Source organism: Schistocerca gregaria, chromosome 4 (assembly GCF_023897955.1).
Source record: "Schistocerca gregaria isolate iqSchGreg1 chromosome 4, iqSchGreg1.2, whole genome shotgun sequence".
Taxonomy (NCBI): Eukaryota; Metazoa; Arthropoda; class Insecta; order Orthoptera; family Acrididae; genus Schistocerca; species Schistocerca gregaria.
Window position 1 is genome coordinate 18,930,457 of NC_064923.1, and position 288,358 is coordinate 19,218,814.

Consider the following 288,358-nt stretch of genomic DNA (forward strand, 5'->3'; position numbering starts at 1 on the left):
GTTGTTGTTTGGAGAGCACATCGGTTACGTGTCAGATGTGTAGCCAAGCAGTAATTTGTCGAAATAGCTGCAAATATTAGCCGGTAATATGAAGTGTTGTCAGCTAAAGTCTGATGATGCAGACGACCGTAAGGACGAAGTACCCAAGAGTACCGCTAGGCCGCGCCTCTTTAGCTCAGTGGTGGAGCACTGGTCTAATAAACCAGGAGTCGTAAGTTCCATCCTAACACGAGAAAGATGAATTTTGGAAATCAGTTGCGCGTCGTGGCCGTATAGCATACAGTACCTGTGATGACGAACAATTAGCGACAGGCGTTTTTTTAAGAATTACTCTCAGATGCGATTAAGGCGAATGGCGCAGATAAAGCATTTGCCAAAGCGGTACAGCATAAGGTGGGACGAGGCAGTCTGAATTACATTTTATAGATGTATTTCTCACATATCTCAGAGCCTCTCGCGATATTCGTCGTCGTCGTCGTCGTCGTCGTCGTCGTCGCCGCCGCCGCCGCTTCTGCAGAAGTAGCAAATGGCAATCGTAGCAAATGCGGCGAGGGACGCCCTGCCTTCGATTCCGAATGCACAAAGTGTGTGGTCTTGTTTCTCAGTCTATCTTTGGTCGGTCTCGTCAGAGGTTGAATGTAACGAATGGGTGGGAAAGAGCAAGGGGCAGCGGCTGTGTAGAACGAAAACACAAATCCTCAGGGGTGTGAGCGCTTCGAGATGAGTCGTATACATGTAAATGTTGGTCGTCAGTGACCATGTGGCCTAATGGATAAGGCGTCGGACTTCGGATCTGAAGATTACAGGTTCGAATGCTGTCACGCTTGTATTTTTCCAGTTCTGAAAAAGAAACATAACGTTTTAATGTAGCAATTGAGCAGTACGAAACCGTCTGAATGTTGCTGTTGACCATTTTTTGCTTGGAGATGCTCTTGAGCTTGAAACACACACAACAAGACCGGTGTTAACTAGCGAAATGGTCGGCAGAGTGCCGACACAGCGAGTTCTGACTATCACTTGCACATCTAAAACAACGTCGGAAAGTAACTCGTTCGGCTTTTCAGTCACATAAAGTATGTGTGTTAATTTTGACGCCACTAGCTCTGCATGTTGTCATGCAATTTCTTTACCTCTCAGAAATGATTATGACATAAAAGTGAAGTACGTGACGAGTGTGACGTTAGGAAAACATTAGGCATCATGGAGAGATTCTATATGGGACCACCCAACCCAAACGAGTACTGTATGACGTGCTACCCGGCATGTATTCATCGAGGTAGCCGGCTAGCTCAGTCGGTAGAGCGTCAAACTCTTAATCCCAGGGTCGTGGGTTCGAGCCAGACGCTGGGCGGAACGGAATTTTGTTCCGCTGCAGGTGTAAATTACCGTTTTTCTGATGAACGAGATTTAATGGAAATAGCAACTTTAAACTTTGCCTACGTCTCTGTCAGTCGCAAGGAAACTGTATTTGAAGGTGAAGGTGATTTTGTAGATATGTGTGAAAGACATGTTCTGAAATGCAAGTGTTGTTGTTTGGAGAGCACATCGGTTACGTGTCAGATGTGTAGCCAAGCAGTAATTTGTCGAAATAGCTGCAAATATTAGCCGGTAATATGAAGTGTTGTCAGCTAAAGTCTGATGATGCAGACGACCGTAAGGACGAAGTACCCAAGAGTACCGCTAGGCCGCGCCTCTTTAGCTCAGTGGTGGAGCACTGGTCTAATAAACCAGGAGTCGTAAGTTCCATCCTAACACGAGAAAGATGAATTTTGGAAATCAGTTGCGCGTCGTGGCCGTATAGCATACAGTACCTGTGATGACGAACAATTAGCGACAGGCGTTTTTTTAAGAATTACTCTCAGATGCGATTAAGGCGAATGGCGCAGATAAAGCATTTGCCAAAGCGGTACAGCATAAGGTGGGACGAGGCAGTCTGAATTACATTTTATAGATGTATTTCTCACATATCTCAGAGCCTCTCGCGATATTCGTCGTCGTCGTCGTCGTCGTCGTCGTCGTCGTCGTCGTCGTCGTCGTCGCCGCCGCCGCCGCCGCCGCTTCTGCAGAAGTAGCAAATGGCAATCGTAGCAAATGCGGCGAGGGACGCCCTGCCTTCGATTCCGAATGCACAAAGTGTGTGGTCTTGTTTCTCAGTCTATCTTTGGTCGGTCTCGTCAGAGGTTGAATGTAACGAATGGGTGGGAAAGAGCAAGGGGCAGCGGCTGTGTAGAACGAAAACACAAATCCTCAGGGGTGTGAGCGCTTCGAGATGAGTCGTATACATGTAAATGTTGGTCGTCAGTGACCATGTGGCCTAATGGATAAGGCGTCGGACTTCGGATCTGAAGATTACAGGTTCGAATGCTGTCACGCTTGTATTTTTCCAGTTCTGAAAAAGAAACATAACGTTTTAATGTAGCAATTGAGCAGTACGAAACCGTCTGAATGTTGCTGTTGACCATTTTTTGCTTGGAGATGCTCTTGAGCTTGAAACACACACAACAAGACCGGTGTTAACTAGCGAAATGGTCGGCAGAGTGCCGACACAGCGAGTTCTGACTATCACTTGCACATCTAAAACAACGTCGGAAAGTAACTCGTTCGGCTTTTCAGTCACATAAAGTATGTGTGTTAATTTTGACGCCACTAGCTCTGCATGTTGTCATGCAATTTCTTTACCTCTCAGAAATGATTATGACATAAAAGTGAAGTACGTGACGAGTGTGACGTTAGGAAAACATTAGGCATCATGGAGAGATTCTATATGGGACCACCCAACCCAAACGAGTACTGTATGACGTGCTACCCGGCATGTATTCATCGAGGTAGCCGGCTAGCTCAGTCGGTAGAGCGTCAGACTCTTAATCCCAGGGTCGTGGGTTCGAGCCAGACGCTGGGCGGAACGGAATTTTGTTCCGCTGCAGGTGTAAATTACCGTTTCTCTGATGAACGAGATTTAATGGAAATAGCAACTTTAAACTTTGCCTACGTCTCTGTCAGTCGCAAGGAAACTGTATTTGAAGGTGAAGGTGATTTTGTAGATATGTGTGAAAGACATGTTCTGAAATGCAAGTGTTGTTGTTTGGAGAGCACATCGGTTACGTGTCAGATGTGTAGCCAAGCAGTAATTTGTCGAAATAGCTGCAAATATTAGCCGGTAATATGAAGTGTTGTCAGCTAAAGTCTGATGATGCAGACGACCGTAAGGACGAAGTACCCAAGAGTACCGCTAGGCCGCGCCTCTTTAGCTCAGTGGTGGAGCACTGGTCTAATAAACCAGGAGTCGTAAGTTCCATCCTAACACGAGAAATATGAATTTTGGAAATCAGTTGCGCGTCGTGGCCGTATAGCATACAGTACCTGTGATGACGAACAATTAGTGACAGGCGTTTTTTTAAGAATTACTCTCAGATGCGATTAAGGCGAATGGCGCAGATAAAGCATTTGCCAAAGCGGTACAGCATAAGGTGGGACGAGGCAGTCTGAATTACATTTTATAGATGTATTTCTCACATATCTCAGAGCCTCTCGCGATATTCGTCGTCGTCGTCGTCGTCGCCGCCGCCGCCGCTTCTGCAGAAGTAGCAAATGGCAATCGTAGCAAATGCGGCGAGGGACGCCCTGCCTTCGATTCCGAATGCACAAAGTGTGTGGTCTTGTTTCTCAGTCTATCTTTGGTCGGTCTCGTCAGAGGTTGAATGTAACGAATGGGTGGGAAAGAGCAAGGGGCAGCGGCTGTGTAGAACGAAAACACAAATCCTCAGGGGTGTGAGCGCTTCGAGATGAGTCGTATACATGTAAATGTTGGTCGTCAGTGACCATGTGGCCTAATGGATAAGGCGTCGGACTTCGGATCTGAAGATTACAGGTTCGAATGCTGTCACGCTTGTATTTTTCCAGTTCTGAAAAAGAAACATAACGTTTTAATGTAGCAATTGAGCAGTACGAAACCGTCTGAATGTTGCTGTTGACCATTTTTTGCTTGGAGATGCTCTTGAGCTTGAAACACACACAACAAGACCGGTGTTAACTAGCGAAATGGTCGGCAGAGTGCCGACACAGCGAGTTCTGACTATCACTTGCACATCTAAAACAACGTCGGAAAGTAACTCGTTCGGCTTTTCAGTCACATAAAGTATGTGTGTTAATTTTGACGCCACTAGCTCTGCATGTTGTCATGCAATTTCTTTACCTCTCAGAAATGATTATGACATAAAAGTGAAGTACGTGACGAGTGTGACGTTAGGAAAACATTAGGCATCATGGAGAGATTCTATATGGGACCACCCAACCCAAACGATTACTGTATGACGTGCTACCCGGCATGTATTCACCGAGGTAGCCGGCTAGCTCAGTCGGTAGAGCGTCAGACTCTTAATCCCAGGGTCGTGGGTTCGAGCCAGACGCTGGGCGGAACGGAATTTTGTTCCGCTGCAGGTGTAAATTACCGTTTTTCTGATGAACGAGATTTAATGGAAATAGCAACTTTAAACTTTGCCTACGTCTCTGTCAGTCGCAAGGAAACTGTATTTGAAGGTGAAGGTGATTTTGTAGATATGTGTGAAAGACATGTTCTGAAATGCAAGTGTTGTTGTTTGGAGAGCACATCGGTTACGTGTCAGATGTGTAGCCAAGCAGTAATTTGTCGAAATAGCTGCAAATATTAGCCGGTAATATGAAGTGTTGTCAGCTAAAGTCTGATGATGCAGACGACCGTAAGGACGAAGTACCCAAGAGTACCGCTAGGCCGCGCCTCTTTAGCTCAGTGGTGGAGCACTGGTCTAATAAACCAGGAGTCGTAAGTTCCATCCTAACACGAGAAATATGAATTTTGGAAATCAGTTGCGCGTCGTGGCCGTATAGCATACAGTACCTGTGATGACGAACAATTAGTGACAGGCGTTTTTTTAAGAATTACTCTCAGATGCGATTAAGGCGAATGGCGCAGATAAAGCATTTGCCAAAGCGGTACAGCATAAGGTGGGACGAGGCAGTCTGAATTACATTTTATAGATGTATTTCTCACATATCTCAGAGCCTCTCGCGATATTCGTCGTCGTCGTCGTCGTCGTCGTCGTCGCCGCCGCCGCCGCCGCTTCTGCAGAAGTAGCAAATGGCAATCGTAGCAAATGCGGCGAGGGACGCCCTGCCTTCGATTCCGAATGCACAAAGTGTGTGGTCTTGTTTCTCAGTCTATCTTTGGTCGGTCTCGTCAGAGGTTGAATGTAACGAATGGGTGGGAAAGAGCAAGGGGCAGCGGCTGTGTAGAACGAAAACACAAATCCTCAGGGGTGTGAGCGCTTCGAGATGAGTCGTATACATGTAAATGTTGGTCGTCAGTGACCGTGTGGCCTAATGGATAAGGCGTCGGACTTCGGATCTGAAGATTACAGTTTCGAATGCTGTCACGCTTGTATTTTTCCAGTTCTGAAAAAGAAACATAACGTTTTAATGTAGCAATTGAGCAGTACGAAACCGTCTGAATGTTGCTGTTGACCATTTTTTGCTTGGAGATGCTCTTGAGCTTGAAACACACACAACAAGACCGGTGTTAACTAGCGAAATGGTCGGCAGAGTGCCGACACAGCGAGTTCTGACTATCACTTGCACATCTAAAACAACGTCGGAAAGTAACTCGTTCGGCTTTTCAGTCACATAAAGTATGTGTGTTAATTTTGACGCCACTAGCTCTGCATGTTGTCATGCAATTTCTTTACCTCTCAGAAATGATTATGACATAAAAGTGAAGTACGTGACGAGTGTGACGTTAGGAAAACATTAGGCATCATGGAGAGATTCTATATGGGACCACCCAACCCAAACGAGTACTGTATGACGTGCTACCCGGCATGTATTCACCGAGGTAGCCGGCTAGCTCAGTCGGTAGAGCGTCAGACTCTTAATCCCAGGGTCGTGGGTTCGAGCCAGACGCTGGGCGGAACGGAATTTTGTTCCGCTGCAGGTGTAAATTACCGTTTTTCTGATGAACGAGATTTAATGGAAATAGCAACTTTAAACTTTGCCTACGTCTCTGTCAGTCGCAAGGAAACTGTATTTGAAGGTGAAGGTGATTTTGTAGATATGTGTGAAAGACATGTTCTGAAATGCAAGTGTTGTTGTTTGGAGAGCACATCGGTTACGTGTCAGATGTGTAGCCAAGCAGTAATTTGTCGAAATAGCTGCAAATATTAGCCGGTAATATGAAGTGTTGTCAGCTAAAGTCTGATGATGCAGACGACCGTAAGGACGAAGTACCCAAGAGTACCGCTAGGCCGCGCCTCTTTAGCTCAGTGGTGGAGCACTGGTCTAATAAACCAGGAGTCGTAAGTTCCATCCTAACACGAGAAAGATGAATTTTGGAAATCAGTTGCGCGTCGTGGCCGTATAGCAAACAGTACCTGTGATGACGAACAATTAGCGACAGGCGTTTTTTTAAGAATTACTCTCAGATGCGATTAAGGCGAATGGCGCAGATAAAGCATTTGCCAAAGCGGTACAGCATAAGGTGGGACGAGGCAGTCTGAATTACATTTTATAGATGTATTTCTCACATATCTCAGAGCCTCTCGCGATATTCGTCGTCGTCGTCGTCGTCGCCGACGCCGCCGCTTCTGCAGAAGTAGCAAATGGCAATCGTAGCAAATGCGGCGAGGGACGCCCTGCCTTCGATTCCGAATGCACAAAGTGTGTGGTCTTGTTTCTCAGTCTATCTTTGGTCGGTCTCGTCAGAGGTTGAATGTAACGAATGGGTGGGAAAGAGCAAGGGGCAGCGGCTGTGTAGAACGAAAACACAAATCCTCAGGGGTGTGAGCGCTTCGAGATGAGTCGTATACATGTAAATGTTGGTCGTCAGTGACCGTGTGGCCTAATGGATAAGGCGTCGGACTTCGGATCTGAAGATTACAGGTTCGAATGCTGTCACGCTTGTATTTTTCCAGTTCTGAAAAAGAAACATAACGTTTTAATGTAGCAATTGAGCAGTACGAAACCGTCTGAATGTTGCTGTTGACCATTTTTTGCTTGGAGATGCTCTTGAGCTTGAAACACACACAACAAGACCGGTGTTAACTAGCGAAATGGTCGGCAGAGTGCCGACACAGCGAGTTCTGACTATCACTTGCACATCTAAAACAACGTCGGAAAGTAACTCGTTCGGCTTTTCAGTCACATAAAGTATGTGTGTTAATTTTGACGCCACTAGCTCTGCATGTTGTCATGCAATTTCTTTACCTCTCAGAAATGATTATGACATAAAAGTGAAGTACGTGACGAGTGTGACGTTAGGAAAACATTAGGCATCATGGAGAGATTCTATATGGGACCACCCAACCCAAACGAGTACTGTATGACGTGCTACCCGGCATGTATTCACCGAGGTAGCCGGCTAGCTCAGTCGGTAGAGCGTCAGACTCTTAATCCCAGGGTCGTGGGTTCGAGCCAGACGCTGGGCGGAACGCAATTTTGTTCCGCTGCAGGTGTAAATTACCGTTTTTCTGATGAACGAGATTTAATGGAAATAGCAACTTTAAACTTTGCCTACGTCTCTGTCAGTCGCAAGGAAACTGTATTTGAAGGTGAAGGTGATTTTGTAGATATGTGTGAAAGACATGTTCTGAAATGCAAGTGTTGTTGTTTGGAGAGCACATCGGTTACGTGTCAGATGTGTAGCCAAGCAGTAATTTGTCGAAATAGCTGCAAATATTAGCCGGTAATATGAAGTGTTGTCAGCTAAAGTCTGATGATGCAGACGACCGTAAGGACGAAGTACCCAAGAGTACCGCTAGGCCGCGCCCCTTTAGCTCAGTGGTGGAGCACTGGTCTAATAAACCAGGAGTCGTAAGTTCCATCCTAACACGAGAAAGATGAATTTTGGAAATCAGTTGCGCGTCGTGGCCGTATAGCATACAGTACCTGTGATGACGAACAATTAGCGACAGGCGTTTTTTTAAGAATTACTCTCAGATGCGATTAAGGCGAATGGCGCAGATAAAGCATTTGCCAAAGCGGTACAGCATAAGGTGGGACGAGGCAGTCTGAATTACATTTTATAGATGTATTTCTCACATATCTCAGAGCCTCTCGCGATATTCGTCGTCGTCGTCGTCGTCGCCGTCGCCGCCGCCGCCGCTTCTGCAGAAGTAGCAAATGGCAATCGTAGCAAATGCGGCGAGGGACGCCCTGCCTTCGATTCCGAATGCACAAAGTGTGTGGTCTTGTTTCTCAGTCTATCTTTGGTCGGTCTCGTCAGAGGTTGAATGTAACGAATGGGTGGGAAAGAGCAAGGGGCAGCGGCTGTGTAGAACGAAAACACAAATCCTCAGGGGTGTGAGCGCTTCGAGATGAGTCGTATACATGTAAATGTTGGTCGTCAGTGACCGTGTGGCCTAATGGATAAGGCGTCGGACTTCGGATCTGAAGATTACAGGTTCGAATGCTGTCACGCTTGTATTTTTCCAGTTCTGAAAAAGAAACATAACGTTTTAATGTAGCAATTGAGCAGTACGAAACCGTCTGAATGTTGCTGTTGACCATTTTTTGCTTGGAGATGCTCTTGAGCTTGAAACACACACAACAAGACCGGTGTTAACTAGCGAAATGGTCGGCAGAGTGCCGACACAGCGAGTTCTGACTATCACTTGCACATCTAAAACAACGTCGGAAAGTAACTCGTTCGGCTTTTCAGTCACATAAAGTATGTGTGTTAATTTTGACGCCACTAGCTCTGCATGTTGTCATGCAATTTCTTTACCTCTCAGAAATGATTATGACATAAAAGTGAAGTACGTGACGAGTGTGACGTTAGGAAAACATTAGGCATCATGGAGAGATTCTATATGGGACCACCCAACCCAAACGAGTACTGTATGACGTGCTACCCGGCATGTATTCACCGAGGTAGCCGGCTAGCTCAGTCGGTAGAGCGTCAGACTCTTAATCCCAGGGTCGTGGGTTCGAGCCAGACCCTGGGCGGAACGGAATTTTGTTCCGCTGCAGGTGTAAATTACCGTTTTTCTGATGAACGAGATTTAATGGAAATAGCAACTTTAAACTTTGCCTACGTCTCTGTCAGTCGCAAGGAAACTGTATTTGAAGGTGAAGGGGATTTTGTAGATATGTGTGAAAGACATGTTCTGAAATGCAAGTGTTGTTGTTTGGAGAGCACATCGGTTACGTGTCAGATGTGTAGCCAAGCAGTAATTTGTCGAAATAGCTGCAAATATTAGCCGGTAATATGAAGTGTTGTCAGCTAAAGTCTGATGATGCAGACGACCGTAAGGACGAAGTACCCAAGAGTACCGCTAGGCCGCGCCTCTTTAGCTCAGTGGTGGAGCACTGGTCTAATAAACCAGGAGTCGTAAGTTCCATCCTAACACGAGAAAGATGAATTTTGGAAATCAGTTGCGCGTCGTGGCCGTATAGCATACAGTACCTGTGATGACGAACAATTAGCGACAGGCGTTTTTTTAAGAATTACTCTCAGATGCGATTAAGGCGAATGGCGCAGATAAAGCATTTGCCAAAGCGGTACAGCATAAGGTGGGACGAGGCAGTCTGAATTACATTTTATAGAAGTATTTCTCACATATCACAGAGCGTCTCGCGGTCGTCGTCGTCGTCGTCGCCGCCGCTTCTGCAGAAGTAGCAAATAGCAATCGTAGCAAATGCGGCGAGGGACGCCCTGCCTTCGATTCCGAATGCACAAAGTGTGTGGTCTTGTTTCTCAGTCTATCTTTGGTCGGTCTCGTCAGAGGTTGAATGTAACGAATGGGTGGGAAAGAGCAAGGGGCAGCGGCTGTGTAGAACGAAAACACAAATCCTCAGGGGTGTGAGCGCTTCGAGATGAGTCGTATACATGTAAATGTTGGTCGTCAGTGACCGTGTGGCCTAATGGATAAGGCGTCGGACTTCGGATCTGAAGATTACAGGTTCGAATGCTGTCACGCTTGTATTTTTCCAGTTCTGAAAAAGAAACATAACGTTTTAATGTAGCAATTGAGCAGTACGAAACCGTCTGAATGTTGCTGTTGACCATTTTTTGCTTGGAGATGCTCTTGAGCTTGAAACACACACAACAAGACCGGTGTTAACTAGCGAAATGGTCGGCAGAGTGCCGACACAGCGAGTTCTGACTATCACTTGCACATCTAAAACAACGTCGGAAAGTAACTCGTTCGGCTTTTCAGTCACATAAAGTATGTGTGTTAATTTTGACGCCACTAGCTCTGCATGTTGTCATGCAATTTCTTTACCTCTCAGAAATGATTATGACATAAAAGTGAAGTACGTGACGAGTGTGACGTTAGGAAAACATTAGGCATCATGGAGAGATTCTATATGGGACCACCCAACCCAAACGAGTACTGTATGACGTGCTACCCGGCATGTATTCACCGAGGTAGCCGGCTAGCTCAGTCGGTAGAGCGTCAGACTCTTAATCCCAGGGTCGTGGGTTCGAGCCAGACCCTGGGCGGAACGGAATTTTGTTCCGCTGCAGGTGTTAATGGAAATAGCAACTTTAAACTTTGCCTACGTCTCTGTCAGTCGCAAGGAAACTGTATTTGAAGGTGAAGGGGATTTTGTAGATATGTGTGAAAGACATGTTCTGAAATGCAAGTGTTGTTGTTTGGAGAGCACATCGGTTACGTGTCAGATGTGTAGCCAAGCAGTAATTTGTCGAAATAGCTGCAAATATTAGCCGGTAATATGAAGTGTTGTCAGCTAAAGTCTGATGATGCAGACGACCGTAAGGACGAAGTACCCAAGAGTACCGCTAGGCCGCGCCTCTTTAGCTCAGTGGTGGAGCACTGGTCTAATAAACCAAGAGTCGTAAGTTCCATCCTAACACGAGAAAGATGAATTTTGGAAATCAGTTGCGCGTCGTGGCCGTATAGCATACAGTACCTGTGATGACGAACAATTAGCGACAGGCGTTTTTTTAAGAATTACTCTCAGATGCGATTAAGGCGAATGGCGCAGATAAAGCATTTGCCAAAGCGGTACAGCATAAGGTGGGACGAGGCAGTCTGAATTACATTTTATAGATGTATTTCTCACATATCTCAGAGCCTCTCGCGATATTCGTCGTCGTCGTCGTCGTCGCCGTCGCCGCCGCCGCCGCTTCTGCAGAAGTAGCAAATGGCAATCGTAGCAAATGCGGCGAGGGACGCCCTGCCTTCGATTCCGAATGCACAAAGTGTGTGGTCTTGTTTCTCAGTCTATCTTTGGTCGGTCTCGTCAGAGGTTGAATGTAACGAATGGGTGGGAAAGAGCAAGGGGCAGCGGCTGTGTAGAACGAAAACACAAATCCTCAGGGGTGTGAGCGCTTCGAGATGAGTCGTATACATGTAAATGTTGGTCGTCAGTGACCGTGTGGCCTAATGGATAAGGCGTCGGACTTCGGATCTGAAGATTACAGGTTCGAATGCTGTCACGCTTGTATTTTTCCAGTTCTGAAAAAGAAACATAACGTTTTAATGTAGCAATTGAGCAGTACGAAACCGTCTGAATGTTGCTGTTGACCATTTTTTGCTTGGAGATGCTCTTGAGCTTGAAACACACACAACAAGACCGGTGTTAACTAGCGAAATGGTCGGCAGAGTGCCGACACAGCGAGTTCTGACTATCACTTGCACATCTAAAACAACGTCGGAAAGTAACTCGTTCGGCTTTTCAGTCACATAAAGTATGTGTGTTAATTTTGACGCCACTAGCTCTGCATGTTGTCATGCAATTTCTTTACCTCTCAGAAATGATTATGACATAAAAGTGAAGTACGTGACGAGTGTGACGTTAGGAAAACATTAGGCATCATGGAGAGATTCTATATGGGACCACCCAACCCAAACGAGTACTGTATGACGTGCTACCCGGCATGTATTCACCGAGGTAGCCGGCTAGCTCAGTCGGTAGAGCGTCAGACTCTTAATCCCAGGGTCGTGGGTTCGAGCCAGACGCTGGGCGGAACGGAATTTTGTTCCGCTGCAGGTGTTAATGGAAATAGCAACTTTAAACTTTGCCTACGTCTCTGTCAGTCGCAAGGAAACTGTATTTGAAGGTGAAGGGGATTTTGTAGATATGTGTGAAAGACATGTTCTGAAATGCAAGTGTTGTTGTTTGGAGAGCACATCGGTTACGTGTCAGATGTGTAGCCAAGCAGTAATTTGTCGAAATAGCTGCAAATATTAGCCGGTAATATGAAGTGTTGTCAGCTAAAGTCTGATGATGCAGACGACCGTAAGGACGAAGTACCCAAGAGTACCGCTAGGCCGCGCCTCTTTAGCTCAGTGGTGGAGCACTGGTCTAATAAACCAGGAGTCGTAAGTTCCATCCTAACACGAGAAAGATGAATTTTGGAAATCAGTTGCGCGTCGTGGCCGTATAGCAAACAGTACCTGTGATGACGAACAATTAGCGACAGGCGTTTTTTTAAGAATTACTCTCAGATGTGATTAAGGCGAATGGCGCACATAAAGCATTTGCCAAAGCGGTACAGCATAAGGTGGGACGAGGCAGTCTGAATTACATTTTATAGATGTATTTCTCACATATCACAGAGACTCTCGCGGTCGTCGTCGTCGTCGTCGTCGTCGCCGCCGCCGCCGCTTCTGCAGAAGTAGCAAATGGCAATCGTAGCAAATGCGGCGAGGGACGCCCTGCCTTCGATTCCGAATGCACAAAGTGTGTGGTCTTGTTTCTCAGTCTATCTTTGGTCGGTCTCGTCAGAGGTTGAATGTAACGAATGGGTGGGAAAGAGCAAGGGGCAGCGGCTGTGTAGAACGAAAACACAAATCCTCAGGGGTGTGAGCGCTTCGAGATGAGTCGTATGCATGTAAATGTTGGTCGTCAGTGACCGTGTGGCCTAATGGATAAGGCGTCGGACTTCGGATCTGAAGATTACAGGTTCGAATGCTGTCACGCTTGTATTTTTCCAGTTCTGAAAAAGAAACATAACGTTTTAATGTAGCAATTGAGCAGTACGAAACCGTCTGAATGTTGCTGTTGACCATTTTTTGCTTGGAGATGCTCTTGAGCTTGAAACACACACAACAAGACCGGTGTTAACTAGCGAAATGGTCGGCAGAGTGCCGACACAGCGAGTTCTGACTATCACTTGCACATCTAAAACAACGTCGGAAAGTAACTCGTTCGGCTTTTCAGTCACATAAAGTGTGTGTGTTAATTTTGACGCCACTAGCTCTGCATGTTGTCATGCAATTTCTTTACCTCTCAGAAATGATTATGACATAAAAGTGAAGTACGTGACGAGTGTGACGTTAGGAAAACATTAGGCATCATGGAGAGATTCTGTATGGGACCACCCAACCCAAACGAGTACTGTGTGACGTGCTACCCGGCAGGTATTCACCGAGGTAGCCGGCTAGCTCAGTTGGTAGAGCGTCAGACTCTTAATCCCAGGGTCGTGGGTTCGAGCCAGACGCTGGGCGGAACGGAATTTTGTTCCGCTGCAGGTGTAAATTACCGTTTTTCTGATTAACGAGATTTAATGGAAATAGCAACTTTAAACTTTGCCTACGTCTCTGTCAGTCGCAAGGAAACTGTGTTTGAAGGTGAAGGCGATTTTGTAGACATGTGTGAAAGACATGTTCTGAAATGCAAGTGTTGTTGTCTGGAGAGCACATCGGTTACGTGTCAGATGTGTAGCCAAGCAGTAATTTGTCGCCATAGCTGCAAATATTAGCCGGTAATATGAAGTGTTGTCAGCTAAAGTCTGATGATGCAGACGACCGTAAGGACGAAGTACCCAAGAGTACCGCTAGGCCGCGCCTTTTTAGCTCAGTGGTGGAGCACTGGTCTAATAAACGAGAAAGATGAATTTTGGAAATCAGTTGCGCGTCGTGGCCGTATAGCAAACAGTATCTGCGATGACGAACAATTAGCGACAGGCGTTTTTTTTAAGAATTACTCTCAAATGTGATTAAGGCGAATGGCGCAGATAAAGCATTTGCCAAAGCGGTACAGCATAAGGTGGGACGAGGCAGTCTGAATTACATTTTATAGATGTATTTCTCACATATCACAGAGCCTCTCGCGGTCGTCGTCGTCGTCGCCGCCGCCGCCGCCGCCGCTTCTGCAGAAGTAGCAAATGGCAATCGTAGCAAATGCGGCGAGGGACGCTCTGCCTTCGATTCCGAATGCACAAAGTGTGTGGTCTTGTTTCTCAGTCTATATTTGGTCGGTCTCGTCAGAGGTTGAATGTAACGAATGGGTGGGAAAGAGCAAGGGGCAGCGGCTGTGTAGAACGAAAACACAAATCCTCAGTTGTGTGAGCGTTTCGAGATGAGTCGTATACATGTAAATGTTGGTCGTCAGTGACCGTGTGGCGTAATGAATAAGGCGTCGGACTTCGGATCTGAAGATTACAGGTTCGAATGCTGTCACGCTTGTATTTTTCCAGTTCTGAAAAAGAAACATAACGTTTTAATGTAGCAATTGAGCAGTACGAAACCGTCTGAATGTTGCTGTTGACCATTTTTTGCTTGGAGATGCTCTTGAGCTTGAAACACACACAACAAGACCGGTGTTAACTAGCGAAATGGTCGGCAGAGTGCCGACACAGCGAGTTCTGACTATCACTTGCACATCTAAAACAACGTCGGAAAGTAACTCGTTCGGCTTTTCAGTCACATAAAGTGTGTGTGTTAATTTTGACGCCACTAGCTCTGCATGTTGTCATGCAATTTCTTTACCTCTCAGAAATGATTATGACATAAAAGTGAAGTACGTGACGAGTGTGACGTTAGGAAAACATTAGGCATCATGGAGAGATTCTGTATGGGACCACCCAACCCAAACGAGTACTGTGTGACGTGCTACCCGGCAGGTATTCACCGAGGTAGCCGGCTAGCTCAGTTGGTAGAGCGTCAGACTCTTAATCCCAGGGTCGTGGGTTCGAGCCAGACGCTGGGCGGAACGTAATTTTGTTCCGCTGCAGGTGTAAATTACCGTTTTTCTGATTAACGAGATTTAATGGAAATAGCAACTTTAAACTTTGCCTACGTCTCTGTCAGTCGCAAGGAAACTGTATTTGAAGGTGAAGGTGATTTTGTAGACATGTGTGAAAGACATGTTCTGAAATGCAAGTGTTGTTGTTTGGAGAGCACATCGGTTACGTGTCAGATGTGTAGCCAAGCAGTAATTTGTCGCCATAGCTGCAAATATTAGCCGGTAATATGAAGTGTTGTTAGCTAAAGTCTGATGATGCAGACGACCGTAAGGACGAAGTACCCAAGGGTACCGCTAGGCCGCGCCTCTTTAGCTCAGTGGTAGAGCACTTGTCTAATAAACCAGGGGTCGTAAGTTCCATTCTCACAGGAGAAAGATTAATTTTCATTCCGCCGCCAGCGGCCGTGCTGTGCGGACGTGCGGTGCGGCTGTTGCGGTGTTTACATCGTCGCTGCGAGCGGCTGGCGCTTTGTGGTGAGTGCGCGCCTTCTGCGTTAGTCATAGTTCACGATAACATTTTTAGATTGACATAATGGATCAGACAACGCGACGCGATACTTTGAAGTTGATTTTCGATCCGAACTACACCCGACCGAAATCTTACGAAGTTGAGGCATTTATCGAAGAAACATTTCAGATCAAAGTGGATGAATTGATTGGAATACACCTGTCGATTGTCAGTCCGACTGTGTTCCTTAAGTTATCTAGTTCTGACAAGTGCGACCAAATTGTAGAAGCATGTGGTGGGGTGGCAAAATTCAAACATTCAGACGGACACATAGGGCAGGTCACGGTTTCGCGTGCCGGAATGGGAATACGAACGGTTCGAATCTTTGAGCTCCCCTTTGAAATAACGCCCGAGGAGATTAACAACAAACTGAGAGACTATGGCACCATTATCAGCAATGTCGCCGAAAAATGGTCTAGCTTGCACAAGTATCCAGTATTAAATGGAGTCAGGCAAGTTAAGATTGACATGCTGAAACATATCCCGTCGTATCTCTGGATTGGTGGATATAGAGCGATCATCATTTACGATGGCCAGCCGAGAACCTGCTCGGGCTGTGGTTCTACGCAACACGTCCGCGCGCAGTGTGTTCAACGGCGTGTGACGCAACTGCCGACTGGGGAGCGAGACCCGCCTAGTCAAATGGCCACGCTACCCGTGACGTACGCCGCCGCACTACGCAGTGAGGTCGCCCCAGACATGTGTATCGACACGGCGGTAGTTGCTTATGCCGACGTTCCCGATGGTAGCGTAGCCATGGATACTAGCAGCACAGAAGCTACAGGTCCAGCACACTCACAATACGAGGAAACTGACAGGCGTGGAGAACAAGACCAGGCTAAGACGGCAGAAGAAGGCATGTGCAAATCACTCGAAGAAGTCGGGCAACACAAAGAAGATACGGTTGCCACGTCGGAGGATAATGACCAGCAGCCTATAACTGTTTCACCAAAGAAACGGAAGAAACGTCGAATAGCCCGTCAGGGAGCAGCAGAAGCCGCGCCAATTCTGCGCGAAAAGGCGAAACAAATAGGCCAAGAACTGGCGGAGACGACACAGGCAACTCCTCTGGAAGATCGAACAATAAAAAAGAAGACTCGAAATGAGGACACTGACCCCGACCGTGGAATCCACATTCAAGACGGTACAGCCAGTCTGAAGGACCTTCCACTTGTACCCAACACGTACACGCGGGAAGTTACGTGCACGCGAGACTGGGCGGATGACATGGAGGAGCAAAGCCATGATGCAGAGATGGCTGACATAGCACAACGTTCAGGACGGACGGCACCCGACCGTCGACAGGATGTGTCCACCCGGCAACAAACCACCATCAAAGATACTCGTGCAGCAGATGATGATGCCGACTTCTTCTAAGTGGAGCAAGCATCCACTTCCCTTGGCAAACAGTACCCCACCTGACACGGTATAGTCGACATGACGGCTTTACAGGCGTACAGAATCGCAACCTTGAATATAAATAAAATTAGCAGCACCCTCAATCTGAGAAATCTCCAAGATTTTCTGTACGCCGCTGACATTGACATCTTAATGCTGCAAGAAGTAACGGCTATCCGTTTGGACGACATCACTGGCTACAACGCCGTCATCAATCCTGGCAATGACAATAGCCTCGGCACAGCGATTATGACTAAAGAGGGGATCCTACTTACAGACGTGGCGCAACTGCCTAACAGTAGAGGTCTCGCTGTCACGATAAACAACACCAGGTTTATCAACATATATGCCCCGTCAGGAACCGGAAACAAGCGCCGCAGGGCCGAATTTTTCAAAGAGGACATCGCCCCCCTTTTCGCGGTGCGATTTGACCAAATAATTTTTGCGGGTGACTTTAATTGCGTGCTGAGTCCCAAGGATCAGACGCCAAATTTTAACAAATCTCTGGAGCTGGAGGACATCGTCAGAGACTTCCAACTGTTTGATACTTGGGAACTAAAACACGGTGATAGGCTAGGTTTCACCTATATCACCAGCCATTCTGCCAGTCGTATCGACAGAATTTACGCAACATCCAATTTAAGGAGACACGTTTTACAGTCTGAGCTATGGCCCACGATTTTCTCTGATCATATCGCGTACATATGTACGATAAATTTAGAGAAACAAGGCACTTACAGGGCGAGAGGTCAGTGGAAGCTAAACGTTACTCATCTTTCGGATCCTGGATGTCACGCCGCCTTCCACACCACTTGGGCAGAATGTGAAAGGAAGTTCCACTTGCACGGCACGGCGCTGAATTGGTGGCTAAACTGCGCGAAGCCCGCAATAATAAAGACAATGAAAACTTACTCCCGTGAAAAAGTCGCCTGGCGGAAGCGGACAGTAGAGTTTTACTTCAGCTGTCTGAGAGACTTGTGCGTTCGTGATGCTACAGTCATAACAAATTATGGGCAAATCAACAGAATAAAAGCAAAATTGCTCAACCTGCAGAGACACCATCTCGAAGGCTGTAAAATACGAACGCGTTTGCAGAACGGTACACGAGAAGAAACAACATCGATGTACCACATTCTCCAAGAGAACAAAAGACAAAAACTTAAAATTCTGACGGAACTCAAAACTTCAGACGGGAGACTCTTGACAGATCAAGCTGCAATACGAGACGAGATCCATCGACACTTTAGTGAATTGCTGGCCAATACACAGACAGATGAAACGGCGCAGCAAGCTCTCACTGCTAGGACGACAGAGCGACTCACTCCAGAAGAAGCTGATGTGCTCGCAGCGAGAATAACGGACGAAGACGTCGAAGATGCCATCTCGAAGAGCCCAAAGAACAAATCACCTGGACCAGATGGGCTACCCGCTGAATTTTATCAAACTTTTCGCGAACAAGTAATTGCTAAATTGACACTCGTGTGCAATGAAATACTAAATGCGGACACTGACCTTCCGAAGGAATTCTGTGAAGGTACAGTGGTCTTAGTCCCCAAAACACCAGGAGGCAAAACCGTGGAGAATCTTCGACCCATAACACTTCTCAATAGTGATTATAAAATCTTCGCCCGTATCATGATGGAAAGGTTCAATTCTGTTATTCGTACAGTGACAGGAGCCTACCAGACAAGTGTGGGAAAGGACAGAACGATATTTCAGACCTTATGCGACTACAGAGACATTATAGCGATATCGGAAGCCTGTAACATTCGCTGTGCTCTGATGTCGCTTGACTTTGAAAAAGCTTTTGATAAAGTTAATCATTCGTACCTGCTCCGGTGTATGACATCCATGCACTTCCCCCAGAAAATTATAGCCTCCGTGAAAAACATACTGACGAATAGCACGTCAAGAATCAGTGTTAACGGACAACTCAGTCACCCGATCAATATTCAGAGTTCGGTAAGACAAGGTTGCCCAATGTCCATGACGCTTTTCGCGATTGCGCTTGAACCTCTCTTAGTATCTCTGACTCGGCAACTCCGTGGATTACATATACACGGACAAAAGATCATATGTCAAGCCTACGCGGACGATGTAGGGGTACTTGTGACTGACGAAAGAGAGGTGGAAACAGTACTTGAAGTTGTGGCGACCTACGAAATGGCGTCAGGAGCTAAACTCAACCGCAATAAATCTGGTATTATGAATCTTGGTCGGGGTATAGAGATCAGAGCCGCTGGAAGTATCAACACTGTGGAAAAAATCAAATGCCTTGGAATAGAATATACGAGTAATATCCGCCGCACGGCCGCTCTCAATTATCGAAAATTACTTGCCACCTTACGGGCAAGCATAAAACAACACAGCTTGCGTAATTTAAACGTAATACAAAAAGTGCAACTGGCCAATACATACATCACTTCCAAAGTCAACTATGTTGCTCAAGTGCTGCCTCTGCCACGAACCATTGCACACCAAATGCTAGCAGCGCTTGGTTATTTTGTCAGCAGAGGTCAGATATTTAAGGTTTCATATGATACCTTGACGCTACCGACACGCAATGGAGGGCTACAACTGACGGACATCTACCTTAAAGCGCAAGCGCTATACGTTAGCAAAACTTATAAACAGTGGCAACGATCACAGCGGACCTTAGTGGCTCATCTCTTACGTGAAATCACCCCAGTCAGCAGAGATCCACCAATCGATGTGCATCACATCTCCCACGAGCTGTACCACTATAAACACTTTCTGGTGGAATACAGCTATGTACGCCATAGAATACCGGAGAAGGACATATATCGGGTTAAGGAGGTTTACAACACCTTGCTGGAAGGAAAATTGCGCAATCGAATAGAAAACAAGTTTCGACATTATAATTGGAAAAACATATGGGACAACATATCTGACCCCCATCTACCATCCAATGTGCGATCGACGTGGTACCTCGCAGTCAATAGAAAAATCCCAACCAACTCCAAACTGCACGCGATACGTCTGGCACACACACCAAACTGTTCCAGCTGCAATGTCGTCGACACTGCAGAACATCGCTTCGTCTGTGAAGATGTGAAAGACGTGTGGAATCTCTTCAGGCAAAAACTAGCACATGTGCTACGTACGTCACCTAACACTATTTCACCGACACACGTCCTTCTGCCTGATGACGTGCCATATCCTAACACTAAAAGAAGGTCAGCCAACTGGCTCAAAGGACTGACAGTCCATTACATCTCAACGGCTATGACGAAAAGTGAAGCATATTATTGGATGTACCTGATGACAGAACATCAAAAGCTCGAACAACAAATGAAATACAAAGACAACTACGCAAATTTTTTGAACCGAACATTGTCTCACCGACAGAGCTGAAGAACGATCAAACGACATGTTGTTCAACCTCAGGATTCCTTTTTTTTCCTTTATGAAATTATCTATTAAGCTTCTCATTCATTTTACGCCAACAAGGTGGCTATTTCGTTTATCCTTCGCCCTCGTGTCACAGCACTAATAGGTTGCTGACACACACATGAGAAGCCATCAGGCTGAAGTAAGCCTGGCTCTCCTATAAAAATCGCTCCCACACATCGATGGAAGAATGTAACAGAACTATTTGATTTCCATAACCCCAAAAGAAGGGATTTTATTTACTTGTATACATTTACTTCGTCACTAACCTATCTCATATGGACCAAACATAAACAAAGAAAGAAAAAAAAAACAAAAAAGAAAAAAAAACAAAAACAAAAAAAAAATAACAAAAAAAAGAAAAAAAATAAAAAAAAAAATAAAAAAAAACCAAAAAAAACAAAAAAAAAATGGTAGAGCACTGGTCTAATAAACCAGGAGTCGTAAGTTCCATCCTAACACGAGAAAGATGAATTTTGGAAATCATTTGCGCGTCGTGGCCGTATAGCAAACAGTACCTGTGATGACGAACAATTAGCGACAGGCGTTTTTTTAAGAATTACTCTCAGATGCGATTAAGGCGAATGGCGCAGATAAAGCATTTGCCAAAGCGGTACAGCATAAGGTGGGACGAGGCAGTCTGAATTACATTTTATAGATGTATTTCTCACATATCACAGAGCCTCTCGCGGTCGTCGTCGTCGTCGTCGCCGCCGCCGCCGCCGCCGCCGCCGCTTCTGCAGAAGTAGCAAATGGCAATCGTAGCAAATGCGGCGAGGGACGCCCTGCCTTCGATTCCGAATGCACAAAGTGTGTGGTCTTGTTTCTCAGTCTATATTTGGTCGGTCTCGTCAGAGGTTGAATGTAACGAATGGGTGGGAACGAGCAAGGGGCAGCGGCTGTGTAGAACGATAACACAAATCCTCAGGGGTGTGAGCGTTTCGAGATGAGTCGTATACATGTAAATGTTAGTCGTCAGTGACCGTGTGGCCTAATGGATAAGGCGTCGGACTTCGGATCTGAAGATTACAGGTTCGAATGCTGTCACGCTTGAGTTTTTCCAGTTCTGAAAAAGAAACATAACGTTTTAATGTAGCAATTGAGCAGTACGAAACCGTCTGAATGTTGCTGTTGACCATTTTTTGCTTGGAGATGCTCTTGAGCTTGAAACACACACAACAAGACCGGTGTTAACTAGCGAAATGGTCGGCAGAGTGCCGACACAGCGAGTTCTGACTATCACTTGCACATCTAAAACAACGTCGGAAAGTAACTCGTTCGGCTTTTCAGTCACATAAAGTATGTGTGTTAATTTTGACGCCACTAGCTCTGCATGTTGTCATGCAATTTCTTTACCTCTCAGAAATGATTATGACATAAAAGTGAAGTACGTGACGAGTGTGACGTTAGGAAAACATTAGGCATCATGGAGAGATTCTGTATGGGACCACCCAACCCAAACGAGTACTGTGTGACGTGCTACCCGGCAGGTATTCACCGAGGTAGCCGGCTAGCTCAGTTGGTAGAGCGTCAGACTCTTAATCCCAGGGTCGTGGGTTCGAGCCAGACGCTGGGCGGAACTTAATTTTGTTCCGCTGCAGGTGTAAATTACCGTTTTTCTGATTAACGAGATTTAATGGAAATAGCAACTTTAAACTTTGCCTACGTCTCTGTCAGTCGCAAGGAAACTGTATTTGAAGGTGAAGGTGATTTTGTAGACATGTGTGAAAGACATGTTCTGAAATGCAAGTGTTGTTGTTTGGAGAGCACATCGGTTACGTTTCAGATGTGTAGCCAAGCAGTAATTTGTCGCCATAGCTGCAAATATTAGCCGGTAATATGAAGTGTTGTCAGCTAAAGTCTGATGATGCAGACGACCGTAAGGACGAAGTACCCAAGAGTACCGCTAGGCCTCGCCTCTTTAGCTCAGTGGTAGAGCACTGGTCTAATAAACCAGGAGTCGTAAGTTCCATCCTAACACGAGAAAGATGAATTTTGGAAATCAGTTGCGCGTCGTTGAAGTATAGCAAACAGTATCTGTGATGACGAACAATTAGCGACAGGCGTTTTTTTTAAGAATTACTGTCAAATGTGATTAAGGCGAATGGCGCACATAAAGCATTTGCCAAAGCGGTACAGCATAAGGTGGGACGAGGCAGTCTGAATTACATTTTATAGATGTATTTCTCACATATCACAGAGCCTCTCGCGGTCGTCGTCGTCGTCGTCGTCGCCGCCGCCGCCGCCGCCGCTTCTGCAGAAGTAGCAAATGGCAATCGTAGCAAATGCGGCGAGGGACGCCCTGCCTTCGATTCCGAATGCACAAAGTGTGTGGTCTTGTTTCTCAGTCTATATTTGGTCGGTCTCGTCAGAGGTTGAATGTAACGAATGGGTGGGAAAGAGCAGCGGCTGTGTAGAACGAAAACACAAATCCTCAGGGGTGTGAGCGTTTCGAGATGAGTCGTATACATGTAAATGTTGGTCGTCAGTGACCGTGTGGCCTAATGGATAAGGCGTCGGACTTCGGATCTGAAGATTACAGGTTCGAATGCTGTCACGCTTGTATTTTTCCAGTTCTGAAAAAGAAACATAACGTTTTAATGTAGCAATTGAGCAGTACGAAACCGTCTGAATGTTGCTGTTGACCATTTTTTGCTTGGAGATGCTCTTGAGCTTGAAACACACACAACAAGACCGGTGTTAACTAGCGAAATGGTCGGCAGAGTGCCGACACAGCGAGTTCTGACTATCACTTGCACATCTAAAACAACGTCGGAAAGTAACTCGTTCGGCTTTTCAGTCACATAAAGTGTGTGTGTTAATTTTGACGCCACTAGCTCTGCATGTTGTCATGCAATTTCTTTACCTCTCAGAAATGATTATGACATAAAAGTGAAGTACGTGACGAGTGTGACGTTAGGAAAACATTAGGCATCATGGAGAGATTCTGTATGGGACCACCCAACCCAAACGAGTACTGTGTGACGTGCTACCCGGCAGGTATTAACCGGGGTAGCCGGCTAGCTCAGTCGGTAGAGCGTCAGACTCTTAATCCCAGGGTCGTGGGTTCGAGCCAGACGCTGGGCGGAACGGAATTTTGTTCCGCTGCAGGTGTAAATTACCGTTTTTCTGATTAACGAGATTTAATGGAAATAGCAACTTTAAACTTTGCCTACGTCTCTGTCAGTCGCAAGGAAACTGTATTTGAAGGTGAAGGTGATTTTGTAGACATGTGTGAAAGACATGTTCTGAAATGCAAGTGTTGTTGTTTGGAGAGCACATCGGTTACGTGTCAGATGTGTAGCCAAGCAGTAATTTGTCGCCATAGCTGCAAATATTAGCCGGTAATATGAAGTGTTGTCAGCTAAAGTCTGATGATGCAGACGACCGAAAGGACGAAGTACCCAAGAGTACCGCTAGGCCGCGCCTCTTTAGCTCAGTGGTAGAGCACTGGTCTAATAAACCAGGAGTCGTAAGTTCCATCCTAACACGAGAAAGATGAATTTTGGAAATCAGTTGCGCGTCGTGGCCGTATAGCATACAGTACCTGTGATGACGAACAATTAGCGACAGGCGTTTTTTTAAGAATTACTCTCAGATGCGATTAAGGCGAATGGCGCAGATAAAGCATTTGCCAAAGCGGTACAGCATAAGGTGGGACGAGGCAGTCTGAATTACATTTTATAGATGTATTTCTCACATATCTCAGAGCCTCTCGCGATATTCGTCGTCGTCGTCGCCGTCGCCGCCGCCGCCGCCGCCGCTGCTTCTGCAGAAGTAGCAAATGGCAATCGTAGCAAATGCGGCGAGGGACGCCCTGCCTTCGATTCCGAATGCACAAAGTGTGTGGTCTTGTTTCTCAGTCTATATTTGGTCGGTCTCGTCAGAGGTTGAATGTAACGAATGGGTGGGAAAGAGCAAGGGGCAGCGGCTGTGTAGAACGAAAACACAAATCCTCAGGGGTGTGAGCGTTTCGAGATGAGTCGTATACATGTAAATGTTGGTCGTCAGTGACCGTGTGGCCTAATGGATAAGGCGTCGGACTTCGGATCTGAATATTACAGGTTCGAATGCTGTCACGCTTGTATTTTTCCAGTTCTGAAAAAGAAACATAACGTTTTAATGTAGCAATTGAGCAGTACGAAACCGTCTGAATGTTGCTGTTGACCATTTTTTGCTTGGAGATGCTCTTGAGCTTGAAACACACACAACAAGACCGGTGTTAACTAGCGAAATGGTCGGCAGAGTGCCGACACAGCGAGTTCTGACTATCACTTGCACATCTAAAACAACGTCGGAAAGTAACTCGTTCGGCTTTTCAGTCACATAAAGTGTGTGTGTTAATTTTGACGCCACTAGCTCTGCATGTTGTCATGCAATTTCTTTACCTCTCAGAAATGATTATGACATAAAAGTGAAGTACGTGACGAGTGTGACGTTAGGAAAACATTAGGCATCATGGAGAGATTCTGTATGGGACCACCCAACCCAAACGAGTACTGTGTGACGTGCTACCCGGCAGGTATTCACCGAGGTAGCCGGCTAGCTCAGTCGGTAGAGCGTCAGACTCTTAATCCCAGGGTCGTGGGTTCGAGCCAGACGCTGGGCGGAACGGAATTTTGTTCCGCTGCAGGTGTAAATTACCGTTTTTCTGATTAACGAGATTTAATGGAAATAGCAACTTTAAACTTTGCCTACGTCTCTGTCAGTCGCAAGGAAACTGTATTTGAAGGTGAAGGTGGTTTTGTAGACATGTGTGAAAGACATGTTCTGAAATGCAAGTGTTGTTGTTTGGAGAGCACATCGGTTACGTGTCAGATGTGTAGCCAAGCAGTAATTTGTCGCCATAGCTGCAAATATTAGCCGGTAATATGAAGTGTTGTCAGCTAAAGTCTGATGATGCAGACGACCGTAAGGACGAAGTACCCAAGAGTACCGCTAGGCCTCGCCTCTTTAGCTCAGTGGTGGAGCACTGGACTAATAAACCAGGAGTCGTAAGTTCCATCCTAACACGAGAAAGATGAATTTTGGAAATCAGTTGCGCGTCGTGGCCGTATAGCATACAGTATCTGTGATGACGAACAATTAGCTACAGGCGTTTTTTTTAAGAATTACTCTCAAATGTGATTAAGGCGAATGGCGCAGATAAAGAATTTGCCAAAGCGGTACAGCATAAGGTGGGACGAGGCAGTCTGAATTACATTTTATAGATGTATTTCTCACATATCACAGAGCCTCTCGCGGTCGTCGTCGTCGTCGTCGCCGCCGCTGCCGCCGCTTCTGCAGAAGTAGCAAATGGCAATCGTAGCAAATGCGGCGAGGGACGCCCTGCCTTCGATTCCGAATGCACAAAGTGTGTGGTCTTGTTTCTCAGTCTATATTTGGTCGGTCTCGTCAGAGGTTGAATGTAACGAATGGGTGGGAAAGAGCAAGGGGCAGCGGCTGTGTAGAACGAAAACACAAATCCTCAGGGGTGTGAGCGTTTCGAGATGAGTCGCGTACATGTAAATGTTAGTCGTCAGTGACCGTGATGCCTAATGGATAAGAAGTCGGACTTCGGATCTGAAGATTACAGGTTCGAATGCTGTCACGCTTGAGTTTTTCCAGTTCTGAGAAAGAAACATAACGTTTTAATGTAGCAATTGAGCAGTACGAAACCGTCTGAATGTTGCTGTTGACCATTTTTTGCTTGGAGATGCTCTTGAGCTTGAAACACACACAACAAGACCGGTGTTAACTAGCGAAATGGTCGGCAGAGTGCCGACACAGCGAGTTCTGACTATCACTTGCACATCTAAAACAACGTCGGAAAGTAACTCGTTCGGCTTTTCAGTCACATAAAGTGTGTGTGTTAATTTTGACGCCACTAGCTCTGCATGTTGTCATGCAATTTCTTTACCTCTCAGAAATGATTATGACATAAAAGTGAAGTACGTGACGAGTGTGACGTTAGGAAAACATTAGGCATCATGGAGAGATTCTGTATGGGACCACCCAACCCAAACGAGTACTGTGTGACGTGCTACCCGGCAGGTATTCACCGAGGTAGCCGGCTAGCTCAGTTGGTAGAGCGTCAGACTCTTAATCCCAGGGTCGTGGGTTCGAGCCAGACGCTGGGCGGAACTTAATTTTGTTCCGCTGCAGGTGTAAATTACCGTTTTTCTGATTAACGAGATTTAATGGAAATAGCAACTTTAAACTTTGCCTACGTCTCTGTCAGTCGCAAGGAAACTGTATTTGAAGGTGAAGGTGATTTTGTAGACATGTGTGAAAGACATGTTCTGAAATGCAAGTGTTGTTGTTTGGAGAGCACATCGGTTACGTGTCAGATGTGTAGCCAAGCAGTAATTTGTCGCCATAGCTGCAAATATTAGCCGGTAATATGAAGTGTTGTCAGCTAAAGTCTGATGATGCAGACGACCGTAAGGACGAAGTACCCAAGAGTACCGCTAGGCCTCGCCTCTTTAGCTCAGTGGTGGAGCACTGGTCTAATAAACCAGGAGTCGTAAGTTCCATCCTAACACGAGAAAGATGAATTTTGGAAATCAGTTGCGCGTCGTGGCCGTATAGCATACAGTATCTGTGATGACGAACAATTAGCGACAGGCGTTTTTTTTAAGAATTACTCTCAGATGCGATTAAGGCGAATGGCGCAGATAAAGCATTTGCCAAAGCGGTACAGCATAAGGTGGGACGAGGCAGTCTGAATTACATTTTATAGATGTATTTCTCACATATCACAGAGCCTCTCGCGGTCCTCGTCGTCGTCGTCGCCGCCGCCGCCGCCGCCGCTTCTGCAGAAGTAGCAAATGGCAATCGTAGCAAATGCGGCGAGGGACGCCCTGCCTTCGATTCCGAATGCACAAAGTGTGTGGTCTTGTTTCTCAGTCTATATTTGGTCGGTCTCGTCAGAGGTTGAATGTAACGAATGGGTGGGAAAGAGCAAGGGGCAGCGGCTGTGTAGAACGAAAACACAAATCCTCAGGGGTGTGAGCGTTTCGAGATGAGTCGTATACATGTAAATGTTAGTCGTCAGTGACCGTGTGGCCTAATGGATAAGGCGTCGGACTTCGGATCCGAAGATTACAGGTTCGAATGCTGTCACGCTTGAGTTTTTCCAGTTCTGAGAAAGAAACATAACGTTTTAATGTAGCAATTGAGCAGTACGAAACCGTCTGAATGTTGCTGTTGACCATTTTTTGCTTGGAGATGCTCTTGAGCTTGAAACACACACAACAAGACCGGTGTTAACTAGCGAAATGGTCGGCAGAGTGCCGACACAGCGAGTTCTGACTATCACTTGCACATCTAAAACAACGTCGGAAAGTAACTCGTTCGGCTTTTCAGTCACATAAAGTGTGTGTGTTAATTTTGACGCCACTAGCTCTGCATGTTGTCATGCAATTTCTTTACCTCTCAGAAATGATTATGACATAAAAGTGAAGTACGTGACGAGTGTGACGTTAGGAAAACATTAGGCATCATGGAGAGATTCTGTATGGGACCACCCAACCCAAACGAGTACTGTGTGACGTGCTACCCGGCAGGTATTCACCGAGGTAGCCGGCTAGCTCAGTTGGTAGAGCGTCAGACTCTTAATCCCAGGGTCGTGGGTTCGAGCCAGACGCTGGGCGGAACTTAATTTTGTTCCGCTGCAGGTGTAAATTACCGTTTTTCTGATTAACGAGATTTAATGGAAATAGCAACTTTAAACTTTGCCTACGTCTCTGTCAGTCGCAAGGAAACTGTATTTGAAGGTGAAGGTGATTTTGTAGACATGTGTGAAAGACATGTTCTGAAATGCAAGTGTTGTTGTTTGGAGAGCACATCGGTTACGTTTCAGATGTGTAGCCAAGCAGTAATTTGTCGCCATAGCTGCAAATATTAGCCGGTAATATGAAGTGTTGTCAGCTAAAGTCTGATGATGCAGACGACCGTAAGGACGAAGTACCCAAGAGTACCGCTAGGCCTCGCCTCTTTAGCTCAGTGGTAGAGCACTGGTCTAATAAACCAGGAGTCGTAAGTTCCATCCTAACACGAGAAAGATGAATTTTGGAAATCAGTTGCGCGTCGTTGCCGTATAGCAAACAGTATCTGTGATGACGAACAATTAGCGACAGGCGTTTTTTTTAAGAATTACTCTCAAATGTGATTAAGGCGAATGGCGCACATAAAGCATTTGCCAAAGCGGTACAGCATAAGGTGGGACGAGGCAGTCTGAATTACATTTTATAGATGTATTTCTCACATATCACAGAGCCTCTCGCGATATTCGTCGTCGTCGTCGTCGCCGCCGCCGCCGCCGCTTCTGCAGAAGTAGCAAATGGCAATCGTAGCAAATGCGGCGAGGGACGCCCTGCCTTCGATTCCGAATGCACAAAGTGTGTGGTCTTGTTTCTCAGTCTATATTTGGTCGGTCTCGTCAGAGGTTGAATGTAACGAATGGGTGGGAAAGAGCAAGGGGCAGCGGCTGTGTAGAACGAAAACACAAATCCGCAGGATTGTGAGTGTTTCGAGATGAGTCGTATACATGTAAATGTTAGTCGTCAGTGACCGAGTGGCCTAATCGATAAGGCGTCGGACTTCGGATCTGAAGATTACAGGTTCGAATGCTGTCACGCTTGAGTTTTTCCAGTTCTGAAAAAGAAACATAACGTTTTAATGTAGCAATTGAGCAGTACGAAACCGTCTGAATGTTGCTGTTGACCATTTTTTGCTTGGAGATGCTCTTGAGCTTGAAACACACACAACAAGACCGGTGTTAACTAGCGAAATGGTCGGCAGAGTGCCGACACAGCGAGTTCTGACTATCACTTGCACATCTAAAACAACGTCGGAAAGTAACTCGTTCGGCTTTTCAGTCACATAAAGTGTGTGTGTTAATTTTGACGCCACTAGCTCTGCATGTTGTCATGCAATTTCTTTACCTCTCAGAAATGATTATGACATAAAAGTGAAGTACGTGACGAGTGTGACGTTAGGAAAACATTAGGCATCATGGAGAGATTCTGTATGGGACCACCCAACCCAAACGAGTACTGTGTGACGTGCTACCCGGCAGGTATTAACCGAGGTAGCCGGCTAGCTCAGTCGGTAGAGCGTCAGACTCTTAATCCCAAGGTCGTGGGTTCGAGCCAGACGCTGGGCGGAACCGAATTTTGTTCCGCTGCAGGTGTAAATTACCGTTTTTCTGATTAACGAGATTTAATGGAAATAGCAACTTTAAACTTTGCCTACGTCTCTGTCAGTCGCAAGGAAACTGTATTTGAAGGTGAAGGTGATTTTGTAGACATGTGTGAAAGACATGTTCTGAAATGCAAGTGTTGTTGTTTGGAGAGCACATCGGTTACGTGTCAGATGTGTAGCCAAGCAGTAATTTGTCGCCATAGCTGCAAATATTAGCCGGTAATATGAAGTGTTGTCAGCTAAAGTCTGATGATGCAGATGACCGAAAGGACGAAGTACCCAAGAGTACCGCTAGGCCGCGCCTCTTTAGCTCAGTGGTAGAGCACTGGTCTAATAAACCAGGAGTCGTAAGTTCCATCCTAACACGAGAAAGATGATTTTTGGAAATCAGTTGCGCGTCGTGGCCGTATAGCATACAGTAACTGTGATGACGAACAATTAGCGACAGGCGTTTTTTTAAGAATTACTCTCAGATGCGATTAAGGCGAATGGCGCAGATAAAGCATTTGCCAAAGCGGTACAGCATAAGGTGGGACGAGGCAGTCTGAATTACATTTTATAGATGTATTTCTCACATATCTCAGAGCCTCTCGCGATATTCGTCGTCGTCGTCGCCGTCGCCGCCGCTGCCGCCGCCGCTGCTTCTGCAGAAGTAGCAAATGGCAATCGTAGCAAATGCGGCGAGGGACGCCCTGCCTTCGATTCCGAATGCACAAAGTGTGTGGTCTTGTTTCTCAGTCTATATTTGGTCGGTCTCGTCAGAGGTTGAATGTAACGAATGGGTGGGAAAGAGCAAGGGGCAGCGGCTGTGTAGAACGAAAACACAAATCCTCAGGGGTGTGAGCGTTTCGAGATGAGTCGTATACATGTAAATGTTGGTCGTCAGTGACCGTGTGGCCTAATGGATAAGGCGTCGGACTTCGGATCTGAATATTACAGGTTCGAATGCTGTCATGCTTGTGTTTTTCCAGTTCTGAAAAAGAAACATAACGTTTTAATGTAGCAATTGAGCAGTACGAAACCGTCTGAATGTTGCTGTTGACCATTTTTTGCTTGGAGATGCTCTTGAGCTTGAAACACACACAACAAGACCGGTGTTAACTAGCGAAATGGTCGGCAGAGTGCCGACACAGCGAGTTCTGACTATCACTTGCACATCTAAAACAACGTCGGAAAGTAACTCGTTCGGCTTTTCAGTCACATAAAGTGTGTGTGTTAATTTTGACGCCACTAGCTCTGCATGTTGTCATGCAATTTCTTTACCTCTCAGAAATGATTATGACATAAAAGTGAAGTACGTGACGAGTGTGACGTTAGGAAAACATTAGGCATCATGGAGAGATTCTGTATGGGACCACCCAACCCAAACGAGTACTGTGTGACGTGCTACCCGGCAGGTATTCACCGAGGTAGCCGGCTAGCTCAGTTGGTAGAGCGTCAGACTCTTATTCCCAGGGTCGTGGGTTCGAGCCAGACGCTGGGCGGAACGGAATTTTGTTCCGCTGCAGGTGTAAATTACCGTTTTTCTGATTAACGAGATTTAATGGAAATAGCAACTTTAAACTTTGCCTACGTCTCTGTCAGTCGCAAGGAAACTGTATTTGAAGGTGAAGGTGGTTTTGTAGACATGTGTGAAAGACATGTTCTGAAATGCAAGTGTTGTTGTTTGGAGAGAACATCGGTTACGTGTCAGATGTGTAGCCAAGCAGTAATTTGTCGCCATAGCTGCAAATATTAGCCGGTAATATGAAGTGTTGTCAGCTAAAGTCTGATGATGCAGACGACCGTAAGGACGAAGTACCCAAGAGTACCGCTAGGCCGCGCCTCTTTAGCTCAGTGGTGGAGCACTGGTCTAATAAACCAGGAGTCGTAAGTTCCATCCTAACACGAGAAAGATGAATTTTGGAAATCAGTTGCGCGTCGTGGCCGTATAGCATACAGTACCTGTGATGACGAACAATTAGCGACAGGCATTTTTTTAAGAATTACTCTCAGATGCGATTAAGGCGAATGGCGCAGATAAAGCATTTGCCAAAGCGGTACAGCATAAGGTGGGACGAGGCAGTCTGAATTACATTTTATAGATGTATTTCTCACATATCTCAGAGCCTCTCGCGATATTCGTCGTCGTCGTCGTCGTCGCCGCTTCTGCAGAAGTAGCAAATGCGGCGAGGGACGCCCTGCCTTCGATTCCGAATGCACAAAGTGTGTGGTCTTGTTTCTCAGTCTATATTTGGCCGGTCTCGTCAGAGGTAGAATGTAACGAATGGGTGGGAAAGAGCAAGGGGCAGCGGCTGTGTAGAACGAAAACACAAATCCTCAGGGGTGTGAGCGTTTCGAGATGAGTCGTATACATGTAAATGTTGGTCGTCAGTGACCGTGTGGCCTAATGGATAAGGCGTCGGACTTCGGATCTGAATATTACAGGTTCGAATGCTGTCACGCTTGTATTTTTCCAGTTCTGAAAAAGAAACATAACGTTTTAATGTAGCAATTGAGCAGTACGAAACCGTCTGAATGTTGCTGTTGACCATTTTTTGCTTGGAGATGCTCTTGAGCTTGAAACACACACAACAAGACCGGTGTTAACTAGCGAAATGGTCGGCAGAGTGCCGACACAGCGAGTTCTGACTATCACTTGCACATCTAAAACAACGTCGGAAAGTAACTCGTTCGGCTTTTCAGTCACATAAAGTGTGTGTGTTAATTTTGACGCCACTAGCTCTGCATGTTGTCATGCAATTTCTTTACCTCTCAGAAATGATTATGACATAAAAGTGAAGTAGGTGACGAGTGTGACGTTAGGAAAACATTAGGCATCATGGAGAGATTCTGTATGGGACCACCCAACCCAAACGAGTACTGTGTGACGTGCTACCCGGCAGGTATTCACCGAGGTAGCCGGCTAGCTCAGTTGGTAGAGCGTCAGACTCTTAATCCCAGGGTCGTGGGTTCGAGCCAGACGCTGGGCGGAACGGAATTTTGTTCCGCTGCAGGTGTAAATTACCGTTTTTCTGATTAACGAGATTTAATGGAAATAGCAACTTTAAACTTTGCCTACGTCTCTGTCAGTCGCAAGGAAACTGTATTTGAAGGTGAAGGTGGTTTTGTAGACATGTGTGAAAGACATGTTCTGAAATGCAAGTGTTGTTGTTTGGAGAGAACATCGGTTACGTGTCAGATGTGTAGCCAAGCAGTAATTTGTCGCCATAGCTGCAAATATTAGCCGGTAATATGAAGTGTTGTCAGCTAAAGTCTGATGATGCAGACGACCGTAAGGACGAAGTACCCAAGAGTACCGCTAGGCCGCGCCTCTTTAGCTCAGTGGTGGAGCACTGGTCTAATAAACCAGGAGTCGTAAGTTCCATCCTAACACGAGAAAGATGAATTTTGGAAATCAGTTGCGCGTCGTGGCCGTATAGCATACAGTACCTGTGATGACGAACAATTAGCGACAGGCATTTTTTTAAGAATTACTCTCAGATGCGATTAAGGCGAATGGCGCAGATAAAGCATTTGCCAAAGCGGTACAGCATAAGGTGGGACGAGGCAGTCTGAATTACATTTTATAGATGTATTTCTCACATATCTCAGAGCCTCTCGCGATATTCGTCGTCGTCGTCGTCGTCGTCGTCGCCGCTTCTGCAGAAGTAGCAAATGGCAATCGTAGCAAATGCGGCGAGGGACGCCCTGCCTTCGATTCCGAATGCACAAAGTGTGTGGTCTTGTTTCTCAGTCTATATTTGGTCGGTCTCGTCAGAGGTTGAATGTAACGAATGGGTGGGAAAGAGCAAGGGGCAGCGGCTGTGTAGAACGAAAACACAAATCCTCAGGGGTGTGAGCGTTTCGAGATGAGTCGCATACATGTAAATGTTGGTCGTCAGTGACCGTGTGGCCTAATGGATAAGGCGTCGGACTTCGGATCTGAAGATTACAGGTTCGAATGCTGTCACGCTTGTATTTTTCCAGTTCTGAAAAAGAAACATAACGTTTTAATGTAGCAATTGAGCAGTACGAAACCGTCTGAATGTTGCTGTTGACCATTTTTTGCTTGGAGATGCTCTTGAGCTTGAAACACACACAACAAGACCGGTGTTAACTAGCGAAATGGTCGGCAGAGTGCCGACACAGCGAGTTCTGACTATCACTTGCACATCTAAAACAACGTCGGAAAGTAACTCGTTCGGCTTTTCAGTCACATAAAGTGTGTGTGTTAATTTTGACGCCACTAGCTCTGCATGTTGTCATGCAATTTCTTTACCTCTCAGAAATGATTATGACATAAAAGTGAAGTACGTGACGAGTGTGACGTTAGGAAAACATTAGGCATCATGGAGAGATTCTGTATGGGACCACCCAACCCAAACGAGTACTGTGTGACGTGCTACCCGGCAGGTATTCACCGAGGTAGCCGGCTAGCTCAGTCGGTAGAGCGTCAGACTCTTAATCCCAGGGTCGTGGGTTCGAGCCAGACGCTGGGCGGAACGGAATTTTGTTCCGCTGCAGGTGTAAATTACCGTTTTTCTGATTAACGAGATTTAATGGAAATAGCAACTTTAAACTTTGCCTACGTCTCTGTCAGTCGCAAGGAAACTGTATTTGAAGGTGAAGGTGATTTTGTAGACATGTGTGAAAGACATGTTCTGAAATGCAAGTGTTGTTGTTTGGAGAGCACATCGGTTACGTGTCAGATGTGTAGCCAAGCAGTAATTTGTCGCCATAGCTGCAAATATTAGCCGGTAATATGAAGTGTTGTCAGCTAAAGTCTGATGATGCAGACGACCGAAAGGACGAAGTACCCAAGAGTACCGCTAGGCCGCGCCTCTTTAGCTCAGTGGTAGAGCACTGGTCTAATAAACCAGGAGTCGTAAGTTCCATCCTAACACGAGAAAGATGATTTTTGGAAATCAGTTGCGCGTCGTGGCCGTATAGCATACAGTAACTGTGATGACGAACAATTAGCGACAGGCGTTTTTTTAAGAATTACTCTCAGATGCGATTAAGGCGAATGGCGCAGATAAAGCATTTGCCAAAGCGGTACAGCATAAGGTGGGACGAGGCAGTCTGAATTACATTTTATAGATGTATTTCTCACATATCTCAGAGCCTCTCGCGATATTCGTCGTCGTCGCCGCCGTCGCCGCCGCTGCCGCCGCCGCTGCTTCTGCAGAAGTAGCAAATGGCAATCGTAGCAAATGCGGCGAGGGACGCCCTGCCTTCGATTCCGAATGCACAAAGTGTGTGGTCTTGTTTCTCAGTCTATATTTGGTCGGTCTCGTCAGAGGTTGAATGTAACGAATGGGTGGGAAAGAGCAAGGGGCAGCGGCTGTGTAGAACGAAAACACAAATCCTCAGGGGTGTGAGCGTTTCGAGATGAGTCGTATACATGTAAATGTTGGTCGTCAGTGACCGTGTGGCCTAATGGATAAGGCGTCGGACTTCGGATCTGAATATTACAGGTTCGAATGCTGTCACGCTTGTATTTTTCCAGTTCTGAAAAAGAAACATAACGTTTTAATGTAGCAATTGAGCAGTACGAAACCGTCTGAATGTTGCTGTTGACCATTTTTTGCTTGGAGATGCTCTTGAGCTTGAAACACACACAACAAGACCGGTGTTAACTAGCGAAATGGTCGGCAGAGTGCCGACACAGCGAGTTCTGACTATCACTTGCACATCTAAAACAACGTCGGAAAGTAACTCGTTCGGCTTTTCAGTCACATAAAGTGTGTGTGTTAATTTTGACGCCACTAGCTCTGCATGTTGTCATGCAATTTCTTTACCTCTCAGAAATGATTATGACATAAAAGTGAAGTACGTGACGAGTGTGACGTTAGGAAAACATTAGGCATCATGGAGAGATTCTGTATGGGACCACCCAACCCAAACGAGTACTGTGTGACGTGCTACCCGGCAGGTATTCACCGAGGTAGCCGGCTAGCTCAGTTGGTAGAGCGTCAGACTCTTAATCCCAGGGTCGTGGGTTCGAGCCAGACGCTGGGCGGAACGGAATTTTGTTCCGCTGCAGGTGTAAATTACCGTTTTTCTGATTAACGAGATTTAATGGAAATAGCAACTTTAAACTTTGCCTACGTCTCTGTCAGTCGCAAGGAAACTGTATTTGAAGGTGAAGGTGGTTTTGTAGACATGTGTGAAAGACATGTTCTGAAATGCAAGTGTTGTTGTTTGGAGAGAACATCGGTTACGTGTCAGATGTGTAGCCAAGCAGTAATTTGTCGCCATAGCTGCAAATATTAGCCGGTAATATGAAGTGTTGTCAGCTAAAGTCTGATGATGCAGACGACCGTAAGGACGAAGTACCCAAGAGTACCGCTAGGCCGCGCCTCTTTAGCTCAGTGGTGGAGCACTGGTCTAATAAACCAGGAGTCGTAAGTTCCATCCTAACACGAGAAAGATGAATTTTGGAAATCAGTTGCGCGTCGTGGCCGTATAGCATACAGTACCTGTGATGACGAACAATTAGCGACAGGCATTTTTTTAAGAATTACTCTCAGATGCGATTAAGGCGAATGGCGCAGATAAAGCATTTGCCAAAGCGGTACAGCATAAGGTGGGACGAGGCAGTCTGAATTACATTTTATAGATGTATTTCTCACATATCTCAGAGCCTCTCGCGATATTCGTCGTCGTCGTCGTCGTCGTCGTCGTCGCCGCTTCTGCAGAAGTAGCAAATGCGGCGAGGGACGCCCTGCCTTCGATTCCGAATGCACAAAGTGTGTGGTCTTGTTTCTCAGTCTATATTTGGTCGGTCTCGTCAGAGGTTGAATGTAACGAACGGGTGGGAAAGAGCAAGGGGCAGCGGCTGTGTAGAACGAAAACACAAATCCTCAGGGGTGTGAGCGTTTCGAGATGAGTCGTATACATGTAAATGTTGGTCGTCAGTGACCGTGTGGCCTAATGGATAAGGCGTCGGACTTCGGATCTGAATATTACAGGTTCGAATGCTGTCACGCTTGTATTTTTCCAGTTCTGAAAAAGAAACATAACGTTTTAATGTAGCAATTGAGCAGTACGAAACCGTCTGAATGTTGCTGTTGACCATTTTTTGCTTGGAGATGCTCTTGAGCTTGAAACACACACAACAAGACCGGTGTTAACTAGCGAAATGGTCGGCAGAGTGCCGACACAGCGAGTTCTGACTATCACTTGCACATCTAAAACAACGTCGGAAAGTAACTCGTTCGGCTTTTCAGTCACATAAAGTGTGTGTGTTAATTTTGACGCCACTAGCTCTGCATGTTGTCATGCAATTTCTTTACCTCTCAGAAATGATTATGACATAAAAGTGAAGTACGTGACGAGTGTGACGTTAGGAAAACATTAGGCATCATGGAGAGATTCTGTATGGGACCACCCAACCCAAACGAGTACTGTGTGACGTGCTACCCGGCAGGTATTCACCGAGGTAGCCGGCTAGCTCAGTTGGTAGAGCGTCAGACTCTTAATCCCAGGGTCGTGGGTTCGAGCCAGACGCTGGGCGGAACGGAATTTTGTTCCGCTGCAGGTGTAAATTACCGTTTTTCTGATTAACGAGATTTAATGGAAATAGCAACTTTAAACTTTGCCTACGTCTCTGTCAGTCGCAAGGAAACTGTATTTGAAGGTGAAGGTGGTTTTGTAGACATGTGTGAAAGACATGTTCTGAAATGCAAGTGTTGTTGTTTGGAGAGAACATCGGTTACGTGTCAGATGTGTAGCCAAGCAGTAATTTGTCGCCATAGCTGCAAATATTAGCCGGTAATATGAAGTGTTGTCAGCTAAAGTCTGATGATGCAGACGACCGTAAGGACGAAGTACCCAAGGGTACCGCTAGGCCGCGCCTCTTTAGCTCAGTGGTGGAGCACTGGTCTAATAAACCAGGAGTCGTAAGTTCCATCCTAACACGAGAAAGATGAATTTTGGAAATCAGTTGCGCGTCGTGGCCGTATAGCATACAGTACCTGTGATGACGAACAATTAGCGACAGGCATTTTTTTAAGAATTACTCTCAGATGCGATTAAGGCGAATGGCGCAGATAAAGCATTTGCCAAAGCGGTACAGCATAAGGTGGGACGAGGCAGTCTGAATTACATTTTATAGATGTATTTCTCACATATCTCAGAGCCTCTCGCGATATTCGTCGTCGTCGTCGTCGTCGTCGTCGCCGCTTCTGCAGAAGTAGCAAATGGCAATCGTAGCAAATGCGGCGAGGGACGCCCTGCCTTCGATTCCGAATGCACAAAGTGTGTGGTCTTGTTTCTCAGTCTATATTTGGTCGGTCTCGTCAGAGGTTGAATGTAACGAATGGGTGGGAAAGAGCAAGGGGCAGCGGCTGTGTAGAACGAAAACACAAATCCTCAGGGGTGTGAGCGTTTCGAGATGAGTCGCATACATGTAAATGTTGGTCGTCAGTGACCGTGTGGCCTAATGGATAAGGCGTCGGACTTCGGATCTGAAGATTACAGGTTCGAATGCTGTCACGCTTGTATTTTTCCAGTTCTGAAAAAGAAACATAACGTTTTAATGTAGCAATTGAGCAGTACGAAACCGTCTGAATGTTGCTGTTGACCATTTTTTGCTTGGAGATGCTCTTGAGCTTGAAACACACACAACAAGACCGGTGTTAACTAGCGAAATGGTCGGCAGAGTGCCGACACAGCGAGTTCTGACTATCACTTGCACATCTAAAACAACGTCGGAAAGTAACTCGTTCGGCTTTTCAGTCACATAAAGTGTGTGTGTTAATTTTGACGCCACTAGCTCTGCATGTTGTCATGCAATTTCTTTACCTCTCAGAAATGATTATGACATAAAAGTGAAGTACGTGACGAGTGTGACGTTAGGAAAACATTAGGCATCATGGAGAGATTCTGTATGGGACCACCCAACCCAAACGAGTACTGTGTGACGTGCTACCCGGCAGGTATTCACCGAGGTAGCCGGCTAGCTCAGTCGGTAGAGCGTCAGACTCTTAATCCCAGGGTCGTGGGTTCGAGCCAGACGCTGGGCGGAACGGAATTTTGTTCCGCTGCAGGTGTAAATTACCGTTTTTCTGATTAACGAGATTTAATGGAAATAGCAACTTTAAACTTTGCCTACGTCTCTGTCAGTCGCAAGGAAACTGTATTTGAAGGTGAAGGTGATTTTGTAGATATGTGTGAAAGACATGTTCTGAAATGCAAGTGTTGTTGTTTGGAGAGCACATCGGTTACGTGTCAGATGTGTAGCCAAACAGTAATTTGTCGAAATAGCTGCAAATATTAGCCGGTAATATGAAGTGTTGTCAGCTAAAGTCTGATGATGCAGACGACCGTAAGGACGAAGTACCCAAGAGTACCGCTAGGCCGCGCCTCTTTAGCTCAGTGGTGGAGCACTGGTCTAATAAACCAGGAGTCGTAAGTTCCATCCTAACACGAGAAAGATGGATTTTGGAAATCAGTTGCGCGTCGTGGCCGTATAGCAAACAGTACCCTTGATGGCGAACAATTAGCGACAGGCATTTTTTTAAGAATTACTCTCAGATGCGATTAAGGGGAATGGCGCAGATAAAGCATTTGCCAAAGCGGTACAGCATAAGGTGGGACGAGGCAGTCTGAATTACATTTTATAGATGTATTTCTCACATATCTCAGAGCCTCTCGCGATATTCGTCGTCGTCGTCGTCGTCGTCGTCGTCGCCGCCGTCGTCGTCGTCGCCGCCGCCGCCGCTGCTTCTGCAAAAGTAGCAAATGGCAATCGTAGCAAATGCGGCGAGGGACGCCCTGCCTTCGATTCCGAATGCACAAAGTGTGTGGTCTTGTTTCTCAGTCTATATTTGGTCGGTCTCGTCAGAGGTTGAATGTAACGAATGGGTGGGAAAGAGCAAGGGGCAGCGGCTGTGTAGAACGAAAACACAAATCCTCAGGGGTGTGAGCGTTTCGAGATGAGTCGTATACATGTAAATGTTGGTCGTCAGTGACCGTGTGGCCTAATGGATAAGGCGTCGGACTTCGGATCTGAATATTACAGGTTCGAATGCTGTCATGCTTGTGTTTTTCCAGTTCTGAAAAAGAAACATAACGTTTTAATGTAGCAATTGAGCAGTACGAAACCGTCTGAATGTTGCTGTTGACCATTTTTTGCTTGGAGATGCTCTTGAGCTTGAAACACACACAACAAGACCGGTGTTAACTAGCGAAATGGTCGGCAGAGTGCCGACACAGCGAGTTCTGACTATCACTTGCACATCTAAAACAACGTCGGAAAGTAACTCGTTCGGCTTTTCAGTCACATAAAGTGTGTGTGTTAATTTTGACGCCACTAGCTCTGCATGTTGTCATGCAATTTCTTTACCTCTCAGAAATGATTATGACATAAAAGTGAAGTACGTGACGAGTGTGACGTTAGGAAAACATTAGGCATCATGGAGAGATTCTGTATGGGACCACCCAACCCAAACGAGTACTGTGTGACATGCAACCCGGCAGGTATTCACCGAGGTAGCCGGCTAGCTCAGTCGGTAGAGCGTCAGACTCTTAATCCCAGGGTCGTGGGTTCGAGCCAGACGCTGGGCGGAACGGAATTTTGTTCCGCTGCAGGTGTAAATTACCGTTTTTCTGATTAACGAGATTTAATGGATATAGCAACTTTAAACTTTGCCTACGTCTCTGTCAGTCGCAAGGAAACTGTATTTGAAGGTGAAGGTGATTTTGTAGACATGTGTGAAAGACATGTTCTGAAATGCAAGTGTTGTTGTTTGGAGAGCACATCGGTTACGTGTCAGATGTGTAGCCAAGCAGTAATTTGTCGCCATAGCTGCAAATATTAGCCGGTAATATGAAGTGTTGTCAGCTAAAGTCTGATGATGCAGACGACCGTAAGGACGAAGTACCCAAGAGTACCGCTAGGCCGCGCCTCTTTAGCTCAGTGGTGGAGCACTGGTCTAATAAACCAGGAGACGTAAGTTCCATCCTAACACGAGAAAGATGAATTTTGGAAATCAGTTGCGCGTCGTGGCCGTATAGCAAACAGTACCTGTGATGACGAACAATTAGCGACAGGCGTTTTTTTAAGAATTACTCTCAGATGCGATTAAGGCGAATGGCGCAGATAAAGCATTTGCCAAAGCGGTACAGCATAAGGTGGGACGAGGCAGTCTGAATTACATTTTATAGATGTATTTCTCACATATCTCAGAGCCTCTCGCGATATTCGTCGTCGTCGTCGTCGTCGTCGTCGTCGTCGTCGTCGTCGTCGCCGCCGCCGCTGCTTCTGCAGAAGTAGCAAATGGCAATCGTAGCAAATGCGGCGAGGGACGCCCTGCCTTCGATTCCGAATGCACAAAGTGTGTGGTCTTGTTTCTCAGTCATTATTTGGTCGGTCTCGTCAGAGGTTGAATGTAACGAATGGGTGGGAAAGAGCAAGGGGCAGCGGCTGTGTAGAACGAAAACACAAATCCTCAGGGGTGTGAGCGTTTCGACATGAATCGTATACATGTAAATGTTGGTCGTCAGTGACCGTGTGGTGTAATGGATAAGGCGTCGGACTTCGGATCTGAAGATTACAGGTTCGAATGCTGTCACGCTTGTATTTTTCCAGTTCTGAAAAAGAAACATAACGTTTTAATGTAGCAATTGAGCAGTACGAAACCGTCTGAATGTTGCTGTTGACCATTTTTTGCTTGGAGATGCTCTTGAGCTTGAAACACACACAACAAGACCGGTGTTAACTAGCGAAATGGTCGGCAGAGTGCCGACACAGCGAGTTCTGACTATCACTTGCACATCTAAAACAACGTCGGAAAGTAACTCGTTCGGCTTTTCAGTCACATAAGGTGTGTGTGTTAATTTTGACGCCACTAGCTCTGCATGTTGTCATGCAATTTCTTTACCTCTCAGAAATGATTATGACATAAAAGTGAAGTACGTGACGAGTGTGACGTTAGGAAAACATTAGGCATCATGGAGAGATTCTGTATGGGACCACCCAACCCAAACGAGTACTGTGTGACGTGCTACCCGGCAGGTATTCACCGAGGTAGCCGGCTAGCTCAGTCGGTAGAGCGTCAGACTCTTAATCCCAGGGTCGTGGGTTCGAGCCAGACGCTGGGCGGAACGGAATTTTGTTCCGCTGCAGGTGTAAATTACCGTTTTTCTGATTAACGAGATTTAATGGAAATAGCAACTTTAAACTTTGCCTACGTCTCTGTCAGTCGCAAGGAAACTGTATTTGAAGGTGAAGGTGATTTTGTAGATATGTGTGAAAGACATGTTCTGAAATGCAAGTGTTGTTGTTTGGATAGCACATCGGTTACGTGTCAGATGTGTAGCCAAACAGTAATTTGTCGAAATAGCTGCAAATATTAGCCGGTAATATGAAGTGTTGTCAGCTAAAGTCTGATGATGCAGACGACCGTAAGGACGAAGTACCCAAGAGTACCGCTAGGCCGCGCCTCTTTAGCTCAGTGGTGGAGCACTGGTCTAATAAACCAGGAGTCGTAAGTTCCATCCTAACACGAGAAAGATGAATTTTGGAAATCAGTTGCGCGTCGTGGCCGTATAGCAAACAGTACCTGTGATGACGAACAATTAGCGACAGGCATTTTTTTAAGAATTACTCTCAGATGCGATTAAGGGGAATGGCGCAGATAAAGCATTTGCCAAAGCGGTACAGCATAAGGTGGGACGAGGCAGTCTGAATTACATTTTATAGATGTATTTCTCACATATCTCAGAGCCTCTCGCGATATTCGTCGTCGTCGTCGTCGTCGTCGTCGTCGTCGCCGCTTCTGCAGAAGTAGCAAATGGCAATCGTAGCAAATGCGGCGAGGGACGCCCTGCCTTCGATTCCGAATGCACAAAGTGTGTGGTCTTGTTTCTCAGTCTATATTTGGTCGGTCTCGTCAGAGGTTGAATGTAACGAATGGGTGGGAAAGAGCAAGGGGCAGCGGCTGTGTAGAACGAAAACACAAATCCTCAGGGGTGTGAGCGTTTCGAGATGAGACGCATACATGTAAATGTTGGTCGTCAGTGACCGTGTGGCCTAATGGATAAGGCGTCGGACTTCGGATCTGAAGATTACAGGTTCTAATGCTGTCACGCTTGTATTTTTCCAGTTCTGAAAAAGAAACATAACGTTTTAATGTAGCAATTGAGCAGTACAAAACCGTCTGAATGTTGCTGTTGACCATTTTTTGCTTGGAGATGCTCTTGAGCTTGAAACACACACAACAAGACCGGTGTTAACTAGCGAAATGGTCGGCAGAGTGCCGACACAGCGAGTTCTGACTATCACTTGCACATCTAAAACAACGTCGGAAAGTAACTCGTTCGGCTTTTCAGTCACATAAAGTATGTGTGTTAATTTTGACGCCACTAGCTCTGCATGTTGTCATGCAATTTCTTTACCTCTCAGAAATGATTATGACATAAAAGTGAAGTACGTGACGAGTGTGACGTTAGGAAAACATTAGGCATCATGGAGAGATTCTGTATGGGACCACCCAACCCAAACGAGTACTGTGTGACGTGCTACCCGGCAGGTATTCACCGAGGTGGCCGGCTAGCTCAGTCGGTAGAGCGTCAGACACTTAATCCCAGGGTCGTGGGTTCGAGCCAGACGCTGGGCGGAACGGAATTTTGTTCCGCTGCAGGTTTAAATTACCGTTTTTCTGATTAACGAGATTTAATGGAAATAGCAACTTTAAACTTTGCCTACGTCTCTGTCAGTCGCAAGGAAACTGTATTTGAATGTGAAGGTGATTTTGTAGATATGTGTGAAAGACATGTTCTGAAATGCAAGTGTTGTTGTTTGGAGAGCACATCGGTTACGTGTCAGATGTGTAGCCAAGCAGTAATTTGTCGAAATAGCTGCAAATATTAGCCGGTAATATGAAGTGTTGTCAGCTAAAGTCTGATGATGCAGACGACCGTAAGGACGAATTACCCATGAGTACCGCTAGGCCGCGCCTCTTTAGGTCAGTGGTGGAGCACTGGTCTAATAAACCAGGAGTCGTAAGTTCCATCCTAACACGAGAAAGATGAATTTTGGAAATCAGTTGCGCGTCGTGGCCGTATAGCAAACAGTACCTGTGATGACGAACAATTAGCGACAGGCGTTTTTTTAAGAATTACTCTCAGATGCGATTAAGGCGAATGGCGCAGATAAAGCATTTGCCAAAGCGGTACAGCATAAGGTGGGACGAGGCAGTCTGAATTACATTTTATAGATGTATTTCTCACATATCTCAGAGCCTCTCGCGATATTCGTCGTCGTCGTCGTCGTCGTCGTCGTCGTCGTCGTCGTCGTCGTCGTCGCCGCCGCCGCCGCCGCCGCCGCTGCTTCTGCAGAAGTAGCAAATGGCAATCGTAGCAAATGCGGCGAGGGACGCCCTGCCTTCGATTCCGAATGCACAAAGTGTGTGGTCTTGTTTCTCAGTCTATATTTGGTCGGTCTCGTCAGAGGTTGAATGTAACGAATGGGTGGGAAAGAGCAAGGGGCAGCGGCTGTGTAGAACGAAAACACAAATCCTCAGGGGTGTGAGCGTTTCGAGATGAGTCGTATACATGTAAATGTTGGTCGTCAGTGACCGTGTGGCCTAATGGATAAGGCGTCGGACTTCGGATCTGAAGATTACAGGTCCGAATGCTGTCACGCTTGTATTTTTCCAGTTCTGAAAAAGAAACATAACGTGTTAATGTAGCAATTGAGCAGTACGAAACCGTCTGAATGTTGCTGTTGACCATTTTTTGCTTGGAGATGCTCTTGAGCTTGAAACACACACAACAAGACCGGTGTTAACTAGCGAAATGGTCGGCAGAGTGCCGACACAGCGAGTTCTGACTATCACTTGCACATCTAAAACAACGTCGGAAAGTAACTCGTTCGGCTTTTCAGTCACATAAAGTATGTGTGTTAATTTTGACGCCACTAGCTCTGCATGTTGTCATGCAATTTCTTTACCTCTCAGAAATGATTATGACATAAAAGTGAAGTACGTGACGAGTGTGACGTTAGGAAAACATTAGGCATCATGGAGAGATTCTATATGGGACCACCCAACCCAAACGAGTACTGTATGACGTGCTACCCTGCAGGTATTCACCGAGGTAGCCGGCTAGCTCAGTCGGTAGAGCGTCAGACTCTTAATCCCAGGGTCGTGGGTTCGAGCCAGACGCTGGGCGGAACGGAATTTTGTTCCGCTGCAGGTGTAAATAACCGTTTTTCTGATTAACGAGATTTAATGGAAATAGCAACTTTAAACTTTGCCTACGTCTCTGTCAGTCGCAAGGAAACTGTATTTGAAGGAGAAGGTGATTTTGTAGATATGTGTGAAAGACATGTTCTGAAATGCAAGTGTTGTTGTTTAGAGAGCACATCGGTTACGTGTCAGATGTGTAGCCAAGCAGTAATTTGTCGAAATAGCTGCAAATATTAGCCGGTAATATGAAGTGTTGTCAGCTAAAGTCTGATGATGCAGACGACCGTAAGGACGAAGTACCCAAGAGTACCGCTAGGCCGCGCCTGTTTAGCTCAGTGGTGGAGCACTGGTCTAATAAACCAGGAGTCGTAAGTTCCATCCTAACACGAGAAAGATGAATTTTGGAAATCAGTTGCGCGTCGTGGCCGTATAGCATACAGTACCTGTGATGACGAACAATTAGCGACAGGCGTTTTTTTAAGAATTACTCTCAGATGCGATTAAGGCGAATGGCGCAGATAAAGCATTTGCCAAAGCGGTACAGCATAAGGTGGGACGAGGCAGTCTGAATTACATTTTATAGATGTATTTCTCACATATCTCAGAGCCTCTCGCGATATTCGTCGTCGTCGTCGCCGTCGCCGCCGCCGCCGCCGCCGCTGCTTCTGCAGAAGTAGCAAATGGCAATCGTAGCAAATGCGGCGAGGGACGCCCTGCCTTCGATTCCGAATGCACAAAGTGTGTGGTCTTGTTTCTCAGTCTATATGTGGTCGGTCTCGTCAGAGGTTGAATGTAACGAATGGGTGGGAAAGAGCAAGGGGCAGCGGCTGTGTAGAACGAAAACACAAATCCTCAGGGGTGTGAGCGTTTCGAGATGAGTCGTATACATGTAAATGTTGGTCGTCAGTGACCGTGTGGCCTAATGGATAAGGCGTCGGACTTCGGATCTGAAGATTACAGGTTCGAATGCTGTCACACTTGTATTTTTCCAGTTCTGAAAAAGAAACATAACGTTTTAATGTAGCAATTGAGCAGTACGAAACCGTCTGAATGTTGCTGTTGACCATTTTTTGCTTGGAGATGCTCTTGAGCTTGAAACACACACAACAAGACCGGTGTTAACTAGCGAAATGGTCGGCAGAGTGCCGACACAGCGAGTTCTGACTATCACTTGCACATCTAAAACAACGTCGGAAAGTAACTCGTTCGGCTTTTCAGTCACATAAAGTATGTGTGTTAATTTTGACGCCACTAGCTCTGCATGTTGTCATGCAATTTCTTTACCTCTCAGAAATGATTATGACATAAAAGTGAAGTACGTGACGAGTGTGACGTTAGGAAAACATTAGGCATCATGGAGAGATTCTATATGGGACCACCCAACCCAAACGAGTACTGTATGACGTGCTACCCGGCAGGTATTCACCGAGGTAGCCGGCTAGCTCAGTCGGTAGAGCGTCAGACTCTTAATCCCAAGGTCGTGGGTTCGAGCCAGACGCTGGGCGGAACGGAATTTTGTTCCGCTGCAGGTGTAAATTACCGTTTTTCTGATTAACGAGATTTAATGGAAATAGCAACTTTAAACTTTGCCTACGTCTCTGTCAGTCGCAAGGAAACTGAATTTGAAGGTGAAGGTGATTTTGTAGATATGTGTGAAAGACATGTTCTGAAATGCAAGTGTTGTTGTTTGGAGAGCACATCGGTTACGTGTCAGATGTGTAGCCAAGCAGCAATTTGTCGAAATAGCTGCAAATATTAGCCGGTAATATGAAGTGTTGTCAGCTAAAGTCTGATGATGCAGACGACCGTAAGGACGAAGTACCCAAGAGTACCGCTAGGCCGCGCCTCTTTAGCTCAGTGGTGGAGCACTGGTCTAATAAACCAGGAGTCGTAAGTTCCATCCTAACACGAGAAAGATGAATTTTGGAAATGAGTTGCGCGTCGTGGCCGTATAGCATAAAGTACCTGTGATGACGAACAATTAGCGACAGGCGTTTTTTTTAAGAATTACTCTCAGATGCGATTAAGGCGAATGGCGCAGATAAAGCATTTGCCAAAGCGGTACAGCATAAGGTGGGACGAGGCAGTCTGAATTACATTTTATAGATGTATTTCTCACATATCTCAGAGCCTCTCGCGATATTCGTCGTCGTCGTCGTCGTCGTCGTCGCCGCCGCCGCCGCCGCCGCCGCCGCCGCCGCTGCTTCTGCAGAAGTAGCAAATGGCAATCGTAGCAAAGGCGGCGAGGGACGCCCTGCCTTCGATTCCGAATGCACAAAGTGTGTGGTCTTGTTTCTCAGTCTATATTTGGTCGGTCTCGTCAGAGGTTGAATGTAACGAATGGGTGGGAAAGAGCAAGGGGCAGCGGCTGTGTAGAACGAAAACACAAATCCTCAGGGGTGTGAGCGTTTCGAGATGAGTCGTATACATGTAAATGTTGGTCGTCAGTGACCGTGTGGCCTAATGGATAAGGCGTCGGACTTCGGATCTGAAGATTACAGGTTCGAATGCTGTCACGCTTGTATTTTTCCAGTTCTGAAAAAGAAACATAACGTTTTAATGTAGCAATTGAGCAGTACGAAACTGTCTGAATGTTGCTGTTGACCATTTTTTGCTTGGAGATGCTCTTGAGCTTGAAACACACACAACAAGACCGGTGTTAACTAGCGAAATGGTCGGCAGAGTGCCGACACAGCGAGTTCTGACTATCACTTGCACATCTAAAACAACGTCGGAAAGTAACTCGTTCGGCTTTTCAGTCACATAAAGTATGTGTGTTAATTTTGACGCCACTAGCTCTGCATGTTGTCATGCAATTTCTTTACCTCTCAGAAATGATTATGACATAAAAGTGAAGTACGTGACGAGTGTGACGTTAGGAAAACATTAGGCATCATGGAGAGATTCTGTATGGGACCACCCAACCCAAACGAGTACTGTGTGACGTGCTACCCGGCAGGTATTCACCGAGGTAGCCGGCTAGCTCTTTCGGTAGAGCGTCAGACTCTTAATCCCAGGGTCGTGGGTTCGAGCCAGACGCTGGGCGGAACGGAATTTTGTTCCGCTGCAGGTGTAAATTACCGTTTTTCTGATTAACGAGATTTAATGGAAATAGCAACTTTAAACTTTGCCTACGTCTCTGTCAGTCGCAAGGAAACTGTATTTGAAGGTGAAGGTGATTTTGTAGATATGTGTGAAAGACATGTTCTGAAATGCAAGTGTTGTTGTTTGGAGAGCACATCGGTTACGTGTCAGATGTGTAGCCAAGCAGTAATTTGTCGAAATAGCTGCAAATATTAGCCGGTAATATGAAGTGTTGTCAGCTAAAGTCTGATGATGCAGACGACCGTAAGGACGAAGTACCCAAAAGTACCGCTAGGCCGCGCCTCTTTAGCTCAGTGGTGGAGCACTGGTCTAATAAACCAGGAGTCGTAAGTTCCATCCTAACACGAGAAAGATGAATTTTGGAAATCAGTTGCGCGTCGTGGCCGTATAGCAAACAGTACCTGTGATGACGAACAATAAGCGACAGGCGTTTTTTTAAGAATTACTCTCAGATGCGATTAAGGAGAATGGCGCAGATAAAGCATTTGCCAAAGCGGTACAGCATAAGGTGGGACGAGGCAGTCTGAATTACATTTTATAGATGTATTTCTCACATATCTCAGAGCCTCTCGCGATATTCGTCGTCGTTGTCGTCGTCGTCGCCGCCGCCGCCGCCGCCGCTTATGCGGAAGTAGCAAATGGCAATCGTAGCAAATGCGGCGAGGGACGCCCTGCCTTCGATTCCGAATGCACAAAGTGTGTGGTCTTGTTTCTCAGTCTATATTTGGTCGGTCTCGTCAGAGGTTGAATGTAACGAATGGGTGGGAAAGAGCAAGGGGCAGCGGCTGTGTAGAACGAAAACACAAATCCTCAGGGGTGTGAGCGTTTCGAGATGAGTCGTATACATGTAAATGTTGGTCGACAGTGACCGTGTGGCCTAATGGATAAGGCGTCGGACTTCGGATCTGAAGATTACAGGTTCGAATGCTGTCACGCTTGTATTTTTCCAGTTCTGAAAAAGAAACATAACGTTTTAATGTAGCAATTGAGCAGTACGAAACCGTCTGAATGTTGCTGTTGACCATTTTTTGCTTGGAGATGCTCTTGAGCTTGAAACACACACAACAAGACCGGTGTTAACTAGCGAAATGGTCGGCAGAGTGCCGACACAGCGAGTTCTGACTATCACTTGCACATCTAAAACAACGTCGGAAAGTAACTCGTTCGGCTTTTCAGTCACATAAAGTGTGTGTGTTAATTTTGACGCCACTAGCTCTGCATGTTGTCATGCAATTTCTTTACCTCTCAGAAATGATTATGACATAATAGTGAAGTACGTGACGAGTGTGACGTTAGGAAAACATTAGGCATCATGGAGAGATTCTGTATGGGACCACCCAACCCAAACGAGTACTGTGTGACGTGCTACCCGGCAGGTATTCACCGAGGTAGCCGGCTAGCTCAGTCGGTAGAGCGTCAGACTCTTAATCCCAGGGTCGTGGGTTCGAGCCAGACGCTGGGCGGAACGGAATTTTTTTCCGCTGCAGGTGTAAATTACCGTTTTTCTGATTAACGAGATTTAATGGAAGTAGCAACTTTAAACTTTGCCTACGTCTCTGTCAGTCGCAAGGAAACTGAATTTGAAGGTGAAGGTGATTTTGTAGATATGTGTGAAAGACATGTTCTGAAATGCAAGTGTTGTTGTTTGGAGAGCACATCGGTTACGTGTCAGATGTGTAGCCAAGCAGTAATTTGTCGAAATAGCTGCAAATATTAGCCGGTAATATGAAGTGTTGTCAGCTAAAGTCTGATGATGCAGACGACCGTAAGGACGAAGTACCCAAGAGTACCGCTAGGCTGCGCCTCTTTAGCTCAGTGGTGGAGCACTGGTCTAATAAACCAGGAGTCGTAAGTTCCATCCTAACACGAGAAAGATGAATTTTGGAAATCAGTTGCGCGTCGTGGCCGTATAGCATACAGTACCTGTGATGACGAACAATTAGCGACAGGCGTTTTTTAAAGAATTACTCTCAGATGCGATTAAGGCGAATGGCGCAGATAAAGCATTTGCCAAAGCGGTGGGACGAGGCAGTCTGAATTACATTTTATAGATGTATTCTCACATATCTCAGAGCCTCTCGCGATATTCGTCGTCGTCGTCGTCGTCGCCGCCGCCGCCGCCGCCGCCGCCGCCGCTTCTGCAGAAGTAGCAAATGGCAATCGTAGCAAATGCGGCGAGGGACGCCCTGCCTTCGATTCCGAATGCACAAAGTGTGTCGTCTTGTTTCTCAGTCTATATTTGGTCGGTCTCGTCAGAGGTTGAATGTAACGAATGGGTGGGAAAGAGCAAGGGGCAGCGGCTGTGTAGAACGAAAACACAAATCCTCAGGGGTGTGAGCGTTTCGAGATGAGTCGTATACATGTAAATGTTGGTCGTCAGTGACCGTGTGGCCTATTGGATAAGGCGTCGGACTTCGGATCTGAAGATTACAGGTTCGAATGCTGTCACGCTTGTATTTTTCCAGTTCTGAAAAAGAAACATAACGTTTTAATGTAGCAATTGAGCAGTACGAAACCGTCTGAATGTTGCTGTTGACCATTTTTTGCTTGGAGATGCTCTTGAGCTTGAAACACACACAACAAGACCGGTGTTAACTAGCGAAATGGTCGGCAGAGTGCCGACACAGCGAGTTCTGACTATCACTTGCACATCTAAAACAACGTCGGAAAGTAACTCGTTCGGCTTTTCAGTCACATAAAGTGTGTGTGTTAATTTTGACGCCACTAGCTCTGCATGTTGTCATGCAATTTCTTTACCTCTCAGAAATGATTATGACATAAAAGTGAAGTACGTGACGAGTGTGACGTTAGGAAAACATTAGGCATCATGGAGAGATTCTGTATGGGACCACCCAACCCAAACGAGTACTGTGTGACGTGCTACCCGGCAGGTATTCACCGAGATAGCCGGCTAGCTCAGTCGGTAGAGCGTCAGACTCTTAATCCCAGGGTCGTGGGTTCGAGCCAGACGCTGGGCGGAACGGAATTTTGTTCCGCTGCAGGTGTAAATTACCGTTTTTCTGATTAACGAGATTTAATGGAAATAGCAACTTTAAACTTTGCCTACGTCTCTGTCAGTCGCAAGGAAACTGTATTTGAAGGTGAAGGTGATTTTGTAGATATGTGTGAAAGACATGTTCTGAAATGCAAGTGTTGTTGTTTGGAGAGCACATCGGTTACGTGTCAGATGTGTAGCCAAGCAGTAATTTGTCGAAATAGCTGCAAATATTAGCCGGTAATATGAAGTGTTGTCAGCTAAAGTCTGATGATGCAGACGACCGTAAGGACGAAGTACCCAAGAGTACCGCTAGGCTGCGCCTCTTTAGCTCAGTGGTGGAGCACTGGTCTAATAAACCAGGAGTCGTAAGTTCCATCCTAACACGAGAAAGATGAATTTTGGAAATCAGTTGCGCGTCGTGGCCGTATAGCATACAGTACCTGTGATGACGAACAATTAGCGACAGGCGTTTTTTAAAGAATTACTCTCAGATGCGATTAAGGCGAATGGCGCAGATAAAGCATTTGCCAAAGCGGTACAGCATAAGGTGGGACGAGGCAGTCTGAATTACATTTTATAGATGTATTTCTCACAAATCTCAGAGCCTCTCGCGATATTCGTCGTCGTTGTCGTCGTCGTCGCCGCCGCCGCCGCCGCCGCTTCTGCGGAAGTAGCAAATGGCAATCGTAGCAAATGCGGCGAGGGACGCCCTGCCTTCGATTCCGAATGCACAAAGTGTGTGGTCTTGTTTCTCAGTCTATATTTGGTCGGTCTCGTCAGAGGTTGAATGTAACGAATGGGTGGGAAAGAGCAAGGGGCAGCGGCTGTGTAGAACGAAAACACAAATCCTCAGGGGTGTGAGCGTTTCGAGATGAGTCGTATACATGTAAATGTTGGTCGTCAGTGACCGTGTGGCCTAATGGATAAGGCGTCGGACTTCGGATCTGAAGATTACAGGTTCGAATGCTGTCACGCTTGTACTTTTCCAGTTCTGAAAAAGAAACATAACGTTTTAATGTAGCAATTGAGCAGTACGAAACCGTCTGAATGTTGCTGTTGACCATTTTTTGCTTGGAGATGCTCTTGAGCTTGAAACACACACAACAAGACCGGTGTTAACTAGCGAAATGGTCGGCAGAGTGCCGACACAGCGAGTTCTGACTATCACTTGCACATCTAAAACAACGTCGGAAAGTAACTCGTTCGGCTTTTCAGTCACATAAAGTGTGTGTGTTAATTTTGACGCCACTAGCTCTGCATGTTGTCATGCAATTTCTTTACCTCTCAGAAATGATTATGACATAAAAGTGAAGTACGTGACGAGTGTGACGTTAGGAAAACATTAGGCATCATGGAGAGATTCTGTATGGGACCACCCAACCCAAACGAGTACTGTGTGACGTGCTACCCGGCAGGTATTCACCGAGGTAGCCGGCTAGCTCAGTCGGTAGAGCGTCAGACTCTTAATCCCAGGGTCGTGGGTTCGAGCCAGACGCTGGGCGGAACGGAATTTTGTTCCGCTGCAGGTGTAAATTACCGTTTTTCTGATTAACGAGATTTAATGGAAATAGCAACTTTAAACTTTGCCTACGTCTCTGTCAGTCGCAAGGAAACTGAATTTGAAGGTGAAGGTGATTTTGTAGATATGTGTGAAAGACATGTTCTGAAATGCAAGTGTTGTTGTTTGGAGAGCACATCGGTTACGTGTCAGATGTGTAGCCAAGCAGTAATTTGTCGAAATAGCTGCAAATATTAGCCGGTAATATGAAGTGTTGTCAGCTAAAGTCTGATGATGCAGACGACCGTAAGGACGAAGTACCCAAGAGTACCGCTAGGCCGCGCCTCTTTAGCTCAGTGGTGGAGCACTGGTCTAATAAACCAGGAGTCGTAAGTTCCATCCTAACACGAGAAAGATGAATTTTGGAAATCAGTTGCGCGTCGTGGCCGTATAGCATACAGTACCTGTGATGACGAACAATTAGCGACAGGCGTTTTTTAAAGAATTACTCTCAGATGCGATTAAGGCGAATGGCGCAGATTAAGCATTTGCCAAAGCGGTACAGCATAAGGTGGGACGAGGCAGTCTGAATTACATTTTATAGATGTATTTCTCACGTATCTTAGAGCCTCTCGCGATATTCGTCGTCGTCGTCGTCGCCGCCGCCGCCGCCGCTTCTGCAGAAGTAGCAAATGGCAATCGTAGCAAATGCGGCGAGGGACGCCCTGCCTTCGATTCCGAATGCACAAAGTGTGTGGTCTTGTTTCTCAGTCTATATTTGGTCGGTCTCGTCAGAGGTTGAATGTAACGAATGGGTGGGAAAGAGCAAGGGGCAGCGGCTGTGTAGAACGAAAACACAAATCCTCAGGGGTGTGAGCGTTTCGAGATGAGTCGTATACATGTAAATGTTGGTCGTCAGTGACCGTGTGGCCTAATGGATAAGGCGTCGGACTTCGGATCTGAAGATTACAGGTTCGAATGCTGTCACGCTTGTACTTTTCCAGTTCTGAAAAAGAAACATAACGTTTTAATGTAGCAATTGAGCAGTACGAAACCGTCTGAATGTTGCTGTTGACCATTTTTTGCTTGGAGATGCTCTTGAGCTTGAAACACACACAACAAGACCGGTGTTAACTAGCGAAATGGTCGGCAGAGTGCCGACACAGCGAGTTCTGACTATCACTTGCACATCTAAAACAACGTCGGAAAGTAACTCGTTCGGCTTTTCAGTCACATAAGGTGTGTGTGTTAATTTTGACGCCACTAGCTCTGCATGTTGTCATGCAATTTCTTTACCTCTCAGAAATGATTATGACATAAAAGTGAAGTACGTGACGAGTGTGACGTTAGGAAAACATTAGGCATCATGGAGAGATTCTGTATGGGACCACCCAACCCAAACGAGTACTGTGTGACGTGCTACCCGGCAGGTATTCACCGAGGTAGCCGGCTAGCTCAGTCGGTAGAGCGTCAGACTCTTAATCCCAGGGTCGTGGGTTCGAGCCAGACGCTGGGCGGAACGGAATTTTGTTCCGCTGCAGGTGTAAATTACCGTTTTTCTGATTAACGAGATTTAATGGAAATAGCAACTTTAAACTTTGCCTACGTCTCTGTCAGTCGCAAGGAAACTGTATTTGAAGGTGAAGGTGATTTTGTAGATATGTGTGAAAGACATGTTCTGAAATGCAAGTGTTGTTGTTTGGATAGCACATCGGTTACGTGTCAGATGTGTAGCCAAACAGTAATTTGTCGAAATAGCTGCAAATATTAGCCGGTAATATGAAGTGTTGTCAGCTAAAGTCTGATGATGCAGACGACCGTAAGGACGAAGTACCCAAGAGTACCGCTAGGCCGCGCCTCTTTAGCTCAGTGGTGGAGCACTGGTCTAATAAACCAGGAGTCGTAAGTTCCATCCTAACACGAGAAAGATGAATTTTGGAAATCAGTTGCGCGTCGTGGCCGTATAGCAAACAGTACCTGTGATGACGAACAATTAGCGACAGGCATTTTTTTAAGAATTACTCTCAGATGCGATTAAGGGGAATGGCGCAGATAAAGCATTTGCCAAAGCGGTACAGCATAAGGTGGGACGAGGCAGTCTGAATTACATTTTATAGATGTATTTCTCACATATCTCAGAGCCTCTCGCGAAATTCGTCGTCGTCGTCGTCGTCGTCGTCGTCGTCGCCGCTTCTGCAGAAGTAGCAAATGGCAATCGTAGCAAATGCGGCGAGGGACGCCCTGCCTTCGATTCCGAATGCACAAAGTGTGTGGTCTTGTTTCTCAGTCTATATTTGGTCGGTCTCGTCAGAGGTTGAATGTAACGAATGGGTGGGAAAGAGCAAGGGGCAGCGGCTGTGTAGAACGAAAACACAAATCCTCAGGGGTGTGAGCGTTTCGAGATGAGACGCATACATGTAAATGTTGGTCGTCAGTGACCGTGTGGCCTAATGGATAAGGCGTCGGACTTCGGATCTGAAGATTACAGGTTCTAATGCTGTCACGCTTGTATTTTTCCAGTTCTGAAAAAGAAACATAACGTTTTAATGTAGCAATTGAGCAGTACAAAACCGTCTGAATGTTGCTGTTGACCATTTTTTGCTTGGAGATGCTCTTGAGCTTGAAACACACACAACAAGACCGGTGTTAACTAGCGAAATGGTCGGCAGAGTGCCGACACAGCGAGTTCTGACTATCACTTGCACATCTAAAACAACGTCGGAAAGTAACTCGTTCGGCTTTTCAGTCACATAAAGTATGTGTGTTAATTTTGACGCCACTAGCTCTGCATGTTGTCATGCAATTTCTTTACCTCTCAGAAATGATTATGACATAAAAGTGAAGTACGTGACGAGTGTGACGTTAGGAAAACATTAGGCATCATGGAGAGATTCTGTATGGGACCACCCAACCCAAACGAGTACTGTGTGACGTGCTACCCGGCAGGTATTCACCGAGGTGGCCGGCTAGCTCAGTCGGTAGAGCGTCAGACACTTAATCCCAGGGTCGTGGGTTCGAGCCAGACGCTGGGCGGAACGGAATTTTGTTCCGCTGCAGGTTTAAATTACCGTTTTTCTGATTAACGAGATTTAATGGAAATAGCAACTTTAAACTTTGCCTACGTCTCTGTCAGTCGCAAGGAAACTGTATTTGAATGTGAAGGTGATTTTGTAGATATGTGTGAAAGACATGTTCTGAAATGCAAGTGTTGTTGTTTGGAGAGCACATCGGTTACGTGTCAGATGTGTAGCCAAGCAGTAATTTGTCGAAATAGCTGCAAATATTAGCCGGTAATATGAAGTGTTGTCAGCTAAAGTCTGATGATGCAGACGACCGTAAGGACGAATTACCCATGAGTACCGCTAGGCCGCGCCTCTTTAGGTCAGTGGTGGAGCACTGGTCTAATAAACCAGGAGTCGTAAGTTCCATCCTAACACGAGAAAGATGAATTTTGGAAATCAGTTGCGCGTCGTGGCCGTATAGCAAACAGTACCTGTGATGACGAACAATTAGCGACAGGCGTTTTTTTAAGAATTACTCTCAGATGCGATTAAGGCGAATGGCGCAGATAAAGCATTTGCCAAAGCGGTACAGCATAAGGTGGGACGAGGCAGTCTGAATTACATTTTATAGATGTATTTCTCACATATCTCAGAGCCTCTCGCGATATTCGTCGTCGTCGTCGTCGTCGTCGTCGTCGTCGTCGCCGCCGCCGCCGCCGCCGCCGCTGCTTCTGCAGAAGTAGCAAATGGCAATCGTAGCAAATGCGGCGAGGGACGCCCTGCCTTCGATTCCGAATGCACAAAGTGTGTGGTCTTGTTTCTCAGTCTATATTTGGTCGGTCTCGTCAGAGGTTGAATGTAACGAATGGGTGGGAAAGAGCAAGGGGCAGCGGCTGTGTAGAACGAAAACACAAATCCTCAGGGGTGTGAGCGTTTCGAGATGAGTCGTATACATGTAAATGTTGGTCGTCAGTGACCGTGTGGCCTAATGGATAAGGCGTCGGACTTCGGATCTGAAGATTACAGGTCCGAATGCTGTCACGCTTGTATTTTTCCAGTTCTGAAAAAGAAACATAACGTGTTAATGTAGCAATTGAGCAGTACGAAACCGTCTGAATGTTGCTGTTGACCATTTTTTGCTTGGAGATGCTCTTGAGCTTGAAACACACACAACAAGACCGGTGTTAACTAGCGAAATGGTCGGCAGAGTGCCGACACAGCGAGTTCTGACTATCACTTGCACATCTAAAACAACGTCGGAAAGTAACTCGTTCGGCTTTTCAGTCACATAAAGTATGTGTGTTAATTTTGACGCCACTAGCTCTGCATGTTGTCATGCAATTTCTTTACCTCTCAGAAATGATTATGACATAAAAGTGAAGTACGTGACGAGTGTGACGTTAGGAAAACATTAGGCATCATGGAGAGATTCTATATGGGACCACCCAACCCAAACGAGTACTGTATGACGTGCTACCCTGCAGGTATTCACCGAGGTAGCCGGCTAGCTCAGTCGGTAGAGCGTCAGACTCTTAATCCCAGGGTCGTGGGTTCGAGCCAGACGCTGGGCGGAACGGAATTTTGTTCCGCTGCAGGTGTAAATAACCGTTTTTCTGATTAACGAGATTTAATGGAAATAGCAACTTTAAACTTTGCCTACGTCTCTGTCAGTCGCAAGGAAACTGTATTTGAAGGAGAAGGTGATTTTGTAGATATGTGTGAAAGACATGTTCTGAAATGCAAGTGTTGTTGTTTAGAGAGCACATCGGTTACGTGTCAGATGTGTAGCCAAGCAGTAATTTGTCGAAATAGCTGCAAATATTAGCCGGTAATATGAAGTGTTGTCAGCTAAAGTCTGATGATGCAGACGACCGTAAGGACGAAGTACCCAAGAGTACCGCTAGGCCGCGCCTGTTTAGCTCAGTGGTGGAGCACTGGTCTAATAAACCAGGAGTCGTAAGTTCCATCCTAACACGAGAAAGATGAATTTTGGAAATCAGTTGCGCGTCGTGGCCGTATAGCATACAGTACCTGTGATGACGAACAATTAGCGACAGGCGTTTTTTTAAGAATTACTCTCAGATGCGATTAAGGCGAATGGCGCAGATAAAGCATTTGCCAAAGCGGTACAGCATAAGGTGGGACGAGGCAGTCTGAATTACATTTTATAGATGTATTTCTCACATATCTCAGAGCCTCTCGCGATATTCGTCGTCGTCGTCGCCGTCGCCGCCGCCGCCGCCGCCGCTGCTTCTGCAGAAGTAGCAAATGGCAATCGTAGCAAATGCGGCGAGGGACGCCCTGCCTTCGATTCCGAATGCACAAAGTGTGTGGTCTTGTTTCTCAGTCTATATGTGGTCGGTCTCGTCAGAGGTTGAATGTAACGAATGGGTGGGAAAGAGCAAGGGGCAGCGGCTGTGTAGAACGAAAACACAAATCCTCAGGGGTGTGAGCGTTTCGAGATGAGTCGTATACATGTAAATGTTGGTCGTCAGTGACCGTGTGGCCTAATGGATAAGGCGTCGGACTTCGGATCTGAAGATTACAGGTTCGAATGCTGTCACACTTGTATTTTTCCAGTTCTGAAAAAGAAACATAACGTTTTAATGTAGCAATTGAGCAGTACGAAACCGTCTGAATGTTGCTGTTGACCATTTTTTGCTTGGAGATGCTCTTGAGCTTGAAACACACACAACAAGACCGGTGTTAACTAGCGAAATGGTCGGCAGAGTGCCGACACAGCGAGTTCTGACTATCACTTGCACATCTAAAACAACGTCGGAAAGTAACTCGTTCGGCTTTTCAGTCACATAAAGTATGTGTGTTAATTTTGACGCCACTAGCTCTGCATGTTGTCATGCAATTTCTTTACCTCTCAGAAATGATTATGACATAAAAGTGAAGTACGTGACGAGTGTGACGTTAGGAAAACATTAGGCATCATGGAGAGATTCTATATGGGACCACCCAACCCAAACGAGTACTGTATGACGTGCTACCCGGCAGGTATTCACCGAGGTAGCCGGCTAGCTCAGTCGGTAGAGCGTCAGACTCTTAATCCCAAGGTCGTGGGTTCGAGCCAGACGCTGGGCGGAACGGAATTTTGTTCCGCTGCAGGTGTAAATTACCGTTTTTCTGATTAACGAGATTTAATGGAAATAGCAACTTTAAACTTTGCCTACGTCTCTGTCAGTCGCAAGGAAACTGTATTTGAAGGTGAAGGTGATTTTGTAGATATGTGTGAAAGACATGTTCTGAAATGCAAGTGTTGTTGTTTGGAGAGCACATCGGTTACGTGTCAGATGTGTAGCCAAGCAGCAATTTGTCGAAATAGCTGCAAATATTAGCCGGTAATATGAAGTGTTGTCAGCTAAAGTCTGATGATGCAGACGACCGTAAGGACGAAGTACCCAAGAGTACCGCTAGGCCGCGCCTCTTTAGCTCAGTGGTGGAGCACTGGTCTAATAAACCAGGAGTCGTAAGTTCCATCCTAACACGAGAAAGATGAATTTTGGAAATGAGTTGCGCGTCGTGGCCGTATAGCATAAAGTACCTGTGATGACGAACAATTAGCGACAGGCGTTTTTTTTAAGAATTACTCTCAGATGCGATTAAGGCGAATGGCGCAGATAAAGCATTTGCCAAAGCGGTACAGCATAAGGTGGGACGAGGCAGTCTGAATTACATTTTATAGATGTATTTCTCACATATCTCAGAGCCTCTCGCGATATTCGTCGTCGTCGTCGTCGTCGTCGTCGCCGCCGCCGCCGCCGCCGCCGCCGCCGCCGCCGCTGCTTCTGCAGAAGTAGCAAATGGCAATCGTAGCAAAGGCGGCGAGGGACGCCCTGCCTTCGATTCCGAATGCACAAAGTGTGTGGTCTTGTTTCTCAGTCTATATTTGGTCGGTCTCGTCAGAGGTTGAATGTAACGAATGGGTGGGAAAGAGCAAGGGGCAGCGGCTGTGTAGAACGAAAACACAAATCCTCAGGGGTGTGAGCGTTTCGAGATGAGTCGTATACATGTAAATGTTGGTCGTCAGTGACCGTGTGGCCTAATGGATAAGGCGTCGGACTTCGGATCTGAAGATTACAGGTTCGAATGCTGTCACGCTTGTATTTTTCCAGTTCTGAAAAAGAAACATAACGTTTTAATGTAGCAATTGAGCAGTACGAAACTGTCTGAATGTTGCTGTTGACCATTTTTTGCTTGGAGATGCTCTTGAGCTTGAAACACACACAACAAGACCGGTGTTAACTAGCGAAATGGTCGGCAGAGTGCCGACACAGCGAGTTCTGACTATCACTTGCACATCTAAAACAACGTCGGAAAGTAACTCGTTCGGCTTTTCAGTCACATAAAGTATGTGTGTTAATTTTGACGCCACTAGCTCTGCATGTTGTCATGCAATTTCTTTACCTCTCAGAAATGATTATGACATAAAAGTGAAGTACGTGACGAGTGTGACGTTAGGAAAACATTAGGCATCATGGAGAGATTCTGTATGGGACCACCCAACCCAAACGAGTACTGTGTGACGTGCTACCCGGCAGGTATTCACCGAGGTAGCCGGCTAGCTCTTTCGGTAGAGCGTCAGACTCTTAATCCCAGGGTCGTGGGTTCGAGCCAGACGCTGGGCGGAACGGAATTTTGTTCCGCTGCAGGTGTAAATTACCGTTTTTCTGATTAACGAGATTTAATGGAAATAGCAACTTTAAACTTTGCCTACGTCTCTGTCAGTCGCAAGGAAACTGTATTTGAAGGTGAAGGTGATTTTGTAGATATGTGTGAAAGACATGTTCTGAAATGCAAGTGTTGTTGTTTGGAGAGCACATCGGTTACGTGTCAGATGTGTAGCCAAGCAGTAATTTGTCGAAATAGCTGCAAATATTAGCCGGTAATATGAAGTGTTGTCAGCTAAAGTCTGATGATGCAGACGACCGTAAGGACGAAGTACCCAAAAGTACCGCTAGGCCGCGCCTCTTTAGCTCAGTGGTGGAGCACTGGTCTAATAAACCAGGAGTCGTAAGTTCCATCCTAACACGAGAAAGATGAATTTTGGAAATCAGTTGCGCGTCGTGGCCGTATAGCAAACAGTACCTGTGATGACGAACAATAAGCGACAGGCGTTTTTTTAAGAATTACTCTCAGATGCGATTAAGGAGAATGGCGCAGATAAAGCATTTGCCAAAGCGGTACAGCATAAGGTGGGACGAGGCAGTCTGAATTACATTTTATAGATGTATTTCTCACATATCTCAGAGCCTCTCGCGATATTCGTCGTCGTTGTCGTCGTCGTCGCCGCCGCCGCCGCCGCCGCTTATGCGGAAGTAGCAAATGGCAATCGTAGCAAATGCGGCGAGGGACGCCCTGCCTTCGATTCCGAATGCACAAAGTGTGTGGTCTTGTTTCTCAGTCTATATTTGGTCGGTCTCGTCAGAGGTTGAATGTAACGAATGGGTGGGAAAGAGCAAGGGGCAGCGGCTGTGTAGAACGAAAACACAAATCCTCAGGGGTGTGAGCGTTTCGAGATGAGTCGTATACATGTAAATGTTGGTCGACAGTGACCGTGTGGCCTAATGGATAAGGCGTCGGACTTCGGATCTGAAGATTACAGGTTCGAATGCTGTCACGCTTGTATTTTTCCAGTTCTGAAAAAGAAACATAACGTTTTAATGTAGCAATTGAGCAGTACGAAACCGTCTGAATGTTGCTGTTGACCATTTTTTGCTTGGAGATGCTCTTGAGCTTGAAACACACACAACAAGACCGGTGTTAACTAGCGAAATGGTCGGCAGAGTGCCGACACAGCGAGTTCTGACTATCACTTGCACATCTAAAACAACGTCGGAAAGTAACTCGTTCGGCTTTTCAGTCACATAAAGTGTGTGTGTTAATTTTGACGCCACTAGCTCTGCATGTTGTCATGCAATTTCTTTACCTCTCAGAAATGATTATGACATAATAGTGAAGTACGTGACGAGTGTGACGTTAGGAAAACATTAGGCATCATGGAGAGATTCTGTATGGGACCACCCAACCCAAACGAGTACTGTGTGACGTGCTACCCGGCAGGTATTCACCGAGGTAGCCGGCTAGCTCAGTCGGTAGAGCGTCAGACTCTTAATCCCAGGGTCGTGGGTTCGAGCCAGACGCTGGGCGGAACGGAATTTTTTTCCGCTGCAGGTGTAAATTACCGTTTTTCTGATTAACGAGATTTAATGGAAGTAGCAACTTTAAACTTTGCCTACGTCTCTGTCAGTCGCAAGGAAACTGAATTTGAAGGTGAAGGTGATTTTGTAGATATGTGTGAAAGACATGTTCTGAAATGCAAGTGTTGTTGTTTGGAGAGCACATCGGTTACGTGTCAGATGTGTAGCCAAGCAGTAATTTGTCGAAATAGCTGCAAATATTAGCCGGTAATATGAAGTGTTGTCAGCTAAAGTCTGATGATGCAGACGACCGTAAGGACGAAGTACCCAAGAGTACCGCTAGGCTGCGCCTCTTTAGCTCAGTGGTGGAGCACTGGTCTAATAAACCAGGAGTCGTAAGTTCCATCCTAACACGAGAAAGATGAATTTTGGAAATCAGTTGCGCGTCGTGGCCGTATAGCATACAGTACCTGTGATGACGAACAATTAGCGACAGGCGTTTTTTAAAGAATTACTCTCAGATGCGATTAAGGCGAATGGCGCAGATAAAGCATTTGCCAAAGCGGTGGGACGAGGCAGTCTGAATTACATTTTATAGATGTATTCTCACATATCTCAGAGCCTCTCGCGATATTCGTCGTCGTCGTCGTCGTCGCCGCCGCCGCCGCCGCCGCCGCCGCCGCCGCTTCTGCAGAAGTAGCAAATGGCAATCGTAGCAAATGCGGCGAGGGACGCCCTGCCTTCGATTCCGAATGCACAAAGTGTGTCGTCTTGTTTCTCAGTCTATATTTGGTCGGTCTCGTCAGAGGTTGAATGTAACGAATGGGTGGGAAAGAGCAAGGGGCAGCGGCTGTGTAGAACGAAAACACAAATCCTCAGGGGTGTGAGCGTTTCGAGATGAGTCGTATACATGTAAATGTTGGTCGTCAGTGACCGTGTGGCCTATTGGATAAGGCGTCGGACTTCGGATCTGAAGATTACAGGTTCGAATGCTGTCACGCTTGTATTTTTCCAGTTCTGAAAAAGAAACATAACGTTTTAATGTAGCAATTGAGCAGTACGAAACCGTCTGAATGTTGCTGTTGACCATTTTTTGCTTGGAGATGCTCTTGAGCTTGAAACACACACAACAAGACCGGTGTTAACTAGCGAAATGGTCGGCAGAGTGCCGACACAGCGAGTTCTGACTATCACTTGCACATCTAAAACAACGTCGGAAAGTAACTCGTTCGGCTTTTCAGTCACATAAAGTGTGTGTGTTAATTTTGACGCCACTAGCTCTGCATGTTGTCATGCAATTTCTTTACCTCTCAGAAATGATTATGACATAAAAGTGAAGTACGTGACGAGTGTGACGTTAGGAAAACATTAGGCATCATGGAGAGATTCTGTATGGGACCACCCAACCCAAACGAGTACTGTGTGACGTGCTACCCGGCAGGTATTCACCGAGATAGCCGGCTAGCTCAGTCGGTAGAGCGTCAGACTCTTAATCCCAGGGTCGTGGGTTCGAGCCAGACGCTGGGCGGAACGGAATTTTGTTCCGCTGCAGGTGTAAATTACCGTTTTTCTGATTAACGAGATTTAATGGAAATAGCAACTTTAAACTTTGCCTACGTCTCTGTCAGTCGCAAGGAAACTGTATTTGAAGGTGAAGGTGATTTTGTAGATATGTGTGAAAGACATGTTCTGAAATGCAAGTGTTGTTGTTTGGAGAGCACATCGGTTACGTGTCAGATGTGTAGCCAAGCAGTAATTTGTCGAAATAGCTGCAAATATTAGCCGGTAATATGAAGTGTTGTCAGCTAAAGTCTGATGATGCAGACGACCGTAAGGACGAAGTACCCAAGAGTACCGCTAGGCTGCGCCTCTTTAGCTCAGTGGTGGAGCACTGGTCTAATAAACCAGGAGTCGTAAGTTCCATCCTAACACGAGAAAGATGAATTTTGGAAATCAGTTGCGCGTCGTGGCCGTATAGCATACAGTACCTGTGATGACGAACAATTAGCGACAGGCGTTTTTTAAAGAATTACTCTCAGATGCGATTAAGGCGAATGGCGCAGATAAAGCATTTGCCAAAGCGGTACAGCATAAGGTGGGACGAGGCAGTCTGAATTACATTTTATAGATGTATTTCTCACAAATCTCAGAGCCTCTCGCGATATTCGTCGTCGTTGTCGTCGTCGTCGCCGCCGCCGCCGCCGCCGCTTCTGCGGAAGTAGCAAATGGCAATCGTAGCAAATGCGGCGAGGGACGCCCTGCCTTCGATTCCGAATGCACAAAGTGTGTGGTCTTGTTTCTCAGTCTATATTTGGTCGGTCTCGTCAGAGGTTGAATGTAACGAATGGGTGGGAAAGAGCAAGGGGCAGCGGCTGTGTAGAACGAAAACACAAATCCTCAGGGGTGTGAGCGTTTCGAGATGAGTCGTATACATGTAAATGTTGGTCGTCAGTGACCGTGTGGCCTAATGGATAAGGCGTCGGACTTCGGATCTGAAGATTACAGGTTCGAATGCTGTCACGCTTGTACTTTTCCAGTTCTGAAAAAGAAACATAACGTTTTAATGTAGCAATTGAGCAGTACGAAACCGTCTGAATGTTGCTGTTGACCATTTTTTGCTTGGAGATGCTCTTGAGCTTGAAACACACACAACAAGACCGGTGTTAACTAGCGAAATGGTCGGCAGAGTGCCGACACAGCGAGTTCTGACTATCACTTGCACATCTAAAACAACGTCGGAAAGTAACTCGTTCGGCTTTTCAGTCACATAAAGTGTGTGTGTTAATTTTGACGCCACTAGCTCTGCATGTTGTCATGCAATTTCTTTACCTCTCAGAAATGATTATGACATAAAAGTGAAGTACGTGACGAGTGTGACGTTAGGAAAACATTAGGCATCATGGAGAGATTCTGTATGGGACCACCCAACCCAAACGAGTACTGTGTGACGTGCTACCCGGCAGGTATTCACCGAGGTAGCCGGCTAGCTCAGTCGGTAGAGCGTCAGACTCTTAATCCCAGGGTCGTGGGTTCGAGCCAGACGCTGGGCGGAACGGAATTTTGTTCCGCTGCAGGTGTAAATTACCGTTTTTCTGATTAACGAGATTTAATGGAAATAGCAACTTTAAACTTTGCCTACGTCTCTGTCAGTCGCAAGGAAACTGAATTTGAAGGTGAAGGTGATTTTGTAGATATGTGTGAAAGACATGTTCTGAAATGCAAGTGTTGTTGTTTGGAGAGCACATCGGTTACGTGTCAGATGTGTAGCCAAGCAGTAATTTGTCGAAATAGCTGCAAATATTAGCCGGTAATATGAAGTGTTGTCAGCTAAAGTCTGATGATGCAGACGACCGTAAGGACGAAGTACCCAAGAGTACCGCTAGGCCGCGCCTCTTTAGCTCAGTGGTGGAGCACTGGTCTAATAAACCAGGAGTCGTAAGTTCCATCCTAACACGAGAAAGATGAATTTTGGAAATCAGTTGCGCGTCGTGGCCGTATAGCATACAGTACCTGTGATGACGAACAATTAGCGACAGGCGTTTTTTAAAGAATTACTCTCAGATGCGATTAAGGCGAATGGCGCAGATTAAGCATTTGCCAAAGCGGTACAGCATAAGGTGGGACGAGGCAGTCTGAATTACATTTTATAGATGTATTTCTCACGTATCTTAGAGCCTCTCGCGATATTCGTCGTCGTCGTCGTCGTCGCCGCCGCCGCCGCCGCTTCTGCAGAAGTAGCAAATGGCAATCGTAGCAAATGCGGCGAGGGACGCCCTGCCTTCGATTCCGAATGCACAAAGTGTGTGGTCTTGTTTCTCAGTCTATATTTGGTCGGTCTCGTCAGAGGTTGAATGTAACGAATGGGTGGGAAAGAGCAAGGGGCAGCGGCTGTGTAGAACGAAAACACAAATCCTCAGGGGTGTGAGCGTTTCGAGATGAGTCGTATACATGTAAATGTTGGTCGTCAGTGACCGTGTGGCCTAATGGATAAGGCGTCGGACTTCGGATCTGAAGATTACAGGTTCGAATGCTGTCACGCTTGTACTTTTCCAGTTCTGAAAAAGAAACATAACGTTTTAATGTAGCAATTGAGCAGTACGAAACCGTCTGAATGTTGCTGTTGACCATTTTTTGCTTGGAGATGCTCTTGAGCTTGAAACACACACAACAAGACCGGTGTTAACTAGCGAAATGGTCGGCAGAGTGCCGACACAGCGAGTTCTGACTATCACTTGCACATCTAAAACAACGTCGGAAAGTAACTCGTTCGGCTTTTCAGTCACATAAAGTGTGTGTGTTAATTTTGACGCCACTAGCTCTGCATGTTGTCATGCAATTTCTTTACCTCTCAGAAATGATTATGACATAAAAGTGAAGTACGTGACGAGTGTGACGTTAGGAAAACATTAGGCATCATGGAGAGATTCTGTATGGGACCACCCAACCCAAACGAGTACTGTGTGACGTGCTACCCGGCAGGTATTCACCGAGGTAGCCGGCTAGCTCAGTCGGTAGAGCGTCAGACTCTTAATCCCAGGGTCGTGGGTTCGAGCCAGACGCTGGGCGGAACGGAATTTTGTTCCGCTGCAGGTGTAAATTACCGTTTTTCTGATTAACGAGATTTAATGGAAATAGCAACTTTAAACTTTGCCTACGTCTCTGTCAGTCGCAAGGAAACTGTATTTGAAGGTGAAGGTGATTTTGTAGATATGTGTGAAAGACATGTTCTGAAATGCAAGTGTTGTTGTTTGGAGAGCACATCGGTTACGTGTCAGATGTGTAGCCAAGCAGTAATTTGTCGAAATAGCTGCAAATATTAGCCGGTAATATGAAGTGTTGTCAGCTAAAGTCTGATGATGCAGACGACCGTAAGGACGAAGTACCCAAAAGTACCGCTAGGCCGCGCCTCTTTAGCTCAGTGATGGAGCACTGGTCTAATAAACCAGGAGTCGTAAGTTCCATCCTAACACGAGAAAGATGAATTTTGGTAATCAGTTGCGCGTCGTGGCCGTATAGCAAACAGTACCTGTGATGACGAACAATTAGCGACAGGCGTTTTTTTAAGAATTACTCTCAGATGCGATTAAGGCGAATGGCGCAGATAAAGCATTTGCCAAAGCGGTACAGCATAAGGTGGGACGAGGCAGTCTGAATTACATTTTATAGATGTATTTCTCACATATCTCAGAGCCTCTCGCGATATTCAACGTCGTCGTTGTCGTCGTCGTCGCCGCCGCCGCCGCCGCCGCCGCTACTGCGGAAGTAGCAAATGGCAATCGTAGCAAATGCGGCGAGGGACGCCCTGCCTTCGATTCCGAATGCACAAAGTGTGTGGTCTTGTTTCTCAGTCTATATTTGGTCGGTCTCGTCAGAGGTTGAATGTAACGAATGGGTGGGAAAGAGCAAGGGGCAGCGGCTGTGTAGAACGAAAACACAAATCCTCAGAGGTGTGAGCGTTTCGAGATGAGTCGTATACATGTAAATGTTGGTCGTCAGTGACCGTGTGGCCTAATGGATAAGGCGTCGGACTTCGGATCTGAAGATTACAGGTTCGAATGCTGTCACGCTTGTATTTTTCCAGTTCTGAAAAAGAAACATAACGTTTTAATGTAGCAATTGAGCAGAACGAAACCGTCTGAATGTTGCTGTTGACCATTTTTTGCTTGGAGATGCTCTTGAGCTTGAAACACACACAACAAGACCGGTGTTAACTAGCGAAATGGTCGGCAGAGTGCCGACACAGCGAGTTCTGACTATCACTTGCACATCTAAAACAACGTCGGAAAGTAACTCGTTCGGCTTTTCAGTCACATAAAGTATGTGTGTTAATTTTGACGCCACTAGCTCTGCATGTTGTCATGCAATTTCTTTACCTCTCAGAAATGATTATGACATAAAAGTGAAGTACGTGACGAGTGTGACGTTAGGAAAACATTAGGCATCATGGAGAGATTCTATATGGGACCACCCAACCCAAACGAGTACTGTATGATGTGCTACCCGGCAGGTATTCACCGAGGTAGCCGGCTAGCTCAGTCGGTAGAGCGTCAGACTCTTAATTCCAGGGTCGTGGGTTCGAGCCAGACGCTGGGCGGAACGGAATTTTGTTCCGCTGCAGGTGTAAATTACCGTTTTTCTGATTAACGAGATTTAATGGAAATAGCAACTTTAAACTTTGCCTACGTCTCTGTCAGTCGCAAGGAAACTGTATTTGAAGGTGAAGATGATTTTGTAGATATGTGTGAAAGACATGTTCTGAAATGCAAGTGTTGTTGTTTGGAGAGCACATCGGTTACGTGTCAGATGTGTAGCCAAGCAGTAATTTGTCGAAATAGCTACAAATATTAGCCGGTAATATGAAGTGTTGTCAGCTAAAGTCTGATGATGCAGACGACCGTAAGGACGAAGTACCCAAAAGTACCGCTAGGCCGCGCCTCTTTAGCTCAGTGGTAATATTCTGGCTTTAGCCGTCGCCGCGGTCGGACGTGCTTGTTGTTTACTCCGCGTACGTTAGCGCTATCGCCGGTGTTTTGGTGTTTACGTGAAGTTCGCTGTACATTTTCGCTGTTATTTTTTGAGTGGTGTCTCTGATAAGTGTTTTTATAGTGCTTTCGTCCGTTCCACGTCTCGTGCTTCGCCGCAATTTCGGTTGTTGCCGGAATTTCGTCGGAACCGACGACCATGTCTGACACCGTCAGGAAGAATACTTTAGTCTTCTCGTTCGAGAAAGAAACACGGCCGGTCCAACCCACTGCGCTGGAAATCCACGATTGGCTGACTGAGGTAATCGGTATAAATTCTGACTCTGTTCATACCACGCAATTAGATGCTGAAAAATACTGTGTTTTTGTTAAATTTCTGAACTCAGTGACAGTCGATAAGTTGCTTGCAAAATGGGGTAATTCCGTCGAATTTGTTCATCGAGACGGTTCAAAAAGTAATGTCTCTGTACGAAAAGCTGATATCATGTACACCAATGTCAGGATTTTGAATGTTCCAATTGAAATTGATAATCAGTTGATCAAGGACGCTCTATCTAAATATGGCGAAGTTAAATCTATCTATAACGAAAGATGGTCGAAGCTATACAAGATACAGTGTTTTAATGGCATTAGATCCGTTGAAATGGAGGTGAAAGCCAACATTCCGTCCCATATATCCGTTGCAGGCCATAAAGCACATGTTGTGTATTCTGGTCAGGAGCGCACGTGCAATATTTGCAATGAGACAGGTCATTTCCGACAAGATTGTCCGCGCCGTGTTTTTGTTCTTCGGAACAATCTAACACAGCGTCAAAAACTGACCCTCAGCGATGTCTTACCAAATAGCACTTCCCTTCTTTCGGTTAACGACAGTGGTGCATGTACTTCTGCAGTGCCCGCCATAACTACTACGGAGTTCCCTCCCCTGAGCGTCATTACATCACACCCTTCTGTTCCCGATTGCGATCTCCAGAATAAGAAGCGACCGTTGGAAATGACCGATGACGGCTCGGACGGCGAGTCCGCCCGTAATTCGCCTTCCACCCGCAAGCAGAAGCAGTGTAATGCGGATGTGCTCGAGGAAACAAACAGTACATGTATTGACGTGACGACAGCCGCTAAGGCAACCCGGCCGCTGTCGGCGGCTGAACGGGTACAAACGGTCCACGGAGGGGACGCAGTAACGATTGTCGCGGAGACGGAAGAGGCGCACTCCGAAGCACAAGAGGTGACGGAGCGGAACCCAACTCAAGAATTTACAGACCCACAAACCGCCGACTCAGTCAGTGCTCTGGAGCTAGTGACGGAAGAACAAGGAAATGGCACTCGTAAAAAGGACGCTGTTGAGACAGCTTCGGTCACAACGGTGGTAAAGATAGACAATCCGAATGACGGCGCGTTGAACCAAGATGTCCGAAGACGCCGACTCAAACTGCAACCTAATCTCAAAGCTTCCCGTAACCAAAGCAAACAACAACCAGCACAAGAGGAAGCGACGGCCAAGAACGTCTTGTATGAAATCATCACGGAAAGACCTAAGGAGGTACCTTCAAGTGACATTAGTGATGCAAAGCCCCTCGGTAAAACTAAAACCCGAGATGTTCGGAATCCTGCACCAAAATGAGGCTGTAAGATGAAAAAACAAAAGGATTTTGTTGAACCAGTTTCATTTCTAATTGTACTACTGTCTTAGTCATATTTCAGAGGAACCAGATGAAGTGTTTACCGAGCTTCAAATACTGACTATTCTTTTAGATGTTTGTTTAAGCAGAGTCGTTTCTCCCTTCTAGGAGCTGCACATCTCTTTTTTTTTATTAACATTTTGTTATCTTTTTAATCACTTATTTACTTTTTATGCAAACTAAATGTCCCAGGCATATACAATTACGACTATCAATATTAACAGGATTACATCCGTGACTAAAGTTACAGCGCTCAAGGATTATTTATATGAGTCAGGGACGGACATTGCTTTCCTACAGGAAGTAGTGCTGACTAATCTTACAGTGCCTGGATATTTGGCGATTTTAAATGTCTCACTTGACACCAACGTCGGTACAGCAATTTTAGTCAGGGAGGGGATTCCTGTCTCGGATATCGAGAGGTTGGACTCTGGCAGAGCGATAGGTATAAAAGTCTTTGGTTCTACCCTTATCAATCTGTATGCCCCTTCTGGCACATCTAATAGAATGGAAAGAGCACAGTTCTATAAAGAAGAAATCATTTATTTATTACGGAAAAACCCAAAAGATCTTATAATAGGCGGTGATTTTAATTGTGTGATAAATAAGAAAGACCAGGTTCCGAATTTTAATACCTGCAGTGAACTGAAGCGTTTCGTCACTGTTTTACAGCTTAAAGATGCTTGGGAAATAATGTATCCCACATTTGTGGCATTTACATTCCTAGGTCCTCACTCACGTAGCAGGATCGACAGACTCTACATATCGCAAAGTCTAGTTAGCTCCTTCATTAAAGCAGAGACGATTCCAGTTTACTTTTCTGATCATAGCTCCGTGCTAGCTTCCATCAACCTTACTGCGCAACCCACTCGCCGTTTTAGAAGTTCATGGCACCTTAATACGTCACTGATGCAGGACGACGGATTAGAAGAAAGTTTGACAGAAGCGTGGGCATTGTGCCTCCGCTCTGCAGATAGACACGTCTCAGTACTAGACTGGTGGTGCAACAGGGCAAAGCCTAAACTGAGAAAAGTTCTCATCCAGTATAGTGTACAACGATCGAAAGACTTGAAAAATTCCATCGAATTTTATTATACCATGCTGCGAAATTTATAAGAGCAGGCAAACACTTCCAACGTCCGTCTGGCAGATATCAAGCAAACTAAGGCCAAATTGCTCAGTCTTAAAAGACAGCAGATGGAGGGTCTGAAATTAAAATCCAAGGCTAAGACAGTCGTGGAGGATGAACATGCTTCCTTGTACCATCTACTGAAGCACGAAAGAAACAGGAGACGCACCTTCATTGATGGACTTCAGTCTGAAACTGGCGAGACACTCACGACTCAGAGAGACATCGTCAATGCAGTGCACAAATATTACGAAGACCCATACACTGCCAACCCGGTATGTGAAGAGTCCTTCGATGAGTTCCTTAGTTACATAGCTCCACAGGTCTCGGACGAGGAAAACGAAGACCTTCTCGTTGAGTGTACTAACGAAGATATCCACAGAATCATCTGCAAATCTCCTCTGAGGAAATCGCCGGGACCGGATGGTTTGCCTGTTGAATTTTATAAACGATACTGGCCACTGATTGGTGACATGTTTACCCGAATGACGAACGAGGTGCTTCAGGGAAAGCATTTACCTGCTGTTTTTAAAGAGAGCACAATAGTACTAATCCCAAAAAATGCTGCAAAAAGAAACCTCAACAACTTTCGTCCTATCTCCCTGTTAAACTCCGATTATAAAATCATCGGCAGAATTTTAAACAACAGACTCTCACAGTTGGCCAAAAAGATAGTAAGTCCATACCAGTCCTGTGTGCCTACCAAGAGCATTTTCAAAAGCATAGCTGAATATAGAGATATAATTGCAATCACTGCTGTGACCACCATAAAATGTGCTATCATGTTTATTGACTTCCAGAAAGCATTTGATCGTGTGGATCATAGATTCCTTAGTGCCACACTGAACAAAATAGGTTTTAATGAGCGAGTCGTAAGTGTGATCAGAAATGTTGCAACAGGCATCAGCGCTTGTATATCAGTTAACTGCCAGAGGACAAAGCAGATTCAGATCAGGCGCGGCGTTCCTCAAGGAAGCCCCCTTTCCATGTTCCTATTCGTGCTTTCATTAGAACCTTTCCTCCGCAGTGTTCATGCCACTCTAACTGGCATCACATTATCTGGTCACCGAACAGTCATAAACGCCTATGCCGATGATGTCGGAGTCGTCCTGCGAAATCCCGACGACATTTTGAAATTGGAAACGCTAATTAAAAAGTACTGTAGAGTCTCCGGAGCAGGTGTCAACGCAAACAAAAGCAAACTCCTAAACCTGCGGGGTTTTCAACATACTACCTTAGCCTGGGCCACAATGGTCACCCAATGCAAAGCACTAGGAATAACACTGACACCTTGTCCGTTAAAAATGGCAGCTATCAATTGGAGAAATACGTCGGGACAACTTCTTGGAACAACAAGGGAAAACCTCCACCGTAACATGAACCAAGTTCAGAGGGTGATTTTCATTAACCACTGCATTCTCTCCAGGAGTTACTTTATAGCACAGATCTTCCCACTACCGAAAATGATTGGAAAAAAGATAATGTCTACCATTGCCAGCTATCTTTGGAGAGGGGATATATTCAGAGTCGACGCAAAAACTGCGACCTTAGATCCCAGGAATGGAGGTTTGGGGTTAGTTGACATCAGAAATAAGGCGTCTGCCCTTTTTATAAAAAGGACCGCCACTATCCTTAGCGACCACGCTGATAGCATTACAACTAAATTATTTGAAGTTGTCAGGCCTGCCAGTTTACAGGCGCCGGTGAATGTGCAAAAAATAAATAACCGGCTCCAGTACGTTCGTGTATATTTTGTGGAATTCAGCTATCTCGGCGGTGTCATCATCAACTCACGACGGATCACGGCCCGCGATATTCTGTGCCATCGAAAGAAAATGGAGGGGAGAAACAAATTGGAAAGTAAATACCCACACACTGATTGGGACGCCATATGGAAAAATATTAATATGCGTGGTCTACCATCGGACGTCAAGTCAGCGTGGTATAAAACAGTGAATGAGACCGTAAGCACCAATGAAAGGTTACATGCAATCGGCGTTAGCGACACGAACCTATGTCTCAAATGTAAATTGATCGACACGTTAGTGCACAGATTCACGTGCGGTGGCAATCTACAACTCTGTAATTGGATTAGGGAACAACTGGCTTTTCTTACGAGATCTTCGGTGGAAAATTTTCCCCCTGTTACTTTCCTCAGGCCTCAGACTTGCTATTTTCCAGCAGCAAAAAACAACTCGGTCCATTGGTTAATGGGACACTATGTGAATTACGTAATTAATCACCTGGGAAATGACAATTCCACTGATTTTTACATGTACTTGAAGTGTGCTTTTTATAACGCCCTGAAATATAAAGACCACAAGAAAAACTACGGCAATATGCTTAAAATTGTATTCGAGCGACTGGGCATTGGTTGACAAGCCAACGAGATAAACAAAAATCGTTTATTTAAGCGAAACGACGCTTAAACAAAAACAATTGGGGAGAAGTACAATTTTACAGTTTCATATTACAATCACTTATCCTCTGCTGGCAAAGAAGGCTATTTTGTTTATTGCACAGAAGAAGCCGAAGCCGAAAGCCAGTATCGCAGGGTTAAAGATAAATTGTTTTCTTATACATTCATTTTATGACTGAGAAGGAAGTCTCATTTGTTTCCATGGAAGGGAACATACTTTTTTATTATTATTATTAATCTCAAGAAGGAAAGGAGGCTATGGAATTAGTGCCTTAACATAAAATTCCTTCTTCACATTCCATGAAGATTTTTCTTTTACAATAAAAAAAATAACAAACAAACAAAAATAATAATAATAACAATAAAAAAACTAAACAGAAATTAAAAAAATAATATACAGGTTCAGGGTCCACTACTTCCTACAACTTTATTATATATTACAAAGAAGTATGCTAGGTTGCCGAGAAGCAGTGGACGAGAAACAAAAAAAAAAAAAAAAAAAAAGCACTAAAGCTATAACCTTCAATCTCTATTGCCTCGGCATGACATAAATTTTTTGTTTCAAATGAAGCATCTTTTGGTTCAGGATTTCGAAGGCAAAACAGCATATATCTACGTATACACAAGATGTAAAATTTCTTATTGAAAACTATGATAAAGACACGCCTCAGCAACAGGACTGGGTGGAGACATCGCGGCCAGGCCTCGAGATTTTGACCCCTGCCCGCTTTGCCTCCGCCTGCCTCATGCTTCTTATATAAAAAAAAAAAAAAAAAAAAAAAAAAAAAAAAAAAAAGTGGTTAAGGCGTCTGACTCGAAATCAGATTCCCTCTGGGAGCGTAGGTTCGAATCCTACCGGCTGCGTGCGATTTTGCGTACAAACGAGCAGAAAGTTTCGCGCACATGAAAAAAAAAAAAAAAATGGATAACGCGTCGGACTTCGGATCTGAAGATTAAAGGTTCGAATGCTGTCACGCTTGTATTTTTCCAGTTCTGAAAAAGAAACATAACGTTTTAATGTAGCAATTGAGCAGTACGAAACCGTCTGAATGTTGCTGTTGACCATTTTTTGCTTGGAGATGCTCTTGAGCTTGAAACACACACAACAAGACCGGTGTTAACTAGCGAAATGGTCGGCAGAGTGCCGACACAGCGAGTTCTGACTATCACTTGCACATCTAAAACAACGTCGGAAAGTAACTCGTTCGGCTTTTCAGTCACATAAAGTATGTGTGTTAATTTTGACGCCACTAGCTCTGCATGTTGTCATGCAATTTCTTTACCTCTCAGAAATGATTATGACATAAAAGTGAAGTACGTGACGAGTGTGACGTTAGGAAAACATTAGGCATCATGGAGAGATTCTATATGGGACCACCCAACCCAAACGAGTACTGTATGACGTGCTACCCGGCAGGTATTCACCGAGGTAGCCGGCTAGCTCAGTCGGTAGAGCGTCAGACTCTTAATTCCAGGGTCGTGGGTTCGAGCCAGACGCTGGGCGGAACGGAATTTTGTTCCGCTGCAGGTGTAAATTACCGTTTTTCTGATTAACGAGATTTAATGGAAATAGCAACTTTAAACTTTGCCTACGTCTCTGTCAGTCGCAAGGAAACTGTATTTGAAGGTGAAGATGATTTTGTAGATATGTGTGAAAGACATGTTCTGAAATGCAAGTGTTGTTGTTTGGAGAGCACATCGGTTACGTGGCAGATGTGTAGCCAAGCAGTAATTTGTCGAAATAGCTGCAAATATTAGCCGGTAATATGAAGTGTTGTCAGCTAAAGTCTGATGATGCAGACGACTGTAAGGACGAAGTACCCAAGAGTACCGCTAGGCCGCGCCTCTTTAGCTCAGTGGTGGAGCACTGGTCTAATAAACCAGGAGTCGTAAGTTCCATCCTAACACGAGAAAGATGAATTTTGGAAATCAGTTGCGCGTCGTGGCCGTATAGCATACAGTACCTGTGATGACGAACAATTAGCGACAGGCGTTTTTTAAAGAATTACTCTCAGATGCGATTAAGGCGAATGGCGCAGATAAAGCATTTGCCAAAGCGGTACAGCATAAGGTGGGACGAGGCAGTCTGAATTACATTTTATAGATGTATTTCTCACATATCTCAGAGCCTCTCGCGATATTCGTCGTCGTCGTCGTCGCCGCCGCCGGCGCCGCCGCCGGCGCCGCCGCCGCTTCTGCGGAAGTAGCAAATGGCAATCGTAGCAAATGCGGCGAGGGACGCTCTGCCTTCGATTCCGAATGCACAAAGTGTGTGGTCTTGTTTCTCAGTCTATATTTGGTCGGTCTCGTCAGAGGTTGAATGTAACGAATGGGTGGGAAAGAGCAAGGGGCAGCGGCTGTGTAGAACGAAAACACAAATCCTCAGGGGTGTGAGCGTTTCGAGATGAGTCGTATACATGTAAATGTTGGTCGTCAGTGACCGTGTGGCCTAATGGATAAGGCGTCGGACTTCGGATCTGAAGATTACAGGTTCGAATGCTGTCACGCCTGTATTTTTCCAGTTCTGAAAAAGAAACATAACGTTTTAATGTAGCAATTGAGCAGTACGAAACCGTCTGAATGTTGCTGTTGACCATTTTTTGCTTGGAGATGCTCTTGAGCTTGAAACACACACAACAAGACCGGTGTTAACTAGCGAAATGGTCGGCAGAGTGCCGACACAGCGAGTTCTGACTATCACTTGCACATCTAAAACAACGTCGGAAAGTAACTCGTTCGGCTTTTCAGTCACATAAAGTATGTGTGTTAATTTTGACGCCACTAGCTCTGCATGTTGTCATGCAATTTCTTTACCTCTCAGAAATGATTATGACATAAAAGTGAAGTACGTGACGAGTGTGACGTTAGGAAAACATTAGGCATCATGGAGAGATTCTGTATGGGACCACCCAACCCAAACGAGTACTGTGTGACGTGCTACCCGGCAGGTATTCACCGAGGTAGCCGGCTAGCTCAGTCGGTAGAGCGTCAGACTCTTAATCCCAGGGTCGTGGGTTCGAGCCAGACGCTGGGCGGAACGGAATTTTGTTCCGCTGCAGGTGTAAATTACCGTTTTTCTGATTAACGAGATTTAATGGAAATAGCAACTTTAAACTTTGCCTACGTCTCTGTCAGTCGCAAGGAAACTGTATTTGAAGGTGAAGGTGATTTTGTAGATATGTGTGAAAGACATGTTCTGAAATGCAAGTGTTGTTGTTTGGAGAGCACATCGGTTACGTGTCAGATGTGTAGCCAAGCAGTAATTTGTCGAAATAGCTGCAAATATTAGCCGGTAATATGAAGTGTTGTCAGCTAAAGTCTGATGATGCAGACGACCGTAAGGACGAAGTACCCAAGAGTACCGCTAGGCCGCGCCTCTTTAGCTCAGTGGTGGAGCACTGGTCTAATAAACCAGGAGTCGTAAGTTCCATCCTAACACGAGAAAGATGAATTTTGGAAATCAGTTGCGCGTCGTGGCCGTATAGCAAACAGTACCTGTGATGACGAACAATTAGCGACAGGCGTTTTCTTAAGAATTACTCTCAGATGCGATTAAGGCGAATGGCGCAGATTAAGCATTTGCCAAAGCGGTACAGCATAAGGTGGGACGAGGCAGTCTGAATTACATTTTATAGATGTATTTCTCACGTATCTTAGAGCCTCTCGCGATATTCGTCGTCGTCGTCGTCGCCGCCGCCGCCGCCGCTTCTGCAGAAGTAGCAAATGGCAATCGTAGCAAATGCGGCGAGGGACGCCCTGCCTTCGATTCCGAATGCACAAAGTGTGTGGTCTTGTTTCTCAGTCTATATTTGGTCGGTCTCGTCAGAGGTTGAATGTAACGAATGGGTGGGAAAGAGCAAGGGGCAGCGGCTGTGTAGAACGAAAACACAAATCCTCAGGGGTGTGAGCGTTTCGAGATGAGTCGTATACATGTAAATGTTGGTCGTCAGTGACCGTGTGGCCTAATGGATAAGGCGTCGGACTTCGGATCTGAAGATTACAGGTTCGAATGCTGTCACGCTTGTATTTTTCCAGTTCTGAAAAAGAAACATAACGTTTTAATGTAGCAATTGAGCAGTACGAAACCGTCTGAAGGTTGCTGTTGACCATTTTTTGCTTGGAGATGCTCTTGAGCTTGAAACACACACAACAAGACCGGTGTTAACTAGCGAAATGGTCGGCAGAGTGCCGACACAGCGAGTTCTGACTATCACTTGCACATCTAAAACAACGTCGGAAAGTAACTCTTTCGGCTTTTCAGTCACATAAAGTGTGTGTGTTAATTTTGACGCCACTAGCTCTGCATGTTGTCATGCAATTTCTTTACCTCTCAGAAATGATTATGACATAAAAGTGAAGTACGTGACGAGTGTGACGTTAGGAAAACATTAGGCATCATGGAGAGATTCTGTATGGGACCACCCAACCCAAACGAGTACTGTGTGACGTGCTACCCGGCAGGTATTCACCGAGGTAGCCGGCTAGCTCAGTCGGTAGAGCGTCAGACTCTTAATCCCAGGGTCGTGGGTTCGAGCCAGACGCTGGGCGGAACGGAATTTTGTTCCGCTGCAGGTGTAAATTACCGTTTTTCTTATTAACGAGATTTAATGGAAATAGCAACTTTAAACTTTGCCTACGTCTCTGTCAGTCGCAAGGAAACTGTATTTGAAGGTGAAGGTGATTTTGTAGACATGTGTGAAAGACATGTTCTGAAATGCAAGTGTTGTTGTTTGGAGAGCACATTGGTTACGTGTCAGATGTGTAGCCAAGCAGTAATTTGTCGCCATAGCTGCAAATATTAGCCAGTAATATGAAGTGTTGTCAGCTAAAGTCTGATGATGCAGACGACCGTAAGGACGAAGTACCCAAGAGTACCGCTAGGCCGCGCCTCTTTAGCTCAGTGGTAGAGCACTGGTCTAATAAACCAGGGGTCGTAAGTTCCATCCTAACACGAGAAAGATGAATTTTGGAAATCAGTTGCGCGTCGTGGCCGCATAGCAAACAGTACCTGTGATGACGAACAATTAGCGACAGGCGTTTTTTTAAGAATTACTCTCAGATGCGATTAAGGCGAATGGCGCAGATAAAGCATTTGCCAAAGCGGTACAGCATTAGGTGGGACGAGGCAGTCTGAATTACATTTTATAGATGTATTTCTCACATATCTCAGAGCCTCTCGCGATATTCGTCGTCGTCGTCGTCGTCGTCGCCGCCGCCGCCGCTTCTGCAGAAGTAGCAAATGGCAATCGTAGCAAATGCGGCGAGGGACGCCCTGCCTTCGATTCCGAATGCACAAAGTGTGTGGTCTTGTTTCTCAGTCTATATTTGGTCGGTCTCGTCAGAGGTTGAATGTAACGAATGGGTGGGAAAGAGCAAGGGGCAGCGGCTGTGTAGAACGAAAACACAAATCCTCAGGGGTGTGAGCGTTTCGAGATGAGTCGTATACATGTAAATGTTGGTCGTCAGTGACCGTGTGGCCTAATGGATAAGGCGTCGGACTTCGGATCTGAAGATTACAGGTTCGAATGCTGTCACGCTTGTATTTTTCCAGTTCTGAAAAAGAAACATAACGTTTTAATGTAGCAATTGAGCAGTACGAAACCGTCTGAAGGTTGCTGTTGACCATTTTTTGCTTGGAGATGCTCTTGAGCTTGAAACACACACAACAAGACCGGTGTTAACTAGCGAAATGGTCGGCAGAGTGCCGACACAGCGAGTTCTGACTATCACTTGCACATCTAAAACAACGTCGGAAAGTAACTCTTTCGGCTTTTCAGTCACATAAAGTGTGTGTGTTAATTTTGACGCCACTAGCTCTGCATGTTGTCATGCAATTTCTTTACCTCTCAGAAATGATTATGACATAAAAGTGAAGTACGTGACGAGTGTGACGTTAGGAAAACATTAGGCATCATGGAGAGATTCTGTATGGGACCACCCAACCCAAACGAGTACTGTGTGACGTGCTACCCGGCAGGTAGTCACCGAGGTAGCCGGCTAGCTCAGTCGGTAGAGCGTCAGACTCTTAATCCCAGGGTCGTGGGTTCGAGCCAGACGCTGGGCGGAACGGAATTTTGTTCCGCTGCAGGTGTAAATTACCGTTTTTCTTATTAACGAGATTTAATGGAAATAGCAACTTTAAACTTTGCCTACGTCTCTGTCAGTCGCAAGGGAACTGTATTTGAAGGTGAAGGTGATTTTGTAGACATGTGTGAAAGACATGTTCTGAAATGCAAGTGTTGTTGTTTGGAGAGCACATTGGTTACGTGTCAGATGTGTAGCCAAGCAGTAATTTGTCGCCATAGCTGCAAATATTAGCCGGTAATATGATGTGTTGTCAGCTAAAGTCTGATGATGCAGACGACCGTAAGGACGAAGTACCCAAGAGTACCGCTAGGCCGCGCCTCTTTAGCTCAGTGGTAGAGCACTGGTCTAATAAACCAGGGGTCGTAAGTTCCATCCTAACACGAGAAAGATGAATTTTGGAAATCAGTTGCGCGTCGTGGCCGCATAGCAAACAGTACCTGTGATGACGAACAATTAGCGACAGGCGTTTTTTTAAGAATTACTCTCAGATGCGATTAAGGCGAATGGCGCAGATAAAGCATTTGCCAAAGCGGTACAGCATTAGGTGGGACGAGGCAGTCTGAATTACATTTTATAGATGTATTTCTCACATATCTCAGAGCCTCTCGCGATATTCGTCGTCGTCGTCGTCGTCGCCGCCGCCGCCGCTTCTGCAGAAGTAGCAAATGGCAATCGTAGCAAATGCGGCGAGGGACGCCCTGCCTTCGATTCCGAATGCACAAAGTGTGTGGTCTTGTTTCTCAGTCTATATTTGGTCGGTCTCGTCAGAGGTTGAATGTAACGAATGGGTGGGAAAGAGCAAGGGGCAGCGGCTGTGTAGAACGAAAACACAAATCCTCAGGGGTGTGAGCGTTTCGAGATGAGTCGTATACATGTAAATGTTGGTCGTCAGTGACCGTGTGGCCTAATGGATAAGGCGTCGGACTTCGGATCTGAAGATTACAGGTTCGAATGCTGTCACGCTTGTATTTTTCCAGTTCTGAAAAAGAAACATAACGTTTTAATGTAGCAATTGAGCAGTACGAAACCGTCTGAAGGTTGCTGTTGACCATTTTTTGCTTGGAGATGCTCTTGAGCTTGAAACACACACAACAAGACCGGTGTTAACTAGCGAAATGGTCGGCAGAGTGCCGACACAGCGAGTTCTGACTATCACTTGCACATCTAAAACAACGTCGGAAAGTAACTCTTTCGGCTTTTCAGTCACATAAAGTGTGTGTGTTAATTTTGACGCCACTAGCTCTGCATGTTGTCATGCAATTTCTTTACCTCTCAGAAATGATTATGACATAAAAGTGAAGTACGTGACGAGTGTGACGTTAGGAAAACATTAGGCATCATGGAGAGATTCTGTATGGGACCACCCAACCCAAACGAGTACTGTGTGACGTGCTACCCGGCAGGTATTCACCGAGGTAGCCGGCTAGCTCAGTCGGTAGAGCGTCAGACTCTTAATCCCAGGGTCGTGGGTTCGAGCCAGACGCTGGGCGGAACGTAATTTTGTTCCGCTGCAGGTGTAAATTACCGTTTTTCTTATTAACGAGATTTAATGGAAATAGCAACTTTAAACTTTGCCTACGTCTCTGTCAGTCGCAAGGAAACTGTATTTGAAGGTGAAGGTGATTTTGTAGACATGTGTGAAAGACATGTTCTGAAATGCAAGTGTTGTTGTTTGGAGAGCACATCGGTTACGTGTCAGATGTGTAGCCAAGCAGTAATTTGTCGAAATAGCTGCAAATATTAGCCGGTAATATGAAGTGTTGTCAGCTAAAGTCTGATGATGCAGACGACCGTAAGGACGAAGTACCCAAGAGTACCGCTAGGCCGCGCCTCTTTAGCTCAGTGGTGGAGCACTGGTCTAATAAACCAGGAGTCGTAAGTTCCATCCTAACACGAGAAAGATGAATTTTGGAAATCAGTTGCGCGTCGTGGCCGTATAGCAAACAGTACCTGTGATGACGAACAATTAGCGACAGGCGTTTTTTTAAGAATTACTCTCAGATGCGATTAAGGCGAATGGCGCAGATAAAGCATTTGCCAAAGCGGTACAGCATTAGGTGGGACGAGGCAGTCTGAATTACATTTTATAGATGTATTTCTCACATATCTCAGAGCCTCTCGCGATATTCGTCGTCGTCGTCGTCGTCGCCGCCGCCGCCGCTTCTGCAGAAGTAGCAAATGGCAATCGTAGCAAATGCGGCGAGGGACGCCCTGCCTTCGATTCCGAATGCACAAAGTGTATGGTCTTGTTTCTCAGTCTATATTTGGTCGGTCTCGTCAGAGGTTGAATGTAACGAATGGGTGGGAAAGAGCAAGGGGCAGCGGCTGTGTAGAACGAAAACACAAATCCTCAGGGGTGTGAGCGTTTCGAGATGAGTCGTATACATGTAAATGTTGGTCGTCAGTGACCGTGTGGCCTAATGGATAAGGCGTCGGACTTCGGATCTGAAGATTACAGGTTCGAATGCTGTCACGCTTGTATTTTTCCAGTTCTGAAAAAGAAACATAACGTTTTAATGTAGCAATTGAGCAGTACGAAACCGTCTGAAGGTTGCTGTTGACCATTTTTTGCTTGGAGATGCTCTTGAGCTTGAAACACACACAACAAGACCGGTGTTAACTAGCGAAATGGTCGGCAGAGTGCCGACACAGCGAGTTCTGACTATCACTTGCACATCTAAAACAACGTCGGAAAGTAACTCTTTCGGCTTTTCAGTCACATAAAGTGTGTGTGTTAATTTTGACGCCACTAGCTCTGCATGTTGTCATGCAATTTCTTTACCTCTCAGAAATGATTATGACATAAAAGTGAAGTACGTGACGAGTGTGACGTTAGGAAAACATTAGGCATCATGAAGAGATTCTGTATGGGACCACCCAACCCAAACGAGTACTGTGTGACGTGCTACCCGGCAGGTAGTCACCGAGGTAGCCGGCTAGCTCAGTCGGTAGAGCGTCAGACTCTTAATCCCAGGGTCGTGGGTTCGAGCCAGACGCTGGGCGGAACGGAATTTTGTTCCGCTGCAGGTGTAAATTACCGTTTTTCTTATTAACGAGATTTAATGGAAATAGCAACTTTAAACTTTGCCTACGTCTCTGTCAGTCGCAAGGGAACTGTATTTGAAGGTGAAGGTGATTTTGTAGACATGTGTGAAAGACATGTTCTGAAATGCAAGTGTTGTTGTTTGGAGAGCACATTGGTTACGTGTCAGATGTGTAGCCAAGCAGTAATTTGTCGCCATAGCTGCAAATATTAGCCGGTAATATGATGTGTTGTCAGCTAAAGTCTGATGATGCAGACGACCGTAAAGACGAAGTACCCAAGAGTACCGCTAGGCCGCGCCTCTTTAGCTCAGTGGTAGAGCACTGGTCTAATAAACCAGGGGTCGTAAGTTCCATCCTAACACGAGAAAGATGAATTTTGGAAATCAGTTGCGCGTCGTGGCCGCATAGCAAACAGTACCTGTGATGACGAACAATTAGCGACAGGCGTTTTTTTAAGAATTACTCTCAGATGCGATTAAGGCGAATGGCGCAGATAAAGCATTTGCCAAAGCGGTACAGCATTAGGTGGGACGAGGCAGTCTGAATTACATTTTATAGATGTATTTCTCACATATCTCAGAGCCTCTCGCGATATTCGTCGTCGTCGTCGCCGCTTCTGCAGAAGTAGCAAATGGCAATCGTAGCAAATGCGGCGAGGGACGCCCTGCCTTCGATTCCGAATGCACAAAGTGTGTGGTCTTGTTTCTCAGTCTATATTTGGTCGGTCTCGTCAGAGGTTGAATGTAACGAATGGGTGGGAAAGAGCAAGGGGCAGCGGCTGTGTAGAACGAAAACACAAATCCTCAGGGGTGTGAGCGTTTCGAGATGAGTCGTATACATGTAAATGTTGGTCGTCAGTGACCGTGTGGCCTAATGGATAAGGCGTCGGACTTCGGATCTGAAGATTACAGGTTCGAATGCTGTCACGCTTGTATTTTTCCAGTTCTGAAAAAGAAACATAACGTTTTAATGTAGCAATTGAGCAGTACGAAACCGTCTGAAGGTTGCTGTTGACCATTTTTTGCTTGGAGATGCTCTTGAGCTTGAAACACACACAACAAGACCGGTGTTAACTAGCGAAATGGTCGGCAGAGTGCCGACACAGCGAGTTCTGACTATCACTTGCACATCTAAAACAACGTCGGAAAGTAACTCTTTCGGCTTTTCAGTCACATAAAGTGTGTGTGTTAATTTTGACGCCACTAGCTCTGCATGTTGTCATGCAATTTCTTTACCTCTCAGAAATGATTATGACATAAAAGTGAAGTACGTGACGAGTGTGACGTTAGGAAAACATTAGGCATCATGGAGAGATTCTGTATGGGACCACCCAACCCAAACGAGTACTGTGTGACGTGCTACCCGGCAGGTATTCACCGAGGTAGCCGGCTAGCTCAGTCGGTAGAGCGTCAGACTCTTAATCCCAGGGTCGTGGGTTCGAGCCAGACGCTGGGCGGAACGGAATTTTGTTCCGCTGCAGGTGTAAATTACCGTTTTTCTTATTAACGAGATTTAATGGAAATAGCAACTTTAAACTTTGCCTACGTCTCTGTCAGTCGCAAGGAAACTGTATTTGAAGGTGAAGGTGATTTTGTAGACATGTGTGAAAGACATGTTCTGAAATGCAAGTGTTGTTGTTTGGAGAGCACATCGGTTACGTGTCAGATGTGTAGCCAAGCAGTAATTTGTCGAAATAGCTGCAAATATTAGCCGGTAATATGAAGTGTTGTCAGCTAAAGTCTGATGATGCAGACGACCGTAAGGACGAAGTACCCAAGAGTACCGCTAGGCCGCGCCTCTTTAGCTCAGTGGTAGAGCACTGGTCTAATAAACCAGGAGTCGTAAGTTCCATCCTAACACGAGAAAGATGAATTTTGGAAATCAGTTGCGCGTCGTGGCCGTATAGCAAACAGTACCTGTGATGACGAACAATTAGCGACAGGCGTTTTTTTAAGAATTACTCTCAGATGCGATTAAGGCCAATATCGCAGATAAAGCATTTGCCAAAGCGGTACAGCATAAGGTGGGACGAGGCAGTCTGAATTACATTTTATAGATGTATTTCTCACATATCTCAGAGCCTCTCGCGATATTCATCGTCGTCGTCGTCGTCGTCGCCGCCGCCGCCGCTTCTGCAGAAGTAGCAAATGGCAATCGTAGCAAATGCGGCGAGGGACGCCCTGCCTTCGATTCCGAATGCACAAAGTGTGTGGTCTTGTTTCTCAGTCTATATTTGGTCGGTCTCGTCAGAGGTTGAATGTAACGAACGGGTGGGAAAGAGCAAGGGGCAGCGTCTGTGTAGAACGAAAACACAAATCCTCAGGGGTGTGAGCGTTTCGAGATGAGTCGTATACATGTAAATGTTGGTCGTCAGTGACCGTGTGGCCTAATGGATAAGGCGTCGGACTTCGGATCTGAAGATTACAGGTTCGAATGCTGTCACGCTTGTATTTTTCCAGTTCTGAAAAAGAAACATAACGTTTTAATGTAGCAATTGAGCAGTACGAAACCGTCTGAATGTTGCTGTTGACCATTTTTTGCTTGGAGATGCTCTTGAGCTTGAAACACACACAACAAGACCGGTGTTAACTAGCGAAATGGTCGGCAGAGTGCCGACACAGCGAGTTCTGACTATCACTTGCACATCTAAAACAACGTCGGAAAGTAACTCTTTCGGCTTTTCAGTCACATAAAGTGTGTGTGTTAATTTTGACGCCACTAGCTCTGCATGTTGTCATGCAATTTCTTTACCTCTCAGAAATGATTATGACATAAAAGTGAAGTACGTGACGAGTGTGACGTTAGGAAAACATTAGGCATCATGGAGAGATTCTGTATGGGACCACCCAACCCAAACGAGTACTGTGTGACGTGCTACCCGGCAGGTATTCACCGAGGTAGCCGGCTAGCTCAGTCGGTAGAGCGTCAGACTCTTAATCCCAGGGTCGTGGGTTCGAGCCAGACGCTGGGCGGAACGGAATTTTGTTCCGCTGCAGGTGTAAATTACCGTTTTTCTGATTAACGAGATTTAATGGAAATAGCAACTTTAAACTTTGCCTACGTCTCTGTCAGTCGCAAGGAAACTGTATTTGAAGGTGAAGGTGATTTTGTAGACATGTGTGAAAGACATGTTCTGAAATGCAAGTGTTGTTGTTTGGAGAGCACATCGGTTACGTGTCAGATGTGTAGCCAAGCAGTAATTTGTCGCCATAGCTGCAAATATTAGCCGGTAATATGAAGTGTTGTCAGCTAAAGTCTGATGATGCAGACGACCGAAAGGACGAAGTACTCAAGAGTACCGCTAGGCCGCGCCTCTTTAGCTCAGTGGTGGAGCACTGGTCTAATAAACCAGGAGTCGTAAGTTCCATCCTAACACGAGAAAGATGAATTTTGGAAATCAGTTGCGCGTCGTGGCCGTAGAGCAAACAGTACCTGTGATGACGAACAATTAGCGACAGGCGTTTTTTTAAGAATTACTCTCAGATGCGATTAAGGCCAATGGCGCAGATAAAGCATTTGCCAAAGCGGTACAGCATAAGGTGGGACGAGGCAGTCTGAATTACATTTTATAGATGTATTTCTCACATATCTCAGAGCCTCTCGCGATATTCGTCGTCGTCGTCGCCGCTTCTGCAGAAGTAGCAAATGGCAATCGTAGCAAATGCGGCGAGGGACGCCCTGCCTTCGATTCCGAATGCACAAAGTGTGTGGTCTTGTTTCTCAGTCTATATTTGGTCGGTCTCGTCAGAGGTTGAATGTAACGAATGGGTGGGAAAGAGCAAGGGGCAGCGGCTGTGTAGAACGAAAACACAAATCCTCAGGGGTGTGAGTGTTTCGAGATGAGTCGTATACATGTAAATGTTGGTCGTCAGTGACCGTGTGGCCTAATGGATAAGGCGTCGGACTTCGGATCTGAAGATTACAGGTTCGAATGCTGTCACGCTTGTATTTTTCCAGTTCTGAAAAAGAAACATAACGTTTTAATGTAGCAATTGAGCAGTACGAAACCGTCTGAAGGTTGCTGTTGACCATTTTTTGCTTGGAGATGCTCTTGAGCTTGAAACACACACAACAAGACCGGTGTTAACTAGCGAAATGGTCGGCAGAGTGCCGACACAGCGAGTTCTGACTATCACTTGCACATCTAAAACAACGTCGGAAAGTAACTCTTTCGGCTTTTCAGTCACATAAAGTGTGTGTGTTAATTTTGACGCCACTAGCTCTGCATGTTGTCATGCAATTTCTTTACCTCTCAGAAATGATTATGACATAAAAGTGAAGTACGTGACGAGTGTGACGTTAGGAAAACATTAGGCATCATGGAGAGATTCTGTATGGGACCACCCAACCCAAACGAGTACTGTGTGACGTGCTACCCGGCAGGTATTCACCGAGGTAGCCGGCTAGCTCAGTCGGTAGAGCGTCAGACTCTTAATCCCAGGGTCGTGGGTTCGAGCCAGACGCTGGGCGGAACGGAATTTTGTTCCGCTGCAGGTGTAAATTACCGTTTTTCTTATTAACGAGATTTAATGGAAATAGCAACTTTAAACTTTGCCTACGTCTCTGTCAGTCGCAAGGAAACTGTATTTGAAGGTGAAGGTGATTTTGTAGACATGTGTGAAAGACATGTTCTGAAATGCAAGTGTTGTTGTTTGGAGAGCACATTGGTTACGTGTCAGATGTGTAGCCAAGCAGTAATTTGTCGCCATAGCTGCAAATATTAGCCGGTAATATGAAGTGTTGTCAGCTAAAGTCTGATGATGCAGACGACCGTAAGGACGAAGTACCCAAGAGTACCGCTAGGCCGCGCCTCTTTAGCTCAGTGGTGGAGCACTGGTCTAATAAACCAGGAGTCGTAAGTTCCATCCTAACACGAGAAAGATGAATTTTGGAAATCAGTTGCGCGTCGTGGCCGTATAGCAAACAGTACCTGTGATGACGAACAATTAGCGACAGGCGTTTTTTTAAGAATTACTCTCAGATGCGATTAAGGCCAATATCGCAGATAAAGCATTTGCCAAAGCGGTACAGCATAAGGTGGGACGAGGCAGTCTGAATTACATTTTATAGATGTATTTCTCACATATCTCAGAGCCTCTCGCGATATTCATCGTCGTCGTCGCCGCCGCCGCCGCTTCTGCAGAAGTAGCAAATGGCAATCGTAGCAAATGCGGCGAGGGACGCCCTGCCTTCGATTCCGAATGCACAAAGTGTGTGGTCTTGTTTCTCAGTCTATATTTGGTCGGTCTCGTCAGAGGTTGAATGTAACGAACGGGTGGGAAAGAGCAAGGGGCAGCGTCTGTGTAGAACGAAAACACAAATCCTCAGGGGTGTGAGCGTTTCGAGATGAGTCGTATACATGTAAATGTTGGTCGTCAGTGACCGTGTGGCCTAATGGATAAGGCGTCGGACTTCGGATCTGAAGATTACAGGTTCGAATGCTGTCACGCTTGTATTTTTCCAGTTCTGAAAAAGAAACATAACGTTTTAATGTAGCAATTGAGCAGTACGAAACCGTCTGAATGTTGCTGTTGACCATTTTTTGCTTGGAGATGCTCTTGAGCTTGAAACACACACAACAAGACCGGTGTTAACTAGCGAAATGGTCGGCAGAGTGCCGACACAGCGAGTTCTGACTATCACTTGCACATCTAAAACAACGTCGGAAAGTAACTCTTTCGGCTTTTCAGTCACATAAAGTGTGTGTGTTAATTTTGACGCCACTAGCTCTGCATGTTGTCATGCAATTTCTTTACCTCTCAGAAATGATTATGACATAAAAGTGAAGTACGTGACGAGTGTGACGTTAGGAAAACATTAGGCATCATGGAGAGATTCTGTATGGGACCACCCAACCCAAACGAGTACTGTGTGACGTGCTACCCGGCAGGTATTCACCGAGGTAGCCATCTAGCTCAGTCGGTAGAGCGTCAGACTCTTAATCCCAGGGTCGTGGGTTCGAGCCAGACGCTGGGCGGAACGGAATTTTGTTCCGCTGCAGGTGTAAATTACCGTTTTTCTTATTAACGAGATTTAATGGAAATAGCAACTTTAAACTTTGCCTACGTCTCTGTCAGTCGCAAGGAAACTGTATTTGAAGGTGAAGGTGATTTTGTAGATATGTGTGAAAGACATGTTCTGAAATGCAAGTGTTGTTGTTTGGAGAGCACATCGGTTACGTGTCAGATGTGTAGCCAAGCAGTAATTTGTCGAAATAGCTGCAAATATTAGCCGGTAATATGAAGTGTTGTCAGCTAAAGTCTGATGATGCAGACGACCGAAAGGACGAAGTACCCAAGAGTACCGCTAGGCCGCGCCTCTTTAGCTCAGTGGTGGAGCACTGGTCTAATAAACCAGGAGTCGTAAGTTCCATCCTAACACGAGAAAGATGAATTTTGGAAATCAGTTGCGCGTCGTGGCCGTATAGCAAACAGTACCTGTGATGACGAACAATTAGCGACAGGCGTTTTTTTAAGAATTACTCTCAGATGCGATTAAGGCCAATGGCGCAGATAAAGCATTTGCCAAAGCGGTACAGCATAAGGTGGGACGAGGCAGTCTGAATTACATTTTATAGATGTATTTCTCACATATCTCAGAGCCTCTCGCGATATTCGTCGTCGTCGTCGCCGCTTCTGCAGAAGTAGCAAATGGCAATCGTAGCAAATGCGGCGAGGGACGCCCTGCCTTCGATTCCGAATGCACAAAGTGTGTGGTCTTGTTTCTCAGTCTATATTTGGTCGGTCTCGTCAGAGGTTGAATGTAACGAATGGGTGGGAAAGAGCAAGGGGCAGCGGCTGTGTAGAACGAAAACACAAATCCTCAGGGGTGTGAGCGTTTCGAGATGAGTCGTATACATGTAAATGTTGGTCGTCAGTGACCGTGTGGCCTAATGGATAAGGCGTCGGACTTCGGATCTGAAGATTACAGGTTCGAATGCTGTCACGCTTGTATTTTTCCAGTTCTGAAAAAGAAACATAACGTTTTAATGTAGCAATTGAGCAGTACGAAACCGTCTGAAGGTTGCTGTTGACCATTTTTTGCTTGGAGATGCTCTTGAGCTTGAAACACACACAACAAGACCGGTGTTAACTAGCGAAATGGTCGGCAGAGTGCCGACACAGCGAGTTCTGACTATCACTTGCACATCTAAAACAACGTCGGAAAGTAACTCTTTCGGCTTTTCAGTCACATAAAGTGTGTGTGTTAATTTTGACGCCACTAGCTCTGCATGTTGTCATGCAATTTCTTTACCTCTCAGAAATGATTATGACATAAAAGTGAAGTACGTGACGAGTGTGACGTTAGGAAAACATTAGGCATCATGGAGAGATTCTGTATGGGACCACCCAACCCAAACGAGTACTGTGTGACGTGCTACCCGGCAGGTATTCACCGAGGTAGCCGGCTAGCTCAGTCGGTAGAGCGTCAGACTCTTAATCCCAGGGTCGTGGGTTCGAGCCAGACGCTGGGCGGAACGGAATTTTGTTCCGCTGCAGGTGTAAATTACCGTTTTTCTTATTAACGAGATTTAATGGAAATAGCAACTTTAAACTTTGCCTACGTCTCTGTCAGTCGCAAGGAAACTGTATTTGAAGGTGAAGGTGATTTTGTAGACATGTGTGAAAGACATGTTCTGAAATGCAAGTGTTGTTGTTTGGAGAGCACATTGGTTACGTGTCAGATGTGTAGCCAAGCAGTAATTTGTCGCCATAGCTGCAAATATTAGCCGGTAATATGAAGTGTTGTCAGCTAAAGTCTGATGATGCAGACGACCGTAAGGACGAAGTACCCAAGAGTACCGCTAGGCCGCGCCTCTTTAGCTCAGTGGTAGAGCACTGGTCTAATAAACCAGGGGTCGTAAGTTCCATCCTAACACGAGAAAGATGAATTTTGGAAATCAGTTGCGCGTCGTGGCCGCATAGCAAACAGTACCTGTGATGACGAACAATTAGCGACAGGCGTTTTTTTAAGAATTACTCTCAGATGCGATTAAGGCGAATGGCGCAGATAAAGCATTTGCCAAAGCGGTACAGCATTAGGTGGGACGAGGCAGTCTGAATTACATTTTATAGATGTATTTCTCACATATCTCAGAGCCTCTCGCGATATTCGTCGTCGTCGTCGTCGTCGTCGCCGCCGCCGCCGCCACTTCTGCAGAAGTAGCAAATGGCAATCGTAGCAAATGCGGCGAGGGACGCCCTGCCTTCGATTCCGAATGCACAAAGTGTGTGGTCTTGTTTCTCAGTCTATATTTGGTCGGTCTCGTCAGAGGTTGAATGTAACGAATGGGTGGGAAAGAGCAAGGGGCAGCGGCTGTGTAGAACGAAAACACAAATCCTCAGGGGTGTGAGCGTTTCGAGATGAGTCGTATACATGTAAATGTTGGTCGTCAGTGACCGTGTGGCCTAATGGATAAGGCGTCGGACTTCGGATCTGAAGATTACAGGTTCGAATGCTGTCACGCTTGTATTTTTCCAGTTCTGAAAAAGAAACATAACGTTTTAATGTAGCAATTGAGCAGTACGAAACCGTCTGAATGTTGCTGTTGACCATTTTTTGCTTGGAGATGCTCTTGAGCTTGAAACACACACAACAAGACCGGTGTTAACTAGCGAAATGGTCGGCAGAGTGCCGACACAGCGAGTTCTGACTATCACTTGCACATCTAAAACAACGTCGGAAAGTAACTCGTTCGGCTTTTCAGTCACATAAAGTGTGTGTGTTAATTTTGACGCCACTAGCTCTGCATGTTGTCATGCAATTTCTTTACCTCTCAGAAATGATTATGACATAAAAGTGAAGTACGTGACGAGTGTGACGTTAGGAAAACATTAGGCATCATGGAGAGATTCTGTATGGGACCACCCAACCCAAACGAGTACTGTGTGACGTGCTACCCGGCAGGTATTCACTGAGGTAGCCGGCTAGCTCAGTCGGTAGAGAGTCAGACTCTTAATCCCAGGGTCGTGGGTTCGAGCCAGACGCTGGGCGGAACGGAATTTTGTTCCGCTGCAGGTGTAAATTACCGTTTTTCTTATTAACGAGATTTAATGGAAATAGCAACTTTAAACTTTGCCTACGTCTCTGTCAGTCGCAAGGAAACTGTATTTGAAGGTGAAGGTGATTTTGTAGATATGTGTGAAAGACATGTTCTGAAATGCAAGTGTTGTTGTTTGGAGAGCACATCGGTTACGTGTCAGATGTGTAGCCAAGCAGTAATTTGTCGAAATAGCTGCAAATATTAGCCGGTAATATGAAGTGTTGTCAGCTAAAGTCTGATGATGCAGACGACCGTAAGGACGAAGTACCCAAGAGTACCGCTAGGCCGCACCTCTTTAGCTCAGTGGTGGAGCACTGGTCTAATAAACCAGGAGTCGTAAGTTCCATCCTAACACGAGAAAGATGAATTTTGGAAATCAGTTGCGCGTCGTGGCCGTATAGCAAACAGTACCTGTGATGACGAACAATTAGCGACAGGCGTTTTTTTAAGAATTACTCTCAGATGCGATTAAGGCCAATGGCGCAGATAAAGCATTTGCCAAAGCGGTACAGCATAAGGTGGGACGAGGCAGTCTGAATTACATTTTATAGATGTATTTCTCACATATCTCAGAGCCTCTCGCGATATTCGTCGTCGTCGTCGTCGTCGTCGCCGCCGCCGCCGCTTCTGCAGAAGTAGCAAATGGCAATCGTAGCAAATGCGGCGAGGGACGCCCTGCCTTCTATTCCGAATGCACAAAGTGTGTGGTCTTGTTTCTCAGTCTATATTTGGTCGGTCTCGTCAGAGGTTTAATGTAACGAATGGGTGGGAAAGAGCAAGGGGCAGCGTCTGTGTAGAACGAAAACACAAATCCTCAGGGGTGTGAGCGTTTCGAGATGAGTCGTATACATGTAAATGTTGGTCGTCAGTGACCGTGTGGCCTAATGGATAAGGCGTCGGACTTCGGATCTGAAGATTACAGGTTCGAATGCTGTCACGCTTGTATTTTTCCAGTTCTGAAAAAGAAACATAACGTTTTAATGTAGCAATTGAGCAGTACGAAACCGTCTGAATGTTGCTGTTGACCATTTTTTGCTTGGAGATGCTCTTGAGCTTGAAACACACACAACAAGACCGGTGTTAACTAGCGAAATGGTCGGCAGAGTGCCGACACAGCGAGTTCTGACTATCACTTGCACATCTAAAACAACGTCGGAAAGTAACTCGTTCGGCTTTTCAGTCACATAAAGTGTGTGTGTTAATTTTGACGCCACTAGCTCTGCATGTTGTCATGCAATTTCTTTACCTCTCAGAAATGATTATGACATAAAAGTGAAGTACGTGACGAGTGTGACGTTAGGAAAACATTAGGCATCATGGAGAGATTCTGTATGGGACCACCCAACCCAAACGAGTACTGTGTGACGTGCTACCCGGCAGGTATTCACTGAGGTAGCCGGCTAGCTCAGTCGGTAGAGAGTCAGACTCTTAATCCCAGGGTCGTGGGTTCGAGCCAGACGCTGGGCGGAACGGAATTTTGTTCCGCTGCAGGTGTAAATTACCGTTTTTCTTATTAACGAGATTTAATGGAAATAGCAACTTTAAACTTTGCCTACGTCTCTGTCAGTCGCAAGGAAACTGTATTTGAAGGTGAAGGTGATTTTGTAGATATGTGTGAAAGACATGTTCTGAAATGCAAGTGTTGTTGTTTGGAGAGCACATCGGTTACGTGTCAGATGTGTAGCCAAGCAGTAATTTGTCGAAATAGCTGCAAATATTAGCCGGTAATATGAAGTGTTGTCAGCTAAAGTCTGATGATGCAGACGACCGTAAGGACGAAGTACCCAAGAGTACCGCTAGGCCGCACCTCTTTAGCTCAGTGGTGGAGCACTGGTCTAATAAACCAGGAGTCGTAAGTTCCATCCTAACACGAGAAAGATGAATTTTGGAAATCAGTTGCGCGTCGTGGCCGTATAGCAAACAGTACCTGTGATGACGAACAATTAGCGACAGGCGTTTTTTTAAGAATTACTCTCAGATGCGATTAAGGCCAATGGCGCAGATAAAGCATTTGCCAAAGCGGTACAGCATAAGGTGGGACGAGGCAGTCTGAATTACATTTTATAGATGTATTTCTCACATATCTCAGAGCCTCTCGCGATATTCGTCGTCGTCGTCGTCGTCGTCGCCGCCGCCGCCGCTTCTGCAGAAGTAGCAAATGGCAATCGTAGCAAATGCGGCGAGGGACGCCCTGCCTTCTATTCCGAATGCACAAAGTGTGTGGTCTTGTTTCTCAGTCTATATTTGGTCGGTCTCGTCAGAGGTTTAATGTAACGAATGGGTGGGAAAGAGCAAGGGGCAGCGTCTGTGTAGAACGAAAACACAAATCCTCAGGGGTGTGAGCGTTTCGAGATGAGTCGTATACATGTAAATGTTGGTCGTCAGTGACCGTGTGGCCTAATGGATAAGGCGTCGGACTTCGGATCTGAAGATTACAGGTTCGAATGCTGTCACGCTTGTATTTTTCCAGTTCTGAAAAAGAAACATAACGTTTTAATGTAGCAATTGAGCAGTACGAAACCGTCTGAATGTTGCTGTTGACCATTTTTTGCTTGGAGATGCTCTTGAGCTTGAAACACACACAACAAGACCGGTGTTAACTAGCGAAATGGTCGGCAGAGTGCCGACACAGCGAGTTCTGACTATCACTTGCACATCTAAAACAACGTCGGAAAGTAACTCTTTCGGCTTTTCAGTCACATAAAGTGTGTGTGTTAATTTTGGCGCCACTAGCTCTGCATGTTGTCATGCAATTTCTTTACCTCTCAGAAATGATTATGACATAAAAGTGAAGTACGTGACGAGTGTGACGTTAGGAAAACATTAGGCATCATGGAGAGATTCTGTATGGGACCACCCAACCCAAACGAGTACTGTGTGACGTGCTACCCGGCAGGTATTCACCGAGGTAGCCGGCTAGCTCAGTCGGTAGAGCGTCAGACTCTTAATCCCAGGGTCGTGGGTTCGAGCCAGACGCTGGGCGGAACGGAATTTTGTTCCGCTGCAGGTGTAAATTACCGTTTTTCTTATTAACGAGATTTAATGGAAATAGCAACTTTAAACTTTGCCTACGTCTCTGTCAGTCGCAAGGAAACTGTATTTGAAGGTGAAGGTGATTTTGTAGATATGTGTGAAAGACATGTTCTGAAATGCAAGTGTTGTTGTTTGGAGAGCACATCGGTTACGTGTCAGATGTGTAGCCAAGCAGTAATTTGTCGAAATAGCTGCAAATATTAGCCGGTAATATGAAGTGTTGTCAGCTAAAGTCTGATGATGCAGACGACCGAAAGGACGAAGTACCCAAGAGTACCGCTAGGCCGCGCCTCTTTAGCTCAGTGGTGGAGCACTGGTCTAATAAACCAGGAGTCGTAAGTTCCATCCTAACACGAGAAAGATGAATTTTGGAAATCAGTTGCGCGTCGTGGCCGTATAGCAAACAGTACCTGTGATGACGAACAATTAGCGACAGGCGTTTTTTTAAGAATTACTCTCAGATGCGATTAAGGCCAATGGCGCAGATAAAGCATTTGCCAAAGCGGTACAGCATAAGGTGGGACGAGGCAGTCTGAATTACATTTTATAGATGTATTTCTCACATATCTCAGAGCCTCTCGCGATATTCGTCGTCGTCGTCGCCGCTTCTGCAGAAGTAGCAAATGGCAATCGTAGCAAATGCGGCGAGGGACGCCCTGCCTTCGATTCCGAATGCACAAAGTGTGTGGTCTTGTTTCTCAGTCTATATTTGGTCGGTCTCGTCAGAGGTTGAATGTAACGAATGGGTGGGAAAGAGCAAGGGGCAGCGGCTGTGTAGAACGAAAACACAAATCCTCAGGGGTGTGAGCGTTTCGAGATGAGTCGTATACATGTAAATGTTGGTCGTCAGTGACCGTGTGGCCTAATGGATAAGGCGTCGGACTTCGGATCTGAAGATTACAGGTTCGAATGCTGTCACGCTTGTATTTTTCCAGTTCTGAAAAAGAAACATAACGTTTTAATGTAGCAATTGAGCAGTACGAAACCGTCTGAAGGTTGCTGTTGACCATTTTTTGCTTGGAGATGCTCTTGAGCTTGAAACACACACAACAAGACCGGTGTTAACTAGCGAAATGGTCGGCAGAGTGCCGACACAGCGAGTTCTGACTATCACTTGCACATCTAAAACAACGTCGGAAAGTAACTCTTTCGGCTTTTCAGTCACATAAAGTGTGTGTGTTAATTTTGACGCCACTAGCTCTGCATGTTGTCATGCAATTTCTTTACCTCTCAGAAATGATTATGACATAAAAGTGAAGTACGTGAGGAGTGTGACGTTAGGAAAACATTAGGCATCATGGAGAGATTCTGTATGGGACCACCCAACCCAAACGAGTACTGTGTGACGTGCTACCCGGCAGGTATTCACCGAGGTAGCCGGCTAGCTCAGTCGGTAGAGCGTCAGACTCTTAATCCCAGGGTCGTGGGTTCGAGCCAGACGCTGGGCGGAACGGAATTTTGTTCCGCTGCAGGTGTAAATTACCGTTTTTCTTATTAACGAGATTTAATGGAAATAGCAACTTTAAACTTTGCCTACGTCTCTGTCAGTCGCAAGGAAACTGTATTTGAAGGTGAAGGTGATTTTGTAGACATGTGTGAAAGACATGTTCTGAAATGCAAGTGTTGTTGTTTGGAGAGCACATTGGTTACGTGTCAGATGTGTAGCCAAGCAGTAATTTGTCGCCATAGCTGCAAATATTAGCCGGTAATATGAAGTGTTGTCAGCTAAAGTCTGATGATGCAGACGACCGTAAGGACGAAGTACCCAAGAGTACCGCTAGGCCGCGCCTCTTTAGCTCAGTGGTAGAGCACTGGTCTAATAAACCAGGGGTCGTAAGTTCCATCCTAACACGAGAAAGATGAATTTTGGAAATCAGTTGCGCGTCGTGGCCGCATAGCAAACAGTACCTGTGATGACGAACAATTAGCGACAGGCGTTTTTTTAAGAATTACTCTCAGATGCGATTAAGGCGAATGGCGCAGATAAAGCATTTGCCAAAGCGGTACAGCATTAGGTGGGACGAGGCAGTCTGAATTACATTTTATAGATGTATTTCTCACATATCTCAGAGCCTCTCGCGATATTCGTCGTCGTCGTCGTCGTCGTCGTCGCCGCCGCCGCCGCCGCCACTTCTGCAGAAGTAGCAAATGGCAATCGTAGCAAATGCGGCGAGGGACGCCCTGCCTTCGATTCCGAATGCACAAAGTGTGTGGTCTTGTTTCTCAGTCTATATTTGGTCGGTCTCGTCAGAGGTTGAATGTAACGAATGGGTGGGAAAGAGCAAGGGGCAGCGGCTGTGTAGAACGAAAACACAAATCCTCAGGGGTGTGAGCGTTTCGAGATGAGTCGTATACATGTAAATGTTGGTCGTCAGTGACCGTGTGGCCTAATGGATAAGGCGTCGGACTTCGGATCTGAAGATTACAGGTTTGAATGCTGTCACGCTTGTATTTTTCCAGTTCTGAAAAAGAAACATAACGTTTTAATGTAGCAATTGAGCAGTACGAAACCGTCTGAAGGTTGCTGTTGACCATTTTTTGCTTGGAGATGCTCTTGAGCTTGAAACACACACAACAAGACCGGTGTTAACTAGCGAAATGGTCGGCAGAGTGCCGACACAGCGAGTTCTGACTATCACTTGCACATCTAAAACAACGTCGGAAAGTAACTCTTTCGGCTTTTCAGTCACATAAAGTGTGTGTGTTAATTTTGACGCCACTAGCTCTGCATGTTGTCATGCAATTTCTTTACCTCTCAGAAATGATTATGACATAAAAGTGAAGTACGTGACGAGTGTGACGTTAGGAAAACATTAGGCATCATGGAGAGATTCTGTATGGGACCACCCAACCCAAACGAGTACTGTGTGACGTGCTACCCGGCAGGTATTCACCGAGGTAGCCGGCTAGCTCAGTCGGTAGAGCGTCAGACTCTTAATCCCAGGGTCGTGGGTTCGAGCCAGACGCTGGGCGGAACGGAATTTTGTTCCGCTGCAGGTGTAAATTACCGTTTTTCTTATTAACGAGATTTAATGGAAATAGCAACTTTAAACTTTGCCTACGTCTCTGTCAGTCGCAAGGAAACTGTATTTGAAGGTGAAGGTGATTTTGTAGACATGTGTGAAAGACATGTTCTGAAATGCAAGTGTTGTTGTTTGGAGAGCACATTGGTTACGTGTCAGATGTGTAGCCAAGCAGTAATTTGTCGCCATAGCTGCAAATATTAGCCGGTAATATGAAGTGTTGTCAGCTAAAGTCTGATGATGCAGACGACCGTAAGGACGAAGTACCCAAGAGTACCGCTAGGCCGCGCCTCTTTAGCTCAGTGGTAGAGCACTGGTCTAATAAACCAGGGGTCGTAAGTTCCATCCTAACACGAGAAAGATGAATTTTGGAAATCAGTTGCGCGTCGTGGCCGCATAGCAAACAGTACCTGTGATGACGAACAATTAGCGACAGGCGTTTTTTTAAGAATTACTCTCAGATGCGATTAAGGCGAATGGCGCAGATAAAGCATTTGCCAAAGCGGTACAGCATTAGGTGGGACGAGGCAGTCTGAATTACATTTTATAGATGTATTTCTCACATATCTCAGAGCCTCTCGCGATATTCGTCGTCGTCGTCGTCGTCGCCGCCGCCGCCGCCACTTCTGCAGAAGTAGCAAATGGCAATCGTAGCAAATGCGGCGAGGGACGCCCTGCCTTCGATTCCGAATGCACAAAGTGTGTGGTCTTGTTTCTCAGTCTATATTTGGTCGGTCTCGTCAGAGGTTGAATGTAACGAATGGGTGGGAAAGAGCAAGGGGCAGCGGCTGTGTAGAACGAAAACACAAATCCTCAGGGGTGTGAGCGTTTCGAGATGAGTCGTATACATGTAAATGTTGGTCGTCAGTGACCGTGTGGCCTAATGGATAAGGCGTCGGACTTCGGATCTGAAGATTACAGGTTCGAATGCTGTCACGCTTGTATTTTTCCAGTTCTGAAAAAGAAACATAACATTTTAATGTAGCAATTGAGCAGTACGAAACCGTCTGAATGTTGCTGTTGACCATTTTTTGCTTGGAGATGCTCTTGAGCTTGAAACACACACAACAAGACCGGTGTTAACTAGCGAAATGGTCGGCAGAGTGCCGACACAGCGAGTTCTGACTATCACTTGCACATCTAAAACAACGTCGGAAAGTAACTCGTTCGGCTTTTCAGTCACATAAAGTGTGTGTGTTAATTTTGACGCCACTAGCTCTGCATGTTGTCATGCAATTTCTTTACCTCTCAGAAATGATTATGACATAAAAGTGAAGTACGTGACGAGTGTGACGTTAGGAAAACATTAGGCATCATGGAGAGATTCTGTATGGGACCACCCAACCCAAACGAGTACTGTGTGACGTGCTACCCGGCAGGTATTCACCGAGGTAGCCGGCTAGCTCAGTCGGTAGAGAGTCAGACTCTTAATCCCAGGGTCGTGGGTTCGAGCCAGACGCTGGGCGGAACGGAATTTTGTTCCGCTGCAGGTGTAAATTACCGTTTTTCTTATTAACGAGATTTAATGGAAATAGCAACTTTAAACTTTGCCTACGTCTCTGTCAGTCGCAAGGAAACTGTATTTGAAGGTGAAGGTGATTTTGTAGATATGTGTGAAAGACATGTTCTGAAATGCAAGTGTTGTTGTTTGGAGAGCACATCGGTTACGTGTCAGATGTGTAGCCAAGCAGTAATTTGTCGAAATAGCTGCAAATATTAGCCGGTAATATGAAGTGTTGTCAGCTAAAGTCTGATGATGCAGACGACCGTAAGGACGAAGTACCCAAGAGTACCGCTAGGCCGCACCTCTTTAGCTCAGTGGTGGAGCACTGGTCTAATAAACCAGGAGTCGTAAGTTCCATCCTAACACGAGAAAGATGAATTTTGGAAATCAGTTGCGCGTCGTGGCCGTATAGCAAACAGTACCTGTGATGACGAACAATTAGCGACAGGCGTTTTTTTAAGAATTACTCTCAGATGCGATTAAGGCCAATGGCGCAGATAAAGCATTTGCCAAAGCGGTACAGCATAAGGTGGGACGAGGCAGTCTGAATTACATTTTATAGATGTATTTCTCACATATCTCAGAGCCTCTCGCGATATTCGTCGTCGTCGTCGTCGTCGTCGCCGCCGCCGCCGCTTCTGCAGAAGTAGCAAATGGCAATCGTAGCAAATGCGGCGAGGGACGCCCTGCCTTCTATTCCGAATGCACAAAGTGTGTGGTCTTGTTTCTCAGTCTATATTTGGTCGGTCTCGTCAGAGGTTTAATGTAACGAATGGGTGGGAAAGAGCAAGGGGCAGCGTCTGTGTAGAACGAAAACACAAATCCTCAGGGGTGTGAGCGTTTCGAGATGAGTCGTATACATGTAAATGTTGGTCGTCAGTGACCGTGTGGCCTAATGGATAAGGCGTCGGACTTCGGATCTGAAGATTACAGGTTCGAATGCTGTCACGCTTGTATTTTTCCAGTTCTGAAAAAGAAACATAACGTTTTAATGTAGCAATTGAGCAGTACGAAACCGTCTGAATGTTGCTGTTGACCATTTTTTGCTTGGAGATGCTCTTGAGCTTGAAACACACACAACAAGACCGGTGTTAACTAGCGAAATGGTCGGCAGAGTGCCGACACAGCGAGTTCTGACTATCACTTGCACATCTAAAACAACGTCGGAAAGTAACTCTTTCGGCTTTTCAGTCACATAAAGTGTGTGTGTTAATTTTGGCGCCACTAGCTCTGCATGTTGTCATGCAATTTCTTTACCTCTCAGAAATGATTATGACATAAAAGTGAAGTACGTGACGAGTGTGACGTTAGGAAAACATTAGGCATCATGGAGAGATTCTGTATGGGACCACCCAACCCAAACGAGTACTGTGTGAGGTGCTACCCGGCAGGTATTCACCGAGGTAGCCGGCTAGCTCAGTCGGTAGAGCGTCAGACTCTTAATCCCAGGGTCGTGGGTTCGAGCCAGACGCTGGGCGGAACGGAATTTTGTTCCGCTGCAGGTGTAAATTACCGTTTTTCTTATTAACGAGATTTAATGGAAATAGCAACTTTAAACTTTGCCTACGTCTCTGTCAGTCGCAAGGAAACTGTATTTGAAGGTGAAGGTGATTTTGTAGATATGTGTGAAAGACATGTTCTGAAATGCAAGTGTTGTTGTTTGGAGAGCACTTCGGTTACGTGTCAGATGTGTAGCCAAGCAGTAATTTGTCGAAATAGCTGCAAATATTAGCCGGTAATATGAAGTGTTGTCAGCTAAAGTCTGATGATGCAGACGACCGAAAGGACGAAGTACCCAAGAGTACCGCTAGGCCGCGCCTCTTTAGCTCAGTGGTGGAGCACTGGTCTAATAAACCAGGAGTCGTAAGTTCCATCCTAACACGAGAAAGATGAATTTTGGAAATCAGTTGCGCGTCGTGGCCGTATAGCAAACAGTACCTGTGATGACGAACAATTAGCGACAGGCGTTTTTTTAAGAATTACTCTCAGATGCGATTAAGGCCAATGGCGCAGATAAAGCATTTGCCAAAGCGGTACAGCATAAGGTGGGACGAGGCAGTCTGAATTACATTTTATAGATGTATTTCTCACATATCTCAGAGCCTCTCGCGATATTCGTCGTCGTCGTCGCCGCTTCTGCAGAAGTAGCAAATGGCAATCGTAGCAAATGCGGCGAGGGACGCCCTGCCTTCGATTCCGAATGCACAAAGTGTGTGGTCTTGTTTCTCAGTCTATATTTGGTCGGTCTCGTCAGAGGTTGAATGTAACGAATGGGTGGGAAAGAGCAAGGGGCAGCGGCTGTGTAGAACGAAAACACAAATCCTCAGGGGTGTGAGCGTTTCGAGATGAGTCGTATACATGTAAATGTTGGTCGTCAGTGACCGTGTGGCCTAATGGATAAGGCGTCGGACTTCGGATCTGAAGATTACAGGTTCGAATGCTGTCACGCTTGTATTTTTCCAGTTCTGAAAAAGAAACATAACGTTTTAATGTAGCAATTGAGCAGTACGAAACCGTCTGAAGGTTGCTGTTGACCATTTTTTGCTTGGAGATGCTCTTGAGCTTGAAACACACACAACAAGACCGGTGTTAACTAGCGAAATGGTCGGCAGAGTGCCGACACAGCGAGTTCTGACTATCACTTGCACATCTAAAACAACGTCGGAAAGTAACTCTTTCGGCTTTTCAGTCACATAAAGTGTGTGTGTTAATTTTGACGCCACTAGCTCTGCATGTTGTCATGCAATTTCTTTACCTCTCAGAAATGATTATGACATAAAAGTGAAGTACGTGACGAGTGTGACGTTAGGAAAACATTAGGCATCATGGAGAGATTCTGTATGGGACCACCCAACCCAAACGAGTACTGTGTGACGTGCTACCCGGCAGGTATTCACCGAGGTAGCCGGCTAGCTCAGTCGGTAGAGCGTCAGACTCTTAATCCCAGGGTCGTGGGTTCGAGCCAGACGCTGGGCGGAACGGAATTTTGTTCCGCTGCAGGTGTAAATTACCGTTTTTCTTATTAACGAGATTTAATGGAAATAGCAACTTTAAACTTTGCCTACGTCTCTGTCAGTCGCAAGGAAACTGTATTTGAAGGTGAAGGTGATTTTGTAGACATGTGTGAAAGACATGTTCTGAAATGTAAGTGTTGTTGTTTGGAGAGCACATTGGTTACGTGTCAGATGTGTAGCCAAGCAGTAATTTGTCGCCATAGCTGCAAATATTAGCCGGTAATATGAAGTGTTGTCAGCTAAAGTCTGATGATGCAGACGACCGTAAGGACGAAGTACCCAAGAGTACCGCTAGGCCGCGCCTCTTTAGCTCAGTGGTAGAGCACTGGTCTAATAAACCAGGGGTCGTAAGTTCCATCCTAACACGAGAAAGATGAATTTTGGAAATCAGTTGCGCGTCGTGGCCGCATAGCAAACAGTACCTGTGATGACGAACAATTAGCGACAGGCGTTTTTTTAAGAATTACTCTCAGATGCGATTAAGGCGAATGGCGCAGATAAAGCATTTGCCAAAGCGGTACAGCATTAGGTGGGACGAGGCAGTCTGAATTACATTTTATAGATGTATTTCTCACATATCTCAGAGCCTCTCGCGATATTCGTCGTCGTCGTCGTCGTCGTCGTCGCCGCCGCCGCCGCCACTTCTGCAGAAGTAGCAAATGGCAATCGTAGCAAATGCGGCGAGGGACGCCCTGCCTTCGATTCCGAATGCACAAAGTGTGTGGTCTTGTTTCTCAGTCTATATTTGGTCGGTCTCGTCAGAGGTTGAATGTAACGAATGGGTGGGAAAGAGCAAGGGGCAGCGGCTGTGTAGAACGAAAACACAAATCCTCAGGGGTGTGAGCGTTTCAAGATGAGTCGTATACATGTAAATGTTGGTCGTCAGTGACCGTGTGGCCTAATGGATAAGGCGTCGGACTTCGGATCTGAAGATTACAGGTTCGAATGCTGTCACGCTTGTATTTTTCCAGTTCTGAAAAAGAAACATAACGTTTTAATGTAGCAATTGAGCAGTACGAAACCGTCTGAATGTTGCTGTTGACCATTTTTTGCTTGGAGATGCTCTTGAGCTTGAAACACACACAACAAGACCGGTGTTAACTAGCGAAATGGTCGGCAGAGTGCCGACACAGCGAGTTCTGACTATCACTTGCACATCTAAAACAACGTCGGAAAGTAACTCGTTCGGCTTTTCAGTCACATAAAGTGTGTGTGTTAATTTTGACGCCACTAGCTCTGCATGTTGTCATGCAATTTCTTTACCTCTCAGAAATGATTATGACATAAAAGTGAAGTACGTGACGAGTGTGACGTTAGGAAAACATTAGGCATCATGGAGAGATTCTGTATGGGACCACCCAACCCAAACGAGTACTGTGTGACGTGCTACCCGGCAGGTATTCACCGAGGTAGCCGGCTAGCTCAGTCGGTAGAGCGTCAGACTCTTAATCCCAGGGTCGTGGGTTCGAGCCAGACGCTGGGCGGAACGGAATTTTGTTCCGCTGCAGGTGTAAATTACCGTTTTTCTTATTAACGAGATTTAATGGAAATAGCAACTTTAAACTTTGCCTACGTCTCTGTCAGTCGCAAGGAAACTGTATTTGAAGGTGAAGGTGATTTTGTAGACATGTGTGAAAGACATGTTCTGAAATGCAAGTGTTGTTGTTTGGAGAGCACATTGGTTACGTGTCAGATGTGTAGCCAAGCAGTAATTTGTCGCCATAGCTGCAAATATTAGCCGGTAATATGATGTGTTGTCAGCTAAAGTCTGATGATGCAGACGACCGTAAGGACGAAGTACCCAAGAGTACCGCTAGGCCGCGCCTCTTTAGCTCAGTGGTGGAGCACTGGTCTAATAAACCAGGAGTCGTAAGTTCCATCCTAACACGAGAAAGATGAATTTTGGAAATCAGTTGCGCGTCGTGGCCGTATAGCAAACAGTACCTGTGATGACGAACAATTAGCGACAGGCGTTTTTTTAAGAATTACTCTCAGATGCGATTAAGGCGAATGGCGCAGATAAAGCATTTGCCAAAGCGGTACAGCATAAGGTGGGACGAGGCAGTCTGAATTACATTTTATAGACGTATTTCTCACATATCTCAGAGCCTCTCGCGATATTCGTCGTCGTCGTCGTCGTCGTCGCCGCCGCCGCCGCTTCTGCAGAAGTAGCAAATGGCAATCGTAGCAAATGCGGCGAGGGACGCCCTGCCTTCGATTCCGAATGCACAAAGTGTGTGGTCTTGTTTCTCAGTCTATATTTGGTCGGTCTCGTCAGAGGTTGAATGTAACGAATGGGTGGGAAAGAGCAAGGGGCAGCGGCTGTGTAGAACGAAAACACAAATCCTCAGGGGTGTGAGCGTTTCGAGATGAGTCGTATACATGTAAATGTTGGTCGTCAGTGACCGTGTGGCCTAATGGATAAGGCGTCGGACTTCGGATCTGAAAATTACAGGTTCGAATGCTGTCACGCTTGTATTTTTCCAGTTCTGAAAAAGAAACATAACGTTTTTATGTAGCAATTGAGCAGTACGAAACCGTCTGAATGTTGCTGTTGACCATTTTTTGCTTGGAGATGCTCTTGAGCTTGAAACACACACAACAAGACCGGTGTTAACTAGCGAAATGGTCGGCAGAGTGCCGACACAGCGAGTTCTGACTATCACTTGCACATCTAAAACAACGTCGGAAAGTAACTCTTTCGGCTTTTCAGTCACATAAAGTGTGTGTGTTAATTTTGACGCCACTAGCTCTGCATGTTGTCATGCAATTTCTTTACCTCTCAGAAATGATTATGACATAAAAGTGAAGTACGTGACGAGTGTGACGTTAGGAAAACATTAGGCATCATGGAGAGATTCTGTATGGGACCACCCAACCCAAACGAGTACTGTGTGACGTGCTACCCGGCAGGTATTCACTGAGGTAGCCGGCTAGCTCAGTCGGTAGAGCGTCAGACTCTTAATCCCAGGGTCGTGGGTTCGAGCCAGACGCTGGGCGGAACGGAATTTTGTTCCGCTGCAGGTGTAAATTACCGTTTTTCTTATTAACGAGATTTAATGGAAATAGCAACTTTAAACTTTGCCTACGTCTCTGTCAGTCGCAAGGAAACTGTATTTGAAGGTGAAGGTGATTTTGTAGACATGTGTGAAAGACATGTTCTGAAATGCAAGTGTTGTTGTTTGGAGAGCACATTGGTTACGTGTCAGATGTGTAGCCAAGCAGTAATTTGTCGCCATAGCTGCAAATATTAGCCGGTAATATGAAGTGTTGTCAGCTGAAGTCTGATGATGCAGACGACCGTAAGGACGAAGTACCCAAGAGTACCGCTAGGCCGCGCCTCTTTAGCTCAGTGGTAGAGCACTGGTCTAATAAACCAGGGGTCGTAAGTTCCATCCTAACACGAGAAAGATGAATTTTGGAAATCAGTTGCGCGTCGTGGCCGCATAGCAAACAGTACCTGTGATGACGAACAATTAGCGACAGGCGTTTTTTTAAGAATTACTCTCAGATGCGATTAAGGCGAATGGCGCAGATAAAGCATTTGCCAAAGCGGTACAGCATAAGGTGGGACGAGGCAGTCTGAATTACATTTTATAGATGTATTTCTCACATATCTCAGAGCCTATCTGTCTCGCGTGTGTCGTCGTCGTCGCCGCCGCCGCCGCCGCTTCTGCAGAAGTAGCAAATGGCAATCGTAGCAAATGCGGCGAGGGACGCCCTGCCTTCGATTCCGAATGCACAAAGTGTGTGGTCTTGTTTCTCAGTCTATATTTGGTCGGTCTCGTCAGAGGTTGAATGTAACGAATGGGTGGGAAAGAGCAAGGGGCAGCGGCTGTGTAGAACGAAAACACAAATCCTCAGGGGTGTGAGCGTTACGAGATGAGTCGTATACATGTAAATGTTGGTCGTCAGTGACCGTGTGGCGTAATGGATAAGGCGTCGGACTTCGGATCTGAAGATTACAGGTTCGAATGCTGTCACGCTTGTATTTTTCCAGTTCTGAAAAAGAAACATAACGTTTTAATGTAGCAATTGAGCAGTACGAAACCGTCTGAATGTTGCTGTTGACCATTTTTTGCTTGGAGATGCTCTTGAGCTTGAAACACACACAACAAGACCGGTGTTAACTAGCGAAATGGTCGGCAGAGTGCCGACACAGCGAGTTCTGACTATCACTTGCACATCTAAAACAACGTCGGAAAGTAACTCTTTCGGCTTTTCAGTCACATAAAGTGTGTGTGTTAATTTTGACGCCACTAGCTCTGCATGTTGTCATGCAATTTCTTTACCTCTCAGAAATGATTATGACATAAAAGTGAAGTACGTGACGAGTGTGACGTTAGGAAAACATTAGGCATCATGGAGAGATTCTGTATGGGACCACCCAACCCAAACGAGTACTGTGTGACGTGCTACCCGGCAGGTATTCACCGAGGTAGCCGGCTAGCTCAGTCGGTAGAGCGTCAGACTCTTAATCCCAGGGTCGTGGGTTTGAGCCAGACGCTGGGCGGAACGGAATTTTGTTCCGCTGCAGGTGTAAATTACCGTTTTTCTTATTAACGAGATTTAATGGAAATAGCAACTTTAAACTTTGCCTACGTCTCTGTCAGTCGCAAGGAAACTGTATTTGAAGGTGAAGGTGATTTTGTAGACATGTGTGAAAGACATGTTCTGAAATGCAAGTGTTGTTGTTTGGAGAGCACATTGGTTACGTGTCAGATGTGTAGCCAAGCAGTAATTTGTCGCCATAGCTGCAAATATTAGCCGGTAATATGAAGTGTTGTCAGCTGAAGTCTGATGATGCAGACGACCGTAAGGACGAAGTACCCAAGAGTACCGCTAGGCCGCGCCTCTTTAGCTCAGTGGTAGAGCACTGGTCTAATAAACCAGGGGTCGTAAGTTCCATCCTAACACGAGAAAGATGAATTTTGGAAATCAGTTGCGCGTCGTGGCCGCATAGCAAACAGTACCTGTGATGACGAACAATTAGCGACAGGCGTTTTTTTAAGAATTACTCTCAGATGCGATTAAGGCGAATGGCGCAGATAAAGCATTTGCCAAAGCGGTACAGCATAAGGTGGGACGAGGCAGTCTGAATTACATTTTATAGATGTATTTCTCACATATCTCAGAGCCTCTCGCGATATTCGTCGTCGTCGTCGTCGCCGCCGCCGCCGCCGCTTCTGCAGAAGTAGCAAATGGCAATCGTAGCAAATGCGGCGAGGGACGCCCTGCCTTCGATTCCGAATGCACAAAGTGTGTGGTCTTGTTTCTCAGTCTATATTTGGTCGGTCTCGTCAGAGGTTGAATGTAACGAATGGGTGGGAAAGAGCAAGGGGCAGCGGCTGTGTAGAACGAAAACACAAATCCTCAGGGGTGTGAGCGTTACGAGATGAGTCGTATACATGTAAATGTTGGTCGTCAGTGACCGTGTGGCGTAATGGATAAGGCGTCGGACTTCGGATCTGAAGATTACAGGTTCGAATGCTGTCACGCTTGTATTTTTCCAGTTCTGAAAAAGAAACATAACGTTTTAATGTAGCAATTGAGCAGTACGAAACCGTCTGAATGTTGCTGTTGACCATTTTTTGCTTGGAGATGCTCTTGAGCTTGAAACACACACAACAAGACCGGTGTTAACTAGCGAAATGGTCGGCAGAGTGCCGACACAGCGAGTTCTGACTATCACTTGCACATCTAAAACAACGTCGGAAAGTAACTCTTTCGGCTTTTCAGTCACATAAAGTGTGTGTGTTAATTTTGACGCCACTAGCTCTGCATGTTGTCATGCAATTTCTTTACCTCTCAGAAATGATTATGACATAAAAGTGAAGTACGTGACGAGTGTGACGTTAGGAAAACATTAGGCATCATGGAGAGATTCTGTATGGGACCACCCAACCCAAACGAGTACTGTGTGACGTGCTACCCGGCAGGTATTCACCGAGGTAGCCGGCTAGCTCAGTCGGTAGAGCGTCAGACTCTTAATCCCAGGGTCGTGGGTTCGAGCCAGACGCTGGGAGGAACGGAATTTTGTTCCGCTGCAGGTGTAAATTACCGTTTTTCTTATTAACGAGATTTAATGGAAATAGCAACTTTAAACTTTGCCTACGTCTCTGTCAGTCGCAAGGAAACTGTATTTGAAGGTGAAGGTGATTTTGTAGACATGTGTGAAAGACATGTTCTGAAATGCAAGTGTTGTTGTTTGGAGAGCACATTGGTTACGTGTCAGATGTGTAGCCAAGCAGTAATTTGTCGCCATAGCTGCAAATATTAGCCGGTAATATGAAGTGTTGTCAGCTAAAGTCTGATGATGCAGACGACCGTAAGGACGAAGTACCCAAGAGTACCGCTAGGCCGCGCCTCTTTAGCTCAGTGGTAGAGCACTGGTCTAATAAACCAGGAGTCGTAAGTTCCATCCTAACACGAGAAAGATGAATTTTGGAAATCAGTTGCGCGTCGTGGCCGCATAGCAAACAGTACCTGTGATGACGAACAATTAGCGACAGGCGTTTTTTTAAGAATTACTCTCAGATGCGATTAAGGCGAATGGCGCAGATAAAGCATTTGCCAAAGCGGTACAGCATAAGGTGGGACGAGGCAGTCTGAATTACATTTTATAGATGTATTTCTCACATATCTCAGAGCCTCTCGCGATATTCGTCGTCGTCGTCGTCGTCGCCGCCGCCGCCGCTTCTGCAGAAGTAGCAAATGGCAATCGTAGCAAATGCGGCGAGGGACGCCCTGCCTTCGATTCCGAATGCACAAAGTGTGTGGTCTTGTTTCTCAGTCTATATTTGGTCGGTCTCGTCAGAGGTTGAATGTAACGAATGGGTGGGAAAGAGCAAGGGGCAGCGGCTGTGTAGAACGAAAACACAAATCCTCAGGGGTGTGAGCGTTTCGAGATGAGTCGTATACATGTAAATGTTGGTCGTCAGTGACCGTGTGGCCTAATGGATAAGGCGTCGGACTTCGGATCTGAAAATTACAGGTTCGAATGCTGTCACGCTTGTATTTTTCCAGTTCTGAAAAAGAAACATAACGTTTTAATGTAGCAATTGAGCAGTACGAAACCGTCTGAATGTTGCTGTTGACCATTTTTTGCTTGGAGATGCTCTTGAGCTTGAAACACACACAACAAGACCGGTGTTAACTAGCGAAATGGTCGGCAGAGTGCCGACACAGCGAGTTCTGACTATCACTTGCACATCTAAAACAACGTCGGAAAGTAACTCTTTCGGCTTTTCAGTCACATAAAGTGTGTGTGTTAATTTTGACGCCACTAGCTCTGCATGTTGTCATGCAATTTCTTTACCTCTCAGAAATGATTATGACATAAAAGTGAAGTACGTGACGAGTGTGACGTTAGGAAAACATTAGGCATCATGGAGAGATTCTGTATGGGACCACCCAACCCAAACGAGTACTGTGTGACGTGCTACCCGGCAGGTATTCACTGAGGTAGCCGGCTAGCTCAGTCGGTAGAGCGTCAGACTCTTAATCCCAGGGTCGTGGGTTCGAGCCAGACGCTGGGCGGAACGGAATTTTGTTCCGCTGCAGGTGTAAATTACCGTTTTTCTTATTAACGAGATTTAATGGAAATAGCAACTTTAAACTTTGCCTACGTCTCTGTCAGTCGCAAGGAAACTGTATTTGAAGGTGAAGGTGATTTTGTAGACATGTGTGAAAGACATGTTCTGAAATGCAAGTGTTGTTGTTTGGAGAGCACATTGGTTACGTGTCAGATGTGTAGCCAAGCAGTAATTTGTCGCCATAGCTGCAAATATTAGCCGGTAATATGAAGTGTTGTCAGCTAAAGTCTGATGATGCAGACGACCGTAAGGACGAAGTACCCAAGAGTACCGCTAGGCCGCGCCTCTTTAGCTCAGTGGTAGAGCACTGGTCTAATAAACCAGGGGTCGTAAGTTCCATCCTAACACGAGAAAGATGAATTTTGGAAATCAGTTGCGCGTCGTGGCCGCATAGCAAACAGTACCTGTGATGACGAACAATTAGCGACAGGCGTTTTTTTAAGAATTACTCTCAGATGCGATTAAGGCGAATGGCGCAGATAAAGCATTTGCCAAAGCGGTACAGCATAAGGTGGGACGAGGCAGTCTGAATTACATTTTATAGATGTATTTCTCACATATCTCAGAGCCTCTCGCGATATTCGTCGTCGTCGTCGCCGCCGCCGCCGCCGCCGCTTCTGCAGAAGTAGCAAATGGCAATCGTAGCAAATGCGGCGAGGGACGCCCTGCCTTCGATTCCGAATGCACAAAGTGTGTGGTCTTGTTTCTCAGTCTATATTTGGTCGGTCTCGTCAGAGGTTGAATGTAACGAATGGGTGGGAAAGAGCAAGGGGCAGCGGCTGTGTAGAACGAAAACACAAATCCTCAGGGGTGTGAGCGTTTCGAGATGAGTCGTATACATGTAAATGTTGGTCGTCAGTGACCGTGTGGCGTAATGGATAAGGCGTCGGACTTCGGATCTGAAGATTACAGGTTCGAATGCTGTCACGCTTGTATTTTTCCAGTTCTGAAAAAGAAACATAACGTTTTAATGTAGCAATTGAGCAGTACGAAACCGTCTGAATGTTGCTGTTGACCATTTTTTGCTTGGAGATGCTCTTGAGCTTGAAACACACACAACAAGACCGGTGTTAACTAGCGAAATGGTCGGCAGAGTGCCGACACAGCGAGTTCTGACTATCACTTGCACATCTAAAACAACGTCGGAAAGTAACTCTTTCGGCTTTTCAGTCACATAAAGTGTGTGTGTTAATTTTGACGCCACTAGCTCTGCATGTTGTCATGCAATTTCTTTACCTCTCAGAAATGATTATGACATAAAAGTGAAGTACGTGACGAGTGTGACGTTAGGAAAACATTAGGCATCATGGAGAGATTCTGTATGGGACCACCCAACCCAAACGAGTACTGTGTGACGTGCTACCCGGCAGGTATTCACCGAGGTAGCCGGCTAGCTCAGTCGGTAGAGCGTCAGACTCTTAATCCCAGGGTCGTGGGTTCGAGCCAGACGCTGGGCGGAACGGAATTTTGTTCCGCTGCAGGTGTAAATTACCGTTTTTCTGATTAACGAGATTTAATGGAAATAGCAACTTTAAACTTTGCCTACGTCTCTGTCAGTCGCAAGGAAACTGTATTTGAAGGTGAAGGTGATTTTGTAGACATGTGTGAAAGACATGTTCTGAAATGCAAGTGTTGTTGTTTGGAGAGCACATTGGTTACGTGTCAGATGTGTAGCCAAGCAGTAATTTGTCGCCATAGCTGCAAATATTAGCCGGTAATATGAAGTGTTGTCAGCTAAAGTCTGATGATGCAGACGACCGTAAGGACGAAGTACCCAAGAGTACCGCTAGGCCGCGCCTCTTTAGCTCAGTGGTAGAGCACTGGTCTAATAAACCAGGAGTCGTAAGTTCCATCCTAACACGAGAAAGATGAATTTTGGAAATCAGTTGCGCGTCGTGGCCGCATAGCAAACAGTACCTGTGATGACGAACAATTAGCGACAGGCGTTTTTTTAAGAATTACTCTCAGATGCGATTAAGGCGAATGGCGCAGATAAAGCATTTGCCAAAGCGGTACAGCAAAAGGTGGGACGAGGCAGTCTGAATTACATTTTATAGATGTATTTCTCACATATCTCAGAGCCTCTCGCGATATTCGTCGTCGTCGTCGTCGTCGTCGTCGTCGCCGCCGCCGCCGCCGCCGCTTCTGCAGAAGTAGCAAATGGCAATCGTAGCAAATGCGGCGAGGGACGCCCTGCCTTCGATTCCGAATGCACAAAGTGTGTGGTCTTGTTTCTCAGTCTATATTTGGTCGGTCTCGTCAGAGGTTGAATGTAACGAATGGGTGGGAAAGAGCAAGGGGCAGCGGCTGTGTAGAACGAAAACACAAATCCTCAGGGGTGTGAGCGTTTCGAGATGAGTCGTATACATGTAAATGTTGGTCGTCAGTGACCGTGTGGCCTAATGGATAAGGCGTCGGACTTCGGATCTGAAGATTACAGGTTCGAATGCTGTCACGCTTGTATCTTTCCAGTTCTGAAAAAGAAACATAACGTTTTAATGTAGCAATTGAGCAGTACGAAACCGTCTGAATGTTGCTGTTGACCATTTTTTGCTTGGAGATGCTCTTGAGCTTGAAACACACTCAACAAGACCGGTGTTAACTAGCGAAATGGTCGGCAGAGTGCCGACACAGCGAGTGCTGACTATCACTTGCACATCTAAAACAACGTCGGAAAGTAACTCTTTCGGCTTTTCAGTCACATAAAGTGTGTGTGTTAATTTTGACGCCACTAGCTCTGCATGTTGTCATGCAATTTCTTTACCTCTCAGAAATGATTATGACATAAAAGTGAAGTACGTGACGAGTGTGACGTTAGGAAAACATTAGGCATCATGGAGAGATTCTCTATGGGACCACCCAACCCAAACGAGTACTGTGTGACGTGCTACCCGGCAGGTATTCACCGAGGTAGCCGGCTAGCTCAGTCGGTAGCGCGTCAGACTCTTAATCCCAGGGTTGTGGGTTCGAGCCAGACGCTGGGCGGAACGGAATTTTGTTCCGCTGCAGGTGTAAATTGCCGTTTTTCTGATTAACGAGATTTAATGGAAATAGCAACTTTAAACTTTGCCTACGTCTCTGTCAGTCGCAAGGAAACTGTATTTGAAGGTGAAGGTGATTTTGTAGACATGTGTGAAAGACATGTTCTGAAATGCAAGTGTTGTTGTTTGGAGAGCACATCGGTTACGTGTCAGATGTGTAGCCAAGCAGTAATTTGTCGCCATAGCTGCAAATATTAGCCGGTAATATGAAGTGTTGTCAGCTAAAGTCTGATGATGCAGACGACCGTAAGGACGAAGTACCCAAGAGTACCGCTAGGCCGCGCCTCTTTAGCTCAGTGGTGGAGCACTGGTCTAATAAACCAGGAGTCGTAAGTTCCATCCTAACACGAGAAAGATGAATTTTGGAAATCAGTTGCGCGTCGTGGCCGTATAGCAAACAGTACCTGTGATGACGAACAATTAGCGACAGGCGTTTTTTTAAGAATTACTCTCAGATGCGATTAAGGCCAATGGCGCAGATAAAGCATTTTTTTTTTTTTTAAAAAAAAAATTTTCTTTATTTCCATAAACAATGTTAATTTTACATCTAGCCCACTGCCTTATTTGATTAGTGGGCCAAGTTAGTTATACAAGGATAATTAGCAGCTAATTCTAAGTTCTATGTAGTAACTAGTTAGTATATAAGTGAACAGTAAGCAATGGGCAACATTATTGTTAGTCTACTACAAACATTTAATCTTTAGACTAGTTACTAATCCTACAGCGTTACAGTTGTGTCAGCTAATTTATATAAACCTACTATAGAGCCTTGCTCATTGAGCTAACCCCAATGAGCGTGCCCCTGACACTGGGCAGGCCGAGATGGTAATCGCTGCAGGTTACTAATAATAATATCTAAAAACTAAGTCCTACAACTAACTTATCCTAATGTCAAGTCCGGTGCGTTGTCTGGTTTGGTAAGGCTGCACCCCACCCCCCCCCCAGAATCCTGTGGCGCGGCGGATTCAGACTGAGGAAGTCGGCCTTTCCGCGCCCAGGCGGTTTGGGAGTAGGGTATCAAACTCTATCTGTGTCCTGGTTTATCTCTTTTTGTGCTACTATAGGTCTTTCAGGTAGTCCTTTAGGACTTTCTGAGATACCGCGTTAGCCAGTTTGTTTATGATGTCGAAAGTGTCGCGATGTCTGATTAGTCTAAAAGTGTCGTTGTGTGGTAGTTGGTCCCGCAGTACTGAGGCCACATCATTGAAAAGGGGGCACTCGTAGACTACATGGTCAGGAGTACCCTCCGGAACACCACAGTCACACGCAGGTGTCGCCTTTTTACCAAATCGACATAGATATGTCGAGTACGGTCCATGTCCAGTGAGGAAGTGGATGAGTCCCCGGGATGGATCGAAATGTGACATTTCCATCCTTTCCCTAACATCTGGTAGGAGCTCAAAGGTACGACGCCCTGTTTCTTCGGTTTCCCACGAAAGTTGCCATAGCAGCTCCCCTTTTTTCCTAATTTCTACTTTGTTTTCTGTCCTGCTGCCCAGAATTTCCTCGGTTTTTTCCAAATTCTCCTTTTTAGTCCAGTACCAAGCGGCCTGCTCCCGAATTTTGATATCCAGGGGGGCAAAGCCCCATAATAACTAACAGGGCTCCTCCCGGTGTAGTTCTGTATGCCCCCACTGATCTCAGGATCATATTTCTCTGCACTCTCCTCACTGTCATGGCGGGCACCACCCTCGTGAGCCTGTGTGCCCAGACTCCGGATCCGTAACCCACTATGGATGTTAGTATACTGTTATGATAGAGTTTGATGAGATGTGGTGGAAGATGAAACCGCTTATGCCCAATGGAGATGAGGTTGTTGAGTACCTGTAAAGCTCTTTGAGTTACGGTTTCGATGTGTCTACTAAAAGTCCACCTTTCATCAATGATGATACCTAGATAGCGTGTCTCACGTCGCCGGAGAACTGGTGTTCCATCTATCCTAACAGTTGGGTTACGAGCTAATTGTCCCTTTAGAAGAAGATAGGTAGACTTGGCCGGTGAAATTGTCATTTTTGTCTTGCGGCACCACAGTTGGAGTGTGTTTATTGCTCTCTCGATCTTAGGCTCTATGTCCTCTCGGCTACGGCCGCCGACCAGTAGGAGGAGATCATCTGCGTAAGCTATCACCTCCAGCACTTCGTCACTTTGTTGTAATGTATCTAGTAAGGGTTCCATGTGGATGTCCCAGAACAGCGGACCCAGTACGGAACCCTGGGGACATCCCTTGGTGATAGTTTTCCTTACTCTTGTGCTAGCAGATGATAGCCAGACCTCCCGATCTTCACAATAGCTCCTCAGACAGCCATATAGCGGCCCTGGACACTCCTTCTCCCTTAAGCAGGAGAAGAGCGAAGGCCACCACAGGTTGTCGAAGGCGCCACTTATATCCACCATGATGCCAACAACGTACTTGTACGGGGTAGAGCCGCAGACCTCGGCCGCCAGGGCGATTGCATCAGATGCCGATCGTCCAGACCTGAAGCCAAACTGCCTGTTGCTCATTCCGCACAGCACTCGGTGTGCCGCCAGTCTATCAGCCAGAAGTCTCTCCAGAATCTTCCCAAGCAGATCAAGCAGGCAGATAGGTCTATAAGATTTGGTTTCTGCTGGGTCTTTGTCAGCCCCTTTCTTTATAATTACCACATTTGCCCTCTTCCATATTCGAGGGAACTTTTTCTGCCTGAGGCATTCGTTATATAAATGAGTTAGAGGGGCGACTATCTGGGGGGCCAGGAATTGCACCACTTCCGCCACAATACCGTCTGGCCCAGGAGCTTTTCCTCTTTTCAGGGAATTTATGTGGCCAGCTACCTCTTCTTCTGAGAATGGGTAGACTGCCATATCATTTTCATACGCATTGTTGTTATTCTCCCGCAGCTGCCGTTGTTCATCTGTCTCATCCGCTGTATCATCAGGCAACAGGGAGTGGAGAAGGACCTCAGCAGTTTCCTGCCAAGACCCCGTCATCCGGTCCCCATGCCTGACGGTTGAAAGCTCCATCGGAGAACGGATCTTTTCCCGGACAAGCCTGTAGGGAACTCCCCATGGGTCTAATGCTAGTTGGTTCAGAACAAAGTGTTCCCAACTTTTTGTTCTAACTTCCCGTAGCTGTTTTTGGAAGTTATCTTTGGCTTCCCGGTAAAGCTGCAGCCATCTTTGTCTTTCTTGCCAGACGACACTGCGCTGGTAGTGCCTCCTGAGCCTTCTGACCGACCGGCGCATCTCCTCTAGTTCAGCAGACCATGGTGATGGAGAGGCCGCCATGGCCCTCCTCCTAGTAGGTACGGCTGCTTTGACTGCTCGAGTTATTACTGAGACCAGTTCTTCGGCTCTGTTGTCAACGTCAAAGTGTCTGTGGTCGTCACCTTCTGATATCGGAGGAATGTCGCACTCCCCAGCAAGTCTCTCCCAGTCGGCTCTATTGTAATTGTATTGTATTTCCCACCCCATGGCCCAGCGGCTCTCGCCATCTCCTATGTTGAAAGTAATGAGATTGTGGTCACTTGTAGTGGCATTCTCAACTACTTTCCATTGCTGGATTAGGTATGCTGCGTTTGGCGTAGCCAGGGTCACGTCGATGTTTGTGCCTTGGCCCCCTCCCGCCGCATAGGTCGGAGGGTTGCCTGGCTTGTTAGCCACTACAAGCTGCAAGGCCATGATGGCTTCTTCTGCCTTCTCTCCATTGGGATCCCTGGTGCCGCTGTACCATAAGGGGGATTTGGCATTCATATCGGCAGTCACAAATGTTTTCCGCCCCCGCAACGCCGTGATAGCTGTGGTGAGATGAGCTAGGTGTCTTTCAATATCATCACCATATTGAAAGTATGTGTTGATCATAATAATAGCTCCTGCTGGAGATTGCAGCTCCACGACGTTGCAGTGGCTGGTTGTGAACTGCGTTAGAACTGTAGCCCTTATCAGTTTGTTAGTGATAATAATTGCCGCTTTTGGGTCTTCACCTCTGCAGACGACTTGCCAGGTCGCAGCTGTGAAAGCTAGATAAAGCATTTGCCAAAGCGGTACAGCATAAGGTGGGACGAGGCAGTCTGAATTACATTTTATAGATGTATTTCTCACATATCTCAGAGCCTCTCGCGATATTCGTCGTCGTCGTCGCCGCCGCCGCCGCTTCTGCAGAAGTAGCAAATGGCAATCGTAGCAAATGCGGCGAGGGACGCCCTGCCTTCGATTCCGAATGCACAAAGTGTGTGGTCTTGTTTCTCAGTCTATATTTGGTCGGTCTCGTCAGAGGTTGAATGTAACGAATGGGTGGGAAAGAGCAAGGGGCAGCGGCTGTGTAGAACGAAAACACAAATCCTCAGGGGTGTGAGCGTTTCGAGATGAGTCGTATACATGTAAATGTTGGTCGTCAGTGACCGTGTGGCGTAATGGATAAGGCGTCGGACTTCGGATCTGAAGATTACAGGTTCGAATGCTGTCACGCTTGTATTTTTCCAGTTCTGAAAAAGAAACATAACGTTTTAATGTAGCAATTGAGCAGTACGAAACCGTCTGAATGTTGCTGTTGACCATTTTTTGCTTGGAGATGCTCTTGAGCTTGAAACACACACAACAAGACCGGTGTTAACTAGCGAAATGGTCGGCAGAGTGCCGACACAGCGAGTTCTGACTATCACTTGCACATCTAAAACAACGTCGGAAAGTAACTCTTTCGGCTTTTCAGTCACATAAAGTGTGTGTGTTAATTTTGACGCCACTAGCTCTGCATGTTGTCATGCAATTTCTTTACCTCTCAGAAATGATTATGACATAAAAGTGAAGTACGTGACGAGTGTGACGTTAGGAAAACATTAGGCATCATGGAGAGATTCTGTATGGGACCACCCAACCCAAACGAGTACTGTGTGACGTGCTACCCGGCAGGTATTCACCGAGGTAGCCGGCTAGCTCAGTCGGTAGAGCGTCAGACTCTTAATCCCAGGGTCGTGGGTTCGAGCCAGACGCTGGGCGGAACGGAATTTTGTTCCGCTGCAGGTGTAAATTACCGTTTTTCTTATTAACGAGATTTAATGGAAATAGCAACTTTAAACTTTGCCTACGTCTCTGTCAGTCGCAAGGAAACTGTATTTGAAGGTGAAGGTGATTTTGTAGACATGTGTGAAAGACATGTTCTGAAATGCAAGTGTTGTTGTTTGGAGAGCACATTGGTTACGTGTCAGATGTGTAGCCAAGCAGTAATTTGTCGCCATAGCTGCAAATATTAGCCGGTAATATGAAGTGTTGTCAGCTAAAGTCTGATGATGCAGACGACCGTAAGGACGAAGTACCCAAGAGTACCGCTAGGCCGCGCCTCTTCAGCTCAGTGGTAGAGCACTGGTCTAATAAACCAGGAGTCGTAAGTTCCATCCTAACACGAGAAAGATGAATTTTGGAAATCAGTTGCGCGTCGTGGCCGCATAGCAAACAGTACCTGTGATGACGAACAATTAGCGACAGGCGTTTTTTTAAGAATTACTCTCAGATGCGATTAAGGCGAATGGCGCAGATAAAGCATTTGCCAAAGCGGTACAGCATAAGGTGGGACGAGGCAGTCTGAATTACATTTTATAGATGTATTTCTCACATATCTCAGATCCTCTCGCGATATTCGTCGTCGTCGTCGTCGTCGCCGCCGCCGCCGCTTCTGCAGAAGTAGCAAATGGCAATCGTAGCAAATGCGGCGAGGGACGCCCTGCCTTCGATTCCGAATGCACAAAGTGTGTGGTCTTGTTTCTCAGTCTATATTTGGTCGGTCTCGTCAGAGGTTGAATGTAACGAATGGGTGGGAAAGAGCAAGGGGCAGCGGCTGTGTAGAACGAAAACACAAATCCTCAGGGGTGTGAGCGTTTCGAGATGAGTCGTATACATGTAAATGTTGGTCGTCAGTGACCGTGTGGCCTAATGGATAAGGCGTCGGACTTCGGATCTGAAAATTACAGGTTCGAATGCTGTCACGCTTGTATTTTTCCAGTTCTGAAAAAGAAACATAACGTTTTAATGTAGCAATTGAGCAGTACGAAACCGTCTGAATGTTGCTGTTGACCATTTTTTGCTTGGAGATGCTCTTGAGCTTGAAACACACACAACAAGACCGGTGTTAACTAGCGAAATGGTCGGCAGAGTGCCGACACAGCGAGTTCTGACTATCACTTGCACATCTAAAACAACGTCGGAAAGTAACTCTTTCGGCTTTTCAGTCACATAAAGTGTGTGTGTTAATTTTGACGCCACTAGCTCTGCATGTTGTCATGCAATTTCTTTACCTCTCAGAAATGATTATGACATAAAAGTGAAGTACGTGACGAGTGTGACGTTAGGAAAACATTAGGCATCATGGAGAGATTCTGTATGGGACCACCCAACCCAAACGAGTACTGTGTGACGTGCTACCCGGCAGGTATTCACTGAGGTAGCCGGCTAGCTCAGTCGGTAGAGCGTCAGACTCTTAATCCCAGGGTCGTGGGTTCGAGCCAGACGCTGGGCGGAACGGAATTTTGTTCCGCTGCAGGTGTAAATTACCGTTTTTCTTATTAACGAGATTTAATGGAAATAGCAACTTTAAACTTTGCCTACGTCTCTGTCAGTCGCAAGGAAACTGTATTTGAAGGTGAAGGTGATTTTGTAGACATGTGTGAAAGACATGTTCTGAAATGCAAGTGTTGTTGTTTGGAGAGCACATCGGTTACGTGTCAGATGTGTAGCCAAGCAGTAATTTGTCGCCATAGCTGCAAATATTAGCCGGTAATATGAAGTGTTGTCAGCTAAAGTCTGATGATGCAGACGACCGTAAGGACGAAGTACCCAAGAGTACCGCTAGGCCGCGCCTATTTAGCTCAGTGGTAGAGCACTGGTCTAATAAACCAGGGGTCGTAAGTTCCATCCTAACACGAGAAAGATGAATTTTGGAAATCAGTTGCGCGTCGTGGCCGCATAGCAAACAGTACCTGTGATGACGAACAATTAGCGACAGGCGTTTTTTTAAGAATTACTCTCAGATGCGATTAAGGCGAATGGCGCAGATAAAGCATTTGCCAAAGCGGTACAGCATAAGGTGGGACGAGGCAGTCTGAATTACATTTTATAGATGTATTTCTCACATATCTCAGAGCCTCTCGCGATATTCGTCGTCGTCGTCGTCGTCGTCGCCGCCGCCGCCGCCGCCGCTTCTGCAGAAGTAGCAAATGGCAATCGTAGCAAATGCGGCGAGGGACGCCCTGCCTTCGATTCCGAATGCACAAAGTGTGTGGTCTTGTTTCTCAGTCTATATTTGGTCGGTCTCGTCAGAGGTTGAATGTAACGAATGGGTGGGAAAGAGCAAGGGGCAGCGGCTGTGTAGAACGAAAACACAAATCCTCAGGGGTGTGAGCGTTTCGAGATGAGTCGTATACATGTAAATGTTGGTCGTCAGTGACCGTGTGGCCTAATGGATAAGGCGTCGGACTTCGGATCTGAAGATTACAGGTTCGAATGCTGTCACGCTTGTATCTTTCCAGTTCTGAAAAAGAAACATAACGTTTTAATGTAGCAATTGAGCAGTACGAAACCGTCTGAATGTTGCTGTTGACCATTTTTTGCTTGGAGATGCTCTTGAGCTTGAAACACACACAACAAGACCGGTGTTAACTAGCGAAATGGTCGGCAGAGTGCCGACACAGCGAGTTCTGACTATCACTTGCACATCTAAAACAACGTCGGAAAGTAACTCGTTCGGCTTTTCAGTCACATAAAGTATGTGTGTTAATTTTGACGCCACTAGCTCTGCATGTTGTCATGCAATTTCTTTACCTCTCAGAAATGATTATGACATAAAAGTGAAGTACGTGACGAGTGTGACGTTAGGAAAACATTAGGCATCATGGAGAGATTCTGTATGGGACCACCCAACCCAAACGAGGACTGTGTGACGTGCTACCCGGCAGGTATTCACCGAGGTAGCCGGCTAGCTCAGTCGGTAGAGCGTCAGACTCTTAATCCCAGGGTCGTGGGTTCGAGCCAGACGCTGGGCGGAACGGAATTTTGTTCCGCTGCAGGTGTAAATTACCGTTTTTCTGATTAACGAAATTTAATGGAAATAGCAACTTTAAACTTTGCCTACGTCTCTGTCAGTCGCAAGGAAACTGTATTTGAAGGTGAAGGTGATTTTGTAGACATGTGTGAAAGACATGTTCTGAAATGCAAGTGTTGTTGTTTGGAGAGCACATCGGTTACGTGTCAGATGTGTAGCCAAGCAGTAATTTGTCGCCATAGCTGCAAATATTAGCCGGTAATATGAAGTGTTGTCAGCTAAAGTCTGATGATGCAGACGACCGTAAGGACGAAGTACCCAAGAGTACCGCTAGGCCGCGCCTCTTTAGCTCAGTGGTGGAGCACTGGTCTAATAAACCAGGAGTCGTAAGTTCCATCCTAACACGAGAAAGATGAATTTTGGAAATCAGTTGCGCGTCGTGGCCGTATAGCAAACAGTACCTGTGATGACGAACAATTAGCGACAGGCGTTTTTTTAAGAATTACTCTCAGATGCGATTAAGGCCAATGGCGCAGATAAAGCATTTTTTTTTTTTTTTAAAAAAAAATTTTCTTTATTTCCATAAACAATGTTAATTTTACATCTAGCCCACTGCCTTATTTGATTAGTGGGCCAAGTTAGTTATACAAGGATAATTAGCAGCTAATTCTACGTTCTATGTAGTAACTAGTTAGTATATAAGTGAACAGTAAGCAATTGGACAACATTATTGTTAGTCTACTACAAACATTTAATCTTTAGACTAGTTACTAATCCTACAGCGTTACAGTTGTGTCAGCTAATTTATATAAACCTACTATAGAGCCTTGCTCATTGAGCTAACCCCAATGAGCGTGCCCCTGACACTGGGCAGGCCGAGATGGTAATCGCTGCAGGTTACTAATAATAATATCTAAAAACTAAGTCCTACAACTAACTTATCCTAATGTCAAGTCCGGTGCGTTGTCTGGTTTGGTAAGGCTGCACCCCACCCCCCCAGAATCCTGTGGCGCGGCGGATTCAGACTGAGGAAGTCGGCCTTTCCGCGCCCAGGCGGTTTGGGAGTAGGGTATCAAACTCTATCTGTGTCCTGGTTTATCTCTTTTTGTGCTACTATAGGTCTTTCAGGTAGTCCTTTAGGACTTTCTGAGATACCGCGTTAGCCAGTTTGTTTATGATGTCGAAAGTGTCGCGATGTCTGATTAGTCTAAAAGTGTCGTTGTGTGGTAGTTGGTCCCGCAGTACTGAGGCCACATCATTGAAAAGGGGGCACTCGTAGACTACATGGTCAGGAGTACCCTCCGGAACACCACAGTCACACGCAGGTGTCGCCTTTTTACCAAATCGACATAGATATGTCGAGTACGGTCCATGTCCAGTGAGGAAGTGGATGAGTCCCCGGGATGGATCGAAATGTGACATTTCCATCCTTTCCCTAACATCTGGTAGGAGCTCAAAGGTACGACGCCCTGTTTCTTCGGTTTCCCACGAAAGTTGCCATAGCAGCTCCCCTTTTTTCCTAATTTCTACTTTGTTTTCTGTCCTGCTGCCCAGAATTTCCTCGGTTTTTTCCAAATTCCCCTTTTTAGTCCAGTACCAAGCGGCCTGCTCCCGAATTTTGATATCCAGGGGGGCAAAGCCCCATAATAACTAACAGGGCTCCTCCCGGTGTAGTTCTGTATGCCCCCACTGATCTCAGGATCATATTTCTCTGCACTCTCCTCACTGTCATGGCGGGCACCACCCTCGTGAGCCTGTGTGCCCAGACTCCGGATCCGTAACCCACTATGGATGTTAGTATACTGTTATGATAGAGTTTGATGAGATGTGGTGGAAGATGAAACCGCTTATGCCCAATGGAGATGAGGTTGTTGAGTACCTGTAAAGCTCTTTGAGTTACGGTTTCGATGTGTCTACTAAAAGTCCACCTTTCATCAATGATGATACCTAGATAGCGTGTCTCACGTCGCCGGAGAACTGGTGTTCCATCTATCCTAACAGTTGGGTTACGAGCTAATTGTCCCTTTAGAAGAAGATAGGTAGACTTGGCCGGTGAAATTGTCATTTTTGTCTTGCGGCACCACAGTTGGAGTGTGTTTATTGCTCTCTCGATCTTAGGCTCTATGTCCTCTCGGCTACGGCCGCCGACCAGTAGGAGGAGATCATCTGCGTAAGCTATCACCTCCAGCACTTCGTCACTTTGTTGTAATGTATCTAGTAAGGGTTCCATGTGGATGTCCCAGAACAGCGGACCCAGTACGGAACCCTGGGGACATCCCTTGGTGATAGTTTTCCTTACTCTTGTGCTAGCAGATGATAGCCAGACCTCCCGATCTTCACAATAGCTCCTCAGACAGCCATATAGCGGCCCTGGACACTCCTTCTCCCTTAAGCAGGAGAAGAGCGAAGGCCACCACAGGTTGTCGAAGGCGCCACTTATATCCACCATGATGCCAACAACGTACTTGTACGGGGTAGAGCCGCAGACCTCGGCCGCCAGGGCGATTGCATCAGATGCCGATCGTCCAGACCTGAAGCCAAACTGCCTGTTGCTCATTCCGCACAGCACTCGGTGTGCCGCCAGTCTATCAGCCAGAAGTCTCTCCAGAATCTTCCCAAGCAGATCAAGCAGGCAGATAGGTCTATAAGATTTGGTTTCTGCTGGGTCTTTGTCAGCCCCTTTCTTTATAATTACCACATTTGCCCTCTTCCATATTCGAGGGAACTTTTTCTGCCTGAGGCATTCGTTATATAAATGAGTTAGAGGGGCGACTATCTGGGGGGCCAGGAATTGCACCACTTCCGCCACAATACCGTCTGGCCCAGGAGCTTTTCCTCTTTTCAGGGAATTTATGTGGCCAGCTACCTCTTCTTCTGAGAATGGGTAGACTGCCATATCATTTTCATACGCATTGTTGTTATTCTCCCGCAGCTGCCGTTGTTCATCTGTCTCATCCGCTGTATCATCAGGCAACAGGGAGTGGAGAAGGACCTCAGCAGTTTCCTGCCAAGACCCCGTCATCCGGTCCCCATGCCTGACGGTTGAAAGCTCCATCGGAGAACGGATCTTTTCCCGGACAAGCCTGTAGGGAACTCCCCATGGGTCTAATGCTAGTTGGTTCAGAACAAAGTGTTCCCAACTTTTTGTTCTAACTTCCCGTAGCTGTTTTTGGAAGTTATCTTTGGCTTCCCGGTAAAGCTGCAGCCATCTTTGTCTTTCTTGCCAGACGACACTGCGCTGGTAGTGCCTCCTGAGCCTTCTGACCGACCGGCGCATCTCCTCTAGTTCAGCAGACCATGGTGATGGAGAGGCCGCCATGGCCCTCCTCCTAGTAGGTACGGCTGCTTTGACTGCTCGAGTTATTACTGAGACCAGTTCTTCGGCTCTGTTGTCAACGTCAAAGTGTCTGTGGTCGTCACCTTCTGATATCGGAGGAATGTCGCACTCCCCAGCAAGTCTCTCCCAGTCGGCTCTATTGTAATTGTATTGTATTTCCCACCCCATGGCCCAGCGGCTCTCGCCATCTCCTATGTTGAAAGTAATGAGATTGTGGTCACTTGTAGTGGCATTCTCAACTACTTTCCATTGCTGGATTAGGTATGCTGCGTTTGGCGTAGCCAGGGTCACGTCGATGTTTGTGCCTTGGCCCCCTCCCGCCGCATAGGTCGGAGGGTTGCCTGGCTTGTTAGCCACTACAAGCTGCAAGGCCATGATGGCTTCTTCTGCCTTCTCTCCATTGGGATCCCTGGTGCCGCTGTACCATAAGGGGGATTTGGCATTCATATCGGCAGTCACAAATGTTTTCCGCCCCCGCAACGCCGTGATAGCTGTGGTGAGATGAGCTAGGTGTCTTTCAATATCATCACCATATTGAAAGTATGTGTTGATCATAATAATAGCTCCTGCTGGAGATTGCAGCTCCACGACGTTGCAGTGGCTGGTTGTGAACTGCGTTAGAACTGTAGCCCTTATCAGTTTGTTAGTGATAATAATTGCCGCTTTTGGGTCTTCACCTCTGCAGACGACTTGCCAGGTCGCAGCTGTGAAAGCTAGATAAAGCATTTGCCAAAGCGGTACAGCATAAGGTGGGACGAGGCAGTCTGAATTACATTTTATAGATGTATTTCTCACATATCTCAGAGCCTCTCGCGATATTCGTCGTCGTCGTCGCCGCCGCCGCCGCTTCTGCAGAAGTAGCAAATGGCAATCGTAGCAAATGCGGCGAGGGACGCCCTGCCTTCGATTCCGAATGCACAAAGTGTGTGGTCTTGTTTCTCAGTCTATATTTGGTCGGTCTCGTCAGAGGTTGAATGTAACGAATGGGTGGGAAAGAGCAAGGGGCAGCGGCTGTGTAGAACGAAAACACAAATCCTCAGGGGTGTGAGCGTTTCGAGATGAGTCGTATACATGTAAATGTTGGTCGTCAGTGACCGTGTGGCGTAATGGATAAGGCGTCGGACTTCGGATCTGAAGATTACAGGTTCGAATGCTGTCACGCTTGTATTTTTCCAGTTCTGAAAAAGAAACATAACGTTTTAATGTAGCAATTGAGCAGTACGAAACCGTCTGAATGTTGCTGTTGACCATTTTTTGCTTGGAGATGCTCTTGAGCTTGAAACACACACAACAAGACCGGTGTTAACTAGCGAAATGGTCGGCAGAGTGCCGACACAGCGAGTTCTGACTATCACTTGCACATCTAAAACAACGTCGGAAAGTAACTCTTTCGGCTTTTCAGTCACATAAAGTGTGTGTGTTAATTTTGACGCCACTAGCTCTGCATGTTGTCATGCAATTTCTTTACCTCTCAGAAATGATTATGACATAAAAGTGAAGTACGTGACGAGTGTGACGTTAGGAAAACATTAGGCATCATGGAGAGATTCTGTATGGGACCACCCAACCCAAACGAGTACTGTGTGACGTGCTACCCGGCAGGTATTCACCGAGGTAGCCGGCTAGCTCAGTCGGTAGAGCGTCAGACTCTTAATTCCAGGGTCGTGGGTTCGAGCCAGACGCTGGGCGGAACGGAATTTTGTTCCGCTGCAGGTGTAAATTACCGTTTTTCTTATTAACGAGATTTAATGGAAATAGCAACTTTAAACTTTGCCTACGTCTCTGTCAGTCACAAGGAAACTGTATTTGAAGGTGAAGGTGATTTTGTAGACATGTGTGAAAGACATGTTCTGAAATGCAAGTGTTGTTGTTTGGAGAGCACATTGGTTACGTGTCAGATGTGTAGCCAAGCAGTAATTTGTCGCCATAGCTGCAAATATTAGCCGGTAATATGAAGTGTTGTCAGCTAATGTCTGATGATGCAGACGACCGTAAGGACGAAGTACCCAAGAGTACCGCTAGGCCGCGCCTCTTTAGCTCAGTGGTAGAGCACTGGTCTAATAAACCAGGGGTCGTAAGTTCCATCCTAACACGAGAAAGATGAATTTTGGAAATCAGTTGCGCGTCGTGGCCGCATAGCAAACAGTACCTGTGATGACGAACAATTAGCGACAGGCGTTTTTTTAAGAATTACTCTCAGATGCGATTAAGGCGAATGGCGCAGATAAAGCATTTGCCAAAGCGGTACAGCATAAGGTGGGACGAGGCAGTCTGAATTACATTTTATAGATGTATTTCTCACATATCTCAGAGCCTCTCGCGATATTCGTCGTCGTCGTCGTCGCCGCCGCCGCCGCCGCTTCTGCAGAAGTAGCAAATGGCAATCGTAGCAAATGCGGCGAGGGACGCCCTGCCTTCGATTCCGAATGCACAAAGTGTGTGGTCTTGTTTCTCAGTCTATATTTGGTCGGTCTCGTCAGAGGTTGAATGTAACGAATGGGTGGGAAAGAGCAAGGGGCAGCGGCTGTGTAGAACGAAAACACAAATCCTCAGGGGTGTGAGCGTTTCGAGATGAGTCGTATACATGTAAATGTTGGTCGTCAGTGACCGTGTGGCCTAATGGATAAGGCGTCGGACTTCGGATCTGAAGATTACAGGTTCGAATGCTGTCACGCTTGTATTTTTCCAGTTCTGAAAAAGAAACATAACGTTTTAATGTAGCAATTGAGCAGTACGAAACCGTCTGAATGTTGCTGTTGACCATTTTTTGCTTGGAGATGCTCTTGAGCTTGAAACACACACAACAAGACCGGTGTTAACTAGCGAAATGGTCGGCAGAGTGCCGACACAGCGAGTTCTGACTATCACTTGCACATCTAAAACAACGTCGGAAAGTAACTCGTTCGGCTTTTCAGTCACATAAAGTGTGTGTGTTAATTTTGACGCCACTAGCTCTGCATGTTGTCATGCAATTTCTTTACCTCTCAGAAATGATTATGACATAAAAGTGAAGTACGTGACGAGTGTGACGTTAGGAAAACATTAGGCATCATGGAGAGATTCTGTATGGGACCACCCAACCCAAACGAGTACTGTGTGACGTGCTACCCGGCAGGTATTCACCGAGGTAGCCGGCTAGCTCAGTCGGTAGAGCGTCAGACTCTTAATCCCAGGGTCGTGGGTTCGAGCCAGACGCTGGGCGGAACGGAATTTTGTTCCGCTGCAGGTGTAAATTACCGTTTTTCTGATTAACGAGATTTAATGGAAATAGCAACTTTAAACTTTGCCTACGTCTCTGTCAGTCGCAAGGAAACTGTATTTGAAGGTGAAGGTGATTTTGTAGACATGTGTGAAAGACATGTTCTGAAATGCAAGTGTTGTTGTTTGGAGAGCACATCGGTTACGTGTCAGATGTGTAGCCAAGCAGTAATTTGTCGCCATAGCTGCAAATATTAGCCGGTAATATGAAGTGTTGTCAGCTAAAGTCTGATGATGCAGACGACCGTAAGGACGAAGTACCCAAGAGTACCGCTAGGCCGCGCCTCTTTAGCTCAGTGGTGGAGCACTGGTCTAATAAACCAGGAGTCGTAAGTTCCATCCTAACACGAGAAAGATGAATTTTGGAAATCAGTTGCGCGTCGTGGCCGTATAGCAAACAGTACCTGTGATGACGAACAATTAGCGACAGGCGTTTTTTTAAGAATTACTCTCAGATGCGATTAAGGCCAATGGCGCAGATAAAGCATTTGCCAAAGCGGTACAGCATAAGGTGGGACGAGGCAGTCTGAATTACATTTTATAGATGTATTTCTCACATATCTCAGAGCCTCTCGCGATATTCGTCGTCGTCGTCGTCGTCGCCGCCGCCGCCGCCGCCGCTTCTGCAGAAGTAGCAAATGGCAATCGTAGCAAATGCGGCGAGGGACGCCCTGCCTTCGATTCCGAATGCACAAAGTGTGTGGTCTTGTTTCTCAGTCTATATTTGGTCGGTCTCGTCAGAGGTTGAATGTAACGAATGGGTGGGAAAGAGCAAGGGGCAGCGGCTGTGTAGAACGAAAACACAAATCCTCAGGGGTGTGAGCGTTTCGAGATGAGTCGTATACATGTAAATGTTGGTCGTCAGTGACCGTGTGGCCTAATGGATAAGGCGTCGGACTTCGGATCTGAAGATTACAGGTTCGAATGCTGTCACGCTTGTATTTTTCCAGTTCTGAAAAAGAAACATAACGTTTTAATGTAGCAATTGAGCAGTACGAAACCGTCTGAATGTTGCTGTTGACCATTTTTTGCTTGGAGATGCTCTTGAGCTTGAAACACACACAACAAGACCGGTGTTAACTAGCGAAATGGTCGGCAGAGTGCCGACACAGCGAGTTCTGACTATCACTTGCACATCTAAAACAACGTCGGAAAGTAACTCGTTCGGCTTTTCAGTCACATAAAGTGTGTGTGTTAATTTTGACGCCACTAGCTCTGCATGTTGTCATGCAATTTCTTTACCTCTCAGAAATGATTATGACATAAAAGTGAAGTACGTGACGAGTGTGACGTTAGGAAAACATTAGGCATCATGGAGAGATTCTGTATGGGACCACCCAACCCAAACGAGTACTGTGTGACGTGCTACCCGGCAGGTATTCACCGAGGTAGCCGGCTAGCTCAGTCGGTAGAGCGTCAGACTCTTAATCCCATGGTCGTGGGTTCGAGCCAGACGCTGGGCGGAACGGAATTTTGTTCCGCTGCAGGTGTAAATTACCGTTTTTCTGATTAACGAGATTTAATGGAAATAGCAACTTTAAACTTTGCCTACGTCTCTGTCAGTCGCAAGGAAACTGTATTTGAAGGTGAAGGTGATTTTGTAGACATGTGTGAAAGACATGTTCTGAAATGCAAGTGTTGTTGTTTGGAGAGCACATCGGTTACGTGTCAGATGTGTAGCCAAGCAGTAATTTGTCGCCATAGCTGCAAATATTAGCCGGTAATATGAAGTGTTGTCAGCTAAAGTCTGATGATGCAGACGACCGTAAGGACGAAGTACCCAAGAGTACCGCTAGACCGCGCCTCTTTAGCTCAGTGGTGGAGCACTGGTCTAATAAACCAGGAGTCGTAAGTTCCATCCTAACACGAGAAAGATGAATTTTGGAAATCAGTTGCGCGTCGTGGCCGTATAGCAAACAGTACCTGTGATGACGAACAATTAGCGACAGGCGTTTTTTTTAAGAATTACTCTCAGATGCGATTAAGGCCAATGGCGCAGATAAAGCATTTGCCAAAGCGGTACAGCATAAGGTGGGACGAGGCAGTCTGAATTACATTTTATAGATGTATTTCTCACATATCTCAGAGCCTCTCGCGATATTCGTCGTCGTCGTCGTCGTCGCCGCCGCCGCCGCCGCTTCTGCAGAAGTAGCAAATGGCAATCGTAGCAAATGCGGCGAGGGACGCCCTGCCTTCGATTCCGAATGTACAAAGTGTGTGGTCTTGTTTCTCAGTCTATATTTGGTCGGTCTCGTCAGAGGTTGAATGTAACGAATGGGTGGGAAAGAGCAAGGGGCAGCGGCTGTGTAGAACGAAAACACAAATCCTCAGGGGTGTGAGCGTTTCGAGATGAGTCGTATACATGTAAATGTTGGTCGTCAGTGACCGTGTGGCCTAATGGATAAGGCGTCGGACTTCGGATCTGAAGATTACAGGTTCGAATGCTGTCACGCTTGTATTTTTCCAGTTCTGAAAAAGAAACATAACGTTTTAATGTAGCAATTGAGCAGTACGAAACCGTCTGAATGTTGCTGTTGACCATTTTTTGCTTGGAGATGCTCTTGAGCTTGAAACACACACAACAAGACCGGTGTTAACTAGCGAAATGGTCGGCAGAGTGCCGACACAGCGAGTTCTGACTATCACTTGCACATCTAAAACAACGTCGGAAAGTAACTCGTTCGGCTTTTCAGTCACATAAAGTGTGTGTGTTAATTTTGACGCCACTAGCTCTGCATGTTGTCATGCAATTTCTTTACCTCTCAGAAATGATTATGACATAAAAGTGAAGTACGTGACGAGTGTGACGTTAGGAAAACATTAGGCATCATGGAGAGATTCTGTATGGGACCACCCAACCCAAACGAGTACTGTGTGACGTGCTACCCGGCAGGTATTCACAGAGGTAGCCGGCTAGCTCAGTCGGTAGAGCGTCAGACTCTTAATCCCAGGGTCGTGGGTTCGAGCCAGACGCTGGGCGGAACGGAATTTTGTTCCGCTGCAGGTGTAAATTACCGTTTTTCTGATTAACGAGATTTAATGGAAATAGCAACTTTAAACTTTGCCTACGTCGCTGTCAGTCGCAAGGAAACTGTATTTGAAGGTGAAGGTGACTTTGTAGACATGTGTGAAAGACATGTTCTGAAATGCAAGTGTTGTTGTTTGGAGAGCACATCGGTTACGTGTCAGATGTGTAGCCAAGCAGTAATTTGTCGCCATAGCTGCAAATATTAGCCGGTAATATGAAGTGTTGTCAGCTAAAGTCTGATGATGCAGACGACCGTAAGGACGAAGTACCCAAGAGTACCGCTAGGCCGCGCCTCTTTAGCTCAGTGGTGGAGCACTGGTCTAATAAACCAGGAGTCGTAAGTTCCATCCTAACACGAGAAAGATGAATTTTGGAAATCAGTTGCGCGTCGTGGCCGTATAGCAAACAGTACCTGTGATGACGAACAATTAGCGACAGGCGTTTTTTTAAGAATTACTCTCAGATGCGATTAAGGCGAATGGCGCAGATAAAGCATTTGCCAAAGCGGTACAGCATAAGGTGGGACGAGGCAGTCTGAATTACATTTTATAGATGTATTTCTCACATATCTCAGAGCCTCTCGCGATATTCGTCGTCGTCGTCGTCGTCGTCGTCGTCGCCGCCGCTTCTGCAGAAGTAGCAAATGGCAATCGTAGCAAATGCGGCGAGGGACGCCCTGCCTTCGATTCCGAATGCACAAAGTGTGTGGTCTTGTTTCTCAGTCTATATATGGTCGGTCTCGTCAGAGGTTGAATGTAACGAATGGGTGGGAAAGAGCAAGGGGCTGCGGCTGTGTAGAACGAAAACACAAATCCTCAGGGGTGTGAGCGTTTTGAGATGAGTCGAATACATGTAAATGTTGGTTGTCAGTGACCGTGTGGCCTAATGGATAAGGCGTCGGACTTCGGATCTGAAGATTACAGGTTCGAATGCTGTCACGCTTGTATTTTTCCAGTTCTGAAAAAGAAACATAACGTTTTAATGTAGCAATTGAGCAGTACGAAACCGTCTGAATGTTGCTGTTGACCATTTTTTGCTTGGAGATGCTCTTGAGCTTGAAACACACACAACAAGACCGGTGTTAACTAGCGAAATGGTCGGCAGAGTGCCGACACAGCGAGTTCTGACTATCACTTGCACATCTAAAACAACGTCGGAAAGTAACTCGTTCGGCTTTTCAGTCACATAAAGTATGTGTGTTAATTTTGACGCCACTAGCTCTGCATGTTGTCATGCAATTTCTTTACCTCTCAGAAATGATTATGACATAAAAGTGAAGTACGTGACGAGTGTGACGTTAGGAAAACATTAGGCATCATGGAGAGATTCTGTATGGGACCACCCAACCCAAACGAGTACTGTGTGACGTGCTACCCGGCAGGTATTTACCGAGGTTAGCCGGCTAGCTCAGTCGGTAGAGCGTCAGACTCTTAATCCCAGGGTCGTGGGTTCGAAGCCAGACGCTGGGCGGAACGGAATTTTGTTCCGCTGCAGGTGTAAATTACCGTTTTTCTTATTAACGAGATTTAATGGAAATAGCAACTTTAAACTTTGCCTACGTCTCTGTCAGTCCAAGGAAACTGTATTTGAAGGTGAAGGTGATTTTGTAGACATGTGTGAAAGACATGTTCTGAAATGCAAGTGTTGTTGTTTGGAGAGCACATCGGTTACGTGTCAGATGTGTAGCCAAGCAGTAATTTGTCGCCATAGCTGCAAATATTAGCCGGTAATATGAAGTGTTGTCAGCTAAAGTCTAATGATGCAGACGACCGTAAGGACGAAGTACCCAAGAGTACCGCTAGGCCGCGCCTCTTTAGCTCAGTGGTGGAGCACTGGTCTAATAAACCAGGAGTCGTAAGTTCCATCCTAACACGAGAAAGATGAATTTTGGAAATCAGTTGCGCGTCGTGGCCGTATAGCAAACTGTACCTGTGATGACGAACAATTAGCGACAGGCGTTTTTTTAAGAATTACTCTCAGATGCGATTAAGGCGAATGGCGCAGATAAAGCATTTGCCAAAGCGGTACAGCATAAGGTGGGACGAGGCAGTCTGAATTACATTTTATAGATGTATTTCTCACATATCTCAGAGCCTCTCGCGATATTCGTCGTCGTCGTCGTCGTCGTCGTCGTCGTCGTCGCCGCCGCCGCTGCTTCTGCAGAAGTAGCAAATGGCAATCGTAGCAAATGCGGCGAGGGACGCCCTGCCTTCGATTCCGAATGCACAAAGTGTGTGGTATTGTTTCTCAGTCTATATTTGGTCGGTCTCGTCAGAGGTTGAATGTAACGAATGGGTAGGAAAGAGCAAGGGGCAGCGGCTGTGTAGAACGAAAACACAAATCCTCAGGGGTGTGAGCGTTTCGAGATGAGTCGTATACATGTAAATGTTGGTTGTCAGTGACCGTGTGGCCTAATGGGTAAGGCGTCGGACTTCGGATCTGAAGATTACAGGTTCGAATGCTGTCACGCTTGTATTTTTCCAGTTCTGAAAAAGAAACATAACGTTTTAATGTAGCAATTGAGCAGTACGAAACCGTCTGAATGTTGCTGTTGACCATTTTTTGCTTGGAGATGCTCTTGAGCTTGAAACACACACAACAAGACCGGTGTTAACTAGCGAAATGGTCGGCAGAGTGCCGACACAGCGAATTCTGACTATCACTTGCACATCTAAAACAACGTCGGAAAGTAACTCGTTCGGCTTTTCAGTCACATAAAGTATGTGTGTTAATTTTGACGCCACTAGCTCTGCATGTTGTCATGCAATTTCTTTACCTCTCAGAAATGATTATGACATAAAAGTGAAGTACGTGACGAGTGTGACGTTAGGAAAACATTAGGCATCATGGAGAGATTCTGTATGGGACCACCCAACCCAAACGAGTACTGTGTGACGTGCTACCCGGCAGGTATTCACCGAGGTAGCCGGCTAGCTCAGTCGGTAGAGCGTCAGACTCTTAATCCCAGGGTCGTGGGTTCGAAGCCAGACGCTGGGCGGAACGGAATTTTGTTCCGCTGCAGGTGTAAATTACCGTTTTTCTGATTAACGAGATTTAATGGAAATAGCAACTTTAAACTTTGCCTACGTCTCTGTCAGTCGCAAGGAAACTGTATTTAAAGGTGAAGGTGATTTTGTAGACATGTGTGAAAGACATGTTCTGAAATGCAAGTGTTGTTGTTTGGAGAGCACATCGGTTACGTGTCGGTTGTGTAGCCAAGCAGTAATTTGTCGAAATAGCTGCAAATATTAGCCGGTAATATGAAGTGTTGTCAGCTAAAGTCTGATGATGCAGACGACCGTAAGGACGAAGTACCCAAGAGTACCGCTAGGCCGCGCCTCTTTAGCTCAGTGGTGGAGCACTGGTCTAATAAACCAGGAGTCGTAAGTTCCATCCTAACACGAGAAAGATGAATTTTGGAAATCAGTTGCGCGTCGTGGCCGTATAGCAAACAGTACCTGTGATGACGAACAATTAGCGACAGGCGTTTTTTTAAGAATTACTCTCAGATGCGATTAAGGCGAATGGCGCAGATAAAGCATTTGCCAAAGCGGTACAGCATAAGGAGGGACGAGGCAGTCTGAATTACATTTTGTAGATGTATTTCTCACATATCTCAGAGCCTCTCGCGATATTCGTCGTCGTCGTCGTCGTCGTCGTCGTCGTCGCCGCTTCTGCAGAAGTAGCAAATGGCAATCGTAGCAAATGCGGCGAGGGACGCCCTGCCTTCGATTCCGAATGCACAAAGTGTGTGGTCTTGTTTCTCAGTCTATATATGGTCGGTCTCGTCAGAGGTTGAATGTAACGAATGGGTGGGAAAGAGCAAGGGGCAGCGGCTGTGTAGAACGAAAACACAAATCCTCAGGGGTGTGAGCGTTTCGAGATGAGTCGTATACATGTAAATGTTGGTCGTCAGTGACCGTGTGGCCTAATGGATAAGGCGTCGGACTTCGGATCTGAAGATTACAGGTTCGAATGCTGTCACGCTTGTATCTTTCCAGTTCTGAAAAAGAAACATAACGTTTTAATGTAGCAATTGAGCAGTACGAAACCGTCTGAATGTTGCTGTTGACCATTTTTTGCTTGGAGATGCTCTTGAGCTTGAAACACACTCAACAAGACCGGTGTTAACTAGCGAAATGGTCGGCAGAGTGCCGACACAGCGAGTTCTGACAATCACTTGCACATCTAAAACAACGTCGGAAAGTAACTCTTTCGGCTTTTCAGTCACATAAAGTATGTGTGTTAATTTTGACGCCACTAGCTCTGCATGTTGTCATGCAATTTCTTTACCTCTCAGAAATGATTATGACATAAAAGTGAAGTACGTGACGAGTGTGACGTTAGGAAAACATTAGGCATCATGGAGAGATTCTGTATGGGACCACCCAACCCAAACGAGTACTGTGTGACGTGCTACCCGGCAGGTATTCACCGTGGTAGCCGGCTAGCTCAGTCGGTAGAGCGTCAGACTCTTAACCCAGGGTCGTGGGTTCGAAGCCAGACGCTGGGCGGAACGGAATTTTGTTCCGCTGCAGGTGTAAATTACCGTTTTTCTGATTAACGAGATTTAATGGAAACAGCAACTTTAAACTTTGCCTACGTCTCTGTCAGTCGCAAGGAAACTGTATTTGAAGGTGAAGGTGATTTTGTAGACATGTGTGAAAGACATGTTCTGAAATGCAAGTGTTGTTGTTTGGAGAGCACATCGGTTACGTGTCGGTTGTGTAGCCAAGCAGTAATTTGTCGAAATAGCTGCAAATATTAGCCGGTAATATGAAGTGTTGTCAGCTAAAGTCTGATGATGCAGACGACCGTAAGGACGAAGTACCCAAGAGTACCGCTAGGCCGCGCCTCTTTAGCTCAGTGGTGGAGCACTGGTCTAATAAACCAGGAGTCGTAAGTTCCATCCTAACACGAGAAAGATGAATTTTGGAAATCAGTTGCGCGTCGTGGCCGTATAGCAAACAGTACCTGTGATGACGAACAATTAGCGACAGGCGTTTTTTTAAGAATTACTCTCAGATGCGATTAAGGCGAATGGCGCAGATAAAGCATTTGCCAAAGCGGTACAGCATAAGGTGGGACGAGGCAGTTTGAATTACATTTTATAGATGTATTTCTCACATATCTCAGAGCCTCTCGCGATATTCGTCGTCGTCGTCGCCGCCGCCGCTTCTGCAGAAGTAGCAAATGGCAATCGTAGCAAATGCGGCGAGGGACGCTCTGCCTTCGATTCCGAATGCACAAAGTGTGTGGTCTTGTTTCTCAGTCTATATTTGGTCGGTCTCGTCAGAGGTTGAATGTAACGAATGGGTGGGAAAGAGCAAGGGGCAGCGGCTGTGTAGAACGAAAACACAAATCCTCAGGGGTGTGAGCGTTTCGAGATGAGTCGTATACATGTAAATGTTGGTCGTCAGTGACCGTGTGGCCTAATGGATAAGGCGTCGGACTTCGGATCTGAATATTACAGGTTCGAATGCTGTCACGCTTGTATTTTTCCAGTTCTGAAAAAGAAACATAACGTTTTAATGTAGCAATTGAGCAGTACGAAACCGTCTGAATGTTGCTGTTGACCATTTTTTGCTTGGAGATGCTCTTGAGCTTGAAACACACACAACAAGACCGGTGTTAACTAGCGAAATGGTCGGCAGAGTGCCGACACAGCGAATTCTGACTATCACTTGCACATCTAAAACAACGTCGGAAAGTAACTCGTTCGGCTTTTCAGTCACATAAAGTATGTGTGTTAATTTTGACGCCACTAGCTCTGCATGTTGTCATGCAATTTCTTTACCTCTCAGAAATGATTATGACATAAAAGTGAAGTACGTGACGAGTGTGACGTTAGGAAAACATTAGGCATCATGGAGAGATTCTGTATGGGACCACCCAACCCAAACGAGTACTGTGTGACGTGCTACCCGGCAGGTATTCACCGAGGTAGCCGGCTAGCTCAGTCGGTAGAGCGTCAGACTCTTAATCCCAGGGTCGTGGGTTCGAAGCCAGACGCTGGGCGGAACGGAATTTTGTTCCGCTGCAGGTGTAAATTACCGTTTTTCTGATTAACGAGATTTAATGGAAATAGCAACTTTAAACTTTGCCTACGTCTCTGTCAGTCGCAAGGAAACTGTATTTAAAGGTGAAGGTGATTTTGTAGACATGTGTGAAAGACATGTTCTGAAATGCAAGTGTTGTTGTTTGGAGAGCACATCGGTTACGTGTCGGTTGTGTAGCCAAGCAGTAATTTGTCGAAATAGCTGCAAATATTAGCCGGTAATATGAAGTGTTGTCAGCTAAAGTCTGATGATGCAGACGACCGTAAGGACGAAGTACCCAAGAGTACCGCTAGGCCGCGCCTCTTTAGCTCAGTGGTGGAGCACTGGTCTAATAAACCAGGAGTCGTAAGTTCCATCCTAACACGAGAAAGATGAATTTTGGAAATCAGTTGCGCGTCGTGGCCGTATAGCAAACAGTACCTGTGATGACGAACAATTAGCGACAGGCGTTTTTTTAAGAATTACTCTCAGATGCGATTAAGGCGAATGGCGCAGATAAAGCATTTGCCAAAGCGGTACAGCATAAGGAGGGACGAGGCAGTCTGAATTACATTTTGTAGATGTATTTCTCACATATCTCAGAGCCTCTCGCGATATTCGTCGTCGTCGTCGTCGTCGTCGCCGCTTCTGCAGAAGTAGCAAATGGCAATCGTAGCAAATGCGGCGAGGGACGCCCTGCCTTCGATTCCGAATGCACAAAGTGTGTGGTCTTGTTTCTCAGTCTATATATGGTCGGTCTCGTCAGAGGTTGAATGTAACGAATGGGTGGGAAAGAGCAAGGGGCAGCGGCTGTGTAGAACGAAAACACAAATCCTCAGGGGTGTGAGCGTTTCGAGATGAGTCGTATACATGTAAATGTTGGTCGTCAGTGACCGTGTGGCCTAATGGATAAGGCGTCGGACTTCGGATCTGAAGATTACAGGTTCGAATGCTGTCACGCTTGTATCTTTCCAGTTCTGAAAAAGAAACATAACGTTTTAATGTAGCAATTGAGCAGTACGAAACCGTCTGAATGTTGCTGTTGACCATTTTTTGCTTGGAGATGCTCTTGAGCTTGAAACACACTCAACAAGACCGGTGTTAACTAGCGAAATGGTCGGCAGAGTGCCGACACAGCGAGTTCTGACAATCACTTGCACATCTAAAACAACGTCGGAAAGTAACTCTTTCGGCTTTTCAGTCACATAAAGTATGTGTGTTAATTTTGACGCCACTAGCTCTGCATGTTGTCATGCAATTTCTTTACCTCTCAGAAATGATTATGACATAAAAGTGAAGTACGTGACGAGTGTGACGTTAGGAAAACATTAGGCATCATGGAGAGATTCTGTATGGGACCACCCAACCCAAACGAGTACTGTGTGACGTGCTACCCGGCAGGTATTCACCGTGGTAGCCGGCTAGCTCAGTCGGTAGAGCGTCAGACTCTTAACCCAGGGTCGTGGGTTCGAAGCCAGACGCTGGGCGGAACGGAATTTTGTTCCGCTGCAGGTGTAAATTACCGTTTTTCTGATTAACGAGATTTAATGGAAATAGCAACTTTAAACTTTGCCTACGTCTCTGTCAGTCGCAAGGAAACTGTATTTGAAGGTGAAGGTGATTTTGTAGACATGTGTGAAAGACATGTTCTGAAATGCAAGTGTTGTTGTTTGGAGAGCACATCGGTTACGTGTCGGTTGTGTAGCCAAGCAGTAATTTGTCGAAATAGCTGCAAATATTAGCCGGTAATATGAAGTGTTGTCAGCTAAAGTCTGATGATGCAGACGACCGTAAGGACGAAGTACCCAAGAGTACCGCTAGGCCGCGCCTCTTTAGCTCAGTGGTGGAGCACTGGTCTAATAAACCAGGAGTCGTAAGTTCCATCCTAACACGAGAAAGATGAATTTTGGAAATCAGTTGCGCGTCGTGGCCGTATAGCAAACAGTACCTGTGATGACGAACAATTAGCGACAGGCGTTTTTTTAAGAATTACTCTCAGATGCGATTAAGGCGAATGGCGCAGATAAAGCATTTGCCAAAGCGGTACAGCATAAGGTGGGACGAGGCAGTTTGAATTACATTTTATAGATGTATTTCTCACATATCTCAGAGCCTCTCGCGATATTCGTCGTCGTCGTCGTCGCCGCCGCCGCCGCCGCTTCTGCAGAAGTAGCAAATGGCAATCGTAGCAAATGCGGCGAGGGACGCCCTGCCTTCGATTCCGAATGCACAAAGTGTGTGGTCTTGTTTCTCAGTCTATATTTGGTCGGTCTCGTCAGAGGTTGAATGTAACGAATGGGTGGGAAAGAGCAAGGGGCAGCGGCTGTGTAGAACGAAAACACAAATCCTCAGGGGTGTGAGCGTTTCGAGATGAGTCGTATACATGTAAATGTTGGTCGTCAGTGACCGTGTGGCCTAATGGATAAGGCGTCGGACTTCGGATCTGAAGATTACAGGTTCGAATGCTGTCACGCTTGTATTTTTCCAGTTCTGAAAAAGAAACATAACGTTTTAATGTAGCAATTGAGCAGTACGAAACCGTCTGAATGTTGCTGTTGACCATTTTTTGCTTGGAGATGCTCTTGAGCTTGAAACACACACAACAAGACCGGTGTTAACTAGCGAAATGGTCGGCAGAGTGCCGACACAGCGAGTTCTGACTATCACTTGCACATCTAAAACAACGTCGGAAAGTAACTCGTTCGGCTTTTCAGTCACATAAAGTGTGTGTGTTAATTTTGACGCCACTAGCTCTGCATGTTGTCATGCATTTTCTTTACCTCTCAGAAATGATTATGACATAAAAGTGAAGTACGTGACGAGTGTGACGTTAGGAAAACATTAGGCATCATGGAGAGATTCTGTATGGGACCACCCAACCCAAACGTGTACTGTGTGACGTGCTACCCGGCAGGTATTCACCGAGGTAGCCGGCTAGCTCAGTCGGTAGAGCGTCAGACTCTTAATCCCAGGGTCGTGGGTTCGAGCCAGACGCTGGGCGGAACGGTATTTTGTTCCGCTGCAGGTGTAAATTACCGTTTTTCTGATTAACGAGATTTAATGGAAATAGCAACTTTAAACTTTGCCTACGTCTCTGTCAGTCGCAAGGAAACTGTATTTGAAGGTGAAGGTGATTTTGTAGACATGTGTGAAAGACATGTTCTGAAATGCAAGTGTTGTTGTTTGGAGAGCACATCGGTTACGTGTCAGATGTGTAGCCAAGCAGTAATTTGTCGCCATAGCTGCAAATATTAGCCGGTAATATGAAGTGTTGTCAGCTAAAGTCTAATGATGCAGACGACCGTAAGGACGAAGTACCCAAGAGTACCGCTAGGCCGCGCCTCTTTAGCTCAGTGGTGGAGCACTGGTCTAATAAACCAGGAGTCGTAAGTTCCATCCTACCACGAGAAAGATGAATTTTGGAAATCAGTTGCGCGTCGTGGCCGTATAGCAAACAGTACCTGTGATGACGAACAATTAGCGACAGGCGTTTTTTTAAGAATTACTCTCAGATGCGATTAAGGCGAATGGCGCAGATAAAGCATTTGCCAAAGCGGTACAGCATAAGGTGGGACGAGGCAGTCTAAATTACATTTTATAGATGTATTTCTCACATATCTCAGAGCCTCTCGCGATATTCGTCGTCGTCGTCGTCGTCGTCGTCGTCGCCGCCGCCGCCGCCGCTGCTTCTGCAGAAGTAGCAAATGGCAATCGTAGCAAATGCGGCGAGGGACGCCCTGCCTTCGATTCCGAATGCACAAAGTGTGTGGTCTTGTTTCTCAGTCTATATTTGGTCGGTCTCGTCAGAGGTTGAATGTAACGAATGGGTAGGAAAGAGCAAGGGGCAGCGGCTGTGTAGAACGAAAACACAAATCCTCAGGGGTGTGAGCGTTTCGAGATGAGTCGTATACATGTAAATGTTGGTCGTCAGTGACCGTGTGGCCTAATGGAGAAGGCGTCGGACTTCGGATCTGAAGATTACAGGTTCGAATGCTGTCACGCTTGTATTTTTCCAGTTCTGAAAAAGAAACATAACGTTTTAATGTAGCAATTGAGCAGTACGAAACCGTCTGAATGTTGCTGTTGACCATTTTTTGCTTGGAGATGCTCTTGAGCTTGAAACACACACAACAAGACCGGTGTTAACTAGCGAAATGGTCGGCAGAGTGCCGACACAGCGAGTTCTGACTATCACTTGCACATCTAAAACAACGTCGGAAAGTAACTCGTTCGGCTTTTCTGTCACATAAAGTATGTGTGTTAATTTTGACGCCACTAGCTCTGCATGTTGTCATGCAATTTCTTTACCTCTCAGAAATGATTATGACATAAAAGTGAAGTACGTGACGAGTGTGACGTTAGGAAAACATTAGGCATCATGGAGAGATTCTGTATGGGACCACCCAACCCAAACGAGTACTGTGTGACGTGCTACCCGGCAGGTATTCACCGAGGTAGCCGGCTAGCTCAGTCGGTAGAGCGTCAGACTCTTAATCCCAGGGTCGTGGGTTCGAGCCAGACGCTGGGCGGAACGGAGTTTTGTTCCGCTGCAGGTGTAAATTACCGTTTTTCTGATTAACGAGATTTAATGGAAATAGCAACTTTAAACTTTGCCTACGTCTCTGTCAGTCGCAAGGAAACTGTATTTGAAGGTGAAGGTGATTTTGTAGATATGTGTGAAAGACATGTTCTGAAATGCAAGTGTTGTTGTTTGGAGAGCACATCGGTTACGTGTCGGTTGTGTAGCCAAGCAGTAATTTGTCGAAATAGCTGCAAATATTAGCCGGTAATATGAAGTGTTGTCAGCTAAAGTCTGATGATGCAGACGACCGTAAGGACGAAGTACCCAAGAGTACCGCTAGGCCGCGCCTCTTTAGCTCTGTGGTGGAACACTGGTCTAATAAACCAGGAGTCGTAAGTTCCATCCTAACACGAGAAAGATGAATTTTGGAAATCAGTTGCGCGTCGTGGCCGTATAGCAAACAGTACCTGTGATGACGAACAATTAGCGACAGGCGTTTTTTTAAGAATTACTCTCAGATGCGATTAAGGCCAATGGCGCAGATAAAGCATTTGCCAAAGCGGTACAGCATAAGGTGGGACGAGGCAGTCTGAATTACATTTTATAGATGAATTTCTCACATATCTCAGAGCCTCTCGCGATATTCGTCGTCGTCGTCGTCGTCGCCGCCGCCGCTTCTGCAGAAGTAGCAAATGGCAATCGTAGCAAATGCGGCGAGGGACGCCCTGCCTTCGATTCCGAATGCACAAAGTGTGTGGTCTTGTTTCTCAGTCTATATTTGGTCGGTCTCGTCAGAGGTTGAATGTAACGAATGGGTGGGAAAGAGCAAGGGGCAGCGGCTGTGTAGAACGAAAACACAAATCCTCAGGGGTGTGAGCGTTTCGAGATGAGTCGTATACATGTAAATGTTGGTCGTCAGTGACCGTGTGGCCTAATGGATAAGGCGTCGGACTTCGGATCTGAAGGTTACAGGTTCGAATGCTGTCACGCTTGTATTTTTCCAGTTCTGAAAAAGAAACATAACGTTTTAATGTAGCAATTGAGCAGTACGAAACCGTCTGAATGTTGCTGTTGACCATTTTTTGCTTGGAGATGCTCTTGAGCTTGAAACACACACAACAAGACCGGTGTTAACTAGCGAAATGGTCGGCAGAGTGCCGACACAGCGAGTTCTGACTATCACTTGCACATCTAAAACAACGTCGGAAAGTAACTCTTTCGGCTTTTCAGTCACATAAAGTATGTGTGTTAATTTTGACGCCACTAGCTCTGCATGTTGTCATGCAATTTCTTTACCTCTCAGAAATGATTATGACATAAAAGTGAAGTACGTGACGAGTGTGACGTTAGGAAAACATTAGGCATCATGGAGAGATTCTGTATGGGACCACCCAACCCAAACGAGTACTGTGTGACGTGCTACCCGGCAGGTATTCACCGAGGTAGCCGGCTAGCTCAGTCGGTAGAGCGTCAGACTCTTAATCCCAGGGTCGTGGGTTCGAGCCAGACGCTGGGCGGAACGGAGTTTTGTTCCGCTGCAGGTGTAAATTACCGTTTTTCTGATTAACGAGATTTAATGGAAATAGCAACTTTAAACTTTGCCTACGTCTCTGTCAGTCGCAAGGAAACTGTATTTGAAGGTGAAGGTGATTTTGTAGATATGTGTGAAAGACATGTTCTGAAATGCAAGTGTTGTTGTTTGGAGAGCACATCGGTTACGTGTCGGTTGTGTAGCCAAGCAGTAATTTGTCGAAATAGCTGCAAATATTAGCCGGTAATATGAAGTGTTGTCAGCTAAAGTCTGATGATGCAGACGACCGTAAGGACGAAGTACCCAAGAGTACCGCTAGGCCGCGCCTCTTTAGCTCAGTGGTGGAGCACTGGTCTAATAAACCAGGAGTCGTAAGTTCCATCCTAACACGAGAAAGATGAATTTTGGAAATCAGTTGCGCGTCGTGGCCGTATAGCAAACAGTACCTGTGATGACGAACAATTAGCGACAGGCGTTTTTTTAAGAATTCCTCTCAGATGCGATTAAGGCGAATGGCGCAGATAAAGCATTTGCCAAAGCGGTACAGCATAAGGTGGGACGAGGCAGTCTGAATTACATTTTGTAGATGTATTTCTCACATATCTCAGAGCCTCTCGCGATATTCGTCGTCGTCGTCGTCGTCGTCGTCGCCGCCGCCGCCGCTGCTTCTGCAGAAGTAGCAAATGGCAATCGTAGCAAATGCGGCGAGGGACGCCCTGCCTTCGATTCCGAATGCACAAAGTGTGTGGTCTTGTTTCTCAGTCTATATTTGGTCGGTCTCGTCAGAGGTTGAATGTAACGAATGGGTGGGAAAGAGCAAGGGGCAGCGGCTGTGTAGAACGAAAACACAAATCCTCAGGGGTGTGAGCGTTTCGAGATGAGTCGTATATATGTAAATGTTGGTCGTCAGTGACCGTGTGGCCTAATGGATAAGGCGTCGGACTTCGGATCTGAAGATTACAGGTTCGAATGCTGTCACGCTTGTATTTTTCCAGTTCTGAAAAAGAAACATAACGTTTTAATGTAGCAATTGAGCAGTACGAAACCGTCTGAATGTTGCTGTTGACCATCTTTTGCTTGGAGATGCTCTTGAGCTTGAAACACACACAACAAGACCGGTGTTAACTAGCGAAATGGTCGGCAGAGTGCCGACACAGCGAGTTCTGACTATCACTTGCACATCTAAAACAACGTCGGAAAGTAACTCGTTCGGCTTTTCAGTCACATAAAGTATGTGTGTTAATTTTGACGCCACTAGCTCTGCATGTTGTCATGCAATTTCTTTACCTCTCAGAAATGATTATGACATAAAAGTGAAGTACGTGACGAGTGTGACGTTAGGAAAACATTAGGCATCATGGAGAGATTCAGTATGGGACCACCCAACCCAAACGAGTACTGTGTGACATGCTACCCGGCAGGTATTCACCGAGGTAGCCGGCTAGCTCAGTCGGTAGAGCGTCAGACTCTTAATCCCAGGGTCGTGGGTTCGAGCCAGACGCTGGGCGGAACGGAATTTTGTTCCGCTGCCGGTGTAAATTACCGTTTTTCTGATTAACGAGATTTAATGGAAATAGCAACTTTAAACTTTGCCTACGTCTCTGTCAGTCGCAAGGAAACTGTATTTGAAGGTGAAGGTGATTTTGTAGACATGTGTGAAAGACATGTTCTGAAATGCAAGTGTTGTTGTTTGGAGAGCACATCGGTTACGTGTCAGATGTGTAGCCAAGCAGTAATTTGTCGCCATAGCTGAAAATATTAGCCGGTAATATGAAGTGTTGTCAGCTAAAGTCTGATGATGCAGACGACCGTAAGGACGAAGTACCCAAGAGTACCGCTAGGCCGCGCCTCTTTAGCTCAGTGGTGGAGCACTGGTCTAATAAACCAGGAGTCGTAAGTTCCATCCTAACACGAGAAAGATGAATTTTGGAAATCATTTGCGCGTCGTGGCCGTATAGCAAACAGTACCTGTGATGACGAACAATTAGCGACAGGCGTTTTTTTAAGAATTACTCTCAGATGCGATTAAGGCGAATGGCGCACATAAAGCATTTGCCAAAGCGGTACAGCATAAGGTGGGACGAGGCAGTCTGAATTACATTTTATAGATGTATTTCTCACATATCTCAGAGCCTCTCGCGATATTCGTCGTCGTCGTCGTCGTCGTTGTCGCCGCTTCTGCAGAAGTAGCAAATGGCAATCGTAGCAAATGCGGCGAGGGACGCCCTGCCTTCGATTCCGAATGCACAAAGTGTGTGGTCTTGTTTCTCAGTCTATATTTGGTCGGTCTCGTCAGAGGTTGAATGTAACGAATGGGTGGGAAAGAGCAAGGGGCAGCGGCTGTGTAGAACGAAAACACAAATCCTCAGGGGTGTGAGCGTTTCGAGATGAGTCGTATACATGTAAATGTTGGTCGTCAGTGACCGTGTGGCCTAATGGATAAGGCGTCGGACTTCGGATCTGAAGATTACAGGTTCGAATGCTGTCACGCTTGTATTTTTCCAGTTCTGAAAAAGAAACATAACGTTTTAATTTAGCAATTGAGCAGTACGAAACCGTCTGAATGTTGCTGTTGACCATTTTTTGCTTGGAGATGCTCTTGAGCTTGAAACACACACAACAAGACCGGTGTTAACTAGCGAAATGGTCGGCAGAGTGCCGACACAGCGAGTTCTGACCATCACTTGCACATCTAAAACAACGTCGGAAAGTAACTCGTTCGGCTTTTCAGTCACATAAAGTATGTGTGTTAATTTTGACGCCACTAGCTCTGCATGTTGTCATGCAATTTCTTTACCTCTCAGAAATGATTATGACATAAAAGTGAAGTACGTGACGAGTGTGACGTTAGGAAAACATTAGGCATCATGGAGAGATTCTGTATGGGACCACCCAACCCAAACGAGTACTGTGTGACGTGCTACCCGGCAGGTATTCACCGAGGTAGCCGGCTAGCTCAGTCGGTAGAGCGTCAGACTCTTAATCCCAGGGTCGTGGGTTCGAGCCAGACGCTGGGCGGAACGGTATTTTGTTCCGCTGCAGGTGTAAATTACCGTTTTTCTGATTAACGAGATTTAATGGAAATAGCAACTTTAAACTTTGCCTACGTCTCTGTCAGTCGCAAGGAAACTGTATTTGAAGGTGAAGGTGATTTTGTAGATATGTGTGAAAGACATGTTTTGAAATGCAAGTGTTGTTGTTTGGAGAGCACATCGGTTACGTGTCAGATGTGTAGCCAAGCAGTAATTTGTCGAAATAGCTGCAAATATTAGCCGGTAATATGAAGTGTTGTCAGCTAAAGTCTGATGATGCAGACGACCGTAAGGACGAAGTACCCAAGAGTACCGCTAGGCCGCGCCTCTCTAGCTCAGTGGTGGAGCACTGGTCTAATAAACCAGGAGTCGTAAGTTCCATCCTAACACGAGAAAGATGAATTTTGGAAATCAGTTGCGCGTCGTGGCCGTATAGCAAACAGTACCTGTGATGACGAACAATTAGCGACAGGCGTTTTTTTAAGAATTACTCTCAGATGCGATTGAGGCGAATGGCGCAGATAAAGCATTTGCCAAAGCGGTACAGCATAAGGTGGGACGAGGCAGTCTGAATTACATTTTATAGATGTATTTCTCACATATCTCAGAGCCTCTCGCGATATTCGTCGTCGTCGTCGTCGTCGTCGCCGCCGCCGCTTCTGCAGAAGTAGCAAATGGCAATCGTAGCAAATGCGGCGAGGGACGCCCTGCCTTCGATTCCGAATGCACAAAGTGTGTGGTCTTGTTTCTCAGTCTATATTTGGTCGGTCTCGTCAGAGGTTGAATGTAACGAATGGGTGGGAAAGAGCAAGGGGCAGCGGCTGTGTAGAACGAAAACACAAATCCTCAGGGGTGTGAGCGTTTCGAGATGAGTCGTATACATGTAAATGTTGGTCGTCAGTGACCGTGTGGCCTAATGGGTAAGGCGTCGGACTTCGGATCTGAAGACTACAGGTTCGAATGCTGTCACGCTTGTATTTTTCCAGTTCTGAAAAAGAAACATAACGTTTTAATGTAGCAATTGAGCAGTACGAAACCGTCTGAATGTTGCTGTTGACCATTTTTTGCTTGGAGATGCTCTTGAGCTTGAAACACACACAACAAGACCGGTGTTAACTAGCGAAATGGTCGGCAGAGTGCCGACACAGCGAGTTCTGACTATCACTTGCACATCTAAAACAACGTCGGAAAGTAACTCGTTCGGCTTTTCAGTCACATAAAGTGTGTGTGTTAATTTTGACGCCACTAGCTCTGCATGTTGTCATGCAATTTCTTTACCTCTCAGAAATGATTATGACATAAAAGTGAAGTACGTGACGAGTGTGACGTTAGGAAAACATTAGGCATCATGGAGAGATTCTGTATGGGACCACCCAACCCAAACGAGTACTGTGTGACGTGCTACCCGGCAGGTATTCAGCGAGGTAGCCGGCTAGCTCAGCCGGTAGAGCGTCAGACTCTTAATCCCAGGGTCGTGGGTTCGAGCCAGACGCTGGGCGGAACGGAATTTTGTTCCGCTGCAGGTGTAAATTACCGGTTTTCTGATTAACGAGATTTAATGGAAATAGCAACTTTAAACTTTGCCTACGTCTCTGTCAGTCGCAAGGAAACTGTATTTGAAGGTGAAGGTGATTTTGTAGATATGTGTGAAAGACATGTTCTGAAATGCAAGTGTTGTTGTTTGGAGAGCACATCGGTTACGTGTCGGTTGTGTAGCCAAGCAGTAATTTGTCGAAATAGCTGCAAATATTAGCCGGTAATATGAAGTGTTGTCAGCTAAAGTCTGATGATGCAGACGACCGTAAGGACGAAGTACCCAAGAGTACCGCTAGGCCGCGCCTCTTTAGCTCAGTGGTGGAGCACTGGTCTAATAAACCAGGAGTCGTAAGTTCCATCCTAACACGAGAAAGATGAATTTTGGAAATCAGTTGCGCGTCGTGGCCGTATAGCAAACAGTACCTGTGATGACGAACAATTAGCGACAGGCGTTTTTTTAAGAATTCCTCTCAGATGCGATTAAGGCGAATGGCGCAGATAAAGCATTTGCCAAAGCGGTACAGCATAAGGTGGGACGAGGCAGTCTGAATTACATTTTGTAGATGTATTTCTCACATATCTCAGAGCCTCTCGCGATATTCGTCGTCGTCGTCGTCGTCGTCGTCGCCGCCGCCGCCGCTGCTTCTGCAGAAGTAGCAAATGGCAATCGTAGCAAATGCGGCGAGGGACGCCCTGCCTTCGATTCCGAATGCACAAAGTGTGTGGTCTTGTTTCTCAGTCTATATTTGGTCGGTCTCGTCAGAGGTTGAATGTAACGAATGGGTGGGAAAGAGCAAGGGGCAGCGGCTGTGTAGAACGAAAACACAAATCCTCAGGGGTGTGAGCGTTTCGAGATGAGTCGTATATATGTAAATGTTGGTCGTCAGTGACCGTGTGGCCTAATGGATAAGGCGTCGGACTTCGGATCTGAAGATTACAGGTTCGAATGCTGTCACGCTTGTATTTTTCCAGTTCTGAAAAAGAAACATAACGTTTTAATGTAGCAATTGAGCAGTACGAAACCGTCTGAATGTTGCTGTTGACCATCTTTTGCTTGGAGATGCTCTTGAGCTTGAAACACACACAACAAGACCGGTGTTAACTAGCGAAATGGTCGGCAGAGTGCCGACACAGCGAGTTCTGACTATCACTTGCACATCTAAAACAACGTCGGAAAGTAACTCGTTCGGCTTTTCAGTCACATAAAGTATGTGTGTTAATTTTGACGCCACTAGCTCTGCATGTTGTCATGCAATTTCTTTACCTCTCAGAAATGATTATGACATAAAAGTGAAGTACGTGACGAGTGTGACGTTAGGAAAACATTAGGCATCATGGAGAGATTCAGTATGGGACCACCCAACCCAAACGAGTACTGTGTGACATGCTACCCGGCAGGTATTCACCGAGGTAGCCGGCTAGCTCAGTCGGTAGAGCGTCAGACTCTTAATCCCAGGGTCGTGGGTTCGAGCCAGACGCTGGGCGGAACGGAATTTTGTTCCGCTGCCGGTGTAAATTACCGTTTTTCTGATTAACGAGATTTAATGGAAATAGCAACTTTAAACTTTGCCTACGTCTCTGTCAGTCGCAAGGAAACTGTATTTGAAGGTGAAGGTGATTTTGTAGACATGTGTGAAAGACATGTTCTGAAATGCAAGTGTTGTTGTTTGGAGAGCACATCGGTTACGTGTCAGATGTGTAGCCAAGCAGTAATTTGTCGCCATAGCTGAAAATATTAGCCGGTAATATGAAGTGTTGTCAGCTAAAGTCTGATGATGCAGACGACCGTAAGGACGAAGTACCCAAGAGTACCGCTAGGCCGCGCCTCTTTAGCTCAGTGGTGGAGCACTGGTCTAATAAACCAGGAGTCGTAAGTTCCATCCTAACACGAGAAAGATGAATTTTGGAAATCATTTGCGCGTCGTGGCCGTATAGCAAACAGTACCTGTGATGACGAACAATTAGCGACAGGCGTTTTTTTAAGAATTACTCTCAGATGCGATTAAGGCGAATGGCGCACATAAAGCATTTGCCAAAGCGGTACAGCATAAGGTGGGACGAGGCAGTCTGAATTACATTTTATAGATGTATTTCTCACATATCTCAGAGCCTCTCGCGATATTCGTCGTCGTCGTCGTCGTCGTTGTCGCCGCTTCTGCAGAAGTAGCAAATGGCAATCGTAGCAAATGCGGCGAGGGACGCCCTGCCTTCGATTCCGAATGCACAAAGTGTGTGGTCTTGTTTCTCAGTCTATATTTGGTCGGTCTCGTCAGAGGTTGAATGTAACGAATGGGTGGGAAAGAGCAAGGGGCAGCGGCTGTGTAGAACGAAAACACAAATCCTCAGGGGTGTGAGCGTTTCGAGATGAGTCGTATACATGTAAATGTTGGTCGTCAGTGACCGTGTGGCCTAATGGATAAGGCGTCGGACTTCGGATCTGAAGATTACAGGTTCGAATGCTGTCACGCTTGTATTTTTCCAGTTCTGAAAAAGAAACATAACGTTTTAATTTAGCAATTGAGCAGTACGAAACCGTCTGAATGTTGCTGTTGACCATTTTTTGCTTGGAGATGCTCTTGAGCTTGAAACACACACAACAAGACCGGTGTTAACTAGCGAAATGGTCGGCAGAGTGCCGACACAGCGAGTTCTGACCATCACTTGCACATCTAAAACAACGTCGGAAAGTAACTCGTTCGGCTTTTCAGTCACATAAAGTATGTGTGTTAATTTTGACGCCACTAGCTCTGCATGTTGTCATGCAATTTCTTTACCTCTCAGAAATGATTATGACATAAAAGTGAAGTACGTGACGAGTGTGACGTTAGGAAAACATTAGGCATCATGGAGAGATTCTGTATGGGACCACCCAACCCAAACGAGTACTGTGTGACGTGCTACCCGGCAGGTATTCACCGAGGTAGCCGGCTAGCTCAGTCGGTAGAGCGTCAGACTCTTAATCCCAGGGTCGTGGGTTCGAGCCAGACGCTGGGCGGAACGGTATTTTGTTCCGCTGCAGGTGTAAATTACCGTTTTTCTGATTAACGAGATTTAATGGAAATAGCAACTTTAAACTTTGCCTACGTCTCTGTCAGTCGCAAGGAAACTGTATTTGAAGGTGAAGGTGATTTTGTAGATATGTGTGAAAGACATGTTTTGAAATGCAAGTGTTGTTGTTTGGAGAGCACATCGGTTACGTGTCAGATGTGTAGCCAAGCAGTAATTTGTCGAAATAGCTGCAAATATTAGCCGGTAATATGAAGTGTTGTCAGCTAAAGTCTGATGATGCAGACGACCGTAAGGACGAAGTACCCAAGAGTACCGCTAGGCCGCGCCTCTCTAGCTCAGTGGTGGAGCACTGGTCTAATAAACCAGGAGTCGTAAGTTCCATCCTAACACGAGAAAGATGAATTTTGGAAATCAGTTGCGCGTCGTGGCCGTATAGCAAACAGTACCTGTGATGACGAACAATTAGCGACAGGCGTTTTTTTAAGAATTACTCTCAGATGCGATTGAGGCGAATGGCGCAGATAAAGCATTTGCCAAAGCGGTACAGCATAAGGTGGGACGAGGCAGTCTGAATTACATTTTATAGATGTATTTCTCACATATCTCAGAGCCTCTCGCGATATTCGTCGTCGTCGTCGTCGTCGTCGCCGCCGCCGCTTCTGCAGAAGTAGCAAATGGCAATCGTAGCAAATGCGGCGAGGGACGCCCTGCCTTCGATTCCGAATGCACAAAGTGTGTGGTCTTGTTTCTCAGTCTATATTTGGTCGGTCTCGTCAGAGGTTGAATGTAACGAATGGGTGGGAAAGAGCAAGGGGCAGCGGCTGTGTAGAACGAAAACACAAATCCTCAGGGGTGTGAGCGTTTCGAGATGAGTCGTATACATGTAAATGTTGGTCGTCAGTGACCGTGTGGCCTAATGGGTAAGGCGTCGGACTTCGGATCTGAAGACTACAGGTTCGAATGCTGTCACGCTTGTATTTTTCCAGTTCTGAAAAAGAAACATAACGTTTTAATGTAGCAATTGAGCAGTACGAAACCGTCTGAATGTTGCTGTTGACCATTTTTTGCTTGGAGATGCTCTTGAGCTTGAAACACACACAACAAGACCGGTGTTAACTAGCGAAATGGTCGGCAGAGTGCCGACACAGCGAGTTCTGACTATCACTTGCACATCTAAAACAACGTCGGAAAGTAACTCGTTCGGCTTTTCAGTCACATAAAGTGTGTGTGTTAATTTTGACGCCACTAGCTCTGCATGTTGTCATGCAATTTCTTTACCTCTCAGAAATGATTATGACATAAAAGTGAAGTACGTGACGAGTGTGACGTTAGGAAAACATTAGGCATCATGGAGAGATTCTGTATGGGACCACCCAACCCAAACGAGTACTGTGTGACGTGCTACCCGGCAGGTATTCAGCGAGGTAGCCGGCTAGCTCAGCCGGTAGAGCGTCAGACTCTTAATCCCAGGGTCGTGGGTTCGAGCCAGACGCTGGGCGGAACGGAATTTTGTTCCGCTGCAGGTGTAAATTACCGGTTTTCTGATTAACGAGATTTAATGGAAATAGCAACTTTAAACTTTGCCTACGTCTCTGTCAGTCGCAAGGAAACTGCATTTGAAGGTGAAGGTGATTTTGTAGACATGTGTGAAAGACATGTTCTGAAATGCAAGTGTTGTTGTTTGGAGAGCACATCGGTTACGTGTCAGATGTGTAGCCAAGCAGTAATTTGTCGCCATAGCTGCAAATATTAGCCGGAAATATGAAGTGTTGTCAGCTAAAGTCTGATGATGCAGACGACCGTAAGGACGAAGTACCCAAGAGTACCGCTAGGCCGCGCCTCTTTAGCTCAGTGGTGGAGCACTGGTCTAATAAACCAGGAGTCGTAAGTTCCATCCTAACACGAGAAAGATGAATTTTGGAAATCAGTTGCGCGTCGTGGCCGTATAGCAAACAGTACCTGTGATGACGAACAATTAGCGACAGGCGTTTTTTTAAGAATTACTCTCAGATGCGATTAAGGCGAATGGCGCAGATAAAGCATTTGCCAAAGCGGCACAGCATAAGGTGGGACGAGGCAGTCTGAATTACATTTTATAGATGTATTTCTCACATATCTCAGAGCCTCTCGCGATATTCGTCGTCGTCGTCGTCGTCGTCGTCGTCGTCGTCGCCGCCGCCGCCGCTGCTTCTGCAGAAGTAGCAAATGGCAATCGTAGCAAATGCGGCGAGGGACGCCCTGCCTTCGATTCCGAATGCACAAAGTGTGTGGTCTTGTTTCTCAGTCTATATTTGGTCGGTCTCGTCAGAGGTTGAATGTAACGAATGGGTGGGAAAGAGCAAGGGGCAGCGGCTGTGTAGAACGAAAACACAAATCCTCAGGGGTGTGAGCGTTTCGAGATGAGTCGTATACATGTAAATGTTGGTCGTCAGTGACCGTGTGGCCTAATGGATAAGGCGTCGGACTTCGGATCTGAAGATTACAGGTTCGAATGCTGTCACGCTTGTATTTTTCCAGTTCTGAAAAAGAAACATAACGTTTTAATGTAGCAATTGAGCAGTACGAAACCGTCTGAATGTTGCTGTTGACCATTTTTTGCTTGGAGATGCTCTTGAGCTTGAAACACACACAACAAGACCGGTGTTAACTAGCGAAATGGTCGGCAGAGTGCCGACACAGCGAGTTCTTTCTATCACTTGCACATCTAAAACAACGTCGGAAAGTAACTCTTTCGGCTTTTCAGTCACATAAAGTGTGTGTGTTAATTTTGACGCCACTAGCTCTGCATGTTGTCATGCAATTTCTTTACCTCTCAGAAACGATTATGACATAAAAGTGAAGTACGTGACGAGTGTGACGTTAGGAAAACATTAGGCATCATGGAGAGATTCTGTATGGGACCACCCAACCCAAACGAGTACTGTGTGACGTGCTACCCGGCAGGTATTCACCGAGGTAGCCGGCTAGCTCAGTCGGTAGAGCGTCAGACTCTTAATCCCAGGGTCGTGGGTTCGAGCCAGACGCTGGGCGGAACGGAATTTTGTTCCGCTGCAGGTGTAAATTACCGTTTTTCTGATTAACGAGATTTAATGGAAATAGCAACTTTAAACTTTGCCTACGTCTCTGTCAGTCGCAAGGAAACTGTATTTGAAGGTGAAGGTGATTTTGTAGACATGTGTGAAAGACATGTTCTGAAATGCAAGTGTTGTTGTTTGGAGAGCACATCGGTTACGTGTCAGATGTGTAGCCAAGCACTAATTTGTCGCCATAGCTGCAAATATTAGCCGGTAATATGAAGTGTTGTCAGCTAAAGTCTGATGATGCAGACGACCGTAAGGACGAAGTACCCAAGAGTACCGCTAGGCCACGCCTCTTTAGCTCAGTGGTGGAGCACTGGTCTAATAAACCAGGAGTCGTAAGTTCCATCCTAACACGAGAAAGATGAATTTTGGAAATCAGTTGCGCGTCGTGGCCGTATAGCAAACAGTACCTGTGATGACGAACAATTAGCGACAGGCGTTTTTTTAAGAATTACTCTCAGATGCGATTAAGGCGAATGGCGCAGATAAAGCATTTGCCAAAGCGGTACAGCATAAGGTGGGACGAGGCAGTCTGAATTACATTTTGTAGATGTATTTCTCACATATCTCAGAGCCTCTCGCGATATTCGTCGTCGTCGTCGTCGTCGTCGTCGCCGCTTCTGCAGAAGTAGCAAATGGCAATCGTAGCAAATGCGGCGAGGGACGCCCTGCCTTCGATTCCGAATGCACAAAGTGTGTGGTCTTGTTTCTCAGTCTATATTTGGTCGGTCTCGTCAGAGGTTGAATGTAACGAATGGGTGGGAAAGAGCAAGGGGCAGCGGCTGTGTAGAACGAAAACACAAATCCTCAGGGGTGTGAGCGTTTCGAGATGAGTCGTATACATGTACATGTTGGTCGTCAGTGACCGTGTGGCCTAATGGATAAGGCGTCGGACTTCGGATCTGAAGATTACAGGTTCGAATGCTGTCACGCTTGTATTTTTCCAGTTCTGAAAAAGAAACATAACGTTTTAATGTAGCAATTGAGCAGTACGAAACCGTCTGAATGTTGCTGTTGACCATTTTTTGCTTGGAGATGCTCTTGAGCTTGAAACACACACAACAAGACCGGTGTTAACTAGCGAAATGGTCGGCAGAGTGCCGACACAGCGAGTTCTGACTATCACTTGCACATCTAAAACAACGTCGGAAAGTAACTCTTTCGGCTTTTCAGTCACATAAAGTGTGTGTGTTAATTTTGACGCCACTAGCTCTGCATGTTGTCATGCAATTTCTTTACCTCTCAGAAATGATTATGACATAAAAGTGAAGTACGTGACGAGTGTGACGTTAGGAAAACATTAGGCATCATGGAGAGATTCTGTATGGGACCACCCAACCCAAACGAGTACTGTGTGACGTGCTACCCGGCAGGTATTCACCGAGGTAGCCGGCTAGCTCAGCCGGTAGAGCGTCAGACTCTTAATCCCAAGGTCGTGGGTTCGAGCCAGACGCTGGGCGGAACGGAATTTTGTTCCGCTGCAGGTGTAAATTACCGTTTTTCTGATTAACGAGATTTAATGGAAATAGCAACTTTAAACTTTGCCTACGTCTCTGTCAGTCGCAAGGAAACTGCATTTGAAGGTGAAGGTGATTTTGTAGACATGTGTGAAAGACATGTTCTGAAATGCAAGTGTTGTTGTTTGGAGAGCACATCGGTTACGTGTCAGATGTGTAGCCAAGCAGTAATTTGTCGCCATAGCTGCAAATATTAGCCGGTAATATGAAGTGTTGTCAGCTAAAGTCTGATGATGCAGACGACCGTAAGGACGAAGTACCCAAGAGTACCGCTAGGCCGCGCCTCTTTAGCTCAGTGGTGGAGCACTGGTCTAATAAACCAGGAGTCGTAAGTTCCATCCTAACACGAGAAAGATGAATTTTGGAAATCAGTTGCGCGTCGTGGCCGTATAGCAAACAGTACCTGTGATGACGAACAATTAGCGACAGGCGTTTTTTTAAGAATTACTCTCAGATGCGATTAAGGCGAATGGCGCAGATAAAGCATTTGCCAAAGCGGTACAGCATAAGGTGGGACGAGGCAGTCTGAATTACATTTTATAGATGTATTTCTCACATATCTCAGAGCCTCTCGCGATATTCGTCGTCGTCGTCGTCGTCGTCGTCGTCGCCGCCGCCGCCGCTGCTTCTGCAGAAGTAGCAAATGGCAATCGTAGCAAATGCGGCGAGGGACGCCCTGCCTTCGATTCCGAATGCACAAAGTGTGTGGTCTTGTTTCTCAGTCTATATTTGGTCGGTCTCGTCAGAGGTTGAATGTAACGAATGGGTGGGAAAGAGCAAGGGGCAGCGGCTGTGTAGAACGAAAACACAAATCCTCAGGGGTGTGAGCGTTTCGAGATGAGTCGTATACATGTAAATGTTGGTCGTCAGTGACCGTGTGGCCTAATGGATAAGGCGTCGGACTTCGGATCTGAAGATTACAGGTTCGAATGCTGTCACGCTTGTATTTTTCCAGTTCTGAAAAAGAAACATAACGTTTTAATGTAGCAATTGAGCAGTACGAAACCGTCTGAATGTTGCTGTTGACCATTTTTTGCTTGGAGATGCTCTTGAGCTTGAAACACACACAACAAGACCGGTGTTAACTAGCGAAATGGTCGGCAGAGTGCCGACACAGCGAGTTCTGACTATCACTTGCACATCTAAAACAACGTCGGAAAGTAACTCTTTCGGCTTTTCAGTCACATAAAGTGTGTGTGTTAATTTTGACGCCACTAGCTCTGCATGTTGTCATGCAATTTCTTTACCTCTCAGAAATGATTATGACATAAAAGTGAAGTACGTGACGAGTGTGACGTTAGGAAAACATTAGGCATCATGGAGAGATTCTGTATGGGACCACCCAACCCAAACGAGTACTGTGTGACGTGCTACCCGGCAGGTATTCACCGAGGTAGCCGGCTAGCTCAGTCGGTAGAGCGTCAGACTCTTAATCCCAGGGTTGTGGGTTCGAGCCAGACGCTGGGCGGAACGGAATTTTGTTCCGCTGCAGGTGTAAATTACCGTTTTTCTGATTAACGAGATTTAATGGAAATAGCAACTTTAAACTTTGCCTACGTCTCTGTCAGTCGCAAGGAAACTGTATTTGAAGGTGAAGGTGATTTTGTAGACATGTGTGAAAGACATGTTCTGAAATGCAAGTGTTGTTGTTTGGAGAGCACATCGGTTACGTGTCAGATGTGTAGCCAAGCAGTAATTTGTCGCCATAGCTGAAAATATTAGCCGGTAATATGAAGTGTTGTCAGCTAAAGTCTGATGATGCAGACGACCGTAAGGACGAAGTACCCAAGAGTACCGCTAGGCCGCGCCTCTTTAGCTCAGTGGTGGAGCACTGGTCTAATAAATCAGGAGTCGTAAGTTCCATCCTAACACGAGAAAGATGAATTTTGGAAATCAGTTGCGCGTCGTGGCCGTATAGCAAACAGTACCTGTGATGACGAACAATTAGCGACAGGCGTTTTTTTAAGAATTACTCTCAGATGCGATTAAGGCGAATGGCGCACATAAAGCATTTGCCAAAGCGGTACAGCATAAGGTGGGACGAGGCAGTCTGAATTACATTTTGTAGATGTATTTCTCACATATCTCAGAGCCTCTCGCGATATTCGTCGTCGTCGTCGTCGTCGTCGTCGCCGCTTCTGCAGAAGTAGCAAATGGCAATCGTAGCAAATGCGGCGAGGGACGCCCTGCCTTCGATTCCGAATGCACAAAGTGTGTGGTCTTGTTTCTCAGTCTATATTTGGTCGGTCTCGTCAGAGGTTGAATGTAACGAATGGGTGGGAAAGAGCAAGGGGCAGCGGCTGTGTAGAACGAAAACACAAATCCTCAGGGGTGTGAGCGTTTCGAGATGAGTCGTATATATGAAAATGTTGGTCGTCAGTGACCGTGTGGCCTAATGGATAAGGCGTCGGACTTCGGATCTGAAGATCACAGGTTCGAATGCTGTCACGCTTGTATTTTTCCAGTTCTGAAAAAAGAAACATAACGTTTTAATGTAGCAATTGAGCAGTACGAAACCGTCTGAATGTTGCTGTTGACCATTTTTTGCTTGGAGATGCTCTTGAGCTTGAAACACACACAACAAGACCGGTGTTAACTAGCGAAATGGTCGGCAGAGTGCCGACACAGCGAGTTCTGACTATCACTTGCACATCTAAAACAACGTCGGAAAGTAACTCGTTCGGCTTTTCAGTCACATAAAGTATGTGTGTTAATTTTGACGCCACTAGCTCTGCATGTTGCCATGCAATTTCTTTACCTCTCAGAAATGATTATGACATAAAAGTGAAGTACGTGACGAGTGTGACGTTAGGAAAACATTAGGCATCATGGAGAGATTCTGTATGGGACCACCCAACCCAAACGAGTACTGTGTGACATGCTACCCGGCAGGTATTCACCGAGGTAGCCGGCTAGCTCAGTCGGTAGAGCGTCAGACTCTTAATCCCAGGGTCGTGGGTTCGAAGCCAGACGCTGGGCGGAACGGAATTTTGCTCCGCTGCAGGTGTAAATTACCGTTTTTCTGATTAACGAGATTTAATGGAAATAGCAACTTTAAACTTTGCCTACGTCTCTGTCAGTCGCAAGGAAACTGTATTTGAAGGTGAAGGTGATTTTGTAGATATGTGTGAAAGACATGTTCTGAAATGCAAGTGTTGTTGTTTGGAGAGCACATCGGTTACGTGTCAGATGTGTAGCCAAGCAGTAATTTGTCGAAATAGCTGCAAATATTAGCCGGTAATATGAAGTGTTGTCAGCTAAAGTCTGATGATGCAGACGACCGTAAGGACGAAGTACCCAAGAGTACCGCTAGGCCGCGCCTCTTTAGCTCAGTGGTGGAGCACTGGTCTAATAAACCAGGAGTCGTAAGTTCCATCCTAACACGAGAAAGATGAATTTTGGAAATCAGTTGCGCGTCGTGGCCGTATAGCAAACAGTACCTGTGATGACGAACAATTAGCGACAGGCGTTTTTTTAAGAATTACTCTCAGATGCGATTAAGGCGAATGGCGCAGATAAAGCATTTGCCAAAGCGGTACAGCATAAGGTGGGACGAGGCAGTCTGAATTACATTTTATAGATGTATTTCTCACATATCTCAGAGCCTCTCGCGATATTCGTCGTCGTCGTCGTCGTCGTCGTCGCCGCTTCTGCAGAAGTAGCAAATGGCAATCGTAGCAAATGCGGCGAGGGACGCCCTGCCTTCGATTCCGAATGCACAAAGTGTGTGGTCTTGTTTCTCAGTCTATATTTGGTCGGTCTCGTCAGAGGTTGAATGTAACGAATGGGTGGGAAAGAGCAAGGGGCAGCGGCTGTGTAGAACGAAAACACAAATCCTCAGGGGTGTGAGCGTTTCGAGATGAGTCGTATACATGTACATGTTGGTCGTCAGTGACCGTGTGGCCTAATGGATAAGGCGTCGGACTTCGGATCTGAAGATTACAGGTTCGAATGCTGTCACGCTTGTATTTTTACAGTTCTGAAAAAGAAACATAACGTTTTAATGTAGCAATTGAGCAGTACGAAACCGTCTGAATGTTGCTGTTGACCATTTTTTGCTTGGAGATGCTCTTGAGCTTGAAACACACACAACAAGACCGGTGTTAACTAGCGAAATGGTCGGCAGAGTGCCGACACAGCGAGTTCTGACTATCACTTGCACATCTAAAACAACGTCGGAAAGTAACTCGTTCGGCTTTTCAGTCACATAAAGTGTGTGTGTTAATTTTGACGCCACTAGCTCTGCATGTTGTCATGCAATTTCTTTACCTCTCAGAAATGATTATGACATAAAAGTGAAGTACGTGACGAGTGTGACGTTAGGAAAACATTAGGCATCATGGAGAGATTCTGTATGGGACCACCCAACCCAAACGAGTACTGTGTGACGTGCTACCCGGCAGGTATTCACCGAGGTAGCCGGCTAGCTCAGTTGGTAGAGCGTCAGACTCTTAATCCCAGGGTCGTGGGTTCGAGCCAGACGCTGGGAGGAACGGAATTTTGTTCCGCTGCAGGTGTAAATTACCGTTTTTCTGATTAACGAGATTTAATGGAAATAGCAACTTTAAACTTTGCCTACGTCTCTGTCAGTCGCAAGGAAACTGTATTTGAAGGTGAAGGTGATTTTGTAGACATGTGTGAAAGACATGTTCTGAAATGCAAGTGTTGTTGTTTGGAGAGCACATCGGTTACGTGTCAGATGTGTAGCCAAGCAGTAATTTGTCGCCATAGCTGAAAATATTAGCCGGTAATATGAAGTGTTGTCAGCTAAAGTCTGATGATGCAGACGACCGTAAGGACGAAGTACCCAAGAGTACCGCTAGGCCGCGCCTCTTTAGCTCAGTGGTGGAGCACTGGTCTAATAAATCAGGAGTCGTAAGTTCCATCCTAACACGAGAAAGATGAATTTTGGAAATCAGTTGCGCGTCGTGGCCGTATAGCAAACAGTACCTGTGATGACGAACAATTAGCGACAGGCGTTTTTTTAAGAATTACTCTCAGATGCGATTAAGGCGAATGGCGCACATAAAGCATTTGCCAAAGCGGTACAGCATAAGGTGGGACGAGGCAGTCTGAATTACATTTTGTAGATGTATTTCTCACAGATCTCAGAGCCTCTCGCGATATTCGTCGTCGTCGTCGTCGTCGTCGTCGCCGCTTCTGCAGAAGTAGCAAATGGCAATCGTAGCAAATGCGGCGAGGGACGCCCTGCCTTCGATTCCGAATGCACAAAGTGTGTGGTCTTGTTTCTCAGTCTATATTTGGTCGGTCTCGTCAGAGGTTGAATGTAACGAATGGGTGGGAAAGAGCAAGGGGCAGCGGCTGTGTAGAACGAAAACACAAATCCTCAGGGGTGTGAGCGTTTCGAGATGAGTCGTATATATGAAAATGTTGGTCGTCAGTGACCGTGTGGCCTAATGGATAAGGCGTCGGACTTCGGATCTGAAGATCACAGGTTCGAATGCTGTCACGCTTGTATTTTTCCAGTTCTGAAAAAAGAAACATAACGTTTTAATGTAGCAATTGAGCAGTACGAAACCGTCTGAATGTTGCTGTTGACCATTTTTTGCTTGGAGATGCTCTTGAGCTTGAAACACACACAACAAGACCGGTGTTAACTAGCGAAATGGTCGGCAGAGTGCCGACACAGCGAGTTCTGACTATCACTTGCACATCTAAAACAACGTCGGAAAGTAACTCGTTCGGCTTTTCAGTCACATAAAGTATGTGTGTTAATTTTGACGCCACTAGCTCTGCATGTTGCCATGCAATTTCTTTACCTCTCAGAAATGATTATGACATAAAAGTGAAGTACGTGACGAGTGTGACGTTAGGAAAACATTAGGCATCATGGAGAGATTCTGTATGGGACCACCCAACCCAAACGAGTACTGTGTGACATGCTACCCGGCAGGTATTCACCGAGGTAGCCGGCTAGCTCAGTCGGTAGAGCGTCAGACTCTTAATCCCAGGGTCGTGGGTTCGAAGCCAGACGCTGGGCGGAACGGAATTTTGCTCCGCTGCAGGTGTAAATTACCGTTTTTCTGATTAACGAGATTTAATGGAAATAGCAACTTTAAACTTTGCCTACGTCTCTGTCAGTCGCAAGGAAACTGTATTTGAAGGTGAAGGTGATTTTGTAGATATGTGTGAAAGACATGTTCTGAAATGCAAGTGTTGTTGTTTGGAGAGCACATCGGTTACGTGTCAGATGTGTAGCCAAGCAGTAATTTGTCGAAATAGCTGCAAATATTAGCCGGTAATATGAAGTGTTGTCAGCTAAAGTCTGATGATGCAGACGACCGTAAGGACGAAGTACCCAAGAGTACCGCTAGGCCGCGCCTCTTTAGCTCAGTGGTGGAGCACTGGTCTAATAAACCAGGAGTCGTAAGTTCCATCCTAACACGAGAAAGATGAATTTTGGAAATCAGTTGCGCGTCGTGGCCGTATAGCAAACAGTACCTGTGATGACGAACAATTAGCGACAGGCGTTTTTTTAAGAATTACTCTCAGATGCGATTAAGGCGAATGGCGCAGATAAAGCATTTGCCAAAGCGGTACAGCATAAGGTGGGACGAGGCAGTCTGAATTACATTTTATAGATGTATTTCTCACATATCTCAGAGCCTCTCGCGATATTCGTCGTCGTCGTCGTCGTCGTCGTCGCCGCTTCTGCAGAAGTAGCAAATGGCAATCGTAGCAAATGCGGCGAGGGACGCCCTGCCTTCGATTCCGAATGCACAAAGTGTGTGGTCTTGTTTCTCAGTCTATATTTGGTCGGTCTCGTCAGAGGTTGAATGTAACGAATGGGTGGGAAAGAGCAAGGGGCAGCGGCTGTGTAGAACGAAAACACAAATCCTCAGGGGTGTGAGCGTTTCGAGATGAGTCGTATACATGTACATGTTGGTCGTCAGTGACCGTGTGGCCTAATGGATAAGGCGTCGGACTTCGGATCTGAAGATTACAGGTTCGAATGCTGTCACGCTTGTATTTTTACAGTTCTGAAAAAGAAACATAACGTTTTAATGTAGCAATTGAGCAGTACGAAACCGTCTGAATGTTGCTGTTGACCATTTTTTGCTTGGAGATGCTCTTGAGCTTGAAACACACACAACAAGACCGGTGTTAACTAGCGAAATGGTCGGCAGAGTGCCGACACAGCGAGTTCTGACTATCACTTGCACATCTAAAACAACGTCGGAAAGTAACTCGTTCGGCTTTTCAGTCACATAAAGTGTGTGTGTTAATTTTGACGCCACTAGCTCTGCATGTTGTCATGCAATTTCTTTACCTCTCAGAAATGATTATGACATAAAAGTGAAGTACGTGACGAGTGTGACGTTAGGAAAACATTAGGCATCATGGAGAGATTCTGTATGGGACCACCCAACCCAAACGAGTACTGTGTGACGTGCTACCCGGCAGGTATTCACCGAGGTAGCCGGCTAGCTCAGTTGGTAGAGCGTCAGACTCTTAATCCCAGGGTCGTGGGTTCGAGCCAGACGCTGGGCGGAACGGAATTTTGTTCCGCTGCAGGTGTAAATTACCGTTTTTCTGATTAACGAGATTTAATGGAAATAGCAACTTTAAACTTTGCCTACGTCTCTGTCAGTCGCAAGGAAACTGTATTTGAAGGTGAAGGTGATTTTGTAGACATGTGTGAAAGACATGTTCTGAAATGCAAGTGTTGTTGTTTGGAGAGCACATCGGTTACGTGTCAGATGTGTAGCCAAGCAGTAATTTGTCGCCATAGCTGAAAATATTAGCCGGTAATATGAAGTGTTGTCAGCTAAAGTCTGATGATGCAGACGACCGTAAGGACGAAGTACCCAAGAGTACCGCTAGGCCGCGCCTCTTTAGCTCAGTGGTGGAGCACTGGTCTAATAAACCAGGAGTCGAAAGTTCCATCCTAACACGAGAAAGATGAATTTTGGAAATCAGTTGCGCGTCGTGGCCGTATAGCAAACAGTACCTGTGATGACGAACAATTAGCGACAGGCGTTTTTTTAAGAATTACTCTCAGATGCGATTAAGGCCAATGGCGCAGATAAAGCATTTGCCAAAGCGGTACAGCATAAGGTGGGACGAGGCAGTCTGAATTACATTTTATAGATGTATTTCTCACATATCTCAGAGCCTCTCGCGATATTCGTCGTCGTCGTCGTCGTCGTCGCCGCCGCTTCTGCAGAAGTAGCAAATGGCAATCGTAGCAAATGCGGCGAGGGACGCCCTGCCTTCGATTCCGAATGCACAAAGTGTGTGGTCTTGTTTCTCAGTCTATATTTGGTCGGTCTCGTCAGAGGTTGAATGTAACGAATGGGTGGGAAAGAGCAAGGGGCAGCGGCTGTGTAGAACGAAAACACAAATCCTCAGGGGTGTGAGCGTTTCGAGATGAGTCGTATACATGTAAATGTTGGTCGTCAGTGACCGTGTGGCCTAATGGATAAGGCGTCGGACTTCGGATCTGAAGATTACAGGTTCGAATGCTGTCACGCTTGTATTTTTCCAGTTCTGAAAAAGAAACATAACGTTTTAATGTAGCAATTGAGCAGTACGAAACCGTCTGAATGTTGCTGTTGACCATTTTTTGCTTGGAGATGCTCTTGAGCTTGAAACACACACAACAAGACCGGTGTTAACTAGCGAAATGGTCGGCAGAGTGCCGACACAGCGAGTTCTGACTATCACTTGCACATCTAAAACAACGTCGGAAAGTAACTCGTTCGGCTTTTCAGTCACATAAAGTATGTGTGTTAATTTTGACGCCACTAGCTCTGCATGTTGTCATGCAATTTCTTTACCTCTCAGAAATGATTATGACATAAAAGTGAAGTACGTGACGAGTGTGACGTTAGGAAAACATTAGGCATCATGGAGAGATTCTGTATGGGACCACCCAACCCAAACGAGTACTGTGTGACGTGCTACCCGGCAGGTATTCACCGAGGTAGCCGGCTAGCTCAGTCGGTAGAGCGTCAGACTCTTAATCCCAGGGTCGTGGGTTCGAGCCAGACGCTGGGCGGAACGGAATTTTGTTCCGCTGCAGGTGTAAATTACCGTTTTTCTGATTAACGAGATTTAATGGAAATAGCAACTTTAAACTTTGCCTACGTCTCTGTCAGTCGCAAGGAAACTGTATTTGAAGGTGAAGGTGATATTGTAGATATGTGTGAAAGACATGTTTTGAAATGCAAGTGTTGTTGTTTGGAGAGCACATCGGTTACGTGTCAGATGTGTAGCCAAGCAGTAATTTGTCGAAATAGCTGCAAATATTAGCCGGTAATATGAAGTGTTGTCAGCTAAAGTCTGATGATGCAGACGACCGTAAGGACGAAGTACCCAAGAGTACCGCTAGGCCGCGCCTCTTTAGCTCAGTGGTGGAGCACTGGTCTAATAAACCAGGAGTCGTAAGTTCCATCCTAACACGAGAAAGATGAATTTTGGAAATCAGTTGCGCGTCGTGGCCGTATAGCAAACAGTACCTGTGATGACGAACAATTAGCGACAGGCGTTTTTTTAAGAATTACTCTCAGATGCGATTGAGGCGAATGGCGCAGATAAAGCATTTGCCAAAGCGGTACAGCATAAGGTGGGACGAGGCAGTCTGAATTACATTTTATAGATGTATTTCTCACATATCTCAGAGCCTCTCGCGATATTCGTCGTCGTCGTCGTCGTCGTCGTCGTCGTCGCCGCCGCCGCCGCCGCCGCCGCTTCTGCGGAAGTAGCAAATGGCAATCGTAGCAAATGCGGCGAGGGACGCCCTGCCTTCGATTCCGAATGCACAAAGTGTGTGGTCTTGTTTCTCAGTCTATATTTGGTCGGTCTCGTCAGAGGTTGAATGTAACGAATGGGTGGGAAGGAGCAAGGGGCAGCGGCTGTGTAGAACGAAAACACAAATCCTCAGGGGTGTGAGCGTTTCGAGATGAGTCGTATACATGTAAATGTTGGTCGTCAGTGACCGTGTGGCCTAATGGGTAAGGCGTCGGACTTCGGATCTGAAGATTACAGGTTCGAATGCTGTCACGCTTGTATTTTTCCAGTTCTGAAAAAGAAACATAACGTTTTAATGTAGCAATTGAGCAGTACGAAACCGTCTGAATGTTGCTGTTGACCATTTTTTGCTTGGAGATGCTCTTGAGCTTGAAACACACACAACAAGACCGGTGTTAACTAGCGAAATGGTCGGCAGAGTGCCGACACAGCGAGTTCTGACTATCACTTGCACATCTAAAACAACGTCGGAAAGTAACTCGTTCGGCTTTTCAGTCACATAAAGTGTCTGTGTTAATTTTGACGCCACTAGCTCTGCATGTTGTCATGCAATTTCTTTACCTCTCAGAAATGATTATGACATAAAAGTGAAGTACGTGACGAGTGTGACGTTAGGAAAACATTAGGCATCATGGAGAGATTCTGTATGGGACCACCCAACCCAAACGAGTACTGTGTGACGTGCTACCCGGCAGGTATTCAGCGAGGTAGCCGGCTAGCTCAGCCGGTAGAGCGTCAGACTCTTAATCCCAGGGTCGTGGGTTCGAGCCAGACGCTGGGCGGAACGGAATTTTGTTCCGCTGCAGGTGTAAATTACCGTTTTTCTGATTAACGAAATTTAATGGAAATAGCAACTTTAAACTTTGCCTACGTCTCTGTCAGTCGCAAGGAAACTGCATTTGAAGGTGAAGGTGATTTTGTAGACATGTGTGAAAGACATGTTCTGAAATGCAAGTGTTGTTGTTTGGAGAGCACATCGGTTACGTGTCAGATGTGTAGCCAAGCAGTAATTTGTCGCCATAGCTGCAAATATTAGCCGGTAATATGAAATGTTGTCAGCTAAAGTCTGATGATGCAGACGACCGTAAGGACGAAGTACCCAAGAGTACCGCTAGGCCGCGCCTCTTTAGCTCAGTGGTGGAGCACTGGTCTAATAAACCAGGAGTCGTAAGTTCCATCCTAACACGAGAAAGATGAATTTTGGAAATCAGTTGCGCGTCGTGGCCGTATAGCAAACAGTACCTGTGATGACGAACAATTAGCGACAGGCGTTTTTTTAAGAATTACTCTCAGATGCGATTAAGGCGAATGGCGCACATAAAGCATTTGCCAAAGCGGTACAGCATAAGGTGGGACGAGGCAGTCTGAATTACATTTTATAGATGTATTTCTCACATATCTCAGAGCCTCTCGCGATATTCGTCGTCGTCGTCGTCGTCGTCGTCGTCGTCGCTGCCGCCTCTGCTTCTGCAGAAGTAGCAAATGGCAATCGTAGCAAATGCGGCGAGGGACGCCCTGCCTTCGATTCCGAATGCACAAAGTGTGTGGTCTTGTTTCTCAGTCTATATTTGGTCGGTCTCGTCAGAGGTTGAATGTAAGGAATGGGTGGGAAAGAGCAAGGGGCAGCGGCTGTGTAGAACGAAAACAGAAATCCTCAGGGGTGTGAGCGTTTCGAGATGAGTCGTATACATGTAAATGTTGGTCGTCAGTGACCGTGTGGCCTAATGGATAAGGCGTCGGACTTCGGATCTGAAGATTACAGGTTCGAATGCTGTCACGCTTGTATTTTTCCAGTTCTGAAAAAGAAACATAACGTTTTAATGTAGCAATTGAGCAGTACGACACCGTCTGAATGTTGCTGTTGACCATTTTTTGCTTGGAGATGCTCTTGAGCTTGAAACACACACAACAAGACCGGTGTTAACTAGCGAAATGGTCGGCAGAGTGCCGACACAGCGAGTTCTGACTATCACTTGCACATCTAAAACAACGTCGGAAAGTAACTCGTTCGGCTTTTCAGTCACATAAAGTATGTGTGTTAATTTTGACGCCACTAGCTCTGCATGTTGTCATGCAATTTCTTTACCTCTCAGAAATGATTATGACATAAAAGTGAAGTACGTGACGAGTGTGACGTTAGGAAAACATTAGGCATCATGGAGAGATTCTGTATGGGACCACCCAACCCAAACGAGTACTGTGTGACGTGCTACCCGGCAGGTATTCACCGAGGTAGCCGGCTAGCTCAGTCGGTAGGGCCTCAGACTCTTAATCCCAGGGTCGTTTGTTCGAAGCCAGACGCTGGGCGGAGCGGAATTTTGTTCCGCTGCAGGTGTAAATTACCGTCTTTCTGATTAACGAGATTTAATGGAAATAGCAACTTTAAACTTTGCCTACGTCTCTGTCAGTCGCAAGGAAACTGTATTTGAAGGTGAAGGTGATTTTGTAGACATGTGTGAAAGACATGTTCTGAAATGCAAGTGTTGTTGTTTGGAGAGCACATCGGTTACGTGTCGGTTGTGTAGCCAAGCAGTAATTTGTCGAAATAGCTGCAAATATTAGCCGGTAATATGAAGTGTTGTCAGCTAAAGTCTGATGATGCAGACGACCGTAAGGACGAAGTACCCAAGAGTACCGCTAGGCCGCGCCTCTTTAGCTCAGTGGTGGAGCACTGGTCTAATAAACCAGGAGTCGTAAGTTCCATCCTAACACGAGAAAGATGAATTTTGGAAATCAGTTGCGCGTCGTGGCCGTATAGCAAACAGTACCTGTGATGACGAACAATTAGCGACAGGCGTTTTTTTAAGAATTACTCTCAGATGCGATTAAGGCGAATGGCGCAGATAAAGCATTTGCCAAAGCGGTACAGCATAAGGTGGGACGAGGCAGTCTGAATTACATTTTGTAGATGTATTTCTCACATATCTCAGAGCCTCTCGCGATATTCGTCGTCGTCGTCGTCGTCGTCGCCGCTTCTGCAGAAGTAGCAAATGGCAATCGTAGCAAATGCGGCGAGGGACGCCCTGCCTTCGATTCCGAATGCACAAAGTGTGTGGTCTTGTTTCTCAGTCTATATTTGGTCGGTCTCGTCAGAGGTTGAATGTAACGAATGGGTGGGAAAGAGCAAGGGGCAGCGGCCGTGTAGAACGAAAACACAAATCCTCAGGGGTGTGAGCGTTTCGAGATGAGTCGAATACATGTAAATGTTGGTTGTCAGTGACCGTGTGGCCTAATGGATAAGGCGTCGGACTTCGGATCTGAAGATTACAGGTTCGAATGCTGTCACGCTTGTATTTTTCCAGTTCTGAAAAAGAAACATAACGTTTTAATGTAGCAATTGAGCAGTACGAAACCGTCTGAATGTTGCTGTTGACCATTTTTTGCTTGGAGATGCTCTTGAGCTTGAAACACACACAACAAGACCGGTGTTAACTAGCGAAATGGTCGGCAGAGTGCCGACACAGCGAGTTCTGACTATCACTTGCACATCTAAAACAACGTCGGAAAGTAACTCGTTCGGCTTTTCAGTCACATAAAGTATGTGTGTTAATTTTGACGCCACTAGCTCTGCATGTTGTCATGCAATTTCTTTACCTCTCAGAAATGATTATGACATAAAAGTGAAGTACGTGACGAGTGTGACGTTAGGAAAACATTAGGCATCATGGAGAGATTCTGTATGGGACCACCCAACCCAAACGAGTACTGTGTGACGTGCTACCCGGCAGGTATTCACCGAGGTAGCCGGCTAGCTCAGTCGGTAGAGCGTCAGACTCTTAATCCCAGGGTCGTGGGTTCGAAGCCAGACGCTGGGCGGAACGGAATTTTGTTCCGCTGCAGGTGTAAATTACCGTTTTTCTGATTAACGAGATTTAATGGAAATAGCAACTTTAAACTTTGCCTACGTCTCTGTCAGTCGCAAGGAAACTGTATTTGAAGGTGAAGGTGATTTTGTAGACATGTGTGAAAGACATGTTCTGAAATGCAAGTGTTGTTGTTTGGAGAGCACATCGGTTACGTGTCGGTTGTGTAGCCAAGCAGTAATTTGTCGAAATAGCTGCAAATATTAGCTGGTAATATGAAGTGTTGTCAGCTAAAGTCTGATGATGCAGACGACCGTAAGAACGAAGTACCCAAGAGTACCGCTAGGCCGCGCCTCTTTAGCTCAGTGGTGGAGCACTGGTCTAATAAACCAGGAGTCGTAAGTTCCATCCTAACACGAGAAAGATGAATTTTGGAAATCAGTTGCGCGTCGTGGCCGTATAGCAAACAGTACCTGTGATGACGAACAATTAGCGACAGGCGTTTTTTTAAGAATTACTCTCAGATGCGATTGAGGCGAATGGCGCAGATAAAGCATTTGCCAAAGCGGTACAGCATAAGGTGGGACGAGGCAGTCTGAATTACATTTTATAGATGTATTTCTCACATATCTCAGAGCCTCTCGCGATATTCGTCGTCGTCGTCGTCGTCGTCGTCGTCGTCGCCGCCGCCGCCGCCGCCGCCGCTTCTGCGGAAGTAGCAAATGGCAATCGTAGCAAATGCGGCGAGGGACGCCCTGCCTTCGATTCCGAATGCACAAAGTGTGTGGTCTTGTTTCTCAGTCTATATTTGGTCGGTCTCGTCAGAGGTTGAATGTAACGAATGGGTGGGAAGGAGCAAGGGGCAGCGGCTGTGTAGAACGAAAACACAAATCCTCAGGGGTGTGAGCGTTTCGAGATGAGTCGTATACATGTAAATGTTGGTCGTCAGTGACCGTGTGGCCTAATGGGTAAGGCGTCGGACTTCGGATCTGAAGATTACAGGTTCGAATGCTGTCACGCTTGTATTTTTCCAGTTCTGAAAAAGAAACATAACGTTTTAATGTAGCAATTGAGCAGTACGAAACCGTCTGAATGTTGCTGTTGACCATTTTTTGCTTGGAGATGCTCTTGAGCTTGAAACACACACAACAAGACCGGTGTTAACTAGCGAAATGGTCGGCAGAGTGCCGACACAGCGAGTTCTGACTATCACTTGCACATCTAAAACAACGTCGGAAAGTAACTCGTTCGGCTTTTCAGTCACATAAAGTGTCTGTGTTAATTTTGACGCCACTAGCTCTGCATGTTGTCATGCAATTTCTTTACCTCTCAGAAATGATTATGACATAAAAGTGAAGTACGTGACGAGTGTGACGTTAGGAAAACATTAGGCATCATGGAGAGATTCTGTATGGGACCACCCAACCCAAACGAGTACTGTGTGACGTGCTACCCGGCAGGTATTCAGCGAGGTAGCCGGCTAGCTCAGCCGGTAGAGCGTCAGACTCTTAATCCCAGGGTCGTGGGTTCGAGCCAGACGCTGGGCGGAACGGAATTTTGTTCCGCTGCAGGTGTAAATTACCGTTTTTCTGATTAACGAAATTTAATGGAAATAGCAACTTTAAACTTTGCCTACGTCTCTGTCAGTCGCAAGGAAACTGCATTTGAAGGTGAAGGTGATTTTGTAGACATGTGTGAAAGACATGTTCTGAAATGCAAGTGTTGTTGTTTGGAGAGCACATCGGTTACGTGTCAGATGTGTAGCCAAGCAGTAATTTGTCGCCATAGCTGCAAATATTAGCCGGTAATATGAAATGTTGTCAGCTAAAGTCTGATGATGCAGACGACCGTAAGGACGAAGTACCCAAGAGTACCGCTAGGCCGCGCCTCTTTAGCTCAGTGGTGGAGCACTGGTCTAATAAACCAGGAGTCGTAAGTTCCATCCTAACACGAGAAAGATGAATTTTGGAAATCAGTTGCGCGTCGTGGCCGTATAGCAAACAGTACCTGTGATGACGAACAATTAGCGACAGGCGTTTTTTTAAGAATTACTCTCAGATGCGATTAAGGCGAATGGCGCACATAAAGCATTTGCCAAAGCGGTACAGCATAAGGTGGGACGAGGCAGTCTGAATTACATTTTATAGATGTATTTCTCACATATCTCAGAGCCTCTCGCGATATTCGTCGTCGTCGTCGTCGTCGTCGTCGTCGTCGCTGCCGCCTCTGCTTCTGCAGAAGTAGCAAATGGCAATCGTAGCAAATGCGGCGAGGGACGCCCTGCCTTCGATTCCGAATGCACAAAGTGTGTGGTCTTGTTTCTCAGTCTATATTTGGTCGGTCTCGTCAGAGGTTGAATGTAAGGAATGGGTGGGAAAGAGCAAGGGGCAGCGGCTGTGTAGAACGAAAACAGAAATCCTCAGGGGTGTGAGCGTTTCGAGATGAGTCGTATACATGTAAATGTTGGTCGTCAGTGACCGTGTGGCCTAATGGATAAGGCGTCGGACTTCGGATCTGAAGATTACAGGTTCGAATGCTGTCACGCTTGTATTTTTCCAGTTCTGAAAAAGAAACATAACGTTTTAATGTAGCAATTGAGCAGTACGACACCGTCTGAATGTTGCTGTTGACCATTTTTTGCTTGGAGATGCTCTTGAGCTTGAAACACACACAACAAGACCGGTGTTAACTAGCGAAATGGTCGGCAGAGTGCCGACACAGCGAGTTCTGACTATCACTTGCACATCTAAAACAACGTCGGAAAGTAACTCGTTCGGCTTTTCAGTCACATAAAGTATGTGTGTTAATTTTGACGCCACTAGCTCTGCATGTTGTCATGCAATTTCTTTACCTCTCAGAAATGATTATGACATAAAAGTGAAGTACGTGACGAGTGTGACGTTAGGAAAACATTAGGCATCATGGAGAGATTCTGTATGGGACCACCCAACCCAAACGAGTACTGTGTGACGTGCTACCCGGCAGGTATTCACCGAGGTAGCCGGCTAGCTCAGTCGGTAGGGCCTCAGACTCTTAATCCCAGGGTCGTTTGTTCGAAGCCAGACGCTGGGCGGAGCGGAATTTTGTTCCGCTGCAGGTGTAAATTACCGTCTTTCTGATTAACGAGATTTAATGGAAATAGCAACTTTAAACTTTGCCTACGTCTCTGTCAGTCGCAAGGAAACTGTATTTGAAGGTGAAGGTGATTTTGTAGACATGTGTGAAAGACATGTTCTGAAATGCAAGTGTTGTTGTTTGGAGAGCACATCGGTTACGTGTCGGTTGTGTAGCCAAGCAGTAATTTGTCGAAATAGCTGCAAATATTAGCCGGTAATATGAAGTGTTGTCAGCTAAAGTCTGATGATGCAGACGACCGTAAGGACGAAGTACCCAAGAGTACCGCTAGGCCGCGCCTCTTTAGCTCAGTGGTGGAGCACTGGTCTAATAAACCAGGAGTCGTAAGTTCCATCCTAACACGAGAAAGATGAATTTTGGAAATCAGTTGCGCGTCGTGGCCGTATAGCAAACAGTACCTGTGATGACGAACAATTAGCGACAGGCGTTTTTTTAAGAATTACTCTCAGATGCGATTAAGGCGAATGGCGCAGATAAAGCATTTGCCAAAGCGGTACAGCATAAGGTGGGACGAGGCAGTCTGAATTACATTTTGTAGATGTATTTCTCACATATCTCAGAGCCTCTCGCGATATTCGTCGTCGTCGTCGTCGTCGTCGTCGCCGCTTCTGCAGAAGTAGCAAATGGCAATCGTAGCAAATGCGGCGAGGGACGCCCTGCCTTCGATTCCGAATGCACAAAGTGTGTGGTCTTGTTTCTCAGTCTATATTTGGTCGGTCTCGTCAGAGGTTGAATGTAACGAATGGGTGGGAAAGAGCAAGGGGCAGCGGCCGTGTAGAACGAAAACACAAATCCTCAGGGGTGTGAGCGTTTCGAGATGAGTCGAATACATGTAAATGTTGGTTGTCAGTGACCGTGTGGCCTAATGGATAAGGCGTCGGACTTCGGATCTGAAGATTACAGGTTCGAATGCTGTCACGCTTGTATTTTTCCAGTTCTGAAAAAGAAACATAACGTTTTAATGTAGCAATTGAGCAGTACGAAACCGTCTGAATGTTGCTGTTGACCATTTTTTGCTTGGAGATGCTCTTGAGCTTGAAACACACACAACAAGACCGGTGTTAACTAGCGAAATGGTCGGCAGAGTGCCGACACAGCGAGTTCTGACTATCACTTGCACATCTAAAACAACGTCGGAAAGTAACTCGTTCGGCTTTTCAGTCACATAAAGTATGTGTGTTAATTTTGACGCCACTAGCTCTGCATGTTGTCATGCAATTTCTTTACCTCTCAGAAATGATTATGACATAAAAGTGAAGTACGTGACGAGTGTGACGTTAGGAAAACATTAGGCATCATGGAGAGATTCTGTATGGGACCACCCAACCCAAACGAGTACTGTGTGACGTGCTACCCGGCAGGTATTCACCGAGGTAGCCGGCTAGCTCAGTCGGTAGAGCGTCAGACTCTTAATCCCAGGGTCGTGGGTTCGAAGCCAGACGCTGGGCGGAACGGAATTTTGTTCCGCTGCAGGTGTAAATTACCGTTTTTCTGATTAACGAGATTTAATGGAAATAGCAACTTTAAACTTTGCCTACGTCTCTGTCAGTCGCAAGGAAACTGTATTTGAAGGTGAAGGTGATTTTGTAGACATGTGTGAAAGACATGTTCTGAAATGCAAGTGTTGTTGTTTGGAGAGCACATCGGTTACGTGTCGGTTGTGTAGCCAAGCAGTAATTTGTCGAAATAGCTGCAAATATTAGCTGGTAATATGAAGTGTTGTCAGCTAAAGTCTGATGATGCAGACGACCGTAAGAACGAAGTACCCAAGAGTACCGCTAGGCCGCGCCTCTTTAGCTCAGTGGTGGAGCACTGGTTTAATAAACCAGGAGTCGTAAGTTCCATCCTAACACGAGAAAGATGAATTTTGGAAATCAGTTGCGCGTCGTGGCCGTATAGCAAACAGTACCTGTGATGACGAACAATTAGCGACAGGCGTTTTTTTAAGAATTACTCTCAGATGCGATTAAGGCGAATGGCGCAGATAAAGCATTTGCCAAAGCGGTACAGCATAAGGTGGGACGAGGCAGTCTGAATTACATTTTATAGATGTATTTCTCACATATCTCAGAGCCTCTCGCGATATTCGTCGTCGTCGTCGTCGTCGTCGTCGTCGTCGTCGTCGTCGTCGTCGTCGTCGTCGCCGCCGCCGCCGCTTCTGCAGAAGTAGCAAATGGCAATCGTAGCAAATGCGGCAAGGGACGCTCTGCCTTCGATTCCGAATGCACAAAGTGTGTGGTCTTGTTTCTCAGTCTATATTTGGTCGGTCTCGTCAGAGGTTGAATGTAACGAATGGGTGGGAAAGAGCAAGGGGCAGCGGCTGTGTAGAACGAAAACACAAACCCTCAGGGGTGTGAGCGTTTCGAGATGAGTCGTATACATGTAAATGTTGGTCGTCAGTGACCGTGTGGCTTAATGGATAAGGCGTCGGACTTCGGATCTGAATATTTCAGGTTCGAATGCTGTCACGCTTGTATTTTTCCAGTTCTGAAAAAGAAACATAACGTTTTAATGTAGCAATTGAGCAGTACGAAACCGTCTGAATGTTGCTGTTGACCATTTTTTGCTTGGAGATGCTCTTGAGCTTGAAACACACACAACAAGACCGGTGTTAACTAGCGAAATGGTCGGCAGAGTGCCGACACAGCGAGTTCTGACTATCACTTGCACATCTAAAACAACGTCGGAAAGTAACTCGTTCGGCTTTTCAGTCACATAAAGTGTGTGTGTTAATTTTGACGCCACTAGCTCTGCATGTTGTCATGCAATTTCTTTACCTCTCAGAAATGATTATGACATAAAAGTGAAGTACGTGACGAGTGTGACGTTAGGAAAACATTAGGCATCATGGAGAGATTCTGTATGGGACCACCCAACCCAAACGAGTACTGTGTGACGTGCTACCCGGCAGGTATTCACCGAGGTAGCCGGCTAGCTCAGTCGGTAGAGCGTCAGACTCTTAATCCCAGGGTCGTGGGTTCGAGCCAGACGCTGGGCGGAACGGAATTTTGTTCCGCTGCAGGTGTAAATTACCGTTTTTCTGATTAACGAGATTTAATGGAAATAGCAACTTTAAACTTTGCCTACGTCTCTGTCAGTCGCAAGGAAACTGTATTTGAAGGTGAAGGTGATTTTGTAGACATGTGTGAAAGACATGTTCTGAAATGCAAGTGTTGTTGTTTGGAGAGCACATCGGTTACGTGTCAGATGTGTAGCCAAGCAGTAATTTGTCGCCATAGCTGCAAATATTAGCCGGTTATATGAAGTATTGTCAGCTAAAGTCTGATGATGCAGACGACCGTAAGGACGAAGTACCCAAGAGTAACGCTAGGCCGCGCCTCTTTAGCTCAGTGGTGGAGCACTGGTCTAATAAACCAGGAGTCGTAAGTTCCATCCTAACACGAGAAAGATGAATTTTGGAAATCAGTTGCGCGTCGTGGCCGTATAGCAAACAGTACCTGTGATGACGAACAATTAGCGACAGGCGTTTTTTTAAGAATTACTCTCAGATGCGATTAAGGCGAATGGCGCAGATAAAGCATTTGCCAAAGCGGTACAGCATAAGGTGGGACGAGGCAGTCTGAATTACATTTTATAGATGTATTTCTCACATATGTCAGAGCCTCTCGCGATATTCGTCGTCGTCGTCGTCGTCGTCGTCGTCGTCGCCGCTTCTGCAGAAGTAGCAAATGGCAATCGTAGCAAATGCGGCGAGGGACGCCCTGCCTTCGATTCCGAATGCACAAAGTGTGTGGTCTTGTTTCTCAGTCTATATTTGGTCGGTCTCGTCAGAGGTTGAATGTAACGAATGGGTGGGAAAGAGCAAGGGGCAGCGGCTGTGTAGAACGAAAACACAAATCCTCAGGGGTGTGAGCGTTTCGAGATGAGTCGTATACATGTAAATGTTGGTCGTCAGTGACCGTGTGGCCTAATGGATAAGGCGTCGGACTTCGGATCTGAAGATTACAGGTTCGAATGCTGTCACGCTTGTACTTTTCCAGTTCTGAAAAAGAAACATAACGTTTTAATGTAGCAATTGAGCAGTACGAAACCGTCTGAATGTTGCTGTTGACCATTTTTTGCTTGGAGATGCTCTTGAGCTTGAAACACACACAACAAGACCGGTGTTAACTAGCGAAATGGTCGGCAGAGTGCCGACACAGCGAGTTCTGACTATCACTTGCACATCTAAAACAACGTCGGAAAGTAACTCGTTCGGCTTTTCAGTCACATAAAGTATGTGTGTTAATTTTGACGCCACTAGCTCTGCATGTTGTCATGCAATTTCTTTACCTCTCAGAAATGATTATGACATAAAAGTGAAGTACGTGACGAGTGTGACGTTAGGAAAACATTAGGCATCATGGAGAGATTCTGTATGGGACCACCCAACCCAAACGAGTACTGTGTGACGTGCTAACCGGCAGGTATTCACCGAGGTAGCCGGCTAGCTCAGTCGGTAGAGCGTCAGACTCTTAATCCCAGGGTCGTGGGTTCGAAACCAGACGCTGGGCGGAACGGAATTTTGTTCCGCTGCAGGTGTAAATTACCGTTTTTCTGATTAACGAGATTTAATGGAAATAGCAACTTTAAACTTTGCCTACGTCTCTGTCAGTCGCAAGGAAACTGTATTTGAAGGTGAAGGTGATTTTGTAGACATGTGTGAAAGACATGTTCTGAAATGCAAGTGTTGTTGTTTGGAGAGCACATCGGTTACGTGTCGGTTGTGTAGCCAAGCAGTAATTTGTCGAAATAGCTGCAAATATTAGCCGGTAATATGAAGTGTTGTCAGCTAAAGTCTGATGATGCAGACGACCGTAAGGACGAAGTACCCAAGAGTACCGCTAGGCCGCGCCTCTTTAGCTCAGTGGTGGAGCACTGGTCTAATAAACCAGGAGTCGTAAGTTCCATCCTAACACGAGAAAGATGAATTTTGGGAATCAGTTGCGCGTCGTGGCCGTATAGCAAACAGTACCTGTGATGACGAACAATTAGCGACAGGCGTTTTTTTAAGAATTACTCTCAGATGCGATTAAGGCGAATGGCGCAGATAAAGCATTTGCCAAAGCGGTACAGCATAAGGTGGGACGAGGCAGTCTGAATTACATTTTATAGATGTATTTCTCACATATCTCAGAGCCTCTCGCGATATTCGTCGTCGTCGTCGTCGTCGTCGTCGTCGCCGCCGCCGCCGCTGCTTCTGCAGAAGTAGCAAATGGCAATCGTAGCAAATGCGGCGAGGGACGCCCTGCCTTCGATTCCGAATGCACAAAGTGTGTGGTCTTGTTTCTCAGTCTATATTTGGTCGGTCTCGTCAGAGGTTGAATGTAACGAATGGGTAGGAAAGAGCAAGGGGCAGCGGCTGTGTAGAACGAAAACACAAATCCTCAGGGGTGTGAGCGTTTCGAGATGAGTCGTATACATGTAAATGTTGGTCGTCAGTGACCGTGTGGCCTAATGGATAAGGCGTCGGACTTCGGATCTGAAGATTACAGGTTCGAATGCTGTCACGCTTGTATTTTTCCAGTTCTGAAAAAGAAACATAACGTTTTAATGTAGCAATTGAGCAGTACGAAACCGTCTGAATGTTGCTGTTGACCATTTTTTGCTTGGAGATGCTCTTGAGCTTGAAACACACACAACAAGACCGGTGTTAACTAGCGAAATGGTCGGCAGAGTGCCGACACAGCGAGTTCTGACTATCACTTGCACATCTAGAACAACGTCGGAAAGTAACTCGTTCGGCTTTTCAGTCACATAAAGTGTGTGTGTTAATTTTGACGCCACTAGCTCTGCATGTTGTCATGCAATTTCTTTACCTCTCAGAAATGATTATGACATAAAAGTGAAGTACGTGACGAGTGTGACGTTAGGAAAACATTAGGCATCATGGAGAGATTCTGTATGGGACCACCCAACCCAAACGAGTACTGTGTGACGTGCTACCCGGCAGGTATTCACCGAGGTAGCCGGCTAGCTCAGTCGGTAGAGCGTCAGACTCTTAATCCCAGGGTCGTGGGTTCGAAGCCAGACGCTGGGCGGAACGGAATTTTGTTCCGCTGCAGGTGTAAATTACCGTTTTTCTGATTAACGAGATTTAATGGAAATAGCAACTTTAAACTTTGCCTACGTCTCTGTCAGTCGCAAGGAAACTGTATTTGAAGGTGAAGGCGATTTTGTAGACATGTGTGAAAGACATGTTCTGAAATGCAAGTGTTGTTGTTTGGAGAGCACATCGGTTACGTGTCGGTTGTGTAGCCAAGCAGTAATTTGTCGAAATAGCTGCAAATATTAGCCGGTAATATGAAGTGTTGTCAGCTAAAGTCTGATGATGCAGACGACCGTAAGGACGAAGTACCCAAGAGTACCGCTAGGCCGCGCCTCTTTAGCTCAGTGGTGGAGCACTGGTCTAATAAACCAGGAGTCGTAAGTTCCATCCTAACACGAGAAAGATGAATTTTGGAAATCAGTTGCGCGTCGTGGCCGTATAGCAAACAGTACCTGTGATGACGAACAATTAGCGACAGGCGTTTTTTTAAGAATTACTCTCAGATGCGATTAAGGCCAATGGCGCAGATAAAGCATTTGCCAAAGCGGTACAGCATAAGGTGGGACGAGGCAGTCTGAATTACATTTTATAGATGTATTTCTCACATATCTCAGAGCCTCTCGCGATATTCGTCGTCGTCGTCGTCGTCGTCGTCGTCGCCGCCGCCGCCGCCGCTTCTGCAGAAGTAGCAAATGGCAATCGTAGCAAATGCGGCGAGGGACGCCCTGCCTTCGATTCCGAATGCACAAAGTGTGTGGTCTTGTTTCTCAGTCTATATTTGGTCGGTCTCGTCAGAGGTTGAATGTAACGAATGGGTGGGAAAGAGCAAGGGGCAGCGGCTGTGTAGAACGAAAACACAAATCCTCAGGGGTGTGAGCGTTTCGAGATGAGTCGTATACATGTAAATGTTGGTCGTCAGTGACCGTGTGGCCTAATGGATAAGGCGTCGGACTTCGGATCTGAAGATTACAGGTTCGAATGCTGTCACGCTTGTATTTTTCCAGTTCTGAAAAAGAAACATAACGTTTTAATGTAGCAATTGAGCAGTACGAAACCGTCTGAATGTTGCTGTTGACCATTTTTTGCTTGGAGATGCTCTTGAGCTTGAAACACACACAACAAGACCGGTGTTAACTAGCGAAATGGTCGGCAGAGTGCCGACACAGCGAGTTCTGACTATCACTTGCACATCTAAAACAACGTCGGAAAGTAACTCGTTCGGCTTTTCAGTCACATAAAGTGTGTGTGTTAATTTTGACGCCACTAGCTCTGCATGTTGTCATGCAATTTCTTTACCTCTCAGAAATGATTATGACATAAAAGTGAAGTACGTGACGAGTGTGACGTTAGGAAAACATTAGGCATCATGGAGAGATTCTGTATGGGACCACCCAACCCAAACGAGTACTGTGTGACGTGCTACCCGGCAGGTATTCACCGAGGTACCCGGCTAGCTCAGTCGGTAGAGCGTCAGACTCTTAATCCCAGGGTCGTGGGTTCGAAGCCAGACGCTGGGCGGAACGGAATTTTGTTCCGCTGCAGGTGTAAATTACCGTTTTTCTGATTAACGAGATTTAATGGAAATAGCAACTTTAAACTTTGCCTACGTCTCTGTCAGTCGCAAGGAAACTGTATTTGAAGGTGAAGGTGATTTTGTAGACATGTGTGAAAGACATGTTCTGAAATGCAAGTGTTGTTGTTTGGAGAGCACATCGGTTACGTGTCGGTTGTGTAGCCAAGCAGTAATTTGTCGAAATAGCTGCAAATATTAGCCGGTAATATGAAGTGTTGTCAGCTAAAGTCTGATGATGCAGACGACCGTAAGGACGAAGTACCCAAGAGTACCGCTAGGCCGCGCCTCTTTAGCTCAGTGGTGGAGCACTGGTCTAATAAACCAGGAGTCGTAAGTTCCATCCTAACACGAGAAAGATGAATTTTGGAAATCAGTTGCGCGTCGTGGCCGTATAGCAAACAGTACCTGTGATGACGAACAATTAGCGACAGGCGTTTTTTTAAGAATTACTCTCAGATGCGATTAAGGCCAATGGCGCAGATAAAGCATTTGCCAAAGCGGTACAGCATAAGGTGGGACGAGGCAGTCTGAATTACATTTTATAGATGTATTTCTCACATATCTCAGAGCCTCTCGCGATATTCGTCGTCGTCGTCGCCGCCGCCGCCGCCGCTTCTGCAGAAGTAGCAAATGGCAATCGTAGCAAATGCGGCGAGGGACGCCCTGCCTTCGATTCCGAATGCACAAAGTGTGTGGTCTTGTTTCTCAGTCTATATTTGGTCGGTCTCGTCAGAGGTTGAATGTAACGAATGGGTAGGAAAGAGCAAGGGGCAGCGGCTGTGTAGAACGAAAACACAAATCCTCAGGGGTGTGAGCGTTTCGAGATGAGTCGTATACATGAAAATGTTGGTCGTCAGTGACCGTGTGGCCTAATGGATAAGGCGTCGGACTTCGGATCTGAAGATTACAGGTTCGAATGCTGTCACGCTTGTATTTTTCCAGTTCTGAAAAAGAAACATAACGTTTTAATGTAGCAATTGAGCAGTACGAAACCGTCTGAATGTTGCTGTTGACCATTTTTTGCTTGGAGATGCTCTTGAGCTTGAAACACACACAACAAGACCGGTGTTAACTAGCGAAATGGTCGGCAGAGTGCCGACACAGCGAGTTCTGACTATCACTTGCACATCTAAAACAACGTCGGAAAGTAACTCGTTCGGCTTTTCAGTCACATAAAGTGTGTGTGTTAATTTTGACGCCACTAGCTCTGCATGTTGTCATGCAATTTCTTTACCTCTCAGAAATGATTATGACATAAAAGTGAAGTACGTGACGAGTGTGACGTTAGGAAAACATTAGGCATCATGGAGAGATTCTGTATGGGACCACCCAACCCAAACGAGTACTGTGTGACGTGCTACCCGGCAGGTATTCACCGAGGTAGCCGGCTAGCTCAGTCGGTAGAGCGTCAGACTCTTAATCCCAGGGTCGTGGGTTCGAGCCAGACGCTGGGCGGAACGGAATTTTGTTCCGCTGCAGGTGTAAATTACCGTTTTTCTGATTAACGAGATTTAATGGAAATAGCAACTTTAAACTTTGCCTACGTCTCTGTCAGTCGCAAGGAAACTGTATTTGAAGGTGAAGGTGATTTTGTAGACATGTGTGAAAGACATGTTCTGAAATGCAAGTGTTGTTGTTTGGAGAGCACATCGGTTACGTGTCAGATGTGTAGCCAAGCAGTAATTTGTCGCCATAGCTGCAAATATTAGCCGGTAATATGAAGTGTTGTCAGCTAAAGTCTGATGATGCAGACGACCGTAAGGACGAAGTACCCAAGAGTAACGCTAGGCCGCGCCTCTTTAGCTCAGTGGTGGAGCACTGGTCTAATAAACCAGGAGTCGTAAGTTCCATCCTAACACGAGAAAGATGAATTTTGGAAATCAGTTGCGCGTCGTGGCCGTATAGCAAACAGTACCTGTGATGACGAACAATTAGCGACAGGCGTTTTTTTAAGAATTACTCTCAGATGCGATTAAGGCCAATGGCGCAGATAAAGCATTTGCCAAAGCGGTACAGCATAAGGTGGGACGAGGCAGTCTGAATTACATTTTATAGATGTATTTCTCACATATCTCAGAGCCTCTCGCGATATTCGTCGTCGTCGTCGTCGTCGTCGTCGCCGCCGCCGCCGCCGCCGCCGCTTCTGCAGAAGTAGCAAATGGCAATCGTAGCAAATGCGGCGAGGGACGCCCTGCCTTCGATTCCGAATGCACAAAGTGTGTGGTCTTGTTTCTCAGTCTATATTTGGTCGGTCTCGTCAGAGGTTGAATGTAACGAATGGGTGGGAAAGAGCAAGGGGCAGCGGCTGTGTAGAACGAAAACACAAATCCTCAGGGGTGTGAGCGTTTCGAGATGAGTCGTATACATGTAAATGTTGGTCGTCAGTGACCGTGTGGCCTAATGGATAAGGCGTCGGACTTCGGATCTGAAGGTTACAGGTTCGAATGCTGTCACGCTTGTATTTTTCCAGTTCTGAAAAAGAAACATAACGTTTTAATGTAGCAATTGAGCAGTACGAAACCGTCTGAATGTTGATGTTGACCATTTTTTGCTTGGAGATGCTCTTGAGCTTGAAACACACACAACAAGACCGGTGTTAACTAGCGAAATGGTCGGCAGAGTGCCGACACAGCGAGTTCTGACTATCACTTGCACATCTAAAACAACGTCGGAAAGTAACTCGTTCGGCTTTTCAGTCACATAAAGTGTGTGTGTTAATTTTGACGCCACTAGCTCTGCATGTTGTCATGCAATTTCTTTACCTCTCAGAAATGATTATGACATAAAAGTGAAGTACGTGACGAGTGTGACGTTAGGAAAACATTAGGCATCATGGAGAGATTCTGTATGGGACCACCCAACCCAAACGAGTACTGTGTGACGTGCTACCCGGCAGGTATTCACCGAGGTAGCCGGCTAGCTCAGTCGGTAGAGCGTCAGACTCTTAATCCCAGGGTCGTGGGTTCGAGCCAGACGCTGGGCGGAACGGAATTTTGTTCCGCTGCAGGTGTAAATTACCGTTTTTCTGATTAACGAGATTTAATGGAAATAGCAACTTTAAACTTTGCCTACGTCTCTGTCAGTCGCAAGGAAACTGTATTTGAAGGTGAAGGTGATTTTGTAGACATGTGTGAAAGACATGTTCTGAAATGCAAGTGTTGTTGTTTGGAGAGCACATCGGTTACGTGTCAGATGTGTAGCCAAGCAGTAATTTGTCGCCATAGCTGCAAATATTAGCCGGTAATATGAAGTGTTGTCAGCTAAAGTCTGATGATGCAGACGACCGTAAGGACGAAGTACCCAAGAGTAACGCTAGGCCGCGCCTCTTTAGCTCAGTGGTGGAGCACTGGTCTAATAAACGAGGAGTCGTAAGTTCCATCCTAACACGAGAAAGATGAATTTTGGAAATCAGTTGCGCGTCGTGGCCGTATAGCAAACAGTACCTGTGATGACGAACAATTAGCGACAGGCGTTTTTTTAAGAATTACTCTCAGATGCGATTAAGGCCAATGACGCAGATAAAGCATTTGCCAAAGCGGTACAGCATAAGGTGGGACGAGGCAGTCTGAATTACATTTTATAGATGTATTTCTCACATATCTCAGAGCCTCTCGCGATATTCGTCGTCGTCGTCGTCGTCGCCGCCGCCGCCGCCGCTTCTGCAGAAGTAGCAAATGGCAATCGTAGCAAATGCGGCGAGGGACGCCCTGCCTTCGATTCCGAATGCACAAAGTGTGTGGTCTTGTTTCTCAGTCTATATTTGGTCGGTCTCGTCAGAGGTTGAATGTAACGAATGGGTGGGAAAGAGCAAGGGGCAGCGGCTGTGTAGAACGAAAACACAAATCCTCAGGGGTGTGAGCGTTTCGAGATGAGTCGTATACATGTAAATGTTGGTCGTCAGTGACCGTGTGGCCTAATGGATAAGGCGTCGGACTTCGGATCTGAAGGTTACAGGTTCGAATGCTGTCACGCTTGTATTTTTCCAGTTCTGAAAAAGAAACATAACGTTTTAATGTAGCAATTGAGCAGTACGAAACCGTCTGAATGTTGCTGTTGACCATTTTTTGCTTGGAGATGCTCTTGAGCTTGAAACACACACAACAAGACCGGTGTTAACTAGCGAAATGGTCGGCAGAGTGCCGACACAGCGAGTTCTGACTATCACTTGCACATCTAAAACAACGTCGGAAAGTAACTCGTTCGGCTTTTCAGTCACATAAAGTGTGTGTGTTAATTTTGACGCCACTAGCTCTGCATGTTGTCATGCAATTTCTTTACCTCTCAGAAATGATTATGACATAAAAGTGAAGTACGTGACGAGTGTGACGTTAGGAAAACATTAGGCATCATGGAGAGATTCTGTATGGGACCACCCAACCCAAACGAGTACTGTGTGACGTGCTACCCGGCAGGTATTCACCGAGGTAGCCGGCTAGCTCAGTCGGTAGAGCGTCAGACTCTTAATCCCAGGGTCGTGGGTTCGAGCCAGACGCTGGGCGGAACGGAATTTTGTTCCGCTGCAGGTGTAAATTACCGTTTTTCTGATTAACGAGATTTAATGGAAATAGCAACTTTAAACTTTGCCTACGTCTCTGTCAGTCGCAAGGAAACTGTATTTGAAGGTGAAGGTGATTTTGTAGACATGTGTGAAAGACATGTTCTGAAATGCAAGTGTTGTTGTTTGGAGAGCACATCGGTTACGTGTCAGATGTGTAGCCAAGCAGTAATTTGTCGCCATAGCTGCAAATATTAGCCGGTAATATGAAGTGTTGTCAGCTAAAGTCTGATGATGCAGACGACCGTAAGGACGAAGTACCCAAGAGTAACGCTAGGCCGCGCCTCTTTAGCTCAGTGGTGGAGCACTGGTCTAATAAACGAGGAGTCGTAAGTTCCATCCTAACACGAGAAAGATGAATTTTGGAAATCAGTTGCGCGTCGTGGCCGTATAGCAAACAGTACCTGTGATGACGAACAATTAGCGACAGGCGTTTTTTTAAGAATTACTCTCAGATGCGATTAAGGCCAATGGCGCAGATAAAGCATTTGCCAAAGCGGTACAGCATAAGGTGGGACGAGGCAGTCTGAATTACATTTTATAGATGTATTTCTCACATATCTCAGAGCCTCTCGCGATATTCGTCGTCGTCGTCGTCGTCGTCGCCGTCGTCGTCGTCGTCGTCGCCGCCGCCGCTGCTTCTGCAGAAGTAGCAAATGGCAATCGTAGCAAATGCGGCGAGGGACGCCCTGCCTTCGATTCCGAATGCACAAAGTGTGTGGTCTTGTTTCTCAGTCTATATTTGGTCGGTCTCGTCAGAGGTTGAATGTAACGAATGGGTAGGAAAGAGCAAGGGGCAGCGGCTGTGTAGAACGAAAACACAAATCCTCAGGGGTGTGAGCGTTTCGAGATGAGTCGTATACATGTAAATGTTGGTCGTCAGTGACCGTGTGGCCTAATGGATAAGGCGTCGGACTTCGGATCTGAAGGTTACAGGTTCGAATGCTGTCACGCTTGTATTTTTCCAGTTCTGAAAAAGAAACATAACGTTTTAATGTAGCAATTGAGCAGTACGAAACCGTCTGAAAGTTGCTGTTGACCATTTTTTGCTTGGAGATGCTCTTGAGCTTGAAACACACACAACAAGACCGGTGTTAACTAGCGAAATGGTCGGCAGAGTGCCGACACAGCGAGTTCTGACTATCACTTGCACATCTAAAACAACGTCGGAAAGTAACTCGTTCGGCTTTTCAGTCACATAAAGTATGTGTGTTAATTTTGACGCCACTAGCTCTGCATGTTGTCATGCAATTTCTTTACCTCTCAGAAATGATTATGACATAAAAGTGAAGTACGTGACGAGTGTGACGTTAGGAAAAAATTAGGCATCATGGAGAGATTCTGTATGGGACCACACAACCCAAACGAGTACTGTGTGACGTGCTACCCGGCAGGTATTCACCGAGGTAGCCGGCTAGCTCAGTCGGTAGAGCGTCAGACTCTTAATCCCAGGGTCGTGGGTTCGAGCCAGACGCTGGGCGGAACGGAGTTTTGTTCCGCTGCAGGTGTAAATTATGTTTTTCTGATTAACGAGATTTAATGGAAATAGCAACTTTAAACTTTGCCTACGTCTGTGTCAGTCGCAAGGAAACTGTATTTGAAGGTGAAGGTGATTTTGTAGATATGTGTGAAAGACATGTTCTGAAATGCATGTGTTGTTGTTTGGAGAGCACATCGGTTACGTGTCGGTTGTGTAGCCAAGCAGTAATTTGTCGAAATAGCTGCAAATATTAGCCGGTAATATGAAGTGTTGTCAGCTAAAGTCTGATGATGCAGACGACCGTAAGGACGAAGTACCCAAGAGTACCGCTAGGCCGCGCCTCTTTAGCTCAGTGGTGGAGCACTGGTCTAATAAACCAGGAGTCGTAAGTTCCATCCTAACACGAGAAAGATGAATTTTGGAAATCAGTTGCGCGTCGTGGCCGTATAGCAAACAGTACCTGTGATGACGAACAATTAGCGACAGGCGTTTTTTTAAGAATTACTCTCAGATGCGATTAAGGCGAATGGCGCAGATAAAGCATTTGCCAAAGCGGTACAGCATAAGGTGGGACGAGGCAGTCTGAATTACATTTTATAGATGAATTTCTCACATATCTCAGAGCCTCTCGCGATATTCGTCGTCGTCGTCGTCGTCGCCGCCGCCGCTTCTGCAGAAGTAGCAAATGGCAATCGTAGCAAATGCGGCGAGGGACGCCCTGCCTTCGATTCCGAATGCACAAAGTGTGTGGTCTTGTTTCTCAGTCTATATTTGGTCGGTCTCGTCAGAGGTTGAATGTAACGAATGGGTGGGAAAGAGCAAGGGGCAGCGGCTGTGTAGAACGAAAACACAAATCCTCAGGGGTGTGAGCGTTTCGAGATGAGTCGTATACATGTAAATGTTGGTCGTCAGTGACCGTGTGGCCTAATGGATAAGGCGTCGGACTTCGGATCTGAATATTACAGGTTCGAATGCTGTCACGCTTGTATTTTTCCAGTTCTGAAAAAGAAACATAACGTTTTAATGTAGCAATTGAGCAGTACGAAACCGTCTGAATGTTGCTGTTGACCATTTTTTGCTTGGAGATGCTCTTGAGCTTGAAACACACACAACAAGACCGGTGTTAACTAGCGAAATGGTCGGCAGAGTGCCGACACAGCGAGTTCTGACTATCACTTGCACATCTAAAACAACGTCGGAAAGTAACTCGTTCGGCTTTTCAGTCACATAAAGTGTGTGTGTTAATTTTGACGCCACTAGCTCTGCATGTTGTCATGCAATTTCTTTACCTCTCAGAAATGATTATGACATAAAAGTGAAGTACGTGACGAGTGTGACGTTAGGAAAACATTAGGCATCATGGAGAGATTCTGTATGGGACCACCCAACCCAAACGAGTACTGTGTGACGTGCTACCCGGCAGGTATTCACCGAGGTAGCCGGCTAGCTCAGTCGGTAGAGCGTCAGACTCTTAATCCCAGGGTCGTGGGTTCGAGCCAGACGCTGGGCGGAACGGAATTTTGTTCCGCTGCAGGTGTAAATTACCGTTTTTCTGATTAACGAGATTTAATGGAAATAGCAACTTTAAACTTTGCCTACGTCTCTGTCAGTCGCAAGGAAACTGTATTTGAAGGTGAAGGTGATTTTGTAGACATGTGTGAAAGACATGTTCTGAAATGCAAGTGTTGTTGTTTGGAGAGCACATCGGTTACGTGTCAGATGTGTAGCCAAGCAGTAATTTGTCGCCATAGCTGCAAATATTAGCCGGTAATATGAAGTGTTGTCAGCTAAAGTCTGATGATGCAGACGACCGTAAGGACGAAGTACCCAAGAGTAACGCTAGGCCGCGCCTCTTTAGCTCAGTGGTGGAGCACTGGTCTAATAAACGAGGAGTCGTAAGTTCCATCCTAACACGAGAAAGATGAATTTTGGAAATCAGTTGCGCGTCGTGGCCGTATAGCAAACAGTACCTGTGATGACGAACAATTAGCGACAGGCGTTTTTTTAATAATTACTCTCAGATGCGATTAAGGCCAATGGCGCAGATAAAGCATTTGCCAAAGCGGTACAGCATAAGGTGGGACGAGGCAGTCTGAATTACATTTTATAGATGTATTTCTCACATATCTCAGAGCCTCTCGCGATATTCGTCGTCGTCGTCGTCGTCGTCGTCGCCGCCGCCGCCGCCGCCGCTTCTGCAGAAGTAGCAAATGGCAATCGTAGCAAATGCGGCGAGGGACGCCCTGCCTTCGATTCCGAATGCACAAAGTGTGTGGTCTTGTTTCTCAGTCTATATTTGGTCGGTCTCGTCAGAGGTTGAATGTAACGAATGGGTGGGAAAGAGCAAGGGGCAGCGGCTGTGTAGAACGAAAACACAAATCCTCAGGGGTGTGAGCGTTTCGAGATGAGTCGTATACATGTAAATGTTGGTCGTCAGTGACCGTGTGGCCTAATGGATAAGGCGTCGGACTTCGGATCTGAAGGTTACAGGTTCGAATGCTGTCACGCTTGTATTTTTCCAGTTCTGAAAAAGAAACATAACGTTTTAATGTAGCAATTGAGCAGTACGAAACCGTCTGAATGTTGCTGTTGACCATTTTTTGCTGGGAGATGCTCTTGAGCTTGAAACACACACAACAAGACCGGTGTTAACTAGCGAAATGGTCGGCAGAGTGCCGACACAGCGAGTTCTGACTATCACTTGCACATCTAAAACAACGTCGGAAAGTAACTCGTTCGGCTTTTCAGTCACATAAAGTATGTGTGTTAATTTTGACGCCACTAGCTCTGCATGTTGTCATGCAATTTCTTTACCTCTCACAAATGATTATGACATAAAAGTGAAGTACGTGACGAGTGTGACGTTAGGAAAACATTAGGCATCATGGAGAGATTCTGTATGGGACCACCCAACCCAAACGAGTACTGTGTGACGTGCTACCCGGCAGGTATTCACCGAGGTAGCCGGCTAGCTCAGTCGGTAGAGCGTCAGACTCTTAATCCCAGGGTCGTGGGTTCGAGCCAGACGCTGGGCGGAACGGAATTTTGTTCCGCTGCAGGTGTAAATTACCGTTTTTCTGATTAACGAGATTTAATGGAAATAGCAACTTTAAACTTTGCCTACGTCTCTGTCAGTCGCAAGGAAACTGTATTTGAAGGTGAAGGTGATTTTGTAGACATGTGTGAAAGACATGTTCTGAAATGCAAGTGTTGTTGTTTGGAGAGCACATCGGTTACGTGTCAGATGTGTAGCCAAGCAGTAATTTGTCGCCATAGCTGCAAATATTAGCCGGTAATATGAAGTGTTGTCAGCTAAAGTCTGATGATGCAGACGACCGTAAGGACGAAGTACCCAAGAGTAACGCTAGGCCGCGCCTCTTTAGCTCAGTGGTGGAGCACTGGTCTAATAAACCAGGAGTCGTAAGTTCCATCCTAACACGAGAAAGATGAATTTTGGAAATCAGTTGCGCGTCGTGGCCGTATAGCAAACAGTACCTGTGATGACGAACAATTAGCGACAGGCGTTTTTTTAAGAATTACTCTCAGATGCGATTAAGGCCAATGGCGCAGATAAAGCATTTGCCAAAGCGGTACAGCATAAGGTGGGACGAGGCAGTCTGAATTACATTTTATAGATGTATTTCTCACATATCTCAGAGCCTCTCGCGATATTCGTCGTCGTCGTCGTCGTCGTCGTCGTCGTCGTCGTCGTCGTCGCCGCCGCCGCCGCTGCTTCTGCAGAAGTAGCAAATGGCAATCGTAGCAAATGCGGCGAGGGACGCCCTGCCTTCGATTCCGAATGCACAAAGTGTGTGGTCTTGTTTCTCAGTCTATATTTGGTCGGTCTCGTCAGAGGTTGAATGTAACGAATGGGTAGGAAAGAGCAAGGGGCAGCGGCTGTGTAGAACGAAAACACAAATCCTCAGGGGTGTGAGCGTTTCGAGATGAGTCGTATACATGTAATGTTGGTCGTCAGTGACCGTGTGGCCTAATGGAGAAGGCGTCGGACTTCGGATCTGAAGATTACAGGTTCGAATGCTGTCACGCTTGTATTTTTCCAGTTCTGAAAAAGAAACATAACGTTTTAATGTAGCAATTGAGCAGTACGAAACCGTCTGAATGTTGCTGTTGACCATTTTTTGCTTGGAGATGCTCTTGAGCTTGAAACACACACAACAAGACCGGTGTTAACTAGCGAAATGGTCGGCAGAGTGCCGACACAGCGAGTTCTGACTATCACTTGCACATCTAAAACAACGTCGGAAAGTAACTCGAACTCGGCTTTTCAGTCACATAAAGTATGTGTGTTAATTTTGACGCCACTAGCTCTGCATGTTGTCATGCAATTTCTTTACCTCTCAGAAATGATTATGACATAAAAGTGAAGTACGTGACGAGTGTGACGTTAGGAAAACATTAGGCATCATGGAGAGATTCTGTATGGGACCACCCAACCCAAACGAGTACTGTGTGACGTGCTACCCGGCAGGTATTCACCGAGGTAGCCGGCTAGCTCAGTCGGTAGAGCGTCAGACTCTTAATCCCAGGGTCGTGGGTTCGAGCGAGATGCTGTGCGGAACGGAGTTTTGTTCCGCTGCAGGTGTAAATTACCGTTTTTCTGATTAACGAGATTTAATGGAAATAGCAACTTTAAACTTTGCCTACGTCTCTGTCAGTCGCAAGGAAACTGTATTTGAAGGTGAAGGTGATTTTGTAGATATGTGTGAAAGACATGTTCTGAAATGCAAGTGTTGTTGTTTGGAGAGCATATCGGTTACGTGTCGGTTGTGTAGCCAAGCAGTAATTTGTCGAAATAGCTGCAAATATTAGCCGGTAATATGAAGTGTTGTCAGCTAAAGTCTGATGATGCAGACGACCGTAAGGACGAAGTACCCAAGAGTACCGCTAGGCCGCGCCTCTTTAGCTCAGTGGTGGAGCACTGGTCTAATAAACCAGGAGTCGTAAGTTCCATCCTAACACGAGAAAGATGAATTTTGGAAATCAGTTGCGCGTCGTGGCCGTATAGCAAACAGTACCTGTGATGACGAACAATTAGCGACAGGCGTTTTTTTAAGAATTACTCTCAGATGCGATTAAGGCGAATGGCGCAGATAAAGCATTTGCCAAAGCGGTACAGCATAAGGTGGGACGAGGCAGTCTGAATTACATTTTATAGATGAATTTCTCACATATCTCAGAGCCTCTCGCGATATTCGTCGTCGTCGTCGTCGTCGTCGTCGTCGTCGCCGCCGCCGCTTCTGCAGAAGTAGCAAATGGCAATCGTAGCAAATGCGGCGAGGGACGCCCTGCCTTCGATTCCGAATGCACAAAGTGTGTGGTCTTGTTTCTCAGTCTATATTTGGTCGGTCTCGTCAGAGGTTGAATGTAACGAATGGGTGGGAAAGAGCAAGGGGCAGCGGCTGTGTAGAACGAAAACACAAATCCTCAGGGGTGTGAGCGTTTCGAGATGAGTCGTATACATGTAACTGTTGGTCGTCAGTGACCGTGTGGCCTAATGGATAAGGCGTCGGACTTCGGATCTGAAGGTTACAGGTTCGAATGCTGTCACGCTTGTATTTTTCCAGTTCTGAAAAAGAAACATAACGTTTTAATGTAGCAATTGAGCAGTACGAAACCGTCTGAATGTTGCTGTTGACCATTTTTTGCTTGGAGATGCTATTGAGCTTGAAACACACACAACAAGACCGGTGTTAACTAGCGAAATGGTCGGCAGAGTGCCGACACAGCGAGTTCTGACTATCACTTGCACATCTAAAACAACGTCGGAATGTAACTCGTTCGGCTTTTCAGTCACATAAAGTATGTGTGTTAATTTTGACGCCACTAGCTCTGCATGTTGTCATGCAATTTCTTTACCTCTCAGAAATGATTATGACATAAAAGTGAAGTACGTGACGAGTGTGACGTTAGGAAAACATTAGGCATCATGGAGAGATTCTGTATGGGACCACCCAACCCAAACGAGTACTGTGTGACGTGCTACCCGGTAGGTATTCACCGAGGTAGCCGGCTAGCTCAGTCGGTAGAGCGTCAGACTCTTAATCCCAGGGTCGTGGGTTCGAGCGAGACGCTGTGCGGAACGGAGTTTTGTTCCGCTGCAGGTGTAAATTACCGTTTTTCTGATTAACGAGATTTAATGGAAATAGCAACTTTAAACTTTGCCTACGTCTCTGTCAGTCGCAAGGAAACTGTATTTGAAGGTGAAGGTGATTTTGTAGATATGTGTGAAAGACATGTTCTGAAATGCAAGTGTTGTTGTTTGGAGAGCATATCGGTTACGTGTCGGTTGTGTAGCCAAGCAGTAATTTGTCGAAATAGCTGCAAATATTAGCCGGTAATATGAAGTGTTGTCAGCTAAAGTCTGATGATGCAGACGACCGTAAGGACGAAGTACCCAAGAGTACCGCTAGGCCGCGCCTCTTTAGCTCAGTGGTGGAGCACTGGTCTAATAAACCAGGAGTCGTAAGTTCCATCCTAACACGAGAAAGATGAATTTTGGAAATCAGTTGCGCGTCGTGGCCGTATAGCAAACAGTACCTGTGATGACGAACAATTAGCGACAGGCGTTTTTTTAAGAATTACTCTCAGATGCGATTAAGGCGAATGGCGCAGATAAAGCATTTGCCAAAGCGGTACAGCATAAGGTGGGACGAGGCAGTCTGAATTACATTTTATAGATGTATTTCTCACATATCTCAGAGCCTCTCGCGATATTCGTCGTCGTCGCCGTCGTCGTCGTCGCCGTCGCCGCCGCCGCCGCCGCTGCTTCTGCAAAAGTAGCAAATGGCAATCGTAGCAAATGCGGCGAGGGACGCCCTGCCTTCGATTCCGAATGCACAAAGTGTGTGGTCTTGTTTCTCAGTCTATATTTGGTCGGTCTCGTCAGAGGTTGAATGTAACGAATGGGTGGGAAAGAGCAAGGGGCAGCGGCTGTGTAGAACGAAAACCAAATCCTCAGGGGTGTGAGCGTTTCGAGATGAGTCGTATACATGTAAATGTTGGTCGTCAGTGACCGTGTGGCCTAATGGATATTCTGGCTTTAGCCGTCGCCGCGGTCGGACGTGCTTGTTGTTTACTCCGCGTACGTTAGCGCTATCGCCGGTGTTTGGTGTTTACGTGAAGTTAGCTGTACATTTTCGCTGTTATTTTTTGAGTGGTGTCTCTGATAAGTGTTTTTATAGTGCTTTCGTCCGTTCCACGTCTCGTGCTTCGCCGCAATTTCGGTTGTTGCCGGAATTTCGTCGGAACCGACGACCATGTCTGACACCGTCAGGAAGAATACTTTAGTCTTCTCGTTCGAGAAAGAAACACGGCCGGTCCAACCCACTGCGCTGGAAATCCACGATTGGCTGACTGAGGTAATCGGTATAAATTCTGACTCTGTTCATACCACGCAATTAGATGCTGAAAAATACTGTGTTTTTGTTAAATTTCTGAACTCAGTGACAGTCGATAAGTTGCTTGCAAAATGGGGTAATTCCGTCGAATTTGTTCATCGAGACGGTTCAAAAAGTAATGTCTCTGTACGAAAAGCTGATATCATGTACACCAATGTCAGGATTTTGAATGTTCCAATTGAAATTGATAATCAGTTGATCAAGGACGCTCTATCTAAATATGGCGAAGTTAAATCTATCTATAACGAAAGATGGTCGAAGCTATACAAGATACAGTGTTTTAATGGCATTAGATCCGTTGAAATGGAGGTGAAAGCCAACATTCCGTCCCATATATCCGTTGCAGGCCATAAAGCACATGTTGTGTATTCTGGTCAGGAGCGCACGTGCAATATTTGCAATGAGACAGGTCATTTCCGACAAGATTGTCCGCGCCGTGTTTTTGTTCTTCGGAACAATCTAACACAGCGTCAAAAACTGACCCTCAGCGATGTCTTACCAAATAGCACTTCCCTTCTTTCGGTTAACGACAGTGGTGCATGTACTTCTGCAGTGCCCGCCATAACTACTACGGAGTTCCCTCCCCTGAGCGTCATTACATCACACCCTTCTGTTCCCGATTGCGATCTCCAGAATAAGAAGCGACCGTTGGAAACGACCGATGACGGCTCGGACGGCGAGTCCGCCCGTAATTCGCCTTCCACCCGCAAGCAGAAGCAGTGTAATGCGGATGTGCTCGAGGAAACAAACAGTACATGTATTGACGTGACGACAGCCGCTACGGCAACCCGGCCGCTGTCGGCGGCTGAACAGGTACAAACGGTCCACGGAGGGGACGCAGTAACGATTGTCGCGGAGACGGAAGAGGCGCACTCCGAAGCACAAGAGGTGACGGAGCGGAACCCAACTCAAGAATTTACAGACCCACAAACCGCCGACTTAGTCAGTGCTCTGGAGCTAGTGACGGAAGAACAAGGAAATGGCACTCGTCAAAAGGACGCTGTTGAGGCAGCTTCGGTCACAACGGTGGTAAAGATAGACAATCCGAATGACGGCGCGTTGAACCAAGATGTCCGAAGACGCCGACTCAAACTGCAACCCAATCTCAAAGCTTCCCGTAACCAAAGCAAACAACAACCAGCACAAGAGGAAGCGACGGCCAAGAACGTCTTGTATGAAATCATCACGGAAAGACCTAAGGAGGTACCTTCAAGTGACATTAGTGATGCAAAGCCCCTCGGTAAAACTAAAACCCGAGATGTTCGGCATTCTGCACCAAAATGAGGCTGTAAGATGAAAAAAAAAAAAAGGATTTTGTTGAACCAGTTTCATTTCTAATTGTACTACTGTCTTAGTCATATTTCAGAGGAACCAGATGAAGTGTTTACCGAGCTTCAAATACTGACTATTCTTTTAGATGTTTGTTTAAGCAGAGTCGTTTCTCCCTTCTAGGAGCTGCACATCTCTTTTTTTTTTATTAATATTTTGTTATCTTTTTAATCACTTATTTACTTTTCATGCAAACTAAATGTCCCAGGCATATACAATGACGACTATCAATATTAACAGGATTACATCCGTGACTAAAGTTACAGCGCTCAAGGATTATTTATATGAGTCAGGGACGGACATTGCTTTCCTACAGGAAGTAGTGCTGACTAATCTTACAGTGCCTGGATATTTGGCGATTTTAAATGTCTCACTTGACACCAACGTCGGTACAGCAATTTTAGTCAGGGAGGGGATTCCTGTCTCGGATATCGAGAGGTTGGACTCCGGCAGAGCGATAGGTATAAAAGTCTTTGGTTCTACCCTTATCAATCTGTACGCCCCTTCTGGCACATCCAATAGAATGGAAAGAGCACAGTTCTATAAAGAAGAAATCATTTATTTATTACGGAAAAACCCAAAAGATCTTATAATAGGCGGTGATTTTAATTGTGTGATAAATAAGAAAGACCAGGTTCCGAATTTTAATACCTGCAATGAACTGAAGCGTTTCGTCACTGTTTTACAGCTTAAAGATGCTTGGGAAATAATGTATCCCACATTTGTGGCATTTACATTCCTAGGTCCTCACTCACGTAGCAGGATCGACAGACTCTACATATCGCAAAGTCTAGTTAGCTCCTTCATTAAAGCAGAGACGATTCCAGTTTACTTTTCTGATCATAGCTCCGTGCTAGCTTCCATCAACCTTACTGCGCAACCCACTCGCCGTTTTAGAAGTTCATGGCACCTTAATACGTCACTGATGCAGGACGACGGATTAGAAGAAAGTTTGACAGAAGCGTGGGCATTGTGCCTCCGCTCTGCAGATAGACACGTCTCAGTACTAGACTGGTGGTGCAACAGGGCAAAGCCTAAACTGAGAAAAGTTCTCATCCAGTATAGTGTACAACGATCGAAAGACTTGAAAAATTCCATAGAATTTTATTATACCATGCTGCGAAATTTATATGAGCAGGCAAACACTTCCAACGTCCGTCTGGCAGATATCAAGCAAACTAAGGCCAAATTGCTCAGTCTTAAAAGACAGCAGATGGAGGGTCTGAAATTAAAATCCAAGGCTAAGACAGTCGTGGAGGATGAACATGCTTCCTTGTACCATCTACTGAAGCACGAAAGAAACAGGAGACGCACCTTCATTGATGGACTTCAGTCTGAAACTGGCGAGACACTCACGACTCAGAGAGACATCGTCAATGCAGTGCACAAATATTACGAAGACCTATACACTGCCAACCCGGTATGTGAAGAGTCCTTCGATGAGTTCCTTAGTTACATAGCTCCACAGGTCTCGGACGGGGAAAACGAAGACCTTCTCGTTGAGTGTACTAACGAAGATATCCACAGAATCATCTGCAAATCTCCTCTGAGGAAATCGCCGGGACCGGATGGTTTGCCTGTTGAATTTTATAAACTATACTGGCCACTGATTGGTGACATGTTTACCCGAATGACGAACGAGGTGCTTCAGGGAAAGCATTTACCTGCTGTTTTTAAAGAGATCACAATAGTACTAATCCCAAAAAATGCTGCAAAAAGAAACCTCAACAACTTTCGTCCTATCTCCCTGTTAAACTCCGATTATAAAATCATCGGCAGAATTTTAAACAACAGACTCTCACAGTTGGCCAAAAAGATAGTAAGTCCATACCAGTCTTGTGTGCCTACCAAGAGCATTTTCAAAAGCATAGCTGAATATAGAGATATAATTGCAATCACTGCTGTGACCACCATAAAATGTGCTATCATGTTTATTGACTTCCAGAAAGCATTTGATCGTGTGGATCATAGATTCCTTAGTGCCACACTGAACAAAATAGGTTTTAATGAGCGAGTCGTAAGTGTGATCAGAAATGTTGCAACAGGCATCAGCGCTTGTATATCAGTTAACTGCCAGAGGACAAAGCAGATTCAGATCAGGCGCGGCGTTCCCCAAGGAAGCCCCCTTTCCATGTTCCTATTCGTGCTTTCATTAGAACCTTTACTCCGCAGTGTTCATGCCACTCTAACTGGCATCACATTATCTGGTCACCGAACAGTCATAAACGCCTATGCCGATGATGTCGGAGTCGTCCTGCGAAATCCCGACGACATTTTGAAATTGGAAACGCTAATTAAAAAGTACTGTAGAGTCTCCGGAGCAGGTGTCAACGCAAACAAAAGCAAACTCCTAAACCTGCGGGGTTTTCAACATACCACCTTAGCCTGGGCCACAATGGTCACCCAATGCAAAGCACTAGGAATAACACTGACACCTTGTCCGTTAAAAATGGCAGCTATCAATTGGAGAAATACGTCGGGACAACTTCTTGGAACAACAAGGGAAAACCTCCACCGTAACATGAACCAAGTTCAGAGGGTGATTTTCATTAACCACTGCATTCTCTCCAGGAGTTACTTTATAGCACAGATCTTCCCACTACCGAAAATGATTGGAAAAAAGATAATGTCTACCATTGCCAGCTATCTTTGGAGAGGGGATATATTCAGAGTCGACGCAAAAACTGCGACCTTAGATCCCAGGCATGGAGGTTTGGGGTTAGTTGACATCAGAAATAAGGCGTCTGCGCTTTTTATAAAAAGGACCGCCACTATCCTTAGCGACCACGCTGATAGCATTACAACTAAATTATTTGAAGTTGTCAGGCCTGCCAGTTTACAGGCGCCGGTGAATGTGCAAAAAATAAATAACCGGCTCCAGTACGTTCGTGTATATTTTGTGGAATTCAGCTATCTCGGCGGTGTCATCATCAACTCACGACGGATCACGGCCCGCGATATTCTGTGCCATCGAAAGAAAATGGAGGGGAGAAACAAATTGGAAAGTAAATACCCACACACTGATTGGGACGCCATATGGAAAAATATTAATATGCGTGGTCTACCATCGGACGTCAAGTCAGCGTGGTATAAAACAGTGAATGAGACCGTAAGCACCAATGAAAGGTTACATGCAATCGGCGTTAGTGACACGAACCTATGTCTCAAATGTAAATTGATCGACACGTTAGTGCACAGATTCACGTGCGGTGGCAATCTACAACTCTGTAATTGGATTAGGGAACAACTGGCTTTTCTTACGAGATCTTCGGTGGAAAATTTTCCCCCTGTTACATTCCTCAGGCCTCAGACTTGCTATTTTCCAGCAGCAAAAAACAACTCGGTCCATTGGTTAATGGGACACTATGTGAATTACGTAATTAATCACCTGGGAAATGACAATTCCACTGATTTTTACATGTACTTGAAGTGTGCTTTTTATAACGCCCTGAAATATAAAGACCACAAGAAAAACTACGGCAATATGCTTCAAATTGTATTCGAGCGACTGGGCATTGGTTGACAAGCCAACGAGATAAACAAAAATCGTTTATTTAAGCGAAACGACGCTTAAACAAAAACAATTGGGGAGAAGTACAATTTTACAGTTTCATATTACAATCACTTATCCTCTGCTGGCAAAGAAGGCTATTTTGTTTATTGCACAGAAGAAGCCGAAGCCGAAAGCCAGTATCGCAGGGTTAAAGATAAATTGTTTTCTTATACATTCATTTTATGACTGAGAAGGAAGTCTCATTTGTTTCCAAGGAAGGGAACATACTTTTTTATTATTATTATTAATCTCAAGAAGGAAAGGAGGCTATGGAATTAGTGCCTTAACATAAAATACCTTCTTCACATTCCATGAAGATTTTTCTTTTACAATAAAAAAAATAACAAACAAACAAAAATAATAATAATAACAATAAAAAAACTAAACAGAAATTAAAAAAATAATATACAGGTTCAGGTTCCACTACTTCCTACAACTTTATAAAAAAAAACAAAAAAAAAAAAATGGATAAGGCGTCGGACTTCGGATCTGAATATTACAGGTTCGAATGCTGTCACGCTTGTATTTTTCCAGTTCTGAAAAAAAAACATAACGTTTTAATGTAGCAATTGAGCAGTACGAAACCGTCTGAATGTTGCTGTTGACCATTTTTTGCTTGGAGATGCTCTTGAGCTTGAAACACACACAACAAGACCGGTGTTAACTAGCGAAATGGTCGGCAGAGTGCCGACACAGCGAGTTCTGACTATCACTTGCACATCTAAAACAACGTCGGAAAGTAACTCGTTCGGCTTTTCAGTCACATAAAGTATGTGTGTTAATTTTGACGCCACTAGCTCTGCATGTTGTCATGCAATTTCTTTACCTCTCAGAAATGATTATGACATAAAAGTGAAGTACGTGACGAGTGTGACGTTAGGAAAACATTAGGCATCATGGAGAGATTCTATATGGGACCACCCAACCCAAACGAGTACTGTATGACGTGCTACCCGGCAGGTATTCACCGAGGTAGCCGGCTAGCTCAGTCGGTAGAGCGTCAGACTCTTAATCCCAGGGTCGTGGGTTCGAGCCAGACGCTGGGCGGAACGGAATTTTGTTCCGCTGCAGGTGTAAATTACCGTTTTTCTGATGAACGAGATTTAATGGAAATAGCAACTTTAAACTTTGCCTACGTCTCTGTCAGTCGCAAGGAAACTGTATTTGAAGGTGAAGGTGATTTTGTAGATATGTGTGAAAGACATGTTCTGAAATGCAAGTGTTGTTGTTTGGAGAGCACATCGGTTACGTGTCAGATGTGTAGCCAAGCAGTAATTTGTCGAAATAGCTGCAAATATTAGCCGGTAATATGAAGTGTTGTCAGCTAAAGTCTGATGATGCAGACGACCGTAAGGACGAAGTACCCAAGAGTAACGCTAGGCCGCGCCTCTTTAGCTCAGTGGTGGAGCACTGGTCTAATAAATCAGGAGTCGTAAGTTCCATCCTAACACGAGAAAGATGAATTTTGGAAATCAGTTGCGCGTCGTGGCCGTATAGCAAACAGTACCTGTGATGACGAACAATTAGCGACAGGCGTTTTTTTAAGAATTACTCTCAGATGCGATTAAGGCCAATGGCGCAGATAAAGCATTTGCCAAAGCGGTACAGCATAAGGTGGGACGAGGCAGTCTGAATTACATTTTATAGATGTATTTCTCACATATCTCAGAGCCTCTCGCGATATTCGTCGTCGTCGTCGTCGTCGTCGTCGTCGCCGCCGCTGCTCCTGCAGAAGTAGCAAATGGCAATCGTAGCAAATGCGGCGAGGGACGCCCTGCCTTCGATTCCGAATGCACAAAGTGTGTGGTCTTGTTTCTCAGTCTATATTTGGTCGGTCTCGTCAGAGGTTGAATGTAACGAATGGGTGGGAAAGAGCAAGGGGCAGCGGCTGTGTAGAACGAAAACACAAATCCTCAGGGGTGTGAGCGTTTCGAGATGAGTCGTATACATGTAAATGTTGGTTGTCAGTGACCGTGTGGCCTAATGGATAAGGCGTCGGACTTCGGATCTGAAGATTACAGGTTCGAATGCTGTCACGCTTGTATTTTTCCAGTTCTGAAAAAGAAACATAACGTTTTAATGTAGCAATTGAGCAGTACGAAACCGTCTGAATGTTGCTGTTGACCATTTTTTGCTTGGAGATGCTCTTGAGCTTGAAACACACACAACAAGACCGGTGTTAACTAGCGAAATGGTCGGCAGAGTGCCGACACAGCGAGTTCTGACTATCACTTGCACATCTAAAACAACGTCGGAAAGTAACTCGTTCGGCTTTTCAGTCACATAAAGTGTGTGTGTTAATTTTGACGCCACTAGCTCTGCATGTTGTCATGCAATTTCTTTACCTCTCAGAAATGATTATGACATAAAAGTGAAGTACGTGACGAGTGTGACGTTAGGAAAACATTAGGCACCATGGAGAGATTCTGTATGGGACCACCCATCCCAAACGAGTACTGTGTGAGGTGCTACCCGGCAGGTATTCACCGAGGTAGCCGGCTAGCTCAGTCGGTAGAGCGTCAGACTCTTAACCCCAGGGTCGTGGGTTCGAGCCAGACGCTGGGCGGAACGGAATTTTGTTCCGCTGCAGGTGTAAATTACCGTTTTTCTGATTAACGAGATTTAATGGAAATAGCAACTTTAAACTTTGCCTACATCTCTGTCAGTCGCAAGGAAACTGTATTTGAAGGTGAAGGTGATTTTGTAGACATGTGTGAAAGACATGTTCTGAAATGCAAGTGTTGTTGTTTGGAGAGCACATCGGTTACGTGTCAGATGTGTAGCCAAGCAGTAATTTGTCGCCATAGCTGCAAATATTAGCCAGTAATATGAAGTGTTGTCAGCTAAAGTCTGATGATGCAGACGACCGTAAGGACGAAGTACCCAAGAGTAACGCTAGGCCGCGCCTCTTTAGCTCAGTGGTGGAGCACTGGTCTAATAAACCAGGAGTCGTAAGTTCCATCCTAACACGAGAAAGATGAATTTTGGAAATCAGTTGCGCGTCGTGGCCGTATAGCAAACAGTACCTGTGATGACGAACAATTAGCGACAGGCGTTTTTTTAAGAATTACTCTCAGATGCGATTAAGGCGAATGGCGCAGATAAAGCATTTGCCAAAGCGGTACAGCATAAGGTGGGACGAGGCAGTCTGAATTACATTTTATAGATGTATTTCTCACATATCTCAGAGCCTCTCGCGATATTCGTCGTCGTCGTCGTCGCCGCTTCTGCAGAAGTAGCAAATGGCAATCGTAGCAAATGCGGCGAGGGACGCCCTGCCTTCGATTCCGAATGCACAAAGTGTGTGGTCTTGTTTCTCAGTCTATATTTGGTCGGTCTCGTCAGAGGTTGAATGTAACGAATGGGTGGGAAAGAGCAAGGGGCAGCGGCTGTGTAGAACGAAAACACAAATCCTCAGGGGTGTGAGCGTTTCGAGATGAGTCGTATACATGTAAATGTTGGTCGTCAGTGACCGTGTGGCCTAATGGATAAGGCGTCGGACTTCGGATCTGAAGATTACAGGTTCGAATGCTGTCACGCTTGTATTTTTCCAGTTCTGAAAAAGAAACATAACGTTTTAATGTAGCAATTGAGCAGTACGAAACCGTCTGAATGTTGCTGTTGACCATTTTTTGCTTGGAGATGCTCTTGAGCTTGAAACACACACAACAAGACCGGTGTTAACTAGCGAAATGGTCGGCAGAGTGCCGACACAGCGAGTTCTGACTATCACTTGCACATCTAAAACAACGTCGGAAAGTAACTCGTTCGGCTTTTCAGTCACATAAAGTGTGTGTGTTAATTTTGACGCCACTAGCTCTGCATGTTGTCATGCAATTTCTTTACCTCTCAGAAATGATTATGACATAAAAGTGAAGTACGTGACGAGTGTGACGTTAGGAAAACATTAGGCATCATGGAGAGATTCTGTATGGGACCACCCAACCCAAACGAGTACTGTGTGACGTGCTACCCGGCAGGTATTCACTGAGGTAGCCGGCTAGCTCAGTCGGTAGAGCGTCAGACTCTTAATTCCAGGGTCGTGGGTTCGAGCCAGACGCTGGGCGGATCGGAATTTTGTTCCGCTGCAGGTGTAAATTACCGTTTTTCTCATTAACGAGATTTAATGGAAATAGCAACTTTAAACTTTGCCTACGTCTCTGTCAGTCGCAAGGAAACTGTATTTGAAGGTGAAGGTGATTTTGTAGACATGTGTGAAAGACATGTTCTGAAATGCAAGTGTTGTTGTTTGGAGAGCACATCGGTTACGTGTCAGATGTGTAGCCAAGCAGTAATTTGTCGAAATAGCTGCAAATATTAGCCGGTAATATGAAGTGTTGTCAGCTAAAGTCTCATGATGCAGACGACCGTAAGGACGAAGTACCCAAGAGTAACGCTAGGCCGCGATTCTTTAGCTCAGTGGTGGAGCACTGGTCTAATAAATCAGGAGTCGTAAGTTCCATCCTAACACGAGAAAGATGAATTTTGGAAATCAGTTGCGCGTCGTGGCCGTATAGCAAACAGTACCTGTGATGACGAACAATTAGCGACAGGCGTTTTTTTAAGAATTACTCTCAGATGCGATTAAGGCGAATGGCGCAGATAAAGCATTTGCCAAAGCGGTACAGCATAAGGTGGGACGAGGCAGTCTGAATTACATTTTATAGATGTATTTCTCACATATCTCAGAGCCTCTCGCGATATTCGTCGTCGTCGTCGTCGTCGTCGTCGTCGTCGCCGCCGCCGCCGCCGCTGCTTCTGCAGAAGTAGCAAATGGCAATCGTAGCAAATGCGGCGAGGGACGCCCTGCCTTCGATTCCGAATGCACAAAGTGTGTGGTCTTGTTTCTCAGTCTATATTTGGTCGGTCTCGTCAGAGGTTGAATGTAACGAATGGGTGGGAAAGAGCAAGTGGCAGCTTCTGTGTAGAACGAAAACACAAATCCTCAGGGGTGTGAGCGTTTCGAGATGAGTCGTATACATGTAAATGTTGGTTGTCAGTGACCGTGTGGCCTAATGGATAAGGCGTCGGACTTCGGATCTGAAGATTACAGGTTCGAATGCTGTCACGCTTGTATTTTTCCAGTTCTGAAAAAGAAACATAACGTTTTAATGTAGCAATTGAGCAGTACGAAACCGTCTGAATGTTGCTGTTGACCATTTTTTGCTTGGAGATGCTCTTGAGCTTGAAACACACACAACAAGACCGGTGTTAACTAGCGAAATGGTCGGCAGAGTGCCGACACAGCGAGTTCTGACTATCACTTGCACATCTAAAACAACGTCGGAAAGTAACTCGTTCGGCTTTTCAGTCACATAAAGTGTGTGTGTTAATTTTGACGCCACTAGCTCTGCATGTTGTCATGCAATTTCTTTACCTCTCAGAAATGATTATGACATAAAAGTGAAGTACGTGACGAGTGTGACGTTAGGAAAACATTAGGCACCATGGAGAGATTCTGTATGGGACCACCCAACCCAAACGAGTACTGTGTGAGGTGCTACCCGGCAGGTATTCACCGAGGTAGCCGGCTAGCTCAGTCGGTAGAGCGTCAGACTCTTAACCCCAGGGTCGTGGGTTCGAGCCAGACGCTGGGCGGAACGGAATTTTGTTCCGCTGCAGGTGTAAATTACCGTTTTTCTGATTAACGAGATTTAATGGAAATAGCAACTTTAAACTTTGCCTACGTCTCTGTCAGTCGCAAGGAAACTGTATTTGAAGGTGAAGGTGATTTTGTAGACATGTGTGAAAGACATGTTCTCAAATGCAAGTGTTGTTGTTTGGAGAGCACATCGGTTACGTGTCAGATGTGTAGCCAAGCAGTAATTTGTCGCCATAGCTGCAAATATTAGCCAGTAATATGAAGTGTTGTCAGCTAAAGTCTGATGATGCAGACGACCGTAGGGACGAAGTACCCAAGAGTACCGCTAGGCCGCGCCTCTTTAGCTCAGTGGTGGAACACTGGTCTAATAAACCAGGAGTCGTAAGTTCCATCCTAACACGAGAAAGATGAATTTTGGAAATCAGTTGCGCGTCGTGGCCGTATAGCAAACAGTACCTGTGATGACGAACAATTAGCGACAGGCGTTTTTTTAAGAATTCCTCTCTGATGCGATTAAGGCGAATGGCGCAGATAAAGCATTTGCCAAAGCGGTACAGCATAAGGTGGGACGAGGCAGTCTGAATTACATTTTATAGATGTATTTCTCACATATCTCAGAGCCTCTCGCGATATTCGTCGTCGTCGTCGTCGTCGACGCCGCTGCTCCTGCAGAAGTAGCAAATGGCAATCGTAGCAAATGCGGCGAGGGACGCCCTGCCTTCGATTCCGAATGCACAAAGTGTGTGGTCTTGTTTCTCAGTCTATATTTGGTCGGTCTCGTCAGAGGTTGAATGTAACGAATGGGTGGGAAAGAGCAAGGGGCAGCGGCTGTGTAGAACGAAAACACAAATCCTCAGGGGTGTGAGCGTTTCGAGATGAGTCGTATACATGTAAATGTTGGTTGTCAGTGACCGTGTGGCCTAATGGATAAGGCGTCGGACTTCGGATCTGAAGATTACAGGTTCGAATGCTGTCACGCTTGTATTTTTCCAGTTCTGAAAAAGAAACATAACGTTTTAATGTAGCAATTGAGCAGTACGAAACCGTCTGAATGTTGCTGTTGACCATTTTTTGCTTGGAGATGCTCTTGAGCTTGAAACACACACAACAAGACCGGTGTTAACTAGCGAAATGGTCGGCAGAGTGCCGACACAGCGAGTTCTGACTATCACTTGCACATCTAAAACAACGTCGGAAAGTAACTCGTTCGGCTTTTCAGTCACATAAAGTGTGTGTGTTAATTTTGACGCCACTAGCTCTGCATGTTGTCATGCAATTTCTTTACCTCTCAGAAATGATTATGACATAAAAGTGAAGTACGTGACGAGTGTGACGTTAGGAAAACATTAGGCACCATGGAGAGATTCTGTATGGGACCACCCATCCCAAACGAGTACTGTGTGAGGTGCTACCCGGCAGGTATTCACCGAGGTAGCCGGCTAGCTCAGTCGGTAGAGCGTCAGACTCTTAACCCCAGGGTCGTGGGTTCGAGCCAGACGCTGGGCGGAACGGAATTTTGTTCCGCTGCAGGTGTAAATTACCGTTTTTCTGATTAACGAGATTTAATGGAAATAGCAACTTTAAACTTTGCCTACATCTCTGTCAGTCGCAAGGAAACTGTATTTGAAGGTGAAGGTGATTTTGTAGACATGTGTGAAAGACATGTTCTGAAATGCAAGTGTTGTTGTTTGGAGAGCACATCGGTTACGTGTCAGATGTGTAGCCAAGCAGTAATTTGTCGCCATAGCTGCAAATATTAGCCAGTAATATGAAGTGTTGTCAGCTAAAGTCTGATGATGCAGACGACCGTAAGGACGAAGTACCCAAGAGTAACGCTAGGCCGCGCCTCTTTAGCTCAGTGGTGGAGCACTGGTCTAATAAACCAGGAGTCGTAAGTTCCATCCTAACACGAGAAAGATGAATTTTGGAAATCAGTTGCGCGTCGTGGCCGTATAGCAAACAGTACCTGTGATGACGAACAATTAGCGACAGGCGTTTTTTTAAGAATTACTCTCAGATGCGATTAAGGCGAATGGCGCAGATAAAGCATTTGCCAAAGCGGTACAGCATAAGGTGGGACGAGGCAGTCTGAATTACATTTTATAGATGTATTTCTCACATATCTCAGAGCCTCTCGCGATATTCGTCGTCGTCGTCGTCGCCGCTTCTGCAGAAGTAGCAAATGGCAATCGTAGCAAATGCGGCGAGGGACGCCCTGCCTTCGATTCCGAATGCACAAAGTGTGTGGTCTTGTTTCTCAGTCTATATTTGGTCGGTCTCGTCAGAGGTTGAATGTAACGAATGGGTGGGAAAGAGCAAGGGGCAGCGGCTGTGTAGAACGAAAACACAAATCCTCAGGGGTGTGAGCGTTTCGAGATGAGTCGTATACATGTAAATGTTGGTCGTCAGTGACCGTGTGGCCTAATGGATAAGGCGTCGGACTTCGGATCTGAAGATTACAGGTTCGAATGCTGTCACGCTTGTATTTTTCCAGTTCTGAAAAAGAAACATAACGTTTTAATGTAGCAATTGAGCAGTACGAAACCGTCTGAATGTTGCTGTTGACCATTTTTTGCTTGGAGATGCTCTTGAGCTTGAAACACACACAACAAGACCGGTGTTAACTAGCGAAATGGTCGGCAGAGTGCCGACACAGCGAGTTCTGACTATCACTTGCACATCTAAAACAACGTCGGAAAGTAACTCGTTCGGCTTTTCAGTCACATAAAGTGTGTGTGTTAATTTTGACGCCACTAGCTCTGCATGTTGTCATGCAATTTCTTTACCTCTCAGAAATGATTATGACATAAAAGTGAAGTACGTGACGAGTGTGACGTTAGGAAAACATTAGGCATCATGGAGAGATTCTGTATGGGACCACCCAACCCAAACGAGTACTGTGTGACGTGCTACCCGGCAGGTATTCACTGAGGTAGCCGGCTAGCTCAGTCGGTAGAGCGTCAGACTCTTAATTCCAGGGTCGTGGGTTCGAGCCAGACGCTGGGCGGATCGGAATTTTGTTCCGCTGCAGGTGTAAATTACCGTTTTTCTCATTAACGAGATTTAATGGAAATAGCAACTTTAAACTTTGCCTACGTCTCTGTCAGTCGCAAGGAAACTGTATTTGAAGGTGAAGGTGATTTTGTAGACATGTGTGAAAGACATGTTCTGAAATGCAAGTGTTGTTGTTTGGAGAGCACATCGGTTACGTGTCAGATGTGTAGCCAAGCAGTAATTTGTCGAAATAGCTGCAAATATTAGCCGGTAATATGAAGTGTTGTCAGCTAAAGTCTCATGATGCAGACGACCGTAAGGACGAAGTACCCAAGAGTAACGCTAGGCCGCGATTCTTTAGCTCAGTGGTGGAGCACTGGTCTAATAAATCAGGAGTCGTAAGTTCCATCCTAACACGAGAAAGATGAATTTTGGAAATCAGTTGCGCGTCGTGGCCGTATAGCAAACAGTACCTGTGATGACGAACAATTAGCGACAGGCGTTTTTTTAAGAATTACTCTCAGATGCGATTAAGGCGAATGGCGCAGATAAAGCATTTGCCAAAGCGGTACAGCATAAGGTGGGACGAGGCAGTCTGAATTACATTTTATAGATGTATTTCTCACATATCTCAGAGCCTCTCGCGATATTCGTCGTCGTCGTCGTCGTCGTCGTCGTCGTCGCCGCCGCCGCCGCCGCTGCTTCTGCAGAAGTAGCAAATGGCAATCGTAGCAAATGCGGCGAGGGACGCCCTGCCTTCGATTCCGAATGCACAAAGTGTGTGGTCTTGTTTCTCAGTCTATATTTGGTCGGTCTCGTCAGAGGTTGAATGTAACGAATGGGTGGGAAAGAGCAAGTGGCAGCTTCTGTGTAGAACGAAAACACAAATCCTCAGGGGTGTGAGCGTTTCGAGATGAGTCGTATACATGTAAATGTTGGTTGTCAGTGACCGTGTGGCCTAATGGATAAGGCGTCGGACTTCGGATCTGAAGATTACAGGTTCGAATGCTGTCACGCTTGTATTTTTCCAGTTCTGAAAAAGAAACATAACGTTTTAATGTAGCAATTGAGCAGTACGAAACCGTCTGAATGTTGCTGTTGACCATTTTTTGCTTGGAGATGCTCTTGAGCTTGAAACACACACAACAAGACCGGTGTTAACTAGCGAAATGGTCGGCAGAGTGCCGACACAGCGAGTTCTGACTATCACTTGCACATCTAAAACAACGTCGGAAAGTAACTCGTTCGGCTTTTCAGTCACATAAAGTGTGTGTGTTAATTTTGACGCCACTAGCTCTGCATGTTGTCATGCAATTTCTTTACCTCTCAGAAATGATTATGACATAAAAGTGAAGTACGTGACGAGTGTGACGTTAGGAAAACATTAGGCACCATGGAGAGATTCTGTATGGGACCACCCAACCCAAACGAGTACTGTGTGAGGTGCTACCCGGCAGGTATTCACCGAGGTAGCCGGCTAGCTCAGTCGGTAGAGCGTCAGACTCTTAACCCCAGGGTCGTGGGTTCGAGCCAGACGCTGGGCGGAACGGAATTTTGTTCCGCTGCAGGTGTAAATTACCGTTTTTCTGATTAACGAGATTTAATGGAAATAGCAACTTTAAACTTTGCCTACGTCTCTGTCAGTCGCAAGGAAACTGTATTTGAAGGTGAAGGTGATTTTGTAGACATGTGTGAAAGACATGTTCTCAAATGCAAGTGTTGTTGTTTGGAGAGCACATCGGTTACGTGTCAGATGTGTAGCCAAGCAGTAATTTGTCGCCATAGCTGCAAATATTAGCCAGTAATATGAAGTGTTGTCAGCTAAAGTCTGATGATGCAGACGACCGTAGGGACGAAGTACCCAAGAGTACCGCTAGGCCGCGCCTCTTTAGCTCAGTGGTGGAACACTGGTCTAATAAACCAGGAGTCGTAAGTTCCATCCTAACACGAGAAAGATGAATTTTGGAAATCAGTTGCGCGTCGTGGCCGTATAGCAAACAGTACCTGTGATGACGAACAATTAGCGACAGGCGTTTTTTTAAGAATTCCTCTCTGATGCGATTAAGGCGAATGGCGCAGATAAAGCATTTGCCAAAGCGGTACAGCATAAGGTGGGACGAGGCAGTCTGAATTACATTTTATAGATGTATTTCTCACATATCTCAGAGCCTCTCGCGATATTCGTCGTCGTCGTCGTCGCCGCTTCTGCAGAAGTAGCAAATGGCAATCGTAGCAAATGCGGCGAGGGACGCCCTGCCTTCGATTCCGAATGCACAAAGTGTGTGGTCTTGTTTCTCAGTCTATATTTGGTCGGTCTCGTCAGAGGTTGAATGTAACGAATGGGTGGGAAAGAGCAAGGGGCAGCGGCTGTGTAGAACGAAAACACAAATCCTCAGGGGTGTGAGCGTTTCGAGATGAGTCGTATACATGTAAATGTTGGTTGTCAGTGACCGTGTGGCCTAATGGATAAGGCGTCGGACTTCGGATCTGAAGATTACAGGTTCGAATGCTGTCACGCTTGTATTTTTCCAGTTCTGAAAAAGAAACATAACGTTTTAATGTAGCAATTGAGCAGTACGAAACCGTCTGAATGTTGCTGTTGACCATTTTTTGCTTGGAGATGCTCTTGAGCTTGAAACACACACAACAAGACCGGTGTTAACTAGCGAAATGGTCGGCAGAGTGCCGACACAGCGAGTTCTGACTATCACTTGCACATCTAAAACAACGTCGGAAAGTAACTCGTTCGGCTTTTCAGTCACATAAAGTGTGTGTGTTAATTTTGACGCCACTAGCTCTGCATGTTGTCATGCAATTTCTTTACCTCTCAGAAATGATTATGACATAAAAGTGAAGTACGTGACGAGTGTGACGTTAGGAAAACATTAGGCACCATGGAGAGATTCTGTATGGGACCACCCAACCCAAACGAGTACTGTGTGAGGTGCTACCCGGCAGGTATTCACCGAGGTAGCCGGCTAGCTCAGTCGGTAGAGCGTCAGACTCTTAACCCCAGGGTCGTGGGTTCGAGCCAGACGCTGGGCGGAACGGAATTTTGTTCCGCTGCAGGTGTAAATTACCGTTTTTCTGATTAACGAGATTTAATGGAAATAGCAACTTTAAACTTTGCCTACGTCTCTGTCAGTCGCAAGGAAACTGTATTTGAAGGTGAAGGTGATTTTGTAGACATGTGTGAAAGACATGTTCTCAAATGCAAGTGTTGTTGTTTGGAGAGCACATCGGTTACGTGTCAGATGTGTAGCCAAGCAGTAATTTGTCGCCATAGCTGCAAATATTAGCCAGTAATATGAAGTGTTGTCAGCTAAAGTCTGATGATGCAGACGACCGTAAGGACGAAGTACCCAAGAGTACCAATAGGCCGCGCCTCTTTAGCTCAGTGGTGGAGCACTGGTCTAATAAACCAGGAGTCGTAAGTTCCATCCTAACACGAGAAAGATGAATTTTGGAAATCAGTTGCGCGTCGTGGCCGTATAGCAAACAGTACCTGTGATGACGAACAATTAGCGACAGGCGTTTTTTTAAGAATTCCTCTCAGATGCGATTAAGGCGAATGGCGCAGATAAAGCATTTGCCAAAGCGGTACAGCATAAGGTGGGACGAGGCAGTCTGAATTACATTTTATAGATGTATTTCTCACATATCTCAGAGCCTCTCGCGATATTCGTCGTCGTCGTCGTCGCCGCTTCTGCAGAAGTAGCAAATGGCAATCGTAGCAAATGCGGCGAGGGACGCCCTGCCTTCGATTCCGAATGCACAAAGTGTGTGGTCTTGTTTCTCAGTCTATATTTGGTCGGTCTCGTCAGAGGTTGAATGTAACGAATGGGTGGGAAAGAGCAAGGGGCAGCGGCTGTGTAGAACGAAAACACAAATCCTCAGGGGTGTGAGCGTTTCGAGATGAGTCGTATACATGTAAAAGTTGGTCGTCAGTGACCGTGTGGCCTAATGGATAAGGCGTCGGACTTCGGATCTGAATATTACAGGTTCGAATGCTGTCACGCTTGTATTTTTCCAGTTCTGAAAAAGAAACATAACGTTTTAATGTAGCAATTGAGCAGTACGAAACCGTGTGAATGTTGCTGTTGACCATTTTTTGCTTGGAGATGCTCTTGAGCTTGAAACACACACAACAAGACCGGTGTTAACTAGCGAAATGGTCGGCAGAGTGCCGACACAGCGAGTTCTGACTATCACTTGCACATCTAAAACAACGTCGGAAAGTAACTCGTTCGGCTTTTCAGTCACATAAAGTGTGTGTGTTAATTTTGACGCCACTAGCTCTGCATGTTGTCATGCAATTTCTTTACCTCTCAGAAATGATTATGACATAAAAGTGAAGTACGTGACGAGTGTGACGTTAGGAAAACATTAGGCATCATGGAGAGATTCTGTATGGGACCACCCAACCCAAACGAGTACTGTGTGACGTGCTACCCGGGAGGTATTCACCGAGGTAGCCGGCAAGCTCAGTCGGTAGAGCGTCAGACTCTTAATCCCAGGGTCGTGGGTTCGAGCCAGACGCTGGGCGGAACGGAATTTTGTTCCGCTGCAGGTGTAAATTACCGTTTTTCTGATTAACGAGATTTAATGGAAATAGCAACTTTAAACTTTGCCTACGTCTCTGTCAGTCGCAAGGAAACTGTATTTGAAGGTGAAGGTGCTTTTGTAGACATGTGTGAAAGACATGTTCTGAAATGCAAGTGTTGTTGTTTGGAGAGCACATCGGTTACGTGTCAGATGTGTAGCCAAGCAGTAATTTGTCGCCATAGCTGCAAATATTAGCCGGTAATATGAAGTGTTGTCAGCTAAAGTCTGATGATGCAGACGACCGTAAGGACGAAGTACCCATGAGTACCGCTAGGCCGCGCCTCTTTAGCTCAGTGGTGGAGCACTGGTCTAATAAACCAGGAGTCGTAAGTTCCATCCTAACACGAGAAAGATGAATTTTGGAAATCAGTTGCGCGTCGTGGCCGTATAGCAAACAGTACCTGTGATGACGAACAATTAGCGACAGGCGTTTTTTTAAGAATTACTCTCAGATGCGATTAAGGCGAATGGCGCAGATAAAGCATTTGCCAAAGCGGTACAGCATAAGGTGGGACGAGGCAGTCTGAATTACATTTTATAGATGTATTTCTCACATATCTCAGAGCATCTCGCGATATTCGTCGCCGCCGCCGCCGCCGCCGCTTCTGCAGAAGTAGCAAATGGCAATCGTAGCAAATGCGGCGAGGGACGCCCTGCCTTCGATTCCGAATGCACAAAGTGTGTGGTCTTGTTTCTCAGTCTATATTTGGTCGGTCTCGTCAGAGGTTGAATGTAACGAATGGGTGGGAAAGAGCAAGGGGCAGCGGCTGTGTAGAACGAAAACACAAATCCTCAGGGGTGTGAGCGTTTCGAGATGAGTCGTATACATGTAAAAGTTGGTCGTCAGTGACCGTGTGGCCTAATGGATAAGGCGTCGGACTTCGGATCTGAATATTACAGGTTCGAATGCTGTCACGCTTGTATTTTTCCAGTTCTGAAAAAGAAACATAACGTTTTAATGTAGCAATTGAGCAGTACGAAACCGTCTGAATGTTGCTGTTGACCATTTTTTGCTTGGAGATGCTCTTGAGCTTGAAACACACACAACAAGACCGGTGTTAACTAGCGAAATGGTCGGCAGAGTGCCGACACAGCGAGTTCTGACTATCACTTGCACATCTAAAACAACGTCGGAAAGTAACTCGTTCGGCTTTTCAGTCACATAAAGTGTGTGTGTTAATTTTGACGCCACTAGCTCTGCATGTTGTCATGCAATTTCTTTACCTCTCAGAAATGATTATGACTTAAAGTGAAGTACGTGACGAGTGTGACGTTAGGAAAACATTAGGCATCATGGAGAGATTCTGTATGGGACCACCCAACCCAAACGAGTACTGTGTGACGTGCTACCCGGCAGGTATTCACCGAGGTAGCCGGCTAGCTCAGTCGGTAGAGCGTTAGACTCTTAATCCCAGGGTCGTGGGTTCGAGCCAGACGCTGGGCGGAACGGAATTTTGTTCCGCTGCAGGTGTAAATTACCGTTTTTCTGATTAACGAGATTTAATGGAAATAGCAACTTTAAACTTTGCCTACGTCTCTGTCAGTCGCAAGGAAACTGTATTTGAAGGTGAAGGTGATTTTGTAGACATGTGTGAAAGACATGTTCTGAAATGCAAGTGTTGTTGTTTGGAGAGCACATCGGTTACGTGTCAGATGTGTAGCCAAGCAGTAATTTGTCGCCATAGCTGCAAATATTAGCCGGTAATATGAAGTGTTGTCAGCTAAAGTCTGATGATGCAGACGACCGTAAGGACGAAGTACCCATGAGTACCGCTAGGCCGCGCCTCTTTAGCTCAGTGGTGGAGCACTGGTCTAATAAACCAGGAGTCGTAAGTTCCATCCTAACACGAGAAAGATGAATTTTGGAAATCAGTTGCGCGTCGTGGCCGTATAGCAAACAGTACCTGTGATGACGAACAATTAGCGACAGGCGTTTTTTTAAGAATTACTCTCAGATGCGATTAAGGCGAATGGCGCAGATAAAGCATTTGCCAAAGCGGTACAGCATAAGGTGGGACGAGGCAGTCTGAATTACATTTTATAGATGTATTTCTCACATATCTCAGAGCATCTCGCGATATTCGTCGCCGCCGCCGCCGCCGCCGCTTCTGCAGAAGTAGCAAATGGCAATCGTAGCAATTGCGGCGAGGGGCGCCCTGCCTTCGATTCCGAATGCACAAAGTGTGTGGTCTTGTTTCTCAGTCTATATTTGGTCGGTCTCGTCAGAGGTTGAATGTAACGAATGGGTGGGAAAGAGCAAGGGGCAGCGGCTGTGTAGAACGAAAACACAAATCCTCAGGGGTGTGAGCGTTTCGAGATGAGTCGTATACATGTAAATGTTGGTCGTCAGTGACCGTGTGGCCTAATGGATAAGGCGTCGGACTTCGGATCTGAAGGTTACAGGTTCGAATGCTGTCACGCTTGTATTTTTCCAGTTCTGAAAAAGAAACATAACGTTTTAATGTAGCAATTGAGCAGTACGAAACCGTCTGAATGTTGCTGTTGACCATTTTTTGCTTGGAGATGCTCTTGAGCTTGAAACACACACAACAAGACCGGTGTTAACTAGCGAAATGGTCGGCAGAGTGCCGACACAGCGAGTTCTGACTATCACTTGCACATCTAAAACAACGTCGGAAAGTAACTCGTTCGGCTTTTCAGTCACATAAAGTGTGTGTGTTAATTTTGACGCCACTAGCTCTGCATGTTGTCATGCAATTTCTTTACCTCTCAGAAATGATTATGACTTAAAGTGAAGTACGTGACGAGTGTGACGTTAGGAAAACATTAGGCATCATGGAGAGATTCTGTATGGGACCACCCAACCCAAACGAGTACTGTGTGACGTGCTACCCGGCAGGTATTCACCGAGGTAGCCGGCTAGCTGAGTCGGTAGAGCGTCAGACTCTTAATCCCAGGGTCGTGGGTTCGAGCCAGACGCTGGGAGGAACGGAATTTTGTTCCACTGCAGGTGTAAATTACCGTTTTTCTGATTAACGAGATTTAATGGAAATAGCAACTTTAAACTTTGCCTACGTCTCTGTCAGTCGCAAGGAAACTGTATTTGAAGGTGAAGGTGATTTTTTAGACATGTGTGAAAGACATGTACTGAAATGCAAGTGTTGTTGTTTGGAGAGCACATCGTTTACGTGTCAGATGTGTAGCCAAGCAGTAATTTGTCGCCATAGCTGCAAATATTAGCCGGTAATATGAAGTGTTGTCAGCTAAAGTCTGATGATGCAGACGACCGTAAGGACGAAGTACCCAAGAGTACCCCTAGGCCGCGCCTCTTTAGCTCAGTGGTAGAGCACTGGTCTAATAAACCAGGAGTCGTAAGTTCCATCCTAACACGAGCAAGATGAATTTTGGAAATCAGTTGCGCGTCGTGTCCGTATAGCAAACAGTATCTGTGGTGACGAACAATTAGCGACAGGCGTTTTTTTTAAGAATTACTCTCAAATGTGATTAAGGCGAATGGCGCAGATAAAGCATTTGCCAAAGCGGTACAGCATAAGGTGGGACGAGGCAGTCTGAATTACATTTTATAGATGTATTTCTCACATATCTCAGAGCATCTCGCGATATTCGTCGCCGCCGCCGCCGCCGCCGCTTCTGCAGAAGTAGCAAATGGCAATCGTAGCAAATGCGGCGAGGGACGCCCTGCCTTCGATTCCGAATGCACAAAGTGTGTGGTCTTGTTTCTCAGTCTATATTTGGTCGGTCTCGTCAGAGGTTGAATGTAACGAATGGGTGGGAAAGAGCAAGGGGCAGCGGCTGTGTAGAACGAAAACACAAATCCTCAGGGGTGTGAGCGTTTCAAGATGAGTCGTATACATGTAAAAGTTGGTCGTCAGTGACCGTGTGGCCTAATGGATAAGGCGTCGGACTTCGGATCTGAAGATTACAGGTTCGAATGCTGTCACGCTTGTATTTTTCCAGTTCTGAAAAAGAAACATAACGTTTTAATGTAGCAATTGAGCAGTACGAAACCGTCTGAATGTTGCTGTTGACCATTTTTTGCTTGGAGATGCTCTTGAGCTTGAAACACACACAACAAGACCGGTGTTAACTAGCGAAATGGTCGGCAGAGTGCCGACACAGCGAGTTCTGACTATCACTTGCACATCTAAAACAACGTCGGAAAGTAACTCGTTCGGCTTTTCACTCACATAAAGTGTGTGTGTTAATTTTGACGCCACTAGCTCTGCATGTTGTCATGCAATTTCTTTACCTCTCAGAAATGATTATGACTTAAAGTGAAGTACGTGACGAGTGTGACGTTAGGAAAACATTAGGCATCATGGAGAGATTCTGTATGGGACCACCCAACCCAAACGAGTACTGTGTGACGTGCTACCCGGCAGGTATTCACCGAGGTAGCCGGCTAGCTCAGTCGGTAGAGCGTCAGACTCTTAATCCCAGGGTCGTGGGTTCGAGCCAGACGCTGGGCGGAACGGAATTTTGTTCCGCTGCAGGTGTAAATTACCGTTTTTCTGATTAACGAGATTTAATGGAAATAGCAACTTTAAACTTTGCCTACGTCTCTGTCAGTCGCAAGGAAACTGTATTTGAAGGTGAAGGTGATTTTGTAGACATGTGTGAAAGACATGTTCTCAAATGCAAGTGTTGTTGTTTGGAGAGCACATCGGTTACGTGTCGGTTGTGTAGCCAAGCAGTAATTTGTCGAAATAGCTGCAAATATTAGCCGGTAATATGAAGTGTTGTCAGCTAAAGTCTGATGATGCAGACGACCGTAAGGACGAAGTACCCATGAGTACCGCTAGGCCGCGCCTCTTTAGCTCAGTGGTGGAGCACTGGTCTAATAAACCAGGAGTCGTAAGTTCCATCCTAACACGAGAAAGATAAATTTTGGAAATCAGTTGCGCGTCGTGGCCGTATAGCAAACAGTACCTGTGATGACGAACAATTAGCGACAGGCGTTTTTTTAAGAATTACTCTCAGATGCGATTAAGGCGAATGGCGCAGATAAAGCATTTGCCAAAGCGGTACAGCATAAGGTGGGACGAGGCAGTCTGAATTACATTTTATATATGTATTTCTCACATATCTCAGAGCATCTCGCGATATTCGTCGCCGCCGCCGCCGCCGCCGCCGCCGCTTCTGCAGAAGTAGCAAATGGCAATCGTAGCAAATGCAGCGAGGGACGCCCTGCCTTCGATTCCGAATGCACAAAGTGTGTGATCTTGTTTCTCAGTCTATATTTGGTCTGTCTCGTCAGAGGTTGAATGTAACGAATGGGTGGGAAAGAGCAAGGGGCAGCGGCTGTGTAGAACGAAAACACAAATCCTCAGGGGTGTGAGCGTTTCGAGATGAGTCGTATACATGTAAATGTTGGTCGTCAGTGACCTGGTGGCCTAATGGATAAGGCGTCGGACTTCGGATCTGAAGATTACAGGTTCGAATGCTGTCACGCTTGTATTTTTCCAGTTCTGAAAAAGAAACATAACGTTTTAATGTAGCAATTGAGCAGTACGAAACCGTCTGAATGTTGCTGTTGACCATTTTTTGCTTGGAGATGCTCTTGAGCTTGAAACACACACAACAAGACCGGTGTTAACTAGCGAAATGGTCGGCAGAGTGCCGACACAGCGAGTTCTGACTATCACTTGCACATCTAAAACAACGTCGGAAAGTAACTCGTTCGGCTTTTCAGTCACATAAAGTGTGTGTGTTAATTTTGAAGCCACTAGCTCTGCATGTTGTCATGCAATTTCTTTACCTCTCAGAAATGATTATGACATAAAAGTGAAGTACGTGACGAGTGTGACGTTAGGAAAACATTAGGCATCATGGAGAGATTCTGTATGGGACCACCCAACCCAAACGAGTACTGTGTGACGTGCTACCCGGCAGGTATTCACCGAGGTAGCCGGCTAGCTCAGTCGGTAGAGCGTCAGACTCTTAATCCCAGGGTCGTGGGTTCGAGCCAGATGCTGGGCGGAACGGAATTTTGTTCCGCTGCAGGTGTAAATTACCGTTTTTCTGATTAACGAGATTTAATGGAAATAGCAACTTTAAACTTTGCCTACGTCTCTGTCAGTCGCAAGGAAACTGTATTTGAAGGTGAAGGTGATTTTTTAGACATGTGTGAAAGACATGTACTGAAATGCAAGTGTTGTTGTTTGGAGAGCACATCGTTTACGTGTCAGATGTGTAGCCAAGCAGTATTTTGTCGCCATAGCTGCAAATATTAGCCGGTAATATGAAGTGTTGTCAGCTAAAGTCTGATGATGCAGACGACCGTAAGGACGAAGTACCCAAGAGTACCCCTAGGCCGCGCCTCTTTAGCTCAGTGGTAGAGCACTGGTCTAATAAACCAGGAGTCGTAAGTTCCATCCTAACACGAGCAAGATGAATTTTGGAAATCAGTTGCGTGTCGTGGCCGTATAGCAAACAGTATCTGTGGTGACGAACAATTAGCGACAGGCGTTTTTTTTAAGAATTACTCTCAAATGTGATTAAGGCGAATGGCGCAGATAAAGCATTTGCCAAAGCGGTACAGCATAAGGTGGGACGAGGCAGTCTGAATTACATTTTATAGATGTATTTCTCACATATCACAGAGCCTCTCGCGGTCGTCGTCGTCGTCGTCGTCGTCGCCGCCGCCGCCGCCGCCGCTTCTGCAGAAGTAGCAAATGGCAATCGTAGCAAATGCGGCGAGGGACGCCCTGCCTTCGATTCCGAATGCACAAAGTGTGTGGTCTTGTTTCTCAGTCTATATTTGGTCGGTCTCGTCAGAGGTTGAATGTAACGAATGGGTGGGAAAGAGCAAGGGGCAGCGGCTGTGTAGAACGAAAACACAAATCCTCAGGGGTGTGAGCGTTTCGAGTTGAGTCGTATACATGTAAATGTTGGTCGTCAGTGACCGTGTGGCCTAATGGATAAGGCGTCGGACTTCGGATCTGAAGGTTACAGGTTCGAATGCTGTCACGCTTGTATTTTTCCAGTTCTGAAAAAGAAACATAACGTTTTAATGTAGCAATTGAGCAGTACGAAACCGTCTGAATGTTGCTGTTGACCATTTTTTGCTTGGAGATGCTCTTGAGCTTGAAACACACACAACAAGACCGGTGTTAACTAGCGAAATGGTCGGCAGAGTGCCGACACAGCGAGTTCTGACTATCACTTGCACATCTAAAACAACGTCGGAAAGTAACTCGTTCGGCTTTTCAGTCACATAAAGTGTGTGTGTTAATTTTGACGCCACTAGCTCTGCATGTTGTCATGCAATTTCTTTACCTCTCAGAAATGATTATGACATAAAAGTGAAGTACGTGACGAGTGTGACGTTAGGAAAACATTAGGCATCATGGAGAGATTCTGTATGGGACCACCCAACCCAAACGAGTACTGTGTGACGTGCTACCCGGCAGGTATTCACCGAGGTAGCCGGCTAGCTCGGTCGGTAGAGCGTCAGACTCTTAATCCCAGGGTCGTGGGTTCGAGCCAGACGCTGGGAGGAACGGAATTTTGTTCCACTGCAGGTGTAAATTACCGTTTTTCTGATTAACGAGATTTAATGGAAATAGCAACTTTAAACTTTGCCTACGTCTCTGTCAGTCGCAAGGAAACTGTATTTTAAGGTGAAGGTGATTTTTTAGACATGTTTGAAAGACATGTACTGAAATGCAAGTGTTGTTGTTTGGAGAGCACATCGTTTACGTGTCAGATGTGTAGCCAAGCAGTAATTTGTCGCCATAGCTGCAAATATTAGCCGGTAATATGAAGTGTTGTCAGCTAAAGTCTGATGATGCAGACGACCGTAAGGACGAAGTACCCAAGAGTACCCCTAGGCCGCGCCTCTTTAGCTCAGTGGTAGAGCACTGGTCTAATAAACCAGGAGTCGTAAGTTCCATCCTAACACGAGCAAGATGAATTTTGGAAATCAGTTGCGCGTCGTGGCCGTATAGCAAACAGTATCTGTGGTGACGAACAATTAGCGACAGGCGTTTTTTTTAAGAATTACTCTCAAATGTGATTTAGGCGAATGGCGCAGATAAAGCATTTGCCAAAGCGGTACAGCATAAGGTGGGACGAGGCAGTCTGAATTACATTTTATAGATGTATTTCTCACATATCACAGAGCCTCTCGCGGTCGTCGTCGTCGTCGTCGTCGTCGCCGCCGCCGCCGCCGCCGCTTCTGCAGAAGTAGCAAATGGCAATCGTAGCAAATGCGGCGAGGGACGCCCTGCCTTCGATTCCGAATGCACAAAGTGTGTGGTCTTGTTTCTCAGTCTATATTTGGTCGGTCTCGTCAGAGGTTGAATGTAACGAATGGGTGGGAAAGAGCAAGGGGCAGCGGCTGTGTAGAACGAAAACACAAATCCTCAGGGGTGTGAGCGTTTCGAGATGAGTCGTATACATGTAAATGTTGGTCGTCAGTGACCGTGTGGCCTAATGGATAAGGCGTCGGACTTCGGATCTGAAGATTACAGGTTCGAATGCTGTCACGCTTGTATTTTTCCAGTTCTGAAAAAGAAACATAACATTTTAATGTAGCAATTGAGCAGTACGAAACCGTCTGAATGTTGCTGTTGACCATTTTTTGCTTGGAGATGGTCTTGAGCTTGAAACACACACAACAAGACCGGTGTTAACTAGCGAAATGGTCGGCAGAGTGCCGACACAGCGAGTTCTGACTATCACTTGCACATCTAAAACAACGTCGGAAAGTAACTCTTTCGGCTTTTCAGTCACATAAAGTGTGTGTGTTAATTTTGACGCCACTAGCTCTGCATGTTGTCATGCAATTTCTTTACCTCTCAGAAATGATTATGACTTAAAGTGAAGTACGTGACGAGTGTGACGTTAGGAAAACATTAGGCATCATGGAGAGATTCTGTATGGGACCACCCAACCCAAACGAGTACTGTGTGACGTGCTACCCGGCAGGTATTCACCGAGGTAGCCGGCTAGCTCAGTCGGTAGAGCGTCAGACTCTTAATCCCAGGGTCGTGGGTTCGAGCCAGACGCTGGGCGGAACGGAATTTTGTTCCGCTGCAGGTGTAAATTACCGTTTTTCTGATTAACGAGATTTAATGGAAATAGCAACTTTAAACTTTGCCTACGTCTCTGTCAGTCGCAAGGAAACTGTATTTGAAGGTGAAGGTGATTTTGTAGACATGTGTGAAAGACATGTTCTGAAATGCAAGTGTTGTTGTTTGGAGAGCACATCGGTTACGTGTCAGATGTGTAGCCAAGCAGTAATTTGTCGCCATAGCTGCAAATATTAGCCGGTAATATGAAGTGTTGTCAGCTAAAGTCTGATGATGCAGACGACCGTAAGGACGAAGTACCCATGAGTACCGCTAGGCCGCGCCTCTTTAGCTCAGTGGTGGAGCACTGGTCTAATAAACCAGGAGTCGTAAGTTCCATCCTAACACGAGAAAGATGAATTTTGGAAATCAGTTGCGCGTCGTGGCCGTATAGCAAACAGTACCTGTGATGACGAACAATTAGCGACAGGCGTTTTTTTAAGAATTACTCTCAGATGCGATTAAGGCGAATGGCGCAGATAAAGCATTTGCCAAAGCGGTACTGCATAAGGTGGGACGAGGCAGTCTGAATTACATTTTATAGATGTATTTCTCACATATCACAGAGCCTCTCGCGGTCGTCGTCGTCGTCGTCGTCGTCGCCGCCGCCGCCGCCGCCGCTTCTGCAGAAGTAGCAAATGGCAATCGTAGCAAATGCGGCGAGGGACGCCCTGCCTTCGATTCCGAATGCACAAAGTGTGTGGTCTTGTTTCTCAGTCTATATTTGGTCGGTCTCGTCAGAGGTTGAATGTAACGAATGGGTGGGAAAGAGCAAGGGGCAGCGGCTGTGTAGAACGAAAACACAAATCCTCAGGGGTGTGAGCGTTTCGAGATGAGTCGTATACATGTAAAAGTTGGTCGTCAGTGACCGTGTGGCCTAATGGATAAGGCGTCGGACTTCGGATCTGAAGATTACAGGTTCGAATGCTGTCACGCTTGTATTTTTCCAGTTCTGAAAAAGAAACATAACGTTTTAATGTAGCAATTGAGCAGTACGAAACCGTCTGAATGTTGCTGTTGACCATTTTTTGCTTGGAGATGCTCTTGAGCTTGAAACACACACAACAAGACCGGTGTTAACTAGCGAAATGGTCGGCAGAGTGCCGACACAGCGAGTTCTGACTATCACTTGCACATCTAAAACAACGTCGGAAAGTAACTCGTTCGGCTTTTCAGTCACATAAAGTGTGTGTGTTAATTTTGACGCCACTAGCTCTGCATGTTGTCATGCAATTTCTTTACCTCTCAGAAATGATTATGACTTAAAGTGAAGTACGTGACGAGTGTGACGTTAGGAAAACATTAGGCATCATGGAGAGATTCTGTATGGGACCACCCAACCCAAACGAGTACTGTGTGACGTGCTACCCGGCAGGTATCCACCGAGGTAGCCGGCTAGCTCAGTCGGTAGACGTCAGACTCTTAATCCCAGGGTCGTGGGTTCGAGCCAGACGCTGGGCGGAACGGAATTTTGTTCCGCTGCAGGTGTAAATTACCGTTTTTCTGATTAACGAGATTTAATGGAAATAGCAACTTTAAACTTTGCCTACGTCTCTGTCAGTCGCAAGGAAACTGTATTTGAAGGTGAAGGTGATTTTGTAGACATGTGTGAAAGACATGTTCTGAAATGCAAGTGTTGTTGTTTGGAGAGCACATCGGTTACGTGTCAGATGTGTAGCCAAGCAGTAATTTGTCGCCATAGCTGCAAATATTAGCCGGTAATATGAAGTGTTGTCAGCTAAAGTCTGATGATGCAGACGACCGTAAGGACGAAGTACCCAAGAGTACCCCTAGGCCGCGCCTCTTTAGCTCAGTGGTAGAGCACTGGTCTAATAAACCAGGAGTCGTAAGTTCCATCCTAACACGAGCAAGATGAATTTTGGAAATCAGTTGCGCGTCGTGGCCGTATAGCAAACAGTATCCTTGGTGACGAACAATTAGCGACAGGCGTTTTTTTTAAGAATTACTCTCAAATGTGATTAAGGCGAATGGCGCAGATAAAGCATTTGCCAAAGCGGTACAGCATAAGGTGGGACGAGGCAGTCTGAATTACATTTTATAGATGTATTTCTCACATATCACAGAGCCTCTCGCGGTCGTCGTCGTCGTCGTCGTCGCCGCCGCCGCCGCCGCCGCTTCTGCAGAAGTAGCAAATGGCAATCGTAGCAAATGCGGCGAGGGACGCCCTGCCTTCGATTCCGAATGCACAAAGTGTGTGGTCTTGTTTCTCAGTCTATATTTGGTCGGTCTCGTCAGAGGTTGAATGTAACGAATGGGTGGGAAAGAGCAAGGGGCAGCGGCTGTGTAGAACGAAAACACAAATCCTCAGGGGTGTGAGCGTTTCGAGATGAGTCGTATACATGTAAATGTTGGTCGTCAGTGACCGTGTGGCCTAATGGATAAGGCGTCGAACTTCGGATCTGAAGATTACAGGTTCGAATGCTGTCACGCTTGTATTTTTCCAGTTCTGAAAAAGAAACATAACGTTTTAATGTAGCAATTGAGCAGTACGAAACCGTCTGAATGTTGCTGTTGACCATTTTTTGCTTGGAGATGGTCTTGAGCTTGAAACACACACAACAAGACCGGTGTTAACTAGCGAAATGGTCGGCAGAGTGCCGACACAGCGAGTTCTGACTATCACTTGCACATCTAAAACAACGTCGGAAAGTAACTCTTTCGGCTTTTCAGTCACATAAAGTGTGTGTGTTAATTTTGACGCCACTAGCTCTGCATGTTGTCATGCAATTTCTTTACCTCTCAGAAATGATTATGACATAAAAGTGAAGTACGTGACGAGTGTGACGTTAGGAAAACATTAGGCATCATGGAGAGATTCTGTATGGGACCACCCAACCCAAACGAGTACTGTGTGACGTGCTACCCGGCAGGTATTCACCGAGGTAGCCGGCTAGCTCAGTCGGTAGAGCGTCAGACTCTTAATCCCAGGGTCGTGGGTTCGAGCCAGACGCTGGGCGGAACGGAATTTTGTTCCGCTGCAGGTGTAAATTACCGTTTTTCTGATTAACGAGATTTAATGGAAATAGCAACTTTAAACTTTGCCTACGTCTCTGTCAGTCGCAAGGAAACTGTATTTGAAGGTGAAGGTGATTTTGTAGACATGTGTGAAAGACATGTTCTGAAATGCAAGTGTTGTTGTTTGGAGAGCACATCGGTTACGTGTCAGATGTGTAGCCAAGCAGTAATTTGTCGCCATAGCTGCAAATATTAGCCGGTAATATGAAGTGTTGTCAGCTAAAGTCTGATGATGCAGTCGACCGTAAGGACGAAGTACCCATGAGTACCGCTAGGCCGCGCCTCTTTAGCTCAGTGGTGGAGCACTGGTCTAATAAACCAGGAGTCGTAAGTTCCATCCTAACACGAGAAAGATGAATTTTGGAAATCAGTTGCGCGTCGTGGCCGTATAGCAAACAGTACCTGTGATGACGAACAATTAGCGACAGGCGTTTTTTTAAGAATTACTCTCAGATGCGATTAAGGCGAATGGCGCAGATAAAGCATTTGCCAAAGCGGTACAGCATAAGGTGGGACGAGGCAGTCTGAATTACATTTTATAGATGTATTTCTCACATATCACAGAGCCTCTCGCGGTCGTCGTCGTCGTCGTCGTCGTCGTCGTCGTCGTCGCCGCCGCCGCCGCCGCCGCCGCTTCTGCAGAAGTAGCAAATGGCAATCGTAGCAAATGCGGCGAGGGACGCCCTGCCTTCGATTCCGAATGCACAAAGTGTGTGGTCTTGTTTCTCAGTCTATATTTGGTCGGTCTCGTCAGAGGTTGAATGTAACGAATGGGTGGGAAAGAGCAAGGGGCAGCGGCTGTGTAGAACGAAAACACAAATCCTCAGGGGTGTGAGCGTTTCGAGATGAGTCGTATACATGTAAAAGTTGGTCGTCAGTGACCGTGTGGCCTAATGGATAAGGCGTCGGACTTCGGATTTGAAGATTACAGGTTCGAATGCTGTCACGCTTGTATTTTTCCAGTTCTGAAAAAGAAACATAACGTTTTAATGTAGCAATTGAGCAGTACGAAACCGTCTGAATGTTGCTGTTGACCATTTTTTGCTTGGAGATGCTCTTGAGCTTGAAACACACACAACAAGACCGGTGTTAACTAGCGAAATGGTCGGCAGAGTGCCGACACAGCGAGTTCTGACTATCACTTGCACATCTAAAACAACGTCGGAAAGTAACTCGTTCGGCTTTTCAGTCACATAAAGTGTGTGTGTTAATTTTGACGCCACTAGCTCTGCATGTTGTCATGCAATTTCTTTACCTCTCAGAAATGATTATGACTTAAAGTGAAGTACGTGACGAGTGTGACGTTAGGAAAACATTAGGCATCATGGAGAGATTCTGTATGGGACCACCCAACCCAAACGAGTACTGTGTGACGTGCTACCCGGCAGGTATTCACCGAGGTAGCCGGCTAGCTCAGTCGGTAGACGTCAGACTCTTAATCCCAGGGTCGTGGGTTCGAGCCAGACGCTGGGCGGAACGGAATTTTGTTCCGCTGCAGGTGTAAATTACCGTTTTTCTGATTAACGAGATTTAATGGAAATAGCAACTTTAAACTTTGCCTACGTCTCTGTCAGTCGCAAGGAAACTGTATTTGAAGGTGAAGGTGATTTTGTAGACATGTGTGAAAGACATGTTCTGAAATGCAAGTGTTGTTGTTTGGAGAGCACATCGGTTACGTGTCAGATGTGTAGCCAAGCAGTAATTTGTCGCCATAGCTGCAAATATTAGCCGGTAATATGAAGTGTTGTCAGCTAAAGTCTGATGATGCAGACGACCGTAAGGACGAAGTACCCATGAGTACCGCTAGGCCGCGCCTCTTTAGCTCAGTGGTGGAGCACTGGTCTAATAAACCAGGAGTCGTAAGTTCCATCCTAACACGAGAAAGATGAATTTTGGAAATCAGTTGCGCGTCGTGGCCGTATAGCAAACAGTACCTGTGATGACGAACAATTAGCGACAGGCGTTATTTTAAGAATTACTCTCAGATGCGATTAAGGCGAATGGCGCAGATAAAGCATTTGCCAAAGCGGTACAGCATAAGGTGGGACGAGGCAGTCTGAATTACATTTTATAGATGTATTTCTCACATATCTCAGAGCATCTCGCGATATTCGTCGCCGCCGCCGCCGCCGCCGCTTCTGCAGAAGTAGCAAATGGCAATCGTAGCAAATGCGGCGAGGGGCGCCCTGCCTTCGATTCCGAATGCACAAAGTGTGTGGTCTTGTTTCTCAGTCTATATTTGGTCGGTCTCGTCAGAGGTTGAATGTAACGAATGGGTGGGAAAGAGCAAGGGGCAGCGGCTGTGTAGAACGAAAACACAAATCCTCAGGGGTGTGAGCGTTTCGAGATGAGTCGTATACATGTAAAAGTTGGTCGTCAGTGACCGTGTGGCCTAATGGATAAGGCGTTGGACTTCGGATCTGAATATTACAGGTTCGAATGCTGTCACGCTTGTATTTTTCCAGTTCTGAAAAAGAAACATAACGTTTTAATGTAGCAATTGAGCAGTACGAAACCGTCTGAATGTTGCTGTTGACCATTTTTTGCTTGGAGATGCTCTTGAGCTTGAAACACACACAACAAGACCGGTGTTAACTAGCGAAATGGTCGGCAGAGTGCCGACACAGCGAGTTCTGACTATCACTTGCACATCTAAAACAACGTCGGAAAGTAACTCGTTCGGCTTTTCAGTCACATAAAGTGTGTGTGTTAATTTTGACGCCACTAGCTCTGCATGTTGTCATGCAATTTCTTTACCTCTCAGAAATGATTATGACTTAAAGTGAAGTACGTGACGAGTGTGACGTTAGGAAAACATTAGGCATCATGGAGAGATTCTGTATGGGACCACCCAACCCAAACGAGTACTGTGTGACGTGCTACCCGGCAGGTATTCACCGAGGAAGCCGGCTAGCTGAGTCGGTAGAGCGTCAGACTCTTAATTCCAGGGTCGTGTGTTCGTGCCAGACGCTGGGCGGAACGGAATTTTGTTCCGCTGCAGGTGTAAATTACCGTTTTTCTGATTAACGAGATTTAATGGAAATAGCAACTTTAAACTTTGCCTACGTCTCTGTCAGTCGCAAGGAAACTGTATTTGAAGGTGAAGGTGATTTTGTAGACATGTGTGAAAGACATGTTCTGAAATGCAAGTGTTGTTGTTTGGAGAGCACATCGGTTACGTGTCAGATGTGTAGCCAAGCAGTAATTTGTCGCCATAGCTGCAAATATTAGCCGGTAATATGAAGTGTTGTCAGCTAAAGTCTGATGATGCAGACGACCGTAAGGACGAAGTACCCATGAGTACCGCTAGGCCGCGCCTCTTTAGCTCAGTGGTGGAGCACTGGTCTAATAAACCAGGAGTCGTAAGTTCCATCCTAACACGAGAAAGATGAATTTTGGAAATCAGTTGCGCGTCGTGGCCGTATAGCAAACAGTACCTGTGATGACGAACAATTAGCGACAGGCGTTTTTTTAAGAATTACTCTCAGATGCGATTAAGGCGAATGGCGCAGATAAAGCATTTGCCAAAGCGGTACAGCATAAGGTGGGACGAGGCAGTCTGAATTACATTTTATAGATGTATTTCTCACATATCTCAGAGCATCTCGCGATATTCGTCGCCGCCGCCGCCGCCGCCGCTTCTGCAGAAGTAGCAAATGGCAATCGTAGCAAATGCGGCGAGGGACGCCCTGCCTTCGATTCCGAATGCACAAAGTGTGTGGTCTTGTTTCTCAGTCTATATTTGGTCGGTCTCGTCAGAGGTTGAATGTAACGAATGGGTGGGAAAGAGCAAGGGGCAGCGGCTGTGTAGAACGAAAACACAAATCCTCAGGGGTGTGAGCGTTTCGAGATGAGTCGTATACATGAAAAAGTTGGTCGTCAGTGACCGTGTGGCCTAATGGATAAGGCGTCGGACTTCGGATCTGAATATTACAGGTTCGAATGCTGTCACGCTTGTATTTTTCCAGTTCTGAAAAAGAAACATAACGTTTTAATGTAGCAATTGAGCAGTACGAAACCGTCTGAATGTTGCTGTTGACCATTTTTTGCTTGGAGATGCTCTTGAGCTTGAAACACACACAACAAGACCGGTGTTAACTAGCGAAATGGTCGGCAGAGTGCCGACACAGCGAGTTCTGACTATCACTTGCACATCTAAAACAACGTCGGAAAGTAACTCGTTCGGCTTTTCAGTCACATAAAGTGTGTGTGTTAATTTTGACGCCACTAGCTCTGCATGTTGTCATGCAATTTCTTTACCTCTCAGAAATGATTATGACTTAAAGTGAAGTACGTGACGAGTGTGACGTTAGGAAAACATTAGGCATCATGGAGAGATTCTGTATGGGACCACCCAACCCAAACGAGTACTGTGTGACGTGCTACCCGGCAGCTATTCACCGAGGTAGCCGGCTAGCTCAGTCGGTAGAGCGTCAGACTCTTAATCCCAGTGTCGTGGGTTCGAGCCAGACGCTGGGCGGAACGGAATTTTGTTCCGCTGCAGGTGTAAATTACCGTTTTTCTGATTAACGAGATTTAATGGAAATAGCAACTTTAAACTTTGCCTACGTCTCTGTCAGTCGCAAGGAAACTGTATTTGAAGGTGAAGGTGATTTTGTAGACATGTGTGAAAGACATGTTCTGAAATGCAAGTGTTGTTGTTTGGAGAGCACATCGGTTACGTGTCAGATGTGTAGCCAAGCAGTAATTTGTCGCCATAGCTGCAAATATTAGCCGGTAATATGAAGTGTTGTCAGCTAAAGTCTGATGATGCAGACGACCGTAAGGACGAAGTACCCATGAGTACCGCTAGGCCGCGCCTCTTTAGCTCAGTGGTGGAGCACTGGTCTAATAAACCAGGAGTCGTAAGTTCCATCCTAACACGAGAAAGATGAATTTTGGAAATCAGTTGCGCGTCGTGGCCGTATAGCAAACAGTACCTGTGATGACGAACAATTAGCGACAGGCGTTTTTTTAAGAATTACTCTCAGATGCGATTAAGGCGAATGGCGCAGATAAAGCATTTGCCAAAGCGGTACAGCATAAGGTGGGACGAGGCAGTCTGAATTACATTTTATAGATGTATTTCTCACATATCTCAGAGCATCTCGCGATATTCGTCGCCGCCGCCGCCGCCGCCGCTTCTGCAGAAGTAGCAAATGGCAATCGTAGCAAATGCGGCGAGGGACGCCCTGCCTTCGATTCCGAATGCACAAAGTGTGTGGTCTTGTTTCTCAGTCTATATTTGGTCGGTCTCGTCAGAGGTTGAATGTAACGAATGGGTGGGAAAAAGCAAGGGGCAGCGGCTGTGTAGAACGAAAACACAAATCCTCAGGGGTGTGAGCGTTTCGAGATGAGTCGTATACATGTAAAAGTTGGTCGTCAGTGACCGTGTGGCCTAATGGATAAGGCGTCGGACTTCGGATCTGAATATTACAGGTTCGAATGCTGTCACGCTTGTATTTTTCCAGTTCTGAAAAAGATACATAACGTTTTAATGTAGCAATTGAGCAGTACGAAACCGTCTGAATGTTGCTGTTGACCATTTTTTGCTTGGAGATGCTCTTGAGCTTGAAACACACACAACAAGACCGGTGTTAACTAGCGAAATGGTCGGCAGAGTGCCGACACAGCGAGTTCTGACTATCACTTGCACATCTAAAACAACGTCGGAAAGTAACTCGTTCGGCTTTTCAGTCACATAAAGTGTGTGTGTTAATTTTGAAGCCACTAGCTCTGCATGTTGTCATGCAATTTCTTTACCTCTCAGAAATGATTATGACATAAAAGTGAAGTACGTGACGAGTGTGACGTTAGGAAAACATTAGGCATCATGGAGAGATTCTGTATGGGACCACCCAACCCAAACGAGTACTGTGTGACGTGCTACCCGGCAGGTATTCACCGAGGTAGCCGGCTAGCTCAGTCGGTAGAGCGTCAGACTCTTAATCCCAGGGTCGTGGGTTCGAGCCAGATGCTGGGCGGAACGGAATTTTGTTCCGCTGCAGGTGTAAATTACCGTTTTTCTGATTAACGAGATTTAATGGAAATAGCAACTTTAAACTTTGCCTACGTCTCTGTCAGTCGCAAGGAAACTGTATTTGAAGGTGAAGGTGATTTTTTAGACATGTGTGAAAGACATGTACTGAAATGCAAGTGTTGTTGTTTGGAGAGCACATCGTTTACGTGTCAGATGTGTAGCCAAGCAGTAATTTGTCGAAATAGCTGCAAATATTAGCCGGTAATATGAAGTGTTGTCAGCTAAAGTCTGATGATGCAGACGACCGTAAGGACGAAGTACCCAAGAGTACCCCTAGGCCGCGCCTCTTTAGCTCAGTGGTAGAGCACTGGTCTAATAAACCAGGAGTCGTAAGTTCCATCCTAACACGAGCAAGATGAATTTTGGAAATCAGTTGCGCGTCGTGGCCGTATAGCAAACAGTATCTGTGGTGACGATTAATTAGCGACAGGCGTTTTTTTTAAGGATTACTCTCAAATGTGATTAAGGCGAATGGCGCAGATAAAGCATTTGCCAAAGCGGTACAGCATAAGGTGGGACGAGGCAGTCTGAATTACATTTTATAGATGTATTTCTCACATATCTCAGAGCATCTCGCGATATTCGTCGCCGCCGCCGCCGCCGCCGCTTCTGCAGAAGTAGCAAATGGCAATCGTAGCAAATGCGGCGAGGGACGCCCTGCCTTCGATTCCGAATGCACAAAGTGTGTGATCTTGTTTCTCAGTCTATATTTGGTCGGTCTCGTCAGAGGTTGAATGTAACGAATGGGTGGGAAAGAGCAAGGGGCAGCGGCTGTGTAGAACGAAAACACAAATCCTCAGGGGTGTGAGCGTTTCGAGATGAGTCGTATACATGTAAATGTTGGTCGTCAGTGACCGTGTGGCCTAATGGATAAGGCGTCGGACTTCGGATCTGAAGGTTACAGGTTCGAATGCTGTCACGCTTGTATTTTTCCAGTTCTGAAAAAGAAACATAACGTTTTAATGTAGCAATTGAGCAGTACGAAACCGTCTGAATGTTGCTGTTGACCATTTTTTGCTTGGAGATGCTCTTGAGCTTGAAACACACACAACAAGACCGGTGTTAACTAGCGAAATGGTCGGCAGAGTGCCGACACAGCGAGTTCTGACTATCACTTGCACATCTAAAACAACGTCGGAAAGTAACTCGTTCGGCTTTTCAGTCACATAAAGTGTGTGTGTTAATTTTGACGCCACTAGCTCTGCATGTTGTCATGCAATTTCTTTACCTCTCAGAAATGATTATGACATAAAAGTGAAGTACGTGACGAGTGTGACGTTAGGAAAACATTAGGCATCATGGAGAGATTCTGTATGGGACCACCCAACCCAAACGAGTACTGTGTGACGTGCTACCCGGCAGGTATTCACCGAGGTAGCCGGCTAGCTGAGTCGGTAGAGCGTCAGACTCTTAATCCCAGGGTCGTGGGTTCGAGCCAGACGCTGGGAGGAACGGAATTTTGTTCCACTGCAGGTGTAAATTACCGTTTTTCTGATTAACGAGATTTAATGGAAATAGCAACTTTAAACTTTGACTACGTCTCTGTCAGTCGCAAGGAAACTGTATTTGAAGGGGAAGGTGATTTTTTAGACATGTGTGAAAGACATGTACTGAAATGCAAGTGTTGTTGTTTGGAGAGCACATCGTTTACGTGTCAGATGTGTAGCCAAGCAGTAATTTGTCGCCATAGCTGCAAATATTAGCCGGTAATATGAAGTGTTGTCAGCTAAAGTCTGATGATGCAGACGACCGTAAGGACGAAGTACCCAAGAGTACCCCTAGGCCGCGCCTCTTTAGCTCAGTGGTAGAGCACTGGCCTAATAAACCAGGAGTCGTAAGTTCCATCCTAACACGAGCAAGATGAATTTTGGAAATCAGTTGCGCGTCGTGGCCGTATAGCAAACAGTATCTGTGGTGACGAACAATTAGCGACAGGCGTTTTTTTTAAGAATTACTCTCAAATGTGATTAAGGCGAATGGCGCAGATAAAGCATTTGCCAAAGCGGTACAGCATAAGGTGGGACGAGGCAGTCTGAATTACATTTTATAGATGTATTTCTCACATATCACATAGCCTCTCGCGCTCGTCGTCGTCGTCGTCGTCGTCGCCGCCGCCGCCGCCGCCGCTTCTGCAGAAGTAGCAAATGGCAATCGTAGCAAATGCGGCGAGGGACGCCCTGCCTTCGATTCCGAATGCACAAAGTGTGTGGTCTTGTTTCTCAGTCTATATTTGGTCGGTCTCGTCAGAGGTTGAATGTAACGAATGGGTGGGAAAGAGCAAGGGGCAGCGGCTGTGTAGAACGAAAACCCAAATCCTCAGGGGTGTGAGCAATTCGAGATGAGTCGTATACATGTAAATGTTGGTCGTCAGTGACCGTGTGGCCTAATGGATAAGGCGTCGGACTTCGGATCTGAAGATTACTGGTTCGAATGCTGTCACGCTTGTATTTTTCCAGTTCTGAAAAAGAAACATAACGTTTTAATGTAGCAATTGAGCAGTACGAAACCGTCTGAATGTTGCTGTTGACCATTTTTTGCTTGGAGATGCTCTTGAGCTTGAAACACACACAACAAGACCGGTGTTAACTAGCGAAACGGTCGGATGAGTGCCGACACAGCGAGTTCTGGCTATCACTTGCACTTCTAAAACAACGTCGGAAAGTAACTCGTTCGGCTTTTCAGTCACATAAAGTGTGTGTGTTAATTTTGACGCCACTAGCTCTGCATGTTGTCATGCAATTTCTTTACCTCTCAGAAATGATTATGACATAAAAGTGAAGTACGTGACGAGTGTGACGTTAGGAAAACATTAGGCATCATGGAGAGATTCTGTATGGGACCACCCAACCCAAACGAGTACTGTGTGACGTGCTACCCAGCAGGTATTCACCTATGTAGCCTGCTAGCTCAGTCGGTAGTGCGTCAGACTCTTAATCTCAGGGTCGTGGGTTCGAGCCAGACGCTGGGCGGAACGGAATTTTGTTCCGCTGCAGGTGTAAATTACCGTTTTTCTGATTAACGAGATTTAATGGAAATAGCAACTTTAAACTTTGCCTACGTCTCTGTCAGTCGCAAGGAAACTGTATTTGAAGGTGAAGGTGATTTTTTAGACATGTGTGAAAGACATGTACTGAAATGCAAGTGTTGTTGTTTGGAGAGCACATCGTTTACGTGTCAGATGTGTAGCCAAGCAGTAATTTGTCGCCATAGCTGCAAATATTAGCCGGTAATATGAAGTGTTGTCAGCTAAAGTCTGATGATGCAGACGACCGTAAGGACGAAGTACCCAAGAGTACCGCTAGGCCGCGCCTCTTTAGCTCAGTGGTGGAGCACTGGTCTAATAAACCAGGAGTCGTAAGTTCCATCCTAACACGAGAAAGATGAATTTTGGAAATCAGTTGCGCGTCGTGGCCGTATAGCAAACAGTACCTGTGATGACGAACAATTAGCGACAGGCGTTTTTTTTAAGAATTACTCTCAGATGCGATTAAGGCGAATGGCGCAGATAAAGCATTTGCCAAAGCGGTACAGCATAAGGTGGGACGAGGCAGTCTGAATTACATTTTATAGATGTATTTCTCACATATCTCAGAGCCTCTCGCGATATTCGTCGTCGTCGTCGTCGTCGTCGTCGTCGTCGTCGTCGCCGCCGCCGCTTCTGCAGAAGTAGCAAATGGCAATCGTAGCAAATGCGGCGAGGGACGCCCTGCCTTCGATTCCGAATGCACAAAGTGTGTGGTCTTGTTTCTCAGTCTATATTTGGTCGGTCTCGTCAGAGGTTGAATGTAACGAATGGGTGGGAAAGAGCAAGGGGCAGCGGCTGTGTAGAACGAAAACACAAATCCTCAGGGGTGTGAGCGTTTCGAGATGAGTCGTATACATGTAAAAGTTGGTCGTCAGTGACCGTGTGGCCTAATGGATAAGGCGTCGGACTTCGGATCTGAATATTACAGGTTCGAATGCTGTCACGCTTGTATTTTTCCAGTTCTGAAAAAGATACATAACGTTTTAATGTAGCAATTGAGTAGTACGAAACCGTCTGAATGTTGCTGTTGACCATTTTTTGCTTGGAGATGCTCTTGAGCTTGAAACACACACAACAAGACCGGTGTTAACTAGCGAAATGGTCGGCAGAGTGCCGACACAGCGAGTTCTGACTATCACTTGCACATCTAAAACAACGTCGGAAAGTAACTCGTTCGGCTTTTCAGTCACATAAAGTGTGTGTGTTAATTTTGAAGCCACTAGCTCTGCATGTTGTCATGCAATTTCTTTACCTCTCAGAAATGATTATGACATAAAAGTGAAGTACGTGACGAGTGTGACGTTAGGAAAACATTAGGCATCATGGAGAGATTCTGTATGGGACCACCCAACCCAAACGAGTACTGTGTGACGTGCTACCCGGCAGGTATTCACCGAGGTAGCCGGCTAGCTCAGTCGGTAGAGCGTCAGACTCTTAATCCCAGGGTCGTGGGTTCGAGCCAGATGCTGGGCGGAACGGAATTTTGTTCCGCTGCAGGTGTAAATTACCGTTTTTCTGATTAACGAGATTTAATGGAAATAGCAACTTTAAACTTTGCCTACGTCTCTGTCAGTCGCAAGGAAACTGTATTTGAAGGTGAAGGTGATTTTTTAGACATGTGTGAAAGACATGTACTGAAATGCAAGTGTTGTTGTTTGGAGAGCACATCGTTTACGTGTCAGATGTGTAGCCAAGCAGTAATTTGTCGCCATAGCTGCAAATATTAGCCGGTAATATGAAGTGTTGTCAGCTAAAGTCTGATGATGCAGACGACCGTAAGGACGAAGTACCCAAGAGTACCCCTAGGCCGCGCCTCTTTAGCTCAGTGGTAGAGCACTGGTCTAATAAACCAGGAGTCGTAAGTTCCATCCTAACACGAGCAAGATGAATTTTGGAAATCAGTTGCGCGTCGTGGCCGTATAGCAAACAGTATCTGTGGTGACGATTAATTAGCGACAGGCGTTTTTTTTAAGGATTACTCTCAAATGTGATTAAGGCGAATGGCGCAGATAAAGCATTTGCCAAAGCGGTACAGCATAAGGTGGGACGAGGCAGTCTGAATTACATTTTATAGATGTATTTCTCACATATCACAGAGCCTCTCGCGGTCGTCGTCGTCGTCGTCGCCGCCGCCGCCGCCGCCGCTTCTGCAGAAGTAGCAAATGGCAATCGTAGCAAATGCGGCGAGGGACGCCCTGCCTTCGATTCCGAATGCACAAAGTGTGTGATCTTGTTTCTCAGTCTATATTTGGTCGGTCTCGTCAGAGGTTGAATGTAACGAATGGGTGGGAAAGAGCAAGGGGCAGCGGCTGTGTAGAACGAAAACACAAATCCTCAGGGGTGTGAGCGTTTCGAGATGAGTCGTATACATGTAAATGTTGGTCGTCAGTGACCGTGTGGCCTAATGGATAAGGCGTCGGACTTCGGATCTGAAGGTTATAGGTTCGAATGCTGTCACGCTTGTATTTTTCCAGTTCTGAAAAAGAAACATAACGTTTTAATGTAGCAATTGAGCAGTACGAAACCGTCTGAATGTTGCTGTTGACCATTTTTTGCTTGGAGATGCTCTTGAGCTTGAAACACACACAACAAGACCGGTGTTAACTAGCGAAATGGTCGGCAGAGTGCCGACACAGCGAGTTCTGACTATCACTTGCACATCTAAAACAACGTCGGAAAGTAACTCTTTCGGCTTTTCAGTCACATAAAGTGTGTGTGTTAATTTTGACGCCACTAGCTCTGCATGTTGTCATGCAATTTCTTTACCTCTCAGAAATGATTATGACATAAAAGTGAAGTACGTGACGAGTGTGACGTTAGGAAAACATTAGGCATCATGGAGAGATTCTGTATGGGACCACCCAACCCAAACGAGTACTGTGTGACGTGCTACCCGGCAGGTACTCACCGAGGTAGCCGGCTAGCTGAGTCGGTAGAGCGTCAGACTCTTAATCCCAGGGTCGTGGGTTCGAGCCAGACGCTGGGAGGAACGGAATTTTGTTCCACTGCAGGTGTAAATTACCGTTTTTCTGATTAACGAGATTTAATGGAAATAGCAACTTTAAACTTTGACTACGTCTCTGTCAGTCGCAAGGAAACTGTATTTGAAGGGGAAGGTGATTTTTTAGACATGTGTGAAAGACATGTACTGAAATGCAAGTGTTGTTGTTTGGAGAGCACATCGTTTACGTGTCAGATGTGTAGCCAAGCAGTAATTTGTCGCCATAGCTGCAAATATTAGCCGGTAATATGAAGTGTTGTCAGCTAAAGTCTGATGATGCAGACGACCGTAAGGACGAAGTACCCAAGAGTACCGCTAGGCCGCGCCTCTTTAGCTCAGTGGTGGAGCACTGGTCTAATAAACCAGGAGTCGTAAGTTCCATCCTAACACGAGAAAGATGAGTTTTGGAAATCAGTTGCGCGTCGTGGCCGTATAGCAAACAGTACCTGTGATGACGAACAATTAGCGACAGGCGTTTTTTTAAGAATTACTCTCAGATGCGATTAAGGCGAATGGCGCAGATAAAGCATTTGCCAAAGCGGTACAGCATAAGGTGGGACGAGGCAGTCTGAATTACATTTTATAGATGTATTTCTCACATATCTCAGAGCCTCTCGCGATATTCGTCGTCGTCGTCGTCGTCGTCGTCGTCGTCGTCGCCGCCGCCGCTTCTGCAGAAGTAGCAAATGGCAATCGTAGCAAATGCGGCGAGGGACGCCCTGCCTTCGATTCCGAATGCACAAAGTGTGTGGTCTTGTTTCTCAGTCTATATTTGGTCGGTCTCGTCAGAGGTTGAATGTAACGAATGGGTGGGAAAGAGCAAGGGGCAGCGGCTGTGTAGAACGAAAACACAAATCCTCAGGGGTGTGAGCGTTTCGAGATGAGTCGTATACATGTAAATGTTGGTCGTCAGTGACCGTGTGGCCTAATGGATAAGGCGTCGGACTTCGGATCTGAAGATTACAGGTTCGAATGCTGTCACGCTTGTATTTTTCCAGTTCTGAAAAAGAAACATAACGTTTTAATGTAGCAATTGAGCAGTACGAAACCGTCTGAATGTTGCTGTTGACCATTTTTTGCTTGGAGATGCTCTTGAGCTTGAAACACACACAACAAGACCGGTGTTAACTAGCGAAACGGTCGGATGAGTGCCGACACAGCGAGTTCTGGCTATCACTTGCACATCTAAAACAACGTCGGAAAGTAACTCGTTCGGCTTTTCAGTCACATAAAGTGTGTGTGTTAATTTTGACGCCACTAGCTCTGCATGTTGTCATGCAATTTCTTTACCTCTCAGAAATGATTATGACATAAAAGTGAAGTACGTGACGAGTGTGACGTTAGGAAAACATTAGGCATCATGGAGAGATTCTGTATGGGACCACCCAACCCAAACGAGTACTGTGTGACGTGCTACCCAGCAGGTATTCACCGAGGTAGCCTGCTAGCTCAGTCGGTAGAGCGTCAGACTCTTAATCACAGGGTCGTGGGTTCGAGCCAGACGCTGGGCGGAACGGAATTTTGTTCCGCTGCAGGTGTAAATTACCGTTTTTCTGATTAACGAGATTTAATGGAAATAGCAACTTTAAACTTTGCCTACGTCTCTGTCAGTCGCAAGGAAACTGTATTTGAAGGTGAAGGTGATTTTGTAGACATGTGTGAAAGACATGTTCTGAAATGCAAGTGTTGCTGTTTGGAGAGCACATCGGTTACGTGTCAGATGTGTAGCCAAGCAGTAATTTGTCGCCATAGCTGCAAATATTAGCCGGTAATATGAAGTGTTGTCAGCTAAAGTCTGATGATGCAGACGACCGTAAGGACGAAGTACCCAAGAGTACCGCTAGGCCGCGCCTCTTTAGCTCAGTGGTGGAGCACTGGTCTAATAAACCAGGAGTCGTAAGTTCCATCCTAACACGAGAAAGATGAATTTTGGAAATCAGTTGCGCGTCGTGGCCGTATAGCAAACAGTACCTGTGATGACGAACAATTAGCGACAGGCGTTTTTTTTAAGAATTACTCTCAGATGCGATTAAGGCGAATGGCGCAGATAAAGCATTTGCCAAAGCGGTACAGCATAAGGTGGGACGAGGCAGTCTGAATTACATTTTATAGATGTATTTCTCACATATCTCAGAGCCTCTCGCGATATTCGTCGTCGTCGTCGTCGTCGTCGTCGTCGCCGCCGCCGCTTCTGCAGAAGTAGCAAATGGCAATCGTAGCAAATGCGGCGAGGGACGCCCTGCCTTCGATTCCGAATGCACAAAGTGTGTGGTCTTGTTTCTCAGTCTATATTTGGTCGGTCTCGTCAGAGGTTGAATGTAACGAATGGGTGGGAAAGAGCAAGGGGCAGCGGCTGTGTAGAACGAAAACACAAATCCTCAGGGGTGTGAGCGTTTCGAGATGAGTCGTATACATGTAAATGTTGGTCGTCAGTGACCGTGTGGCCTAATGGATAAGGCGTCGGACTTCGGATCTGAAGATTACCGGTTCGAATGCTGTCACGCTTGTATTTTTCCAGTTCTGAAAAAGAAACATAACGTTTTAATGTAGCAATTGAACAGTACGAAACCGTCTGAATGTTGCTGTTGACCATTTTTTGCTTGGAGATGCTCTTGAGCTTGAAACACACACAACAAGACCGGTGTTAACTAGCGAAATGGTCGGCAGAGTGCCGACACAGCGAGTTCTGACTATCACTTGCACATCTAAAACAACGTCGGAAAGTAACTCTTTCGGCTTTTCAGTCACATAAAGTGTGTGTGTTAATTTTGACGCCACTAGCTCTGCATGTTGTCATGCAATTTCTTTACCTCTCAGAAATGATTATGACATAAAAGTGAAGTACGTGACGAGTGTGACGTTAGGAAAACATTAGGCATCATGGAGAGATTCTGTATGGGACCACCCAACCCAAACGATTACTGTGTGACGTGCTACCCAGCAGGTATTCACCGAGGTAGCCTGCTAGCTCAGTCGGTAGAGCGTCAGACTCTTAATCTCAGGGTCGTGATATCGAGCCAGACGCTGGGCGGAACGGAATTTTGTTCCGCTGCAGGTGTAAATTACCGTTTTTCTGATTAACGAGATTTAATGGAAATAGCAACTTTAAACTTTGCCTACGTCTCTGTCAGTCGCAAGGAAACTGTATTTGAAGGTGAAGGTGATTTTTTAGACATGTGTGAAAGACATGTTCTGAAATGCAAGTGTTGTTGTTTGGAGAGCACATCGTTTACGTGTCAGATGTGTAGCCAAGCAGTAATTTGTCGCCATAGCTGCAAATATTAGCCGGTAATATGAAGTGTTGTCAGCTAAAGTCTGATGATTCAGACGACCGTAAGGACGAAGTACCCAAGAGTACCGCTAGGCCGCGCCTCTTTAGCTCAGTGGTGGAGCACTGGTCTAATAAACCAGGAGTCGTAAGTTCCATCCTAACACGAGAAAGATGAATTTTGGAAATCAGTTGCGCGTCGTGGCCGTATAGCATACAGTACCTGTGATGACGAACAATTAGCGACAGGCGTTTCTTTTAAGAATTACTCTCAGATGCGATTAAGGCGAATGGCGCAGATAAAGCATTTGCCAAAGCGGTACAGCATAAGGTGGGACGAGGCAGTCTGAATTACATTTTATAGATGTATTTCTCACATATCTCAGAGCCTCTCGCGATATTCGTCGTCGTCGTCGTCGTCGTCGTCGTCGTCGCCGCCGCCGCTTCTGCAGAAGTAGCAAATGGCAATCGTAGCAAATGCGGCGAGGGACGCCCTGCCTTCGATTCCGAATGCACAAAGTGTGTGGTCTTGTTTCTCAGTCTATATTTGGTCGGTCTCGTCAGAGGTTGAATGTAACGAATGGGTGGGAAAGAGCAAGGGGCAGCGGCTGTGTAGAACGAAAACACAAATCCTCAGGGGTGTGAGCGTTTCGAGATGAGTCGTATACATGTAAATGTTGGTCGTCAGTGACCGTGTGGCCTAATGGATAAGGCGTCGGACTTCGGATCTGAAGATTACCGGTTCGAATGCTGTCACGCTTGTATTTTTCCAGTTCTGAAAAAGAAACATAACGTTTTAATGTAGCAATTGAGCAGTACGAAACCGTCTGAATGTTGCTGTTGACCATTTTTTGCTTGGAGATGCTCTTGAGCTTGAAACACACACAACAAGACCGGTGTTAACTAGCGAAACGGTCGGATGAGTGCCGACACAGCGAGTTCTGGCTCTCACTTGCACATCTAAAACAACGTCGGAAAGTAACTCGTTCGGCTTTTCAGTCACATAAAGTGTGTGTGTTAATTTTGACGCCACTAGCTCTGCATGTTGTCATGCAATTTCTTTACCTCTCAGAAATGATTATGACATAAAAGTGAAGTACGTGACGAGTGTGACGTTAGGAAAACATTAGGCATCATGGAGAGATTCTGTATGGGACCACCCAACCCAAACGAGTACTGTGTGACGTGCTACCCAGCAGGTATTCACCGAGGTAGCCTGCTAGCTCAGTCGGTAGAGCGTCAGACTCTTAATCTCAGGGTCGTGGGTTCGAGCCAGACGCTGGGCGGAACGGAATTTTGTTCCGCTGCAGGTGTAAATTACCGTTTTTCTGATTAACGAGATTTAATGGAAATAGCAACTTTAAACTTTGCCTACGTCTCTGTCAGTCGCAAGGAAACTGTATTTGAAGGTGAAGGTGATTTTTTAGACATGTGTGAAAGACATGTACTGAAATGCAAGTGTTGTTGTTTGGAGAGGACATCGTTTACGTGTCAGATGTGTAGCCAAGCAGTAATTTGTCGCCATAGCTGCAAATATTAGCCGGTAATATGAAGTGTTGTCAGCTAAAGTCTGATGATGCAGACGACCGTAAGGACGAAGTACCCAAGAGTACCCCTAGGCCGCGCCTCTTTAGCTCAGTGGTGGAGCACTGGTCTAATAAACCAGGTGTCGTAAGTTCCATCCTAGCACGAGAAAGATGAATTTTGGAAATCAGTTGCGCGTCGTGGCCGTATAGCAAACAGTACCTGTGATGACGAACAATTAGCGACAGGCGTTTTTTTAAGAATTACTCTCAGATGCGATTAAGGCGAATGGCGCAGATAAAGCATTTGCCAAAGCGGTACAGCATAAGGTGGGACGAGGCAGTCTGAATTACATTTTATAGATGTATTTCTCACATATCTCAGAGCCTCTCGCGATATTCGTCGTCGTCGTCGTCGTCGTCGTCGTCGTCGTCGCCGCCACCGCCGCCGCCGCTTCTGCAGAAGTAGCAAATGGCAATCGTAGCAAATGCGGCGAGGGACGCCCTGCCTTCGATTCCGAATGCACAAAGTGTGTGGTCTTGTTTCTCAGTCTATATTTGGTCGGTCTCGTCAGAGGTTGAATGTAACGAATGGGTGGGAAAGAGCAAGGGGCAGCGGCTGTGTAGAACGAAAAGACAAATCCTCAGGGGTGTGAGCGTTTCGAGATGAGTCGTATACATGTAAATGTTGGTCGTCAGTGATCGTGTGGCCTAATGGATAAGGCGTCGGACTTCGGATCTGAAGATTACAGGTTCGAATGCTGTCACGCTTGTATTTTTCCAGTTCTGAAAAAGAAACATAACGTTTTAATGTAGCAATTGAGCAGTACGAAACCGTCTGAATGTTGCTGTTGACCATTTTTTGCTTGGAGATGCTCTTGAGCTTGAAACACACACAACAAGACCGGTGTTAACTAGCGAAATGGTCGGATGAGTGCCGACACAGCGAGTTCTGGCTATCACTTGCACATCTAAAACAACGTCGGAAAGTAACTCGTTCGGCTTTTCAGTCACATAAAGTGTGTGTGTTAATTTTGACGCCACTAGCTCTGCATGTTGTCATGCAATTTCTTTACCTCTCAGAAATGATTATGACATAAAAGTGAAGTACGTGACGAGTGTGACGTTAGGAAAACATTAGGCATCATGGAGAGATTCTGTATGGGACCACCCAACCCAAACGAGTACTGTGTGACGTGCTACCCAGCAGGTATTCACCGAGGTAGCCTGCTAGCTCAGTCGGTAGAGCGTCAGACTCTTAATCTCAGGGTCGTGGGTTCGAGCCAGACGCTGGGCGGAACGGAATTTTGTTCCGCTGCAGTTGTAAATTACCGTTTTTCTGATTAACGAGATTTAATGGAAATAGCAACTTTAAACTTTGCCTACGTCTCTGTCAGTCGCAAGGAAACTGTATTTGAAGGTGAAGGTGATTTTTTAGACATGTGTGAAAGACATGTACTGAAATGCAAGTGTTGTTGTTTGGAGAGCACATCGTTTACGTGTCAGATGTGTAGCCAAGCAGTAATTTGTCGCCATAGCTGCAAATATTAGCCGGTAATATGAAGTGTTGTCAGCTAAAGTCTGATGATGCAGACGACCGTAAGGACGAAGTACCCAAGAGTACCCCTAGGCCGCGCCTATTTAGCTCAGTGGTGGAGCACTGGTCTAATAAACCAGGAGTCGTAAGTTCCATCCTAGCACGAGAAAGATGAATTTTGGAAATCAGTTGCGCGTCGTGGCCGTATAGCAAACAGTACCTGTGATGACGAACAACTAGCGACAGGCGTTTTTTTAAGAATTACTCTCAGATGCGATTAAGGCGAATGGCGCAGATAAAGCATTTGCCAAAGCGGTACAGCATAAGGTGGGACGAGGCAGTCTGAATTACATTTTATAGATGTATTTCTCACATATCTCAGAGCCTCTCGCGATATTCGTCGTCTTCGTAGTCGTCGTCGCCGCCGCCGCCGCCGCCGCCGCCGCCGCCGCCGCCGCCGCTTCTGCAGAAGTAGCAAATGGCAATCGTAGCAAATGCGGCGAGGGACGCCCTGCCTTCGATTCCGAATGCACAAAGTGTGTAGTGTTGTTTCTCAGTCTATATTTGGTCGGTCTCGTCAGAGGTTGAATGTAACGAAAGGGTGGGAAAGAGCAACGGGCAGCGGCTGTGTAGAACGAAAACACAAATCCTCAGGGTGTGAGCGTTTCGAGATGAGTCGTATACATGTAAATGTTGGTCGTCAGTGACCGTGTGGCCTAATGGATAAGGCGTCGGACTTCGGATCTGAAGATTACAGGTTCGAATGCTGTCACGCTTGTATTTTTCCAGTTCTGAAAAAGAAACATAACGTTTTAATGTAGCAATTGAGCAGTACGAAACCGTCTGAATGTGCTGTTGACCATTTTTTGCTTGGAGATGCTCTTGAGCTTGAAACACACACAACAAGACCGGTGTTAACTAGCGAAATGGTCGGCAGAGTGCCGACACAGCGAGTTCTGACTATCACTTGCACATCTAAAACAACGTCGGAAAGTAACTCTTTCGGCTTTTCAGTCACATAAAGTGTGTGTGTTAATTTTGACGCCACTAGCTCTGCATGTTGTCATGCAATTTCTTTACCTCTCAGAAATGATTATGACTTAAAGTGAAGTACGTGACGAGTGTGACGTTAGGAAAACATTAGGCATCATGGAGAGATTCTGTATGGGACCACCCAACCCAAACGAGTACTGTGTGACGTGCTACCCGGCAGGTATTCACCGAGGTAGCCGGCTAGCTGAGTCGGTAGAGCGTCAGACTCTTAATCCCAGGGTCGTGGGTTCGAGCCAGACGCTGGGCGGAACGGAATTTTGTTCCGCTGCAGGTGTAAATTACCGTTTTTCTGATTAACGAGATTTAATGGAAATAGCAACTTTAAACTTTGCCTACGTCTCTGTCAGTCGCAAGGAAACTGTATTTGAAGGTGAAGGTGATTTTGTAGACATGTGTGAAAGACATGTTCTGAAATGCAAGTGTTGTTGTTTGGAGAGCACATCGGTTACGTGTCAGATGTGTAGCCAAGCAGTAATTTGTCGCCATAGCTGCAAATATTAGCCGGTAATATGAAGTGTTGTCAGCTAAAGTCTGATGATGCAGACGACCGTAAGGACGAAGTACCCAAGAGTACCGCTAGGCCGCGCCTCTTTAGCTCAGTGGTGGAGCACTGGTCTAATAAACCAGGAGTCGTAAGTTCCATCCTAACACGAGAAAGATGAATTTTGGAAATCAGTTGCGCGTCGTGGCCGTATAGCAAACAGTACCTGTGATGACGAACAATTAGCGACAGGCGTTTTTTTTAAGAATTACTCTCAGATGCGATTAAGGCGAATGGCGCAGATAAAGCATTTGCCAAAGCGGTACAGCATAAGGTGGGACGAGGCAGTCTGAATTACAATTTATAGATGTATTTCTCACATATCTCAGAGCCTCTCGCGATATTCGTCGTCGTCGTCGTCGTCGTCGTCGTCGTCGTCGTCGTCGTCGTCGTCGTCGCCGCCGCCGCCGCTTCTGCAGAAGTAGCAAATGGCAATCGTAGCAAATGCGGCGAGGGACGCCCTGCCTTCGATTCCGAATGCACAAAGTGTGTGGTCTTGTTTCTCAGTCTATATTTGGTCGGTCTCGTCAGAGGTTGAATGTAACGAATGGGTGGGAAAGAGCAAGGGGCAGCGGCTGTGTAGAACGAAAACACAAATCCTCAGGGGTGTGAGCGTTTCGAGATGAGTCGTATACATGTAAATGTTGGTCGCCAGTGACCGTGAGGCCTAATGGATAAGGCGTCGGACTTCGGATCTGAAGATTACAGGTTCGAATGCTGTCACGCTTGTATTTTTCCAGTTCTGAAAAAGAAACATAACGTTTTAATGTAGCAATTGAGCAGTACGAAACCGTCTGAATGTTGCTGTTGACCATTTTTTGCTTGGAGATGGTCTTGAGCTTGAAACACACACAACAAGACCGGTGTTAACTAGCGAAATGGTCGGCAGAGTGCCGACACAGCGAGTTCTGACTATCACTTGCACATCTAAAACAACGTCGGAAAGTAACTCTTTCGGCTTTTCAGTCACATAAAGTGTGTGTGTTAATTTTGACGCCACTAGCTCTGCATGTTGTCATGCAATTTCTTTACCTCTCAGAAATGATTATGACTTAAAGTGAAGTACGTGACGAGTGTGACGTTAGGAAAACATTAGGCATCATGGAGAGATTCTGTATGGGACCACCCAACCCAAACTAGTACTGTGTGACGTGCTACCCGGCAGGTATTCATCGAGGTAGCCGGCTAGCTGAGTCGGTAGAGCGTCAGACTCTTAATCCCAGGGTCGTGGGTTCGAGCCAGACGCTGGGCGGAACGGAATTTTGTTCCGCTGCAGGTGTAAATTACCGTTTTTCTGATTAACGAGATTTAATGGAAATAGCAACTTTAAACTTTGCCTACGTCTCTGTCAGTCGCAAGGAAACTGTATTTGAAGGTGAAGGTGATTTTGTAGACATGTGTGAAAGACATGTTCTGAAATGCAAGTGTTGTTGTTTGGAGAGCACATCGGTTACGTGTCAGATGTGTAGCCAAGCAGTAATTTGTCGCCATAGCTGCAAATATTAGCCGGTAATATGAAGTGTTGTCAGCTAAAGTCTGATGATGCAGACGACCGTAAGGACGAAGTACCCAAGAGTACCGCTAGGCCGCGCCTCTTTAGCTCAGTGGTGGAGCACTGGTCTAATAAACCAGGAGTCGTAAGTTCCATCCTAACACGAGAAAGATGAATTTTGGAAATCAGTTGCGCGTCGTGGCCGTATAGCAAACAGTACCTGTGATGACGAACAATTAGCGACAGGCGTTTTTTTAAGAATTACTCTCAGATGCGATTAAGGCCAATGGCGCAGATAAAGCATTTGCCAAAGCAGTACAGCATAAGGTGGGACGAGGCAGTCTGAATTACATTTTATAGATGTATTTCTCACATATCTCAGAGCCTCTCGCGATATTCGTCGTCGTCGTCGTCGTCGTCGCCGTCGTCGCCGCTTCTGCAGAAGTAGCAAATGGCAATCGTAGCAAATGCGGCGAGGGACGCCCTGCCTTCGATTCCGAATGCACAAAGTGTTTGGTCTTGTTTCTCAGTCTATATTTGGTCGGTCTCGTCAGAGGTTGAATGTACGAATGGGTGGGAAAGAGCAAGGGGCAGCGGCTGTGTAGAACGAAAACACAAATCCTCAGGGGTGTGAGCGTTTCGAGATGAGTCGTATACATGTAAATGTTGGTCGTCAGTGACCGTGTGGCCTAATGGATAAGGCGTCGGACTTCGGATCTGAAGATTACAGGTTCGAATGCTGTCACGCTTGTATTTTTCCAGTTCTGAAAAAGAAACATAACGTTTTAATGTAGCAATTGAGCAGTACGAAACCGTCTGAATGTTGCTGTTGACCATTTTTTGCTTGGAGATGCTCTTGAGCTTGAAACACACACAACAAGACCGGTGTTAACTAGCGAAATGGTCGGCAGAGTGCCGACACAGCGAGTTCTGACTATCACTTGCACATCTAAAACAACGTCGGAAAGTAACTCTTTCGGCTTTTCAGTCACATAAAGTGTGTGTGTTAATTTTGACGCCACTAGCTCTGCATGTTGTCATGCAATTTCTTTACCTCTCAGAAATGATTATGACTTAAAGTGAAGTACGTGACGAGTGTGACGTTAGGAAAACATTAGGCATCATGGAGAGATTCTGTATGGGACCACCCAACCCAAACGAGTACTGTATGACGTGCTACCCGGCAGGTATTCACCGAGGTAGCCGGCTAGCTGAGTCGGTAGAGCGTCAGACTCTTAATACCAGGGTCGTGGGCTCGAGGCAGACGCTGGGCGGAACGGAATTTTGTTCCGCTGCAGGTGTAAATTACCGTTTTTCTGATTAACGAGATTTAATGGAAATAGCAACTTTAAACTTTGCCTACGTCTCTGTCAGTCGCAAGGAAACTGTATTTGAAGGTGAAGGTGATTTTGTAGACATGTGTGAAAGACATGTTCTGAAATGCAAGTGTTGTTGTTTGGAGAGCACATCGGTTACGTGTCAGATGTGTAGCCAAGCAGTAATTTGTCGCCATAGCTGCAAATATTAGCCGGTAATATGAAGTGTTGTCAGCTAAAGTCTGATGATGCAGACGACCGTAAGGACGAAGTACCCAAGAGTACCGCTAGGCCGCGCCTCTTTAGCTCAGTGGTGGAGCACTGGTCTAATAAACCAGGAGTCGTAAGTTCCATCCTAACACGAGAAAGATGAATTTTGGAAATCAGTTGCGCGTCGTGGCCGTATAGCAAACAGTACCTGTGATGACGAACAATTAGCGACAGGCGTTTTTTTAAGAATTACTCTCAGATGCGATTAAGGCGAATGGCGCAGATAAAGCATTTGCCAAAGCGGTACAGCATAAGTTGGGACGAGGCAGTCTGAATTACATTTTATAGATGTATTTCTCACATATCTCAGAGCCTCTCGCGATATTCGTCGTCGTCGTCGTCGTCGTCGTCGTCGTCGTCGTCGTCGCCGCCGCCGCTTCTGCAGAAGTAGCAAATGGCAATCGTAGCAAATGCGGCGAGGGACGCCCTGCCTTCGATTCCGAATGCACAAAGTGTGTGGTCTTGTTTCTCAGTCTATATTTGGTCGGTCTCGTCAGAGGTTGAATGTAACGAATGGGTGGGAGAGAGCAAGGGGTAGCGGCTGTGTAGAACGAAAACACAAATCCTCAGGGGTGTGAGCGTTTCGAGATGAGTCGTATACATGTAAATGTTGGTCGCCAGTGACCGTGTGGCCTAATGGATAAGGCGTCGGACTTCGGATCTGAAGATTACAGGTTCGAATGCTGTCACGCTTGTATTTTTCCAGTTCTGAAAAAGAAACATAACGTTTTAATGTAGCAATTGAGCAGTACGAAACCGTCTGAATGTTGCTGTTGACCATTTTTTGCTTGGAGATGCTCTTGAGCTTGAAACACACACAACAAGACCGGTGTTAACTAGCGAAATGGTCGGATGAGTGCCGACACAGCGAGTTCTGGCTATCACTTGCACATCTAAAACAACGTCGGAAAGTAACTCGTTCGGCTTTTCAGTCACATAAAGTGTGTGTGTTAATTTTGACGCCACTAGCTCTGCATGTTGTCATGCAATTTCTTTACCTCTCAGAAATGATTATGACATAAAAGTGAAGTACGTGACGAGTGTGACGTTAGGAAAACATTAGGCATCATTGAGAGATTCTGTATGGGACCACCCAACCCAAACGAGTACTGTGTGACGTGCTACCCAGCAGATATCACCGAGGTAGCCTGCTAGCTCAGTCGGTAGAGCGTCAGACTCTTAATCTCAGGATCGTGGGTTCGAGCCAGACGCTGGGCGGAACGGAATTTTGTTCCGCTGCAGGTGTAAATTACCGTTTTTCTGATTAACGAGATTTAATGGAAATAGCAACTTTAAACTTTGCCTACGTCTCTGTCAGTCGCAAGGAAACTGTATTTGAAGGTGAAGGTGATTTTGTAGATATGTGTGAAAGACATGTACTGAAATGCAAGTGTTGTTGTTTGGAGAGCACATCGTTTACGTGTCAGATGTGTAGCCAAGCAGTAATTTGTCGCCATAGCTGCAAATATTAGCCGGTAATATGAAGTGTTGTCAGCTAAAGTCTGATGATGCAGACGACGGTAAGGACGAAGTACCCAAGAGTACCCCTAGGCCGCGCCTCTTTAGCTCAGTGGTGGAGCACTGGTCTAATAAACCAGGAGTCGTAAGTTCCATCCTAGCACGAGAAAGATGAATTTTGGAAATCAGTTGCGCGTCGTGGCCATATAGCAAACAGTACCTGTGATGACGAACAATTAGCGACAGGCGTTTTTTTAAGAATTACTCTCAGATGCGATTAAGGCGAATGGCGCAGATAAAGCATTTGCCAAAGCGGTACAGCATAAGGTGGGACGAGGCAGTCTGAATTACATTTTATAGATGTATTTCTCACATATCTCAGAGCCTCTCGCGATATTCGTCGTCGTCGTCGTCGTCGTCGCCGCCGCCGCCGCCGCCGCTTCTGCAGAAGTAGCAAATGGCAATCGTAGCAAATGCGGCGAGGGACGCCCTGCCTTCGATTCCGAATGCACAAAGTGTGTGGTCTTGTTTCTCAGTCTATATTTGGTCGGTCTCGTCAGAGGTTGAATGTAACGAATGGGTGGGAAAGAGCAAGGGGCAGCGGCTGTGTAGAACGAAAACACAAATCCTCAGGGGTGTGAGCGTTTCGAGATGAGTCGTATACATGTAAATGTTGGTCGTCAGTGACCGTGTGGCCTAATGGATAAGGCGTCGGACTTCGGATCTGAAGATTACAGGTTCGAATGCTGTCACGCTTGTATTTTTCCAGTTCTGAAAAAGAAACATAACGTTTTAATGTAGCAATTGAGCAGTACGAAACCGTCTGAATGTTGCTGTTGACCATTTTTTGCTTGGAGATGCTCTTGAGCTTGAAACACACACAACAAGACCGGTGTTAACTAGCGAAATGGTCGGCAGAGTGCCGACACAGCGAGTTCTGACTATCACTTGCACATCTAAAACAACGTCGGAAAGTAACTCTTTCGGCTTTTCAGTCACATAAAGTGTGTGTGTTAATTTTGACGCCACTAGCTCTGCATGTTGTCATGCAATTTCTTTACCTCTCAGAAATGATTATGACTTAAAGTGAAGTACGTGACGAGTGTGACGTTAGGAAAACATTAGGCATCATGGAGAGATTCTGTATGGGACCACCCAACCCAAACGAGTACTGTGTGACGTGCTACCCGGCAGGTATTCACCGAGTTAGCCGGCTAGCTGAGTCGGTAGAGCGTCAGACTCTTAATCCCAGGGTCGTGGGTTCGAGCCAGACGCTGGGCGGAACGGAATTTTGTTCCGCTGCAGGTGTAAATTACCGTTTTTCTGATTAACGAGATTTAATGGAAATAGCAACTTTAAACTTTGCCTACGTCTCTGTCAGTCGCAAGGAAACTGTATTTGAAGGTGAAGGTGATTTTGTAGACATGTGTGAAAGGCATGTTCTGAAATGCAAGTGTTGTTGTTTGGAGAGCACATCGGTTACGTGTCAGATGTGTAGCCAAGCAGTAATTTGTCGCCATAGCTGCAAATATTAGCCGGTAATATGAAGTGTTGTCAGCTAAAGTCTGATGATGCAGACGACCGTAAGGACGAAGTACCCAAGAGTACCCCTAGGCCGCGCCTCTTTAGCTCAGTGGTGGAGCACTGGTCTAATAAACCAGGAGTCGTAAGTTCCATCCTAGCACGAGAAAGATGAATTTTGGAAATCAGTTGCGCGTCGTGGCCATATAGCAAACAGTACCTGTGATGATGAACAATTAGCGACAGGCGTTTTTTTAAGAATTACTCTCAGATGCGATTAAGGCGAATGGCGCAGATAAAGCATTTGCCAAAGCGGTACAGCATAAGGTGGGACGAGGCAGTCTGAATTACATTTTATAGATGTATTTCTCACATATCTCAGAGCCTCTCGCGATATTCGTCGTCGTCGTCGTCGTCGTCGTCGTCGTCGCCGCCGCCGCCGCCGCCGCCGCTTCTGCAGAAGTAGCAAATGGCAATCGTAGCAAATGCGGCGAGGGACGCCCTGCCTTCGATTCCGAATGCACAAAGTGTGTGGTCTTGTTTCTCAGTCTATATTTGGTCGGTCTCGTCAGAGGTTGAATGTAACGAATGGGTGGGAAAGAGCAAGGGGCAGCGGCTGTGTAGAACGAAAACACAAATCCTCAGGGGTGTGAGCGTTTCGAGATGAGTCGTATACATGTAAATGTTGGTCGTCAGTGACCGTGTGGCCTAATGGATAAGGCGTCGGACTTCGGATCTGAAGATTACAGGTTCGAATGCTGTCACGCTTGTAATTTTCCAGTTCTGAAAAAGAAACATAACGTTTTAATGTAGCAATTGAGCAGTACGAAACCGTCTGAATGTTGCTGTTGACCATTTTTTGCTTGGAGATGCTCTTGAGCTTGAAACACACACAACAAGACCGGTGTTAACTAGCGAAATGGTCGGCAGAGTGCCGACACAGCGAGTTCTGACTATCACTTGCACATCTAAAACAACGTCGGAAAGTAACTCTTTCGGCTTTTCAGTCACATAAAGTGTGTGTGTTAATTTTGACGCCACTAGCTCTGCATGTTGTCATGCAATTTCTTTACCTCTCAGAAATGATTATGACTTAAAGTGAAGTACGTGACGAGTGTGACGTTAGGAAAACATTAGGCATCATGGAGAGATTCTGTATGGGACCACCCAACCCAAACGAGTAATGTGTGACGTGCTACCCGGCATCTATTCACCGAGTTAGCCGGCTAGCTGAGTCGGTAGAGCGTCAGACTCTTAATCCCAGGGTCGTGGGTTCGAGCCAGACGCTGGGCGGAATGGAATTTTGTTCCGCTGCAGGTGTAAATTACCGTTTTTCTGATTAACGAGATTTAATGGAAATAGCAACTTTAAACTTTGCCTACGTCTCTGTCAGTCGCAAGGAAACTGTATTTGAAGGTGAAGGTGATTTTGTAGACATGTGTGAAAGGCATGTTCTGAAATGCAAGTGTTGTTGTTTGGAGAGCACATCGGTTACGTGTCAGATGTGTAGCCAAGCAGTAATTTGTCGCCATAGCTGCAAATATTAGCCGGTAATATGAAGTGTTGTCAGCTAAAGTCTGATGATGCAGACGACCGTAAGGACGAAGTACCCAAAAGTACCGCTAGGCCGCGCCTCTTTAGCTCAGTGGTGGAGCACTGGTCTAATAAACCAGGAGTCGTAAGTTCCATCCTAGCACGAGAAAGATGAATTTTGGAAATCAGTTGCGCGTCGTGGCCGTATAGCAAACAGTACCTGTGATGACGAACAATTAGCGACAGGCGTTTTTTTAAGAATTACTCTCAGATGCGATTAAGGCGAATGGCGCAGATAAAGCATTTGCCAAAGCGGTACAGCATAAGGCGGGACGAGGCAGTCTGAATTACATTTTATAGATGTATTTCTCACATATCTCAGAGCCTCTCGCGATATTCGTCGTCGTCGTCGTCGCCGCCGCCACCGCCGCCGCTTCTGCAGAAGTAGCAAATGGCAATCGTAGCAAATGCGGCGAGGGACGCCCTGCCTTCGATTCCGAATGCACAAAGTGTGTGGTCTTGTTTCTCAGTCTATATTTGGTCGGTCTCGTCAGAGGTTGAATGTAACGAATGGGTGGGAAAGAGCAAGGGGCAGCGGCTGTGTAGAACGAAAACACAAATCCTCAGGGGTGTGAGCGTTTCGAGATGAGTCGTATACATGTAAATGTTGGTCGTCAGTGACCGTGTGGCCTAATGGATAAGGCGTCGGACTTCGGATCTGAAGATTACAGGTTCGAATGCTGTCACGCTTGTATTTTTCCAGTTCTGAAAAAGAAACATAACGTTTTAATGTAGCAATTGAGCAGTACGAAACCGTCTGAATGTTGCTGTTGACCATTTTTTGCTTGGAGATGCTCTTGAGCTTGAAACACACACAACAAGACCGGTGTTAACTAGCGAAATGGTCGGCAGAGTGCCGACACAGCGAGTTCTGACTATCACTTGCACATCTAAAACAACGTCGGAAAGTAACTCTTTCGGCTTTTCAGTCACATAAAGTGTGTGTGTTAATTTTGACGCCACTAGCTCTGCATGTTGTCATGCAATTTCTTTACCTCTCAGAAATGATTATGACTTAAAGTGAAGTACGTGACGAGTGTGACGTTAGGAAAACATTAGGCATCATGGAGAGATTCTGTATGGGACCACCCAACCCAAACGAGTACTGTGTGACGTGCTACCCGGCATCTATTCACCGAGTTAGCCGGCTAGCTGAGTCGGTAGAGCGTCAGACTCTTAATCCCAGGGTCGTGGGTTCGAGCCAGACGCTGGGCGGAATGGAATTTTGTTCCGCTGCAGGTGTAAATTACCGTTTTTCTGATTAACGAGATTTAATGGAAATAGCAACTTTAAACTTTGCCTACGTCTCTGTCAGTCGCAAGGAAACTGTATTTGAAGGTGAAGGTGATTTTGTAGACATGTGTGAAAGACATGTTCTGAAATGCAAGTGTTGTTGTTTGGAGAGCACATCGGTTACGTGTCAGATGTGTAGCCAAGCAGTAATTTGTCGCCATAGCTGCAAATATTAGCCGGTAATATGAAGTGTTGTCAGCTAAAGTCTGATGATGCAGACGACCGTAAGGACGAAGTACCCAAGAGTACCACTAGGTTGCGCCTCTTTAGCTCAGTGGTGGAGCACTGGTCTAATAAACCAGGAGTCGTAAGTTCCATCCTAACACGAGAAAGATGAATTTTGGAAATCAGTTGCGCGTCGTGGCCGTATAGCAAACAGTACCTGTGATGACGAACAATTAGCGACAGGCGTTTTTTTAAGAATTACTCTCAGATGCGATTAAGGCGAATGGCGCAGATAAAGCATTTGCCAAAGCGGTACAGCATAAGGTGGGACGAGGCAGTCTGAATTACATTTTATAGATGTATTTCTCACATATCTCAGAGCCTCTCGCGATATTCGTCGTCGTCGTCGTCGTCGTCGCCGCCGCCGCCGCCGCCGCTTCTGCAGAAGTAGCAAATGGCAATCGTAGCAAATGCGGCGAGGGACGCCCTGCCTTCGATTCCGAATGCACAAAGTGTGTGGTCTTGTTTCTCAGTCTATATTTGGTCGGTCTCGTCAGAGGTTGAATGTAACGAATGGGTGGGAAAGAGCAAGGGGCAGCGGCTGTGTAGAACGAAAACACAAATCCTCAGGGGTGTGAGCGTTTCGAGATGAGTCGTATACATGTAAATGTTGGTCGTCAGTGACCGTGTGGCCTAATGGATAAGGCGTCGGACTTCGGATCTGAAGATTACAGGTTCGAATGCTGTCACGCTTGTATTTTTCCAGTTCTGAAAAAGAAACATAACGTTTTAATGTAGCAATTGAGCAGTACGAAACCGTCTGAATGTTGCTGTTGACCATTTTTTGCTTGGAGATGCTCTTGAGCTTGAAACACACACAACAAGACCGGTGTTAACTAGCGAAATGGTCGGCAGAGTGCCGACACAGCGAGTTCTGACTATCACTTGCACATCTAAAACAACGTCGGAAAGTAACTCTTTCGGCTTTTCAGTCACATAAAGTGTGTGTGTTAATTTTGACGCCACTAGCTCTGCATGTTGTCATGCAATTTCTTTACCTCTCAGAAATGATTATGACTTAAAGTGAAGTACGTGACGAGTGTGACGTTAGGAAAACATTAGGCATCATGGAGAGATTCTGTATGGGACCACCCAACCCAAACGAGTACTGTGTGACGTGCTACCCGGCATCTATTCACCGAGTTAGCCGGCTAGCTGAGTCGGTAGAGCGTCAGACTCTTAATCCCAGGGTCGTGGGTTCGAGCCAGACGCTGGGCGGAATGGAATTTTGTTCCGCTGCAGGTGTAAATTACCGTTTTTCTGATTAACGAGATTTAATGGAAATAGCAACTTTAAACTTTGCCTACGTCTCTGTCAGTCGCAAGGAAACTGTATTTGAAGGTGAAGGTGATTTTGTAGACATGTGTGAAAGACATGTTCTGAAATGCAAGTGTTGTTGTTTGGAGAGCACATCGGTTACGTGTCAGATGTGTAGCCAAGCAGTAATTTGTCGCCATAGCTGCAAATATTAGCCGGTAATATGAAGTGTTGTCAGCTAAAGTCTGATGATGCAGACGACCGTAAGGACGAAGTACCCAAGAGTACCACTAGGTTGCGCCTCTTTAGCTCAGTGGTGGAGCACTGGTCTAATAAACCAGGAGTCGTAAGTTCCATCCTAACACGAGAAAGATGAATTTTGGAAATCAGTTGCGCGTCGTGGCCGTATAGCAAACAGTACCTGTGATGACGAACAATTAGCGACAGGCGTTTTTTTAAGAATTACTCTCAGATGCGATTAAGGCGAATGGCGCAGATAAAGCATTTGCCAAAGCGGTACAGCATAAGGTGGGACGAGGCAGTCTGAATTACATTTTATAGATGTATTTCTCACATATCTCAGAGCCTCTCGCGATATTCGTCGTCGTCGTCGTCGTCGTCGCCGCCGCCGCCGCCGCCGCTTCTGCAGAAGTAGCAAATGGCAATCGTAGCAAATGCGGCGAGGGACGCCCTGCCTTCGATTCCGAATGCACAAAGTGTGTGGTCTTGTTTCTCAGTCTATATTTGGTCGGTCTCGTCAGAGGTTGAATGTAACGAATGGGTGGGAAAGAGCAAGGGGCAGCGGCTGTGTAGAACGAAAACACAAATCCTCAGGGGTGTGAGCGTTTCGAGATGAGTCGTATACATGTAAATGTTGGTCGTCAGTGACCGTGTGGCCTAATGGATAAGGTGTCGGACTTCGGATCTGAAGATTACAGGTTCGAATGCTGTCACGCTTGTATTTTTCCAGTTCTGAAAAAGAAACATAACGTTTTAATGTAGCAATTGAGCAGTACGAAACCGTCTGAATGTTGCTGTTGACCATTTTTTGCTTGGAGATGCTCTTGAGCTTGAAACACACACAACAAGACCGGTGTTAACTAGCGAAATGGTCGGCAGAGTGCCGACACAGCGAGTTCTGACTATCACTTGCACATCTAAAACAACGTCGGAAAGTAACTCTTTCGGCTTTTCAGTCACATAAAGTGTGTGTGTTAATTTTGACGCCACTAGCTCTGCATGTTGTCATGCAATTTCTTTACCTCTCAGAAATGATTATGACTTAAAGTGAAGTACGTGACGAGTGTGACGTTAGGAAAACATTAGGCATCATGGAGAGATTCTGTATGGGACCACCCAACCCAAACGAGTACTGTGTGACGTGCTACCCGGCAGGTGTTCACCGAGGTAGCCGGCTAGCTCAGTCGGTAGAGCGTCAGACTCTTAATCCCAGGGTCGTGGGTTCGAGCCAGACGCTGGGCGGAGCGGAATTTTGTTCCGCTGCAGGTGTAAATTACCGTTTTTCTGATTAACGAGATTTAATGGAAATAGCAACTTTAAACTTTGCCTACGTCTCTGTCAGTCGCAAGGAAACTGTATTTGAAGGTGAAGGTGATTTTGTAGACATGTGTGAAAGACATGTTCTGAAATGCAAGTGTTGTTGTTTGGAGAGCACATCGGTTACGTGTCAGATGTGTAGCCAAGCAGTAATTTGTCGCCATAGCTGCAAATATTAGCCGGTAATATGAAGTGTTGTCAGCTAAAGTCTGATGATGCAGACGACCGTAAGGACGAAGTACCCAAGAGTACCACTAGGTTGCGCCTCTTTAGCTCAGTGGTGGAGCACTGGTCTAATAAACCAGGAGTCGTAAGTTCCATCCTAACACGAGAAAGATGAATTTTGGAAATCAGTTGCGCGTCGTGGCCGTATAGCAAACAGTACCTGTGATGACGAACAATTAGCGACAGGCGTTTTTTTAAGAATTACTCTCAGATGCGATTAAGGCGAATGGCGCAGATAAAGCATTTGCCAAAGCGGTACAGCATAAGGTGGGACGAGGCAGTCTGAATTACATTTTATAGATGTATTTCTCACATATCTCAGAGCCTCTCGCGATATTCGTCGTCGTCGTCGTCGTCGTCGCCGCCGCCGCCGCCGCCGCTTCTGCAGAAGTAGCAAATGGCAATCGTAGCAAATGCGGCGAGGGACGCCCTGCCTTCGATTCCGAATGCACAAAGTGTGTGGTCTTGTTTCTCAGTCTATATTTGGTCGGTCTCGTCAGAGGTTGAATGTAACGAATGGGTGGGAAAGAGCAAGGGGCAGCGGCTGTGTAGAACGAAAACACAAATCCTCAGGGGTGTGAGCGTTTCGAGATGAGTCGTATACATGTAAATGTTGGTCGTCAGTGACCGTGTGGCCTAATGGATAAGGCGTCGGACTTCGGATCTGAAGATTACAGGTTCGAATGCTGTCACGCTTGTATTTTTCCAGTTCTGAAAAAGAAACATAACGTTTTAATGTAGCAATTGAGCAGTACGAAACCGTCTGAATGTTGCTGTTGACCATTTTTTGCTTGGAGATGCTCTTGAGCTTGAAACACACACAACAAGACCGGTGTTAACTAGCGAAATGGTCGGCAGAGTGCCGACACAGCGAGTTCTGACTATCACTTGCACATCTAAAACAACGTCGGAAAGTAACTCTTTCGGCTTTTCAGTCACATAAAGTGTGTGTGTTAATTTTGACGCCACTAGCTCTGCATGTTGTCATGCAATTTCTTTACCTCTCAGAAATGATTATGACTTAAAGTGAAGTACGTGACGAGTGTGACGTTAGGAAAACATTAGGCATCATGGAGAGATTCTGTATGGGACCACCCAACCCAAACGAGTACTGTGTGACGTGCTACCCGGCAGGTGTTCACCGAGTTAGCCGGCTAGCTGAGTCGGTAGAGCGTCAGACTCTAAATCCCAGGGTCGTGGGTTCGAGCCAGACGCTGGGCGGAACGGAATTTTGTTCCGCTGCAGGTGTAAATTACCGTTTTTCTGATTAACGAGATTTAATGGAAATAGCAACTTTAAACTTTGCCTACGTCTCTGTCAGTCGCAAGGAAACTGTATTTGAAGGTGAAGGTGATTTTGTAGACATGTGTGAAAGGCATGTTCTGAAATGCAAGTGTTGTTGTTTGGAGAGCACATCGGTTACGTGTCAGATGTGTAGCCAAGCAGTAATTTGTCGCCATAGCTGCAAATATTAGCCGGTAATATGAAGTGTTGTCAGCTAAAGTCTGATGATGCAGACGACCGTAAGGACGAAGTACCCAAGAGTACCCCTAGGCCGCGCCTCTTTAGCTCAGTGGTGGAGCACTGGTCTAATAAACCAGGAGTCGTAAGTTCCATCCTAGCACGAGAAAGATGAATTTTGGAAATCAGTTGCGCGTCGTGGCCATATAGCAAACAGTACCTGTGATGATGAACAATTAGCGACAGGCGTTTTTTTAAGAATTACTCTCAGATGCGATTAAGGCGAATGGCGCAGATAAAGCATTTGCCAAAGCGGTACAGCATAAGGTGGGACGAGGCAGTCTGAATTACATTTTATAGATGTATTTCTCACATATCTCAGAGCCTCTCGCGATATTCGTCGTCGTCGTCGTCGCCGCCGCCGCCGCCGCCGCCGCCGCTGCTTCTGCAGAAGTAGCAAATGGCAATCGTAGCAAATGCGGCGAGGGACGCCCTGCCTTCGATTCCGAATGCACAAAGTGTGTGGTCTTGTTTCTCAGTCTATATTTGGTCGGTCTCGTCAGAGGTTGAATGTAACGAATGGGTGGGAAAGAGCAAGGGGCAGCGGCTGTGTAGAACGAAAACACAAATCCTCAGGGGTGTGAGCGTTTCGAGATGAGTCGTATACATGTAAATGTTGGTCGTCAGTGACCGTGTGGCCTAATGGATAAGGCGTCGGACTTCGGATCTGAAGATTACAGGTTCAAATGCTGTCACGCTTGTATTTTTCCATTTCTGAAAAAGAAACATAACGTTTTAATGTAGCAATTGAGCAGTACGAAACCGTCTGAATGTTGCTGTTGACCATTTTTTGCTTGGAGATGCTCTTGAGCTTGAAACACACACAACAAGACCGGTGTTAACTAGCGAAATGGTCGGCAGAGTGCCGACACAGCGAGTTCTGACTATCACTTGCACATCTAAAACAACGTCGGAAAGTAACTCTTTCGGCTTTTCAGTCACATAAAGTGTGTGTGTTAATTTTGACGCCACTAGCTCTGCATGTTGTCATGCAATTTCTTTACCTCTCAGAAATGATTATGACTTAAAGTGAAGTACGTGACGAGTGTGACGTTAGGAAAACATTAGGCATCATGGAGAGATTCTGTATGGGACCACCCAACCCAAACGAGTACTGTGTGACGTGCTACCCGGCAGGTATTCACCGAGGTAGCCGGCTAGCTGAGTCGGTAGAGCGTCAGACTCTTAATCCCAGGGTCGTGGGTTCGAGCCAGACGCTGGGCGGAACGGAATTTTGTTCCGCTGCAGGTGTAAATTACCGTTTTTCTGATTAACGAGATTTAATGGAAATAGCAACTTTAAACTTTGCCTACGTCTCTGTCAGTCGCAAGGAAACTGTATTTGAAGGTGAAGGTGATTTTTTAGACATGTGTGAAAGACATGTACTGAAATGCAAGTGTTGTTGTTTGGAGAGCACATCGTTTACGTGTCAGATGTGTAGCCAAGCAGTAATTTGTCGCCATAGCTGCAAATATTAGCCGGTAATATGAAGTGTTGTCAGCTAAAGTCTGATGATGCAGACGACCGTAAGGACGAAGTACTCAAGAGTACCCCTAGGCCGCGCCTCTTTAGCTCAGTGGTGGAGCACTGGTCTAATAAACCAGGCGTCGTAAGTTCCATCCTAGCACGAGAAAGATGAATTTTGGAAATCAGTTGCGCGTCGTGGCCGTATAGCAAACAGTACCTGTGATGACGAACAATTAGCGACAGGCGTTTTTTTAAGAATTACTCTCAGACGCGATTAAGGCGAATGGCGCAGATAAAGCATTTGCCAAAGCGGTACAGCATAAGGTGGGACGAGGCAGTCTGAATTACATTTTATAGATGTATTTCTCACATATCTCAGAGCCTCTCGCGATATTCGTCGTCGTCGTCGTCGTCGTCGTCGTCGCCGCCGCCGCCACCGCCGCCGCTTGTGCAGAAGTAGCAAATGGCAATCGTAGCAAATGCGGCGAGGGACGCCCTGCCTTCGATTCCGAATGCACAAAGTGTGTGGTCTTGTTTCTCAGTCTATATTTGGTCGGTCTCGTCAGAGGTTGAATGTAACGAATGGGTGGGAAAGAGCAAGGGGCAGCGGCTGTGTAGAACGAAAACACAAATCCTCAGGGGTGTGAGCGTTTCGAGATGAGTCGTATACATGTAAATGTTGGTCGTCAGTGACCGTGTGGCCTAATGGATAAGGCGTCGGACTTCGGATCTGAAGATTACAGGTTCGAATGCTGTCACGCTTGTATTTTTCCAGTTCTGAAAAAGAAACATAACGTTTTAATGTAGCAATTGAGCAGTACGAAACCGTCTGAATGTTGCTGTTGACCATTTTTTGCTTGGAGATGCTCTTGAGCTTGAAACACACACAACAAGACCGGTGTTAACTAGCGAAATGGTCGGCAGAGTGCCGACACTGCGAGTTCTGACTATCACTTGCACATCTAAAACAACGTCGGAAAGTAACTCTTTCGGCTTTTCAGTCACATAAAGTGTGTGTGTTAATTTTGACGCCACTAGCTCTGCATGTTGTCATGCAATTTCTTTACCTCTCAGAAATGATTATGACTTAAAGTGAAGTACGTGACGAGTGTGACGTTAGGAAAACATTAGGCATCATGGAGAGATTCTGTATGGGACCACCCAACCCAAACGAGTACTGTGTGACGTGCTACCCGGCAGGTGTTCACCGAGGTAGCCGGCTAGCTGAGTCGGTAGAGCGTCAGACTCTTAATCCCAGGGTCGTGGGTTCGAGCCAGATGCTGGGCGGAGCGGAATTTTGTTCCGCTGCAGGTGTAAATTACCGTTTTTCTGATTAACGAGATTTAATGGAAATAGCAACTTTAAACTTTGCCTACGTCTCTGTCAGTCGCAAGGAAACTGTATTTGAAGGTGAAGGTGATTTTGTAGACATGTGTGAAAGACATGTTCTGAAATGCAAGTGTTGTTGTTTGGAGAGCACATCGGTTACGTGTCAGATGTGTAGCCAAGCAGTAATTTGTCGCCATAGCTGCAAATATTAGCCGGTAATATGAAGTGTTGTCAGCTAAAGTCTGATGATGCAGACGACCGTAAGGACGAAGTACCCAAGAGTACCACTAGGCCGCGCCTCTGTAGCTCAGTGGTGGAGCACTGGTCTAATAAACCAGGAGTCGTAAGTTCCATCCTAACACGAGAAAGATGAATTTTGGAAATCAGTTGCGCGTCGTGGCCGTATAGCAAACAGTACCTGTGATGACGAACAATTAGCGACAGGCGTTTTTTTAAGAATTACTCTCAGATGCGATTAAGGCGAATGGCGCAGATAAAGCATTTGCCAAAGCGGTACAGCATAAGGTGGGACGAGGCAGTCTGAATTACATTTTATAGATGTATTTCTCACATATCTCAGAGCCTCTCGCGATATTCGTCGTCGTTGTCGTCGTCGTCGTCGCCGCTTCTGCAGAAGTAGCACATGGCAATCGTAGCAAATGCGGCGAGGGACGCCCTGCCTTCGATTCCGAATGCACAAAGTGTGTGGTCTTGTTTCTCAGTCTATATTTGGTCGGTCTCGTCAGAGGTTGAATGTAACGAATGGGTGGGAAAGAGCAAGGGGCAGCGGCAGCGGCTGTGTAGAACGAAAACACAAATCCTCAGGGGTGTGAGCGTTTCGAGATGAGTCGTATACATGTAAATGTTGGTCGTCAGTGACCGTGTGGCCTAATGGATAAGGCGTCGGACTTCGGATCTGAAGATTACAGGTTCGAATGCTGTCACGCTTGTATTTTTCCAGTTCTGAAAAAGAAACATAACGTTTTAATGTAGCAATTGAGCAGTACGAAACCGTCTGAATGTTGCTGTTGACCATTTTTTGCTTGGAGATGCTCTTGAGCTTGAAACACACACAACAAGACCGGTGTTAACTAGCGAAATGGTCGGCAGAGTGCCGACACAGCGAGTTCTGACTATCACTTGCACATCTAAAACAACGTCGGAAAGTAACTCGTTCGGCTTTTCAGTCACATAAAGTGTGTGTGTTAATTTTGACGCCACTAGCTCTGCATGTTGTCATGCAATTTCTTTACCTCTCAGAAATGATTATGACATAAAAGTGAAGTACGTGACGAGTGTGACGTTAGGAAAACATTAGGCATCATGGAGAGATTCTGTATGGGACCACCCAACCCAAACGAGTACTGTGTGACGTGCTACCCGGCAGGTATTCACCGAGGTAGCCGGCTAGCTCAGTCGGTAGAGCGTCAGACTCTTAATCCCAGGGTCGTGGGTTCGAGCCAGACGCTGGGCGGAACGGAATTTTGTTCCGCTGCAGGTGTAAATTACCGTTTTTCTGATTAACGAGATTTAATGGAAATAGCAACTTTAAACTTTGCCTACGTCTCTGTCAGTCGCAAGGAAACTGTATTTGAAGGTGAAGGTGATTTTGTAGACATGTGTGAAAGACATGTTCTGAAATGCAAGTGTTGTTGTTTGGAGAGCACATCGGTTACGTGTCAGATGTGTAGCCAAGCAGTAATTTGTCGCCATAGCTGCAAATATTAGCCGGTAATATGAAGTGTTGTCAGCTAAAGTCTGATGATGCAGACGACCGTAAGGACGAAGTACCCAAGAGTACCGCTAGGCCACGCCTCTTTAGCTCAGTGGTGGAGCACTGGTCTAATAAACCAGGAGTCGTAAGTTCCATCCTAACACGAGAAAGATGAATTTTGGAAATCAGTTGCGCGTCGTGGCCGTATAGCAAACAGTACCTGTGATGACGAACAATTAGCGACAGGCGTTTTTTTAAGAATTACTCTCAGATGCGATTAAGGCGAATGGCGCAGATAAAGCATTTGCCAAAGCGGTACAGCATAAGGTGGGACGAGGCAGTCTGAATTACATTTTATAGATGTATTTCTCACATATCTCAGAGCCTCTCGCGATATTCGTCGTCGTCGTCGTCGTCGTCGCCGCCGCCGCCGCCGCCGCCGCCGCCGCTTCTGCAGAAGTAGCAAATGGCAATCGTAGCAAATGCGGCGAGGGACGCCCTGCCTTCGATTCCGAATGCACAAAGTGTGTGGTCTTGTTTCTCAGTCTATATTTGGTCGGTCTCGTCAGAGGTTGAATGTAACGAATGGGTGGGAAAGAGCAAGGGGCAGCGGCTGTGTAGAACGAAAACACAAATCCTCAGGGGTGTGAGCGTTTCGAGATGAGTCGTATACATTTAAATGTTGGTCGTCAGTGACCGTGTGGCCTAATGGATAAGGCGTCGGACTTCGGATCTGAAGATTACAGGTTCGAATGCTGTCACGCTTCTATTTTTCCAGTTCTGAAAAAGAAACATAACGTTTTAATGTAGCAATTGAGCAGTACGAAACCGTCTGAATGTTGCTGTTGACCATTTTTTGCTTGGAGATGCTCTTGAGCTTGAAACACACACAACAAGACCGGTGTTAACTAGCGAAATGGTCGGCAGAGTGCCGACACAGCGAGTTCTGACTATCACTTGCACATCCAAAACAACGTCGGAAAGTAACTCGTTCGGCTTTTCAGTCACATAAAGTATGTGTGTTAATTTTGACGCCACTAGCTCTGCATGTTGTCATGCAATTTCTTTACCTCTCAGAAATGATTATGACATAAAAGTGAAGTACGTGACGAGTGTGACGTTAGGAAAACATTAGGCATCATGGAGAGATTCTGTATGGGACCACCCAACCCAAACGAGTACTGTGTGACGTGCTACCCGGCAGGTATTCACCGAGGTAGCCGGCTAGCTCAGTCGGTATAGCGTCAGACTCTTAATCCCAGGGTCGTGGGTTCGAGCCAGACGCTTGGCGGAACGGAATTTTGTTCCGCTGCAGGTGTAAATTACCGTTTTTCTGATTAACGAGATTTAATGGAAATAGCAACTTTAAACTTTGCCTACGTCTCTGTCAGTCGCAAGGAAACTGTATTTGAAGGTGAAGGTGATTTTGTAGATATGTGTGAAAGACATGTTCTGAAATGCAAGTGTTGTTGTTTGGAGAGCACATCGGTTACGTGTCAGATGTGTAGCCAAGCAGTAATTTGTCGAAATAGCTGCAAATATTAGCCGGTAATATGAAGTGTTGTCAGCTAAAGTCTGATGATGCAGACGACCGTAAGGACGAAGTACCCAAGAATACCTCTAGGCCGCGCCTCTTTAGCTCAGTGGTAGAGCACTGGTCTAATAAACCAGGGGTCGTAAGTTCCATCCTCACAGAAGAAAGATGAATTTTGGAAATCAGTTGCGCGTCGTGGCCGTATAGCAAACAGTACCTGTGATGACGAACAATTAGCGACAGGCGTTTTTTTAAGAATTACTCTCAGATGCGATTAAGGCGAATGGCGCAGATAAAGCATTTGCCAAAGCGGTACAGCATAAGGTGGGACGAGGCAGTCTGAATTACATTTTATAGATGTATTTCTCACATATCTCAGAGCCTCTCGCGATATTCGTCGTCGTCGTCGTCGTCGTCGCCGCCGCCGCCGCCGCCGCTTCTGCAGAAGTAGCAAATGGCAATCGTAGCAAATGCGGCGAGGGACGCCCTGCCTTCGATTCCGAATGCACAAAGTGTGTGGTCTTGTTTCTCAGTCTATATTTGGTCGGTCTCGTCAGAGGTTGAATGTAACGAATGGGTGGGAAAGAGCAAGGGGCAGCGGCTGTGTAGAACGAAAACACAAATCCTCAGGGGTGTGAGCGTTTCGAGATGAGTCGTATACATGTAAATGTTGGTCGTCAGTGACCGTGTGGCCTAATGGATAAGGCGTCGGACTTCGGATCTGAAGATTACAGGTTCGAATGCTGTCACGCTTGTATTTTTCCAGTTCTGAAAAAGAAACATAACGTTTTAATGTAGCAATTGAGCAGTACGAAACCGTCTGAATGTTGCTGTTGACCATTTTTTGCTTGGAGATGCTCTTGAGCTTGAAACACACACAACAAGACCGGTGTTAACTAGCGAAATGGTCGGCAGAGTGCCGACACAGCGAGTTCTGACTATCACTTGCACATCTAAAACAACGTCGGAAAGTAACTCGTTCGGCTTTTCAGTCACATAAAGTATGTGTGTTAATTTTGACGCCACTAGCTCTGCATGTTGTCATGCAATTTCTTTACCTCTCAGAAATGATTATGACATAAAAGTGAAGTACGTGACGAGTGTGACGTTAGGAAAACATTAGGCATCATGGAGAGATTCTGTATGGGACCACCCAACCCAAACGAGTACTGTGTGACGTGCTACCCGGCAGGTATTCACCGAGGTAGCCGGCTAGCTCAGTCGGTATAGCGTCAGACTCTTAATCCCAGGGTCGTGGGTTCGAGCCAGACGCTGGGCGGAACGGAATTTTGTTCCGCTGCAGGTGTAAATTACCGTTTTTCTGATTAACGAGATTTAATGGAAATAGCAACTTTAAACTTTGCCTACGTCTCTGTCAGTCGCAAGGAAACTGTATTTGAAGGTGAAGGTGATTTTGTAGATATGTGTGAAAGACATGTTCTGAAATGCAAGTGTTGTTGTTTGGAGAGCACATCGGTTACGTGTCAGATGTGTAGCCAAGCAGTAATTTGTCGAAATAGCTGCAAATATTAGCCGGTAATATGAAGTGTTGTCAGCTAAAGTCTGATGATGCAGACGACCGTAAGGACGAAGTACCCAAGAATACCTCTAGGCCGCGCCTCTTTAGCTCAGTGGTAGAGCACTGGTCTAATAAACCAGGGGTCGTAAGTTCCATCCTCACAGAAGAAAGATGAATTTTGGAAATCAGTTGCGCGTCGTGGCCGTATAGCAAACAGTACCTGTGATGACGAACAATTAGCGACAGGCGTTTTTTTAAGAATTACTCTCAGATGCGATTAAGGCGAATGGCGCAGATAAAGCATTTGCCAAAGCGGTACAGCATAAGGTGGGACGAGGCAGTCTGAATTACATTTTATAGATGTATTTCTCACATATCTCAGAGCCTCTCGCGATATTCGTCGTCGTCGTCGTCGTCGCCGCCGCCGCCGCCGCCGCCGCTTCTGCAGAAGTAGCAAATGGCAATCGTAGCAAATGCGGCGAGGGACGCCCTGCCTTCGATTCCGAATGCACAAAGTGTGTGGTCTTGTTTCTCAGTCTATATTTGGTCGGTCTCGTCAGAGGTTGAATGTAACGAATGGGTGGGAAAGAGGAAGGGGCTGCGGCTGTGTAGAACGAAAACACAAATCCTCAGGGGTGTGAGCGTTTCGAGATGAGTCGTATACATGTAAATGTTGGTCGTCAGTGACCGTGTGGCCTAATGGATAAGGCGTTGGACTTCGGATCTGAAGATTACAGGTTCGAATGCTGTCACGCTTGTATTTCTCCAGTTCTGAAAAAGAAACATAACGTTTTAATGTAGCAATTGAGCAGTACGAAACCGTCTGAATGTTGCTGTTGACCATTTTTTGCTTGGAGATGCTCTTGAGCTTGAAACACACACAACAAGACCGGTGTTAACTAGCGAAATGGTCGGCAGAGTGCCGACACATCGAGTTCTGACTATCACTTGCACATCTAAAACAACGTCGGAAAGTAACTCGTTCGGCTTTTCAGTCACATAAAGTATGTGTGTTAATTTTGACGCCACTAGCTCTGCATGTTGTCATGCAATTTCTTTACCTCTCAGAAATGATTATGACATAAAAGTGAAGTACGTGACGAGTGTGACGTTAGGAAAACATTAGGCATCATGGAGAGATTCTGTATGGGACCACCCAACCCAAACGAGTACTGTGTGACGTGCTACCCGGCGGGTATTCACCGAGGTAGCCGGCTAGCTCAGTCGGTATAGCGTCAGACTCTTAATCCCAGGGTCGTGGGTTCGAGCCAGACGCTGGGCGGAACGGAATTTTGTTCCGCTGCAGGTGTAAATTACCGTTTTTCTGATTAACGAGATTTAATGGAAATAGCAACTTTAAACTTTGCCTACGTCTCTGTCAGTCGCAAGGAAACTGTATTTGAAGGTGAAGGTGATTTTGTAGATATGTGTGAAAGACATGTTCTGAAATGCAAGTGTTGTTGTTTGGAGAGCACATCGGTTACGTGTCAGATGTGTAGCCAAGCAGTAATTTGTCGAAATAGCTGCAAATATTAGCCGGTAATATGAAGTGTTGTCAGCTAAAGTCTGATGATGCAGACGTCCGTAAGGACGAAGTACCGAAGAATACCGCTAGGCCGCGCCTCTTTAGCTCAGTGGTAGAGCACTGGTCTAATAAACCAGGGGTCGTAAGTTCCATCCTCACAGAAGAAAGATGAATTTTGGAAATCAGTTGCGCGTCGTGGCCGTATAGCAAACAGTACCTGTGATGACGAACAATTAGCGACATGCGTTTTTTTTAAGAATTACTCTCAGATGCGATTAAGGCGAATGGCGCAGATAAAGCATTTGCCAAAGCGGTACAGCATAAGGTGGGACGAGGCAGTCTGAATTACATTTTATAGATGTATTTCTCACATATCTCAGAGCCTCTCGCGATATTCGTCGTCGTCGTCGTCGTCGTCGCCGCCGCCGCCGCCGCCGCCGCTTCTGCAGAAGTAGCAAATGGCAATCGTAGCAAATGCGGCGAGGGACGCCCTGCCTTCGATTCCGAATGCACAAAGTGTGTGGTCTTGTTTCTCAGTCTATATTTGGTCGGTCTCGTCAGAGGTTGAATGTAACGAATGGGTGGGAAAGAGCAAGGGGCAGCGGCTGTGTAGAACGAAAACACAAATCCTCAGGGGTGTGAGCGTTTCGAGATGAGTCGTATACATGTAAATGTTGGTCGTCAGTGACCGTGTGGCCTAATGGATAAGGCGTCGGACTTCGGAACTGAAGATTACAGGTTCGAATGCTGTCACGCTTGTATTTTTCCAGTTCTGAAAAAGAAACATAACGTTTTAATGTAGCAATTGAGCAGTACGAAACCGTCTGAATGTTGCTGTTGACCATTTTTTGCTTGGAGATGCTCTTGAGCTTGAAACACACACAACAAGACCGGTTTTAACTAGCGAAATGGTCGGCAGAGTGCCGACACAGCGAGTTCTGACTATCACTTGCACATCTAAAACAACGTCGGAAAGTAACTCGTTCGGCTTTTCAGTCACATAAAGTATGTGTGTTAATTTTGACGCCACTAGCTCTGCATGTTGTCATGCAATTTCTTTACCTCTCAGAAATGATTATGACATAAAAGTGAAGTACATGACAAGTGTGAGGTTAGGAAAACATTAGGCATCAGTCACATAAAGTATGTGTGTTAATTTTGACGCCACTAGCTCTGCATGTTGTCATGCAATTTCTTTACCTCTCAGAAATGATTATGACATAAAAGTGAAGTACGTGACAAGTGTGACGTTAGGAAAACATTAGGCATCATGGAGAGATTCTGTATGGGACCACCCAACCCAAACGAATACTGTGTGACGTGCTACCCGGCAGGTGTTCACCGAGGTAGCCGGCTTGCTCAGTCGGTAGAGCGTCAGACTCTTAATCCCAGGGTCGTGGTTTCGAAGCCAGACGCTGGGCGGAACGGAATTTTGTTCCGCTGCAGGTGTAAATTACCGTTTTTCTGATTAACGAGATTTAATGGAAATAGCAACTTTAAACTTTGCCTACGTCTCTGTCAGTCGCAAGGAATGCTCTTGAGCTTGAAACACACACAACAAGATCGGTGTTAACTAGCGAAATGGTCGGCAGAGTGCCGACACAGCGAGTTCTGACTATCACTTGCACATCTAAAACAACGTCGGAAAGTAACTCGTTCGGCTTTTCAGTCACATAAAGTATGTGTGTTAATTTTGACGCCACTAGCTCTGCATGTTGTCATGCAATTTCTTTACCTCTCAGAAATGATTATGACATAAAAGTGAAGTACGTGACGAGTGTGACGTTAGGAAAACATTAGGCATCATGGAGAGATTCTGTATGGGACCACCCAACCCAAACGAGTACTGTGTGACGTGCTACCCGGCAGGTATTCACCGAGGTAGCCGGCTAGCTCAGTCGGTAGAGCGTCAGACTCTTAATCCCAGGGTCGTGGGTTCGAGCCAGACGCTGGGCGGAACGGAATTTTGCTCCGCTGCAGGTGTAAATTACCGTTTTTCTGATTAACGAGATTTAATGGAAATAGCAACTTTAAACTGTATTTGAAGGTGAAGGTGATTTTGTAGATATGTGTGAAAGACATGTTCTGAAATGCAAGTGTTGTTGTTTGGAGAGCACATCGGTTACGTGTCAGATGTGTAGCCAAGCAGTAATTTGTCGAAATAGCTGCAAATATTAGCCGGTAATATGAAGTGTTGTCAGCTAAAGTCTGATGATGCAGACGACCGTAAGGACGATGTACCCAAGAATACCGCTAGGCCGCGGCTCTTTAGCTCAGTGGTAGAGCACTGGTCTAATAAACCAGGGGTCGTAAGTTCCATCCTCACAGAAGAAAGATGAATTTTGGAAATCAGTTGCGCGTCGTGGCCGTATAGCAAACAGTACCTGTGATGACGAACAATTAGCGACATGCGTTTTTTTAAAAATTACTCTCAGATGCGATTAAGGCGAATGGCGCAGATAAAGCATTTGCCAAAGCGGTACAGCATAAGGTGGGACGAGGCAGTCTGAATTACATTTTATAGATGTATTTCTCACATATCTCAGAGCCTCTCGCGATATTCGTCGTCGTCGTCGTCGTCGTCGTCGCCGCCGCCGCCGCCGCCGCTTCTGCAGAAGTAGCAAATGGCAATCGTAGCAAATGCGGCGAGGGACGCCCTGCCTTCGATTCCGAATGCACAAAGTGTGTGGTCTTGTTTCTCAGTCTATATTTGGTCGGTCTCGTCAGAGGTTGAATGTAACGAATGGGTGGGAAAGAGCAAGGGGCAGCGGCTGTGTAGAACGAAAACACAAATCCTCAGGGGTGTGAGCGTTTCAAGATGAGTCGTATACATGTAAATGTTGGTCGTCAGTGACCGTGTGGCCTAATGGATAAGGCGTCGGACTTCGGATCTGAAGATTAAAGGTTCGAATGCTGTCACACTTGTATTTTTCCAGTTCTGAAAAAGAAACATAACGTTTTAATGTAGCAATTGAGCAGTACGAAACCGTCTGAATGTTGCTGTGGACCATTTTTTGCTTGGAGATGCTCTTGAGCTTGAAACACACACAACAAGACCGGTGTTAACTAGCGAAATGGTCGGCAGAGTGCCGACACAGCGAGTTCTGACTATCACTTGCATATCTAAAACAACGTCGGAAAGTAACTCGTTCGGCTTTTCAGTCACATAAAGTATGTGTGTTAATTTTGACGCCACTAGCTCTGCATGTTGTCATGCAATTTCTTTACCTCTCAGAAATGATTATGACATAAAAGTGAAGTACGTGACGAGTGTGACGTTAGGAAAACATTAGGCATCATGGAGAGATTCTGTATGGGACCACCCAACCCAAACGAGTACTGTGTGACGTGCTACCCGGCAGTTATTCACCGAGGTAGCCGGCTAGCTCAGTCGGTAGAGCGTCAGACTCTTAATCCCAGGGTCGTGGGTTCGAGCCAGACGCTGGGCGGAACGGAATTTTGTTCCGCTGCAGGTGTAAATTACCGTTTTTCTGATTAACGAGATTTAATGGAAATAGCAACTTTAAACTTTGCCTACGTCTCTGTCAGTCGCAAGGAAACTGTATTTGAAGGTGAAGGTGATTTTGTAGATATGTGTGAAAGACATGTTCTGAAATGCAAGTGTTGTTGTTTGGAGAGCACATCGGTTACGTGTCAGATGTGTAGCCAAGCAGTAATTTGTCGAAATAGCTGCAAATATTAGCCGGTAATATGAAGTGTTGTCAGCTAAAGTCTGATGATGCAGACGACCGTAAGGACGAAGTACCCAAGAATACCTCTAGGCCGCGCCTCTTTAGCTCAGTGGTAGAGCACTGGTCTAATAAACCAGGGGTCGTAAGTTCCATCCTCACAGAAGAAAGATGAATTTTGGAAATCAGTTGCGCGTCGTGGCCGTATAGCAAACAGTACCTGTGATGACGAACAATTAGCGACATGCGTTTTTTTAAGAATTACTCTCAGATGCGATTAAGGCGAATGGCGCAGATAAAGCATTTGCCAAAGCGGTACAGCATAAGGTGGGACGAGGCAGTCTGAATTACATTTTATAGATGTATTTCTCACATATCTCAGAGCCTCTCGCGATATTCGTCGTCGTCGTCGTCGTCGTCGTCGCCGCCGCCGCCGCCGCCGCTTCTGCAGAAGTAGCAAATGGCAATCGTAGCAAATGCGGCGAGGGACGCCCTGCCTTCGATTCCGAATGCACAAAGTGTGTGGTCTTGTTTCTCAGTCTATATTTGGTCGGTCTCGTCAGAGGTTGAATGTAACGAATGGGTGGGAAAGAGCAAGGGGCAGCGGCTGTGTAGAACGAAAACACAAATCCTCAGGGGTGTGAGCGTTTCGAGATGAGTCGTATACATGTAAATGTTGGTCGTTAGTGACCGTGTGGCCTAATGGATAAGGCGTCGGACTTCGGATCCGAAGATTACAGGTTCGAATGCTGTCACGCTTGTAATTTTCCAGTTCTGAAAAAGAAACATAACGTTTTAATGTAGCAATTGAGCAGTACGAAACCGTCTGAATGTTGCTGTTGACCATTTTTTGCTTGGAGATGCTCTTGAGCTTGAAACACACACAACAAGACCGGTGTTAACTAGCGAAATGGTCGGCAGAGTGCCGACACAGCGAGTTCTGACTATCACTTGCACATCTAAAACAACGTCGGAAAGTAACTCGTTCGGCTTTTCAGTCACATAAAGTATGTGTGTTAATTTTGACGCCACTAGCTCTGCATGTTGTCATGCAATTTCTTTACCTCTCAGAAATGATTATGACATAAAAGTGAAGTACGTGACGAGTGTGACGTTAGGAAAACATTAGGCATCATGGAGAGATTCAGTATGGGACCACCCAACCCAAACGAGTACTGTGTGACGTGCTACCCGGCAGCTATTCACCGAGGTAGCCGGCTAGCTCAGTCGGTATAGCGTCAGACTCTTAATCCCAGGGTCGTGGGTTCGAGCCAGACGCTGGGCGGAACGGAATTTTGTTCCGCTGCAGGTGTAAATTACCGTTTTTCTGTTTAACGAGATTTAATGGAAATAGCAACTTTAAACTTTGCCTACGTCTCTGTCAGTCGCAAGGAAACTGTATTTGAAGGTGAAGGTGATTTTGTAGATATGTGTGAAAGACATGTTCTGAAATGCAAGTGTTGTTGTTTGGAGAGCACATCGGTTACGTGTCAGATGTGTAGCCAAGCAGTAATTTGTCGAAATAGCTGCAAATATTAGCCGGTAATATGAAGTGTTGTCAGCTAAAGTCTGATGATGCAGACGACCGTAAGGACGAAGTACCCAAGAATACCGCTAGGCCGCGCCTCTTTAGCTCAGTGGTAGAGCACTGGTCTAATAAACCAGGGGTCGTAAGTTCCATCCTCACAGAAGAAATATGAATTTTGGAAATCAGTTGCGCGTCGTGGCCGTATAGCAAACAGTACCTGTGATGACGAACAATTAGCGACATGCGTTTTTTTACGAATTACTCTCAGATGCGATTAAGGCGAATGGCGCAGATAAAGCATTTGCCAAAGCGGTACAGCATAAGGTGGGACGAGTCAGTCTGAATTACATTTTATAGATGTATTTCTCACATATCTCAGAGCCTCTCGCGATATTCGTCGTCGTCGTCGTTGTCGTCGCCGCCGCCGCCGCTTCTGCAGAAGTAGCAAATGGCAATCGTAGCAAATGCGGCGAGGGACGCCCTGCCTTCGATTCCGAATGCACAAAGTGTGTGGTCTTGTTTCTCAGTCTATATTTGGTCGGTCTCGTCAGAGGTTGAATGTAACGAATGGGTGGGAAAGAGCAAGGGGCAGCGGCTGTGTAGAACGAAAACACAAATCCTCAGGGGTGTGAGCGTTTCGAGATGAGTCGTATACATGTAAATGTTGGTCGTCAGTGACCGTGTGGCCTAATGGACATTCTGGCTTTAGCCGTCGCCGCGGTCGGACGTGCTTGTTGTTTACTCCGCGTACGTTAGCGCTATCGCCGGTGTTTGGTGTTTACGTGAAGTTCGCTGTACATTTTCGCTGTTATTTTTTGAGTGGTGTCTCTGATAAGTGTTTTTATAGTGCTTTCGTCCGTTCCACGTCTCGTGCTTCGCCGCAATTTCGGTTGTTGCCGGAATTTCGTCGGAACCGACGACCATGTCTGACACCGTCAGGAAGAATACTTTAGTCTTCTCGTTCGAGAAAGAAACACGGCCGGTCCAACCCACTGCGCTGGAAATCCACGATTGGCTGACTGAGGTAATCGGTATAAATTCTGACTCTGTTCATACCACGCAATTAGATGCTGAAAAATACTGTGTTTTTGTTAAATTTCTGAACTCAGTGACAGTCGATAAGTTGCTTGCAAAATGGAGTAATTCCGTCGAATTTGTTCATCGAGACGGTTCAAAAAGTAATGTATCTGTACGAAAAGCTGATATCATGTACACCAATGTCAGGATTTTGAATGTTCCAATTGAAATTGATAATCAGTTGATCAAGGACGCTCTATCTAAATATGGCGAAGTTAAATCTATCTATAACGAAAGATGGTCGAAGCTATACAAGATACAGTGTTTTAATGGCATTAGATCCGTTGAAATGGAGGTGAAAGCCAACATTCCGTCCCATATATCCGTTGCAGGCCATAAAGCACATGTTGTGTATTCTGGTCAGGAGCGCACGTGCAATATTTGCAATGAGACAGGTCATTTCCGACAAGATTGTCCGCGCCGTGTTTTTGTTCTTCGGAACAATCTAACACAGCGTCAAAAACTGACCCTCAGCGATGTCTTACCAAATAGCACTTCCCTTCTTTCGGTTAACGACAGTGGTGCATGTACTTCTGCAGTGCCCGCCATAACTACTACGGAGTTCCCTCCCCTGAGCGTCATTACATCACACCCTTCTGTTCCCGATTGCGATCTCCAGAATAAGAAGCGACCGTTGGAAATGACCGATGACGGCTCGGACGGCGAGTCCGCCCGTAATTCGCCTTCCACCCGCAAGCAGAAGCAGTGTAATGCGGATGTACTCGAGGAAACAAACAGTACATGTATTGACGTGACGACAGCCGCTAAGGCAACCCGGCCGCTGTCGGCGGCTGAACGGGTACAAACGGTCCACGGAGGGGACGCAGTAACGATTGTCGCGGAGACGGAAGAGGCGCACTCCGAAGCACAAGAGGTGACGGAGCGGAACCCAACTCAAGAATTTACAGACCCACAAACCGCCGACTCAGTCAGTGCTCTGGAGCTAGTGACGGAAGAACAAGGAAATGGCACTCGTAAAAAGGACGCTGTTGAGACAGCTTCGGTCACAACGGTGGTAAAGATAGACAATCCGAATGACGGCGCGTTGAACCAAGATGTCCGAAGACGCCGACTCAAACTGCAACCTAATCTCAAAGCTTCCCGTAACCAAAGCAAACAACAACCAGCACAGGAGGAAGCGACGGCCAAGAACGTCTTGTATGAAATCATCACGGAAAGACCTAAGGAGGTACCTTCAAGTGACATTAGTGATGCAAAGCCCCTCGGTAAAACTAAAACCCGAGATGTTCGGAATCCTGCACCAAAATGAGGCTGTAAGATGAAAAAACAAAAGGATTTTGTTGAACCAGTTTCATTTCTAATTGTACTACTGTCTTAGTCATATTTCAGAGGAACCAGATGAAGTGTTTACCGAGCTTCAAATACTGACTATTCTTTTAGATGTTTGTTTAAGCAGAGTCGTTTCTCCCGTCTAGGAGCTGCACATCTCTTTTTTTTTTTTATTAATATTTTGTTATCTTTTTAATCACTTATTTACTTTTTATGCAAACTGAATGTCCCAGGCATATACAATTACGACTATCAATATTAACAGGATTACATCCGTGACTAAAGTTACAGCGCTCAAGGATTATTTATATGAGTCAGGGACGGACATTGCTTTCCTACAGGAAGTAGTGCTGACTAATCTTACAGTGCCTGGATATTTGGCGATTTTAAATGTCTCACTTGACACCAACGTCGGTACAGCAATTTTAGTCAGGGAGGGGATTCCTGTCTCGGATATCGAGAGGTTGGACTCCTGCAGAACGATAGGTATAAAAGTCTTTGGTTCTACCCTTATCAATCTGTATGCCCCTTCTGGCACATCTAATAGAATGGAAAGAGCACAGTTCTATAAAGAAGAAATCATTTATTTATTACGGAAAAACCCAAAAGATCTTATAATAGGCGGTGATTTTAATTGTGTGATAAATAAGAAAGACTAGGTTCCGACTTTTAATACCTGCAGTGAACTGAAGCGTTTCGTCACTGTTTTACAGCTTCAAGATGCTTGGGAAATAATGTATCCCACATTTGTGGCATTTACATTCCTAGGTCCTCACTCACGTAGCAGGATCGACAGACTCTACATATCGCAAAGTCTAGTTAGCTCCTTCATTAAAGCAGAGACGATTCCAGTTTACTTTTCTGATCATAGCTCCGTGCTAGCTTCCATCAACCTTACTGCGCAACCCACTCGCCGTTTTAGAAGTTCATGGCACCTTAATACGTCACTGATGCAGGACGACGGATTAGAAGAAAGTTTGACAGAAGCGTGGGCATTGTGCCTCCGCTCTGCAGATAGACACGTCTCAGTACTAGACTGGTGGTGCAACAGGGCAAAGCCTAAACTGAGAAAAGTTCTCATCCAGTATAGTGTACAACGATCGAAAGACTTGAAAAATTCCATAGAATTTTATTATACCATGCTGCGAAATTTATATGAGCAGGCAAACACTTCCAACGTCCGTCTGGCAGATATCAAGCAAACTAAGGCCAAATTGCTCAGTCTTAAAAGACAGCAGATGGAGGGTCAGAAATTAAAATCCAAGGCTAAGACAGTCGTGGAGGATGAACATGCTTCCTTGTACCATCTACTGAAGCACGAAAGAAACAGGAGACGCACCTTCATTGATGGACTTCAGTCTGAAACTGGCGAGACACTCACGACTCAGAGAGACATCGTCAATGCAGTGCACAAATATTACGAAGACCTATACACTGCCAACCCGGTATGTGAAGAGTCCTTCGATGAGTTCCTTAGTTACATAGCTCCACAGGTCTCGGACGAGGAAAACGAAGACCTTCTCGTTGAGTGTACTAACGAAGATATCCACAGAATCATCTGCAAATCTCCTCTGAGGAAATCGCCGGGACCGGATGGTTTGCCTGTTGAATTTTATAAACGATACTGGCCACTGATTGGTGACATGTTTACCCGAATGACGAACGAGGTGCTTCAGGGAAAGCATTTACCTGCTGTTTTTAAAGAGAGCACAATAGTACTAATCCCAAAAAATGCTGCAAAAAGAAACCTCAACAACTTTCGTCCTATCTCCCTGTTAAACTCCGATTATAAAATCATCGGCAGAATTTTAAACAACAGACTCTCACAGTTGGCCAAAAAGATAGTAAGTCCATACCAGTCCTGTGTGCCTACCAAGAGCATTTTCAAAAGCATAGCTGAATATAGAGATATAATTGCAATCACTGCTGTGACCACCATAAAATGTGCTATCATGTTTATTGACTTCCAGAAAGCATTTGATCGTGTGGATCATAGATTCCTTAGTGCCACACTGAACAAAATAGGTTTTAATGAGCGAGTCGTAAGTGTGATCAGAAATGTTGCAACAGGCATCAGCGCTTGTATATCAGTTAACTGCCAGAGGACAAAGCAGATTCAGATCAGGCGCGGCGTTCCTCAAGGAAGCCCCCTTTCCATGTTCCTATTCGTGCTTTCATTAGAACCTTTCCTCCGCAGTGTTCATGCCACTCTAACTGGCATCACATTATCTGGTCACCGAACAGTCATAAACGCCTATGCCGATGATGTCGGAGTCGTCCTGCGAAATCCCGACGACATTTTGAAATTGGAAACGCTAATTAAAAAGTACTGTAGAGTCTCCGGAGCAGGTGTCAACGCAAACAAAAGCAAACTCCTAAACCTGCGGGGTTTTCAACATACCACCTTAGCCTGGGCCACAATGGTCACCCAATGCAAAGCACTAGGAATAACACTGACACCTTGTCCGTTAAAAATGGCAGCTATCAATTGGAGAAATACGTCGGGACAACTTCTTGGAACAACAAGGGAAAACCTCCACCGTAACATGAACCAAGTTCAGAGGGTGATATTCATTAACCACTGCATTCTCTCCAGGAGTTACTTTATAGCACAGATCTTCCCACTACCGAAAATGATTGGAAAAAAGATAATGTCTACCATTGCCAGCTATCTTTGGAGAGGGGATATATTCAGAGTCGACGCGAAAACTGCGACCTTAGATCCCAGGAATGGAGGTTTGGGGTTAGTTGACATCAGAAATAAGGCGTCTGCGCTTTTTATAAAAAGGACCGCCACTATCCTTAGCGACCACGCTGATAGCATTACAACTAAATTATTTGAAGTTGTCAGGCCTGCCAGTTTACAGGCGCCGGTGAATGTGCAAAAAATAAATAACCGGCTCCAGTACGTTCGTGTATATTTTGTGGAATTCAGCTATCTCGGCGGTGTCATCATCAACTCACGACGGATCACGGCCCGCGATATTCTGTGCCATCGAAAGAAAATGGAGGGGAGAAACAAATTGGAAAGTAAATACCCACACACTGATTGGGACGCCATATGGAAAAATATTAATATGCGTGGTCTACCATCGGACGTCAAGTCAGCGTGGTATAAAACAGTGAATGAGACCGTAAGCACCAATGAAAGGTTACATGCAATCGGCGTTAGCGACACGAACCTATGTCTCAAATGTAAATTGATCGACACGTTAGTGCACAGATTCACGTGCGGTGGCAATCTACAACTCTGTAATTGGATTAGGGAACAACTGGCTTTTCTTACGAGATCTTCGGTGGAAAATTTTCCCCCTGTTACTTTCCTCAGGCCTCAGACTTGCTATTTTCCAGCAGCAAAAAACAACTCGGTCCATTGGTTAATGGGACACTATGTGAATTACGTAATTAATCACCTGGGAAATGACAATTCCACTGATTTTTACATGTACTTGAAGTGTGCTTTTTATAACGCCCTGAAATATAAAGACCACAAGAAAAACTACGGCAATATGCTTAAAATTGTATTCGAGCGACTGGGCATTGGTTGACAAGCCAACGAGATAAACAAAAATCGTTTATTTAAGCGAAACGACGCTTAAACAAAAACAATTGGGGAGAAGTACAATTTTACAGTTTCATATTACAATCACTTATCCTCTGCTGGCAAAGAAGGCTATTTTGTTTATTGCACAGAAGAAGCCGAAGCCGAAAGCCAGTATCGCAGGGTTAAAGATAAATTGTTTTCTTATACATTCATTTTATGACTGAGAAGGAAGTCTCATTTGTTTCCATGGAAGGGAACATACTTTTTTATTATTATTATTAATCTCAAGAAGGAAAGGAGGCTATGGAATTAGTGCCTTAACATAAAATTCCTTCTTCACATTCCATGAAGATTTTTCTTTTACAATAAAAAAAATAACAAACAAACAAAAATAATAATAATAACAATAAAAAAACTAAACAGAAATTAAAAAAATAATATACAGGTTCAGGGTCCACTACTTCCTACAACTTTATTATATATTACAAAGAAGTATGCTAGGTTGCCGAGAAGCAGTGGACGAGAAACAAAAAAAAAAAAAAAAAAAAAGCACTAAAGCTATAACCTTCAATCTCTATTGCCTCGGCATGACATAAATTTTTTGTTTCAAATGAAGCATCTTTTGGTTCAGGATTTCGAAGGCAAAACAGCATATATCTACGTATACACAAGATGTAAAATTTCTTATTGAAAACTATGATAAAGACACGCCTCAGCAACAGGACTGGGTGGAGACATCGCGGCCAGGCCTCGAGATTTTGACCCCTGCCCGCTTTGCCTCCGCCTGCCTCATGCTGCTTATATAAAAAAAAAAAAAAAAAAAAAAAAAAAAAAAAAAAAAAAAAAAAAAAAAAAAAAAGTGGTTAAGGCGTCTGACTCGAAATCAGATTCCCTCTGGGAGCGTAGGTTCGAATCCTACCGGCTGCGTGCGATTTTGCGTACAAACGAGCAGAAAGTTTCGCGCACATGAAAAAAAAAAAAAAATGGATAACGCGTCGGACTTCGGATCTGAAGATTAAAGGTTCGAATGCTGTCACGCTTGTATTTTTCCAGTTCTGAAAAAGAAACATAACGTTTTAATGTAGCAATTGAGCAGTACGAAACCGTCTGAATGTTGCTGTTGACCATTTTTTGCTTGGAGATGCTCTTGAGCTTGAAACACACACAACAAGACCGGTGTTAACTAGCGAAATGGTCGGCAGAGTGCCGACACAGCGAGTTCTGACTATCACTTGCACATCTAAAACAACGTCGGAAAGTAACTCGTTCGGCTTTTCAGTCACATAAAGTGTGTGTGTTAATTTTGACGCCACTAGCTCTGCATGTTGTCATGCAATTTCTTTACCTCTCAGAAATGATTATGACATAAAAGTGAAGTACGTGACGAGTGTGACGTTAGGAAAACATTAGGCATCATGGAGAGATTCTGTATGGGACCACCCAACCCAAACGAGTACTGTGTGACGTGCTACCCGGCAAGTATTCAACGAGGTAGCCGGCTAGCTCAGTCGGTAGAGCGTCAGACTCTTAATCCCAGGGTCGTGGGTTCGAGCCAGACGCTGGGCGGAACGGAATTTTGTTCCGCTGCAGGTGTAAATTACCGTTTTTCTGATTAACGAGATTTAATGGAAATAGCAACTTTAAACTTTGCCTACGTCTCTGTCAGTCGCAAGGAAACTGTATTTGAAGGTGAAGGTGATTTTGTAGATATGTGTGAAAGACATGTTCTGAAATGCAAGTGTTGTTGTTTGGAGAGCACATCGGTTACGTGTCAGATGTGTAGCCAAGCAGTAATTTGTCGAAATAGCTGCAAATATTAGCCGGTAATATGAAGTGTTGTCAGCTAAAGTCTGATGATGCAGACGACCGTAAGGACGAAGTACCCAAGAATACCTCTAGGCCGCGCCTCTTTAGCTCAGTGGTAGAGCACTGGTCTAATAAACCAGGGGTTGTAGGTTCCATCCTCACAGAAGAAAGATGAATTTTGAAAATCAGTTGCGCGTCGTGGTCGTATAGCAAACAGTACCTGTGATGACGAACAATTAGCGACATGCGTTTTTTTAAGAATTACTCTCAGATGCGATTAAGGCGAATGGCGCAGATAAAGCATTTGCCAAAGCGGTACAGCATAAGGTGGGACGAGGCAGTCTGAATTACATTTTATAGATGTATTTCTCACATATCTCAGAGCCTTTCGCGATATTCGTCGTCGTCGTCGTCGTCGCCGCCGCCGCCGCCGCCGCTTCTGCAGAAGTAGCAAATGGCAATCGTAGCAAATGCGGCGAGGGACGCCCTGCCTTCGATTCCGAATGCACAAAGTGTGTGGTCTTGTTTCTCAGTCTATATTTGGTCGGTCTCGTCAGAGGTTGAATGTAACGAATGGGTGGGAAAGAGCAAGGGGCAGCGGCTGTGTAGAACGAAAACACAAATCCTCAGGGGTGTGAGCGTTTCGAGATGAGTCGTATACATGTAAATGTTGGTCGTCAGTGACCGTGTGGCCCAATGGATAAGGCGTCGGACTTCGGATCTGAAGATTACAGGTTCGAATGCTGTCACGCTTGTATTTTTCCAGTTCTGAAAAAGAAACATAACGTTTTAATGTAGCAATTGAGCAGTACGAAACCGTCTGAATGTTGCTGTTGACCATTTTTTGCTTGGAGATGCTCTTGAGCTTGAAACACACACAACAAGACCGGTGTTAACTAGCGAAATGGTCGGCAGAGTGCCGACACAGCGAGTTCTGACTATCACTTGCACATCTAAAACAACGTCGGAAAGTAACTCGTTCGGCTTTTCAGTCACATAAAGTATGTGTGTTAATTTTGACGCCACTAGCTCTGCATGTTGTCATGCAATTTCTTTACCTCTCAGAAATGATTATGACATAAAAGTGAAGTACGTGACGAGTGTGACGTTAGGAAAACATTAGGCATCATGGAGAGATTCTGTATGGGACCACCCAACCCAAACGAGTACTGTGTGACGTGCTACCCGGCAGGTATTCACCGAGGTAGCCGGCTAACTCAGTCGGTATAGCGTCAGACTCTTAATCCCAGAGTCGTGGGTTCGAGCCAGACGCTGGGCGGAACGGAATTTTGTTCCGCTGCAGGTGTAAATTACCGTTTTTCTGATTAACGAGATTTAATGGAAATAGCAACTTTAAACTTTGCCTACGTCTCTGTCAGTCGCAAGGAAACTGTATTTGAAGGTGAAGGTGATTTTGTAGATATGTGTGAAAGACATGTTCTGAAATGCAAGTGTTGTTGTTTGGAGAGCACATCGGTTACGTGTCAGATGTGTAGCCAAGCAGTAATTTGTCGAAATAGCTGCAAATATTAGCCGGTAATATGAAGTGTTGTCAGCTAAAGTCTGATGATGCAGACGACCGTAAGGACGAAGTACCCAAGAATACCGCTAGGCCGCGCCTCTTTAGCTCAGTGGTGGAGCACTGGTCTAATAAACCAGGGGTCGTAAGATCCATCCGCACAGAAGAAATATGAATTTTGGAAATCAGTTGCGCGTCGTGGCCGTATAGCAAACAGTACCTGTGATGACGAACAATTAGCGACAGGCGTTTTTTTAAGAATTACTCTCAGATGCGATTAAGGCGAATGGCGCAGATAAAGCATTTGCCAAAGCGGTACAGCATAAGGTGGGACGAGGCAGTCTGAATTACATTTTATAGATGTATTTCTCACATATCTCAGAGCCTCTCGCGATATTCGTCGTCGTCGTCGTCGTCGTCGTCGCCGCTTCTGCAGAAGTAGCAAATGGCAATCGTAGCAAATGCGGCGAGGGACGCCATGCCTTCGATTCCGAATGCACAAAGTGTGTGGTCTTGTTTCTCAGTCTATATTTGGTCGGTCTCGTCAGAGGTTGGATGTAACGAATGGGTGGGAAAGAGCAAGGGGCAGCGGCTGTGTAGAACGAAAACACAAATCCTCAGGGGTGTGAGCGTTTCGAGATGAGTCGTATACATGTAAATGTTGGTCGTCAGTGACCGTGTGGCCTAATGGATAAGGCGTCGGACTTCGGATCTGAAGAATACAGGTTCGAATGCTGTCACGCTTGTATTTTTCCAGTTCTGAAAAAGAAACATAACGTTTTAATGTAGCAATTGAGCAGTACGAAACCGTCTGAATGTTGCTGTTGACCATTTTTTGCTTGGAGATGCTCTTGAGCTTGAAACACACACAACAAGACCGGTGTTAACTAGCGAAATGGTCGGCAGAGTGCCGACACAGCGAGTTCTGACTATCACTTGCACATCTAAAACAACGTCGGAAAGTAACTCGTTCGGCTTTTCAGTCACATAAAGTATGTGTGTTAATTTTGACGCCACTAGCTCTGCATGTTGTCATGCAATTTCTTTACCTCTCAGAAATGATTATGACATAAAAGTGAAGTACGTGACGAGTGTGACGTTAGGAAAACATTAGGCATCATGGAGAGATTCAGTATGGGACCACCCAACCCAAACGAGTACTGTGTGACGTGCTACCCGGCAGCTATTCACCGAGGTAGCCGGCTAGCTCAGTCGGTAGAGCGTCAGACTCTTAATCCCAGGGTCGTGGGTTCGAGCCAGACGCTGGGCGGAACGGAATTTTGTTCCGCTGCAGGTGTAAATTACCGTTTTTCTGATTAACGAGATTTAATGGAAATAGCAACTTTAAACTTTGCCTACGTCTCTGTCAGTCGCAAGGAAACTGTATTTGAAGGTGAAGGTGATTTTGTAGATATGTGTGAAAGACATGTTCTGAAATGCAAGTGTTGTTGTTTGGAGAGCACATCGGTTACGTGTCAGATGTGTAGCCAAGCAGTAATTTGTCGAAATAGCTGCAAATATTAGCCGGTAATATGAAGTGTTGTCAGCTAAAGTCTGATGATGCAGACGACCGTAAGGACGAAGTTCCCAAGAATACCGCTAGGCCGCGCCTCTTTAGCTCAGTGGTAGAGCACTGGTTTAATAAACCAGGGGTCGTAAGTTCCATCCTCACAGAAGAAATATGAATTTTGGAAATCAGTTGCGCGTCGTGGCCGTATAGCAAACAGTACCTGTGATGACGAACAATTAGCGACATGCGTTTTTTTACGAATTACTCTCAGATGCGATTAAGGCGAATGGCGCAGATAAAGCATTTGCCAAAGCGGTACAGCATAAGGTGGGACGAGGCAGTCTGAATTACATTTTATAGATGTATTTCTCACATATCTCAGAGCCTTTCGCGATATTCGTCGTCGTCGTCGTCGTCGTCGTCGTCGTCGTCGTCGTCGTCGTCGTCGCCGCCGCCGCCGCCGCTTCTGCAGAAGTAGCAAATGGCAATCGTAGCAAATGCGGCGAGGGACGCCCTGCCTTCGATTCCGAATGCACAAAGTGTGTGGTCTTGTTTCTCAGTCTATATTTGGTCGGTCTCGTCAGAGGTTGAATGTAACGAATGGGTGGGAAAGAGCAAGGGGCAGCGGCTGTGTAGAACGAAAACACAAATCCTCAGGGGTGTGAGCGTTTCGAGATGAGTCGTATACATGTAAATGTTGGTCGTCAGTGACCGTGTGGCCTAATGGATAAGGCGTCGGACTTCGGATCTGAAGATTACAGGTTCGAATGCTGTCACGCTTGTATTTTTCCAGTTCTGAAAAAGAAACATAACGTTTTAATGTAGCAATTGAGCAGTACGAAACCGTCTGAATGTTGCTGTTGACCATTTTTTGCTTGGAGATGCTCTTGAGCTTGAAACACACACAACAAGACCGGTGTTAACTAGCGAAATGGTCGGCAGAGTGCCGACACAGCGAGTTCTGACTATCACTTGCACATCTAAAACAACGTCGGAAAGTAACTCGTTCGGCTTTTCAGTCACATAAAGTATGTGTGTTAATTTTGACGCCACTAGCTCTGCATGTTGTCATGCAATTTCTTTACCTCTCAGAAATGATTATGACATAAAAGTGAAGTACGTGACGAGTGTGACGTTAGGAAAACATTAGGCATCATGGAGAGATTCTATATGGGACCACCCAACCCAAACGAGTACTGTATGACGTGCTACCCGGCAGGTATTTACCGAGGTAGCCGGCCAGCTCAGTCGGTAGAGCGTCAGACTCTTAATCCCAGGGTCCTGGGTTCGAGCCAGACGCTGGGCGGAACGGAATTTTGTTCCGCTGCAGGTGTAAATTACCGTTTTTCTGATTAACGAGATTTAATGGAAATAGCAACTTTAAACTTTGCCTACGTCTCTGTCAGTCGCAAGGAAACTGTATTTGAAGGTGAAGCTGATTTTGTAGACATGTGTGAAAGACATGTTCTGAAATGCAAGTGTTGTTGTTTGGAGAGCACATCGTTTACGTGTCAGATGTGTAGCCAAGCAGTAATTTGTCGAAATAGCTGCAAATATTAGCCGGTAATATGAAGTGTTGTCAGCTAAAGTCTGATGATGCAGACGACCGTAAGGACGAAGTACCCAAGAGTACCGCTAGGCCGCGCCTCTTTAGTTCAGTGGTGGAGCACTGGTCTAATAAACCAGGAGTCGTAAGTTCCATCCTAACACGAGAAAGATGAATTTTGGAAATCAGTTGCGCGTCGTGGCCGTATAGCAAACAGTACCTGTGATGACGAACAATTAGCGACAGGCGTTTTTTAAGAATTACTCTCAGATGCGATTAAGGCGAATGGCGCAGATAAAGCATTTGCCAAAGCGGTACAGCATAAGGTGGGACGAGGCAGTCTGAATTACATTTTATAGATGTATTTCTCACATATCTCAGAGCCTCTCGCGATATTCGTCGTCGTCGTCGTCGTCGTCGTTGTCGCCGCTTCTGCAGAAGTAGCAAATGGCAATCGTAGCAAATGCGGCGAGGGACGCCATGCCTTCGATTCCGAATGCACAAAGTGTGTGGTCTTGTTTCTCAGTCTATATTTGGTCGGTCTCGTCAGAGGTTGAATGTAACGAATGGGTGGGAAAGAGCAAGGTGCAGCGGCTGTGTAGAACGAAAACACAAATTCTCAGGGGTGTGAGCGTTTCGAGATGAGTCGTATACATGTAAATATTGGTCGTCAGTGACCGTGTGGCCTAATGGATAAGGCGTCGGACTTCGGATCTGAAGATTACAGGTTCGAATGCTGTCACGCTTGTATTTTTCCAGTTCTGAAAAAGAAACATAACGTTTTAATGTAGCAATTGAGCAGTACGAAACCGTCTGAATGTTGCTGTTGACCATTTTTTGCTTGGAGATGCTCTTGAGCTTGAAACACACACAACAAGACCGGTGTTAACTAGCGAAATGGTCGGCAGAGTGCCGACACAGCGAGTTCTGACTATCACTTGCACATCTAAAACAACGTCGGAAAGTAACTCGTTCGGCTTTTCAGTCACATAAAGTATGTGTGTTAATTTTGACGCCACTAGCTCTGCATGTTGTCATGCAATTTCTTTACCTCTCAGAAATGATTATGACATAAAAGTGAAGTACGTGACGAGTGTGACGTTAGGAAAACATTAGGCATCATGGAGAGATTCTATATGGGACCACCCAACCCAAACGAGTACTGTATGACGTGCTACCCGGCAGGTATTCACCGAGGTAGCCGGCCAGCTCAGTCGGTAGAGCGTCAGACTCTTAATCCCAGGGTCGTGGGTTCGAGCCAGACGCTGGGCGGAACGGAATTTTGTTCCGCTGCAGGTGTAAATTACCGTTTTTCTGATTAACGAGATTTAATGGAAATAGCAACTTTAAACTTTGCCTACGTCTCTGTCAGTCGCAAGGAAACTGTATTTGAAGGTGAAGCTGATTTTGTAGACATGTGTGAAAGACATGTTCTGAAATGCAAGTGTTGTTGTTTGGAGAGCACATCGGTTACGTGTCAGATGTGTAGCCAAGCAGTAATTTGTCGAAATAGCTGCAAATATTAGCCGGTAATATGAAGTGTTGTCAGCTAAAGTCTGATGATGCAGACGACCGTAAGGACGAAGTACCCAAGAGTACCGCTAGGCCGCGCCTCTTTAGTTCAGTGGTGGAGCACTGGTCTAATAAACCAGGAGTCGTAAGTTCCATCCTAACACGAGAAAGATGAATTTTGGAAATCAGTTGCGCGTCGTGGCCGTATAGCAAACAGTACCTGTGATGACGAACAATTAGCGACAGGCGTTTTTTAAGAATTACTCTCAGATGCGATTAAGGCGAATGGCGCAGATAAAGCATTTGCCAAAGCGGTACAGCATAAGGTGGGACGAGGCAGTCTGAATTACATTTTATAGATGTATTTCTCACATATCTCAGAGCCTCTCGCGATATTCGTCGTCGTCGTCGTCGTCGTCGTTGTCGCCGCTTCTGCAGAAGTAGCAAATGGCAATCGTAGCAAATGCGGCGAGGGACGCCATGCCTTCGATTCCGAATGCACAAAGTGTGTGGTCTTGTTTCTCAGTCTATATTTGGTCGGTCTCGTCAGAGGTTGAATGTAACGAATGGGTGGGAAAGAGCAAGGTGCAGCGGCTGTGTAGAACGAAAACACAAATTCTCAGGGGTGTGAGCGTTTCGAGATGAGTCGTATACATGTAAATATTGGTCGTCAGTGACCGTGTGGCCTAATGGATAAGGCGTCGGACTTCGGATCTGAAGATTACAGGTTCGAATGCTGTCACGCTTGTATTTTTCCAGTTCTGAAAAAGAAACATAACGTTTTAATGTAGCAATTGAGCAGTACGAAACCGTCTGAATGTTGCTGTTGACCATTTTTTGCTTGGAGATGCTCTTGAGCTTGAAACACACACAACAAGACCGGTGTTAACTAGCGAAATGGTCGGCAGAGTGCCGACACAGCGAGTTCTGACTATCACTTGCACATCTAAAACAACGTCGGAAAGTAACTCGTTCGGCTTTTCAGTCACATAAAGTATGTGTGTTAATTTTGACGCCACTAGCTCTGCATGTTGTCATGCAATTTCTTTACCTCTCAGAAATGATTATGACATAAAAGTGAAGTACGTGACGAGTGTGACGTTAGGAAAACATTAGGCATCATGGAGAGATTCTATATGGGACCACCCAACCCAAACGAGTACTGTATGACGTGCTACCCGGCAGGTATTCACCGAGGTAGCCGGCCAGCTCAGTCGGTAGAGCGTCAGACTCTTAATCCCAGGGTCGTGGGTTCGAGCCAGACGCTGGGCGGAACGGAATTTTGTTCCGCTGCAGGTGTAAATTACCGTTTTTCTGATTAACGAGATTTAATGGAAATAGCAACTTTAAACTTTGCCTACGTCTCTGTCAGTCGCAAGGAAACTGTATTTGAAGGTGAAGCTGATTTTGTAGACATGTGTGAAAGACATGTTCTGAAATGCAAGTGTTGTTGTTTGGAGAGCACATCGGTTACGTGTCAGATGTGTAGCCAAGCAGTAATTTGTCGAAATAGCTGCAAATATTAGCCGGTAATATGAAGTGTTGTCAGCTAAAGTCTGATGATGCAGACGACCGTAAGGACGAAGTACCCAAGAGTACCGCTAGGCCGCGCCTCTTTAGTTCAGTGGTGGAGCACTGGTCTAATAAACCAGGAGTCGTAAGTTCCATCCTAACACGAGAAAGATGAATTTTGGAAATCAGTTGCGCGTCGTGGCCGTATAGCAAACAGTACCTGTGATGACGAACAATTAGCGACAGGCGTTTTTTAAGAATTACTCTCAGATGCGATTAAGGCGAATGGCGCAGATAAAGCATTTGCCAAAGCGGTACAGCATAAGGTGGGACGAGGCAGTCTGAATTACATTTTATAGATGTATTTCTCACATATCTCAGAGCCTCTCGCGATATTCGTCGTCGTCGTCGTCGTCGTCGTCGTCGTCGTCGTCGCCGCCGCTGCTGCTTCTGCAGAAGTAGCAAATGGCAATCGTAGCAAATGCGGCGAGGGACGCCCTGCCTTCGATTCCGAATGCACAAAGTGTGTGGTCTTGTTTCTCAGTCTATATTTGGTCGGTCTCGTCAGAGGTTGGATGTAACGAATGGGTGGGAAAGAGCAAGGGGCAGCGGCTGTGTAGAACGAAAACACAAATCCTCAGGGGTGTGAGCGTTTCGAGATGAGTCGTATACATGTAAATGTTGGTCGTCAGTGACCGTGTGGCCTAATGGATAAGGCGTCGGACTTCGGATCTGAAGAATACAGGTTCGAATGCTGTCACGCTTGTATTTTTCCAGTTCTGAAAAAGAAACATAACGTTTTAATGTAGCAATTGAGCAGTACGAAACCGTCTGAATGTTGCTGTTGACCATTTTTTGCTTGGAGATGCTCTTGAGCTTGAAACACACACAACAAGACCGGTGTTAACTAGCGAAATGGTCGGCAGAGTGCCGACACAGCGAGTTCTGACTATCACTTGCACATCTAAAACAACGTCGGAAAGTAACTCGTTCGGCTTTTCAGTCACATAAAGTATGTGTGTTAATTTTGACGCCACTAGCTCTGCATGTTGTCATGCAATTTCTTTACCTCTCAGAAATGATTATGACATAAAAGTGAAGTACGTGACGAGTGTGACGTTAGGAAAACATTAGGCATCATGGAGAGATTCTATATGGGACCACCCAACCCAAACGAGTACTGTATGACGTGCTACCCGGCAGGTATTCACCGAGGTAGCCGGCCAGCTCAGTCGGTAGAGCGTCAGACTCTTAATCCCAGGGTCGTGGGTTCGAGCCAGACGCTGGGCGGAACGGAATTTTGTTCCGCTGCAGGTGTAAATTACCGTTTTTCTGATTAACGAGATTTAATGGAAATAGCAACTTTAAACTTTGCCTACGTCTCTGTCAGTCGCAAGGAAACTGTATTTGAAGGTGAAGCTGATTTTGTAGACATGTGTGAAAGACATGTTCTGAAATGCAAGTGTTGTTGTTTGGAGAGCACATCGGTTACGTGTCAGATGTGTAGCCAAGCAGTAATTTGTCGAAATAGCTGCAAATATTAGCCGGTAATATGAAGTGTTGTCAGCTAAAGTCTGATGATGCAGACGACCGTAAGGACGAAGTACCCAAGAGTACCGCTAGGCCGCGCCTCTTTAGTTCAGTGGTGGAGCACTGGTCTAATAAACCAGGAGTCGTAAGTTCCATCCTAACACGAGAAAGATGAATTTTGGAAATCAGTTGCGCGTCGTGGCCGTATAGCAAACAGTACCTGTGATGACGAACAATTAGCGACAGGCGTTTTTTAAGAATTACTCTCAGATGCGATTAAGGCGAATGGCGCAGATAAAGCATTTGCCAAAGCGGTACAGCATAAGGTGGGACGAGGCAGTCTGAATTACATTTTATAGATGTATTTCTCACATATCTCAGAGCCTCTCGCGATATTCGTCGTCGTCGTCGTCGTCGTCGTTGTCGCCGCTTCTGCAGAAGTAGCAAATGGCAATCGTAGCAAATGCGGCGAGGGACGCCATGCCTTCGATTCCGAATGCACAAAGTGTGTGGTCTTGTTTCTCAGTCTATATTTGGTCGGTCTCGTCAGAGGTTGAATGTAACGAATGGGTGGGAAAGAGCAAGGTGCAGCGGCTGTGTAGAACGAAAACACAAATTCTCAGGGGTGTGAGCGTTTCGAGATGAGTCGTATACATGTAAATATTGGTCGTCAGTGACCGTGTGGCCTAATGGATAAGGCGTCGGACTTCGGATCTGAAGATTACAGGTTCGAATGCTGTCACGCTTGTATTTTTCCAGTTCTGAAAAAGAAACATAACGTTTTAATGTAGCAATTGAGCAGTACGAAACCGTCTGAATGTTGCTGTTGACCATTTTTTGCTTGGAGATGCTCTTGAGCTTGAAACACACACAACAAGACCGGTGTTAACTAGCGAAATGGTCGGCAGAGTGCCGACACAGCGAGTTCTGACTATCACTTGCACATCTAAAACAACGTCGGAAAGTAACTCGTTCGGCTTTTCAGTCACATAAAGTATGTGTGTTAATTTTGACGCCACTAGCTCTGCATGTTGTCATGCAATTTCTTTACCTCTCAGAAATGATTATGACATAAAAGTGAAGTACGTGACGAGTGTGACGTTAGGAAAACATTAGGCATCATGGAGAGATTCTATATGGG